Below are 270,289 nucleotides of genomic sequence, written 5' to 3'. Positions count from 1 at the left end.
GAGATCCAACCAGTCCATCCTAAAGGAGATCAGTCTTGGGTGTTCACTGAAGGACGGATGTTGAAGCTGAAACTCCAATACTTTGGCCACCTGATGCGAAGAGCTGACTCATTGGAAAAGATCCTAATGCTGGGAAAGATTGAGGGCAGGAGGAGAAGGGGACAACAGAGAATGAGATGGTTGGATGGCATCACTGACTCAATGGACATGGGTTTGGATGAACTCTGGGAGTTGGGGATGGACAGGGAGGCCTGCTGCTGCTGCTAAGTCGCTTCAGTCATGTCCGACTCTGTGTGACCCCAGAGACGGTAGCCCACCAGGCTCCACCGTCCCTAGGATTCTTCAGGCAAGAATACTGGAATGGGTTGCCATTTCCTTCTCCAATGCAGGAAAGTGAAAGTGAAGTCGCTCAGTCGTGTCCGACCCTCAGCGACCCCATGGACTGCAGCCTACCAGGCTCCTCCGTCCATGGGATTTTCCAGGCCTGGCGTGCTGCAATTCATGGAGTTGCAAAGAGTTGGACACGACTGAGCAACTGAACTGAATTGATGGCACCTATGAAATACTCAACATCCACATATGACTAGTGGCTTCTATTCATGACTATATAGGTGAAGAGGGACTTTCTACCACCAAATAATGAGAAAGAGCCAGTCATGCAGAGATAAAGGAATCATCAAGTACAAAGGCTCTGAGGCAGAGTTAAGTTTTAAAACAAATTTGAACTCAATTGGAAAATAAGGAAACAAATATAGCTAGACATTCCATTTGTAATACTTGTATGCAACTCTGCTAAATGGCTTAAAACCAAATTGATTTTTCAGAATGGTTACATAACACAACAGGCTGTTATTTCGTATGAGGCTAAGTGAAATGATCTCTCCAGTTCAGTTTAATCACTTGATTACAATAAAAATGAACTTCGTGCAAAACAAAACTTCTTTTAAAAAAGCAGTGGGTAAGTGGACGCATCTTGAACAATTTTTTTTTTCTTTTGCCTTCAAACATGCAAATTCATCACAGTCTAGTGTGTATTTTACTGATAAATATACTAATTGTAACTTCTGGGTTCTAATGGCATTATCTATCTTCAGGACAGGACTTTGTAAAAAATACATCTGGGGACCATTGCTTGTGTTTCATCTTTCTCTGGAGTCAGGCTATGTTTGACCCTTCAGTGAGTTTAGTAACATAATGAATTAATCAGCAACAAAGGTACTCTATACATAGAAAATGAAAAGTCACACAGAAATTACTTTAAAAGAATCATTACATATGTTTTAAAATACAATGTCTGGAATATGCTTTTTGTGTCAAATAAACATTCTCATTATTGTGTGATATGATTTTGGTGTATGTCTTCATGTGGATTCCTCTAGAAGGTGACTCTAAGAAAAGGTTGTAAGTGCAAGGAGGTTATTGGGGGTGATCCCAGGGAGCAGGAGTTCAGGGGAGGAATGAGACAGGGAGGGAAGAAAGCCAATACCAGGTGCATCAGCAAGCCAGTTACCAGAGCAGACAACTGGAGACACCACTCTGGGATTTGTGCAGAACAAGCCCCAGAATTATCCCACCACAGGAGCAAGGAATTTATTCCTGAACTGCATCAGACACAGGCTGGGCTGCTCCTGAGCTGCAGGAAAGGATGTTAGTTCCCAGCAGTTGGGAACTGACACCCACATATGTGAAGAGGGCTCTGGTGCCCAGAGAAAAGCCTCAGCCATGGGTGTGGCCTACTTTTACATTCCAGCCCCCAAGAATGATGCTAAAGCTGAAACTCCAGTACTTTGGCCACCTCATGCGAAGAGTTGACTCATTGGAAAAGACTTTGATGCTGCGGGGGATTGGGAGCAGGAGAAGAAGGGGACAACAGAGGATGAGATGGCTGGATGGCATCACTGACTCGATGGATGCAAGTCTGAGTGAACTCCGGGAGTTGGTGATGGACAGGGAGGCCTGGCGTGGTGCGATTCATGGGGTCGCAAAGAGTCGGACACGACTGAGCGACTGAACTGAACTGATAATGAAAAGGACATCTTTTTGAGTGTTAGTTCTAGAAAGTCTTGTAGGGCTTCATAGAACCACTCAATTTCAGCTTCTTCAGCATTACTGATCAGCATAGACTTGGATTACTGTGATAGTGAATGGTTTGCCTTGAAATGGTTTGCCTTGGAAATGAACAGAGATCATTCTGTCATTTCTGAGATTGCATCCAAGTACTGCATTTCAGACTCTTTTGTTGACTATGATGGCTACTCCATTTCTTCTAAGGAAGTCTTGCCCACAGTTGTAGTTATAATGGTCATCTGTGTTAAATTTGCCCACTCCCGTCCATTTTAATTCACTGAGTCCTAAAATGTTGATGTTCACTCTTTCTATCTCCTGTTTGACCACTTCCAATTTGCCTTGATTCATGGACCTAACATTCCAGGTTCCTATGCAATATTGTTCCTTATAGCATCAGACTGTACTTCCATCACCAGTCACATCCACAACTGGGCATTGTTTTTGCTTTGGTTCTGTCTCTTCATTCTTTCTGGAGTTATTTCTCCACTCTTCTCCAGTAGCATATGGGGCACCGACCAACGTGGGGAATTCATCTTTCAGTGTCATATCTTTTTGCCTTTGAGTACTATTCATGGGGTTCCCAAGGCAAGAATACTGAAGTGGTTTGCCATTTTCTTCTCCAGTGGACCACGTTTTGTCAGAACTCTCCACCATGACCTGCCCGTCTCAGGTGGCCCTATATGACATGGCTCATAGTTTCATTGAGTTAGACAGGCTGTGGTCCATGTGATCAGTCTGATTAGTTTTCTGTGATTGTGATTTTTATTCTGTCTGCCCTCTGAAAGATAAGGATAAGAGGCTTATGGAAGCTTCCTGATGGGAGAGACTGACTGTGGGGAAAACTGGGTCTTGTTCTGAGGGGTGGGCCATGCTCAGTAAATCTTTAATCCAATTTTCTGTTGAAGGACAGGGCTGTGTTCCCTCCCTGTTGTTTGATCTGAGACCAAACTGTGGTGGAGGTAACGAAGATATGGCGGCCTCCTTCTAAAGGTCCTGTGCACCCACTGCCACACTCAGTGCCCCCAACCCTGCAGCAGGCCACCGCCGACCCGCGCCTCCACCGGAGACTCCTGGACACTCATGGGCAAGTCTGGGTCCGTCTCTTATGGAGTCACTGGTCATTTCTCCTGGGTCCTGGTGTGCACAGGATTTTGTTTGTGCCCTCCAAGAGTCTGTTTCCCCAGTTCTGTGTAAGTTTTGTAATCAAATCCCAACTTGCCTCCAAAGTCAAATTCCCTGGGGGCTCTCAGTCCCTTTGCCAGATCCCCAAGTTGGGAAATCTGTTGTGGGTCCTAGAACTTTCTTAACAGTGTGAGAATTTCTTTGGTATAATTGTTCTGCAGTTTGTGGGGTGTCTGCTCTGGGTTCATGGCAACCTCCTCCAAGAAGACTTATAACACACCAAGGTCTGCTGCACCCAGAGCCCCTGGCCCAGCAGCCAGCCACTGCTGGCCCATGCCTCTGCAGGGGGACACTCAGACACTCAAAGGCAGGTCTGGCTTAGTCTCTCTGGGGTCTGCTGCACCCAGAGCCCCTGGCCCCATGGCCAGCCTCTGCTGACCCATGTCTCTGGAGAAGACACTCAGACACTCAAAGGCAGGTCTGGCTCAGTCTCTGTGGGGTCTCCTGGCATGCACAAGGTTTTGTCTGAGCCCTCTAAGTGTCTCTAGTGGGTATGAGCTTTGATTCTAAATGTGATTTTGCCCCTCCTACCATCTTGCTGAGGCTTCTCCTTTGCCCTTGCAAAAGTAGGAAATCAAGAGATACCTAGAATAACAGGAAAATTTGGCCTTGGGTACAAAATGAAGCAGGGCAAGGGCTAAAAACAGACTTTTTCCAAGAGAATGTACTGGTCATAGCAAACATCCTCTTCCAACAACACAAAAAAAGACTCTACACATGGACATCACCAAGATGCTCAATACTGAAATCAGATTGATTATATTCTTTGCAGCCAAAGATGGACAAGCTCTATACAGTCAGCAAAAACAAGACCAGAAACTGATTGTGGCTCAGATCATGAACTCCTTAATGTTAAATTCAGATTTACATTGAAGAAAGTAAGGAAAACCACTAGACTATTCAGGTATGACCTAAATCAAATCACTTACAATTATACAGTGGAAGTGACAAATATATTCAAGGGATTAGATCTGATAGACAGAGTGCCTGAAGAACTATGGACCAAGGTTCGTGACGTTGTACAGGAAGCAGGAATCAAGACCATCACCAAGAAAAAAAATTCAAAAAGGCAAAATGGTTGTCAGAGTAGGCCTTACAAATAGCTGAGAAAAGAAGAGAAGTGAAAGGCAAAGGAGGAAAGGGAAGATATACCCATTTGAATGCAGAGTTCCAAAGAATAGCAAGGAGAGATAAGAAAATATTCTTCAGTGATGAATGCAAAGAAATAGAGGAAAACAATGGAATGGGAAAGACTAGAGATCTCTTCAAGAGAATTAGAGACACCAAGGGAAAATTTCATGCAAAGAAGTGTACAATAAAGGACAGAAATCGTATGGACCTAACAGAAGCAGGAGATACTAAGAAGAGGTGGCAAGAATACACAGAAGAACTATACAAAAAAGATCTTCATGACCTAGATAACCACTCACCTAGAGCCAGACATCCTGGAATGCAAAGTCAAGTGGGCCTTAGGAAGTACCACTATGAACAAAGCTAGTGGAGATGATGGAAGTCCAGTTGAGTTATTTCAAATCCTAAAAGATGATGCTGTGAAAGTGCTGCACTCAATATGCCAGCAAATTTGGAAATCTCAGCAGTGGCCACAGGACTGGAAAAGGTCAGTTTTCATTCCAATCCCAAAGAAAGGCAATGCCAAAGAATGCTCAAACTACCACACAATTGCACTCATCTCACACGCTAGCAAAGTAATGCTCAAAATTCTCCAAGCCAGGCTTTAACAGTACATGAACTGTGAACTTCCAGATGTTCAAGCTGGATTTAGAAAAGTGATCGCATTGCCAACATCTTGATGGATCATTGAAAAAGGAAGAGAGTTTCAGAAAAACATCTACTTCTGTTTTATTGACTATGCCAAAGACTTTGACTGTATGGATCCCAACAAACTGTGGGAAATAGTGAGAGATGGGAATACCAGACCACCTGACCTGCCTCCTGAGAAATGCAGGTCAAGAAGCAACAGTTGAGGCTGTATATTGTCACTCTGCTTATTTAACTTGTATGCAGAGTACATCATATGAAATGCCAGGCTGGATGAAGCACAAGCTGGAATCAAGATTTGCTGGGAGAAATATCAATAACCTCAGATATGCAGATGACACCACCCTTATGGCAGAAAGTGAAGAACTAAAGAGCCTCTTGATGAAAGTGAAAGAGGAGAATGAAAAAGTTGGCTTAAAACTCAACATTCAGAAAATGAAATCGTGGCATCTGGTCCCGTCACTTCAAGGCAAATAGATGGGGAAACAATGGAAGCAGTGAGAGACTTTATTTTTTGGGCTCCAAAATCACTGCAGATGGTGACTACAGCTATGAAATTAAAAGACGCTTACACCTTGGAAGAAAAGCTATGACCAACCTAGAGAGCAAATTAAAAAGCAGAGACATTCTTTCCCGAAAAAGGTCCATCTAGTCAAAGCCATGGTTTTCCCAGTAGTCATATATGGATGTGAGAGTTGGACTACAAAAACAACTGAGCACCAAAGAATTGATGCTTTTGAGCTGTGTTGTTGGAGAAGACTCTTGAGAGTCCCTTGGAGTGCAAGGAGATCCAACCAGTCCATCCTAAAGGAGATCAGTCCTGAGTGTTCATTGGAAGGACTGATGCCAAAGTCAAAACTCCAATACTTTGGCCACCTGATGCAAAGAGCTGACTCTTTGGGAAAGACCCTGATGCTGGGAAAGATTTAAGGCAGGAGCAGAAGGAGATTACAGGGGATGAGATGGTTAGATGGCATCACCGACTCGATGCACATGAGTTTGAGCAAGCTCCGGGAGTTGATGATGGACAATGAAGCCTGGCATGCTGTAACCCTTTGGGTTGCAAAGAGTTGGACACAACTGAGTGACTGAACTGAACTGAGTTATGGCCAGTTGCAAGGTGGATGGTGTGAGCAGGAGTTGGAAAGGCCAAGTGATGGAGGTCAATGAGAGCAGCTGCTCAGTACGTATAGTGGAAACCCATCCAGTAGTTTACTTTTGGCACTTGATAATTTGTGTACCTTGTAGCACTGAATACTTCACTGTTTACAAAGGACCTTCACTTATGTTATCTTAATCTTTACAAGGACTTGAGGGATGGGTTGAGATGGTGAGCAGGTTTTACCTCATGTAGAGGAGGGATCTGAGGTTCACAGGGACCCATTTTCACAGATGGTAAGGAACATTGCAGGAATCTGGCTCTACTGAAAATGGTTGTTGCCTCCCCAGCACCCCCTTGTCTTCTCTCTCCCACTCTGCAACTATGCTTTGCAGTTTGTATGGGATTGACTCCATCCCCAGCTATGGGGATGGGCTTCATTTGGCTGAAGGCAGCCAGACTTTTGTGTCCTTAGTAGACACAATGATTGCTTCAGTTCAGTTAGAGCAAAGTGAAGGGCTGTGGCAAACTAAATGGCTAGGATAAGAAAAAGATATCTCTTTATTGATTTTATATTTTACATGTGTATCAGAAAATACATTGTCTTGTAATTCCTGACAGCCAGCATGTGAGCGTGAGACAACTCAGCCTTAGGGTGAAGCCAATGGCATTGATGGTAGAAAAGACAGATAAAAAGACCCCCCAAAGTGAAAAACAAAAACAGGGTCCTTGGTCACATTCTTGATTAGGTGGATAAAACTGTTGAAGCTGAGGAACTCCATTTATTGTTTAAAAATATCATCTGGAGTTGGATTTTCAAAACTGCAGTTGAGAACATTCTGAGAGCACCTTGCTTGATGTTCCACACCAAATGCCCCTCATCATCCTAGGATGAAATAACTTAAACTTCCTATATGCAGAACCTAGAGGGAGTTTACTTGTCAGTTGCATAACATGTTCACCTAAATTATTATATCTTATCACTTGAAGTGTATAATCATAATCCATGAAAGCTTCAGTACAGTCCAGGTTATAGCTGGAGACCAGCAAGGACGTTAAATAGAGGAAAAAGAAAGATATTTCACTTCTAAGTAAACTTATGCCTTATACGGAGAATATTCATTGGAGCCATTTTTTTCCCCAAGAAATCATACATTCAAGAAAACAAAAGAGGAAAGTGAAACTAATGATAGCTAGAAAATCAGATATTCTCTTTTTATTTGGATATGCAATGTTGGCCACTATGCAAGGCTTTTTTCTGCCTTCTTTTCCCTCACCTACCTCACTTCAATAGCTTGGAAAAGCAAAATATTCATTTTCTTAGCCTCCTGCAGCTACAGGTGGTTATGTGATACAGTTTCAGCCAATAAGATGTAAACAGGTTCTTCAGAGAGACTTTCAGTTCCATTTCTTTTTCTTTTAAAAACAGGGCATATTCTACCAGGATGGCTCTTTCCCTTTCCACCTTTCCCTGTCTTAGGCAGTTATGTGAAGTCCAGAGATATGGTTGCCAGCTTGTGATAATTAGGCAAAAAGCATGAGGACAAAAGCCAAGGAAAGTGGGGGTGAAAGGACAGGAATAGTCTGGCTCCCAGATGGTACTGTTGAGCAATGGAACTCCTGCCAGAAACTGCCTGTCTCTGGACTTTCTTTTAGATGGGAAATCTAAGCCCTGTTTATTTAAGCCAGTGTTTATGGAGTATTATTTTACCTGCAGCCTCATGCATTTCCAACTGGTATATGCAATCACTTAACAATTTTTTAAATATCTAGGCTTATTTCAGATTTCTACTCTATGTTTTTGTTCTTATGTTCTGACAGATGCAACTTAGCTCAGGAGATATTTTTATATCAAACATGTCAGTGCTTTTTTTTTTTTCTTTAAATAAAAGAAACCACTGCTCTGGTAAAGCAGAAAGAACCTCTGTCATGGATTCAGTCTTGGGAGCATATCTAAGCTCCCAGGTCACCACCTGTTTGATCTTCTGAACACTATGACAATCATTGTTTTTTTTTTTTTTAATTTTATTGGAGCATAGTTGCTTTACAATGTTGTGTTAGTTTCTCTTGTACAGCAAAGTGAATCAGTTATACATATATCCCCTCTTTTTTAGATTTCCTTCCCACTTTGGTCACCGGAGAGCTCTGAGTAGCATACCCTATGCTATACAGTAGGCTCTCATTAGTTACCTATTTTATACTTAGTAGTATACATACATCAATCCCAGTCTCCCAGTTCATCCCACCCTCCCTTCCCTCTTTGGTATCCATAAGTGACAATCTCTGTATTTTAAATGGCATATTAGAGCATTCACATTTAAAGTGATTATTGATATAATTGGATTAACATCTACCATGTTTGTTTTCTTCTCATTGTATGTCTCTGTTTTTGGCCTCTTCTCCCTTCTCTTTTTCTTCCTGTTGTAATTCTTTGTCTGTTTTAATTGAGCATTTTACATGATCAGTCCTATTTTATCTTCTTTCTTAGCATATCAGTTATACTTGAAATAATTTTTGTGGTTTCCCTGGACTGTAAAATATATCTTAAAAAAAGCTAGGTTTGCCTTCAGATAACACTATCACACTTCACATGAAGTCCAAGTACCTTTTAGTAGAATGTTCCCAACTTATCTCTCCTATCCCTTGTGACATTGCTGCTATTAATTTCACTTATCTATATGCTATTTTCACTGTAATTCATTGCTACTATGATTACTTTTAAAAAGTGATTATTCAAACTGATTTAAGAATAATAAGAATGATATAGTTCACCTTATCTCTTCTTATTCTTTCTCTGACAATCCTGTTTTTATCCAGATCCTAGTTTCCTACCTATATTATTTCCCTTCTGTCTGAAGAACTTTTAACATTTCTTGCATACCAGGTCCATTGGTAATGAATTCTCTCATTTTTGTTTGTCAGAGAAAGTCTCTGCTGCTAGGTCACTTCAGTCGTGTCCAACTCTGTATGATGCTATAGATGGCAGCCCACCAGGCTCCCCCCGTTCCTAGGATTCTCCAGGCAAAAACACCGGAGTGGGTTGTCATTTCCTTCTCCAATGCATGAAAGTGAAAAGTGAACGTGAAGTCACTCAGTCGTGTCCGACTCAGCGACTCCATGGACTGCAGCCTACCAGGCTCCTCCATCCATGGGATTTTCCAGGAAAGAGTACTGGAGTGGGGTGCCATTGCCTTCTCCGGAGAAAGTCCCTATTTCTCTTTAATGTTTGAAGGATAATTTCACTGGATACAGAATTCTCGGTTGGTGGTGTGTTTTATTTCAACATTTCAGATATTTCATATCACCTCCCTTTTCTTTGCATGGTCTCTGATGAGAAGCCCACTGTAATTCTTATCCTGGTTCTTATCTTGGTAAGGTATTTTTTTTTCCCCTCTAGCTTCTTCAAGATTTTCTCTTTGTTTTTTTCTTCAGTTTGTTAGCTTCATTTCTTTTGTTTGTATTTATTCTTTATCTCTGAGCTTGCCAGATCTGTGATGATTTAGTGTTTGTCATTAGTTTTTGAAAGTTCTAAGCCACTGTAACTTCAAATAATTCTTATGCCTTATCATTTTTTTCTTCTACTGGTACTTTAATTACTTGTATGTTGTTATGCCTTTCAAAATTGCCCTGCGGTTTTTGGATGTTCTGCTTTGGAAAATTTCTGTCTCCCAGCTCACTGATTCATTCTTCAGTCATGTCAAGTCTACTGATTAGCTCATCAAATGTGTTCTTTATTTGTGTTACAATTTTTTCCCTTAACGTTTCCTTTTGATTCTTTCTTAGAGTTCTTATCTCTCTGCTTATATTACCCATCTGTTTTTACCTGTTTCTACTTTTCCCTTTAGAACCTTTGATATATTAATCACGTGTGCACGTTAGTCCCTCAGTCGTGTCCGACTCTTTGTGACCCTATGGACCTAGCCCGCCAGGCTTCTCTGTCCATGGAATTCTGCAGGCAAGGATTCTGGAGTGGGCATCCATTCCCTTCTCTAGGGGATCTTCCCAACCTGGGGACTGAACCTGGGTCTCCTGCATTGCAGGCAGCCGCTTTACCATCTGAGCCACCAGGGAAGTCCTATACTAATCATATATAGTATATATATCACTTACTTAGTGGTGTCTAACTCTTTGTGGCCCCATGGACTGTAGCCCACCAGGCTCCTCTGCTCATGGAATTTTCTGAGCAGGACTACTGGAGTGGAATGCCATTTCATACTCCATGGAATCTTCCTGAACTAGGGACTGAAACTGTATCTCTTCCATCTCCTTCACTGGCAGGTGGATTCTTCATTACTGGTTTGGTCTGGGGAGCCAAATAGTTGTAGTGCATGGACTGAGTTGCTCTGTGGCATGTGGGGTCTTCCTGAACCAGGAAGCAAACCTGTGTCTCCTGCATTGAATTCTTAACCACTGAGCCTTCAGAGAAGCCTTAGATTCCCTGCCTTATAATTCAGATATCTATGTTATATACAGATCTTGTTCTAATGATTGCTTTCTTCTTCAGACTAGTTTTATTTATTTTTTCTTTTTGTATGCTTTATTGGCCTCTAGGACCTTGGGAAAATTAGCCTTTAGTGTGAGGATTGATGCTTTTCTGTTTAGGGGTTTGTGTAAGGCTTGTTGTAGCTATAGGTTCAAGAGGTCTTAAATGACTCTGATGTTCTGGTTTTTATCCTGACCTTGGGCTTTGGCTCAGATGGTAATGCATCTGTCTACAATGCGGGAGACCCAGGTTCCATCCCTGGGTCAGGAAGATCCTCTGGAGGAGGAAATGGCACCCCACTCCATTACTCTTGCCTGGAAAATCCCATGGACGGAGGAGCCCGGTAGGCTACAGCCCATGGGGTCGCAAAGAGTCGCACACGACTGAGCGACTTCGCTTCAGTGGGCTTCTCTAAGTGTTTCTTCTCAGAGAAATTCTGGATGAGCACGTTCAGTTGTAACCCCCTGTTCTTGTACTGGAGTCTTAATAGTGATAATATACTGGGAAAGGGGAATGTTTTATAATCTTGCAATTAAATCCCCAGTGCTTTCGCCATCCTGTGCCTTTGGGCTGTGACCTTCACAGGTGAATCCCTAGTGGTGCTGCTACTTCTTGCTCTGCTCTCCACTTCCTTCCCTGGCTGCAGCATTCCTGATCTATTCCTTTGGAGCCCTACCTCCTGTTGACTTTGCCTCTCCCTGCTTCCCCCACATTAGATAGAATGAGAAGGCTAGAAGGGACTGGAGGGAGAGACAGACACCTTCTCAAGATGGGATAAGACTCTTGCAATGCTTTTACCCATGGAGAGTAGGTCTTTGTGGTGGAAAATGTTTGGAGACACATTTTTCCAAGGATTCCTCTTTCCCTCCCTGGCATTTATTTTTCATTCCTCTCTCTGTGAGTGAGCTGAGATCCACCTGATCTAGCCTGGGCACTTTCTGTATAATTGGTGACATCTGTGCCAAGATGGTCCTCTGGAAATGTCAATTTTTGGTTTCTTGGAGAAGGTTGTAATAACGTCATGCTAGACTGGACAAGTTCTTGTGACTTCAGTAAGATCACAGACCTCAAACTTAGATATTGGTGGGCCAAAGGGAAGAGGTATCTTGCTTGGGTTCACCTGATGGCAGGCTCAGGGACAAGTGTTTGAACAGTTGGAGTTTATTTGGGAGATGAGAGCATGGGGAAGAGAGATGTAGGCAAGAAGACAGCCAATAAAATGTTCCTTGATGAGCAGGTTACCACAGTGCGCAGCTGGAGCTCTAGCCTGTTGAGGGCACTCTGAGAGACTGTGTAAAACTTGCCTTCAAATGATACCCCCAGATGGGAAAGGAATCAAGGTGCTCATCTGCTGACTCTCATCACCCACTGAGGAGGGCTGCTCTTGAGGCATCAACTCTTGCTTTGTGTGGTTGGGGGCTCCTGAATACACAGAAAACCCTTAGAAAGAAGGAGGCAGGTGCTTAAAGCAGCGAGTGACCAGTGTGCCTCTTGACTTAGACCAGGACTAAAGTTTGTCCCCATTGGAATATCAGAGTAATTCAAGGGCACAATAGTGAACACAGGACAGCTTTGAAATGATTTCTTATCTCTTTAGTCAACTAAATCTGTGTTCAACTCGTGTGTCTCTCCTTTTAAGCATCTTTAAATTTTTTCCAGGGGCAGAAACAGCGTTTCAAAGTATGAAGCTCATTGTTAGATTCTTGTTTCTAGTACTTTCTCCTTTTAACAGAACATCTGTCTCATCAAAACTTTGGAAGTACACATTTAAAAGAACTAGACAAGAATGCTCCTGGAGTTTTGCTGAACAGGAGTTTTCTAAAAGCACGTTACCTCATTCTTACTTCTGCAAGGTGAGGCCCTACTACAGATAGATGCTATTTTCACATCGCTCACTTATGTTCACATTTAAAGCTGAAAGGTCAACATGGAGGAAGACACTGCTCAGGGATGGGGCGGGAATGAATTGCTGTGCACACTGTTATTTTTAGGGGCTACCTCTTGTTGTCCTTAAACTGTCACTGAAGAGTAGCTTTGAACAATCTGCAGAGTCCTGAAAGGTCATAACCTAGGAAGGGGAGAGACCCCAGGAACATGCACCAGGGAAGATGCAGATGGATAAACAAGCCATAAAGTGCACCATATTTTCTTGTTTCCAGCATTTCACTGAAGAGTTGACCCTGGGCTATTCCCCTGTGAAAGTGGAATTTTAAAAGAACCAACCCCAAACAAACCTATACTAATCCCCAGTTGGCTGGCTTTCACCATCACTAATGAAACACAGGAGGGTCCCAAAGTGAGGTGTGACAATTTGAGAGGCAGAGTGAAGACCGTAGAGGTGAGAAAACTACCACCTCTCCTTTCATATCCTGAGGAGCATATGGGCCAGACTTAGCACGCTCAGAGTTCTGGTGGCCGGGACAGTGTTCCCACTGCTGGAGAGCTGAAGGTGGATGGACACCCACCACTGCAGTGCCCCCTCCTCCAGCGGGGCCCAGCTCACCCCGTCCAAAGATGCCTTAGCTGAGAGTGTTGCACACGTTGGTTCTGAGGAATGAAGTGCATGAAAAGAGAGCGAGACATGGGATAAGGCACAGGCTGACCTGCTCACCAACTAGCTGTGGGGACCTGACTCTAGGCTCTAGGACCAGCCTGTGGATGGAGCTTACAAGGTCTCACGTATCAGTCAGGAGTAAATGGGATGGGTATTGGAGCAGTGCTGGAGGGCGAGGGCTGGTCTCTAGGGACTGAGAAATCAGGGTGTTGTTCTTGTTCACTCACTCAGTGGTGTCCAAGTCTCTCTGACTCCATGGACTGTAGCACGCCAGGCTTCCCTGTCCATCACTACCTCCTGGAGTTTGCTCAGATTCATGTCCATTGAACTGATGCTACCATCCAACCATCTCATTCTCTCGCTCCCTTCTCCTCCTGCCCTCATTCTTTCCCAGCATCAGGATCTTTACCAATGAGTCAGCTCTTTGAATCAGATGGTCAAAGTATTGGAGTTTTAGCTTTAGCATCAGTCTTTTCAACTAAGTTTCAGGGTTGATTTTCTTTGGAATTGACAAGTTTGATCTCCTTGCAGTGCAAGGGACTCTCAAGAGTCTTCTCCAACACCACAGTTCAATGCTCAGCCTTCTTTATGGTTCGACTCTCACATCCATATATGACTACTGGAAAAACCATAGCTTTGACTATACAGAACTTTGTCAGCAAAGTGATGCCTCTTCTTTTGAATATGCTGTCTAGGTTTGTTATAGCTTTTCTTCCAAGTAACAAACCTCTTTTAATTTCATGCCTGCAGTCACTGTCCATAGTGATTTTGGAGCACAAGAAAATAAAGTTTGTCACTGTTTCCATTGTTTCCCCATCGATATGCCATGACGTGATGGGACTGGATGTCATGTCAAGTTTGGGTGTTGAGTTTTAAGCCAACTTTTTCACTTTTCTCTTCCACCTTCATCAAAAGACTCTTTAGTTCCTCTTGGCTTTCTGCCATTAAGGTGGTGCCGTCTGCATATTTGAGGTTATTGATATTTATCCCAGCAATCTTGATTCCAGCTTGTGCTTCATCCAGCCCAGGCATCATATACTCTGCATATAAGTTAACTAAGCAGTGTGACAATATATAGCCTTGATGTATTCCTTTCCTAGTTTTGAATCAGTCCATTGTTCCATGTCCGGTTCTAACTGTTGCTTCTTGACCTTGCATGCAGGTTTCACAGGAGGCAGGTAAGATGGTCTGGTATTCCCATCTCTTTAAGAATTTTCCACAGTTTGTTGTGATTCACACAATCAAAGGCTTTCAGTTCAGTTGCTCAGTCGTGTTTGACTCTGTGACTCTATGGACGGCAGCACGCCAGGCTTCCTTGTCCATCACCAACTCCTGGAGCTTGCTCAAATTCATGTCCATCAAGTTGGTGATGCCATCCAACCATCTCATCCTGTGTCATCCCCTTCTCCTCCTGCCTTCAATCTTTCCAAGCATCAGGGTCTTTTTCAATGAGTCGGTTCTTCACATCAGATGGCCAAAGTTTGAGTTTCACCTTCAGCATCAGTCCTTCCAATGAATATTCAGGACTGATTTCTTTTAGGATGGACTGGTTGGATCTCCTTGCAGTCCAAGGGACTCTCCAGAGTCTTTTCCAACACCACAGTTCAAAAACACCAATTCTTTGGTGCTCAGCTTTCTTTATAGACCAACTCTCACATCCACATGATTTTTCCATGACTACTGGAAAAACCATAGCTTTGACTAGATGGACCTTTGATGACAAAAGCTTTAGAACAGTGAACAGAAGTAGATATTTTTCTGGAATTCTCTTGTTTTTCTATGATCCAACAGATGTTGGCAATTTGCTCTCTGGCTCCTCTGCTTTTTCTAAATCCAGTTTAAACACCTGGAAGTTCTCAGTTCATGTACTTTTGAAGCCTAGCTTGAAGGATTTTGAGCATTACCTTGCTAGCATGTGAAATGAGTGCAATTGTGTGGCAGTTTGATCATTCTTTGGCATTGTCCTTCTTTAGGATTGGAATGAAAACTGACCTTTTCCAGTCCAGTGGCCGCTGCTGAGTTGTCCAAATTTGCTGACATAATGAGTGCAGCACTTTTACAGCATCATCTTTTAGGATTTGAAATAGCACAGCTGGAATTCCATCAGCTTCACTAGCTTTGTTCGTAGTAATTCTTCCTAAGGCCTACTTGACTTCACATTCCAGGATGTCTATCTCTAGGTGAGTGACCACACAATTCTACTTCTTATTGGTCTCTGGATGCTCCTTTTGGGATTGTGGAAGCAGGGCCTGTCATCCTCCTTGGAAGACGTCCAAAGGGTCAAGGTTAAGTCGACTATCAGATGGTGCTAAGAGCTGGACCTCTTCTATGCTCACCTTTCCTTTCTTACAGGCTGACATCTGCAGCCTCCACCACACATGACATGACAAGGTCCTAGGGCTTAGTGGTGCTGCGGTGGGTAGCTGTGTCCTGGAAACGTGAGGAGGAACTTGCCACCTAGAGACATGGATTTTGACTTCTCTACCAGAAGAAAACCAGCCCATCACCTTTCTTACAAATTTTAATCTACTTTAACTAATAAATTATTGTTTTGGTTTATTATTATTATACTCCTGGGTTAATTTTGTTCTTTTCTAGATACCCTATCTTTCTTTTGCTTGGATAAGAAATTTGGTAAAGAAAAGGTACTGAGCAAGTAAACTCTGTAAACTTTTTATGTTAAAAACTCCCTATTTTGAGACTTCCCTGAAGGTCCAGTGGTTAAGACTTCACCTTCCAGTGCAGGGGGTGTGGATTCGATTCTTGGTTGGGGGACTAAGATCTCATATGCCTTATGGCCAAAAAACCATACACAGCAGAAGCAATATTGTAACAAATTCAATAGACTTTAACAATGGCCTACATTAAAAAAAAAATCTTTAAAAAAGTCCCTATTTCCCCCTACCTTGGTTAGATGTACTTTACTGGATATAGGATTTTAGACTCAAAACTATTTCCCTCTGAAATCGAAGTCATTTCTTCATTCTCTTCTAGCATCAGGAGATGCTAATGAGACATCCTTGAAGGAAAAGCAGCAGGGGATACAAACCAAAAATGCATAAGAGACCAGTACAAACAGCCACACATACATGAGAAAGAAGTGTCACTAGTAAACGGGAGTCAGAACCCATGTTCTTCTCTATCAGGTTGACAAAGATTATAAAAATGGTGATATTCAGCATTGACCCAGAAGCTGGAAATTAATATTTTTATAGACTACTTGATGGGTATGAAAATTGGAACAAACTTTCTGGAGGACGCATTTTTAATATTCAGAAGTAAAATCTGTTACTTTTACTTTTGTAGGTGAGATTGTTTTGTTTTTCTTTATCCTTGTTGTGGCAAAGTTTCACAAATATGCTTTTCAGTGAAAATCTATTTTTATTCATCAACTCAGTACTTATCGGGCCTTTCCTGCCATCTGTTTTGGTTCAGCCTTAGGGAAATAGTTCTATATTATTTCTTTAATTTTTTTTCCCTGCCTTAAGTTTTCTTCTTTCTTTCTCAACATTTTGTTAGATAGATATTGGTTCTTCTGCATAGCTCTCCTTTATCTTTAAAATTTTCTCTCATGTTTTCCATTTCTTTTGTCCTTGGATTTATATTCTGAAAGAGATTTAAATTTTAAAGTTGCTTTTTTCGTTTTCTCTGTTAATTTATTTTCACCAAACATCTAAATACTATTTTTAACTTCATGAACTCTGGTTCCTTTTCATATCAATCTATTTTTGTTTGGGAAATGTGATATCTTTACATAATCAACTTGACCCATAAGAATATTTTAAAAGTTAGAATATTAGAATATTTTAAAAGTTCCCTATTCTATGATTGTCTGTTGTTGTTGGTGAATTTTTTTTTCCTTTTTCATCTTTGCTACTCATTTTGGTGTTATTGGTTTTCTTCAAATATCTGGTAATCCCTGATCTTCCATCTAGATTCACAATCAAGGAACATATTAATAGTTTAAATAGCTGTCATGTTTCTTTTCTATTTGGCTATTATTAAGTAGTATATGCAAAAGGCAAAGGAGATGAGAAAGATACATCCATCTGAATGCAGAGTTCCAAAGAATAGCAAGGAGAGATAAGAAAGCCTTCCTAAGTGATCAATGCAAAGAAAGAGAGGAAAACATTAAAATGGGAAAGACTACATATCTCTTCAAGAAAATTAGAGTTACCAAGGGAATATTTCATGCAAAGATGGGCACAATAAAGGACAGAAAAGGTATGGACCTAACAGAAGCAAAAGATATTAAGAAGAGGTGGCAAGAATACACAGAAGAACTATACAAAAAAGATATTCATGACCCAGATAACTGCAATGGTATGGTCACTCACCTAGAGCCAGACATCCTGGAGTGTGAAATCAAGTGGGCCTTAGGAAGCCTCGTTATGAACAAAGCTAGTGGAGGTGATGGAATTCCAGCTGAGCTGTTAAAGTGCTGCACTCAATGTGCCAGGAAATTTGGGAAACTCAGCAATGGCTACAGGACTGGGAGAGGTCAGTTTTCATTCCAACCCCAAAGAAAGTCAATGCCAAAGAACGTTCAAACTATCGCACAATTGCACTCATCCCACACGTTAGCAAGGTAATGCTCAAAATTCTCCAAGCTAGGCTTCAACAGTACATGAACCAAGAACTTCCAGATGTTCAAGTTGGATTTAGAAAAGGCAGAGGAACCAAAATTGCTTACATCCGTTGGATCACAGAAAAAGCAAGAGAATTCTGGAAAAACCTCTACTTCTGCTTCATTGACTATGCTAAAGCCTTTGACTATACGGATCATAGCAAACTGTGGAAAATTCTTAAAGAGATGAGAATATCAGACCACCTTACCTGTCTCTTGAGAAATCTGTATGCAGGTCAAGAAGGAACAGTTGGAACTGGATATTGAGTGGTTCCAAACTGGGAAAGATGTACATCAAGGCTGTATATTCTTACTCTGCTTACTTAACTTATACACAGAGTATGTCATGCAAAATGCTGGGCTGGATGAAGATTGCCGGGAGAAATATAAATAACCTCAGATATGCAGATGACACCACCTTTATGGCAGAAAGCCAAGAGCCTCTTGATGAAAGTGAAAAAGGAAAGTGAAAAAGCTGGCTTAAAACTCAACATTCCAAAAACGAAGATCATGGGATCCGGTCCCATCACTTCATGGCAAATAGATGGGGAAACAATGGAAACAATGAGAGACTTTATTTTCTTGGGCTCCAAAATCACTGCAGATGGTGACTGCAGCCATGAAATTAAAAGATGCTTGCTCCTTGGAAGAAAACTATGACCAACCTAGACAGAATATTTAAAAGCAGAGACATTACTTTGCCAATAAAGGTCCATCTAGTCAAGGCTATGGTTTTTCCAGTAGCCATGTATGAACTATAAAGAAAGTTGAACACCAAAGAATTGATCCTTTTGGACTGTGGTGTTGGAGAAGACTTTTGAGAGTCCCTTGAATAGCTAGGACATCAAACCAGTCAGTCCTAAAGGAAATCAGTCCTGAATATTCATTGGAAGGATTGATGCTGAAGCTGAAACTCCAATTACTTTGGCTACCTGATGCAAAGAACTGACTCATTGGAAAAGACTCTTATGCTGGGAAAGATTGAAGGCAGGAGCAGAAGGGGATGACAGAGGATAAGATGGTTGGATGGCATCACCGACTCAATGGACTTGAGTTTGAGTAAACTCCAGGAGTTGGTGATGGACAGGGAAGCCTGGCATGCTTCAGTCCAGGGGATTGCAAAGAGTTGGACACACCTGAAGAACTGAGCTGACTGATTGAAACAGTACGTGCAGTATCCTGTAAAACATACAACTTTTCAGTGAGTTAATGTTCATTGTAGTAGAAATAGACCCACTTTAATATGGTATTTTAATTTTCCATATAATGTACCTGTAACACCTATAGGAGTTATAGAAGTATCTATGTGGACAATCTTTGACATTTGGTTCATCTTACTTAGTTGATCCAACTTAATGAATTATCCCATTAATAAAAATCTTACAAATATATACTTTGAGGTTTTGCCTAGGGTTTTTTTTTTGAGTTAAAAACTCTTAGATATTTAGTTGAAAATATTTTCAGGAATCTGGGTTGTATTTTTTAAGATCAACACACTGTTTTATGCATATTGAAAACCCCCTTTCATCATTAGGTGTCTATAATTATTGACCAAGATGTATTGATATTTATGCATGCAGAAGTGTTTTTAAAAGACTGGTATAAAGTGTATGAAATTGATATGAACATTATTAAAATAGTTGTATGAGAACTACAATCATCTGCAAAGTAGACAAATTATGAGGAAATCATGTATTGTTGGTTAAAGAGATTATTTTTCCCTTCAAAAACAAACAAACAAAAAAAAAAAACAAAAAAACAACTCATAGTCTGATTGGCTGCATCAACCTGGTGAACATTTTTCATTTAAAAGATGTCAAGATCTTTTTCCATGATCTCACATGGCTACCCCTTCATTTTTCACACACAGGGCCTTATTTATGCTGGGGATCCCTAGTCAAGCAGGCTAGCTTGAGCTCATCTCAGTGAAGCCGTTACACTTGTTTCAGTCATTCTTGCACATTTGCTCCGTGCATGCCTCAAATCCAGAGGGAAAAAAAAAAAAAAAAAACTCATGGGATTGGAGAAACAAAAAAGCAGCAATTTCCTTGCCTTATTCCTCAGCCGATGATGAAGTGGAGAGCATGTGGTGATTGGAGCCACACTCTACCCTGGCCATGGGCAGTATACCCAAACCTAATTAGGAAAGATCCTGAATAAACTTGGGTGGGAGCCAAAATCACTGGCCCCTTCAATCAATATTTTTGATATAAAAATCAGCATATGGACTGAATGAAAGGGAGCACTGTTTCATGCCATAGTGGGGGAGAAAAAACAACACACCCTCTTTCTTCTACTCCTACCCTCTCATGACGGATGTTCCATTGATTTGTATCGGTGATAACTTTTCAGGGCCGTTGACTTGCAGGCAGTGGATGTGAGCCTGTCATCTGGACCAAGGAGTAGAATGACAATGACAGTGACAATTTCTACCTTCAACCCTGTCCCAGGCATCACCTTTTTTTCAAGTATGCAAGCTGGGTTCACGTACTCCTGCTTGAATTACCTCTGCTAATACATCAAGTTTAGCTGAAATAACTTTTTAAGAAACTTGACTCAAGAAGGAGGAGGGCAGAAAAAAAGCAACACTCTGTTGGAGTCTTGGAAGTCCTCTTTAGGCCCTGCTCCTCCCCTGACATCTTCAATACTGTGGCCGTGAGCCCATTACTCCTTTCCAAGAGAGTCCTAGGAGATAATGTGTGTCAGAGCTCTTTGTTATTTTTTTCTAAGGATGATATACTGTTGGTTAGTGGGGATTTTTTCCATCTATTGCCTGGACGGGGTGGCATGTAGGATCCTCACTCCCTGACGAGGGATCAAGCCTGTTCCTCCCGCGCTGGGAACACAGAATGTTAACCCCTGGACCCCCAGGGAAGTCCCAATGTCACAGCTCTATATACAGTGTCTGGTGCATGAGAAATGTCCCCAAATGATTGATTTATTATCTTTCAAGGCACCACATATCTGCTTCAGAAATAATTCCTACTCTCACTCCAGAGAATTCTCGGGCAGGATGTGAGACAGAGAACATTTAACTCATTTTGGTGCCTTTTTACTTTTTATTCTGAAGACCTATCTTTTAATGAGGTTGAAACAACAAATTAAGACATAGCTACCATTTACAGAGACTCAGTGAAATACATACTGATGATGTCATAAGATTCCTGGAGGTTGCCTTCAAGTAATCTGGTGGGAGGGGGCACCAGATGAAAACGGATGGCCGTGAATTGATAATGTTTGGAGCTTGGTGATAGGCATGTATGGGTTTGTTATACTGTTCTGTTTTATTGTATGTTTAGATTTTTCCATTATAAAACTTTTTAAAGTGTGTGAATTAGAAATAAATTTTTTTTCAACTTTAAGGTCATTTTTTACTGACTGAGTTTTTCAAACAATCCAGGAAGTCAACATCTTTAAAGTAATGTTAAACTGTATTAATTAATTTCCTTGTAATAGTCATTAAAAAGAATAACATAAATAAATACAGTTATTAAAAATAAACATATTTTATTATATATAGGTATGTATACAAAGTAATATCTCTGCTTCTGAGTATACTGTCTAGGTTGGTCATAACTTTTCTTCCAAGGAGTAAGCATCTTTTAATTTCATGGCTGCAGTCACCATCTGCAGTGATTTTGGAGCCCTCAAAAATAAAGTCTGACACTGTTTTCACTGTTTCCCCATCTATTTCCCATGAAGTGATGGGACCAGATGCCATGATCTTCGTTTTCTGAATGTTGAGCTTTAAGCCAACCTTTTCACTCTCCTCTTTCACTTTCATCAAGAGGCTTTTTAGTTCTTCTTTGCTTTCTGCCATAAGGGTGGTGTCATCTGCATATCTGAGGTTATTGATATTTCTCCCGGCAATCTTGATTCCAGCTTGTGTTTCTTCCAGTCCAGCATTTCTCGTGATGTACTCTGCATATAAGTTAAATAAGCAGGGTGACAATATACAGCCTTGACGTACTCCTTTTCCTATTTGGAACCAGTCCGTTGTTCCATGTCCAGTTCTAAATGTTGCTTCCTGACCTGCATACAGATTTCTCAAGAGGCAGGTCGGATGGTCTGGTATTCCCATCTCTCTCAGAATTTTCCACAGTTTCTTGTGATCCACACAGTCAAAGGCTTTGGCATAGTCAAGAAAGCAGAAATGGATGTTTTTCTGGAACTCTCTTGCTTTTTCCATGATCCAGTGGATGTTGGCAATTTGATCTCTGGTGCCTCTGCCTTTTCTAAAACCAGACTGAACATCAGGGAGTTCACAGTTCATGTATTGCTGAAGCCTGGCTTGGAGAATTTTGAGCATTACTTTACTAGCATGTGAGATGAGTGCAATTGTGCAGTAGTTTGAACATTTTTGGCATTGCCTTTCTTTGGGATTGGAATGAAAACTGACCTTTTCCAGTCCTGTGGCCACTGCTGAGTTTTCCAAATTTGCTGGCATATTGAGTGCAGCACTTTCACAGCATCATCTTTCTTTCCTGACTAAGGTCCGTCTACTCAAGACTATGGTTTTTCCAGTAGTCATGTAGGGATGTGAGAGTTGGACTGTGAAGAAGGCTGAGCGCTGAAGAATTGAAGCTTTTGAACTGTGGTGTTGGAGAAGACTCTTGAGAGTCCCTTGGACTGCAAGGAGATCCAACCAGTCCATTCTGAAGGAGATCAGCCCTGGAATTTCTTTGGAAGGAGTGATGCTAAAGTTGAAACTCCAGTACTTTGGCCACCTCATGCGAAGAGTTGACTCATTGGAAAAGACTCTGATGCTGGGAGGGATTGTGGGCAGGAGGAGAAGCGGACGACAGAGGATGAGATGGCTGGATGGCATCACTGAGTCGATGGACGTGAGTCTGAGTAAACTCCAGGAGTTGGTGATGGACAGGGAGGCCTGGCATGCTGCGATTCATGGGGTCACAAAGAGTCGGACACGACTGAGTGACTGAACTGAACTGATGTATAACAAAATAAACTACATACATAAGTTAAAAATATATAAAATATTTATTTTTCTCTTCATAGACTCAGTGGTATTTAATTATGCATTTTAGAAGTAAAAGTTTTAAGTGGATGGATGGCTATCAGCTCAAAGCTGAGTCCTTCCCCAAGAATTTCCCTTGACTGAAAGGAATTATCTTTTCTAAGTTACTGTTCTCCCCCAGGGATGCCCTGGTAGCCTGAATCCTTTAACTAGTAGGTGGTGGGGACAGACCTGGCTCCCTGGCCTTCTTTTGAGCTACTTCTAAAGGCCCATCTCAGTTGTATAGCTTCTCTGGGGCTTACTGAAGCCTTTGTTATGATGACATCACAGTGCAACTTCTGTTTCCAATCCTGTTCCCTCCCTCCAAGCTAGATATTGTAACATTGTATGTAGTCTCAGTGGCGTGCCTGATCGAGGTTTAACAGCCAGCTCTCCAGACCACTAATCTGTAGTGTTTGCCAGTTCTGTGGTGTAAATACTCCCAACAAGGCCAATTTCCAGCTACAAGGGTGATGTCACTGAAAACAGTTGGGAAGAAATGAGCGCCATTGGTTCTGGTGACGCACTGCAAGTCCTGGTTCTCCACCCTGGGCCATTTTTTCTCAGTGAAATTCTTAAAAGCAAATCTTAGGTTTTTTTCTTTTTTTTATCTTTAGAGCTGCTGCTGCTGCTAAGTCGCTTCAGTCATGTCCGACTCTGCGACCCCATAGACGGCAGCCTACTAGGCTCCTCTGTCCCTGGGATTCTCCAGGCAAGAACACTAGAGTGGGTGACCCAAACTAAGTCAACACAAAAACATCAACTCTTTTTTATATTGCCAATTTGGGTGATTGGTTTATTAAAGAAATTAATGTATCACAGCAGAATGAAATAAAGTTGGTCACCTCAAATGTTTCAGTGAAATACACACATACACACACACATACAAAACACCACACCACAACACCCTAAGACAATGCCCCACAATAAATACCTAGAAACGTTTAAAATACAGTCTGCTTTTAATTTCTTAAATGTTACACAGCTCCATACAGCATTCTGAGAAAAAATACTTCGAATATATTGTTCTTAGTGAAACTGGGAAAAAACTGCCGAGGAAGTATGATAAGTTCAAATTACAATTGTTATTATTGCCATAAATCAAATCCTATATTTAAGAGAGCCAAGGTTTCCTTAGAGTAACTCATTTATAATATTTGTTATCTCTGAAGACAAACGCTGAGGAGCACTGCATGTTTGGACACTATTAAGACTTTCACCTGGCTCAACAGCTACTGTTGGAATAAATAAATAATCAGAAGTCAAAGATTTTTTTCAGGGGGTGGGAAGAAAAAAGGAAACAAGATACCACAATCGATGGAAGAAAGTCATGAAAAGAAAAAGGAACATCTTGTAAGAAATGCACAAAGGAGAACTAGAGAAGAGATACTTCTGTTCGAATGAATGGCAGGTTATTCTTCGATACTGGGTTCATTTTTGGGACAGAGAAGGTACTTTAAAATGGGAACAAAATGTTCCATTGGGGTGAAAAGTTTAGAATAATCAATTTACTTTAACAATATAAACACTCTTAATCACCAACAGAGGATCAGAACAAAGTTCCTGGTAAGTTACTAGAGTTACCAGTCCCAATGAAAGTGAAAGTCGCTCAGTCGTGTCCGACTCTTTGTGACCCCATGGACTATATAGTCAATGGAATTCTCCAGGCCAGAATACTGGTGTGGGTAGCCTTTCTCTTCTCCAGGGGATCTTCCCAACCCAGGGATTGAACCCAGGTCTCCCACACTGCAGGTGGATTCTTTATCAGCTGAGTCACCAGGGAAGCCCTGGTTCTCAAATTATGACCTGGTTGACAATCCCCTGGGGAAACAGGCTGAAATGCAAGATTCCTGGGCACTGGAGCTATTTTGATTCAGTGGAAGTCTGGTTTGGGGCCCAGAGATCTTTATTTTAATAAGCTTACTAGTACATTCTGAAGCCCATAGTCTCTGTCAAACTAAAACATGCTAAAAGGCAAGAAAGTCAACAATAGGATATTGCATTCCGTAAGATTAGGAAGGTGTCTATGCCATTTTGCTATTATGCAAATATGCCCTCCTTACAAATATCAGTCTAGATCCTTCCTCTTCTGCTTCCCTGAAGGTCATTTATAGAAATAGTATCTTCCATCTATTTATTAGTCGGCCAGATTCTCATCTCTGAATCTTTAAACTCTTGCTCTGTAAAGAAAGGGGAAAATCTGCTTGTGTGTGTGTGTGCATGCACACACGCGTTCTTCACAGTTGGGAGGGTTGGGGGTATAAGACATTACAGTTCTGTTAAAAAATTATCTTTCCAAACAGAGCCAACCAAAGGGACATTTTTGGCTCTGGTATAGCTATGAAGACCCAATAATACCTATTGAATTAAAATCACACTTTTATTAACTTAGCAGTAGATTTTTTTTTAATAAAAATGAAAAATTCTCACAAGTACCCTCTTAACCAGTCTCACTCTATAAGACATATATCCTTATATTATTAACCCTCTGGGGCCTGAACCCCTCTAATGTGCTCAGGAAACATTCCATTTGGATTACAGTTGTTCTCATAAGTTCATATTCAGCACAGACGGTCTGACTGAGCTAGGTTATTGATCTCATGTTGGAGAATGTAATCAATGACTCAGCACTCTGGCATCTTGATGAAGATTCATTTTGGACAATCAACTAAGATCAACTTCATTTAAACATACATTTTCAAGAGAAAAGACCTCTGTGCCTTCCTTTTCTTGGCACATGTATACAATATATATTTCCTTTGCACAAGGAATGCTGCACTGGTTCACTGAGTTGAAATTTAGTCTCTGTTGGAATTTAGTTATCAAAACCAGCCATTGGATGGAGCAACTGCATTTTCAGGACCTACTTCTTGTCCTTTTCTGCTTATAGGACTCCTTACAAAAATTCAGGGGGAACTTTATCATGGGATCCAGTTTTAAGCTGATGTACCTATTAGGGTAATAGATTCCCCTGTAAAAAGCTTTCCACACTGATCATTTTTATCCTTTATAAAGCTGTGAGCATCTGGGCCCCCAGAATATGGTGGGGGCTGTGGGTGGGGTTTCTGCTCCAGCACACAGCATGAGAGCTGCGTCCATCCATGTCATGTGAAGTCAAACCTCTCTTGAAGTGATTTGTTTAGAGTGTCATTTGATGGAGTGGAATGTTCTGTAACTCATTTGAACTATTACAGAAGCTTTGGTAAAAGGTCACCACTGCTTTTTAAGAGTTTCCCAATCTGGGCACCATCTGGGGGCTTGTTAAAGATAAGGTTTTCTACTGGCTTTTTCCCATACCGACTAGATTCAATTAGCAAAGGGCTACTTTTGCAGAGAAGTTTGTATTCACATTTAGAGAGGGAGAGACAGACAGACAGGCAGATGTATAGAGACAGACAGAGACAGAGAGACAAAGGCAACTCAAGTAAAGCCCACTTAGCACCAAAGTCGAGTGCTTACGTCAGAGGACAGTACTGTTTAATAGGTCTGAATGGAGGAGTCAGAATTGAAAAGCTGAATAGCATTTACTTTTAAATGTCACTTTTGAACCAATCCATTCTTCAAGTGTAGTCTTAGGAGTCAACTCTAAAGGAACTTGAATTTCCCCATGTCCTCCACACTCAGTAGGAAAAGGACAGCTCGTTCCTCAATGTAGTAAAAGCGACACAAAACATTCAGTCCACAAGGCACCAAGGACACTCAAACCGTCACACCTTTATCAGTTTAGTCTAGGCCTACAGTTGGCTTGCTTGCTTTCTTCCCTCTTCCTGATGAAACAAAAGTCTTGAATTTTCCAAACCTCAAAAGCTCTGCTATAAAACTGTAGGAGACCAGGAACAGAAAAAGGAAAGTTTCCTGTACAGACGTCTTTGGTCTTGCTGGCCAGGTCTGCTCTCTCCCTTCAAACACTCAATATGGCTTCTGACACTTGTCCTTGGAAAAAGTCCAAATGTGGCAAATGGTAGAGGCCACATTTCTTTACCCTCCCGCCTGGAACTTCCTGTGATATGGATGAGTTCTAGCTGGTTCTTTCATGGGTAAGAAGGAGTCCAGCTACTGCCCACTGCCCTTGCCCCCATCTGCAGATAAAATTAGCAAACACATAGTGAGATCTACTGAAGTAAAAGTCAAAATCCTCTCATTTGGCTGGAATTCCTAAAAGGGTCTGGACCGAAGAGGCTGCACAGTAGCAGCTAAAACGCAGGCTATTTGCCATTACAAATATTCTAAGAAATGTGTGTATGGTGTGTGTGTGTTTGTGGCAGGATGCTTGGGGGAGGAGAACGTTAATGTCTCTACAGAGACATTAAAAACACAACAATGATTGTGCCTCCCTTGGTTCAATGAAATTGTTTTGGAAACCAAAACTGTCCTTAGAAAGGAGGAGAAATCCATTTATATTCCTTTTGAGACAAAGAAGGAGGTCTTCCTGGCCAAGTCTTTAGGGTCCATTCAGGTCCAGGAAACTCAGTCCTCAAGTTCAAAGCTCATCTCATCATAGAGTTCCGGGCGTGCTGACTTCCTGTTCCGGGAATATTTTACATCCAGGAGGTCACCCATCTCATCCAGGGCTTCCAAAACCTGCAAAGAGATTGCCTTCCATTAGTTTTATTTAAACTCCCAAATGGCCTTGCCCTCTGAGGTCTCACAGAAAACCACACTCTTCTTTTGCCAGCTTATTTGCTTTTTAAAGAAAAGGAAAAAGATCCAGGTCAGTAAGCTGAGGATCATAAACCAGCCCTAGAGGAATGTTAGAGGCTAATGCATTTTATTTCATATTCTTTACCAGTCTCACTCCACATTACGCATGTTTAAGATATTGTGGAGATGTGAAGAGAGGAAGAAACGCGTTTGATTCATGCTTACCCTTGAAGTCTTTATTTTTAAAATTTAATGACAGTATAAACTTGTGAGAGAAAAAAAAAATGTTCACAGATTACGTTTGAGTTAAGTCCTCATGATACAAGAAGTCAACCTGACCAGGAAGAAAATGAACATGGCGGTAACTAATTCCTTCCCTGGTGGCTCAGACAGTAAAGAATCTGCCCGCAATGTAGGAGACCCGGGTTTAATCCATAGGTAGGGAAATGAACATCCTCCTTTCTCTCTCCCATGCTTCCCCATCCCTCCCACTCTCAGCTTTTAAATACTCAGCTCTGCGCTCCATAGCATAATAGAGTTTAAAACTGCAAGGGACCAAGAGCTCATCTATTTCAATTCTCTTAATCCAGGCAGGTAAACGTACAATTTTACAAATGAAACTACTGAAGTCCAGAATATACACAATGTAATTTTTCCTTCCAGTCTATTGCTAATCCTACAGAATTGGGCATGCTTTTCTTTTTTTTTCTTTTCTTTTTTTTAACATTTTGGTTCTGTTTTTCTCAACCAGTCAAAAGAAAATGGAAAGATATTAGAGTCTAATGTTTAGAAAAAAGGGAGAATAAGAGTTGCTAACATCAGAATAAATGACTCATGGGGCTTATGGACGTTCTTTGTTAGGAAGACTTTCAAACTGACATCAGTTAAGATCTCTGTCAAGATGTTACGAATAGTTTATTTCTAGGTGGTAGAATTGTGGGTGATTAAAGTTTTCTTTTCACTTCAATGCATTTTCTTACCTTTTATACCAAATACAAGCACTAAGAAAAAGCAACAGACATTACATTTTAAGTGGCATAAATCTGCGATAGTTTCTACTGCTTTTGGTGAAGGTGGGGGATGGGGCAGGTTGGTGGCTTTGAAAGTGAAGGACCCACATACTTGGGGGCGATGGGAGACAATTCATGGACGATGTGGGAGGGAAGCATAGGACTTCAATTATTTATTAATCTCAATCTTTTAAAAGTATTTTTTTTATTTTTAATACAGTTTTAAATGGTACTTTCTGTTTACAGCTATTACAAAATATTGGCTGTATTCCCCATGTTGCACGATACACCCTTGAGTCCATCTTAAACCCAGTAGCTTGTGCCTCCTGCTCAGCTGCCCCCATATTGCCCCTCCTGCCCTAGTAGTAACCACTGGTTTGTTCTCTATGTCTGTGTCTGTTTCTTTTTTGTTATATTCATTAATTTGCTGTAGTTTTTAGAGTCCACAGATGAGCAATATCATACAGAATTTGTCTTTGTCTGACTGATTTTGCTTTTCATAATGCCCTCCACATCCATCCATGTTGCTGCAAATGGAAAGATTTCATTCTATTTTATGGCTGAATAGTATTCCATTGTGTGTGTGTGTGTACACATTACATTTTCTTTATCCATTTGTCTCTTGAGGGACACCTAGGTTGCTTCCATATCTTGGCAATTATAAAGAATGCTGCCACGAACATTGGGAGTGTATGTGTCTTTTTAAATTAGTTGCTTTTTTTCCAGATATATATTCAGGAATGGAATTCCCGGGTCACGTGGCAGTTCTATTTTTATCTTTTGAGAAACCTCTATACTGTTTTTCATGGTAGCTGCACCAATTTACATTCCCACCAATAGTGCACAAGGGTTCTCTGTTTTCCACATCCTTGCCAATGCCTGTTACTTGTGTTCTTTATGATGACAGCCATTCTGACAGATGTAACGTAGTACCTCAAACTATTTAACTGTTTTTGGTGTCTGTTGTAAAATATGCATAATAAGCTGGTAATATATACATAATCTCAAAATGGATTTATGTTGAGGCTCATTGATTAACTACCTGAAACATACCAGGACTCAAGAAAAGCTGGCTTTATGCCTCAGGGAATACACACTCCTGAACCATCTTCGTAACATCTGGGAAGAGTTACTTGCCACCTTTGGACTCATGCATGAGAGGATTCTAAGAAAATAGGGGGCCAGTTCTGGGTAGAATGCTGCCAAGAAGTGAGAGAAACTCAGTGTTGGCCATATGTAGATTTATTTGGAAGGTGGGAAGATTAAAAGGAGGCTAGAGCTGACCTTGGGCTTCTCTGGTGGCACAGACAGTGAAGAATCTGCCTGCAATGCAGGAGACCTGGGTTCTATCCTTGGGTCAGGAAACTCCCCTGGAGAAGGAAATAGCTGCCCATTCCAGTATTCTTGCCAGGAGAATTCGAGGCACAGAGGTGCCTGGTGGGCTACTGTCCATGGGGTTGCAAAGAGTCGGACTTGACTGAGCAACTAACACTACCCCTGCTACTACTAAAGCTGACCTCAGCCCTTCACTGAGGACTACCATTCACGTTAGAAGAGGTACATTTTAAGTGACTTTGTGTTTGTAAAGTGGCCCTGTTTCTGTCTTGTTCCAAAGACAGTCACTGAATAGACCTGTCTAATAATGCGTATTTTTGGCAAGTGTTGTTTATGTTCAGTCACCACCTTAATGCCCTGACTTTTCCAGGGGTCATTTTTCATATTCTCTTCTGTAAGAAACCTGCTCAAAATTTTGCATTGATTTGACGATCTCAAAAGTTTAGAGGCGTTTGTCTAGGCGAGAGTTCCATGCCTCTTCCAAACCAGGTGATGTGTAGGGATTAACTCGTGAAGACAACCACAGGGTCTGATATCTACTGAACTGGCTGTTCATTGAGTGCCTCAATGCTGTTTGGGTCAGAAATAAGGTGCAAATCCACACCGGCTACTCATCCCTTCTGCTGTCTCTAGAGCTTGCTTCTGGGCACGTGGACTTCACCCCACAGCTGCAATGTTCTTCTTGTAACTCCCTTTCTTCTATCAATGTGTAGACGTGCTCAAGTCTCCCTCCACTTTCAAAAGCTTTTTCTAAACCAGTTTTTCTTGTCTTTACAAACTTCTCGAAAATCTTATCTACCCTTTCTTACCATCATTCATTACATTTAGAAGAAACGATTTGTTAAAATTAATATACTGGAAATATACACTCATTTTAGAGAAACTGGACCATGTAGAACAGAAACAGCAAAGTTCTCCCAGCATCTCAAAACCTAGGGGTAGTTCAGTTGTTAATGTGTCATCTAGTGAATCATTGCTGTGTTTTGTTATTGTTGTTGTTGAGTCACTAAGTCACATCTGACTCTGTGAACCTGTGGACTGCAGCACACCAGGCTCCTCTGTCCTTCACTATCTCCTAGAGTTTGCTCAAATTCATGTCCATGGAGTCAGGGATGCTATCTAATCATCTCTTCCTGTGCTGCCCCCTTTTCCTTTTGTCTTCAGTCTTTCCCAGCATCACATACTATGTTCTCCACATTGGTTTAAGTCCTAAAAATATAACGGTGAAGCAGAAAGATATGGATCCATGTGTGTGTGTATGTGGTATGGCTGCACATGTATGCAATTCGAACTCAAAGTATCATCTTCATTTTTAATTCTTTGTATTCTTATTTCTGTTCCCTTCACTCCCCTAAAACGCTCTGCTCTGAGCAGCAGCAAGCTCCTGGTAACTGCTAAGCTAATGATTTCTTCTCCCCTCTCACAGCATTTGGATGTTCTGCTGATTCTCCCCCAACTTGAAGCTTTTGCCTTTTTAGTGTTGGTCAGTACACCAGCTCGTGACTTTTTGGATTGCACTAAGTCCATCCTAAAAGAGATCAGCCCTGGGTGTTCATTGGTAGGACTGATGTTGAAGCTGAAATTCCAGTATTTTGGCCACCTGATGTGAAGAGCTGACTCATTGGAAAAGACCCTGATGCTGGGAAAGATTGAGGGCAGGAGAAGGGGACGACAGAGGATGAGATGGTTGGATGGCATCACTGACTCAATGGACATGGGTTTGGGTGAACTCCGGGAGTTGGTGATGGACAGGGAGGCCTGGCGTGCTGCGGTTCATGGGGTGGCAAAGAGTTGGACACGACTGAGTGACTGAACTGAAATGAACTGAGCTCCATCTGAGCCCAGGTCCTCATCTGTGATTCCTGTATCCACCCACAGATGCAGGCACTTCTGGAGTCTGCTCTTGGCACATGTACTTATATTTGGACAATACTTTCTTCTACCATTGACTTTAGTGATCTTCCCTTGAAGTGAAGTGAAAGTCACTCAGTCATGTCCAATTCTTTGTGACCCATGGACTGTAGCCCACCAGGCTCCTCTGTCCATGGAATTCTCCAGGCCAGAATACTGGAGTGGGTTGCCATTTCCTTCTCCAGGGGATCTTCCCAACCCAGGGATCAAACCTAGGTCTCCCGAATTGCAGGCAGACTCCTTACCAACTGAGCCATCTGGGAAGCCCCGATCTCCCCTTAGTTCCTCAAATTACAGCAACTCCAGTCTTGCATGTTCTCCTAAGCTCTTGAGTTGGATTTTCCTTTTTAAAAATTTTATTAAAGTATAGTTGATTTACAATGTTGTATTAATTTTCTCTACACAGCAGGGTGATTCAGTTATACATATATATATTGTTTTTCACATTCTTTTCCATTATGGTTTGTCCCAGGATATTGAATATAGTTCCCTGTGCTATACAGTAGGTCCTCACTATTTATCCATCCTATGTATAATATTGGAACTTTTCCACCAATGGCTCATAGACATGTAATCCCTACATGTCTACAACTTAGCTCATTTGATTCCCCTAGTCCTGCTGATGATTTGCTATTCTTTGCCACATACCTTATTTCCTAGTAACTTGGCTCTGCTGTTCTTCACTCCCTAGAGGGCTAGAGACCTCAGTTTATCCTTGATTTCCTGGCCTACATGTGTCCTGCATCCAAATATTTGCCAAGCCTTGGCAGATCCATGCACACATAATGTCCGTTCCTAGATTGATTTTTTTTGTTTCCATTGCCCTTGACCTCATCATCTCTTGTTTTGCTCGGATAGCTCCAGGCATGTGATGACGCGCTGCACCTCCCTGCTCCCACAGCTGTCTTTACTAGGTCGTCATCTGGAGCCTCTGTCCTGCACTTGTCATTCTTTACTAGGTGAGTTTATTCTCTCTGGTATTATTATGAGGTGCCTGTTTATAGTACATCCTCTTAGACTTTTTGCCCCAGAGTTTTGCATAGAGCAGACACCTGATAGTGTTTGCTAAACTGCTTTGATTTTTATGAGACAGTTTCATCAACCCCAAACTGACTGAACTGGTTTGGCTCTGATAGTATTCATTCATACAGAGACTGAAAAATTTAAGGACAGTAAGATGGTAAAATGGTTTTGAAATCCTCTGCACCTCAGGTAGGATGAGCTTTTACAATAGGTCTGTCTTTGCTGTTGGCTTTCCAGATCTGGCTTATTTGAGTCCTATTTTCTTGTGATGGATGTAGTGGCTCTGACCAGTGCCAGGATGTAGGCAATTGCTGCTGAAATAGCACAAGAAATCAGCACCAGCATTTAAGAAGAAGCCAAGAGCAGACGTCTGGCTTTTCAGTCAGTCTTTGCTGTGAAACCGAAACAGCGACTTGACTCAAGTCTTCCCTGGGTTGATTTTCTTTTCTCTCTGCTGGGTTGACCACATTGTTGTGCATTGCTGGGACTCCCCTCCCCCATCCCCCCCCTTTTTTTTTTAAAGTAGTGAGGGTTATTGGTGTTGTTTCCTTACACCATCCAAGAGAAATCCAGGGAAACCCAAGCAAGCTCTGTAAAAGAAGGCGCTCAGACTCCGAGGCCGCATCCTGCTGCTTCTGCTGGGCCGCGGGCACTCACCGTGTCCAGCATCTCCCGGGTGTGTGCTGCTGAGACACAAAACCGAGCCCGCGCTTCTGCAAGGGGCGTAGCTGGAAATCCAACGACCACCACACCGATTTTTCTCTCTAATAGATGTCTTGCAAAAGCCCTAAGGGAAAGATTAAGAAGGAGGTTAACTGAAAGATGACAAAATTCTACTGCAAAAAAAGGAATGTGGCTAATGACTTTGTTTTTAAAAAATACGTAGAAGATAACTGAAGTAATGAAACTTCCGTCAAATACAATTGACCAGGAAATGTGGCAGCCAGTCACTTGATGGCACCCATAACTGTGTGTGTATATTGTGGGACATGGCCCGTTCATTAGACAATGGTGTGTTCAGTCTTCAACACTGAGCAGAAAATGCAGATGGACGTGGACGTGACCATGACGCTGGATGAACACATTCATATATATGGAAACGTTTTGTCTGTAGAGTTCCTAAGGAATAAAAGCCCTAACACACTTGTAGGACAAGAATAGAGACACAGACTTCGAGCAAGGGCTTGTGGACACAGAGGAAAGGAGAGGGTGTGATGAAGTGAGAGAGTAGCATTGACGTATACACATTACCTTGTGTACCATGGACAGCTAGTGGGAAGCTGCTGTGTACACAAGGAGCCCAGTCCTTGCTCCCTGATGGCTGAGAGGGGTGGGATTGGTGGGGGTGGGGTGGGAGGGGGGCTCAGGAGGAAGGGGATACATGTACACATACAACTGATTCATGTTGTTGTACATGGAAACGAGTACAGCATTGTAAAGAAATTATACTCCAATAAAAAGAACCCTAACACAATGCAACTACATAAGGAAACAATTTGTTAGATGCAAAACTATATGCTTTCAGTACTTAATACAGTACCAATAATACAGTGTGGAGATTTTGAGAAGCCTCTACTTCGTGACTGTAATTTCAGAGTCAAGATCAGAGGGTCTGCGGGAGACAACCCCAAGCCACGTTCTCTCTCCAGAGACAAGGATTTTATTTTCCATCAAGCCGAAGATATGAAATAGCAAGGGTCTTCTCACTTTGTATGTGTGCCTTCAGGAATAATAAACCCATTGGCTGGACTAAGTGGGGATGCGGAGGAGGGTGGGAGGGAAAGAAGTGTGCACTCACAGAGTCTTTCTCTAGGAGGAGCCTAGAGGCCTAGGTCATAGAATTACAGAGCTCTTTGATACAGAGTAAAACCTTTCAAAGCTACGATTCCTTCCCCTTAACCATTTCTAGCATCTTTTTATTTCAGAGCTAATCTCAGTAACGACTCTAGAATACTGAGCTCTCAAAGTCTGTAAATTTCTTGCACTGAGATCCAACCTCAGGCACAGGTTTGTGCATCCAAGTAAGTGAGTATTTCCCTCTCTGTGCTCATCGCTCCCCACAGGACTCCTTCGTCCCTGAGAAGCTCTGCCCACAAGTGGGGTAAATGTCTCAGATCTTCTAGGCTTAAGCGGTGGTGGTTGTTGTTTAGTCGCTAAGTCATGTCCGACTCGGTGACCCCAGGGACTGTAGTTTGCCAGATTCCTCTGTCCAGGGGTTTTCCAGGCAAGAATGCTGGAGTGGGTTGCCATTTCCTTCTCCTTTGTGGGTGTCTTATTTTAGGCTGGAAGCTGACAACACTACAGAAACCCTGAGTTTCAAGAAGAATCCTCGATGCAGCCATGGAGAGGAAGGTTGTGGGGTTGCTCCTTCTCCTGCTGTCTAGCTGACAGCTTTTAGGTTTCCTCGTGCAGAAGGCGGGTTGTCAAAGGAAGCAATGGAGATTGCAGGGACCACCAAACACAGCCTCTCTGGCCCCCTGGCTCAGGCAAGGCGAGATTCAGCCTTTGATATGGAAAGGTTGCAAGGAGATGGAGCTTTCTAACTGAGGAAGTTTGAAAACCAGCCATTCTTTCTCTTTCTTGATCACCCTATGGAAGGCTGCCCACGGAACTGCACAGGATGAGAGCTTGTAATTGTCTGAGAAACAAGTCAAGTGCTTTTATTGCTAGAGTACAAACCACCTGACCCATGATTTCTGGCCGGCTTTTGGGACTCCCCAAAGACCATTTTCACTGTCTGCACTTTTCTCTTTGTACCAGAGGAAGTGAGTTTTGCCAAAGAATGTAGAGTGAAATATATGACTGCTGATTCATTAGGTTAATCTGAGGCCTCCCCGGAGCACGTCCAGATTTAAAGCTTACAACTTATACAGCTAAAGCTAGCCTCCTTCCGTTAATGTATATGATGGTTATGAATGTGCAGCATAATGAGCCTCTGGGTTTGTACTCCCCAAATCAAATTAGAGCTGGCATAGCCCAAAAGAAACTAAAATACTTGAATAAGAAGAATAAAATATTAGCTCTGCACTGAGCACAGCATCAGTGCATTTTCTGCAGCACCATCCTCCAAGGATATGATGAGGCCTGGTGCTGGAAAATGTCAGTCCTCTACCAAATAGGAAATACCATTCTTCTGATTATTTAAGTGAATTTTTATATGTACAGTGAAATCCCATTCTACTCCACTACCTAGAAGAGTCCAGTGGTAGAACTGCAGTAGGACTTGATTCAAAACGATACCTGGCTAGAGATCATATTTCTATTCCGCGGTGGGGGGAAATGTGGAGAAATCACAATTATTTAATAAAATCAAAGGTTTTTAAATAAGCGAATGGAAAAAGTGTTCAGACACTGGCTGAGACAACTAACTCCCTGTTTCAAAAGCTTTTCTGCGTATAAACTTTCCACTGAAGGAATATCAGAGAAGAGAACAAGACCAGGGAATGGCTACTCCTGACAACAATAGATAACATTACCTTTTGGAACTAACCTGTTCTAAGTTTTCTTTAACAACAGAAATAATCAGATTTTTTTTTTTGGTGCTAATTGTACAGTCCCCATTGTACTATGGGGACTTTGCCCTTTTGATTCACTGATGATGACATTAAAGAGGGTTAAATTATGCTCTGCATTGCTTTAAAGAGATGTGCATTTCCCCCCAGGGACTAAAGCTTGAGAGGCTGTGCAGTGCATTGAAAAGAGCCCTGGTTTAGGAGGCAAATGGAACTGACCTGAACTCTGGTCTCTAGTACCTGCAACAGGAGTGACACTGAGAAAATAGTTTTGCCTTTTGTGCGTTTAGGTGTCTTCATTTCTAAACCCAAGCTAGGCATCCCGCCTTCAACGGCTGAACACCGGGTTTAAGAGCTTTCCTTAGCATATAATTAACATTCAGCAATATTAGCTCCTCCTTAAAACTATCTTACAACGGAAGGTACTAGATCATTCGACATATCATCCAAGGTCCAGCTGATGCAGGGCATAGCAAGATCTTTTCCTACTTTTTTCCCGGAAGTTTTATTTTTATTAAAGGATAATAATTATTTTACTTTATCCTGTATAAAATAAGTATTTTTTAAATATTGTAATTATTTTAAAAAGACATGCAACCACAGTGACTCAATGTTACACTCAGTTGAAACTAGTACTAATAATCCTTGTAGCCACAGGAGTAGAAGTCGTTGTAATGATGCTGTCTTCCACTGAGTGAGTGCTTATTCAATCACTATACTAAGTGTTTCATATGCACTATTAGTACTATTAAAAATAACAGCCAACCCTGAGTAGACCCCTGTAAGAGGTGACATGCCAATGCTGATAGACTTCATCTTGTTTAGTCCTCAAATGATATTAGGAAATAGGTCCTATTCAATCCCATTTTCTTTTTTTTTTAATTTATGTTTCATTGGAAGATAATTGTCTTATGATGTTGTTCGGTTTCCACTGTAGAACTTGAATCAGCCATAATTACACACGTGTCCCCTCCCTCCCCTCTCCCATCCTCAGAGCACCGGACTGAGCTCCCTGTATTACACAACAGCTTCCTACTAGCTATCTGTTTTGCACACGGTAGCGTACACATGTGAATGTGGCTCTCTCACTTCATCCCACGCTCTCCTTTCCCCTCTGTTTTCACAGTCTTTATTCTTGCCCCACAAATAGCTTCATCAGTACCATTTTTCTAGATTCCATACACATGTGTTAATATGTGATATTTTTTATGACTTATTCAATGCTGTATAATAGACACTAGGTTCATCCATCTCATTTCAACTGACTCAAATTTGTTCTTTTTATTGGCTGAATAATATTCCACTGGGCTTCCCTGGTGGCTCAGATGGTAAAGAATCTGCTTGCAATATGGGAGACATGGGTTCGAGCCCTGGGTTGGGAAGATCCCCTGGAGGATGGCATGGAAACCCACTCCAGTATTCTTGCCTGGAGAATCCCTGTGGACAGGGGAGCCTGGCAGGCTACAGTCCATGGGATTGTAAAGAGTCAGACGTGACTGAGTGACTTGGCACAGCACAATATTCCACTGTATATATGTACCATAACTTCTTTATCCGTTCATCTGTCAGTGCACATCTAGGTTGCTTCCATGTTCTGGCTATTGTAAACTGTGCTGCAATGAACACTGGGGTACATGCATCATGCATCTTTTTGAATTATGATCTTCTCAGGGTATAAAGATGCTCATCATTGCTCATCATTAGAGAAATGCAAATCAAAATTACCATGAAGTATCACCTCACACTGGTCAGAATGGCTATCATTAAAAAAATCCATAAACAATAAACACTAGAGAGGGTATGAAGAAAAAGGGAACCCTCTTGGACTGTTGGTGGGAATGTAAATTGATACAACCACTATGGAGAACAGTATGGAAATTCCTTAAAAAGCTAGGAATAAAACTACCATATGACCCAGCAATCCCACCACTGGCCAATATACCCTGATATATCTCATTTTCAATATGAGAAAAGTGGGGATTCAGAAGTTTGGTTTAATGAGGAAGAGACAGAATGAGAAGTCTTTTTCATTCCAAACATCTCATTATACTCTAGAACATAACTTTTCCAGGAAACTCCTTCTCAGTTTTATTTTCATTTTTTGCATTAGCTTTGCCACGTCAGGACTCCTGTCGTATAAAGGAGGAGAGGAACTCTGTCTCATTCTGTCACCACGCACTTAAGTGCACTTGTTTTGTTTGTCATGGGCTCTTCTCATTAGATGGACTCAACTTCCCATCCTGTTGAGGTTCTAATTCCAGCTTCCATCATCAAATATCAAGCACACTCCCTAATACCACCCTGCAGTATTGTGTAATTAACACATTTCAAAATAAAGCAAGCTTACTTTTGGTGTCTTCATTTGAGCAAATCATAAAGTATTAGATAAGCATGGGCTAAGCGTGGAGTTGGAACACGCCACTTCCCCGGCCACTCTGAGTAAATGTGGATTTTTTCTGTGCCATCCAAGACCAGATGCTAGAGGGCTTTGCAGTATCTGCAGCTTGGAATCACCATTGTCCCCCTCCTCACCCCCGCTGCCATCAGCACAGAGCAGTGTCCTGTGACATCCGCAGCACCCTGTCCTCTGGGCCACCCCAAGCACTGATTTCCTGACCCAGATCCACAAACAAAGGGCTCAGTGGTGGACAACTGTGGTGCACGAGGCAACTCGTGTGTGTGTCGTTTGGCCCTGGCGAAATGACGTGAGTGGACATTAAAGAAACCATCTTTTAGGAATGTTTAACTCAGTCCTAACCATCATGAGTTTTCAACAAATAGCCCCAGAGCTTCTTTTCTATACTACTTCTAATAGTCTGCCAATCAACCTAGACCGTCAGAGAATCGAATAGAAAGTTCCAACAATACGGTTGTGTTAGAGTGGTGTCAGGACCTCCAGAATCTGATGAACATCTGTTGATAATTACTTTCTCTCATGTGCTGGGTCAGACACACAAATATTTTATATTTAGAAAAGATTTTAATTAATTTCTTTTAAATCACAGAGTTCATTCATGTCTAGCAGATTAGAGAATGACTCCTGGAAAAACTCATCGACACCATATTGAGAAAAAGTCTTTTTTTCTTGCTTTATGCACTTATTACTGATGTTCAACTTCAGAGTCACAATCATTGGAAAACAACCTGAAGTCGGCTTACAGGAGAGGTATTAAAATTTGGTGTTGGGAGCAAAAGTTTTGGAGCAAGAGCCTAAGTTTGGGTTTGCCTTTTGGTTTTCCTACACTTGATCTTGACTTTGGAAAGCTATTTAACTGCTCTCAGCCTCAGTTTCCCCACACAGGAGGCTGCCTTCTTTGGAGGATGGCTGTGAGAGTTCAACGGGAGAATGCACAGAGCCTGGTCATGTTGCTTTTGAATGTTGGGAGAGAGGGTTTTTTGAGGTTCTCCCCAAGAAAGATCTTGGGGCAGGAGGAAGGGCAGGACCCTTGTTCATTTATAGCTGAGGCCTCAGGCAGCAAGTGGTTTCACCCAATTCACAGAGTGTGGAAATGGTGGGCCGCAGCAGCTGGCTCCCTCCCCACAAGACCTTGTGACTTCTGAGAAACCGGACAAGTGAGTTTTGAGCTCAGCGTCTTGCTCAAGATGCAGAGCAGCACCTGCGCTGAAAGGGTCCTGGTGTTGGAGTGCCATCTCCATCAGATCACCCTGGGGCTTAGGTGTTATGGTGGGGGTCCGCTGGATACTCACGCTACTTTTGCAGGCATGTAAAGGAGCAGGGGGACCACAGGAGACTCTTCGTTGCCATACACAATAAATCCCATTTGGCTTAGTCTCTGTCTGAAGTATCTTGTATTTTTTGCCAGTTGCTGTACTCTCTGCAGCCCTGGAAGGAAACAGGCATGAAATCCATCAATTCCCACCTGGAAGAGGGAAGCAGATGCCAGACTGTCTTGGCAAGTGCTGTTAAGTCTTTCTGCAGGTCTGCATTAAGGGCTGGAGGAGGGTCAGAGCAGGGTGGGCAAAGATCTCCTGGTGGGCAGGTATGGGCACTGATACCCGGGACCTGCCCTGCGCCTGGAAGACAGGGTCCGGGGGACAGTGCGGCTGGCTACTGCTGCCAACTACAGTCAGGCTAGGCTTCAGGGCAGCAGGGGAGCAGGAAGGGTGTCTCGCCAGAACGAAGGAGGTAAACTAGTATTTACTAGGTACCCACAGTGTGTGGAATCTGCTAAGTCCTATAGACACATTAGTTCAGGGGAAGGGAATGTGAAACGGAACACCAACCAAGAAGGAGATTGTTGCAAACCTCAACTGTCCCTCTTCTCTTCTGTTATTACTCTTCACCCCTTTCCCCATCCTCGTTCTCCGGGAAGATCCCTGTCCAGCTCTGCCAGTCCTCAGAAAGCAGACTGTGAGGGAGAAAACACCTTGTTTGTTGTACTTTGTTGAGAAAGCTGACCTGTCCCCCCAGGCTGGCAACAGCCCATGGATGAAGGACACGCTTCGCCTAAGGGCAGTTCATTTGGCTGCTGCCCAGGGAGCTGTGAGTGGGTCTCTCATGAGAAGTTTGCCAAAGAGATAATACATATGAATTAGACCAGTAAGACGGTCTTGCTAGTAGAGCATGACTATAAAAAATTTAGAGAGAATCAACAACTGGATGAAAAACAAAAAATGATGGGAATTGAGAGAAAATTGTATTACTGGGACCTGTGAGACAGAGGAAACCACTGGTCAGTGGGAACTAGGGCAGCCATGAAGTACAGAAGTGGGCAGTGCAAGGACAGACAGGAGCCACGAGAGAAAAGAGGTGGAAACAGGCTCCTGGGGGGAGACAGGCATGAATCGAAGAATCGCAGGTGGATGTAAAGCTGCAGCTCTGATGAGGGTGGTAACGAACGCCGTGTGGTGTTTGAGAGTCCGCAGTGGAGAGCTTAGACCAAGTCTGAGGAAAGCAACGCGTGATGAGTGAGCTGAGATCTGAAAGACAGACAAAGGTTACCAAAATAAAGAGGAGGGAATTCCTCACCCAGGAACCAGATGCAATGGTCCTATAGTTTGTAGACAAAACAGAATGGTTGAGAACCAGCAAGATGTGGTTGAGGGCAGGGCAAGACAGAAGGAACAGTGAGTAGCTTGTCTGAAAAACCAGAAGTACAGGGAATTGGAGAATCCAGCGTTGAGTGCTTGGGAAGAGGAGCTTAAAAGGGAGACAAAAGCAGGAGCAATCAGGGAGAGAAAAGAAGTCAGGAGAACTGGCATTCACTGGCATTATTGATATTGCACTCATGGATAACTTTCGCTGTGAGGGTTCCTAGCTGGGACTTGGTTTTAAAGACACAGTTAGTTGCAGGTATAGTTTACTTTCATTCATATGGGCTTTTAGTTTCCTACCCACCTTCTTGAAACAATAAGCTCTCTCCCCTAAAATTTCAGATTCGCAACATGAATCCAAGAAAGGGACTTGGAGAGGTGTAGAGCCATTTGCATAAATTTTGTTGCATAGACACAGCCTCTTTTGTGCTTTAAAAAAAAAAAAAGAATTGTTTTGGAACATGCTGAAGTGTCTTCTGGTACAGAGAGGAAGCTATTTGAAGGACAGAACTAGAAGTAAAGAAGAAAAATATTTGTCATTACTTTAAAAAATTTCTTCAACCATACATTGAAACAGTGTGTGCTTAGGAAGATGCGAACATAGGAGCAAGGGTATTGTGGATCAGAAAAGAGGGGCTGGACTATGACTTGCTTAAAGAAGGTGATTCAGATACAAATGAACTTATTTACAAAACAGAAACAGACTTATAAAAAACAGACTTATGGTTACTAAAGGGGAAACATTGGGGGAATAAATCAAGAGCTTGGGATGGATGTACACACACAACTCTACGTAAGATGGATAAACAATGGGGACCCACTGTATACTAATGGCACAGGGAACACCGCTCAATGTTCTGTGATGACCTATGAGAGACGAATCTAAAAACAGATGTATGTATGTACCTGTATACCCAAAACTAACACAGCATTGTAAATCAACTATACATCAGTAAAATAAGAAAAAAAAAATAAGAAGGTGTTTCAAATGAAGGCACAGATATACACCCCAGTCTTCAAAATGTATTCCATATGGCTTGTCCCCTTGTATGTGCAGCTCTTCTGTTGATTGTTAGCTGTACAATGAATAGATGAGTTCATCAGGCTGGGTCTGATACTTCCTAAATGATCCCCCTCTAGGACTAGACGGATTTCCTGGTCTGGTAGTACCTGAATGACTTATATTGCTTTTCCCAATGGCATTATCTTTGCACTTGCCCATAATGACTCATCCATCATTGGGCTGCCCCGCTACTTAATTGGCCCCGTCTGTCCTCTCTGCCTTGATTAACCCAAGTAACTGGATCACCAGCTAATGTCGTCACTTTCTGGTTTCTAGATCCTTTGGAGAGTTGACCAGATGGATCAGAATATTGATCACAGGGGCAGCTGACTCTTAAGAATTGGATGTTTTATTCTTGCCGTCTTTTCCCTCTTTGAACCACGCAGCATAGCATGGCAGGCAGGCCATTATGACACACTTTGTGGACACCACTTTTTCTCACGTAGGGCTACTATAGATGGCTTGACGTCTTTTGAGCTGGCCAAGATACAGCTCCTTTCAATTACTCTATTGCTCACTTCTGAAAATTGGAAACATTCTCCTAGTGTTGGAGGGCCTGGAGGCAGAGAGAAATCTGTGCGTATGAAATGCTACTCATCTGCAGGATGTGGGTGATTTGATTAATTATGCTGTACTTTGAGCTTCTTGTTTGAAAAGCACTTTGTCAAAGTAGAAGGCATTTTTGCACTTGTCCTTTCATACAGGGGTGGGCATGCCAAGATGACATGAAGACTGGGCGTGGTAGTGACCTTCCCTTTGCAACACATAAGGTCCCTAATGAAATACTTTCTGATTCTCCTTCAACCTATTATAGAGAAGACAGGGGAGGCCCCACCCAGATAAATAAGTTAGGGGTCAGATCTCTTATGTAGAGTGCTGGAGAGCTTATGCAATTGTGTCATTTTGCTGTATTCTTGGTTCTCTGGAAAAGGAATAAGCTCCGGAGTTAAATGGACTAAGAAACTCCAAACTCCACGTGGACAACTTAAGGCTTTAAAACCTCAGTTTTACCTGGAAATAAATAAACTTATTTCACAGGAAGACTTGGAGCAATAAAGGGGTTAGTGCAGGAACATGCTTAGTACTGTGTCTGGGAAACAGACGTTTACAATGTTAGTTACATTTTTCCATTAGCAGCAGTTCTCAGCAGCCTCAGTGGCACCTCGGAGCATCTAGAGAGTCCCCATGCCTGGACTGTACCCCAGACCGATGAAATCGGCATATCTGGGAATGAGACCAAGCGTGAGTTTTGGCTTTCACCAGGTGCAGCCAAGGAAACTCAGTGTCTCAGAAACAATGGCCATTACCAGTTCAGCCCCAAGGCCATGGGTGGCTGTGTTTGGCCGTGTCTTGGCTGAGTCATGCTCCTTGGTGGGACATGGAAAGTAAAAAGATGGGCATTTGTCCTTGCTTCTTGTTTGGCAAGATGACATCCCAGCAGTTATTGAACGCCTGGGGTCTCCAGTGGTACATTTGGGGGGTGACTTGCTCCTGGACAGTTATCAGCTCCAAAATGCTCACTTGACTGGAGATCAACCCACTGTCAACCTCGCCCCTCCCGTGAGGCTGGATAAGGTCAGGGATGGACACAATCGGACAGATGATCTGTAGGGTGCCATTCGGCCCACTCGGGTTTCTAGCTCTGCCGACTTGAGGGATGGACTGGGTTTAACCTTCTCTCCAATGCTGTTAAAACAAAAACAGCTGGGGCCGGGGAAGGAAAACAAATAAAACCCTAAGCGTCCCACTACAAAGCCATGCAGTCCCCTAATAAAAACAATCATCAGTGGAGTTTCCAAAAATATGCTTGGGACAACTCCATCTTCAGAGGGCCAGGAGGCACTGTGGACAGAGGACATGCCCAGAATGACCTGTCAGAAGCTAAAGAAGGAAAATTTCTTCTCTGTTGAACCATCGGCTGGCAAGAAAGAGAAAGGCATTTCCCTCTGAAGTCTCCAGCGCGTTTGCCAGCCAATACCAATGACACTCTCTATTTTCTGCAGACTTTTCAAGCTCGCTGTCTAACAGAGGAATTATGCATAGACCCAGATGCCGTCGGGGAGATTCATTTTATTATGCCCCAGGTTGCAAAGGGCACATACAGAAACACACATGGTGCTCCTCTCACCAGTGCAGAATACAGACTGGGAGACCTCAAACCTGCTTCTTGGCAGCTGTGCTGGGAAAAGGTGGTTCTTTTCTTTAGAGATGGGTAGAATCTTCCCTTAAAGCCTGTCGCACAATTTAAGAAGTTGATCTTTCTTAACAACAAAATTGATCCTCCAGGGTGCCCGCAGTGGTCTCAGAAGGTCTCCCCTGCCCCTCCGCGCCCACCCCAACTGTCCACGGCCTCCCCTTCCTTCCATTTATTTGTCTGATGCTCACACTAGGCTTCTCCTCCAGGCACAGGGAGGGGCGGGGGCGGGGGTGCTGGGGAGAGACCTTGGAGTAAAATTTCAACGTGGCAGCAGGAACCCAACGTCTGTTATTTTAAGCTCTGGACACCAGACAGGACATTTTGTTTCCAACACACTCTGGGGCAGGGAGATCTCAGAAAGATCAAGAGGCTACAGAGCAGCAAGAATCGTAAGAATCACATTAGCAGTGACAAGCTTCCCAGTGGGATGGCGAAAACAGGGTTTGGAGTGGTTTGCGGAAAGGAACACACGTTTTTATCAGGCGCTGAAGCGCTCCCTTTTGATGTCCAGATTCCAAGGTTACGGCGTGTTTTATGCTCACACGCACATGTGCCAAGGACTGCCCAGGCCTCTCCATGCCCCCATTAATGCACACAGGAGCGGGACTGGGCAGGCTAGAGGTTTCATTTCCATGCCTCTACCTCGCCACTTGCAGCTCAAAGACACCGTCAGGGGCTTAATCCACAAGGAGAGGTAAGGATGAACATCCTTGTGCAGCTACTATGAGCCAGGCACTGTGCTTTTGGGTCCCCTTCACAGACAAGGAGACTGAGGCTGGGAGGTGGCTTTTGCATTACCCAGTGGGCCTGGACATTGGGGGTGCCATCGAGTTTATCAGAGTCTGCTCTTTGAAGAAGCTGTGAAACTTATTCCCGATGAGGTGTGAGTCCCATGGTTCATGGGTTCATACATTTCACAACTGAAAAGCCTTCACTGTGTACCAGAGAAAGGCCAGCTGCTAATATGGAGGAGAAGATAAAAAAATTCTAGGGCTGTATAATAATCTACCAGTTAGGCAAGAAATAATCTACCAGTTAGTGCCTCTGAGGTGTTGCTAGTGGTAAAGAACCCACCTGCCAATGCAGGAGACACAAAAGACACAGGTGTGATCTCTGGGTCAGGAAGACATTCTGGAGGAGGGCGTGGCAACCCACTCCAGTGTTCTTGCCTGGAGAATCCCACGAACAGAGGGGCCTGGAGGGCTATAGTCCATGGGGTCACAAAGAGTTAGACATGACTGCAGCAACTTAGCATGTGCACACAACCTACCAGTAGACTGGGCAGATATCAGATAATAGACACAGGAGAAGGGCTGTAAGACAAATAGAGACAGAGTCAGCAGGCCTGTCACATAGCAGGGCTTCTTGAATCCTTACAGAATACGTGATATGATTTAATTTTAATTTGCATTTAAATAGAGAGCAGTTCCTTAGTTACTAATGATGGGGAATGAGGGTAATTTGGAAGGCTGGAGTCTTCTGGGAACCTTGTGAATTGGTGATTTTTAATCAGGGGAACAGACCAGAGTCTTCAGGGAATTTTTTGTTTTCTAGGATACTCATGGGTAAGTCCAGGAGAAGGCAATGGTACCCCACTCCAGAACTCTTGCCTGGAAAATCCCATGGGCGGAGGAGCCTGGTGGGCTGCCGTCCATGGGGTCGCTAAGGGTCGGACATGACTGAGTGACTTCACTTTCACTTTTCACTTTCATGCATTGGAGAAGGAAATGGCAACCCACTCCAGTGTTCTTGCCTAGAGAATCCCAGGGACGGGGGAGCCTGGTGGGCTGCCGTCTATGGGGTCGCACAGAGTCGGACACGACTGAAGCGATGCAGCATCAGCATCAGCAGCAGCAGCAGCAGGGGTAAGTCCCCATCTGCAGAGATTCTGCTCCTGCAGGACTGGCGTGGACCTCCTTGAAAGCCTTCCCCTGGGTGACTGTGGTGTGTACCCTAGTTCAAAACCAGCCCTGTAGTCATGAATTATTGCGGCTGTTGATTCTATGAAGATAATAAAGATGATTCTAATTGAAGACTGGAGAGCAATTTTGTTTCCGAGTATTTTTGCATTTTTCTGCTCCATCTACAGATCCGTATGTCAGCTTCCATCCATCCTTTCCTCTTTGCCATGAGGATGAGCAAGCCACTCATGTCTGAGCATTAATTTACTGCTCTGTTAAGTGGGGATGGTGACGATCTGTCTCCTGGGACATTGGGGAGAATGTTACTTAGTGCTATTCAGCACGGCATCTGGTGTGTGGCAGGATTGAAAGATGAACGTGTCTACTGTTCTCAAGGAGCTCATAGATGAGGAAAATTAATCTAATAATCATAAACAGTAGAAAGTTGAATGCCCTGTGGAAGAAATGCTCTGCGAGTTTGCAACAAAGACCCCGGAGGTGGCAAGAACACACGTTGTGCACCAGAGGGGGGTAGGTAGCCCACTCGCCTAGAACATTTGGTTCACCGCCAGGAGAAAGATCAGTGGAATAAGACCCAGAGTTGCCAGCCCAGGAGCTGGTGGGCACTAGAGGGTCCAGGCAGCAGCGCAAACAGGATACGCCACGTTCTAGGGGGTTTCGGGAGAGGAGGTTGCAGCATGCGGCGCATGGAGTAGGATAAAGGAAAGGCTGGAGGTGGCCAGGCACAGGAGGGGGCCAGGGTGGCAGCAGAAATGGGTGAGAGGGCCTGCAGCCACGGGTGCGGCAGAGGAGAGATTGTGGCTGACCAATCGGCTTCTTGGAGTTCCTTGCAAGGGCCCCAAGAGACAGTGCACGTGAAAGAAGCTGCTCGGCAGCCCCTTAGAGGCAGTGTGTACAGTATTCAGACGCTCCGGTTCTCAGAGTGTTTGCTGGGCAGGTTATACTGAGGAAGCCTAGAGGGTGCGGGGAAAAGGTGAGGCGGAGGCTCAGCAGCTGGGGGAACAGGACCCCCCCCCCAAAACTTGCTTCCACACCAACAGAGTTGAGGACTGGGAGCCTGATTTTCCTGGGTTCAAACTCTGCTCTGCCACCTTGAGCAAGGCATCTCATCTTTCTGCAACTAAGGTTCTTCACCAGTAAAATGTGAATAATGACAATGACAATAACAATAATAAGCATGTCCCTTTCATACTGTTACAAGGATTTTATTTTAAGCACTTTGGAGAGCGTCTGGTACCCAACTGGTCCTATAAGAGTGTTGTAAAGTTATACAACGATTTTATTAAATGGGCTCCCATGTACATTTCATCTGAAAAAAAATTCTATGGTTCAAAAAGATTAAAAACGGTTCATTTTCAGTCATCACTGAGCACTGAACTGACTTGCTTGCATTTGCTCTCTGAAACTGTGGCCAACAGAAGTGACCTACGCTATCTACAGCTGTTCTGGTTTTTCCTATAACCTGTTTTTTGTTTGCTTCTTTTTTGTTTTGGTGCCTAGGACATGCCTTTTTATATGTTCTTATCTCCCAGAACTAAGTATTCACTAGACTAACATTCATTCTGAGTATTCAAGATGAAGCTTATAACTACTGGAAATCTTTACATAAAGTCCTATTTTACAAAGGCAAAATGAATTTTAGAGGCATTAACCAATACTTAAGACCTAATCAGGTTAGCTCTGAGAAAGGCCTGGGCTCTCCCTGAAGAAAGAGACCCAAAGAGGGAGGGAGGGAGGGGTCTTAACAGGGACATTCTCCACTGCTGACTTTGAAAATGGAGGGCGTCATATGGTAAGAAATTCAAGTCTCCAGCAGTTGAGGTGGGTTCCCAGCTGACAGACAAACCAGGATCTCAGTCTGGCGACCCTCAGGAACTGGGTTCTGCTACACCCATGTGAGCTTGGAAGAGAAGGGTGAGCTCCAAAGAAAGCTGCTGACACCCTGATTTCTGCCTTGCCAGAGACTGCCCAGTCTCCCGAGCCCAGGAGACTGTGAGATTATAAATGGGTGTTGTTTGGAACCCCTGAAGTTTGAGACTTCTCTGACAGTCCAGTGGTTAAGGCTCTGTGCCCCCAGGGCAGGGGGCAAAGCTTCAATCCCTGGTTGGGGAAATAAGATCTCACATGCTGTGCGGCATGGCCAAAAGATAAAAACAGGAAGCCCTGAAATTCGTGGTCATCTATTATGCAGAAACAGAAAACTAACACATTCTCTCTCGCCCAGAGCACAGCCACAAATCCACCTGCCTAATCCTTCCCAGCTGTGGCTGGTGGGGTAAGTGGTTTTCTCCCCAACTTCTCCAGACAAGAGTGGGGCTAGGGTACGGCCCCCAGTGTGTTGGTGATTTTTGGTGTTCAGTTGAAAACGACCTGTGACAGGGAAAACAAAGATCAGTGTGTAACAGCAACTCCCCTTCACCCTCAAAGATCCTACAGCTGGAGTCACGTTCTTCTCCAGTTGGACTGAACCGACAGAGAATTCCATGTGTGTTACATCACAACGCCCCCGTCTCCCCATCCACACAGAGGAAACAAAAGTGAAGAGGAAACTTCTGCAGGACTCATGGTGTAAAAGGATATCTTGTTTGTAGGATGGGAGGAAGGAAGTGGCTACACTATCCTTTCACCCCAGTGCCATGGAAAAGACAAACAGATTCTCTTTACAGTCGTGCTGGGGAAATCGTTTAAGGCCTCAAAGCAAGTGCAGAATTTACTGATCTGCCATAAAATCCTACCCTTGGCTAACTCAAGGGGAAGTAAATGAAGGGACAGAACATTATGGACCAGTTTTTGAGCCATTTCTGCACAACCAGACAAACTTCCCCTCCTAGGTAGGGTTGGTTCCACAGGTTGGCTAATTCTGTTTATTGGATGCCTGCCCCACCCCGCAGTGGTTCTGAAAACATCTGAGGAGCCATAGGGCCGAGAGGCAATGACTGTCACTTCTCTTGCTCACTCCAACCTTAGGTCGCTCCCCCACCCCAGGCCAGGTAGAACTTTCTGACCCCCCAGCACAGGTGATTAATCATGGACAGAGGCAGCCTCGCAGTTGAGAGCCAGCCGAGCGTAGCACCCGCCATCTGTTCTGCATTAGCTGTTGCTGAAAGGCCAGTGGCCTGTAACCGTTTAGAAAGCACAGCCCTCTGCGCCTTCTGCCTCTTTCTCGGCATTTCTCTGTGTCTCCAGCTGGCAACCAAGGGCCAAACAGATTTAGGATGCAGCGGCAGGGGTCTTCCCTGAGCAAGGCCATGGGTCTCAGAGGCCAGGGGCTCCAGGCAGCCCATTTCAGGTGGGATTCTCTGTGGGCTTCTCTGCACTCACGGAGGGACTGCAGAGGGACAGAACTAACAATGTGTTGGGGTTTCAGGGGAGAAAAGGACTTGGAGGAAGTGCATTTTGTATTCGCTAAACTCCCTGCCAAGGTGGGTGCTGAGAAGATATTTACAAACTCCGCATCTGATTATCATGGCTTCATCTGCCTGATCACAGTCCTGTCTGGTTGTCCCTCTTTATTCCTCATAGAGCTTCTGGGTGAAGAGTAAGTTAGCAAGAACGGCCACAGGATAAGCTTGATGGTTTGGATGGAGAAGCGTGGTTTGCAGCCCTCCAAACAGCTTGCCCTGGGGAGAAGCAATATCTTAGGAGAGAAGTTCGTGAATGAGTCTCATGTCAAATGTAAGCAGGAGGAAAGCAAGAAAATTCCACTCTGGAGAGTGAATTGCTGTCACCCCAGTGGACTGATTTCTCTCCGCCTTCAAAGTCCTAAATCTTCCCAGTTAGTATTCCCTTTTTTTAAACCTATCAAACTCAAGTGTAAAAATATGTGTGCCCTGTTCCAGGGACCAGAGCAAAGGTCCAAGGTCACAGCTGGAAGCCGCGGAGGCCACTTTCTCCAAGTCCATGTCGGGTTAGGAGTGGGGTCAGTATCTCACCTGCCAATCTCACGATAAAATTTCACAAATGAGCAGGATGAATGAAATAATCCAGACAAAATATTTTTAAAATGAGGCATGGCTGGATTTTCCAGTGCAAATGCATTATAGTTTAAGTCTCACTCTTTTAAGTTTCCTCTCCAGAGGATAAAGAAAAGAAAAATGATTGAGGTTCATAAATGAATGAAGTTATTTGAAAGATCTTGCTATTTTATTCAACCCCTGTTAAGAATTAAATAAAAAAATAGAAATTTAAGCCTCTGGAAAAATTTTAAATAAAATCCCAGATATGGTAAAGAACGAATTATGTGGACTGAATTCGCCCACGTGTACAAAACAGAAGCACACAGTTTTTAATGCTTCCCAAAATAGATGGAATGCTTAAAGCAATGTTGCATAGAATCGTATTTTCATATACATTCCATCTTTATGTAAAATTGCTAGTTTTATCTTCCTACCTGGGTTTAGAATTTAGTTTTCCCTGGATTGGTTTGCCTTGATTCGTCACCTGCTGGGTGCTGATATGATGAACATGAAAAGTTTGATACTTTTTTAGCCTCTTTGCCTCCTTTTAGTCCATGTCCCCAGATAACCAAAGTGTGGCTGAATAAGAGAGTTGGGATGTCTCAAAATAAACCCACCCAATTCAGATAATCATGGTTTAAAGTTGCATGTTTTAAATGGCAATTTATAATTTTCTGATGAAGATGCAATTTATAATTTTCTGTCTCATCACATCCTCCCTTCCCCAAAATGTCCTGAATTTCTGAGAGTGTGTTACCACTTCCAAAATACACGTTCTCCCCTGTTCTGGCTTGACTTCCAGAGCTGTTCCAATTTCATGTCTTTTTAGTTTCTTCTGGGAAGCGTTATGCCCAGGGTCCACTTTCTGCCTCCAAAAAGTACACAGCTTTGGGGAATTTAGCACCATCATAATCTCAGTACCTGCCATGGCCTGGGATCAGGTTCTGCGAAAAAGAAGCAGAAGTGTTTCTAGTAAAAGCCAGACTAGAAGCCCCGAGAGTCCCTATAAAAGAAGAGATTCATCTTCGGTCTTTTGGACTTTGTTGTTCTTTTTTCTTTAGCTACTTTTATTCCATTCCAGGTCAAGAGTTTGTTTACTAAGTCAATAGAGAAAGATTGGGAAACTGTCTAAAGTATACAATGTCTTCCCACAATATACATCCATCAGAAAGGCTGGGGAAAGAATGTCCTGGACTGAGGTTAAGTACTGTGGCAAAGACTGGCTGGCTAGTCAACGAACCCGTTTCCTTCTCCCAGGCAGATGGCTAATTTCATTTCCCAGGATCCTTTGTGGTTAGGCAAGGTCACATGACTCAGTTCTTCCAAGAGGATGTGGGCAGAAATGAAACATGCCTTTTCAGTCATGGCCCCTGAAAACGTCACACACACAGATCATCTTCGCTCCTGGCCCCAACCTTTTAAACCATAGATCAAAGTGGGAGGAGCCACCAGATGGAAGGAGGCTGGGTTAACATCCCTTTTGGACTTTATATGAACAACAAATAAATGTCTATTGTGTTTATGTGTTGGACTTTATTACCACAGCAAGTTAAACTTAACTAAAACTGACCTTGTAAGGAAAGATACCATGAAACATTTTCAAGGATTCAAAATGCTAATGACCATTTGTTTTCTGTTGGCTAAACGGCAACAAGGGAAACTCTAATTTTTACGTGGGAAATTTAGTTCCTCAATCTCTCATTACTAGTTGCCAGGGAATGTCATGAAAACATGAAATTTCTTGATTGAAAAGGATCCTAAGTCCAAATCACCATTAAGATAGGGGAGAGGAGGGCAGGTGATCCCTCAGCATACTCAGTGGAAAATGCCATTTTGGATGTGTAAGAAAACCCTCTTACCTGTATTTTGGAAATACACTTCAGCTCGGACAGAGGATTAGCTGGTGCCAGTCTTTGCTGATTACTGTGTGAGTCAAATGGACAGTTGAGCTTTGGATGGTGTCTTCATAGCAAACCTTAAGTGAAGGATTCAGCTACTACTTGGATAATTAAAGGAAAAACTCCATTTTTGCTTCTGTGATTTAGTAGCAATAACTTGAATTATCCTGCTTACTCATCTCTATATTAGATGGTGTCCAGAACAAGCCTTAGCATATGTAATCATGTAAAACTATTCATGTATCAAAATAATAGAAAAGGAACTGTACATTTTGGCTTATGCATATATCTACTAAGGAAGTGATCATAACTCCAGTATTTGAACCAAAATAATTCTATAAGTAACCTCTATAGCACTGATACTATAATTATTGATAGAGAGTGATTAGAATTCAGGGACTCTGCTTAGCCTTAACTTTGGTCATTCAGTTTTCATTCATTCATATCCTTGATGCTTGCATGCATGCTCACTCACTCGACTGTATCCAACTCTTTGCAACCCTGTGAACTGTAGCCCACCAGACTCCTCTGTCCATGGGATTCTCCAGGCAAGAATACTGGCATGGGTAGCCATTTCCTTCTCCAGGGATCTTCCTGACCCAGGGATCGAACTTGTGTCTCCTGAATTGCAGGTGGATTCTTTACCATCTGAGCCACAAGGGAAGCCCATTTGATGCTTAAGGCACAATTATTAATAATTAACTAATCACTACATATTTGGAGGACTGGACTAAGGTGTGTGTGACTAACATAAGAGGCAAGGATTGCATGAGACAGAGGGTGGTACCAAAGCCTTGTGAATAGTTATAGGATATGGCCAAAGCTTACGCTGAATGGGGGGCCGTCACTCATCCAGCCAACATATATCACTTGAGGTTGAGACAGTGTCTCTGCCCTCATGGCACTTGTACTCTCCTGGGGGAGCAGACAATCACCAAAGAAGCAAGAACATAATTCTAAGTGGTGATGGACCCTATGGAGGAAAATGGTGTGGAATGAAGGAGTAGATAGTTACCCACAAGGGAGGGGGCAATACTTAGAAAGGATAGTTATGGAAGGTCTGGGGTTAGTGGCACAAGTTAGAAGGGTCACTCCAGCATCAACACCGCCCCCTCGCCCCTCCACCATTACAAGCTGTACTGAGACCAGATTTCATCCAGTCCCCAAGTTTCAGTCTGAAGTTCTGAGACAGAGCTGGAGTAGCAGAAAACACAAGGGCTTCTGAGTCTGGTTTTGGGAGCCAGGAAGGTCTGGGTGGTGGTCCAGGGGTCAACAATGAGGAAAGTGGAAGTTGCTGGAAAGCAGAAAGGACCACCATTGTTTTCTCTGATTTTGACTTATCTGTGTTTTTAAACATGATCTGGACTTCATCATCTGGTGGATGATCCACCAGAATCATCCTTTTTCCCTTTCCCACTGTTGTTCCTTTTTGAATAGAAACCACAGTCCTCTTGAACTCTTTGGATATTCTCAGTGAATAGAACCAGAGATTTTGCAGGGAAGGGACAGAACACTCAGTTTTAGTTTGAGAATGGGCAACGTCACCATAAACTAGTGATGCTATAATCTAATCAAAATGTGGATTTAAAAGACATCACCTCCCTGGTTCAAGAGTGGAGAGCCTCCTCACACCAGAGGCCAGTATGCAGAGGGAAAAAGAAGAGCAATCACATTAGCTGAATCTTCATTCCTTAATCTTGCCAAAGATAGCATGGGGATATGCAAACAGAAACCTAGGGCTGAGGTAACAGCTTCTTCACAGATAGAATGTTTTGAATACCTCTCAAGTCATGCAAGAAATAAGAATCTCAGAAAATCAGTGTGAGGAGGCCCTCTGTCGGGGAGCATGTCTATTTAACACTTCCTCCTCAGATCTTGGGCTCATCACAATTTTTATTTTCTAAAGAGCGCAGAAAGCGCCGCTTGAGGAAGAATGCCTATATCAGCACAATGATAGGGGTACTTAGATCTAATTTGGGGGGGTCAGTTACCCCATCCCTCTCTTGCTGACCTTCCTGCTAATGTTTACCAAAGCCTGGGTCTCACATTGAAATATTGAAAGTGGAGAATTGAGGTAAATATCTGGAATATCTAAGTTTGATTTATAAGATGATTGAAGAGGGAAGCTGGTAATACAGTTTCTCTCATCTCTTTTGCAGCAATAATCCCAGAATACTATATTGAGAAAACATGTTAAATTACAAAGATAAGACAGCTTATTGTGTTTCATCCTGTCAAATCCTGTATAGCTAGTTGCTTTACATCAAGGAAGAACACAATTCATTATTCTATCTTGCCACCCACCCTGCCACCCAGAAGGTCCTATTTAAGGGCAAGACAGGTGGGATTTTGAAGAAAACTAGAAGATTCTATTTTTAGAAGAATCGTCTATTTTCCTTTATTGTTTAAGCACAGGAGATTTTATTAGGAACAATGAAAATGTATTCTACTGAAGTTGGATATTATATACTAGAAATTGGAACTCTATTTTCACTTGTATGTAAATTTCCACTACTCTGTCCTTTCTAGAGAAAACTTATCGGCCACTCAATTATGAACAAATCAAATATTGCCATGTATATGATAGCAAAGGGACTTCCCTGTTGGCTCAGATGGTAAAGAATCTGCCTACAATGCAGGAGACACAGGCTTGGGAAGATCCCCTGGAGGAGGGCATGGCAACCCACTCCAGTATCCTTGCCTGCGGAATTCCATGGACAGAAGAGCCTGCTGGGCTACGGTCCATGGGGTTGCAAAGAGTCAGACGTGACTGAGTGACTAACACTTTCACTTTTTTTACAATAGCAAAAGTGGCTTTGTGATTCACAGAGTTGGTGAATTCCATCAGCCTAGCACAGAAGTAACAGCAGAAAAAGTTGATGAAATCACAGAGGTCCTTTTTTCAATAGCCATGTTGGAGAGACAAGGAGTGTGTTAGCCAATGGAGCAATCCACTGTGTGTCCTGAGGTGGAGAGCTTTTTTGCATCACTTTTTCAGGTGACTGATGTGAGTTCAAGTTTGAGAAGCATGTTTCTACACATCAGAATGGAACAGAGGGGGAAGCATGTGCAGAGGAAAGCATAAAGGGCGCAGAGGCTGGAATTCCGGCAAATGTAGACGGGGAAGAGGCCCCAGCAGCACAGGAGAGGAAGGCCAGACAAAGAAAGAAGCAGCAGAAAGAGGAGCGTCTTCCGCAACTAAGGGAAGACTGTTCTCAGGAAGGGAGGGTGAGGTGGAGACGTCCGTGCAGTTTGGCTGGGGGAGCAGTGGCAGGGTAGGTGGGTGGTGGTGACCTCTGAGGGAACAGAGCCCAGGGAAATGGCCAGAGGACGGAGGCTGATGGCTGCGTGGGGAGGAGACAGGGAGCTGGCACATGGGCCATTCTTTCAGGAAGATTTGCAGCAATGGAAGGGATGCGACTCAATGGCTGTAGAAACAAAAGGAGGGGTGGGGGAGGCTCTTATGGGGGCGAAATGATCAAGTTCATAGTTGAGAAAAGGGGCCAATGCTGTTTACAAGGTGGGAAGGAAGAGAATCAAGCACAGAGGTGTGGAGGAGATAAGGGTCTTTTATTTACTGAGCTGAAAGGGAACGAGAGAAGGATTCAACAAATATTTGCTGAGAACTTGTCACTGCCAGGCAATGTTCTCAGTGTAAAGACTAAATGCTTGTTCTCCTGGAGTTCACATTCTAGTGAGGGAAACCAGAAAACAGGCAGATTTGTGGATTCTTTGCCCGGTGCTTATGAGTGCTGTGATGACTGAAGCAAGGTGAGGAGGATTAGAGGGATGCACGGTGGGTGTGCAGTTCAGGACCCAGTGGCTCCTCTCAGGAGGCTGATTCTGAGCAGAGATGGGTGGAAAGTGAGGGAGCAGGTCACGCGGGTGTTGGTTGAACATGCTGTTCCAGGAAGACCAGCAAACACGAAGACCCTCCCGTGTAGTAGCTGTTCCCTGGGTTCCAGGGAAAGTAAGGACACCACAGCTCTGAGCATACCAAGCAGGGGAGCGAGCAGTGGAAAATGTGGGACATCACATCAGGAGAAGAAGCCTGAAGCCACAGTCTGGACTTTTATACTAAGATGGGAAACAGTGGGAAACTCTGAGTGGAGCAGTGATGGTCTGAGTGAGTTTTTTAAAAAAGGGAATCTTGCTTCTGTGTGGAGAATGTCACAAGACAACAAGCGTGGGGAGTGGGGAATCACTCCAGTGATCCAAGTGAGAGCTGATGGAGGGGGTGGTGGGGCGTGTGAGAAGACCCGCATCTGGGTTTACGTCAAACGAACTGCTGCTGGATTTGCTGCTGGAGCAGGTGTAAGACCTGAGAGATGGGGAGATTCCGGGGTGCATAAACACTGTTGGAAAAACTAGAGAAGGAAGAGGAGAAAGGAATCGTTTGCCTTTATCGGGTGCTTACTACGCATCAAGCATCATGCCGCATTCACTATTCTGTATTCTATCACTTAATCCTTCCACAACCTCAGTTTATAATGAAGGAACTGAGGCTAAGAGAGGGCAGGCAACTGGCCATTTCATGGAGCAAGTGGTGGGTCGGGGACCGGGCCCCCACAGTTTGGCTGCAAAGCACACTCCCTAAACCCTCCACGTGATACAACTTCTGTTTCCTCTGAAAAGTGAAAGATTACCCAGAGCTGGGGGGTGGGGCAGAGAACCCCAATTAGGGGTTCAAAAAGAATGTTGACTGATTAATTGAAAAATATGCATCAAAAATTTAAATAAGTAATAAGATGACAATTGTAGACAATCCTTCCTTCAGGGGAGGTTGGTGCAGCTTGGGGCTCACCCTCCTGCGGCTGTCTGGGCCATAAAAAAAACGACAGAGCTGCCATCTTTCTGGACCACTGCCAAAGTGGTGTCCATCTCTGAGCAATCCCCATTGCAGTTGACCCCTTCTGCAGTTGCCACAGCTGGCGTGGGACTGCCCCCCAGCTCTCAGTCCTATGAGACAAACATTCCCTCCATCTTGTTCAGCATAAACACTGACCTGAAATTGAGTGGGCCTGCAAGGTGAAAGTTGAATCATGGAATGTTTATTAAGCCAAGCAGTGGGCTAGATACTCAGAGAAATATCAGATTAATGTAAGACACAGCTTTTGCCCTTGAGGGGCTCACAGTGTTGGTGTTTGGCTGGTGGACCACTCAACGTCCGGTAGGATGGAGAAACCAAATCTCCACTTTGGGTTCATTGTGCTGTACAGGGCGATAGGCCAGACGATGGAAAGGGCCTCGGTGCTGGGGAAAGGACTGGGCGGCTTGCAGACCCTCAGCTTGTGTGTATTAGCTCCGCGAGGAGCCTGGCTGCAGTCAAGGTGGCTGTTTGTGCATAAACATTGTCATTTCACTGGGACTGGTATTTCATCTTTGAACCTTGGCTTCAAAGGAACACTGACCTTATTCCTGCAGCCTGCCTTTCTTTGAAGCGTATGGCTTTGCCTTGCAGATTAAAGTGAAGACATTCATCAAGGAACAGATCTGGCCAACCGCTCCCCAAACTCAACCCGCAAACAAAGCCTTGAAAGGCTCCTATCAGAGCAGGAGGGGAGAAGGCTGAAGATGAAGGCTCAGAGCAGGGCACTTTCTCAGAACCTGTAAGGCAGCTCGGGGTTGATGTAGTGCAGTCCTTTGAGCTTTGGGCAACTTTGGTCTATCTCTGCAGAAAGGGGTGAGTTAATGCAATGTTCCCAACCAGTCTTGTTTATCTTATTTAAAGCAGGCACTGTTGTCAATGAGGCCAGGGTGATCATTCACTGGGTACCTTTGAATTCTTCAAAAGCCATGTCAGGCTGAACCATCTGCAACTTGGCTGATGATTCTATCAATTTTCTTTTCTATTGCTTTCTTTTGTTCATTTCTTTGAAAAGAAACTGTTCAATCTTTCTCCCTGCTTCCTCTATCTAGATTCTGAGGACACAGACTGTACACACAGCTTTTTCTCTAATTTTTTTCTTTCTGTTCCCTCTGAAAATGGCAGTAAGACTGAAGAGAGACACTGTAACTGGGAAGTTAAAAATAATGACCAAGCAATTCTTTAATTAAGAGGCTAAGAGAGAAAACTAAAGGAAATATCTCCCTCCTTAGAGGGAGAAAACTGACGACAGATGGCTATCAAAGGGCTTACGATCATATCTTTGAATGTAGCTTTTCTGCAGATCTTTTTGATCAAACAGAGAGTTCTGTTTGTGATGAAGTGGCAAAGCTGTCCAGAGGCAGAAAGGAAAAGATTGTCGAGTTGGGAATGTGTAAATCAATGGATGATGATAACATATACCCTACAGGCATTACAATATTGTAAAGTAATTAGCCTTCAAATAAAATAAATTGATTAATTAAAAAAAGAAAACATAAAACATATAATCTACAGGGTTTAAAAAGTCAGTGATCTTTATGAAGACATACGCTAATTTTCAGAGTAAACTTTTTCTAGTTATTTGTCTTTAAAATAAGATCAATGGATAATTCTGGTCATCACAGTACAATTCTTTAACTTGCATTTTAGCTTAAGTCTCAAATAACTTTTTTTCAGTAAGAAATCCATGCAGTCAAGAATATCATTAAGACGACTTTGCAAGAAACCAGTGGTTCCAAACTAATTTTTTCACATAACCTGGTAGCTCATGTGGGAATGGAGACAGGTTTATTTTGAGTTTCAGTTTCAAAAGATTGAATAATATCTGCTTATTCATGTCCATATTCATACCCATTAATTTACTACCACTACCTCCCCAGATTCAGGTGGGTCATGTGACTAGTTTTGGCTGATGGATGGTAAGAAGATGATAAGCATTACTTCTAGGCTGATGCTCTTTCTTGTTACCATGGTGACTGTGGAGGCCGTGTGTTGAGACAGCCAAGCCTCAAGCCAACAGAAGCCTGAGTCACTTCCCATGAGGGGAAGTGGATGGAGAGTTGTCCAATTTGTGTTATATTTGACATTAGATCTATGAGCAAGAGATAAACCTTGGTTTGGTGAAGTCACTGTGATTTTCCAGGCTTATCTGTTATACCGGCATAAGTTACCTTATCCTGACTAACCCAGGACCTTGAAGGAAATCTAGTTTTACTTCACTTCCATCATAAGAATCCTTCCTACAGCATCCCTGAGGTAGCACAAATACTTCTTGAACACTTCAGGAATAATACCAAGTAATCTAGCAAGCCATTATATAATGTTTATCATAGATAGAATTGTTTCAGTCATAATGAAATCTTTTATGTCTTATTTTACCTAATTCTCACAAAAACCTTAGCTCATCAATAGCCTTTCCCTTATTTTGCAACTGGAGGAGCTGAAGCAGAGAAGTAACTTAGAGTTGAACAGATCAATGAAGACACTTGCCTAAGGCCACACAGAGAGTTAAGCAGTGTCCCAGGAATCAAGTCCAGGCAGCTGCTTTCAGTTTATGCCCTTAAGCACTGCACCATGGATAGACTGGAATCACATTTCCTTTTCACATTGACTATTCAATAAGACACAGAATCATAAAAACCCCAAAGGCAAGGCTGGAAATGACCGTAGAAGTTAGTCAATCATTACATTTTACATGGAGGCACAAAGTCACCCTCAAATCCATTTTTTCTTTAGTGAAAAAGAAAAGTCTATGATTTCTTTTCAACCTAGCGACCTGGGGAGCACTAGCTCAGCAGAAGGACATCAGGGACCATCAGTTTGAAGGTAGGTAAGGGCTTCTCTGGAGACTCAGATGGTAATGAACCTGCCTGCATTGCAGGAGACTTGGTTTGATCTCTGGGCCTGGGAGATCCCCTGGAGAAGGGAATGGCTGCCCATGCCAGTATTCTTGCCTGGAGAATCCCATGGACAGAGCAGCTTGGTGGGCTATAGTCCATGGGGTTGCAAAGAGTCAGACACAACTGAGCGACTAACACTTTTTCAAAGACACTACGTTATCCATATCAGCCCTGTTCTAGTCCATTTTACATGGTAGGTTTCTGGGTACAAAGTGTATGTGAATCAAGTATTTAGTTGCTTTGATAATATTAAACAAAGATGGATCTCTTCATACTTTTACTGAAATAGTAGGCTCGCTCAGAACATCGCACTAAGCATTGTAGGGTTTCACATCAGCTCGGAGGTGGGGCAGGGCACATGGATGGTATAGCCTAGGGGGCAGTTCTAGGGCCAGAATAATTTGCTGCTTCTATAAACACACTCACTAGATTGCTTGACTGCAAGAACTCCCCTAATCATCACTGTCCCTTATTGTGGTATACAGTAGAAGCTCTATAAACTATATCTTAAAGATAGAAAGTGAAGTCTAAGAGCCCTTGATGAATGCATATTTCAAAAAAAAAGAAAAAAAGAGTAAGCTCATTTGAGTCAAATGAAGTAGCACGTCTTGGCCGTGGAGACCCAACATCAGAGAAATGGCTGATCAACTATTGTTGTGAGTGTTTTCTCTGTATACTTGAATGGGAAGTGGTGGATTCCTTCTCCCCAAACCCTGGTGAGTAATGGAGGAAATGTATGAAGAAATGAATTAATGAATTAATGAATGAATAGATGGGCGTGGGATTAAAAAAAGAATATTAAATTGACTAGTTCATTCTCAGGGAAACAAATGACCGTCCCCAGAAAGCATAGGCAAACACACACCAAGGCAGGCTTCATTTTAACACGACTAATTAAACAAAATCATCCAGATTTGCTGATCATATGAAGAGGTGAGTTAGAAAGTGTTTGTTGCTTTAAAAAAGCATTGCCCTGCTCACCCTTCCTGTGTGCTAATGGCAGTTCCAGAACATTTATGCACTCCGTACTATTACACTTTATGTACTATTAACGTGCACATGGCTTAATTTACAAACTGGTGACATCAAGACAAAGCAGTATATTTGAGAAGGGGAGAGGTTGATGGGGCAGAAGGGAGGCAGAGAGGGGTCCAGGAAAGGAATTAATGGGAGATGGGCTTGCTGCAGACCCTCTTACCTTTTGTGGTCCCATCTAGTCCCATGATGAGTTTCATCACTCTGATGATTTGCTCTGCTACCGGGGGGCTCATGGATGTGGCATAAGCAGCGCTATGGGAGTGAGTCCGTAAATAATCCACAAGGTCCTTTAACGAAGGAGGGAAATCCAAACAGAAGGCAAATAAATCTGTGTTGGTGGACCCATCTCCTCCCATTACAGCAGAAGACATTTGATTCTTGAATGCGGTCTAATTTTCCAGGCGCAGCACTAAGCTATTTGTTTTTCCTACCCATTCTTCTCAGCCTCTCCCTCAACAACATAGAAGGTATACAAAACTAGGAGCTCCAGATTTGGAGTTGAGGTTTGTAAGGCATCTTCCCGACCCAGGGATCCAACCTGGGTCTCCTGCATTACAGGCAGATTCTTCACATCTGAGCCACCAGGGAAACTCAAAGCCAGATGTGTAAAGGGAAAACAGCCTCCTAGACATTTGTCTGGGTATCCAGGTCATGCAAGCAGTGGTTTAGTATTCAGGAGGGTACCCTCTACACATTCTAAAGGATCTAAAATGTGTCTTTTTATTTTTGTCCTTGAGCATAGTACCCGAGCTTGTGCCCATGGAGAAGTAACGGCAGCGGAAGTAACAAGATATGCAGACTGATATATGCAGCCAGGCTACCAGGAGGCAGAGGACAAAGAGGGGATGTGCTGCTTGGGAATAGACATGGGAAGCTCCAGTGAGGCAGTGGGATTGTGTCTTGAAGAAAGACAAAGATAAAAAGAAAAGTTCCACTGTAAGGGAGCAGCAGAAGGGAGAGGAGAGATGGACCCAACATGGAGGTGAGGACAAGATAAACTCCGGTGTGCCGTGGGCTGGAGAGAACCACTGGGATTTTTGCACTGCAGTCTTTGGAGTGCTGACTCACTGCAGGATGCTGGTCCCTACGGTGGTGGAAATGGTTCTCCACCAACATGCCTGATCAGCCTGAACCTGAGGTCAGGGGTAAGCATGCTGAGAGCCGGAAGGAGCTCCAGTCACCTCCTTCTACAGTGGTGTGGTCAGGGGAGGCTCAGCGCTGGCACCCAGGGGCACTCAGCCCGCCTGGGAAGACATCCTCCCGGCTCACAGCCCGGGACCCTCGGGGCGCCCTGCAGAAACGCTATTGTGCTCAGGATGGCTCGGAGTGAGCAGTGGGGTCCATGAAGCGGCGGTCACTTATCTTCCAGGATCATGAGAGAGCTTAGAACCCCACTTCAGTGTCTTCTCAGTCAGTGCCTGGAAGGTGACCTGGGGGGACCTCTGCTTTGAGCAGACCGTCTCCTCCTGACCCCCCTGCACTGGTCACATCCACACCCACTCTGTGCTTGGCACCATGCCCGCCTGTCACTTTTCCCTCTCAGGGTGGGTGTCCTGGTAGCTCACAGCCGTGTCCTTACCCAAGCATTTTAAGTGTACATTGTTCATCTTCCTATGAGCTAGTAACTAAAGTTACTAGTGATGTAAGTAGTCACCTGAAGTCACTGTGCGCTTTCCTAAATGTTCGTGCAGTAGTCAGTGGCCTGCCTCCCAGGCGGCTGCTGGTGTACTGCGTCTGCCTGGGCCCTGGGGGACCAGGAAGCTGCAGTCCGCCTGCCCTGCTCCCTTCGGAGCGTCCTTGCCTGCAGGCCCCTCCCCGGCACTCCTGCTCCCCTGACTTTCTCCTGCGTTTCATGCTCATCAGTCCTGATTTTTTGTGTCTTTTCCTTCTCCATCGCTCTACTCTGGTTTCCTCTTTAGGTCTTTTAATTTCAGACTCTCCACTCCAGTCTTTTTTTCCCTCTCTATTTCCTCCCTTCTTTCCTTCCTCCCTGCCTCCCTTCCTTCCCTCCTCCTCCCCGCCCCCCCCCCCGGCTTCTGTCCCCACCCCCCTTGCCTCCACGCTCCTTCTGCCTCTCTTTCCAGCAAGTCTGTACAAGGAGATGCTCTGGACTATGCTCCATGTGCAGGAACCTGAGAAGGGGAGGAGGACAGAGAGGCTAGTCCCTGGCAGCCATTCGCCACTTGCACTGAAACCAAAATTAAGTTTTCTGTTTGTTCTATTGTTTAGTGAGTCTTATAAGCATCTTCATCACCTGACGGAGGCACTGACCACATGGTACCCAAGAAGTTCACTTTGGAGCACGGAGGATGGGGGGAGCATCAGGGAGAAAGAGGTGGTCATTTTCCAGAGGAGCTGCAGCCAGGCTGTTCTTCATGCTCCTCTATGAGCAGAAGCAGGGGTTTTCTTTCTCTACTGATGCTGGATGCTGGGTGGGATGCAGGAAAAGGGATGATGTGGGCTCCTGTGGTCCAGGAAGGAGAGTTTTAAGGAGATGACTTGGCCTTGAAGGATGACTAGATTTGGATAGTTGCAGATGAGGGGAGAGGCATGGACATGGGCTAAAATTAGGAATAAAGATGGCATGTTAATCAGCACAGGATGGCGGAGCCAAATGAAGGTGGACGAAAAAGCTAATGTCTCCAAGACAGGTAATGAGGGGTCGCTCCCTCCAGGGCAGGTCTGACCTCAGAGTTACGAGATAGGCTCTGGAGCCTGGATCACTTAGGTTCAAATCCTGGCTCTGCAGCTTGCTGATATGAGACCATGGGAAAATTACTAAGCTTCCCTGGGCCTTAGTTTCCTTCTCTGAGAAATGGGATAACGGTTATACTTTTTTCAGGGTCATTATGAGGATTAGAGCTAACATGTACATGGTGCCTAGAAAAGCATCTGCTGCATAGTGAATATCTGATGCTGTTGGTGGCTGTTGTTAACGGACGGCCAGCTCAGAGAGTCTGAACACTCGGAGCACGAGGTGGGAGGAGGGGGCAAAAACCAGACACTTGGTGTGTCTTTATCCCAGCCCCCTCGTCCAGCAGAGGGTCATGCTGTATGCGTACGCCTCCACACATTGGTAGATCTGGGCATCAAAGATTTGCACCCCAACACTTCCCCCATCCGTACTGGGTGATAATAGTGAGAGTGGAAAGAAAGGAAGAGGCACTTCAAAGAAGGGAGAAACAGTGTTTCTGATGATAACAGCGTTTCACTGTAGAGATGGTAGAGCTGACGGGCCATGATGGACCCAGAGCTGATATCCACGCGCTGCTTGAGGCGCCACTGTAAGGATTTTAAATGCATTTCACCTGCATAATTAAATGCATTAACTCATTTTAGCTTCTCAGTAACGCTATGAGTTAGGTACTATTTTGATCTCTACTTTATAGGTGGGGGTCACTGTGTTAAGGAACAGATCAGAACATTATCCCACCAAAAAGTGGCTCGATAACGAGGACTTGTACCCAAAGAGTCTAGCTCTAGAGTCCCCCCTCCTCTCACCCTTTAGCATCAGATTATATTATTTCTTCAGAGCAGAAGAGCTAGCTTGGTACAGTGATGAGGAGGCCCTGGGGAGTGCAGAGAAGACTGTGTTCATTGCTACTCATGTGGCGCCTCCCCTAATCCACAGAGACTGCACCCCTGGGGGGAGGAGAGGAAGGGGAGAATTTCTAATACACACACCTGTTCACAGTTCTAAACCACGGACTGAGTTGTATCAGTCTCAAAATGTGTCCTGTATGTTACTCTTATTTCTCCAAAGAGACTGGGACCTCCTGGAGAGTAGCAAACAGTTACACACTTTATTATATGCTCTCTTAAAATCTATAGTGGTGAGTACGCAGCAGGGGTCTGGTAAATACTGATGGTCTAATGGAAATCAGAAGGGTTTTAGGGACCAAGGAAGGATGCTGAGGGTCCCTGAAGTTCAGTCAGGGGGTACAAAGCTGTATTCTTAGGCAATGGCAACCCACTCCAGTACTCTTGCCTGGAAAATCCCATGGACAGAGTAGCCTGGAAGGCTGCCGTCCATGGGGTCGCTGAGGGTCAGACACGACTGAGCGACTTCACTTTCTCTTTGCACTTTCCTGCATTGGAGAAGGAAATGGCAACCCACTCCAGTGTTCTTGCCTGGAGAATCTCAGGGATGGGGGAGCCTGGTGGGCTGCCGTCTATGGGGTCGCACAGAGTCGGACACGACTGAAGTGACTTAGCATTAGTGTAGCAATATTCTCTTAGCTTTGGGGCATTGCTGACAAAGATCAAAGAAGCAAAACAAAGCTGGCTTTGCCTCTTAGAGGTATGTCCTCAGTCCTCAATTTCCCTCAGGAGCTGAGAAATTTCACAAAGCCAAGGCCATGTGCATCCTTAGTTTGAGTAAATGCCTCATCGGCACAGTATCACTTCCTTTTAAGAGAAAGACTGTCTTGTCTTGTCCACAATCTTATTTCTTTCAGACTGAGTCCACCTTCTCAGAGTCTGAGTGTGTGGATGGAAGTTAGCTTGCTTGTGTGCTTCAGAGAGAGGAGCTCCCGGGGGCACCTCGGCAGAGCATCTTCAGGGTAGCCTTGGCTCCTGGTTTCCGATTTGCTCCTATCACTCGCCCACTGGATGCCATGAGCCCTGAATGAAGAGCTGGCTTTGGTCCTAGGCAAGGAGAGTCTGGGCTGTGTTTTCCCTTAGGGAGGGTTAGCGGTCTTCTCAGACTGAGATTTCCAAGACCATTAGGAAGTGCAAAACCCTGAGTCTGGAGTTTAAGGACAAGAGTGGCTTTTCTGAAGAAGTCGGAGAGGAGGCTCTTAGGGTAAACATCTTGGCATTCATTCCATGACCCCCATATCCTTCAAAGGGCTGTTAATTCCAGCCAGGGCTGAGCATGCAGAGCAGAGCTGGCTTCCACCTTCGGTGCCAGGCTTCTGGGCTAATGCTCACACCATGCTCAGCTGCTCTCCCTCAGCCCCTCCTCCAGAATCCCAGCCCTGCACACTACCAGCCCTGAGGGTCACCTTTGCTGCATTCAGTTGCGAATCTCTGGTCTCGTGGAGGCTGTGAAAGCCCGTGGTCAGCTCCAGGGGAGCACGCACAGATCTGTGCCTGAGAGAAAGCTGGACCCCAGAAGCTGGGGTCTTTGCTGTTGACCCCATCTCCTCGGCAACTGGGTCAATGCAAATTAAAAAAATAAGGAAACCAGCCCCATCAGCTCAGGCTTTCTTCAAAGAAGAAGGGAGGGAGCTCTGATAGGTGGAGAGAAGTACTTGACATTTCGCCTGAGGATCTTGAAAGGACAGAAAGCTTCAGTGTGCATTGTTCATGACTCAGCTACAGCAGCTCCGAACTCGCGGTGAGCAAAACAGTGAAACCCAGCTGGCTCTTGAGAGACCGTTTTAGCAGTTTCCCTGGGGTCAGGAGAGTAGGTTGGGCCAAGGCAGACATGAATTTCTAGGACATTTTGTTACTGGAGGGCTGGATGAAGACAAAATCTCTACTCTCTGTGGTTGTATCATAGCACCAAAGCAATTTTTCTCTTGTGTGTTTCCAAATATTTTTTCTTCCGTGACACATCTGGTTGCTAATGCATGCACTTCTGACCTTGACCTGCTCCATAAAGATTTCTGGAGCCTCCTAGAAACTGTTATTAAGATTACAGTCCCTGTACCACTAACACTGACATTTAAAAAGAGAGTTAAGACCCGGAGAGTTTTATCACTTTCTAGATTTTTGGATCCAAGTGATTATTTCACCTCTCAAGATTTACTAGGAAGCCCAGGAACATAGTGAACTTGAAATTATCAATAATTCAGAAAAATATAAAGTCCTAGTGTGTACACTTTAACTTGTTTATGGTTACTTTTGTTGCTTTTGTAGAATTAATATCTAGAATGTTGGATATTCTATAATACTCGCCCGAATTGAGATATCTATTTTAAAATATTCAGAAAAAAGTATGTAAGATGAAACTCTGAAAACTGAATTCGAATTATTTAAACAGATATTAGAAAGATTTTTTTCCCCAAAGATCTTCAGCATTTGCCCAATCCTATGGCCTATCAATTAAAAACACAAATTCAAAGTAAAAATTCTTCACAAAATTCTTCAAAGTCCAGGGGAATTAAAAACCATGATTTAAATGGAAACTACACATAACTTAAAATTAAAATAACTTCACAAGGTAAAGGCACAGAGGAGCAGATGCTGAGTACGATGAACTCATGGGCTCATTAGGCTGGAAGGAAGCCGGTTCATCCGCGTTTGTCCCAGGCTCACCAAGATGATTCCAGGAGGTGTTTTTATCTGCACCGTGCTGTGCTTAGTCGGGTAACACTCTTTGCGACCCCACGGACAGTAGCCTGCCAGGCTCCTCTGTCCATGGGATTCTCCAGGCCAGAATACCGGAGTGGGTAGCCTTTCCCTTCTCCAGGGGATCTTTCCAACCCAGGGATCGAACACAGGTCTCCCGCATTGCAGGCAGACTCTTTACCATCAGAGCCACCAGGGAAGCCCAAGAATACTGGAGTGGGGTAGCCTATCCCATCTCCAGGGGATCTTCCCGACCCAGAAATCAAACTGGGGTCTGCTGTGTTGCAGGTGGATTCTTTACCGGACGGAATTTTAAATCATCAGGGAACAACACGAGACACTGTCTCAAGAGGCCTCATATCCTGCTCACCCTCCACGCCCTGAAAACTGGCCCGTGTTTTCTAGGCTTTTCATCTTCCCAGTTCAGGGCTAATGGGTCTCTGCCAGTTCAGTTCAGTCACTCAGTTGTGTCTGACTCTTTGTGACCCCATGAATCGCAGCACGCCAGGCCTCCCTGTCCATCACCAACTCCTGGAGTTCACTCAAACTCACATCCATCGAGTTGGTGATGCCATCCAACCATCTCATCCTCCTTCATCCCCTTCTCCTCCTGCCCCCAATCCCTCCCAGCATCAGAGTCTTTTCCACTGAGTCAACTCTTCGCATGAGGTGGACAAAGTATTGGAGTTTCAGCTTTAGCATCATTCCTTCCAAAGAACACCCAGGATTGCTCTCCTTTAGAATGGACTGGTTGGATCTCCTTGTAGTCCAAGGGACTCTCAAGAGTCTTCTCCAACACCACAGTTCAAAAGCATCAATTCTTGGGCACTCAGCCTTCTTCACAGTCCAACTCTCACATTCATACATGACTACTGGAAAAACCATAGCCTTGACTAGATGGACCTTTGTTGGCAAAGTAGTGTCTCTGCTTTTGAATATGCTATCTAGGTTGGCCATAACTTTCCTTCCAAGGAGTAAGTGTCTTCTAATTTTATGGCTGCAGTCACCATCTGCAGTGATTTTGGAGCCCTCCCAAAATAAAGTCTGACACTGTTTCCACTGTTTGCCCATCTATTTCCCATGAAGTGATGGGACCAGATGCCATGATCTTCGTTTTCTGAATGTTGAGCTTTAAGCCAACTTTTTCACTCTCCTCTTTCACTTTCACCAAGAGGCTTTTTAGTTTCTCTTCACTTTCTGCCATAAGGGTGGTGTCATCTGCATATCTGAGGTTATTGATATTTCTCCCGGCAATCTTGATTCCAGCTTGTGCTTCGTCCAGCCCAGCGTTTCTCATGATGTACTCTGCACAGAAGTTAAATGAGCAGGGTGACAATACACAGCCTTGACGCACTCCTTTTCCTATTTGGAACCAGTCTGTTGTCACTCTCTAATTCTCGCTGCCACCTAGTGGTAAATTCAGAGACTGCAGTGTAATATAGAGGGAGAAGGGGGAAGAACAGGATGAGACATCCATCCTTCTGGCTCCAAGTATGCGAAGAAGCCGTTTTTTAAAGAGCAAAAAATGATCCACATATTTTTCTTCTTCCTGATTAAGGCAAATACTAAATATTAATGATTTTTACAATGGCCCCGTATCTACCGCAGATCAGCAGAAGGTAGGTAGGCAAGAGCAACTATCCTTTAAAAATAGCCCACCTGCTTTCAGGATGGGGAGTGTGTGAAAGCGCGGACTGAGCTGGGCCTGAGCTGGCAATCAGGAGCCTCTGTTTCGAGCAGGTAACCACATGCAGGAGCTCTAGGGGGGAACATGGTGACAGCTGCCAAACTTGACAGCATTTCAAGGATCCGCTCACTTCAGTTTATTCAGGTTCCTTCGGCTCAGGAAACAGAGTTACACTTGGTGAAAAATCTTGCAGCTCAGAACTGCTGCTAATACATCACAAAACTGCAAGCTCACAAAGCGAAGTAGTCTGGGCTAGGGCTCACCTACATTTAGGACCCTCTGACCCCGTGGCTCCGACAGTCGAGGAAGGGAATGTCGAGCCTCGCACTAGACTTAGCTGAATTCTGTAAGATCTCGGGCATTCCTTATGTTTTCAGTACCCCTCGATGAATTCCTGCAGGCCTGTGGAAGGAGGCTGAACCGCAGTGCTTTGAGCTCAGATGAAAGTGGCGCGTTTTGAAGGGTGAATGTCACCGGGACCTCTGAACATTTTAAGCGTTAGTGCAGCATCTCATGGCAGGCGAGTTGCGCGCAGTAAAATCTGCCGTTTTAAATCATGGGCTTTCCGACCGCAGACTGTTTTCAGCTGTACTCCCTGGTTTGTCTAGCTGGTTTACCAGGAGTCTGAGCTCCTGTTCCTGTTGGTGACAGTGAGGGAGGAATCAGGAATTTCAGAGAAGCCATAGGCCACCTGCATACACTGCTGTGCCCTGCCCGGGGGAGCCGACGCCACCCTCACAGTCCCTCTGGGGCAGGTGTACACCTGGAGGAGAGAACCATCAGGGTTTTGGTAAAACTGTTGTATGATGGAGCAGAGAACTGGCTCTTTGAGCCCTGAAAGTCAGGCTTTAATATTTCATTTTCTTTCTCTCGTCTTCTTCCCTCTTCTTTTAAAACCTTTTCAAACATTTGTTTCATTTTGGTGACCTCCTGGGTGATGCTGGCAGTAGAATGACAGGGATAACACTTTCATCTAATTCCATCAGCTCAGAATCTTCAGTCACACAAATAAGATATGAGAGGATGACAAGATTTGACTCATGGCTTATCCAAGATTGTGGGAGAGAGTTTGCAGAGAAAAATCTCTTATGGACCTAGAGACTGTCATACAGAGTGAAAGAAGTCAGAAAGAGAAAAACAAATATTGCATAATATCTCTTCTATGTGGAATCTAGGGAAAAGGTACAGAGGAACTTATTTGCAAAGCAGAAATAGAGACACGGATGAGAGAACCAAAATATGGCTGCCAAGGGAGGCAAAGTAGGTGGAATGAATTGGGAGATTCGGATTGGCATATATACATTCTTGATACTATTAATATGTATTAAGTAGATAACCAATGAGAACACACTGGGTAGCACAGGGAATTCTACTCGGTGCTCTGTGATGATCTAAATGGGTTGGAAATCCAGAAGAGAGGGGGTATTTGTATATGTATGGCTGATTCACTTTGCCTTGCAGCAGAAGCTAACACAACATTGTAAAGCGACTATATTTCAATAACATATATTTGAAAAGATCTCCAATCTTGCCACTGTTTTGTTAAAACTCTGAAAACCCGCATCTTGTCGCAGAGGGTCAGTGTCTCCAACATCTGACCTCGGCCACTGTTCCTACCAGCTTTTTCCCAAACTACTTACAGTTCTGCAGCATCACTTCTGTGGTTTGGTAAACAGCATTCTCTCTTCTTGAAATATGACCCACACACCCCCTCGCCACCCTTGGTCCACAAGACTGACAGTCTTTCTGAGACTTCTTCGGTCCTGCCCTCTCCTTTGCACTGTCTTTGCCTATGTGCACAGCCAGGGTTGTCGTTTCAGGATCACGGGATTACTCATCGCAAGATCCTCTGTACTATCAGAGGATGAGCTCCTTGACCTTCTGGGCGTCCCGTGCCTGTGAACCCATGCTGCCCAGGCTGCCTTAATCAGTCAGGTGTGCTAAACGGAACTGAAGCCCTCAGGGAAACCAGAGGACCCCGAAGACTGCATTCCCAGGGCATTCAGGTTTTAAATAGATGCAAGAGATCTGTCTCTTACCTTCCTTCCAGCTATGTAACCTCCTGCAGCTCCAAAGCTTTTGGTGAAAGTGCCCATAAGTACATCAATATCTCTGGGGTCTATTCCAAAGAACTCCACCACACCCCGGCCGGTTGGGCCCACGGACCCAATACTATGAGCTTCATCTATGTAGAGGTAAGCCTTGTATTTCTTCTTCAGAGCCACGATATCAGGCAGACGCACGATGGAACCTTCCATGCTAGTGCAGAAGAAGAAATGCTTGTGAGTAGTGTGCACCCGCCAGGGAGGCTCTGTGTCACTCTCCCTTTCTGCCCTGATACCAAACAGGGACAACCGGGCATATTTTATTCGGTGTAGAAGCGCTTTCAATCTTGTAAAGCTGCTCTGGCTTCATTTCACTAGGGGGAAATTAATTTACATTCAATGGATTTAAGTGCTTTGAGTTGTTAAAGCTAATTCCCAAGTAAATAATTAGCTTACTGTGCTGTTGACTGGCATAACTAGACTGATCAGACTGGACTCCAGGTATTTTGATAATTTTAATTAAATTGCTCTATGTCAATGCTTCTATATAAGCCTGCTACTGTCTATTTGGAACAGCTTCCCAGGCCACGCCGGTGGTAAGGAACCCACCTGCCAATACAAGAGACATTAAGAGACACGGATTAAGGCTTTCCTGTCGCTCAGACAGTAAAGAATCTGTCGGCAATGTGGGTTTGATCCTTGGGTCAGGAAGATCCCCTGGAGAAGGGAATGGCAACCCACTCCAGTATTCTTGCCTGCAGAATCCCATGGACAGAGGAGACTGATGGGCTACAGTCCATGGGGTTGCAAAGAGTCAGACACGACTGAGAGACTGACACTTTCAAGAGACATGGATTAGATCCCTGGCCAGAACCCCCTCCAGCATTCTTGCCTGGAGAATCCCATGATCCGAGAAGCCTGGCAGGCTACAGTCCATTGAGTCGCAAAGAGTCAGACACAACTGAAGTGACTTAGCAGCACGTCTGGCCGAAACTCAGTGCTTGAATTGCTGAATATTGAAGGAAGGAAGTAAAAACACACGAAAGGGACTTCCCTGACGGCACGGTGGATAAGAATCCAGCTGCTAATGCAGCGAACACAGGTTCGATCGCAGGTCTGGGAAGATTTCACGTGCTGCAGAGCAGCTACACCCCTGTGCCACAACTACTGAGCCTGTGTTGCAATTCCTGAAGCCTCTGCTCTGCAGCAAGAGGCGCTACCTCAATGAAGCCTGTGCGTCTCAACAAGCAGTAGTCCCCGCTCGCCCATGAGAAAAAGCCCGTGAAAAGCAGTGAAGACCCAGCACAGCCATAAATAAATAATTAAAATTATTTTTTAAAATGACGATCAGCATCGAAGTTAGAGGGAAAGGCACTTCTGCCTAATATGAGGAACAACAAACAAATAAAAAACACAGAGAAGAACTTGAAGACCTCATAACCAGGGAAGTCTCTTAAGATATCACAGTGTTCATTAAAGCACAGGAGAAAGGCCTTAGGCTCCCCTGTTGAGTCCTTATTGAACCTGAAGCCTTATTTGAGGCATCTGCTGGTGTCCCCTCTCTTCCTTTAGGGCAATGCTTCTCACTTGTGTGAGCATCAGAATCCTTTGAATGCTTTATTACATTCGAATGGTTTGTTACAAAGCAGGTTTCGGGGCCCCACCCAGGGTTTCCAATGGAGGTCTGGGGTGGGTTGAGAACTTGCGTTTCTATCAAGCTCCCAAGAGATTCCAGGATTTCTGGCTGTGGACAACACTTGAGAACCACTGCTATAGATCAGCTTTTGTTTTAGCCCCAAGTGCTTAATTTTTCTCGGCAGTTTCCAATTTGGTAACTTTCCTTGGGATTTTAAATTGCAAAATCACTTTAAGTTCTCCAGCAAACAGAAAGACAGGAGGTAAATAAGCAAGTCAAATGAGCATTCATATTTATATGGCACCTCTGGAACCCAAATGGATTTAAAAGAACTTTTGTCTTCAATCAGTTCTCAGGACATCTTGTGAGCTGTGTTTTCCCACACAGTTTTGACTGCACTGTCAGCTAAGCTCTATGAAAACACACAGACTCACACTCTCACCCCCATGAAGGAGCTTGTCAAACAATTCAAGCAACCCATCAGTTTAGTTCAAGAACTAGTCAACTGATGCAAACAGAGAGCTGAACGTCTCTTCTTAGTTTATTTATTAAATTTAATGTATTAAGAAAATAGCTAAGTATTAGGTCCATTCTGTCAAAACAGTCCAGCTATTGGGTAGTCACCTAGACCAGTGGGTACTGGGTGATCTTTTTAAAAGAATCATCTATTATTTATTTAACTCTGGCTGTGCTGAGTCTTCACTGCCGCATGGGTTTTTCTCTGGTTGCGATGTGCAGCTCTCTCACTGAGGTGCTCCAGGCCTTGACAGCAGCGGTACTTGTGGCGCCTGGGCTCAGTAGTTGCGGCTCCCAGGCTCAGTAGTTGGGGTGCATGGGCTTAGTTGCTCTGTGGCGTGTTGGATCTTCTGGGATCAAGGATCAAACCCAAGCCTCCTGCATTGGCAGGCAGATTCTTTACCACTGAGCCACCAGAGAAGCCCCACTTTAAAAAAAAAAAAGGATTTTATTTTTCAGAGCAGTTTTAAGTTCACAGCAAAACTGAGCAGAGGGTACAGAGTTTTCCCATATGCCGTCTGCCTCATAGAGGCATAAGCTCCCCTCTTGTCAACAACACCTACCAAAGTGGTACCTTTCTTTCAGCCAGTTGACTTTCACCGGCACGTCACCATCTCAAGCCCACAGTTTATACTAGAGTTCACCCTTGGTATTGTTCGTGAAACTGAGCAGGGCCTTTCCTGGGCACAAAAGCCTTTCTGTCCCCTGTTTCTTGTTTATAGGGAATAGGCTTTAGCCTTCATAACTTTCCCTGAGTTCCAAAGCGTTAGCCACTCAGTCGTGTCTGACTCTTTGTGACCTGCCAAGCTGCTGTGTCCATGGGATTCTCCAGGCAAGAATACTGGGGTGGGTTGCCATGCCCTTCTCCAGGGGATCTTCCCGACCCAGGGAGCAAACCGAGGTCTCCTGCGTTGCAGGCAGATTCTTTACCATCTGAGCCACCAGGAAGCCCATATGCTGCTAATCAGGGAAGAGAGGAAGTGCAGGGAAGAGCAGTCAAGAGACAACAGGGCAGCCTTGGGGCCGGGTTCTGGTTCTGCCTCAAGTGACACACACAGAGTGTCTTCGAGCTCTTCTGCAGAACTAAAACCCCCAAATGGAGGATGTTAAATACTTGATGACACATTCTTCATTCCAGAGGTCACAGAGTGACGACCTCATCCGGAGACCACCTGAGGCCAGATTAAAGGGATACAGGCCCTGCACACACACCCTGACCCCAGAACCCTGCCTTGGAACCACTGCTGTAAAACTCCCCACCAAATTCCCCCAGGTTGGGACACACAGTTTTAAGGGCATTATCCCCTTGCGTCCCACTTTGCCTGGCAAAACAGTAGAGCTATTTCTTTCTACTCCATCCAAAACTCTGTCTCTGAGATTCAATTTAGCACCAGTGCACAGGGGCTGAGTTTCATCATCATACACTCTATGGGTTTGGATAAATGCATAATGACACATACCTGTTATTATGATATAATACATACTCCTTTTTTTTTTTCTGTAAAATATCCACTGTGCTTCACCCGTTTATCCGTCTCTCCACCCAACCCCTGGCATCCAGGGATCTTTTGGCTGTTTTCATAGTTCTGCCTTTTCCAGAACATTATGTCACTGGAACCATACGCTAAGTGATGTTTTCAGACTGGCTTCTTTCGTTAGTAAAATGCATTTAGATTTTCTCTGTCTTTTTGTGACTCTGTAGCTCATTTCTTTTTGGTGCTAATATTCCACTGTCTGAAACACCACCATTTATCCATTTGCTGACTGAAAGACACTTTGGTTGCTTCCAAGTTTTAGTGACTATACATAAAGATGCTACAAACGTTTATGTTCAGGGTTTTGAGAGAACACAATTTTTAAGCTCCTTTGGGTAAATACCAAGGAGCAAGATCGCTGGATTTTGTGTTAAGAGTGTGTTGGTAAGAAACCACAAAACTGCCATCTAAAGTCACTGGACCACTTTGCATTCCCACCACCAGTGAATGAGAGCTCTGGGTTCCGGCATATTCTCACCAGCACTTACTGCTGTCAGTGTTCCAGATTTCAACCTTCCAGTAGGTGGGTAGTGGTATCTCACTGTTTTAATTTGCATATGCTCTGATGGCATATGATGTGAAGCATCCTCTCACGTGCTTATTTTTGTCTGTATGTCTTCTTTGGTAAGGTGTATGTTAAGGTCTTTGGCCCATTTTTTAAAAATTCAGTTGTTTGTTTTCTTATTGTTGAGTTCTAAGTGTTCTCCTCCTAGCATCTTTTAGATAGCAGTGCTTTATCCGATCTTTTGCAAGTATTTCCCCCAGTCTGTGACTTGCCATCTAACACTCTAGATATTATCTTGCAGAGCTGAAGTTCTTAATTTTAATGAAGTCCATCTTATTTGTCCTTTTCACAAGGTCATTCTGAATGGATGTTTTCAGATTTTAATAACACGAAGATCATAGAGTCATCTTCTCTTACTTAAGTTTGCAAGTTAATTCCAGTATTTTCTTAAAGTAATTGCTTGTTAAAGTTATTGCCATTGATGGGGAGTCCAGCCCTCTGACCCCATAAGCTGAGGTGGTAGCCACATCATTTACTAATTAAGGACTTGGGCAACTTAGTTGCTGCTCTCTGCCTCAGTTTCCTTGGGTGTAAAATTAGCACGATGATAGCACACTGCTCACAAAACCTCAATGTGAATTCCTAGAAATAGTAGTTGTAAAGTGTCTGACACATAGTGGGCACCCACTGGGTTGTTCTTGTCCTCAGGAGGAGCTTAGGAGGAAACGGCAGCACTGGGGCCTCATTTGAGAAATTGGGAGCCCTCTGTGTTGCCTCAGGAAGGAGGCATATGGGTGTCATACCCAATACATGGATGGATGCCCTCAAAATTCTAGAACCTTCTTCTTACCTTTTAAAATGTTGTAAGTTGGTAACACAAAAACGCTAAAAACCTGACATGTCACAAATAGCCATTTTTTGTTCTGGAACTGAGTTTGGCAGGAGCCAGAGTTCACATTGAACAGTTTGCAGACAGTCTAGGCAGCTAATTAGCCATCTTTGCTGGCACTGGTCTAGCTGATGTTAGGAGTCTGCCCACCTGGTTTATATTTCTTCCTCAAAAATTAATGACTCAGCAATACTGCTGATTCCAGGAGTTAATGCAAGGCACACAAGAGTTCTAGAGAAAACTCAGTTTTTATAAAGAGTGATATTCATCCACACTAAGTTTTCATTTTCTCAATGTGACAAAATTTGAATGGAATCTTTCCCCATAGTGGTATATTGAGTTTGGTTTATACATGAAAAGGCTATCTATGTTATTAAAATTGCTCTCAAAGAATACTGTGCCAAAAATGATGAAAAACAAACAAACAAACAAACCCAAGAACAGTATTTTCTTCTTGAGTGGAAGGTCATGTTTTCTTTTGGCTTCAATAGAGGGGGAAAAAAAAACTAAAATACAACTGTAGGTAAAAATAATTTCACTCATTAATTGAAATCTCTGTGCAGGGATTTGGATTATTCTTAAACCAGTAAGCCAGTGAATAATCTCTTTATATCTTTTCTGTTACATAATGTATTAGCTAAGTGACAAGATTCCTTTTTTAAATCTCCCTCTCACCACCTTCTCCTTGGTGTTTAAACCATATTACCCACTGGCATGACTGGGAATTAAGCCACTGGTTTGCCAACTTACACGGTGGAAAAATCTCCTTGGTGGGCCCAGAGTATAATCCAAGAGAAAAAAGGAGGTGGAAAGAGAGGAGGGAAAAAAAAGGAGCTGAGGTTAATTAAAAATCAAGTAACTACTATTTTCTTTTCCTTTGTCCTTATTCATTTATACCATAGGGATACAGTTTAGAATTTACCACTGAAGTTCTCAGTTCTTAGACTTACATTATTTGGGTCAGGAGAATGGCTTACATTCTTAGAGACAATGGCATGCTGAGATTCCAACATTTGTTTATATATGTAGTTTTGGATACGACTAGATAGTATTTCTTGATTAATTTTATTTTAAAAACTTGGGTTCCAGTTATACTAGTTTATATCCCAGGTTATTTTGGACCCATCTCCCATTTCTAATGTTTCCCTGGTGGCTCAGGCAGTAAAGAAACTGCCCACAGTGCAGGAGACCCAGGTGAGATCCCTGTGTCTGAAGATCCCCTGGAGAACGGAACAGATATCCACTCCACTATTCCTGCCTGGAGAATTCCAGGACAGAGGAGCCTGGCAGACTGCAGTCCATGGGGTCGCAAAGAGTTGGACATGACTGAGAAACTAACACTCTTCACTTTCCCCGTCTCTAGTGTATATTTGAATGCCTTTAAAACTGCTCGACCACCATGAATTGACTACTAGGCTTCCCAGAAACACAAAACTAGAAGAGTGTGACTTTGAACCAAAGGAAAATGCATATGAGAACACCAAAGCAATACTATTGTGCTTCTGAACCCCACACCGTGGAACTCTAGACTTCAAGCTTCAATCTCCCTACTTTATAGATGAAGAAATGAAGCCCTAGATGGGTTGGTGAGGAAGGTCGAATGGATGCCTCTGCATTTTCCACATCTCCTTCATCAATGTGGGCACGTGGGCAGACTCTTCTGTTTACATTGGGTCTCTATCCCTGCAGAGCCACCTGGTTTGAATCCCAGTTCTGCTTTATCTCAGTTACCTTCCCTGGGGCAAGTTTTCTAGATCTTGGAACCTGAATGCCTCCATCCTCACAATAACCTCAAGAGTACTGGAGGTACTTACTTAAGAAGGCCCACATGAAATGTTTAATGTGGCAATGCATAGGCACTGGATAAATGCGTACTTTGTCCTCTGACACCCATCCTCCAGGTGTCAGACAGCTTCGCCAAGCAGATAGCTTGTTGTTTTCTGAACTGTGTCTTCCTCAACTGAAAATAAATTTAATGATGAGGACTGCTACCCTTGGTTGTGGGTTTACTATGGGCTGGGCTTCTGCCAAGCCCTGGCATGTATGATCTCATTTAATTTTTACAAAGGAATTCTATGAAGGACACAAAGCTATAGGCAGCAACACAGGATCTGAGCCCATGTCCAGGCCTCCCTCCAAATCCTGACTCCCCTGTCTTCTCGATATAAATGTTAATACTTTCATGATCTATGGATGGTGATAGTATCACTGCTATACTATTATTATTATACCTGCTGTTGTGGAGTTTATTGACTTCTAGGATTTGGTATCTAGCTTTTTCTGCCTTGATACCTACTTTGAAACTGATTTGGCTGACTACTCTTTTTGGGAGTTTTGAAAAAATTGATTTATGTGAGCTGTCTGTGGCAGGGGGACTTTGCCCATAGGGGCAAACCACAGACAGAGATAAAAAAGATCTGAGAGTGAAAACTCTAAGGAAGATTCGTGTGGATGTTAACAAGGTATACACCCATAATACATCTCTGGAAAGCAGCAGTGCATTTGTTGACTGCTGATTTTGCTGATATCAGGTAGGACCCAGCCCCAGCATAGCCATTACCCAGGAGTTTCTTTCTGTAACTGATGGAACTGTTTGACAGTGAAATGCCGGTCGTCCGCTTCATTCAGCCATGATCAAAGTACTTAGAACACACAACTTCCTTTTAGTGGAGCTGAGTTCTGTTTGTTTGCAGTTGGGTTCTGTTTATTCTGCTTCAGGGAGATGCCCATCTCTCTGGCTCAGCTGATCTGCCCTCCCACCAGTCCAGGCCTGACTTACAGGTGTTTAGATAAGAGCTCTGGCACAGATCTCACAGGGAGAAAGACCCAAGCTGGAGGTCGTGACAGCCGAGAGTCAAAACGAGATTATTTCCTAAAAGTCGCAAGTTCTGGGCCCGTGGTTGGTTACATGAGTCTATAGCAGGGCTTCTCACCCTCAGTACTGCTGGTATGTTGAGTCAGATAACTCTCTGTTGCAGGGCCCGCCCCCTGTGCTTTAGGGGGTTGGCATCATCCCTGGCCTCTGCCCACCTGGGGCCAGCAGTGCTCTGTTGTGACTCTGACAGCTGAAAACTGACAGGTATGCTCGGGTGGTGCCCTTGGGAACAGAAAGAAAATGCTGCTTCTGATCTCAGACTTCCTTCGCAACCACATCCCCTCTTGCTGGGAAGTTAAGCCCTCACTCCCTTCCTTGCAATGTTGTTCATCTTTCCATAATTATGTCTCAGGAAGTATCACCCTTGATTCTTCCGACTTTAGGACTGAGCATTGATTTAGGACTGAGCAACTTCGTTGACTCACGGATTAGGGCATCTGACAGAAGCCGTTTGGGGCAATTTCGACTTTAGTAACAATCATCAATTTGGAGAATGAAGCAAATTCAACTGCACCCCTCAGTATGAAAGTACAGTTCTGACCAGCTCTGTGGATGTTTTGTCTGCTCAGCCCACAAGCTGAGAGAAGACTGAACATGTCTTCAGATGCAAAAACCATCTCCTCTTCCCAGCTCTGAATCAAGAATTGCACTCCGGGTTAGTCTTACCTTGAGGAAAACGTGCAGGCCTTTTGTGTTCTGATGCCAACAACTGGCCAAGTTCAAGGAGCAGCTAGAGTTTGAGTGCACTGTTGAATTAGGGGCAGCTGAGCTCCCATCAGCGGTACCTACTTTCCTGCCTTTGTTGTAAAGGCAAAGAGAGTTCTGAAGTTGAATAACCCAGTCCCAGAGGTCTTTGAAACTGTGGGGCAGCCAAAGGTAGTGGGAGGAATCAGTGCAAGCTAGCACCATTAGTCAGCACGTTTCTGAAGACACTTTCTCTAGTACACCAGCCTCTGAGGTGCTCTACCATAGATATGGTCATGGACAGGTCAGGTGAGCCAACCCCTGACAATTCACATTGGTGGATTTGGCTCAGGTCCCTTCATCTCTCCTCTATCACATTCATTTGTCTCTTTCACTAGGAGAGGTCAGCCTTGGCCCACTTGTCAGCTCGCTGTGCGCCTCAGCGTGTGAACATGCCTCTGGTTATTCACCTACCTGTAGATGCCCTCCACTAGGATGAGAATCTTTTTCCAAGCTCTGCGGGTTCGAGGCTGGCCGTAGATGACTGCATCTCTCAGGAGCTTCTCTAGGCTTTGCATGTCTTTAAATAACACAAAAAAATTGGAGTCATGAAAGGGTTTTTCTTTTCTTCCTTCTGTTTTTTTAAATTATGGAGTAGGAGTCAGATATTTTACACTCAGGCTTGGGCCTGAATTTTCAGAGAGCAAAGCTAGAATCAGAGAACAACTGGAGGGGAGAAAGTGGTCTATATCTTTGTAAAATTTAACTCTGACAAGATGAGAGGTTGGGTTTCCAAGCGGGGAGAATAAGCCTCTAGTGGAGGTATCGATACATAGTTTCACAGGCTCTTCCATGGCGCCTCTTAGAGATTGAAAAAATGCACGAAATGCATTTCTTAGGCTGAAGATTTGTTGCCAGGTTGAAATTAGCCTGGAGAGATGTCATTATCTAACACTCACCAGTCGATCCTTTGGGCACCATCTTGGGAGAGTTTAGCTGGGTTTGCTTGAGTGGCAGCATGTTTGGCCAGCAGGGGTCTCACTGCCTAAGCTTTGGGAGGTGGGTGAATGGATGCGGCGTGGAGGCCACATTCTGGGGTAAAGCAGTCCCAGGTTTGCTTCAAAACTTTAAGGCAGTGTCATTTTATGTCATTTATCTACCAGTGGGGCTCAGACTTCAGACAACATGAAGCGTCGTCTGGGGACCTAGTTAACATGCACGTCCCCAGTCTCACCCCTAGAGATTCTGGACCAGTTGGCATGGGAGGGGGTCCACAAGTCTGGCGAGTGGGGTCTTGAGACTCCTGGATCCATCACTCAAAGCCAGACCTCTATTTTTTTTTTTTTCCAATGAAAATTCTCTACTTTGATTTTAACATTTTTAAATTAACTTTTTAACTGAAGTACAGTTGACTTACAATGCGGTGTTAGTTTCTGCTGTATAGCAAAATGAATCAAGCATACACATACATGTATTCACTCTCATCTAGACTCCATTCCTATACAGCAGATCTCTATTTTGAGCTACGTTTTCCAACCACATTTTAGAAAAATGCACGAGTACCTCAAACCCAGCATTTCCAAGGTAGAATTTGCGGCAGGTGCCATTACTGGCCCTAATTCCTAGCCTCTGCACATTCGAGTCCTTTGACATGTGAGCTCACAGCCCTCCCACTAAAGACGTGGAGGATGTTTTCCCGCCTCTGACTTGGGTTCAGCCAATGACTTGCTTTGGCTAATAGAATCCAGGAAAGAGAGAGCAGGTGAGTTCTGAGTATGGCCTGAAGAGACCTTCCATGTTTCTGCTTTTCCTCTTGTGCGTCTGCCAGTAACAGGAAAAGAACATCCCCAGGGCTAGCCCAGCTGGTCCCAGGAGGGGCCCAAGAGAAGCTGCGAGATAAGTAGGACAGTTAGCCCAACCCACCTTCAGTCATGCGGGAAAAATCAGGGATATTTACTGGGTGCTACTGAGGGTTCGAGGCTGTTTGTTGCAGGAATAGCTAATGAACGCAGCCTCCAAAGGCCCTTCCTGACCTAGCTCCTGGCTATCTTCCTGATATTATTTCTCAGTATTCTTCAACACACAGCCTCTCATCTGTCTTACACACTTTCCCTCTCTTGTCTGTCTGGAGAACTTCCACCCATCACGCAAGACTCCACTAGAGCTCTTTTGGCCGATACAGCAGACCTTCTTTCTTCCTTCGTGTTCTTAATGATTTATATATACACACACACATATATATTTTGTGTGTGTGCATGTCTATTTTGTTTTTAAAAACTTTTGTTTTTACTGAAGCATAGTTGGTTTGCAATGTTGTATAAACTTCTGCTCTTCAGCAAAGTGGTTCAGTTATACATTTATGCATTCCTTTTTATAATCTTTTCCGTCATGGTTTATCACAGGCTATTGAACATAGTCTCCTATGCTCTACAGTTTAAGATGATGTAGTAAATATACACAATGGAATACTACTCAGCTGTAATAATGCCATGTGCAGCAACGTGGATGGATGTAGAGACGAGCATATTAAGTGAAGTAGGTCAGACAGAGAAAGACAAGTGCCGTATGACATCACTTATGTGTGGAATCTAAAAAGCAACAGAAATGAACTTATCCACAAAACAGAGACAGACTCATCTACTCTATTTTTAAGCACTCATCACATTGCTCATTATTTGAGTTCATGTCTATCCTCCAGGGAAGGCAGGGACCTTATCTTATTCATCCGTTTAGCCTAGGCCTAATGCTCAGTGTTAGAGCTAATTTGATATGTAATAGTTGAATTCCTTATCTTTTCATGGAAAGGATTGTAGACCAGAAAACATGAAAGGGAATGACACTTTGGGATCTAAATATGAATTATAAGTGAGGACAGTTTCCTCATGCTTGCAGTAGTATTTCTTTAAATAACTGTCTTTTTAGCTTTTGTTTTAAAGACAGGCAGATGGATCTTCTGTCATGACCTATGTTTCTGCATCATTGACCACTAGAGGGCAGCCAAGGAAACAAAAAGCAGCTTTCTTTGAGAATTTCAGGGATAGCAGCCCTTCACCTTTGTTGACATTTTGCTTTCAGCTGGGCTCCTAAAGTGTTGAAGGAACCCTTGTGTTTGGAGAAACCAGCTCCCTTTTCTGCAATCTGCTGAAGGCCTGTTAGTCTTGGGAGAGAATAAAGAAATGATGATTCAAAGAATAAAGAGATGATGAGTCTAAGCAGAACTATTTAAAGGGTTTTTCCTCCTGGGACTTGGAATTTACAAGTCTTTATACAGAAATAATACATGATGAGTGTGATTCCAATAATAAAAGAAAACCCAAGTGAACTAAATTATAAGTCATTTAAAAATCAATATTCTCCCAGTAGTTAGTTGCCTAGGGAAGAGATGGGAGATTGCAAAGGGGCAAACTTCTGGAGGAGGATAGAATGATGACTATTCTCTTAGTGGAGATATCACCACTGTAGACGAACATCAAAGTTTATCACACTCTATATTTGTAATTAAAAAAAATCGATATTCTAAGCTTTTGAAAAATCCCACATGCCTAGATTATCATACTCTTCATGCAGTTAAAAAAGCCACATACATCTTAGAGGCTGAGCTTGGGAGTTTAAGTCAACACCGCTAAGGGAGAGAGACATTTCCATCCATCCTTCTAATATCAGACAGCCTGCAAATGCCATTGATGTGTTTGCTGCGTTTTGCAGACGGCAGGGGACTCATCGTGTTTGTCATGAATGGACAGCTCTTTGGGGATAAGTTTTTAGCGGAACTTGAGAAGACCCCTGGTGTCCACCCACTGGGATCCTTGCGCAAAGGGAGAATCAGTCAGTCATGTTTCCACCTTGGGGGATAAACCAGCTAACCTCTTTACAGAATCATTGAGGCTAGACACAGAGGTATGACCTCACTCACTGTAGGATTCTGGGCCCATGGTAACATCTGGTAACACGGTAACATTCTGATTCTCAGGTTCTTACTGCATAATTCTACCCTGTGGGTTGCAGACCTGGGGGAACAGGGGATTGTGGCTTATGTTCTGCAGGCCTTTCGAGAGTCTACTGTTTCAGCAAATCATGTGCTAACATCTGCAAGGGATTTTCGAATAGTAATACTTATTAAAGTACTTATACTCACATTATGTTAATCCCTATGACACCTCTGAGAAGTAGGCAAGAACAATTGGGTTTTGGCTTTTTTCAGATAAGCAAACTAAAGTCAGAAGTTTGTCAAACCAATAAAACCCAAAACAAACCAAAAAAAAAAAAAAAAAAGATTCAGCCTAAAGAAATCAGTTTCTGGTCAGAGTATAAAAAAAACTTGAGTTAGGGGAATCAAAAGAGTACATTTGATGCCATCCAGGTGCACCCACACAGTGCTATTTTACCGTGTTGTTACAAAGTCATAATGACACACTGAGGACTTGCAATCGTCACAAAGTTGAGTAACAACAATGCCTTAGATGTTATTCACCACCAAATCTGGCTCATCAAGACGGGTTCCTTTGGTTTGTGACAGGATAAGAGAAGGGAGCTGGCATGGTGAGCGATGAGATGCAGCCTGGGGGTTACATTCTGGCTCAAAGCTGCCCTAGTTTGTCACCAGTTAAGCAATTACTAAATCCCAGGAAGAGCCCATCTTTGTGCCCAAAGCTCCAATCAGCCTTAGGTGGCAATGACTGTCTGCATCAGTTCCTGCACCTGTTTTTGAATTCAAAGCCCTGATAATATCAGCAAGCTTCTGGGATCTGCACAGACATTGACAAGAGAGCCCAAGTCAAAGACAATTACAAAGAAACCGCAATCATTTCAGAAGGGAGGTTCAGTGTAATTCAAAGAGCCTCTTCCTAGAGATTAGAACTAGGTCCCTGGCCTCTTTTTGACTCCCTTGTACAGTGCCAACACGGTTTCTCCTGCCACGGCTGCCTCTTTCCTCATCTCTTGTGCAACTGAGCTTTTGTTGAGACAAGAGAACTTTGTTCCCAGCCATCCCTCACTGCCCTGCCCTGCTCGCCCATCCAGGGCCCGTGGTGGGGGCCACATGGCAGGCTGCGCTTCCCAGGCGCTGCCCAGCGTGCTGGCAATTCACCTCCACCCCCCAGAGCTCCAGGAAACCTGCCTGCAGCTGCATTTAGATACATCCTCTGGCCCCCTGCTCTGTGGGCTGCTTGCCCAAATCTTTTCATGCCTACAGACAAGATACTCAGCAGCTCAATAGCTGCTTCTTAAGTGAAAAGATGGTTGGATGATGAAGAATTGCTACTTGCTCGTCTTTCTAATTCTTCTGCCCACTCATCCCCTTACCCCCCGCCCCACGTCCTTGGGTGCCTTCAGAGACACTCCGTGGCTTCATCCAATATTGAGCCCAAATGTGAACTATTAAGCAACAGATACTTAAAGCAACTGTGACTGATGACAAATCATTCTTACTTTTTTTTTTTAAAGACTTTATGTGCGTGTGTGTGTGTGTGTGTGTGTGTGTGTGGACCATTTTTAAACTCTTTATTCAATGTGTTACAATATTGCTTCTGTTTTAAGTTCTGGTTAAGATCCCCAGGGCATGTGTGTCTTAACTCCCTGACCAGGTATGGAACCTGCACCGCCTGCATTGGAAGGTGAAGTCTTAACCCCTGGACCTCCAGGGAAGTTCCCTGGTCTTACTTATAAGATGGTTTTGGGGGGACTGCTCCCTTGTGTAGCCTTTGGGGGAAAACATGATCATAATGGCCACTTCTGGCAAGCAAAGCAAATGTTCTTCTCAAAGTCACATTTATAGAGTCTCCTCTGCAAGATCAGTGAGGGCATTTCTGATGTCCTGGAGAAGTGGTGCCTTTGCAAAGCAGTTTGGATGCATACTTTGGCTCAGGTCTTCTGGATGGATCTATAAATATGCGGGCAGGTATCACGTGGCCTTTTTAAGTCAAAGAAGCAAGGTGAGGTTCCTGGAAGAGGGCAAAGGGCAGCAGGGAGGAGAGGAGTTGGGTTGAGGTTTGAGGGTGTACTGGTGGCTAGGGGCAGCAGAGAGGGTCATCGCAGAAATGTCTGGCCTTGAGGACGTGAGATGAGCAGACAGAGTCTGCATAAAGGAACAGCGTGTCCCATGCACTCAGGTTCGGGGCCTGATACAGCATGGAGGTGTCGGATCCTCAGGCAAGGGCCTGTGGGAATAGACTGAGTGGGATCCTTGGGTGAGCGGGATCAAGGCAGGAAGGTGAGCCTTGACTCAGGGAGCACTGTGGGAGCCTGAGTCAGCACCTAGAGGCTGTGTTCAGGTCGCGGGGCGGCCAAGGGCACCCAGTGAGTGCTGCCTGCCTCTGCCTGACCCAGCTGCTCTGACCCGGGAGAGTTGCGTAAGAGAGGGAAGCTGCTGCGTATTGCGTACATCACCCTTCCATCCGGGGGAGGCATGGAGTGGAAAGGAGGTCTAAGTTCATTGCGTTTCAAAGGGGAACTCTGAACTCAGACCTCCTTGATTTACATCTCATCTCTGCCTCTTTCCAGCTCTGTCTCTGAACAAGTCACCTCACCACCGCGTGCCTTTTTTCTTCATCTGGAACGAGGGGTAATTGGTAGGTGCCTTGTTGTGTAGCTGAGGTTGAAATGAGTGAGTGCATGTGAAAGTTTCATTCCAGCAACGGTTCAATACTCTTACTGTTAAAAGGTATAGAGGCAATTGCTTTATTTATTAAAGTGAAAATCTAGTTCAAGAGCCCGGAGATCTAAAAGGCTGTGGCTTGTAAAGTAACCTAAGTGACGTTTATGGGTTTGACCTTCCACTCAAATGACACTCGTGAGCCCTCAGAAGAGGCAGGGCCCCGAGTGTTCCCGCAGACAGTGCATCCTTTGTTCTCCCTCCTCGCGGCCTGTAAATGCCTTTAGAAAGAATCCCGGCTCTTCCTCTCGATTTTTTTTTCCCCAAACCACTCCAAATTCTTGGCCTGCCCATTCCTCTGACCTCATGCAACTTTCCTAGTTGAAAAGACTGCTTCTCCTCTTCAAGATCAGCTCAAGAAACTCTTTGTGACTCACTCGAGTATAGAGCTTACGCACGGACTCTCTGCTCCAAGTGTGGCCCAGCACCTGGAACAGCAGCATCACCTGGGAGCTTGTTGGAAAGGCAGATGCTCAGGCCCCTGCCCAGATCTGAGTCTGGACTCTGCATATTAACAAGTCGCCACACAGCCCCTCCTTGTACATTAAAGTCTAGGAAACATTATCCTAGAATCTACATCCCATGCATTTACCAGTAAAGTGAGCAGGTTCAGAAAAAGCGAAAACAAAACTCAGTTCTGATTTCCACAGACCTCTGAAAGCAGAGGTTGACCTTTCCAGAAAGTTGAAATTCCCCCAGGATTTGCAGTCCTGGAATTCTCAGGGTGATGATATACTCAGCCCAGAGGACGCGTTCACTAAAGACCTCCAGGTACCCCACGGTGCTTGGACCTGGTCATGATTCTTCACGGTTGGAACTGATGCCTGGGCCAGTGCTGCGAAATGGCTGGAGATTCTGTTTTATGGCACTGATGAGTCACAAATGCAAACTAAGTGTTGGCTGCTTCCCTGGAGCTACCCACAGTAGACAGTGCAAGGAGATATTCTTAGCATGGCGGCAGAGGCCAGACTTCAGCTTCTGGGTTAACAGGCTGCTAACAGGATAAGGCATCACACTAGACTGATTTTCACATGAGAACCCATGTCTCTCTGGGTCCTGGGTGGGGTCTGGCAGTAGCTGGACTTAGTGAAAGTGGAAGAGTATCGTCCAGAGATGTCCATGCACCTGGGTCCTCTCACTGCAAACACAGGCTATTCTTTGTCCAAGAGATTTCTTTCTGGCTGCAGGAGTGTACTCAGCCTGAGTTAGGACAGCCCTCAACCAACCAACAAGTGGGAGCTGGCGGGTAAATCCTGCGGCTCCCACTCTTCAGGTGGGGTGACACCGAGGCAGCTCACTCTGGTGCCCAGAGCCTTCTGGTAGACTTGCTCCCCGGTTGTCTGTTGTGGTAGACAGCACACTCTTTCCTGGCTGCCTCCCTTCCCTGTCTTCATCCCCTGCTCATCTGCCTGCATCCTGGGATCACTTCCTCAGGAAAGGACTAGCCTTCACATCACGCCTCAGGTCTGGTCCTGGGGAAAACGAACCAAGACAGGAGCAACAGACTTGGGTTTGAATTTTGACTCTCACCATATGTTGTGTGTGTCCTTGGCCAGGTCATTTAGTCACTTTGAGCCTAGTTCTCCCTTAATAAGTGAGAATAGTGAAGAGAAATATAATCTGGATTTTTGTTAAATTTAAATGGCTGATTATATAAAAGCCTTAATGCAGTGCTTGCTGCTGCTACTGATGCTAAGTCGCTTCAGTCATGTCCGACTCTGTGCGACCCCATAGACGGTAGCCCACCGGCCTCCCCTAACCCTGGGATTCTCCAGGCAAGAATACTGGAGTGGGTTGCCATTTCCTTCTCCAGTGTGTGAAAGTGAAGTTGCTCAGTCGTGTCTGACTCTTAGCAACCCCATGGACTGCAGCCCACCAGGCTCCTCCATCCATTGGATTTTCCAGGCAAGAGTACTGGGGTGGGGTGCCATTGCCTTCCCCGAATACAGTGCTTAGCAGCAGTGAATATTGAATAAATGATTGTCGGGATCTCAACATGGTTGTCCCTTGGTATCCACAAAGGACTGGTTCCAGGAACCTCTGTGGACACACAAATCTACAGATGCTTAAGTCAGTTATATAAAATGGCATAGTGGTTGTGTATAATCTATGCACATCCTCCCATATAACTTAAATCATCTCTGGATTACTTATAATACCTCAGTTCAGTTCAGTTCAGTCACTCAGTCGGGTCTGACTCTTTGTGACCCCATGGACTGCAGCACGCCAGGCCTCCCTGTCCATCACCAACTCCCGGAGTTTACTCAGACTCATGTCCATTGAGTTGGTGATGCCATCCGCCTTCTCCTCTCACCCTCAATCTTTCCCAGCATTAGGGTCTTTTCAAATGAGTCAGCTCTTCGCATCAGGTAGCCAAAGTATTGGAGTTTCAGCTTCAACATCAGTCCTTCCAATGAATATTCAGGACTGATCTCCTTAGGATGGACTGATTGGATCTCCTTGCAGTCCAAGGGACTCTCAGGAGTCTTCTCCAACACCACAGTTCAAAAGCATCAATTCTTTGGTGCTCAGCTTTCTTTATAATACCTATTACAATGTAAATCCTGTATAAATAGTTGCCAGCTTGTGATAAAGTTTTGCTTTTTAAAAAATTTTATTTGTTTACTTACTTATTTTTTACCCTTGCCAGGCCTTCTTTGCTGTGCATGGACTTTCTCCAGTGGTGGCAAGCAGGAGCTACTCTCTAGTTGCTCCTCCGCATGTTGCATCTTCCAGGACCAGGGATTGAACCTGTGTCTCCTGCATTGGCAGGCGGATTTCTAACCACTAAACCCCCAGGGAGTCCAAGTTTTGCGCTTTTAACCTTCTGGAAAATGTTTTCCTGAATAATTTCAGTCTGCGGTTGGCTGAATCTGATGACTGTGGAGCAGGCAGAAGTGGAAGGCTGACAGTAACTGTCCACAGCTGCTGTCTAGGAAGAGCTAATCCCTGGTGACAGATTCTGCTAAAAATAGACTTAAGCATTGTTTGCTTTTCCTTAGAGAGGATTGCCTTCCTTTCAGAACTTTCCTTCTTTTAGTCTTTTCAGTTCCTCATTCTGATTTGGGGAGATTAGAGAAATGATGGGGACTTCCCCGGCGGCACTAGTAGTGAAAGATCCCACCTGCCAATGCAGGAGACAGGAAATGTGGTTCAGTCCCTGGGTCGGGAAGATCCCCTGGAGGATCTTGATTCAACCCACTCCAGGATCCTTGCCTGGAGAATCCCATGGACAGAGGAGCCTGGTGGGCTACAGTCCACAGGGTGGCAAAGAGTTGGACTCCACCTAGACGACTTAGCAGGCAGGCAGGGAAATGATGAATAGCTCAAAGTTATTGGTCAAATCCAGTCACATAGGATTCAACATTTATTATGATGGTCTGAATAGTCTTAACTATACTTCAGGTATATCTTTTTCCCATACAGAATATAAAAATTCAAGGACCCAGAATTCTGATTAATTAATAATTACTCTAAATAACAAGCAAGCATCCTTTGGTATTAATCTACATAAAAATAGGACCTCTTCTCCCTCCAAGGTCAGGACAGTACCTTTAAATGTAAGCAGAGGACACAGGCGGAGCAAAGTCCGCATACGAGAAAGCGGAACACGTACAATTGTATGATATCCCATAATCCTGATGTTTAAGAACGTTCCAGTTTAGGTGGCCATTCTTTTTTCCAATGAGTCAGACTATTTATTTGCTCAGTCCTTTCCTCTTTCCAATAAAGAATTGCACTGGTCAGTCTTTCTTGTTCAGCAATCACGTCACCCAGTGAACAAAAATACTTTTCCCCACACAAACCACGATTGAGTTCTTCCTCATACTGCAGTAAACTCTTCCAGCCCAGATGTAGGATTTTACATTTGTCTCAGCTACAATTAATTTTATTTGTGTGACGTTATTGATATTTTATGATAGTCTTTTTTTTTGCTCCTGAAGTGCTACATTTTCCTCTTTTCTTGAAGCCACCTTCAGTTTTGATACATAAGCCTTCCATTTCTTCCTCAAAGCCTTGGAACATGCCCATCAGACAGGGATCAGAGAGCAAGACTTTTTCTTTTCCTAATAGTAGTTTTAGTGATCTAGAATTCTATTATTTTCTGTTGACCAATCATGATACAATGGTATTAAGTCCGACTCTGTGCGACCCTATGGACAGCAGCCCCCAGGCTCCTCTGTCCTGAGGATTCTCTAGGCAAGAATACTGGAGTGGGTTGCCATTTCCTTCTCCAATTAAGTGAATAACAGCTATGAAATCACAACAGTAAAAGATGTTTATCAGTTTTCACAATCAGTAGCCAGACAAAAAATAAAAGATAATTACAATTTCAAGCCATAGTGGAAATACGATTCACCTAGCAGTATAAAATCATCACACACAATTCGGGGGGTTAGGTAGAGTGATGCGGTAAGCGGAAGTGCATGCATGCACGTGTCCCCATCCACCCAGTCATCCTATGTCTCTTGGTCGGTACACTTAACGCACTTACAGTTAAGGTAATTATTGACCTGTCTGATCCCATTACCATTTTCTTAATTGTTTGGGGTTTACTTTGTGTAGGTCCTTTGCTTCTCATGTTTCCTGCCTAGAGAAGTTCCTTTAGCATTTGTTCTAAAGCTGGTTTGGTGGTGCTGAATTCTCTCAGCTTTTGCTTGCCTGGAAAGCTTTTGACTTCTCCTCCAAACTGAATGAGATTGCTGTGTAGACTATTATTGGTTGTAGATTCTTCTCTTTCATCACTTTAAATACATCATGAAGGTGGCCGTTTTTAAACTCCATTTCACAAGTTATTAGCTCCTATCTGGCCTGCTTGCACACCTCTTATACACACAGGGAGGCAACTTTGTATCTTCAGCAGATTCTTTGAAAAATCTCTACCTTATCCCAGTCAGCACTTATACCTATAAAGGATTAAAATATCATTGTTTACTGAGGTATTTAGGATTATTCCAGGATAAATTAAAGTTTTGCTTTTTGTAACTTTCTGGAAGTTTTTTTTTCTCAAATATTTCCGGTCTGTGGATAGTTGAATCCGGTGGATGTGGAACACACAGAAATGGAGGGTGAACGGTAATTGCCCACATTTTGCAATCCAAGAACTCATCCAGCAATAAAGACAACCAGCAGCTACTGACGCCTTACCTCCTGTGACTAAAGTGAATTATTTTTCCCTCCCTATACCATCTCATTTCTGGAACATCTCAAATGAGAAGTTGTTCCAAGGACACCTGCTTTCAAAGGTGGTTGTGTTCTGATGTAAATACAGCAGCAGGGAGAATTCTTTATGGGTAAATGTTGGGTTGAGCACATTAGTGAGTGAGAACAAGTGATTTGTAAATCTGAGACTAAAAGTCTATTAGTTTTCTACTGTAAGAGATTAGCACAAATCTATGGCTTTAAAATAGCACAAATTTGGTATCTTACAGTTCTGGAGGCTAAAGGCCAGAAATGGGTCTTGTTCAGTTCAGTTGCTCAGTCATGTCCATCTCTTTGTGAGCCCCATGGACTGCAGCATGTCAGGCCTCCCTGTCCATCATCAACTCCTGGAGTTTACTCAAACTCATGCCCATTGAGTCAGTGATGCCATCCAACCATCTCATTCTCTGTTGTCCCCTTTTCCTCCTGCCTTCAATTTTTCCCAGCCTCGGGGTCTTTTCAAATGAGCTAGTTCTTTGCATCAGGTGGTCAAAGTATTGGAGTTTCAGCTTCAGCATCAGTCCTTCCATTGACTATTCAGGACCTATTTCCTTTAGGATGGACTGGTTGAATCTCCTTGCAGTCCAAAGGACTCTCAAACATCTCCAGAACCACAGTTTAAAATAAATATCAATTCTTTTTTTTTTTTTTAAGTATCAATTCTTTGGCGCTCAGCTTTCTTTATAGTCTGATTCTCACATCCATACATGACTACTGGAAGAAACCATAGCTTTGACTAGATGGACCTTAGTTGGCAAAGTAATGTCTCTGCTTTTTAACATGCTGTCTAGGTTGGTCATAACTCTTCTTCAAGGAAAAGTGTCTTTTAATTTCATGGGTGCAGTTACCATCTGCAGTGATTCTGGAGCCCCCCAAAATAAAGTCTGTCCCTGTTTCGTTGTTTCCCCATCTATTTGACATGACGTAATGGGACTGGATGCCATGATCTTAGTTTTCTGAATGTTGAGTTTTAAGCCAACATTTTCATTCTTTTCTTTCATTTTCATTAAAAGGATCTTTAGTTCTTTGCTTTCTGCCATAAGGATGGTGTCATCTGTGTATCTGAGGTTATTGATATTTCTCCTGGCAATCTTGATTCCAGCTTGTTCTTCATCCAGCCCAGCATTTCTCATGATGTACTCTGCAATATACCTTTGACATACTCCTTTCCCGATTTGGAACCAGTCTGCTGTTCCATGTCCAGTTCTAACTGTTGCTTCTTGATCTGCATACAGATTTCTCAGGAGGCAGGTCAGGTGGTCTGGTATTCCCATCTCTTTAAGAATTTCCCACAGTTTGTTGTGATCCACACAGTCAAAGGCTTTGGCATAGTCAATAAAGCAAAAGTAGATGTTTATCTGGAAATCTCTTGCTTTTTTGATGATCCAATGGATGTTGGCAATTTGATCTCTGGTTCCTCTGCCTTTTCTAAATCCAGCTTGAACATCTGGAAGTTCACAGTTCACGTACTGTTGAAGCCTGGCTTGGAGAATTTTGAGCATTACTTTGCTAGCGTGTGAGATGAGTACAATTGTGTGGTAGTTTGAACATTGTTTGGCATTGCCTTTCTTTCAGATTGGAATGAAAACTGACCTTTTCCAGTCCTGTGGCCACTGCTGAGTTTTCCAATTTGCTGGCATATTGAGTGCAGCACTGATCTTAGACAATATTAAGCAACCTGTTGTGGAGCCTGAATCTACTCATCTGTAAACTAGTACTGACCTCATGGGGCTGTCCACAGGGTTAAATAAGTACTTAAGGAAAGATCATCAACTCAGCATCTGGTGCAGTGTAAATTCTCAGTAAATGCTAGTTGCTTATATAAAATAACCACAGTAAGCATTTATTAAAAGATATAAATGAGAACTGTTATCTATTTTCTTGGGCCCAAAGAGAGAGTATGAAGAAAAAGTTACTGAATGTTTTAAGAACTTTGTAAAATTGGAAGATAAATTGAAATTCTTCCATTGTAATTTTGGCAAAGGACTAAAAATTACAATTTTGTTTGAAGATAATTTCAAACTTAACAAAATATTTGCAAGAATAAGAATATTACAAAGAATACCCAGGTACATTTTACTTAGATTCATCTAATAACACCGCAGGTATAAACAATTCAGTAGCTTCTATTACCAGGCATTTTATATTCCTTTTCCAATGTATTGTGAATCAGGCATCATAATAGAGATTAGTTTCATACTATGAATCAGGCATCATAATAGAAGTTATTTTTGGAATTAGTAAATAACAATCTAAGAAGGTTAAGTAATTTGCCTAGGACCACATTATAGTAGGCTATAAAACAAGAACACAACTGTTTGGGTCAAAGCCTATACTTAGGAAAAAAAAAATCAATGGTTGTAAATTTATGTATGTTGTATACTGGGCTTTCTTGGTAGCTCAGCTGGTAGAGAATCTGCCTACAAGGCAGGAGACCCTGGTTTTGATTACTCAGCAGGAAGATCCCCTGGAAAAGGGATAGGCTACCCACTCCAGTATTCTTGGGCTTCCCTGGTGGCTCATATGGTAAAAAATCTGCCTGCAGTGCGGGAGACCTGGGTTCAGTCCCTGGGTTGAGAAGATCCCCTGGAGGAGGGCATGGCAACCCACTCTAGTATTCTTGCCTGGAGAATCCCATGGACAGAGGAGCCTGGCGGGCTACAGCTGATGAGGTTGCAAAGAGCTGGACACTACTAAGCAACTAAGCGCAGCACAGCACGTGCTGTAGAGCACACTTGTGGTAGCTGTTAACACATCCCATCAGTTTTATCGCCCTGTCTACCTATCGTCTTCATCCTTATAGAATCTCCAAGGAAGACTATTACACTTAGAATGGATAACAACAAGGTCCTACCGTATAGCACAAGGAGCTATATTCAATATCCTGTGATAAACCATGATGGAAAAGAATATTTTAAAAAGTATACCTGTGTATAACTGAGTCATGTTGCTGTATAGCAGATTGGCACACCATTGTAAATCAACAATACTCAGCAAAAAATAAAGTAAAATATGCCGCAAATGAACCTATCTATGAGACAGAGATAGACCCACAGAGGGTGGATGGGGGAGGGAAGAACTGGAACTTCAGTAGATGCAGACTGTCACACAGAGAGTGGATAAACAGCAAGCTGCAACTGTATAGGACTATACTCAGTACCCCGAGGTAAACCATATGCATGACTGTATGGATGCTCAGTCATGTGTGACTCTTTGCAACCCCACTGACTGCAGCCCACCAGGCTCCTCTGTCCCTGGGATTTTCCCAAGCAGGACTACTGAAGTGGTTGCCAGTTCCTCCTCCAGGGGATCTTCCCAACCCAGGGACTGAACCCAAGTCTTCTGTGTCTCCTGCAATGGCAGGAGTATTCTTTACCACTGAGTCATTTCTGAGTTACTTTGCTATACAGCAGAAATCAACAATATAAATGATACATTTATATAACATTATAAATCAACTATACTTTGATAAAAAAACTAAACTAAAAAAAAACAAAACTTAAGTCTCCAAACTTCCCCAAGGCAGAGTTACAAAAAAGGAGGCAATTTTACACTTCTGATGATTGTACGCACTCTAAGAGCTCTGCCATAGCTTCAGCAGCTGCTTTGTAAGACCATTAATGACAGTGACACTAATATGTTTGGGTTACACTTAGCAATCTGGGTGCTTGATGCAGTTCAACTGTTTGTTCCAGGTCACCGGAGGTTAACAAGCCAGTTGTGAATATAAACATAACCATGTTTCATTAGCTAAGCTCCCAGCAAAGCTGCGTCAATAAGCTTTACTTTTGTCTAGGAGCAAGTGGTACCTCTTGGATAAAATCGTTGATACTCACTGTTGTGTTTGAAGATCCTTATGGTCGCACCTGAGAGTCGGGCCCCAAGCACTAGGGATGCGTGGTTTAACTCATCGCTTAAAATGAGGCATCCCTGTGTAGAAAACAAGACATGGAACACAGGCCAATAAATAAAATAAAGGGGGAGAGACACGTGGGGATAGGACCTCACTTCACGACCTGTAACATGGATTCCCACAGCCCTCTTTAATTTTAAAACGCTGAGAGTTTAAATGGGTGTTTATATGTTTGCATGGATAAGATCCTCAAGAGCAATTAGCTGATGGAGATGGGGGTCCTCTTAAGGGAATAACATCTTTTTGAATTATTTTTATGCTACAGGATTGATGGTTGGCAGGAAAATGAATATACTTTTGGGTAGGGTGTGGATTTTCTGGGATTTTCCAGTTCCTGCTGGATTATTTGAAACGGTTTTGAAGCACTGAGACTAGAAGGCAGGGTTGTTCGTTCATTTTTTTTTTTTTCCTGCAAGACATTTCAAGCTCTTCTTTTATGATTCCCATTCCACATTATAGTAACGTCCACGTAGACAGAAGCATCTCTGCTTTACGGTTAAAAACTGCATCTGGAAAAGTATGGATGGCAATTCAGTCTGAGGAATGGAGAGAAGGTCAGTCTAATTTACTGCTTATCAATTAATGTTTATAAACTAGTTTCTTTATTAATTTAAAGATTTCTAAATTATGAAATTGCCCAACCATATTTTAAATGCAGGGACCTGCAAAAAAATAAGAAGGCATTTTTCCTTTGTGGCCATCCAGAATCTTTAAGTTCTTCATTATATAGAAATTCCACACTATACATTTAAAATTTTTGAGGCCAAAGGGAGCAAAATTCTCACATCTCCATTCTCCAGACATTGTGTATTTGTAATTTTTGGTGAACATATGAGAGTTGTAAATCATCATATCTCACTCTCAAATTCTTTAGCATGTATCTACTAGGAAAAAGGACATTCTCCTACATGATCACGATTTAGTGATCATAATTAAACATTAATACAATGCTATTACCTAGAATGGGCTTCCCTGGTGGCTCAAATGGTAAAGAATCTGCCTGCAGTGCAAGAGATGGGGGTTCGATTACTAGGTTTGGAAGATCTCTTGCAGAAGGGAATGGCTACTCACTTCAGTCCTATGGGCTGGACAGAGGATCCTATGGGCTACTGTCCATGGGGTCACAAGGAGTCATCACTTAATATATAATTCAAAGTCAAACTTTGCCAACAGTCCTAAATATGTCTTGATGACTTTTGTAGAAGTTTCATTTCCTTCTTTTTTGTTTTTTCAATGCAGAATCCAATCAAAGGTTATATATTACATTACATTAGTTGCCATGAGTCAGATTTTTAAAAACAGAAATCTGATTATGGCACTTGCTTACTGAAAATGAGGCAACCAACTCTCCATTTTTCTCCAGAAGAATTTCCAAAACTCTAGCACCCTTTATGCTGCAAAGTTGTTCACAATTTGGTACCTGTCTTCATTCTGATTTCTTCTTCAATCATTCTCTTCTGTTCTAATTCTTTCTTTATACATGATACTTCCATTTCCTTCTCTTAAGGAAATAGCTTATCTCTACAGATAAGTACCAGATTCTGTTCTCATGTCACCTTCTTTGCATAGGCATCCCAGCCTTTCTTGAAAGAATTATTTTGCCCCTCCCCATTTATGGGCACACCTTTTCTGTAATATTCATCCTAAGGTGGCACTAGTAGTAAATAACCCACCTGCCAATGCAGGGGACATAAGGGATGCGAGTTTGATCCCTGGATTGGGAAGATCCTCTGGAGGAGGGCAACCCGCTCCAGTATTCTTGCTTGGAGAAACCCATGGACAGAGGAGCCTGGCGGGCTATGGTTCATATGATGGCATAGAATTGGACACTATACCCCATTAGACTGTAAACTACCTGAATTTACAGGACAAAGGTCTTACACATCTTTGTATGCCCTACATTTTGCCTCATTGGAGGACACAGCAGATTCTCAATAAGTGACTGAGTGAATAAAAAAGTGAATTACACAAGCAAAATGTTTTTTCAAAATAAATGCTTAACAATCATTTGCTACATTGAACATAATGACTCAGGAGCTTAGAAACTTAATTGATCTTGCTAAACTATCACTGAAGAGAAATTTGACTCACATCTAGGGCTGAGATTCTACAACTGGAATATCATGATGAAGAAATTTGCTGGACTCAGCTGGTACTGACACAGGCTGGGACCTGGACCTGGGACCCTTTGCTGCAGAGCTTGCACCTAGACAAACCTCTCTGTGTTCTTGAGCAACAAAGTACAAATAAGCTATTTTTGTGGGACTAAAAAATAGCTGTATGCATACACTGCAAATTATGGACAACAAAATACAAAACCCAACTGCCACTTCTGAAGAGCCAGCAGAAAAAGCAGGGTGTTGGGAGCAAAAACAGGGCACTGCACATGGTCCCTGCACACAACATCATCAGAGCAGTGGGCAGACCACCCAAGCCATCCCTTCAGCCTGACCTCTGGACCCGCCTCTATCCTCACCCCAGGTAAGAAACCAGATTGTCCCCCTTCAGGGAGTGAGCAAGTAAGGGAACCTCTTACTTATTTTTGCTCCTGGGTCCCCCTTAAAGCCTTGCCTTAACCTCTTGTCTGGTCTCATCAATTTCTATTGATTAGGAAAGGACCCTGGTTGGTAATAGTACCTATATTCAAAAAGTTGAACATCCAGTCCTAAGAAAAGAAACTTCTCAGCTGTATGTCTAACAGAGGATATACTCAGATTGTCTCAGGAATAACACAGCAGAAGACAATTACGTTAACAAAGCCTCACCTTTCCAACGAGTGCAGGGATATTCATTGAGTTCGTTGCAAATCCCATCCCAAATACCATAGCAGCTTCTACGTTCAGGAACTTAGCCACAAGGTCCTCCAGCTCTTTGTGCTTATCCAAGGTTCCTGCACATGAAATGATAGCGTGGATGAGTCTTCTGTTCTCAACAAGCTGAAGATTGAAAACTCAAATTCCAACACTTAATCACCAAAAGACACATATGAGTGTTCATAGCAGGTCTATTGGCCGTAGCCCCTTTACAGAAGTAATTCAAATACTCATACACTGTAGCATGGATCAATACACTGTGGGGGCTATTTATATAGTAGAATTCAGCACAGCGATGAGAAAAAACAAACTAATGTCCCATGCAACAACATGGAAAACATCACAAATATGCGGTCGACTGAAAAAAGTCAGATATGTATACACGCATATGGTATGAATCCATTTCTAGTTTACAAACAGACAAAAACAACCGATAGTACCAGTGTTAGGAGTCAGGTATTTGCTGTTGTTGTTTAGTTGCTTGCTAAGTCATGTCTGACTCCATGGACCACAGCCCGCCAGGCTGTCCATGGGATTTCCCAGGCAAGAATACTGGAGTAGGTTACCACTTCCTTCTCCAGGGGATCCTCCCAACCCAGGGATGAAACCCCGCATCTGCCCTGGCAGGCGGATTCTTTACCACTGAGCCACCAAAGAAGTTCTAAAAGTCAGAAAAGTGGTTACTTTTGTTGGACGCATGCAAAGAGCTTTGAGATGCTCTAGACGTTTTGTTTCTAGGTCTTGGTGCTGGTTACATGAACTTTATACTTAAGATTGATGCAATTTTTGTTTTTATCATGTAATAAAATTTATAAAAAATGCCACAATTCCTCTTTCCTCCGGCCCTACACCCCACGAATAATTAAATTCTAACTCCCTCAGAGATTCCCCACTCTTAAATGCAGAATTCATGACTTTCATACATGCAATCAAGCTATAATTTATTGAACCTTTGGAATGTGCCAAACTTCAAAGCCCACTATTTAAGTTACCTCATTTAATTTTAACGACCCGATAATGCAGATATTATTACTTTACAGATAAGAAAACTGAAGTGGGAAGCCGTAGCAGATAAAAATCAACAGAGACAGTCAAGTCTAGCTCCAAAGTTCACATTTTTACGACTCTACCACCTTTAAAAGCTTACTCTCTGACCACTTCTTTTTTATTATGATTTCTTTTTTTACTATTTTCCCCCCTGCTCTCTGCAATAGGTTCTCATTAGTTATATATTTTATACATAGCAGTGAATACATGTCAATCCGAATCTCTCAAATGATCGCTCCTCCCTTCCCCTCTTAGCGTTCATACTTTTGTTCTCTTTGTCTATGTCTCTGTTTTTGCTTTGCAGATAGGTTCACCTGTACTATTTTTTCTAGATTCCCTGCATATGCATACAGATGGCCAAGAGGCACATGAAAAGCTGCTCAACATCACTATTAGAAAAATGCAAATCAAAACTACAATGAGGGCTTCCTTCATTGTAGCTCAGCGGTGGCTTGCTGGTAAGGAATCCCGCTGCCAACAAAGGAGACATGGTTTTGAGCCCTGATTTGGGAAGACCCACATGCTGTGCAGCAACTGAACCTATGCGCCGCAACTGTTGAATCTGTTCTCTAGAGCCCGGTAGGCAAAACTGCCGGGCCCACGTGCTTCAGCTACTGAGCCCAAGCACCCTAGAGCTTGTGTTCTGCAACGAGGAACCACCACAATGAAAAGGCCATGCACCGCAACTAGAGAGGAGTCTGCGCCGCAACAAGGACCCAGAACAGCCAAAAATAAATCAGTAAATACAATTCTATAAAAAACTACAGGAAGGTGCCACCGCACACCCAGAATATGCGTGTGTGTGTGTCTGCGCCAAGTCGCTTCAGTCATCTCTGACTCTTTGTGACCCCACGGACTGTAGCCCACCAGGCTCCTCTGTCCATGGGATTCTCCAGGCAAGAATATTGGAGCGGGTTGCCACACTCTTCTTCAGGGGATCTTCCCGAACCAAAGATGAACCTGCATCTCCTCTGTGTTGTGCGTTGGCAGATGAGTTCTTCACCACTAATGCCACGTAGGAAGCCCGACACCCCAGATTAACCACCACCAAAAAATCTACAAACAAGAAATGCTGGAGAGGGTGTGGAGAGAAAGGAAGCCTCCTTTGCTGCTGGTGGGAATATGCGTTGATACAGCCACTATGGAGCAGAGTATGGAGATTCAGGCATCCCCCTCTCCCCATGTTACGTACAGTCTCTCAGGCCTCACGGAGAGCGTCAATGCTCCCACGTCTTACGCCTGCCATCACTAAGCTCTACATCTCTACTGCTCAGTATTGTAGCCACCAGCTAAGCATGGCCAGTGCAATGGAAGAGCTGAGTGTTACATTTTGTTTAATTTCAGTTAATAAAATGTTAAAACTGAAGCTCTGGAAAATATTCTCTACTAAACACAATTTTACTGTTTTAGTCAGATTATTCGACATTTATTTCACTTTAGCCAATGAAAATTTAGTGTCTGGATTGACATGTGCTGGAAGGGTAAAAGAATCTGCCTGCTAATGCAGAAGGCGTAAGAGACGCGGGTTCAATTCCTGGGTTGGGAAGATACCCTGGAGAAAGAAATGGCAACCCGCTCCATTATTCTTGTCTGGAGGATCCTCATGGACAGAGGATCCTGGCTGGCTACAGTCTATGGGGTCGCAGACTCAGACACGATGGAAGCAACTGAGCACATATGTAAGGGTATAATATCCATTATTTTTTGAAGATAGTACAAAGACAACAAAAATATAGTATAGTTTATTAATATACAATGATAATCAATATACAATAAAATATAGTATAGTTTATTAATATTTTACTTATTGATTACATTTTTAAATGGTAATATTTGGGATATATTGAGTCAGATAAAATGTATTATGAAATTAAGTTTGCCTGATTTTTTTAAACTTTTGAAAAGGCAGCTACTAAAAAAATTTAAATTACACGTCTTGCATTTTATTTTCGTTTCTCTAAGTGATACACTTAACAGAATAAAAAATGTACAAACTGAGAAATGCTGTAATTTATATTCATAGAACATAGGAGCAGACTTAACTCAGATTTAAGTTAGAGGAATACTGTTAGCATATTCAGGACTATTATAATCATGCTTCTATTAACACATTTGACTATACAGAGTGTGATGTCAGAATTTTATCTAAATTGGTAAATCAGCCTGCTTATTGAGCTAAACTGATGAAGTATTAAACTTTAGAAAGCATTGTATGGTGAGCTGAAAATTTTACTTTGCATTTAACATAAAAAAGAATATCTGATGACCCATCTTTGCTCTTCCTGAGAGGTCACAACAGCTAGCTGGTAGCCTTTTTCTCAAATCTGAATTCATTTATCCTCCAAACTGTCTGAAAACATTGTTTGGAAAACAAACATTCTAGCAGAGTCAATTTCACTCAAGATTTGGAGGTGGTGAATAGTTAGAAATTTAAATTGTAATTGAAAACTTTATTATTCAAGATATAGTGTGAAAAAAAGAAACCGAAATTTAAAGATAAAATGTGGGCACATTTGTCAGACTTGTTTTTACCTAGCAGAGACTGCATCCTAAAGGAAGCAACTTCAAGAACAGGTGATGAGATGACCCCCAGCTTGGCCATGAGGGAACTGGTTTTGATGCCAGCTCTTCCACTAAACAGCTGGATGGCCTCTGGCAATCTCTCCTGGCTGGAGGGATTGGGACAAGTGCTGTTTCAGGCATCCTTGACTTTGGGAGTGCTCTTTCCTCCACCTAGAATGAGTTTCTGCCGCTCTGAGTCATTCTTTGAGACCCACCTAACATAACAGCTTTTCTCGGACGTCATCTCAGCTTCCCTAGGCAAACTTGGTCATTTTCTCCCCTGAGGTTGCATGAGCCTTATCACAGAATGATTATAGCACTTAGTAGGTTTCACTGGGGATGTTCATGGGGCCGTCTCATTACAGGAAGAGCCCTTGGGTGCAGATACTGGGTGTGGGACGTTTGTCTTGGCAACCACGGTGCCTGTGGCAGTATTGACACATAACAGGCGCTTACTGAGTTGCATGCTGCCTTTTGATGGAAAAAGAAGCCAAGACTGAGGCTAGAGGAGGGGATGGCACAGCCAAAAATGTCAAGAAGCCTTGTGATGCCAGGGCCACCAGGCCACCAGGCAGGGAGCATCAGTCTGGGAACACTGACGCCTGAGGAAGGCCTCCAGCGAGGATGGCGGGTTCCCAGACTTTGTCAGCTGGGTAACCTTCTCCATGAGACTTTCCTGCCCAGAGGTCAGGGGACAACAGTGTCCTGGCCCCATCACCCAGAAGCGAATGAGGAGATTTTCATGGTGAGTCACTGCGCTGTCTTCCTCCACTTAGGTCTTCCCCACATCTGATGTTTTAGGGGCTTGTCTATAACAGTTGCATCATGAAAAGTCCTTAAGATAATATGGGAAGTGGGTGTGTCTATGAACAGCCTGAGAAGTTGCCCTCTACCAGGTCTCTTTCATTAGCTTGACTCAAAGGGAAGAAGAAGGGAGGAAATGCAGGTGACCATATTAGGTCCCTTAGAAACCAGTCTTATGAATTTCCAGTGGTTGGGTGGTTAGTACATTCTCACATATATCAGTTTCTGTGACCGGATGTCTCATAGGTGGGTTACAAGTTATTAGAAGTTTTGTATCTAGGGCTTTACTTTCTTCAATTTGTAGAATAGTCCCCACTCCCAACTCCCATGATCATGGAATTTCTCTGATTAATGTCCATCGCTCAAGTTTCATCAACAGATTTGAGAGATTTCCAGGATGGCTAGATGTTTTCTACTCTAGGAAGCCAAGACTTTCAAAGTTAGACTAGGCTGGTCTGGGATGGGGTGGGGATTTTAGGAAAAAAGAAATAATATGTCTCCTTCACATGAATGGATGGCTGCTTTCCTGCTCCTGTTCTTCAGATTCAAGGAATGAAAGTGTAGGGATTAACACAGTGTTGTAAATCAACTATACTTCAATAAAAATATTAAAACTGAAAAAAGGAAATAAAAATGTAGGAGGACCTTGGGGAAACAAAATGGGCGCTAGAAACTTAACTAGCTTGTCTCTACCAATGTTTGGGCCATGTCCTGGTTGAATGAAGATGCTTGAGTCCTGTCAAGTGGCAGTTACTGATCTGAGCGCGTTAGGAATTCTAGAATTATAGTCAACCTTTTGTTGCTGATATGTAAATATGGGCGTTTTTTGAATCCCAAGAAAGCAGAGCTATAGTCCTAACTGATACTGTGTGTGTGCATACTCAATTGTGTCTGACTATTTGTGACCCCATGGACTGTAGCCAATCGGGTTCCTCCGTCCATGGGATTTCCCAGGCAAGAATACTGGAGTGTGTTTTCATTGACTTCTCCAGGGGTTCTTCCTGACCCAGGGTTCGAACCCAAGTCTCCTGCACTGGCAGGCAGATTCTGAAGGTTCCAATAAATCCACAATAATCTTTATTTCTCTTTCCCTCTGTGATGACTTTCATCTTTTCTTTAGTCTCTGAAAGTCAATAACAACCACACCTAGGCTGGTAAAAATGGATATCCAAATTGTGACATTGTGCCTATATTGACACTTGCTCTTACCCTGATGGTTTATTTATCCTGTGGCTGCTGGAAATCTACTTTGTGATAAAAGAATAAACACAAGCTGGGTATACGCTCTTGGCAGCTCTCTCTGCAGTGCTTTTGCATGCCAAGCACAGGCTATGCCACCACCAGTCGTATCAATAAAAATCAGATTCAAGGAAAAGTAGCAAATTATGAACTCCACATTTCAGTTGATTTTCGAATGATATTGGCCATGATATTGACACTGGTTAATAGTAAAGAGCATGGGTGTTATTAACAAACTCGGTTCCCAACCACCAACTTTACCTATCTATGCAGCACATGTGAAGACTGTTTTCCAAACTGTGACTGTAGTCACTTTTCATCCAGAATATCCTGTCTGTCAATTGTTCCTTAGATGTAAGCAAGGAGTAGGTGGCCATTTTCGGTGGCAACCTGCCAGCTTTCTCATCTGGCCCCTCCTACTGCGCCACGGCTCCCAGCCCACTTCTGAGCCGCTGTGCTTGGACTGGTGATCCCTGCATCAGAAGGAGCACCAAGCCTTCCACCTAAGGGATCCCACCTCTCAGCGCTCCACCACAAAGTTCCTAGAATGCCTGCTCTCTGCTTGGTCCACTTGTGTCCACTCTAGTAGGCGTTGTGGACCTACAGAGCCTCCCGAGGACCTCTGTTTTCCTGTGAATCAGAGGAAAACCTAGAAGCCAGATGTAGTGTCTGAAATGGGTCTAGAATACTCTGCCATTCTGAATATTGGCCACTTCTGCTGGGTCAAGAGAACTCTCATGCTGATGAAGTCCAATAAAATAGTAGAAACAATTTTTATCTGCTCACCTTCCCAGGCCTTAATTTCAAGCAAACTCCTTACGACCCCTTGGAAGGTTAAAGCATTAATAGATAATTAGAATCCCATGCAAACAAAAACCTTAAATGAGGCATGGATACATAACTGTGATGAGCTTTCCTGTCACAAATAATCTCAATCAGAGGAGAATTTTTAAGTGGATCAAATGACCTGTACATAACCTCTGACCACATGCACAATAGAATTATGTTTCACACTTTTTCTTTCAAACATTTTATTTGATGTAATTTTAGACATACTGAAAAGCTGTAAGAACATTACCAAGAATCCCTAAATACTTTTCACTCAGATTCCCTAAATGTTATCATTTTAGTATGCTTCTTTAAACACCATTCTCTCTCTTTTTATATATTATATATATAATTATATGTAATTTTTACTGAACTACTTCATGCATTACAATCATGATGCCTTTTCTACCCTTAAATATTTCACTATTTCCTAAAAACAGGGAATTTGCTTATATAATCCCAGTACTATTATTATTAATACACTGTTATCTACTGTACAGAGCAAATTCACATTTGATTCTCTGACTTTAAAAATCCACTTCTAAAAACAAAGGTAGAAGAAAGAAGGGGAATCAGCTTCTGATGAGGGTCCACTTACGGAGTGTGGTGATGAAATTTAATCATCACACCTTCACACACTCTATGAAATAGGCGCCCTGGTCCTTATCTTATCAGTGAGGGAATAGACACAGAAGTGATACCACTTACCCAAAGGAGACGGAGCTAATAAGGGCAGGCTATCTCCTTAGCAATGTGACAACCCGCCCTACTGAAACATTCCAAGCTTTAAATTAATTAATTGGCATACAACCTTCTGAAGTTATGAACTTGTTTTACAGATAAGGACACCAAAGCCAGAGTTTAGTTCACTTGCCCAAGGGCAGCGGTTAGTAAGTCTAGAGCCAAGGTTCAGATTCAGTGTGCGTGACTCTCGAGAGATGTTGCTTTCCCTTCTTCAGAAGACTCTTTCAAATCTGTTTCCTGAACTACAGTTCTTAAGATCCCAAATAAAGCTCTTTGTTCTTGGCAGCTTCGAGACTGATTATTGTTTGACATTCAGTTCAGTTCAGTCGCTCTTTGTGACCCCATGAATCGCAGCACGCCAGGCCTGCCTGTCCATCACCATCTCCCGGAGTTCACTTAGACTCACGTCCATCGAGTCCGTGATGCCATCCAGCCATTTCATCCTAGGTCGTCCCCTTCTCCTCCTGCCCTCAATCTCTCCCAGCATCAGAGTCTTTTCCACTGAGTCAACTCTTCGCATGAGGTGGACAAAGTACTGGAATTTCAGCTTCAGCATCATTCCCTCCAAAGAAATCCCAGGGCTGATCTCCTTCAGAATGGACTGGTTGGATCTCCTTGCAGTTCAAGGGACCTTCAAGAGTCCTCTCCAACACCACAGTTCAAACACATCAATTCTTTGGCGCTCAGCCTTCTTCACAGTCCAACTCTCACATCCATACATGACCACAGGAAAAACCACAGCCTTGACTAGACGGACCTTAGTCGGCAAAGTAATGTCTCTGCTTTTGAATATGCTATCGAGGTTGGTCATAACTTTCCTTCCAAGGAGTAAGCGTCTTTTAATTTCATGGCTGCAGTCACCATCTGCAGTGATTTTGGAGCCCCTCAAAATAAAGTCTGACACTGTTTCCACTGTTTCCCCATCTATTTCCCATGAAGTGATGGGACCAGATGCCATGATCTTCGTTTTCTGAATGTTGAGCTTTAAGCCAAGTTTTTCACTCTCCTCTTTCGCTTTCATCAAGAGGCTTTTTAGTTCCTCTTCACTTTCTGCCATCAGTGGTTAAAGGATATACACAAGTACCAATGTCAATGAAAGTTAACCTGTATCCTTAGTATATTGGGATTTAACAGGATTGTTAGTCTAAATGAAGTAAAGGAGACTATAGCTTGATATATCCTGATGTGCCCCAAATTCAGATAGTCCAAATCTGGACAGTTGCTCTTAAATCTAGGGGATTCATCTTCCCAAGTACTTATCTATATTGGCAAACTTTTCAATTGAAAAAAAAAAATCTTTTGGCCTTCCCACATGGCACGTGGGATCTCAGTTCTCTGACCAGGGATGGAAGCCTCCTCCCTGGCGTTAGAAGCATGGAATCTTAGCCACTAAATTGCCAGCGAAGTCCCAGCATACTTTTTGTAGGGAGGCAGAGAAAAAATATTTTGGCTTTGTGGATTGTGTGGTCTCTGTGGCAACTAGTCAACTCTGCCATTGTAAAGTGAAAGCAGCCACAGTTAATACACAAAAGACTGGGTGTGGCTGTGCGCCAGTGAAACATTATGGCTATGAAAACTGAAATTCAATATATTTTATGTCACAAAATATCATTCTTAATTTTGCAGTCACTTAAAACTATAAAAACGACTTGTAACTTGCGTGGGGTACAAAAACAGGGGCAGCTGGCTTGGTTTGGTAACCCCTGAGAATAGTTGGTCTTGTTTTAGCTTTGAACAGTATGGGGCAGTGCAAAGAGTTCTTCGGTAGAACTCAGGAGAATTGTTCTTTTGCGGTGTTTGTGTATATTTATTTATTGGCTGCTCTGGGTCTTAGTTGCGGCACATGGATCTTTAATCTTCATTACGGCGTGTGGATGCCAGTTTCCTGACCAGGGATCAAACTGCATTGGGAGCTTGGAGTCTTAGCCACTGGACTACCAGGGGAATCCCAGGCCTTAGGAGAACTGGTGTCTAATCTTCTCAGCATACTGACTGCATGAACACTGATTGGCAAGTCATTAAAAATATCTCTAGGCTTCATGTATCTTATGGTATTTTTGTAGGTGAAGGGAATTGGTAGATGATCTACATATTCTGAAATTCTATGAGTTTCAACTTTGTTTGATTATCCAGGTATTACTTTGCTGGCATGTATTATCCTTATAAAATTATTGGCATTCCTTGTTAAATTGTTATGTTTGCTTGGCTTTGTTGAATATACAGGGCCAAATTCTTCACTTACAAAAATATCTCTGCTAGTTGAAATTTGGCTGTGCAGTAATTTCTATCACTCTCAAGAGAAAGGCGATTACCTTGTTAGAATTATAACAAGTATTAGGGAATTGCCAAAAGGTTTTCAGAAACCAAGATATATTTTCATTTTCCTCCTCCCAAACTATTGCACTGACAGACCACCTTCCTTTACAAGTATTCTTAGGTGAAACTAAAGAGTCTTGAGAGAAATCCAGTGAAATCTCCTTGATCAGAATTTACAGTGATTTAGTCTAAAAGGAACTGGCACTGTCTATGAATAAAGGTTTTTTGTGTACAAATTAAGAATGTAAACTTCAAATTTTTAGGCTGGCCCCTTCTTCAATATTTAGGTCAGCAATAATGCACATTTCTTCAATCTAATTATAAGAAACACAAGAAGAACCTTAGTAATTTGAATTAAATAATAGCAGAGAAAGTTGTCAGGTAGATAAAGAAGGAGACACAATATCTAATGATTAAGGACAATGTTCTCAAATTGAGAAATAGAAAATCCAGCAAACTTGTACCTAACTAATATTAAAATCACATCTGAAACCTGATAATGGAACAGAATATCCTATTATATCTGGTTGCACTGATTCATAAGTTAATGATCTTTCTGATGTTTTTAAGATGGAAATATTTCAAGCCTACTTCTTGAAATTTATTTGATTTGAATGAGTGTTCTCAACTAGGTCGTCATACTATTCAGGTTTTCCTGATGTTTTGAATTGAGCAGAAGTCTTTCCTTCTCAGGGGAAAAGAATCTCCATGAAGAGATGAGCTTTTCTGGACACAGCATTAACCTTGTGACATCCCATGAATTTGTTTTCTTCCAAGTGAACTTCTGAACATCTGAACCCTTGCTAGGTGAAGCGATGGCAGCCCCGAGGACTTACAGAGCATGAATTCAGATAATATGCTATCACGACACATCCACTTTCTGAAATTTTTAAAATTAAAATTTTTTTTTAATTTAAAAATTTTTACGTTTGCATTAGAGTACAATTGTTTTACAATGTTGTGTTAGTTTCTGCCGTGCAATGAAGTGAGTCAGCTATATGCGCACATATATACCCTCCCTCTTGAACCTTCCTTCTGTCCCCGCCACTCCACCCCTCTAGGTCGTCACAGCGTTGAGCTCTCTGCGCTATACAGTAGCTTCCCACCAGCTGTCTATTTCACACACAGCAGTCTATATATGCCAATACTCTCCCATTTGTCCCACCCTTCCTTTCCCCATCTGCGTCCACATGTCTGTTTTTGACATCTGTGTCTATTCCTGCCCTGCAAATAGGTTCATCTGTACCATTTTCTAGATTCCACATATATGCATTCATATATGATATTTATTTTTCTCTTTCCAACTTACTTCGCTCTGTATGTCAGACTCTAGGTCCATCCACGTCACTACAAATGATCCAGTTTGTTCCTTTTTATGGATGAGTAATATTCCATCATATTCATGTGCTACATCTTTTTATCTATTCATACGTTGTTGGACATTTAGGTTGCTTCCCTGTCCTGGCTATTGTAAACAGTGCTGCTGTGAATATTGGGGTACATGACAACACACCTAATTTTAACCACCAGTACATAGGGAAAGAAAGACCAAGAAGCTACATCTCTTTGCTGACCAAAAGTAGAGAAAAGGGAGAAACTGATGGAAGAAATTTTCACATATTGATATATGGGGAAATCATCCTGGCCTACACATGATTTAAAAAACTTTATGCTAACTAGTTGAAATAATTATGAATAGAGACACAGAGGTCAAGTCTTTATGCTAAGTTGCCAAAATAGCTCAGTTAGGAGAGTGTTAGACTGAAGGTCTAAAGGTCCTTGGTTCAATCCCAGGTTTCAGTAAGTTGCACTTTGGGGGCTTCCCTGGTGATTCAGATGGTAAAGAATCTGGCTGCAATGCCAGAGACCTGGGTTTGATCCCTGGGTTGGGAAGATTCCCTGGAGGAGGGCATGGCAACCTATTCCAATATTCTTTCCTGCAGAATCCCCATGGACAGAGGTGTCTGGAGGGCTACAGTCCATGGGGTCGCAAAGAGTCGGACATGACTGTGCAACTAAGCACAGTAACGTGCTAACTAGAATAACTTGTCTGTGGCCTGTCAAATGGTTCTAATTTAACCATTAAAGTAAAGAATGCATTTAAAAACCAAAATAGAGTAACTGTGTTTCAGGCATCCAAAATGGAGCAAGGTGGCCGTTGTGGATGCAGTTTCAGACATGTTCCTGTATCACCGAGAACCTGACTTTTCTGAACTCTAACAAACGCAAGGACACCACCAGCCATTCTCGAAACAACGCCTGTTAGCAGTTGCCAGCTGCCACCTTAAGGTCTCGAGGTCTCTTGTAACTGTGCAACCATTTCTAATCCCACTCAATCCTTACTTAACAAACATGCTTACATCCTGTTAGTTCTAGTAATAAATCTTGATAAACAACTCATGTAGCTAACTGTACCTTGCAGTTTTCACCATTGTGAACCTCCCTGATTTTGTAGTCTGGGGGAACACAATTCAAGTGCTTCTTAAATCTGTGTCTCCTGGACTGCAGGCCTCAATTTGGCTGGAATAAAACATTTTGTTCTTTCTATAGATTATTGATGCTTTCTATCAGCAAATGGAAACAAAAGCTTCTCTCTAGTTTGCCTGAGTCTAACATTTCCTGAATTTGGAAATTTAGACCAGCAACATGTGTCAGAATAGATTCAGAGATTAAAATCAAATTGCTTCACTGACTTCTGGTCTCTCCTACCTACTTTGCAGTTTTTTTTAATAGGCTCCATCCCCCAGGTTCACGTGGTATTCATTCTACACAAGGTGAAAGACTATTCCACTTCGGAAAATTTTTGACAATGTAGTCAAGAAAGTCAGCTATGCTAGTTTCCAGTGGTTCCCAAAGTGTTGTTCCTGGAGTAGCAGCATCAGCATCACATGGGACCTCCTGGGAATGTGTTAGAAGTGCAGTCTCGGGTCCTATTTCAGACTGACTGAATCAGAAACTCTGGTGGTGGGGCCAATAATCTGTGTTTTTTCAAGCCTGGCAGGTGATGCCAATGTGAGCGAAAGTTTGAAAAACACAGATTTAAGGTGAAAAAAATCCACACAACCTGCAGCAGAGACCCTCCAATACACTGAAAAAATATGGTCAGTCTTATTCAATGGCAACATCTCAGAAGTACAATAACTATTTTCATAAGACTATGCCTTCATCTGTGGACCTTTAAGAAAATAACTCAAGAAATATGAGATCATCGTGAAAAATAGAAAGCACTACCCAATAAAATATAGCCATTTTTGTTAATGTAGCTATTCATGTAAAACATATTTTAAAAAGTGACTAATGACTTGTCCTATGTTCTATGGACATATGACTTGTTCTATTCTTTTAATAATGTATTTTCTTTCTTTAAATTGAATTATAGATGATTTACAATGTTGTGTTAATTTCTGTTGTATAGAAAAATGATTCATTTCCACATGTATATGCATGCTCTTCCATATTCTTTTCCATTATGATTTATCTCAGGCTATTAAACATAGTTTCCTCTGCAATACAGTAGCACCTTGTCCTTTACCAGTTCTGTGTATAATATGTTTGTATCTGTTAATCCCAGAAGCGCCCTCCTCCCCTCCCCCACCCTTTGTCTCCCTCGGCAACTACAAGTCTGTCCTCTATGTCTCTGAGTGTTTCCTGTTTCATATATAAGTATATAGTTTCATTAATAATATATTTTCCATTTTACAGAAGAGAAGACTGAGTACTCAGAAGGTATATAGCTTATCTCAGGCCCTAGTCCGTTCGAATGAAGGACTAGGATTTGAATCCCAGCAACCTCATCCCAGAGACTTGCCTCTTAATCATGCTGCTGAGCAACTACATTATAACTCTGCATGACTAATTAATATTATGTTAAACAGATCTATCAAGTATATCTAATCAATTTCCTATGGCTGGAAATTCACTTATTTCATTTTTTCTATTATTAAATATAATTCAATGATTATTCTCAATTATACCTCATTGAACACCTTCAAATTTTTCAAAGCAAACTGTCTCAAAATTGAACTGTTGAGTTAAATAGCCTATTGTTGATGCATTTTCAAATTTCCCTGCAATTTATTCTATCAACAGTATAGTATATAAGGGTGCTCTTTTATTTACTCTTTTGAAACCATGGGATCTTATTTTTTGTCTTTTGCCAATGAAGTAAAAGATGGTAATTCTGGACCTTCATCACTTTTTATTTAAGGGCAGAGTATTTTTCACAGGCTCATTGACCGTTTATATTTATTTTTCTTAATTGTCCACTTATGTACCGGATCTACTTTTAAAAATTAAATTCTCATTTAAACTAGACCATACATATAGAAAAGGAAACAAATTGTCCATATGGAGCTCTATGAAGTTTCATAAAGAGAGCTCATATAACTGCATCAAGATAAACAAAGAAGCAAACAATATGAACAGCTTCCAGGAAGTCCCTTTGCGTCCGCCTTGGTCACCATCCACCTCCCCCAAAGGTACCATATGCATTCTAAACAGGGATATCGCCCCCAAACGGTTGAAAATGGGTGTTTGGAGGGAGCATACCTTACTCTACTTTTAGGTAAAGCAAAGATATCCATGTACCATGTAAACAAATACATAGTGTCTCTGGGCTGTTAAAGTATCTTAGAGGAGGCGATAATGAAAAAGTGGGTTGAGGAACATCACACTGTCCTGATTCTGAAGTTTCGTCTGCTTTGAAATTTGTCAAAATCTTGGCCCACTTCTTAAACTGGGATGTTCTCTTTCTTTTGATTTGTAAGAGTCTTTACACATTCCTGGACTTCCTTGGTGGCTCAGACTGTAAAGAAACTGCCTGCAATGCTGGAGGTGCCAGAGACGCAGGTTCGATCCCTGGGTCAGGAAGATCCCCTGGAGAAGGGCATGGCAACCCTCTCCAGTACTCTTGCCTGGAGAATTCCACAGAGGGGCCTGCGGAGCTACAGTCCATGGGGTTGCAAAGAGTCAGACATGACTGAGCGACTATCATTTTCACGTTACACATTAAGGATATGAATATCTTGTTATATAGAGGTGAATAATTCTTTCTAATTTGGTTCTTTGACTCTTAGTTGCCATTGCTGGTTCTTTTTTTTTGGTACAGAAGTTTCAATGTTTCATTTTATTGTATCTTTTGCCTTTATGTTTCTGGGAAAGCTATTTCTGATTCCCTGAAGCACAGGCACACAGTAGACTACTGTCTGAATTAGGTTTGTGAAATCCAAAGGATAGCTGTGGCTAGTGGTGGCTTGGGAGCCACTTGTCTCTCTTAACAGGAAGAGTCCCTGTCTACTATGGACCTGAGTAGAGTGTGTTGCATAGAGGCAGCCTGGACATCATTTAGAATGGATGCCTGCCACATGAGCGGGCATTCTGCCAGGTAAGGTGAGCACAGCCGGAAAGACCAGAGGTCATTATGGGTTGCAGGGCTGAGGGTTGATATGTGACAAGCTAGTGAAGTGGCTGTTGGAGTCTGAATGCTTGTGTTCCCCTAAAATCCATACGGTGAAAACCTAATGTCCTGAGTGTTCGTATCTGGAGGTGGGGTTTGGTGGGGTTTCGAGGATGGAAATAGAATAGAATTTGTGCCTTTGCAAAAGAGGCCCCAAAGAGCCAGCCCCCGCCTTCCGCCACATGAGGAAACACACAAGGAGGTGTCGGCAGCTCAGAAGAGGGCCCCACCCGCCACACTGGCTCCCTGATCTTGGACTTTCAGCTTCCAGAACTGTAAGGAATACACTCATTGTTTATGAGTCACTCAGTGCATGGTATTTTGTTACATCAGCCCATGGACTAAGACACAAGCATTGCTCACATCAAGGGTGCTGCAGTCTGACATTTCCAGCAGGGTCCTTACCAAGGAGCACAAAACCAGTGCATTTTGTACCTGAATTGTCTGAGTAGTTTCATTCTGTTCAGTTGTTCATCCATTCATCCATTTAGTCATTCACTCAGTTTCAGTTTTATTTATAGAGTTATTTCTGGTGACTGTGTTTTTACGTACAATTGTAAACACATTAGCAATTTAGCGAAGTGCAGCTTACTAAGATACTATGTGTGAGGCAGGAATCTGGATGATTTCTTTATATGATCAGCCAGTTATCACAAAATTAATTATGACATAATTGATCCTTTTCCAGCTGGTTTGAAATACTGTTCTTTTTCTTATACAAATGGGTGGACTAAACTGTGCCTGTCTCTAGAGCTTTAGTTTAGACTCACACTGCCTGCTCTTTTTATTTATGTCGTGGGATTGTGTTTAATTTACCTTTTCAATTAGGGAAGAGGTGATCAAATTATAAGAATGAGATGTTCCCTTCTAAGATACTCATATCTCTCTGTTTGTTTCAAGTATTCCTTTAGGTCTTTCATAAAAATCCTATAGTTTTCTTCAAATAGGTTCTAAACATTTTCAAAATAAGCTTATCCCCTAGGTCTGTGCTATTTTCCCTCCTATTTATTAGTAATATTATTTTCCCCAGTATGTCCTCTTATTGATTGTGGATCATGGACTTATTGAATTTTAAAAATTGTCTTTTTTGAATTTAGGTCTTTATTGGATTCTTCATTAAATATTCGCTGTTTCTAATAAATGTCTGTTAGTTTACTATGTAAAATGGAGGAAGGTAGACTAAAGCCTCGGCCCTCCTGCCCGACCATCCCTCGTCTCTACAATAGTCTCGAGAACAGCCCCTTCAGAGGGCCACTTTACTCCTCAAAAATCAAGGCTTAGAAACTAGAGAAAGAAGCAACCAGATCATCTGTTCGCCTCTTCTTTAATTGCACATATATTTCTTATTTTGTCACACGGTAGTTATTCAGTGGATATTTATTGACAGAAAGAATAAAAAGTTAATGAATAATTATGCTACCTAGTACTTCCAAAGGTTATTAAAATGCTAGTAACCAGAAGTTTCATCACAAAGTGTTATCTTATTGTTTGAAGTAGATATTTTTTTTATTCCATTCAAGAATCTCCTATTTTTAATCCTATTAAAAGTTTTATAAGGAATGGATACTAAATTTTATAATGGCTTTAGTGACATCTATCAAAATAATCACGTGTTTTCTTCTTGGGTCTTTCAAGCTTACAAAGGGTCTTACTGAGCTAACTATCCTTACAGTCCTGAATAGAACTGCTTGATCATGGTATTCTGTTATTTGACTGTGCTCTTGAATATGCAATGCTAATTTCTTATATATATTTTTTCTCAAATAATATTGCCTTATAATTTTCCTTTTATGCAATGTTTATTTGTTTGTCAAGTTTTGGGATCAGGGTTATGCTGGCTTAGTGGTGGGTGACTCTGAGTGGTCATCAGAATCACCTCTAGTGACTTAGTAAAATATAGATGCCTCAGCCCAACAGAAATTACGCTTCTCTAATTTATCTTCCTGTTTGAATCTTTAACAATTCAGTGCTTTTGCTTTCCTCTTATCTCTCGTTCACTTGATTGGTTAGTTTACTACCTTCAGTTTTACTACTTTAGTAATGTAAGAATACATATTTTCCTCTGTTATGCAACTAGTTGGATCCTATGATGCTCTCATAATTGTTAGTTTCTAAATATGATGCCACTGTGACTTCATTTCCATGTTGATCCAAGAGTTACTTAGGAGAGGGCTTTAAAACTTTCAAGTGATTTTTAAAAAGGTTTCATTTCTAATTTTGGTACTAATTTTTAGTTTTATTTCACTGTGGTCCAAGAATGTGACCTATGTAGATTTCATTTTTTGGAATTTAATGAGGTTTGCTTTGTTCATAAAATATAGTAAATTTTTATGAAAATTAAGTTAGTATTTAAAAAGATTACATCTACTGGTAATAGTTTTTTTTTTTTTCAGGAAACATGAGTTTTATTTTTACAGTATGTAACATCATGTTCTGCAGCCTTTAACAACTTTCCCTATTTCCTTTTTTTTCAAAACAGTTTTGCTAAAAATTTACTTTTTGTTCTCTTTTTAAATTACATTTATTTTTTAATTGGAGGAAAACTACTTTACAGTGTTGTGTTGGTCATTTTAAGTTCAGCATTCAATACATAATTATTAAACTAAACTCAATAACTATATCATCAATGTCTTCTCTGTCTTTATTTTTTTGCCTTCTTCATTTTTCAAAGACGGGAAGTTACTTTAGTCTCCTATCACTATTTCATTTTTTATTTTTCTTGCTTTTGTTTTTAATCAGGCACATTAAGTTGACACACATGATTTTTGAAACCTCCTAGGATAATTCATTATCCTACTAATTTTTAGTTTCTACAGAAAAATTAAGAATCGTCTATGCCTCTGCTGTGTTATTTAATGCACAGTCTCTAGGAGCTGCATTGATCTGCATTATGAAGAAAGCTCTCTACATAATTTTCAAGAGATGAATCTCTTCTGATATTTAATAATTCATGCTTTAATCTTAACTTTCCTTAACTGCTTTCCTTTCTGTTTGCATTTGTACCACACCTTTGGTCATTTATTTATTTATTTTTCAAGTTTCAGTTTATTCTTTTCTTGAAGCTTAATTCTTATGAAGGAAGAATAAGCAATTCTGCACATACGTTGCCTTAGGGTGACTGCATCAGTGTCTTTCGTTGTTAAATCAATATATTCAACAAACATCTTCCACATACAGCAAAGTTAAATAGTTCTTTTCAGGAAAGAAATTTAAAAATCAAATATAGAAATATTTTGCATAATAGAGATAATACTGATGGTTTTTTTCCATTTCATTTTTATTTATTTATTTTTTTAGGCCATGCTGTGAAGCTTGTAGGATCTTATTTCCCTGACCAGGTATTGAACCTGGGCCCATCAATGAAGGCATTGAATCCTAACCACTAGACCTCCAGGGAATTCCTGAAGATATTACTGATTGTTTGATGCTACTACTCAGACACTATGAGCATTTTTTACACAATTCTTAACCCTCGTGCTAAAAATCTAAATAACTGTGTAGTTTTAGAATCCATTTCTAAATAAATTTCAGTAGTTATTCCAGCTACTTTTCAGCAAAGACAGTTAATCTACAGACTTTCCAGCTAAAAATTTGAAGGCAAGCCACCTTAAAAAGAGTATCAGTCTCGACACTTAATAGACTGTTCATTCCAGAAGTCCCTAATTCAGAGAGTAATGTCACACACCTAAAGTCAAAAATGTCCAATCTTTCACAACAGATTAAAAATATTATCGAAAAAAAGCTAGACTACAGTGACCAAAAACGTTGCATAAGGCACACAGTTTCAAGGAGACAGCCCAGATCAGGGAACATTCTAACAAAAACAACACTAGCATAGAAGATACGAATTGAAAATGGGTCAGAGAGTTTAAACGCTTGAATGATGATTCCAAGTTGCCATTTCACTCTGTCTCATGTTTAGGACATTTAAAAAATCACAATCATCCACTCCCCTCAGCCTGTGAAATGTTAAATCCACCCAGGAGAGGGTCAGAACCTCCCTGAGCTCCAAATTCTGCTGTCTTTTAGTTGTTCAGAAAAATAAGCAGCAGCACAGCATTTTCCATCTTAAAATATCACTTGCAAATCTGTACGCATCTGTCTGGAAATGTGTCATTTCCAGCTCTATTTTGGGCCTGGTTTTAAAATTTCAGGTGCAGATTTGGCAAACACCCTACTCTTGGGCACTTTTTACAGCTCCTTCCACTGTACCAACCTCTCTCTTGGGCACGGAGGGTGCTTTTTTAGTGTTGGTTGTACCAGGGAGGTGGAACCAGGCGTCTGGTTGGGACCAATCTTGCCATTTTTTTCACCCTTTAGACTAACTTTCATCCAGTTGTATTTGTTTTTGATTACAGCCCATAGTTGAATTTAGTTTTCGGCTCTGTCTTTTGCTTTTGGTAAATAAATATGTTCTAAGTGTATATTTTGGTCAACATAATATGTGTGATGTTTTATCCTTTTACTACATTTTAAATATTTCCTTTTGATTTCTTTTTGTTGAATTTTTCTATTTTGTAATATGATTTTTGTGTTCTTTCTCCCTTTGAATGTTGGAAACTATTTTTAAAAGTTCTAGGAAGTATTCTAAGTGATCACTGTTGTTCAGTCACTAAGTTGTGTCCGACTCTTTGCGACCCCATGGACTGCGGCACACCAGGCTTCCTTGTCCTTCACTGTCTCCCAGAGTTTGCTCAAATTCATGTTCATCGAGTTGGTGATGCTGTCTGACCATCTCATTCTTTGCCGTCTTCTTCTCTTTTTACCTTCAATCTAAATGTCCCTAAACTTTTATTTCGGGTTCCTCAAGAAGCTATTTCAGTTAGTAAAAATTAAGTGTCTATATTTCCAAAGTATTGTTAGTCTGTTGGCTCTGCTAACATTTTCTTAAGTCTATGTAGTACACATTTTTCAAAAGCTACTTGTATTTTTTAAAATAATATCTGCTATGTTCAGGTTACTATTAATCTTGCAAAACAATTTCAAATGTATGTACCCTGTTTAGTCATATAGTTTTTGACTGCTTATATTCTTGTTTTCAGTTCTTCCATTTGCTAAAATTACTGCAGGTGGCATTTGTTTTTCTCTCTCTCTGTTTACTTGGAAGTTGTTAAAATTTTCTTCTGAGAGCTTGAGCTGGAGAGCTTGAGGAAGCAAGTGAACATTAAAAATCCAGCAATTCAGAAGGATGAGCAGGTGGGGAAAGCATGTTTGCTGTAGGCAGTGCAGACATGGTTCCTCATCTCTGTCTGGTTTCTCTGAGTTTGTTGAATCTGCAGAATCAGGGACCCTTATTCTGGATCTGTCTTCACTGGAATCCTGTGTCAGGCTGTCTCCTTAAGGTTCTAGTGTCTGTTACTGTCTCTGACTCCGTGTCTCTTTTGACAGGGTGTCCTTCCAGGCTTGTGGGCGACTCAGCTCTTCTGAAGAAGGAGAACTTTTCTTTCTCTCCCTGCTGATTTATTCAGCCCTCATGCCTCAAAATAAAGATGCAGTGTTGGGACTTCCCTGGTGGTCCAATGGTTAAAAATCCATCTTGCAATGCAAGGGTTATTGGTTTGATCCCCGGTCAGGGAACTAAGATCCCATATACCACGGAACAACTCAGCCCATGAGCCTCAACTACTGAGTCCACTCACCACAACTAGAGTCGGTATGTCACAACAAAAGATCCCATGGAACACGACGAAGATCCTGCATGCTGCAACTAAGACCTGATGTAACCAAGTAAATAAATATATATATAAAAAAAGATACCATGTCTTTCCTAAGAAATCTGGAAAACCACTTATAGACTCAGGAGTTCTGGTTAAGTGCTGAGTATGTAGATGAAAATGTGTTCAATTTGAATGGTGATTTATTGCACAGTTCAGTTCAGTCACTCAGTTGTGTCTGACTTTTTGTGATCCCACAAACTGCAGCACGCCAGGCCTCCCTATCCATCACCAACTCCAGGAGCTTTCTCAAACACATGTCCATCGAGTTGGTGATGCCATCCAACCATCTCATCCTCTGTCATCATCTTCTCCTCTCACCTTCAATCTTTCCCAGCATCAGAGTCTTTTCCAGTAAGTCAGTTCTTCACATCAGGTGGTCAAAGTATTGAAGTTTCAGCTTCAGCATCAGTCCTTCCAATGAATATTCAGGACTGATTTCCTTCAGGATGGACTGATTGGATCTCCTTGCAGTCCAAGGGACTCTCAAGAGTCTTCTGCAGCACCACAGTTCAAAACCATCAGTTCTTCAGTGCTCAGTTTTCTTTATAGTTTAATTCTCACATCCATACATGACCACAGGAAAAACCAAAGCTTTGACTAGATGAGCCTTTGTTAGCAAAGTAATGTCTCTGTTTTTTAATCTGCTATCTAGGTTGGTCATAGCTTTTCTTTCAAGGAGCAAGCATCTTTTAATTTCATGGCTGCAGTTACCATCTGCAGTGATTTTGGAGCCCAAAAAAATAAAGTCTGACACTGTTTCGACTGTTAACCCATCTATTTCCCATGAAGTGATGGGACCGGATACCATGATCTTCGTTTTCTGAATGTTGAGCTTTAAGCCAAATTTTTCACTCTCCTCTTTCACTTTCATCAAGAGACTCTTTAGTTCTTTGCTTTCTGCCATAAGGGTGGTATCCTCTGCATATCTGAGTTTATTGATATTTTTCCCAGAAATCTTGATTCCAGCTTGTGCTTCATCCAGCCCAGCATTTCTCATGATGTACTCTACATATAAGTTAAATAAGCATGGTGACAATATACAGCCTTGACTTACGCCTTTTCCTATTTGGAACCAGTCTGTTATTCCATGTCCGGTTCTAACTGTTGCTTCTTGACCTGCATACAGATTTCTCAGGAGGCAGGTCAGGTGGTCTGGTATTCCCATCTCTCTCAGAATTTTCCACAGTTTATTGTGATCCACCGAAAGACTTTGGTGTAGTTGATAAGGCAGAAGTGGATGTTTTTCTGGAACTCTCTTGCTTTTTTGGTGATCCAATGGACATTGGCAATTTGATCTCTGGTTCCTCTGCCTTTTTAAAATACAGCTTGACCATCTGGAAATTCAAGGTTCACTTACTGCTGAAGCCTAGCTTGGAGAATTATGAGCATTACTTTGCTAGCGTGTAAGATGAGTGCAATCGTGCAGTAGTCTGAACATTCTTTGGTAATACCTTTCTTTGGGATTGGAGTGAAAACAGACCTTTTCCAGTCCTGTGGCCACGGCTGAGTTTTCCAAATTTGCTGGCATACTGAGTGCAGCACTTTTATAGCATCATCTTTCAGGATTTGAAATAGCTCAACTGGAATTCCATCACCTCCACTAGCTTTGTTCATAGTGATGCTTCCTAAGGCCCGTTTGACTTCACATTCTAGGATGTCTGGCTCTAGGTGAGTGATCACACCATTGTGGTTGTCTGGGTCATGAAGATCTTTTTTGTATAGTTCTTCTATGTTCTTGCCACCTCTTCTTAATATCTTCTGCTTCTGTTAGGTCCATACCATTTCTGTCTTTTATCGAGCCCATCTTTGCATGAAATGTCCCCTTAGTGTCTCTAATTTTCTTGACAATATCTCTAGTCTTTCCCATTTTATTGTTTCCCTCTATTTCTTTGCACTGATCACTGAGGAAGGCTTTATTTCTATCCTTGCTATTCTTTGGAACTCTGCATTCAAATGGGTATATCTTTCCTTTTCTCCTTTGCCTTTTCCCATCTTTTCTTTTCTCAGCTATTTGTAAGGCCTTCTCAGACAACCATTTTGCCTTTTTGCATGTCTTTTTCTTGGGGATGGTCTTGATCCCTGTTTCCTGTATGATGTCATAAACCTGTGTCCACAGTTCTTCAGGCACTCTGTCTATCAGATCTAGTCCCTTAAATCTATTTCCCACTTCCACTGTATAATCATAAGGAATTTGATTTAGATCATACTTGAATAATCTGGTGGTTTTCCCTATTTTCTTCAATTTAAGTCTGAATTTGGCAATAAGGAGTTTATGATCTAAGCCACAGTCAGCTCCTGGTCTTGTTTTTGCTGACTGTGTAGAGCTTCTCCATCTTTGGCTTCAAATAATATAATCAATATGATTTCAGTATTGACCATCTGGTGATGTCTGTGTATAGAGTCTTCTCTTGTGTTGTTGGAAGAGGGTGTTTTCTATGACCAGTGAGTTTTCTTGGCAAATATCTGTTAGCCTTTGACCTGCTTTGCTTTGTACTCCAACGCCAAATTTGCCTGTTAATCCAGGTATCTCTTGATGTACTACTTTTGCATTGGCCCCCCACTCCAGTACTCTTGCCTGGAAAATCCCATGGATGGAGGAGCCTGGTGGGCTGCAGTCCATGGGGTCGCTAAGAGTCCGATATGACTGAGCGACTTCACTTTCACTTTTCACTTTCATGCATTGGAGAAGGAAATGGTAACCCACTCCAGTGTTCTTGCCTGGAGAATCCCAGGGATGGGGGAGCCTGGTGGGCTGCCGTCTATGGGGTCACACAGAGTTGGACACGACTGAAGCAACTTAGCAGCATCAGCACCTCTATGATGAAAATGACATCTTTTTTTTTGGTATTAGTTCTAGAAGGTCTTATAGGTCATCATAGAACCATTCAACTTCAACTTCTTCAGCATTACTGGTTGGGACATAGACTTGGATTACTATGATATTGATTTATTGCACCGGTCTTTTTAACCACGGGATTTTAAAGCCCTTCTGCCAACTGGTTCTCTAGGAGTGGCATGTTTCATGAATGGTGAATCCATTTTTGGTAGATTTACATCTGATTCTTAGGCCGGAGGCTGACCTGGTGAGCTCTGTGTTTATTATCCCAGATGGAAAACTGTTTAGTAGAAAAGCTGAGCAAGACTAGGAGTTACTACAGCTGCCACTGTGGGCACATCACTGAGTCATGTGGTGCTCAGTTTCCTCCTCTGGAAGATGCAAATAACACCACTTGTACTGCCTCTACAGCACAGGTTTTGGGGAGGCATAAATGAGATCATATAGGAGAAGCCACCGGGCCAGGAACAGTGAAGCCAAGCGACAAGAACAAGCTGCTCCCTCATTCTCCCAGAAGGGTGGGGAGCAGAGGTTCCCTTCTCAGATTGTACTCTTCTAAGAGAAAATGGTTTCAGCTAAAAGAGAAACAAAAAGCCTGTTGGCTCCACCTTTCTCATTTATTCATCATTCATCCATCCATTCATTCAACACAACAGTCAAGAAGACCCATTCCTCCCTTCACAGGAGGAGCAGAAACAGGCAATAATCAAGTACAAAAGTGGTGGGTATCACCAAGAGAAGTAGGAGAAAGAGCTGAATCCAAATGAGAAGTTGTTGTTTAATGGGTATGACACTTCTGTGATGCAGGATGAATAAGTTCTAGAAATCTTCGCTACCACACAGTGCCCAGAACAATCCTGTACTGTGCTCTAGAAACACTTGTTAAAAGAGTAGACCTCAAAATATAAAATTGCTAGGTGTACACTTGAAACTAGCATAATATTATAAGTCAACTTTCAATAAGTAAAAATAAAATTTTATTTAGGGGAAAAATAGAAAAAAAAGAGTTAATCTCATGCTAAGTGTTCTTACCACAAAAAGGATGGTAATATGACACTTTCTCAGGTAATGGATATATTTATTACCTTGATTGTGGTGACAGTTTCAGAGGAAAATGCATATGTCCAAACTCGTTAAATTATACATATTAAGTACAATGTTTTTCTTTTAACAGTAATCATACCTCAATGAGACATGAAGATGCTCAGTTGTGTACAACTGTTTGCAATCCCATGGACTGTAGCTTACCAGGCTCCTGTGTCCGTGGCATTTTCCAGGCAAGAGTACTGGAGTGGGTAGCCATTTCCTATTATATCTCAAGGCATAATTGAACCTCAGTAAACCTGTTTAATAAAGCTGGCTTCATTGACTCAATGGACATGAGTTTGAGCAAACTCTGGGAGATGGCGAAGGACAGGGAAGCCTGGTATGCTGCAGTCCATGGGGTTACAAAGAGTTGCACATGACTGAGTGATTGAAAAATAGCAAAGCTGTTTAAGAAAAGTGGAGAAAATGACCCAGAAAAGGACCAAATAGAAGAGGTATGATAGCTGCTTTTTTTCAGATCACATGGTTAGGAAAGAATCATTTTTATTTATTCTAGAGAATTAAAATCTTAGTAAACTGCCTAGTATGAGCATAATGTTTGAAATTTTCAAAAAGACCATAATATACCTTTTTCTTTTTGTATTTTAAAATAGCTTTTTGTGATACACAATCTAGATATGATCTAGATTTGAGAAGTAGCCACAGGAATCAGGCCTAACTGGGAAAAAATTTCAAAATAGTGAACGTACATACCCATTTCCTGTCTGGTGCTGCCCACGCCTAGGCCATATGTCTCTAAAACCTCCTTTACTGTCCTCATGGATTCATCGTACTTGGCTGCCAGGCCAAGGAAGTTATAGGACCCCATATTGATGACATCTTTGATGACTCTTCCAGTAAACCTGCAGAGAGAAGGTCAGGTGAACACAAAGGACTTTTTCATTCAATAGCATCCTGCTGCTGCTAAGTCGCTTCAGTCGTGTCCGACTCTGTGCGACCCTGTAGACAGCAGCCCACTAGGCTCCGCTGTCCCTGGAATTCTCCAGGCAAGAACACTAGGGTCCCATAAAATACTACTAGAAAGAGATCTTAGGCTTGGCCTAAATCACATCTTTTCTATTTTCCTTTTGATCGGCCTTGTTGTCACCACAAAATGATTTGCCCTTGGAGGAGAGTAACTCCATCATGAATCTGGGCAGAGCATTGGGAAAAGGTAGCTGGGCTATAGAGCATTACTCAGCTCTTATTTTTCCTGGGTGCTTGCTTTCATGACACCCTGGTTTAAATTGCAGCAAGGACTACCTAAAGAGAAACAGCCATGGTCATCACGGGCTCCTTCAGCTGGAACTAGAAGTGTACAATTTATCAATAAAGCTGAAAAGGGCTCTTCCTGGCTGGTTCTGTGTATCCTGCACCTTCTGCCACAGATTTCTCTTAATTGCAATACAAATAAGCTGCCCTTGGCAACTTAATTACTGTGACTTCCTCCACTGGCATCATGAGGGCTTGCAAAGGGCTGAATAATGGAAGACCAGCTGTTTCATTGCTCTGTTTTTCTTTCAGATCTGTAATCTGACACCCATGCTAGAATTTCCTTGAAAGCATTTTCTTTCAAGCCCTTCCAGGTGGCTGCCTCACCTAAATGTCCAGTTGTAGTCATCTGTCACCCTTTCCATCACGTCGAACACAGCTCCCGGGGCACTGCAGATGGGCCGGTTCCAGTTGTCTCTGATTCTCATATAAAGGTTCCGTGTATAAAAATTCTCAAAGTTTTGATACAGTGGCACAAAATCCTATTATAAGAGAGGCAGAAGTTTACTTTGGTCTCTCCCTTTTTATAGTTCAGTTACAAAGAAAAACTGAAAGATGTGGAGGAGCCATGAAAATATTCCATGTGCAAATATTTTGAGCAAGGGTCTTGGGTAAGGGGATGGGCCGGGTCCACAAATAATTCTGTGAGTCCTTCACCTCCAAGGAGCTTCCATTTTAGTGGGAGAAGAAAAACCTGTGGCAAATAAAGGTATCAAAAATGATAGTGCAATACAAGTCTCCAAAAGAATGCTGGAGACAATGAATCCCAGTGAATTTCATCGAAATTAGCAAGAGGTGTTTATGTCTAAAGCAGTTTAGTTGGAAAGAACCTAGTTGGATGATTATTTGGTCTTAACTTTTTTGACCACAAATAGCCCCACTCATAATGTGTTTAGAAATGTGGATAAACTTGAATTGTTGGATCTATTGGCATAACTGCTGGTAGGTGACCAAGGGCATAGACACTGAGTTGGAGAGCTTCTGGAGGCATTTGGCTTCTCTCAATGTTGAAGCAACAGCACTGTTTTGCTGTATCAAATGTCATCCATGCCTGAGGGACCTGTAATCCAGGTGAGGCTCAGAGCAAGACATATTTGACTTTGTCGTCTAACTCCTAAGCTAGAACAAGGTAGAAAATGCAAACCTTGGGTAAAGTCAAGTAGTGTCGGTGTTTGTAAGATTTTATCCAGAGGCAGAATCACGTTTTGCCAGAGAAATCAAGATGGCTTTATGCAGGAGAGGCTTTGGAGATGGTCACTGACAGTGCAATGGGATTATGATGGGTTAGGTATGCTTAGAGAGGGCAGTCAGGGTAAATCGGTGTCTTTGCTGGAAGTGTAGAGTATATTTGAGAAGAATGAGAAAGAATAAAACATGATGGACCCTGCCATTCTATGTTTCAAGCTTATAATGGCTCCCACTTCACTTGGAGTCAAAGCCAAGGTTCTGATGGTCTGATTCTGTCACCTGAGTTCCCTATCATTCGCTGTAGTGTGGGTGAGGCTGCCGTATCTGCTGGCTACAGAACATGGGAGCCTCACACGTGCTCATGAGAAACTCAGACATTACCCTGGGGGAAGTAAGGAGCCACTGAAGATTGGGAGTAGTGAGCTTCCCTACTCACCCTCTCATTTCCTTTGAATTCTTTCTTCCTCTTATGAAATGGAGCTTATATCCTAAAGGCACAAGGAAGATGATGGGGAAAGGCTTTGCGGAAGGACTTCTTATGCTACTAATCTGGCCCTCTCATCTTCTGAGATGGTCCAATCAGATGGAAAAAGATAGAATCTGCATCTTTTGATGGCTGCTGGCTGCATCCATAACACAGTGCTTTTCTGTTATTTCACTTTTTGGTTTTTAGTGACAATGGCATCATATCTGGAGAAAACTGTGATTGCCTATAAGAAAAAGTCCTGAGGACTACTGCATGTGAATTTGAAGGACGGTTGGGCAACTCTACTGATTACATTTGTAAGTTGAAATTCTTATATCAAATATATTTTCTCTCAAATAGTGAAATGCCCTTAGATAGATTTTCAGTTCAGTCGCTCAGTCGTGTCTGACTCTTTGTGACGCCATGAATTGCAGCACGCCAGGCCTGCTTGTCCATCACCAACTCCGATTTTACTATTATTTAAATCTATAGATTATGATAATTGTACACTTTTACATTTACCATGGAAATGGACATATATTTGAGAGAAAAATTGATTATGTAATTCTAGGAAAATCTTTTTCAAACTATTTATGTTTTGATTTCATACATTTTTCTCAGACCTTTTTTTTTTTAACTGATCTGTCAGTTACTCTATATTCCCAAACATGGCTTGTGTCCTTCTAGTTCTAATTTTTAATTTCTTATCTGAAATGAAGTCATCTAAACCTACCCTACAAAAAGAAAGGAAAGAGAGAAGTAGGTCTGTCAGTAATATGTCTGGACTCTGAATGGAATTATAGTTCTAGGTTTCATGAGAAATCTGACACAGAAGAGAGTTAGCAGTTAGTTTAGAGGAGAAGTTAAACTTTGGTTTAAGAAAACAGTTGATTTTAGAAAGAAAAGAACCAAAATAGTATGTCTACAAAATTAAAATAAAATTGATTTCAGACATGGAACCACAAGATGCTCAAGATACCAGGGCAGAAAGAACAATGGAAATCATGGAGTTCAAACACCCATTTGACCTGGGAGGAAAACTAGGCCCAATTAGATGAGTAATTTGAACGCTGGTCAACTTCCGCTCCATCTGGTCTACCAGCAGTCACTTTGGACATGTACACACTGCTACATTTAAAAGAGATCACCAATAAGAACTTACTGTACAGCACAGGGAACTCTGCTCTATATACTCTAATAACCTAAATGGGAAAGGAATTTGAAAAAGAACAGATACAAGTGTATATATAACTTAATCACTTTGCTGTACATCTGAACCTAACACAATGTTAGTCAATTACACTCCAATATAAAATAAAAATTTCAAAAAGTGACCTATAATATGGACTGCGAAGGCCAACAATCCTCCATGCCATGGAGGAGGGAACGTGCATCGTATGGAACTTGATGCTGATCTAAGAAAAAAGTCTGCAGCTTCTGTCACTGAGGTCTCATGAAGGTGTGTCACCAGGCGGCCTGAGGGGAGGTGTGAACATGCTCCACCCTGCCCAAGCTTCTGGCTCCTGGCTCAGAGATCCAGAATAACCTGTGGAGAAATGGGCAGCTAGCTCTTTATTGAGATAAAAGCTCTGAAAGCAAGACATGGGGGTTCTAACCAACTTTGTGGGGTCAGAGAGGACTTTCTGCTATGGAATAATCTCCACACTCAATAGACATTTCTATAAATTAGGCACTTGAAACTTCTCTGTTGAAGAGGTAGGGCAATTTTTAACCACATAGAGCTATTTTTTGTGGGTGGTATAAATGCTAACTTAAATCTGAATCACTGGCTCGGTCATCTACCTGTTCCTGAGAGGGAAAAAATGAGGTTGGAAACCTTAGAATGCAAGAATAATGCCATTTGCCACCACGAAGATGGACCTGGAGATTATCATACTGAGTGAAGTAAGTTAGACAGAGAAAGACAGATAACATATGATATTGTTTGTATGTTCAATCTTTAAAAAAAGATACAAATGAACATATTTTCAAAACAGAAATGGACTCACAGACATAGAGAACAAACTTATGGTTGCTGGGGGTGGAGGTAGGGGGTAGGGGAGGGATTGTTAGGGAGTTTGGGATTGACAGGCATACACTGCTAGATTAAAAATAGATCCCCAACAGGGATCTACTGTACAGCACAGGGAACTCTGCTCGATCCTCTGTAAAAACCTAAATGGGGAAAGAATTTGAAAAACATTAGATAAATGTATAACTGAATTACTTTTGTGTACGTCCAAAACTAGCACAACATTGTTAATCAATGTTCGATATTAAAAAAAAAAACAAAACCTAGATCTGGTTGGTCCAGTGAAGAAGTTCTGCCTTCTGGCTACAGAGCTCCTATTCCTCTGCACCCATGAAGGTTCCTGCCTCTGTGTGGGTGTTTTTTCGCCCCACCCCACTCCTTTGAGCACTCTGAGGTTTCTTCAGGAGCAGTGAGTGCCTTCTAAAGGTCATTGTCCTCTAGTCTCAGGTAAGCCTCCCGCAGCATTGTCACTATATAAAAATATGAATCTGGACTAGCTGTTGCGAAAGCCGAAGTACTGCAATAGGATGTATCTTTATCTATCTGCATATTTAGCTCATCACGTGGTCTCAGTTCAGTTCAGTTTAGTCGCTCAGTCGTGTCCGACTCTTTGCGAGCCCATGAATCACAGCACGCCAGGCCTCCTGGTCCATCACCAACTCCTGGAGTTCACTCAAACTCATGTCCATCGAGTCGGTGATGCCATCCAGCCATCTCATCCTCTGAGTCATGTGGTCTACTTACTATATTTTTCTTCATGACACAAAAGGTGGATGTGAGAGTGAACCCCCGGCCACAAAGACACAGTCATTTTCTGGAGTAGGGTATAGGAGGGTCATCGTTGCTGTTTAATTGCTAACTTGGCGACCGACTCTTTGTGATCCCAATGACTGTAGCCCACCAGGTCCTCTGTCCATGGGATTTCCTGGTGAAGAAGCTGAAGTGAGTTGCCATTTCCTTTTCCAGGGGATCTTGCTGACCCAGGGAGGGAACCCACATTTCCTGCATTGTCAGTCAGATTCTGTATCGCTGAGTCACCAGGGAAGCCTTGTAGGAGGGTGGAGAAACCCTAATAATAATACAGCCACAAAATGACCTTGTTTCTTCTGCAATATGACATTCTTTCTTTTTCCACCATTAACCTTGTAGAGTACTTTATCATTTTTCAAGTGTTACAGGTTTATCTATCCTATTTTCATAGACAATTCAACAGAAAGTCAGAAAATCTGAGTGGACAGATTGAGATTTGTACCAATGAATGCTCTTTTCAACAAACTGCACTGCAGGGCTAAGTGAACATATCCATGGCTCATTGCAAAAAATACTACCAAATTTGGAAGTATGTGTCTTCATTTTGGGTTTAACTACCTTCTCATTCAGTAGTAAATAGAACTATGGATTTGTAGAGAGAGGGAAAAGTCATTATCAAACACAGTTTTTACTTGTGCCAGCAGTAACACTTCTGTTTTCACCTAACATTTCATGTTATTGTATTACTTCCTTTTGAGAAACAGTTGTTTCTCTTAACAGGGTTAAACTCAGAAAAAAAAAATTAAAACATGTTTATCTTTTCCTCTTTGTTGGGAAGGGTAAGTTTATTACAGACAATTCACTGAAGTATGAGAAACACAAAGTAAGAATGGTGAAATCTGATTTTTCTTATTAAGAAATTAGAGAGAGTTTGAAAAAAGATGGTACATCCAGTGCTTGGATGTGTTCTACCACACATCTAAAAGCCCTGTGAGATGACAAAAAGGCAGATATTTAAAAAAGAAAATCTGGTACTAGAGCGGTTAGGACTCTATACTCTTATTCCTGATGGCCCAAGTTCACTCCCTGTTAGGGAAACTAAGACCCCACAAATATCGATTGTGGTGAGGGCAAAAGGTTTTCCTAAAAAGTCTATAAACAATAGACTATAAATATATATATTATTTAATTTACTTAATAATAAAATTATACTATATTAATATAAATATAAACATAAACTATAAAAAGTCTATAAACAGTAAATGCTGGAGAAGGTGTGGAGAAAAGGGAACCCTCTTACACTGTTGGTGGGAATGCAAACTACTACAGCCGCTATGGAGAACAGTTGGAGACTCCTTAAAAAACTGGAAATAGAACTGCCATATGACCCAGCAATCCCACTGCTGGGCATACACACCGGGGAAACCAGAACTGAAAGAGACGTGTACCCCAATGTTCATCACAGCACTGTTTACAGTAGCCAGGACATGGAAGCAACCTAGATGTCCATCAGCAGATGAATGGATAAGAAAGTTGGGGTACACATACACAATGGAATATTACTCAGCTATTAAAAAGAATGCAGTTGAATCAGTTCTAATGAGGTAGATGAAACTGAAGCCTATTATACAGAGTGAAGGAAGTCAGAAAGAAAAGCACCAATACAGTATACTAACGCATATATATGGAATTTAGAAAGATGGTAATGATGACCCTATATGCGAGACAGCAGAAGAGACACAGATGTAAAGAACAGACTTTTGGACTCTGTGGAAGAAGGCGAGAGTGGGATGATTTGAGAGAATAGCACTGAAACGTGTATATTACCATATGTGAAACAGATCGCCAGTCCAGGTTTGATGCACAAAACAGGGCTCTCAAAGCCGGTGCACTGGGACAACCCGGAGGGATGGGATGGGGAGGGAGGTGGGAGGGAGGGTCAGGATGGGGACACATGTGCACCCATGGCTGATTCATATCAGTGTATGGCAAAAACCACTACAATATTGTAAAGTAATTAGCCTCCAATTAAAATAAGTAAATTAAAAAAATAAAAACAAACAAAAAATAGCATAATTAACAAGTTTGTTATAATAGATCAAAAGACAATATATAGTTTTTTATGACACTCATGAAATTCCAACACAACTATCTGAGAAGCTGTGACAACTAAAAAGAGAATTCATTAAGGTGAGAGTTTTTTAACTTAAAATATGAAAATAGCAATAGCTTTCTCGCATGCCATCAATAACTAATTAGAATCGAAAATAGGGGGAAACGTACTATTTAAATAGTACCATCACCAAAAAATTGTACTCAGATAACAATAATAAGAGAAAATGATGACTTTAGAATAATAAAAGCTAAAAAAATTAAATAAAAAATAAATTAAACAGAAATAAAATTTTATTAGAGGACATAAATATCTAAATAAAAGGAGAGACATACCACCATTCTGAATGAGAAGACTAAATAGAATAATATTATATTATTTATTAAGATGTTAAATTTTCCAAAGTCAAAACAGATTTGATACATTACCAATTAAAGCAGCAAGAGTTCCTTCTTAAAAATTCAATACCTAAAAAGCTAATTCTAAGGCATATATAGAGAAAATTTTCACAAACTACTTGAAAACTTGTAAATTTACCTAAAAAATCAACATGTTGGCCGATATTTCATATCAGTGGATAAAAAGTAATTGAACTATTCAATTACTGATACTGAGACAATTTAAAAATCCCTTGAAAAAGTAGTCCCCCTCATAACTCTTCTAGGCTTCAGATACAACAAACCGTAGTAATCAAAACAGGGTGGTATTGAGAGCCGGAAAATAAACTCACACATCTACAGTCAATCAGCCTTCAACAAAGAAGGCAGAATATAAAATGGGAAAACGTCTCTCAGCAAATGGTGCCGGGAAAGGTGGACAGCTGCATGTAAAGCAGTGATGTTAGCACATACCTTACACTGTATTCAAAAGGGCTTAAACAAAGACACGACACCATGGAATTCCTAGAAGCGAGCCTAGGCAAAATGTTCTTCGGCATAAATCATACCAGTGTTTTCCTAGGTCAGTCTCCCAAGGCGATAGCAATAAAAAAAATAAACAAATGATATGTAATTAAAGTTACAGGCTTTTCACAGCACAGGAAACCATTAAAAAACAATAGCTAAATTAAAAGGCAACCTATGACACGGGAGAAAATATTCGCAAATGATGTGACAGACAAGGGCTTAATCTCCAAAGGATAAAAACAGCTCACACAACTAAATAACAACAACAAAACAAACAACCAAATTGAAAAACGGGCAGAAGACCTTAGTGAACATTTCCCCAAAGGAGAAATACACATGGCCCACAGGCACGTGAAAAGATGCTCAACATCAAAACTACAATGAGGTACCACCTCACATCAGTCAGAATGGCCATCATTAAAAGATCTACACGTAACAAATCCTGAAGAGGGTGCAGAGAAAAGGGAATCCTCCTACATCGTTGGTGAGAATATACATTGGAACAGCCATTGTGGAAAACAGTATGGAGATGCCTCAGAAAACTAAAAATAGAATTACCATATGATCCAGCAATCGCCCTCCTGGGAATATATCCAGACAAACTGCAATTCAAAAAGATACATGTTCTTGTTGATGTATGGCAAAACCAATACAATATTGTAAAGTAATTAGCCTCCAATTAAATTAAATAAATTTAAATTAAAAAATAAAAATAAAATAGAACAATAATTTTACACATTAAAAAAATAAAAAATAAAAATCACAGTAAAAAAAATAAATAAAAGATACATGTACTAGTCACTAGTCACAATAGCCCAAACATGGAAACCATCTAAACGTCCATCAACAGATGAATGAATAAACATGTGATCCGTGTACACACAATGAAATATTACTCAACCGTAAGAAAGAACGAAACAATGCCGTCTGCAGCAACACGGCTGCAGCCGAAGATTATCATACTAAGTGAAGCCAATCAGAAAGAGAAAGACAAATACCATATGATATCACTTATATGTGCAATCTAAAGCATGGAACAAACAAACCTATCTGTAAAATAGAAGCAGACTCACAGACATAGAGAACAGGCTTGTGGTTGTCGGGAGAGAGATTGCAGGAGAGAGATTGGGGTTGGCAGATACAAACTATTACATTTAGGATGAATAAACAGCAAGGTCCTGATGTATAGCACAGGGAACTATTATCAATGTTCTGTGATAAACCATAATGGAGAAGAAGATTAAAGAAAGATTGTATATATATAGGAGAGTGAAAAAGTTGGCTTAAAGCTCAACATTCAGAAAACGAAGATCATGGCATCTGGTCCCATCACTTCATGGGAAATAGTTGGGGAAACAGTGGAAACAGTGTCAGACTTTATTTCTTGGGGCTTCAAAATCATTGCAGATGGTGACTGCAGCCATGAAATTAAAAGACGCTTACTCCTTGGAAGAAAAGTTGTGAGCAACCTAGATAGTATATTCAAAAGCAGAAACATTACTTTGCCGACTAAGGTCCGTCTAGTCAAGGCTATGGTTTTTTCAGTGGTCATGTATGGATGTGAGAGTTGGACTATGAAGAAAGCTGAGCACCGAAGAATTGATGCTTTTGAACTGTGGTGTTAGAGAAGACTTTTGAGAGTCCCTTGGACTTCAAAGAGATCCAACCAGTCCATTCTGAAGGAGATCAGCCCTGGGATTTCTTTGGAGGGAATGATGCTAAAGCTGAGACTCCAGTACTTTGGCCACCTCATGCGGAGAGTTGACTCATTGGAAAAGACTGATGCTGGGAGAGATTAGGGGCAGGAGGAGAAGGGGACGACAGAGGATGAGATGGCTGAATGGCATCACGGACTCAATGGATGTGAGTCTGAATGAACTCTGGGAGTTGGTGATGGACAGGGAGGCCTGGCGTGCTGTGATTCATGGGTTCACAAAGAGTCGGACACGACTGAGCGACTGAACTGAACCGAACTGGTTTATATAGCTGAGTCACTTTGCTATATGGTAGGGATTGGCACAACTCTGTAAAACAATTGTACTTCAATAAAAAAATAGTCCTTCTACTTCACAGAGCACATGGAATTAAATCCTAGATGAGTTTGTAGATTAAATGAATTCTCCAAATTATAAAAGTACTGAATGAAATTATAGGAAAATTTTTTTTATCTTTCTAACAAGATGAAAATAGCCTTCCTAAACTACTCCCCCTTCACAAAGAGAAAGGACAGCAAAAAACAGCAAAACCAACAACAAAGAAAACATAAAGGAGGTGATTGATACACGCGGCTTAAAAATTAAAAATATGTGTGTGGCTAAAAAGCCACTGCTGCTGCTGCTAAGTCGCTTCAGTCGTGTCCGACTCTGTGCGACCCCAGAGATGACAGCCACAGAAAAAGTTAAAAAAAGTTAAAGAAAAAGTTAAAAAAAAGTTAAAAGCCTAGAAACAAAATTGAAAAAAATAACTAAAACAGATTTAAGAGGCAAATTATTGATGAAGGATATATAGAAAGAGCTTCTCTCAATCAATAAAAATAATTTAATAAAATTATGAGCAAATGATATCAACAGGAAATTCAAGAAGAGTAAGCATACATGAGAAATGATCATATGAAAAGCTCAGTCTCATTATAACCAAGGAAATGCAGAGAAACACAAGAACATAAAAAAACCTCCCTTTTCAAATTGGCAAAAGTGAGAAATATTTTTAAAATATCAATGTATCAAGTGCTGACAAGAAAGCAAGGACTCTCGCATACTACTAGAGACATGCTGTGCAATATTTTTTAAAGGCAATTTGCCAATATTTTGGAAGTTAAAATGTTTATTTCTTGGGCCCAGAAAGTCATTTCTATGCATTATCCTTGAATAAATGCATAGGATGCTCATTGAAGCATTATTTTTAATAATAAAAAAGAGAATAAAAATAAATAATCATATAATCCTACTATACAATACCATCATGTAGCTATTAAAAACAATGAAGGTAATCCTCTTCTGGCAGGTAAAGATCTTCAGTGTATAACTTCTTGAAAAAATAAAACAGACAGTCACACAACAAATGTATGTTATGAACATACCTTAAGGAAGGGAGAGGGTGAGTGCAAATGAGCATATATGTAGCTAAATGCATGAAAAAGAAAAGAAGGATGAACATAGATTTTGCAGCTATTCCCATAATAAAAAGGAAAGGGAAAAAAGACACAGGAAGAGGCTAGTCATAACCCACTCATTCCACACATTGGCTTAGTACTAGTTGATAGGTGCTAGCAAAGCTCTACTTTATCAAGATCCATCAACCTTGCTACTATTCTTGTTAAAAACCTACTATTGCAGATTCCTTCTTGCCAAGGGAGGCAGTAAGGTCTATATTGTACAAGAACTAAAACAAAATGATTTGACTAACATTTTAATGACACATCAGAAATTTCATGCCTGTGGGTGTTTGGATATTTGGATATTTATATATATCCAAATAAACATTGGGGCTTCCCAGGTGGCTCAGTGGTAAAGAATCCATCTGCCAATGCAGGAGATGCAGGTTTGACCCCTGGTTTGGGAAGATGCCCTGGAGAAGGAAATGGCAACCCACTCTAGTATCGTTGCTTGGGAAATCCTGTGGACAGGTGAGCCTGACAGGTTACAGTCCATGGGTGGGGTGGGTGGGTGGGGGGGCGTTGTAAAAGAGTCAGACAGGACCTAGAGACTGAATAACAACAAGACAACTAAACAACAATAACAAAATAAATGTTGACCTGAAAACTCACCGTGGGTAGTTATAATCTGATTTTACTAATGGCCATATTTTGCAAACTATTTCTCAAACTTTGATTTTGGAGTTTTTTCCCAAAGCTAGATGCAATCATGGAAAATATGCCTTTCTTGTGAGGGTGCATTTGTTTTTGAGAAGCAGCCAGAAGGTATTTGGAACCAAGCCTGGTTGGGGAGTTTGGGGATAACTCTGCTGGTGACTCCTCCTGGCTTTAAAGCTGGTGGTGTCCGGATGGATTTAATGAAGAAAGTGAGGGGGTGAGCTGTACTGGTATCTGAGGGAAGAAGGGTCATTCTGAGCAGAGGGAAAGGCGAGTGAGAAATCCTTGCGTTAGGTGTGAGAGGCTGTGTTTGAGGAAGAGGAAGAAGGTCCTTGCGGAACAGGGACAGGGCTCATTGAGAGGGCGGTTCTGAAGCACCTTGACATGTGAACTGACTTAGGTTTAAAAAGAAAATCATGTTGGTTGTTAACTGAGAAGAGAATGAAGGGGCTGAAGCGTTCCCGCCCCACAAGCTGCTGGCTAATATGTTGGGTTCCCAGGGAAACTCTCTCATTTTGGACCCACCCAGATCCAAACAGGAAGCCCAGCACTGGGCCGTCTGTTTGCTTTGGACAAAACCATGCCTCACACCCAGTGACCTTCATGAACCCCATCCTTCCAAACACTTAGAAGAAAGTCACACTGAGCCAATCTTGCTGTTGTTTCAGAATGCCAAGTATGGATAAGAAAGAGCGAGGTTTAATTCATGCAAACATTTGGCGATTTATGTCCAAATTTTCTAGTTCGAACTTGCTGAACCGTTTTTGTTATATGCGGGAGTAAAAATCTCTGGGGATGAACCAGAAATATCTGGGCTTTGCTTGTAGGGCTCTGGGACTACTTGGGTCTAACAGAAACATGGTATCGCAATTGATAAGTCTTTTACCAGCAGGGGCCACAGGGATTGAGACATGCAGCTGTACTTGAAGTTTTAAAAATCCCTGACAATGCTTGATATTCCTTTGATTATATTTTCTGACATCCTACTCTGGATTTAGCAAAGTTGGGCCATGACATCACTGAGAAAGTACTATAGCTAGAGATCTCTGCTGCTGCTGCTGCTGCTAAGTCGCTTCAGTCGTGTCCGACTCTGTGTGACCCCATAGACGGCAGCCCACCAGGCTCCCCCGGCCCTGGGATTCTCCAGGCAAGAACACTGGAGTGGGCTGCCATTTCCCTCCAATGCATCAAAGTGAAAAGTGAAAGTGAAGTCACTCAGTTCTGTCTGACTCTTTAATACATTGCAATTCAACTCTAAAGTTGCCTTTAAAGGGTTAAAAGAGGAATTGAAGCAAAATATTGAAAACTTGTATCTGTCTGGGTTGTCTTTTTTCCTCCTTAGTGTCTTGATTATTAATCAAGTCTGTTGAGATAGCAGGTGCTCTGGGTCTGAGATTTTTTTAGGGCTCTTTTGGAGAGAGATTTTGCTTTTTTTTTTCTTTTTAATCTTTTCACGTAGTATTACTAACTCAGTCCTCAAGTGACGAGTGTGCCACTGCCATTCTTGTAGCTCACCAAAGAAGAAACTTGAGATTATCCTGGTTTCCTCCTCTGTCTTATTTTCCATATACTCAGCAACCAAGACTTGTTGATTATACCTCCTAAATATCTTTATAACCAGCTTCCTTTTCTTCATTCCATCTGTCTCTTCCCCAACTCAAGCACATATTATCTCCTTCCTAGACTATCATAAGGATTTTTATTGTCGCATTGCTTCTAGTCTTGAGTTGGAATTCCATCTCTGCCACTTATAACATTCTCTAAAGTTCTCTGTCCTCTTCACACCCTTTGTCTTTTTCTCTTCCGCAGACCTTCCCTGGGAGATCACATCCACTTCTATGGTTTTGATTAATTTAATATGCTCCAGATATACTGAAGATGCTACAATATCCATCTCAGACTTTTCTCTGAGGTCTAGACCTCTCTATCTAGCTGTCAATTCTTTCAACTCAGCTTGTTTCAAAGTGAATTGATCACCTTCCCCTCCAACTCCATATTCCTTCTCAATTCCCCATCTCAATATGTGATACTGCTTTCTTTATATCCAGTTGCCCAAGTCGTAGACCAAGTGTGGGCTTTGATTTGTACATCTCTGTAATTCCCCAAGTCAAATCAATCATCCCTAACTCTATCTCTTTTTTTTTTTAAATTGAAGTACGGTTGATTTACAATGTTGTGTTAGTTTCAGGTTGATAGCAAAGTAATCCAGTTATACAGAATAGATACAGATCTATCTATCTAATTAGATCAATATTCTTTTTCAGATTTTTTCCATTATAGATTATTACAAGATGTTGACTGTATTAATACTTCCCCGTGCTATGGAGTAGGTCCTTGTCATTTACCTAGTTTATATGCAATAGTGTATATCTGATAATCCCAAACTCCTCTGTTATCCCTCCACTCTCCATTTCCCCTTTGGTAACCATAAATTTGGTTTTTATGTCTGTGAGTCTATTTCTGTTTGTAAATAAGTTCATTTTTATTATTTGCTTAGATTCTCCATTAGTTAGTTAGTTAGTTAGTTAAGTCACTCAGTCATATCCAACTCTTTGCGACCCCATGGACTGTAGCCCACCAGGCTCCTCCATCCATGGGCTTCTCCAGGCAAGAATACTGGAGTGGGTTGCCATTTCCTTCTCCAGGGCATCTTCCCGACCCAGGGATCAAACCCAGGTCTCCCGTATTAGAGGTAGACGCTTTAACCTCTGAGCCACCAGGGAAGCGTACATAGTGATATTTGTCCAGCTTACTTCACTTACTATGGTAGATTTTAGGTCCATCCTTGCTACTGCAAATGGAATGATTTCATTCTGGTTTTATGGTGGGGTAGTCCTGATTCCAACCCTTAAGCATCTCTTGGCCTGTCATGAGCTATCACTAACCTGGGCCCAGCCCAAGGTATCATCTAGATTTTTTATCAACCTGGACTTCTGCCTCAGCCTCTTAATTGGATTTTTTTTTTTTCTCTTTTTGGTCCCTGCATTGTCCTCCTGCAATCCATTTTTTACATTGCAGTGAACATGATCTTTCTAATCTGCTAATCTGCATTCCTCTGCCTGAAATCCTTCAATGCCTTCCCATTGTTCTTATAACAAATGCCTATGGCTTATAAAAACCCCTTATAGTAAGGTCTCTGCTTGCCTCTCAAGCAATCTTTCTCCCCACATAATCCCACTCTCACAACAATTCTGATCGTTAGAATTCCTTGGTTCCTTAAATGTTTAATGTGTTCTCTTATCTCTGGGCCACTTCACACCATGTTTCCTTTCCTTGAAGACTCCTTCCAGCTCATCTTGCTGCACTTGTTGCCTTATTACTTACTCTTCAGTCTTCTAGAGACCGAATTTAAGTTTCTCTTCCCCCCAGCAGGCTTATACTGAACACCAAGCCCAGGTTAAATGCTTCTATTCTTTGCCTCCCTGATGTCATCTACTAACCTCACTGGTACCTCTTATCAAATTCCACCGCAATTGCTTCTTTCGTGGTTAGCTCTCCAAAACCATTATCTGCCTTAGTTATTCTTATGTTTCCAGACTGTTGTACAGTGCCTGGCACAAAATACTAACTCCAAACGAATCTGACTTGCTTGCAGCCCTCTTAGAGAGTGTCTTCCTTTGCACCTTGCTCAATAGGCAAATACCTGCTCACCACTAAGTCCCAGCATAATGCCTTCCTAACTTCCTAAGAGAAGCGCAGGACACAGATCCCTGTTTCCCATATCAACTTCCTCCCCATCATCACTTTTTATCACTTGTTTTGCTCATGAGTCTTTTTTTGCATACCAGACTTCAAATTCTCTGCTGGAAGGACCTATATTTTCTTCTCTATTCGTCCCCATGACTCGATATGGGGCTTCCCAGGTGGCACTAGTGGTAAAGAACCCGCCTGCCAATGCAGGAGACATGAGACGTGGGTTCGATTCCTGGGTCAGGAAGATTCCCTGGAGGAAGACATGGCAACCCACTCCAGTATTCTCGCCTGGAGAACCCCATGGACAGAGGAGCCTGGCCAGCAACAGTCCATGGGGTTGCACAGAGTCCGACGCGACTGAAGCGACATAGTTCACACGCAGTTGGTGTAGAACATATGACTTAGTCCTTGCTAACGTAAGAGAGAGTTCAACAGTCAGACTGGGCCTGATTTCCCCCTGAAGGTATGCTTAACTTAATCCCAATTTGGTAATTCCAAAATAAGTGTTCTACATGACCTGTTCATGGTTATGTTTCTATAATAAGAGTTTAGCTTACTATGCGTACTGATCAGTAAGTTATAGGATTTGAGATTCTCCTATTACATGTGTCAATGATGCTATACTTAGATATGTTCAAGGCTCCATCATGTGGAATAATCTGTGGCCACAATAGTATATTTTAAAGCAAGTTTTAGGGAAAAAGAGATTCATGGCATCATATATCCTTTGAACCAATTTTGGAAAACATGGTAAAAGGACACAGGCTCTTCACAGGTTTCTGAATAGTTTCCAAGTTGTCCTGTTAGCTTTATGTGAAAAGGAGATGCTGTAGACATGTATACATTCACCATTGAAAGTATCCAGATCAGTGGTCTACACTGAGGGTGGTATTCCACTTGGTGAGGCATTTGGCAATGTCTGGAGATATTTTTGGTTGTCACAAGGATGTGAGAGAGTTGTAACTACATCTTGCAGGTCAAGGTCAGGGATGCTGTTAAAAAATCCTGCAATGTCTCCCACATCAAAGGATTATCTAGCTCGAAATGTCAATAGTGCCAAAGTTGAGAAACTCTGATCTAAGTGAAACCCTGACCACATGTCACTCAAACACACTTTCCTAGTCCAGGATAGAATATAAATAATACTCAGCTTACAACTAGAAGACCAGAATACAGTCCCATTCATGCCCTCACTTTCTGATTTTGATTTTTCACCTTTAAAATGCTATTTTGAAATCTATCTCATGGGATTGTTTTAAAAATTATATTTATGATAATGTACATGGAAACCTTTAGTTTAGCCTGCTGCTGCTGCTGCTTATAAGTAGCTTCAGTCGTGTCCGACTCTGTGCGACCCCATAGACGGCAGCCTGGCAACTAGTAACTGCTCAATAAATATTGTAAAGAAAACAAGTCCATGAATACATGGATAACTTTGGGGGGTTTACGGGGTTCAGGGGAATAGAATTTGCCTTGAGTAGTTGCTGAGCATATCACTCTTTTCAGGATCTGTCCATGCATTACCACTTGGGAGCACACTTCAGAGAAGAACTGGCATTGACAAAGACTCAGGAGCTGCTCATGCGTACCTTTTGTTCTTCTCTCTCCACAGCTGCATTGCATTTTTCTATTCCAGAGTTCCTCAGAAAGTCCCTGAGATAGCCAAACAGTGTTCCAATTCCATATCCCAAGTAAGTGAAAACCATAACATGAAGAGGTGCTTCCTCGAAGGATTCCACAAATGGCTTGTAAAAATTTGAATTTCCATTTTGCTGAAAAGACAAATGGAAATGGAAAATTAGCCACTCTTCCATTACAATGAACTATGACACTGAAAAATTTGAACTTTCAATCTTTTACATGTCAAAGAGCACATTTAAGATTATGAAAATACTTGGAGAAAATTGGAAGTTGATCACTGAAGAAGGTAATCAGCAATGTACATTTTATTCCACAGCTCTTAAAGAAATAATTGATTCAGGCAAAAATTATCAACAGATTCTAAATCTGTTAAGTGAAAAATGAATGAGGAATAGGGGTTTTGCAAGATATCCAAGTATCACTCTGTACTGCTGCTGCTACTGCTAAGTCACTTCAGTCGTGTCCGACTCTGTGCAGCCTCATAGACGGCAGCCCACCAGGCTCCTCCGTCCCTGGGATTCTCCAGGCAAGAACACTGGAGTGGGTTGCCATTTCCTTCTCCAATGCAGGAAAGTGAAAAGTGAAAGTGAAGTCTCTTGGTCGTGTCTGACTCTTAGCGATCCCATGAACTGCAGCCTACCAGGCTCCTCCAGCCATGGGATTTTCCAGGCAAGAGTACTGGAGTGGGGTGACTGGAAACCCCAATAGATCCTGAGCTACCTTTCCCAGAGTGCCTGGTCATTTGGGACTTGGTGACCCTCTGTGGGCTGTTTGTTTCCTGCATTTCCTTCAGGTGATGGAAACGAGCATGTGAGCTGTGCGTGCTAAGTTGCTTCAGTCATGTCCAACTCTTTGTGACCCTATTAACTGTAGCCTTCCAGGGACTGTAGGATTCTGCAAGCAAGAATCCTGGAGTGGGTTGCCATGCCCACCTTCAGGGGATCTTTCCAACCCAGGGATAATACCTGCTTCTCTAACGTCTCCTTCATTGGCAGGCAGGTTCTTTACCATGATGGAAATGAGCAGGTCCCTTATTGGCTGCCTGTTTTTCACTGCTCTAGGCTAACATTGGGCTTTCCTGGGCTCAGGCAGTAAACCAATCTGTTTGCAATGCAGGAGACTGGGGTTCAGTCCCTGGCTTGGAAAGATCCCCTAGAGAAGAGAATGGTACCCTAATCCAGTATTCTTACCCGGAAAATTCCATGAGCAGAGGAGCCTGGTGGGCTGCAAAGAGTCAGACAGGACTGAGCAGAGTGCAGCACAACAGGCTACTATTAGAGAGGATAGGAAATAAAAAATATAGCCTCTTTTCCCCAGAATTGATGGCATAATGCGACAGGCGGAGGGGAGAAAGTATAATCATAACACTGAACAAAAAGAAATGTCATCAGAGTGACACAAATGGTGAGATTGTATCACATGGAGTGATCAGGAGTGGCTTCCAGAAAGGGACATCTGAGGCCAGTCTTGGAGGGAGGCAGGGCCTGATGGCAGGGAGGGCTCAGGGGGAGGGAGACTGCCCTGCTTTGGATTCAGGCATTTCACTTGCTGACTGTAAGACTTGGTGCAAGTCACTTAATTTTTCTTGCTCTCAAATGCCTTCAGTGTAAAATGCAGCTAGTAAGGTTTCTGTTGTTGTTCAGTAGCCAAGTCATGTCCGACTCTTCGTGACCCCATGAATGCACACCAGGTTTCCCTGTCTTTCACCGTCACCCAGAATTTGCCCAAGTTCATATCCCTTGTTTATTTTGAAAATTAAATTAGATAATAAATGCAAAGGACCTGTCCCAGAGCAAACACTCATTAAATGCTCCTGAAATCTTCTGAGTGCGATGATAAAGGAAACTGCTAGAATGAATGATGCCGCTTTTAGAGAAATATTTGGGAAAGAAGAGAAAGAATATGTATAGAGCCCTGGCCAGTACCTATACATAGGGAGAAGCAAGAGACTGAGGACACAAGAGGAGGCAGTAAGTGTGAAAGGGGACAAAGAGGTGGGGGTTAGAGGCATGGCGGGGCGGCGGGTAGGGGGCATTGTCGAGATACTGAAGTTGAGAAAGACCATGATGCTTGGGTCATCTGGAATTGCAGCAACCATTTGTGGCCACAGATGAAGACAGTTATGCACAAAAGATGGTAGAAAGAGGAAATGGAAAGACTTGATCCTTAATGACCAAGAGTTAATGGACCAAAGCAACCAATCCAGGGACCATCCAATTAGAGACTCTTCCCAACTCTAGACTCTCATTACGTGAGAATAACAACATCTAATTTTTAATATCCTTCAATTTGAGTCTTCCAGTACTGGCAGCTGAGGATCCCAGTAGATCAGTTCTCCTCCCCAGTCAAGAGAGTAACAAGAACTGTAGACCAGGTGAGAGGTGGGTGGAGGTGGGTGGGACTGGTGTTCATCTAGTATTCACGATATATTCATCTCAGTTATTTCTCCTGAGCATCCACTCTGATTGGTTAATGAGAGCCCTGTTATGACTGATGAGTATATATCCCTTACTGTGTGTGTATGCCGTATGTCGTGTTGTATAATAAACTTTCATTCATAGTGGCAGGTAAAACTCAAAGCAGCGCTTTCCTCAGTAGAATCCTCTATTTTTATTCTAAGACATTTGAGAATCTTATTGATTTCAAAGTTGCCATTTATTTCTCTTCTAAAATACTTTGGAATGCCAGTTAGATTTGGCTGAAATCTAACAGATTTGTAGGAATGATGCAGCTCCAAAGCTTACGAAAGTGGGATGAAGCGAGAGAGATGAGAGTACATAATTCTACCTTAGCTGGAAGGGTACTTAATATCTTAAAGTTGCTTTGGATTTTAAGAAACGAGTATTTTAATCACAGTCTGCTACAGATATAAATGTTTAGAAATGCTTTATCAAACTCCTATGTCTCAGTCTAGTCTAACTCGTATCATCTTGTCACAAACAGGTGAGCTGCTCTCATTTCACATCCTGATACCCTGATTTTTATGCCCTTCCAAACCTTCTCTCATGCTGACAGATTCCTGTAATTTTTTTGGTATTTACTCCTTTTTCGAATGTCCTCTGTTGCCCCCCTCCTTCAAGCCAGCCCTTTATACCTTTGCCTGCCTAATATCCGCTGTTTAAGACCTAGTTCTGTCTTCACTTCCTAAAAAGATCCAGGCTGGGTGTTCTCACTGCATAACACCATTGTAATACTCATCACACTGTACTACAAAAATATTTTTAAAAGACAAGTTATTTAATAAAAGGACAGAAAATAAAGGATCACTTGCAAAAAATAATAGCTGTTATTATCTCTCACTTAGACCTTTTGAATATTTCAAATATTTTCACACTAATGTCCATTGTAGGGGAGACTGGCTGTGAGCATCAAACCACTTCCCTCTCCTCTTTCTCACAGCTGGGCCACAAGTCCCACGTCCATTGCCGACAAGCGTGACCGTGCGACTGAGTTCTGGTCAGTGTGAAACCGGTAGGAGTGAAATGTGCCATTTCTGGGCCTGACCTGTGGCTCTCTCCTGACCCGTCTCGTTCTCTCTTTGCCCTGTTGCCATCTGAATGCTGACGGCCGTGGTGACCTTGGAAGCCACCCAGTCTAGTCTGCAGAGCTTTGCTCAGCCTGGTGACCTGAGTGGCCAGGTGGAGCACAGTCCTCACTGTTCGCCCCTCCAGATTCCTATCAGTGCCCATTGGACTTCATAGGAGTGAGAGATAAACTTATATCGGGTTATGCCATGAGACTGGGTGGTGCATTTTTTGAAGTATTTTAACAAATGTTTTCATTTTGGCTGTGCCGAGCCTTTGTTGCCGTGTGGGCTTTCTCTGGTTGGGGTTAGCGGGTTACTCTCTAACTGCGGCGTGTGGGCTTCACGCTGTGGCGGGCTGTCTTGTGGGCACAGGCCCTAGAGTGTACAGGCGTCAGTGGTAGCACCCCACGGGCTCAGTCATTGTGGTGAATGCGCTTAGTCGATCCTGGGCATGTGGAATCTTCCTGGACCAGGGATGGAACTGTGTCCCTCTCATCTGCAGGTGGATTCTTAACCACTGGACCACCAGGAAAGTCTGGTGACTCATTTTTAAAATATTACCTTAATATTGTTAAAATACTTGAAGAATAGATACTATAAGAATCATTTTAAAATTCTTTCATGTCTAAATCTTGCTTAGAAGGGTTTGGAAGAAGCCTGGGAACTAAGTTACTTCCCCAAGGAAAGGAATGCATCAGGACCTGTCTGCATTGGCCAATATTTTAATTTAAATCTGGGGAGCGTAAATTGGTGTGGCCATTGTGGAAATATGAAGGTGCCTCAGAAAATTTTAAAACAGGACAACCGTATGATCAGCAGTTCCACTCCTGAGTAATTATCTGAAGAAAATTAAAACATTGATTTGAAAAGATATGTGTACCCCAATGTATGTAAGTACAGTGTGTGTGTGTATGTATGTGTGTGTGTGTATTTTATATATATATATATATATATAATGGAATAATACTCTGGTATTAAAAAATAATGAAATCTGCCATTTGTAACCACATAGATAGACCTGGAGGGTATTATGCTTAGTAAAATAAGTCAGAGGAAAACAACTACTGTAATTTCTCTTTTATATGTGGAATCTAAAAAACTAAAACAAATGAATATAAAGAGAAATAAACTCATAGATACAGAGAACTAGTGGTTACCAGCTGGGAGGGGCAAGATAGGGAAAGGTGATTAAGAGGCATAAACTACTATGTATAAAATAAATAATATACAAAGGTGTAATGTACAGCACAGGAAATGTAAAGAATATTCTATAATAACTTTAAATGTGGTATAATCTATTAAAGTATCAAATCCTTATGTCATACACCTGAAACTATATTGTAAATCAACTATAACTCAAAAAAGATGGAATGAGATAATCAGTCAATCAAATCAATCAATCATGCTGGGCAAGCTTATTCCAGAAAGCTGAGCCAAAGATTTAATTCTTGATATATTGAGCATCTCTGTGTGTGAGGTGGTGCATGACAGAAAAAAATCACATTAAAAGATTGAGGCCTCAGTGGCCACAGAAGTCAGAAAGACAGACAGACAGATAATAAACATGGGAATTCTTGAAGGCACAAGTTCTTTATGTATTAGCTACTCCAGACTTTCTTTGTCATGGTGCACAAGTTCAGTCGTCGAGAGGTCAAGTTGCTTTCCCCGCGTTTCGGCTTGCCCATCCGCCACCAGGGAAGTTAGGGAACAAGTCAGGGAAGCCCACAAAGAGTCCCAGGCTTCCGCAGTTCCAGACTGGGAAGTGAAGGAGTCACCGAAAAGGTCGGATGGCTTGGAGGGGACTAAATGAAGTCCGTAGGAGCAAGCCACACGATGGTCTGCTGGAGGAGTGAGTGAATGAGACAGAGCCAAGACTGGGAAATGCTGAGGGAGGAGGTGAGGGTCTCTCAGGACAGGGGAGTCAGCACAGGCACGTCGTGGTGGAAACGAGAGGAATGGGACCTTGCAAGGACCTCGTGTCCTGCCTGTTTGGAGATGAAATGTGTAGTGCCTGCTGGAACAACATAGGCCTACACGGCAGGATGAGCCAGACCTTTCCCAGGATCCTGCTTGATTTGACAGCTGGGGTGGAGTCTCTAAAGTCAGGTGGACATAATTGAACATTGGAACAAAGCAGTCATCCTTCGTCAGCCTGTAATGACTGCAGTCTTCTAATCTTACCTACAGCCAGCTGGACCACTTGAGGAGCACAGCTTTTCTGAAGCTATCCTAATAAGCCAGAGAAAGCAATGCACGTGTTTCAATATCACTGAGATTAACTACCACCTACTGTCTTCCAGTTAAGTTATAATTTCTCAGTCCAGGTGAGAGAGTGTTCATCCTTGAGGTGCTCAAAACTTAAACCTTTGAGACATGACAGACTGGAACATATTTCAGAAATAAATTGGCCATGAGACTGGCTCTTTTTGCTTCCCAGATGGGCACAGGTAGCTGTCAACTCTCCTGAGAAGGCTGACTACCATGGTTATGCACCTATGCCTGGCAGTAGACGAGTCATTCGGGTAGTTTCATCTTATGACTTCCATCCTCCTGATGCTTATGGGCCAAGGGGGGGGATAAAATATTCTTATCTACCTAATAGCAGCTGGATCACTTGAGGAACACAGAGCTTTTCTGTGCATGCAGAATACATCTCAGGACCAGAGAGTAAGAAGTCCTCAGTGACAACATCTAATCAAGTGTAAAGCAGTGAAAAAAGCAAACCAGAAATTTAATGGCTTTCTATATTTACACATTGTTCATTTTTACCCTTCCTTTTTTTTAAACTTTCTGATTGAAATATAGTTTTTTTTTTTTTCTGAATTAGGAACTCTTTATTGAAGTATAGTTGACTTACAATGTTGTATTAGTTTCAGGTGTACAGAAAAGTGGTTCAGTTACATATACACATGAATCTATTCTTTCAGGGAGAAGGCAATGGCACCCCACTCCAGTACTCTTGCCTGGAAAATCCCGTGGGCGGAGGAGCCTGTAGGCTGCAGTCCGTAGCGTCGCTAAGAGTCAGACACAACTGCGTGACTTCACTTTCAGTCATTGGAGAAGGAGATGGCAACCCACTCCAGTGTTCTTGCCTGGAGAATCCCAGGGATGGAGGAGCCTGGTGGGCTGCCATCTATGGGGTCGCACAGAGTCGGACATGACTAAAGCGACTTAGCAGCAGCATTCTCTTTCAGATTCTTTTCCATTATAGGTTATTCTAAGGCATTGAGTAGTTTCTTGTGCTACACTGTAGGTCCTTGTTGTTTATCTATTTTCCATATAGGAGTATGTATGTACTAATGCCAGACTTCTAATTTATCTCCCCCCGCCCAACTACATTTCCCCTCTGGTGATCATAGGTTTGTCTTTTATGTCTATGAGTCTATTTCTGTCTTGTAAATAAGTTCATTTGCATCATCATTTTTGGATTTCACACATAAGTGATATTAAATGCTATTTGTCTTTCTCTCACTTAGCCTTACTTAGCGCGGTCATCTGTAGGCATATCTGTTCATTCATTCAGCCAGCAAACACATTTGTTGATTTGTTGTCCATGGCCTCCTTCTTGCCATAAAGCAGAGATGAGGAGTTGGGACAGGAACTGCGTGCCCCAAAGAGCTGAAAATGTTATCGGGCCTATTGCAGAGAAAGTTTGCCAACCCCTGGTCTAAAGGGAAATACAGATGCAAAAAAATTACTTACAAAAAGGGAAATGATGAATAAGTTAGGGGGCTATGGAGTGGATAGGACATGATCTGACCTTGTGAAAGGAAAGAGAAAGGTCTCCCTGAAGAAGACAATGCTTAAAATAAGATCTGCATGAAATTAAAAGATGTGTGCTACTTGGAAGAAAAGCTATGGCAAACCTAGACAGTGTATTAAAAAGCAGAGATAACACTTTGATGACAAAGATCCATATAGTCAAACCCATGGTTTTTCTAGTAGTTACATACAGATGTGAGATTTGGACCATAAAGAAGGCTGAACATCAAAGATTTGATGCTTTTGAATTGTGGTGCTGGAGGAGACTCTTGAGAGTCCCTTGGACAGCAAAGAGATCAAACTAGTCCATCCTAAAGGAAATCAACCCTGAATATTCATTGGAACAACTGATATGGAAGCTAAAACTCCAATATTTTGGCCACTTGATTAGAAGAGCCAACTCACTGGAAAAGACCCTGATGCTGGGCAAGATTGAGGGAAGGAGGTGAAAGAGGGTGACAGAGGGTGAGATGGTTGGATGGCATCATTGGCTCAATGGACATGAGTTTGAGAAAATTCCAGGAGATAATGAAGGACAGGGAAGCCTGGCGTGCTGCAGTCCATGGGGTCACAAAGAATCAGACATGACTGAGTGACTGAACAAAAAGTCAGTAGGATTTAACAAGGTGCAGTGTTCCCAGCAGGAGGAAGAGCCTGGGAACTTTGGGGAGGGAAGGGGGTAGGGTAGTGGGCTGGCAGGGACTAGCGAGGGGCAGGTCAGTTCTAAAGGGGCAATGTCATCCACTTTGTCCATCATCAGTATTCCAGTGCCTAGAAGGTCATCTGATATAAAGTAGGTATCCAATAAATATTTGATGAATAAATGGATGAAACAGCTGGGGAGATTGTACAGAGCTTGTAAACCGAGTTTAGGATCACAGGTTTGATCCTAAGGGAAGCCATTGATGAGTTTTAACCAAATACTGGCTTAAAATCTGATCCGATATCTGTTTTCATAAGAGCCCCTGCAAAGCCATGTATGTGATTGGATCTTCAGGGAACCCCAACATTCAGTGATTCACAGTGATTCATGGTTGTGTGGTTGGTAATTCTGAGAAAGACAGCTTATGATATCACTTATATGGAGACTCTTTTTTAAAAAATCATACAAATGAACTTATTTATAAAACAGAGAATCACAGAGAACAGACATATGGCTAACAGGGGGTGTATGTGGGGGGAAGGATGGCAGGGAGGGATAGACTAGGAGTTTGGGATTGACTGTACACATTGCTATTTAAAATAGATAACCAGCAAGGACCTTTCTGTACTGCACAGGGAACTCTACTCAGTATTCTGTACTAATCTAAATGGGAAAAGAATTTGAAAAAATAGATACAGGTGTATATATGTATACACACACACACACACATACAGCTGAATCATTTTGCTGGACACCTGAAACTAACACAACATTGTTAATCAATTACACTTCAACATAAAACTAAAAAGTCTTTCTTGTATCCACTGAGGAAGAATATTTGATGAAGCAAACTCATTCTGTTGATTCTGGAAGTTGGAACCTATGACCAAAACTCAAAAGGAAAGTGTCTCCTAAGCTACCTGAGAGTGAATTAACACCAGAGACGAGCTTTGCCGCACAAGTGAGGTGTGTGATGTAGCATTCCTTTCTCTGGCCAGGCAGCTGGTGACTCACAGGTGAGCTGAAACAAGGGTGGGGCTCCAGAGGCACACAATATGTGGTTCTGAGTCACTTGGCTGAGCTCAGGGAACTGAACTTGAAGTATAAACAATGGCTTTTCTCTTTGAATCAAATGGAAACACTTTCTTCTTGGCCTTTGATTATGCTCATTCCCTGAAGGTGGACCAAACGGTGCCTGCCATTGAGTAATCTGAAGAAGCAGAAAGCCCCCCTACCAAGAAAGAAAGTTGCCCAGGATCCCACCAGTCTCCTTTTCCTGTGTGTTTATCAGGATTTGGCTCATGGTTTCAGAGACCTATTCTCCTTACCTCCCTCTGCCCATCACCCTATAAAATCCCTTACATTTTATGCACGTCTAGAACAGTCTAGGTTCAGTTAATCTATAACCTGGCTCATTCTCTGCTTGCCTTTGAAGATAGAATGTGTCCTTAAAGAGGCACTGCTTGAATGCATACAGTTTCTCTGGCTGAAATCTTCAGTTTTCATGGAAGGCAGTGTGCATTTGATTTTCCATGAAAACCTCTTGCTTCTTGGGAAAGTAGGCATAATGTCTCCAACCAACCAATTTCCCAAGAGTATGGCACCACAGTGATTTGTTTCTTTGCTTCCAAGAAAACCTGATAGCATCCATGGTCACACCTATAATTATCTGATTAACTTTTTTTTTTAACCAAAAAAAAAAAAAAAAAATTAAAAGTAACTTCTCCCAGAGCAAGGCTAGTCTTGATTAGTTTTTACCTGTACTCCTGAATCAACCATTTAGAAGTTACAGGCATGTTTTTTTTAACCAACATAATTTATGGGCCCTAAGTAATGGGCAGACACAAAGCATGAGTCATCTTGATTGGTATAAAGATTGATATAGCACTTTAAAAAAGTAAACTGATATTCACGACCTATTTATTTCAGCCACTGAGTCATTATCTCAGGCCACCCTGTGGAGAACTTTTGTATCTTCGCATATAGGCACCTGTTGCAGTGGGCTTGGGAAGAACTGATCAGTGAGAAGCATAGCCCAATGAATGAAATGCCAGCCCCTCTTGCATAAACTTACAAACCAGTCCGTCAAACCTTACATCAGTTGTGGGATTTTCCCAGATACCCTCATTATTTGCATGGTTTGGCAAAAGACCTTATTGTCAAGGGCTCCAACAGGGTTTGTTTTAGATTCTGCACTTTGAGAAACAGTACTGTGTGGAAGTTCTAGAAACTGGCAGTGGACAGGCATCTGTCTTATCCTGGATTGGCCATTTTGAGATATTGGGCAAGTGAGTCTCAGTTTTGTTCTTTATTGAGAAATATGTTGCTAACACCTATAAAGTGAGATAACATGCTTCTCTGAGGTCTGAGATCAATTCTGCTATGAATATTCTAGTGTTTGAGAATATCTGGAGCCTAGTTTCTTTCGGCGGAGGAGGTGATGGCAACCCACTCCAGTACTCTTGCCTGGAAAATCCCTTGGATGGAGGAGCCTGGTACGCTGCAGTCCATGGGGTCGCTAAGAGTCGGACACGACTGAGCGATTTCACTTTACTTTTTACTTTCATGCAGTGGAGAAGGAAATGGCAACCCACTCCAGTGTTCTTGCCTGAAGAATCTCAGGGACGGAGGAGCCTGGTGGGCTGCCGTCTATGGGGTTGCACAGAGATGGACACGACTGAAGTGACTTAGCGGTTTCTTTTGGACTATCAGAGTAGATGACTGGGAAACAGGCGGTGCTGCAAAACGTAAGAATGCTTACCACATCATCAATGTCATTGCTTTGGGGAAGTTCAGCAAAGGAACCAAGAAGTGAATTGACTTGCATTCCCATGTTGGGTCTGGAAGCAAGCCTGCATGATGGCACACACTTAAAAATGAAATTGAGGATTCACGAAGGCTCAGAAGAAGGTAATTCTGAGGAACGCACATGCTATCTGCCGTAAACATATAAAGACAAAGGTCAATGATTTTTAAAGAAAGATTTATAGGAAGTTGTGCTACCCGATGTGCCATGTAAAATCACTTTGCTGCCTGGCTATGAAAATCTAAGATAGAAATTCACATTATTCAAGACTTTTACAAAAAAAATTACTACGACTGACCCCCAAAGCTGTTCTTCTAAGTGTAATGACCAAAACAGCACTTCATCTCTTGCTATGAATATATCTACTGAAGACTAGAAGCACTGATTTTTTGTAACTTCCTACCTGTTCTTGTAAGGAATAGTTGATGGAGTTGATGTGCAGAGTATAGGCCTACTATGTGTCCAGTCCTTTGAGACATTCCTGAACTTAGAGGGAAATGTCTAAGATTCTTAGACACTTGAAAAATGTCTGAGATTCTTGTTCAACTCTTTCCCCTTCATCCATGCATCTTTGGTCTCATTAGTTTTCTGAGCCCAGTTTTTTCCATCCATGAAATGGGTTAATAGACTTCAAAACTTCAGAGCATAGTTGTGAGAGTCCAACAAGATCTTGGATATAAGGATCATTACAGCTGATGCTGAAAGTTAAAAGGGGTCAAGCAAGCACTGGTTAAATTTCAAGAAATCATTTTGATTCTTTGCATGTGCTATCATATTTATTTCTTACAAGGAATCCATTGGGCAGACACTACTATTATCCTCATCTTCCAGATGAGGAAACTAAGGCACAGAGATTAAATCACTTTCCCAAGGTCACAAAATGATGATGTGAAGCTGAAATTCAAGCCCAAGCAGTGCAAAGGGGAGGCCCTACTCCCAATCTCTATATGATGGTTCATTTTAAGAGAACAGTAGGGCTGTGAGTTGTGGCAACAGTTTATGTGATATGGCATGGGTACATCTAAGTTGCTTCAGTCATGCCCGACTCTTTGTGACTCCATGGACCATAGCCCACCAGGCTCCTCTGTCCATGGAATTCTCCAGGCAAGAGTACTGGAGTGGGTTGTCATGTCCTCCTCCAGGGGAATCTTCCCAACCCAGGGATCAAACCTGCGTCTCTTATGTTTCCTGCATTGGCAGGCAGATTCTTTACTACTAGCGCTGACTGGGAAGCCCTTATGTGATATTAGGGGTCATAATAGCCTCCTATTACTTGCCTTCCATGTGGGTGATTATCTCACTTCCTTGAATCTTGGATCCTTAATGTGAAATTTGAAAATGATAGGTGAGCATAAACATTTGGTGGGATCTTGTGTGTGGCAGCAATCATTAACTCTCAATAAATATTGATTTCTCTGACATATTTTTTCTAAGATATACAAAGAAGGAGGCTCCCTCCATGTGTCTTTTATTTGAGGAAATAGGAAAAAAGAGGTCTTTACATCTTACATGAGACAAATGCAATTTTGCAGCATCAATTTTGAAGTCAAAGCTAAAGAATTTGCAATAGCAGGTACCACTATGAATCATCAAATACCTTAGTCCCTGGCTGATTACTTTCACAGGTGGGAGGTTTCCAATAAAGTGGACCTTTCCAGAAAGGTCCTTGGTCGAGGTATCAAGAGACTAGAATGATGAGGGTGTCTCACACTGGTGTGACCTCTGAGATAGCTACTTAGCTTTGTTGAACCTCATTCCTCCATATGTAAGAAAGACAGGGCATAGAATGGAATTGTAAGAATTTCTATACTAAGTTCCTTTCCTGTTAGCTGGATTATACTAAAGAAAAAAAAAAAAAGAGGAAAATGGCTCTTGATCTCTGCAGAATTACAGATATATAGCCAGGGAGTTCCTCAAGAGGGAGAGTCTCTGCTGAGTCCTTATTTCATCTCTGCTGTGCTGGACTAAGTCGCTTCAGTCGTGTCTGACTCCTTGCGACCTTACAGACTGTAGCCCTCCAGGCTTCTCTGTCCATGGGATTTCCCAGCAAGGATACTGGATGGGCTTGCCATGCCCTCCTCCAGGGGATCTTCCTGACCCAGCGATCAAACCTGTTGCATTAGCAGGCATGTTCTTCACCACTAGTGCCTCCTGGGAAGCCCATCTTCCATCTCACCAGACATGAATTTACACACCACTCAGTATTTTTGTCCAGAGGTTAAATCTTGCTACAGTCAAAACTACATTATGAAACTCTTTCCAACAAGAGAAATCAAAAGGTGATATAAGCCAAAATTCAATGTAAATTTTGCCTCAAAAGAAAAAAAAAAAAGAGCTATGGACAAATATTGAAGTTTGGCTAATACTTGGGGGTGGGATGCACTGATTTTACAATTTTCTTTGAAATGCACCAAACATATGGATTGATGGCTGACTAGAGGGAAGTGCAGACAGAAAAAAGTGTGGTGAAATAAATACAATAAAATGTTCATTGCAGATTCTATGTGGTGAGTATTCATTGCAGAACTCTTAATTTTCTGTAAGTTTGAAATTATTCACAAAAAAAAAGTTTAAAGAAAAGGCTTTTCTACTTTTTTTTCTAATAATTAAAAACACAGACCTTGGGGCCAGTCTCCACTAACAGGAGGTTTACTCTTAAGCAAATTTACTGAACTTTTCTATAATATAAAAATGCTTTGCGTAATTAAGTTCATAAGCTTCTGAGAATCAAATAAGCTTGTATTTAGAAAATTCCTAGCACACAGTGTGATGCAAAATTTGTTAAATTAAACATTAAAAATCTTCTCATATACAGGGTCATGAATGGGAAAGCAGGTTATTCTGGTTTTTCTTGGATATGCGATCCTGAGAATGCAGAATTTTTATTAAAACCAGATAATAGGTCTGTATACCCTGAGGTATTAGTCATTTTCCCTCCAATTCAGGCATATTTCATCTTCTATTAAGAGGTAGTAGAATCATCAGGATAAATTAATAATATTTATTTCTTTTTTAATTTCCTTTAAAAAGTTCTGCTTGCTGAAAGCACGTTCTCTAACCCCAGGCTTAGAGTATACCTAATATTTGGATATCGACATAAAAGTATGTAGTGACCTGGTCACACAAAATAATCTAACATCTATTGATTTTTAAAAAGAGGGAAGTAAACAGTAGTTATGTTCTCCAACAAAGGATAGGAAACCTTTCATTACTAATTAATTACTAATAATTAAATTAGTAATTAATAAGAGGTTAGACACTTCAAAATCTACAAAGTAGACTATGTATCATATGCTGCTGCTGCTGCTGCTAAGTCGCTTCAGTCGTGTCGGACTCTGTGCGACCCCGTGCGACCCCAGAGACGGCAGCCCACCAGGTTTCCCCGTCCCTGGGATTCTCCAGGCAAGAACACTGGAGTGTGTGCCATTTCCTTCTCCACTGCATGAAAGTGAAAAGTGAAAGTGAAGTCGCTCAGTCATGTCCAACTCCTAGCGATCCCATGGACTGCAGCCCACCAGGCTCCTCCATCCATGGGATTTTCCAGGCAAGGGGCCTTTTCCGTCTTTTAAAGAACCAGAACCAGCAAAGGAAATAAAACAAGCTGAAATCAGGTCTTTAATCACTGTGCAGCCATTATTGAGCACCTACTGTGTATTGGCTCTGGTGAGGTTCCGGGGATTCAGCAGTGAGTAAGATGGAATCTCAGCCAGAGCCTGGCTCCCATTCTAGAACCAGAGGCAGACAAATGCAGAGGAAATAAATCTCTGTGTGTACGTGCAGATGGTGTTAAGTACTAAAGAAAACAAGCAGTTAAGGGAGGCAGGAAGCAAGGAGGTTTGCAATTTTGATAGGATTGTTAGCATTTGACTTGAAAGGAGGGAGGTACAGTCACGTGGATTTCTGGCTAAGTACAAATGGGAGAGGATGTGGGGATATCCCCGGGTGGGCAGGTCCTGGGCTCCTGGCTCAAGTGTGACTGGAACACCCCAAGCACCCAGAAAGGGGCAGGAGCTGAGTCATGGATGGATCAAAGTGCCCGTGGTACCTGTGGTTATTGTAAGGATCTCAGCTTTTACTCTGAGTGAAATGGGGTCCATGGGGAGGATTTGGGCAGAAAAGTGAGCTCTTGATGTCATTTCAACAGGATCATTCTGCTGCTATATTGAGAGCAGCCTTGCTGATGGTAGTGGACGGGGAGCAAGGGTGGAAGCAGGGTATGAAATTTAAAAGATGTCTATAAGCTTTTTAATCATCTTTCCATTGAGAAATAGGTTTTTTTTTTATTTGTTTGCTTTTGCTTTCAAGAAAGACTTTAATTACAGATCTAATACATTTTTACCCAGAGAAAGACAAAAAATGCAATTGCCATATGACATCACAAAGCATTCTACTTTGTTCTGTCTTCATTTATAATACCAATGAAAAAAAATACAATGCAATTGAAAAAAAAATCTCTACACTTACAAGTGTCTTGCATAATAAAGACAGTCTGCCTCAATCAAAGTAACATCATAACAAATACAATAACATCATCATCGACTTGCTTTCCAAGCATATTCTTAAATTTACTCTTACTTTTGGTAAAAATCTAAGTAGGCATTATATGCCTGTTTATTCTCAAAGACTGCGCTTGAACTTGGTGGGCTTGTGACTGCTTCAACAGGCACTCATGAAGCTGACCTCTGAGGCTAGGGTACAGAAGGCTGTGAGAGTTCTGCTTCACTTACGAGAAAACTCTTGGAGCCCTCTGGGCTGGTGAGGACATATGGGCAATGCAGCCCACAGTCTTGGCTTACCCTGTTTCTCAGCTGTCCCAGACTGCATGGGACGTGGGAGTGAGGACTCCATCTTGTAGGTGATTCCTCCAGGCTCAGCTGTTCTAGGTCCCCCAATCGAAGTCCTAGGTAGCAGAGTCCATGATCATAATGAAATGGTTGTTGTTTAGTGTTGCTCTGGTTGGTATGGGTGGTTATTCAGTAGTGGATAACCAGAGAATGGGGAAAAAGGATGAGGCTTCCAAAACGATCAAGGTGAGAGATTTTAGGGGCTGAGACCAGAGAGGTTGCTGTGGAGAGGTGAGGAGCGGTCAGATTCTGGATATTCTGTGAAGAGAGGATCATGAATTTGCTGACTCATTGAATGTAAAATGCAAAGTCATGAATGGTTTCATGTTTTTGGTTTGAGCCACTGGAAGACTAGAGTTGTCATTTTCTGCAATGGGAAAGACTCTAAAGGAAGCGTGTTTGGGATAGAAGGAGTATCAGGGGCTCAGTTCTGGGCATGTTAAGTTGGAGATGCCTTTGATTCTCCAAGTGAAATATCAAGTAAGCCATTGGAAATGGCATATGTACGCATAATACATAAACATGGATAGTGATGTTTGTACAGTGATGGGGCAAGGTTCAATAAAGAGATATTTACAGTTAGGAAAGAGAAGGGGTACAAGGACTGAGCCTTGGGTCACTCCACTGTTTAAAGGTCAAGGAGATGAGTAAAGCCAGGAATAGACACTGCGAAGGAAGAGCTGGTGATATAAGAGGGTCATAACCTGGAAGCCAAGAGAGCAAAGTGCTTGAAGGAGGAGGAATGATTATTTGTGTCAAGTGCTGCTGACAGACCAAGTAAAATAAAGCCATGACTGCATAAGGGAATTCAAGGCATAAGACTATCATTTACTGAGCATCTGTTACATGCCAGGCATTGTACTGAACATTCTTAAAATAGCAGTAGAAGAGTAAGAGATAGCTGCAGGCTAACTTCCACAGATAAAAGCTACCATTTATTGTTGACTACACATGTGAGCTAGGGGGCTTCCCTAATGGCTTAGATGGTAAAGCGTATGTCTGCAATGCAGGAGACCCGGGTTTGATCCCTGGGTTGGGAAGTTCCCCTGGAGAAGGAAATGGCAGCCCACTCCAGTATTCTTGCCTGGAAAGTCCCATGGACCGTGGAGCCTGGTAGGTTACCGTCCATGAGGTTCCAAAGAGTCAGACACGACTGAGCGACTTCACACATGTGAGAGTTACTGAGAGCCTTGCATACACTATCTTATCAAATCTTCAGCATTGCCTTATGAGATATGGGTCAGAGACACGAAGCTACCTTTCTGATGAGGCATGGCTAGTAAGGGGCAAACTAGGACTCAAACCCAATTCTAGCTGAGGTCAAAGATCGTTTTCCTGCTATCATTCTTCCTTAAGTGGTTCCCTGGGAAATCCTGAGGGGTGCTGGGTTGTGAAAAGCCACCAGAAAAGAAATATCTCCCTGGAGAGTTCATTTTTACTCAAGGTTGTAAGGCGGGATATAAATGTAGTTTTATAGTGAAAGAAATATTCAGTTGAGTTCAGTTCAGTCACTTAGTCATGTCCGACTCTTTGTGACCCCATGAATCACGGCATGCCAGGCCTCCCTGTCCATCACCAACTCCCGGAGTTCACTCAGACTCACGTCCATTGAGTCCGTGATGGCATCCAGCCATCTCATCCTCTGTCGCCCCTTCTTCTCCTGCCCCCAATCCCTCCCAGCATCAGAGTCTTTTCTAATGAGTCAACTCTTCGCATGAGGTGGCCAAAGTACTGGAGTTTCAGCTTTAGCATCATTCCTTCCAAAGAAATCCCAGAGCTGATCTTCAGAATGGACTGGTTGGATCTCCTTGCAGTCCAAGGGACTCTCAAGAGTCTTCTCCAACACCACAGTTCAAAAGCATCAATTCTTCAGTGCTCAGCCTTCTTCACAGTCCAACTCTCACATCCATACATGACCACAGGAAAACCATAGCCTTGACTAGACGGACCTTAGTCGGCAAAGTAATATCTCTGCTTTTGAATATGCTATCTAGGTTGGTCATAACTTTTCTTTCAAGGAGTAAGCGTCTTTTAATTTCATGGCTGCAGTCACCATCTGCAGTTGTTCTGGAGCCCCCCAAAATAAAGTCTGACACTGTTTCCACTGTTTCCCCATCTATTTCCCATGAAGTGATGGAATTTCTGCTTTATTGACTATGCCAAAGCCTTTACTGTGTGGATCACAATAAACCATGGAAAATTCTGAAAGAGATGGGAATACCAGACCACCTGACCTGCCTCTTGAGAAATCTGTATGCAAGTCAGGAAACAACAGTCAGAATTGGACATGGAACGATAGACTGGTTTCAAATAGGAAAAGGAGTACATCAAGGCTATATATTGCACTCTGCTTATTTAACTTCTATGCAGAGTACATCATGAGAAATGCTGGGCTGGGTGAAGCACAAGCTGGAATCAAGATTGCCGGGAGAAATATCAATAACCTCACTCTATTTAGGACCTCTTATTTTTCTCATCCTGTAGCTCAGAGGGACTTCCCTGGTGGCTCAGTGGTAAAGAGTCTGCCTGCAATGCTGGAGATGTGGGAGGTGCAGGTTCAATCCCTGGGTCTGAAAGATCCCCTGGAGAAGGAAATGCAGCCCACTCTATTATTCTTGCTGTGAAAATCCCATGGACGCAGGAGTCTGGTGGGCTATAGTCCGTGGGGTCACAGAGCGTTGGACAGAACTTGGTGACTAAACAACAATAGTTCAGAGATTACAGGCTTGTGGCTGGTAGTAATGTCTCCTTGAAATCTACACTGTTGGCTTTTTGAAGGATTAAATAACAATACTTAAAAATTAGGATATGCTCTTCCCCTCCTCCCCCATCTGGATTTCCAGCTTCTTTTGAAAATCATAAAATCTGTCAACACAACACTGTCCTGAGCTCTTGTTGTTGTTACCTGAGTTGCTTCACTCTACTCGGGTAAACCCGTGCTTTGTTACTGTTGTTTAGTTGCTAAGTCGTGATGGACTCTTTGCAACCCCATGGACTGTAACCTGTCAGGGTCCTCTGCACATGGGATTTTCCAAGCAAGAATGCTGGAGTGGGTTGCTCTTTCCTGCTCCAGGGGATCTTGCCAATCCAGATATTGATCCTGTGTCTCCTGCTTGGCAGGCAGACTCTTTACCGCTGAGCCACCTGGGAAGCCTTATCCCATGCTTGACCACTTTCAATTTCCACCCCAGGCCTTGCCAGCCTGCTGGGTATTTGTCATCTCAACCTCTGCTGTAATCAAACGATCTTCAATGTGTAAAGCTTTTGAGTGAAGCATTATTTAGAGAGAATTGTGATGGATGCAGTAGATTATGGAGAACAGTTTTGAATACTTCTCTGAGACCTGCTCATAGTGTTTGTTTGTTTCCAAATGTTTAATTTGTGAATGAATGGCCCTATGACTTTCTAACAATAATATGGTGGCGACAACTTCTCACATGAATTTATGGGTTGGCGTACTTTAGAATTTCAGTAAACCATTAGTTCAGGCCAACTAAGAGAGATGACAGTACTTAGTAGGAAGATTAAAACAAGTGTATTTCAAAATAAACGTAGTGGATTCCTTGAAAATAATTAGGTTAACGTCAATCTACTTCTACTTGTGTTTCTAAAGAGAATCATTTTCTAGGAAACTTTAACCAATAGATAAAATTAATTTATAATTGGAAGATATTAAATAGACTTTAAAATATATATTCTTTCAATCAACAAAACAGCTAAACCTGAACACATGCATCCTTCTTTGCCTGCTATTTCTTAGATAAGGCAGCAAGTTACAGACCTCCTCAGGTTGAATAATTACACTTTGGATTTGACAGCCTTCAAATGATTGTGCTTTTGCACTGATGTCATATGAGTTCATTGTGTTTGGTTTTACCAGCCAGACACTCACCTTAAGTCCTTATGCAAAATACAAGATAAAATAAGATAGAAATATAAAGCTTAGGAAAAGGAATCTTCGCCAAAGATTGATGGCAAAAACTGTTTCCTCAAATTGAAGGCGTTGAGAATGGTTGTAATAAGACTGTAGAATGATTTTTCTAGGCATATTAAAGAAATAGAATATCCATGTGTTTACATGTTTATTGTTGTTTAATAAATCACCACCATTCTTAAAACAAATAGCACTTGTTTGCTCAAGAATCTGTAATCTGAGCAGGGCCAGTGGGGACCTGGAGAAGGAGATGCAACCCACTCCAGTATTCTTGCCTGGAGAATCCCACGGACAGAGGAGCCTGGGGGGGGCTACAGCCCACGGGGTCACAAAGAGTCGGACACAACTGAAGCAACTTAGCAGCAGTAGGGACAAGGCATCTCTACTCCATGAAGAACAATTGGAACAGACAGACTCTGGGGCTGGGGCACCCACTTCTAAGACAGCTGACTCACTCAGTCTACCAGCTGGCACTGCATCTTGCCTGGGTTACTTGGTTTTTTTCTGCTTGGGCTTCTCCTGAGCTGCTTTGGCTTCCTTCAAACATGGTGGTTGGGTTCCAAGAGTGAGTTTGTTCTGTAAGGACTGGGTTCAAGCTGCAAGGCTTTTGGTCAAGCCTCAGTTTGCTTAAGGTGTCCTCAAAGCGAAATGGACTAAAGCCAGTGACTGAGGATCATGATGGTAAAGACGGCCACACCCACAACCACAGAGGGGAAAACAGACCCTTGTCTGCCCTACTGCCCTAAGAACCCAGCAGAGTTTCTTCTTTCTGGAACATACTTTTTAAGCATAATTGAGGCTCTCAGTGGAAGCCAATTTCAACTTAGTAACACCTAAATATATCTGAGCAAATAGGTTCTGGATGTTCCTTCCTTCAGAAAGAGCTGTTGGAAAAGGCAGTGGCTGCCCTAATATTTCCTGCTGCTCTTAGGGAAGTGTGGATAAATTCAAAGTTATTTGCAGTCTTGTAGGAGCACTTAGTAACAAATCTTCTGGATTCTGGCTTTTCTTCTTACTTAAGAGTGGTCATCACCATCTAGCTAAGTCTCTGGCCTGAAACACTAGAGGGTGGTTACAGAACTAAGATAAAGTAGGGACAGAGAGAAGGAATCCCCTGAAGGCATTTCTGCCCTCAGGGTGGGGATGGTTCAGAAGGTGAGTAGGCCAGGGGCCAGTGTTACAGTCATTTTAGGGGCAAAGAGAGTCTTCAGTGGTAATGATCTGAATTGATGCAGTAATGAAGAACTGGTGGGAATTAGTATGATCCCCCTCATGCGAATAATGAGACTTGAATACTTTTTCTTCACATTATGTTGGGAGGGCCAAATAAGGTCATTTGGGTTTGCAGGAAGATAGTATGAGAAAACCCGAATGAACTTTTTGACTGATTGAATAGTCAACCCCAGACCTGAGGGTTTTAGTGGACACTTCAAGGCTAGGGTAAGGCCTTTTGTTGAGACAGGAACACATTTTGGAGACTACAGCCTATTCACAAAGGACCCATACTCCAGAGCGATTCCCCCTCTCCACCTCTTTCATCCCACTGGACACATGAATTTAATTCACTGAATCGTAAGCTGGCCTCCAACCAGCCCCACCTGTCCTGTGGTCTTAGAACCATCTGACTTTCCCCCCTTCCCCCCATTTCTCCCGAGTGGGTTCCTTGCCACTCAGCTTCTCATTTTCCATGAGTAAAGCTGCCAGTTTGCCTATGCTAATCTGCTCCGGAGCAGGTGAGGTCACCCTGCTCTTCCTGCGGCTCAGAGCAGAGGGCTGGGCATCCCGTGAGAAGCTGCCTGCTTGTTTTCACAAGTAGCTTGCAGACCCGGCTTGGCTCCCTCTTTGAATAAGCTGACAACATTTCTGGGGTTCCTCCTCCTCCTCCTCCTCCTCAGCACATTCCCCTCAAACATTCTGCCATAGCAGGAGTGAAAACATTTTTTTAAAGCCTCACATGGGAAAACAATTCAAAGTCTGTTTGGTTCCTGTGTGCAGCATATAACAATAAGCCACGCTTTCTGAAGTGTCTTATAAAAAGGAATGCTTGTGATGTCAAATTTCAAAGAAAGACTTTGGCCCCAAATCAAGCTGTGAGTTCTGACAAGGCCCCACGGAACACCGAAAAGAAGTCGCTTTTCAAACAGAGAGGCATTCCTCCTCTACCAGGGGAAAATGCCACCAACTCCACATAATCTCAGCAGTGTTTACTTTCACTTCCTTTTTTATTTCTTATGAAGCATGGTGAACGCAGTCTGTTGTGATTTTCTGAGGGACTGAAATTCAGCTCAAGAATTTTAGCCTTTGCAACAGTGCTTCCCAAAACACTTGAGAGAAAACAACTAGTAGGGATGTTTGTATATTAGGAGTTGAAAGCTCTTGGGTCTACATATCTCCTCTCCTGTATAAAGAAGAAATTCCCTCGTTAACCCATATCTAAACTTTTTAGTCGCCAAGCATTTGAAATGAGCCGAAGCAGAGTCCAAACATGGAAAACACTTCCTGCCAAGGCTTTCAATGAGGACAGCTTCAAAGAGCTTTACAGCAAAATATTGAAATGTTCCAATCATTCAGATGAAGGGGGAGGGATCGCCTCTTACCTGGGATTCTTTCACCACCCCGTTCTTCCAGCAGTTTCCCCGGTGACAGTCGGAGGCACTCTGATTATGAAGCGTCCCATTGCAAACTGCACCACCTCCAGGATCAGCCATTTGCGGGAAATCGATGGAAGCCACAGACTCCCTTCCAGAGGCCCTGGGAGAGCTTGAGTTTTGAAGTTGGCGAGGGAATAGGATAAAGCACTTCAGACTGAGCGCTTGGAGGAAAACTACCAATCAGGCTTTTCCAGAAGAAGAGCAGCAGCCTATCTTTGGGGCAGATCTTTGGAACTAAAAGCAAAGGATTACCTTTACAGTCCTCAAATCAGAATGTGGCCTCCATGGCAACAAAACTGCTCCTGAAACTACAAAGGAGACTGCCAGCTCCTAGCCTGGACTGAGGCAACCGGCAGGCTGCAAAACCTAGTGGCAAATGCTGAGGAGGCTGGCCGGGAGGTGGAGAATCTTTTAAAGACACACACACGCATACCACGGTACAGTCCCCAGGTGTCTCCTACCAAAGACAGTCAGTGTTGAATTGACATTTACCCCCTCCTCACCCCACTCCTGCATCTAATTACATTTCTGGTTGTAAACCAAGGTCAAAGTCAACACTTCTTTTTGCTGTAAAAGAATGTTCAGAAGTGGTTGGCAGGGGCTAGAGGGAGGAGAGATGGGAAGTTACTGTTTAATGTCAGAAAAGATGGAAAAAGTTGGGGCATGAATGGTGGTGATGATTGCCATATGAATGTACCCTATGCCACTGAACTATACACTTAAAAGTGGTTAAAATGGTAAATTTGATATCATATATACTTTACCATAATGCAAAAATGGCAAATGAAAACTGTTCAGAACCTGCCTCATATCAAAACCAGTGTCATCAAGAAGTACTAACCGATCCAGAAAGACGTGAGTTCAATCTCTGGGTCAGGAAGATCCCGTGGAGGAGGGCATGGCAACCTACCCCAGTAGTCTAGCCTGGAGAATTCCATGGGCAGAGGAGGCTGGCAGGCTACCGTCCATAGGGTCACAAAGAGTCGGACACGACTGAGTGACTGAACACGCATAACTGCATTACCTTTATTATGTGACCTTGGGAAAGTGGTTTTCTCTCTTTTACCTTAATTTCTCCAGCTATAAAGTTAGATAAAGCCTTTTTTGCGGGCTAACCTCTGATGGGGGAGTTTGTTATGAACACAGGTGTTGGAGGCAACATTCTAGCCCTGATAGCTCTGGTTTACTTACCAGTTCTTATTCTCTCAATGCACTAGTCACCAGACAGAACTAAAGGCCTTGTGATGAGACAGATTGTTGGACAGCATTAATTATTTACAGCCTGTTTGAGTCCTCCCAAGCCTGCCCTCATGGTCCTCTTGAATGGAGACTTCTTTAACATCAGGCACTTAGAAAAGAAACGCATTTCTTGGGTCAATGAACACAAACAAGCAAACACAACAAAAAGACAGAAGTAGTCCTGTTGTCAGAGCCTCATGTCCTGGTTCTCAGCTCTTTGGGGCAGGGTTTGTCTCCCCTCCAGGAAGATGTGGCAGACAAAGGGAGTGATCAGAATGCTTCTCCCAACCATGCTTTTGCCTGTGAAGGTATCCTTTCCCATAGAGACCTGGGCCAAATGATGGAACTAATACCAGTGCATGTGAAATAGATTGCCAGTGGGAATTTGATGAATGAGTCAGGAAACTCAAACCAGAGCTCCATGATGACCTGGAGAGGTGGGACGGGGTGGGGCATGGAAAGGAAGTTCAAGAGGGATGAGACATGTGTATACTTATGGCTGATGAGTGTTGATGTATGGAAGAAACCCACACAATATTGTAAAGCAATTAATCCTCCAATCATAAATAAATAAATTTTTAAAAGTACTAAGTGTGCCCTCCCTTTCAGGTCTCAGGATCAGAATTTTTATTGCATTTCTCCCAGCCTTTGTCTTCAAAAAGGACTACTGTCTTCTATGGTTGCTCCACTAAGATTTGGGAGCTAAATCTGTGTTGGCTTATTTCCTTCTAGATTTATATAAAAGAAAGAAGACAAAGTAAGAAGGAGTGCTGGTAACTGCTAGTCTGACTGCCTCACCTTAGAAAGACACATTAAGTACATGGTGTTATTTTAACAGAGCTCTGTTGACCCTACAAAATTATTTCTGAGTGAGGATTTTGATGTGAAACTTCCGAACCTTAGATGCTTCCACCCTTTCAGATTTTTTCCGTCTTCTTCCTCTCCATCCCTGTTCTTTTTGAATTTCCTGTGTTTTCCTTCCCTCATCCTTCTTTCTCCTCTTTTTCTTCACCTGTTTCTTTCTTTCTTTTTGACAAGGGTGCAAAAAACACATCGAAAGAAAACATGTCAAGGGGAAGCCAGGAGGGACAAGTTAGAAATTTGGAACTGGCATATACAGACTTCTGAGAAGGAACTGGCAACCTATTCCAGTATTCTTGCCCGGAGAATCCCATGGACAGAAGAATCTGGCAGATCGTGGGGTCACAGAATCAGACAAGACTGAGCGACTATATGATGATGATGCTATATAAGATAGATAAATAACAGGGATCTGCAGTGTAGCACAGGGAACTCTATTCAATATCTTGTAATAACCTACAATAGAAGAGAAAGTAAAGAAAAGAATATTTATATTTTTATTCATACATATGTACAACAGAATCTCTTTGTTCTACACCTTAAACTAAGACAACATTGTAACTCAACTATATTTTCAGTTCAGCTCAGTTCAGTCACTCAGTCGTGTCTGACTCTTTGTGACCCCACAGATTGCATCACGTCAGGCTTCCCTGTCCATCACCAACACCCAGAGCTTACTCAAACTCATGTCCAGTGAGTCAGTGATGCCATCAAACCATCTGATCCTCTGTCATTCCCTTCTCCTCCCGGCTTTAATCTTTCCCAGCATCAGGGTATTTTCCAATGAGTCAGTTCTTCTGATCACGTGGCCAAAGTATTGGAACTTCAGCATCAGTCCTTCTAATGAATATTCAGGACTGATTTACTTTAGGATTGACTGGTTGGATCTCCTTGCAGCCCAAGGAACTCTCAAGAGTCTTGTCCAACACCACAGTTCAAAAGCATTAATTCTTCAGCCCTCAGCTTTCTTCAGAGTCCAATTCTCACATCCATGCATGACTACTGGAAAAACTATGGCTTTGACTAGATGGACCTTTGTTGGTAAAGTAATGTCTCTGCTTTTGAATATGCTATCTAGGTTGGTCATAACTTTTCTTCCAAGGAGTAAGCATCTTCTAATTTCATAACTGCAGTGACCATCTGCAGTGATTTTGGAACCCCCCAAAATAAAGTCTCTCACTGTTTCCATTGTTTCCCCATCTATTAGCCGTGAAGTGATGGGACCACATGCCATGATCTTCATTTTTTGAATGTTGAGTTTTAAGCCAGCTTTTTCACTCTCCACTTTCACTTTCACCAAGAGGCTCTTTAGTTCTTCACTTTCTTCCATAAGGGTGGTGTCATCTGAATATCTGAAGTTATTGATATTTCTCCCGGAAATCTCCATTCCAGCTGGAGCTTCATCCAGCCTGGCATTTCACATGATGCAGTCTGCATAGAAGTTAAATAAGCAGGGTGACAATATACAGCCTTGACATACTCCTTTCCCAATATGGAACCAGTCTGTCTTTCCATGTCCAGTTCTAATTGCTCTTTCTTGACCTGCATGCAGATTTCTCAGGAGGCCATTAAACTGGTTTGGTATTCCCATCTCTTTCAGAATTTTCCACAGTTTGTTGTGATCTACACAGTCAAAGACTTTGGCATAGTCAATAAAGCAGAAGTAGATTTTTTTCTGGTATTCTTTTGCTTTATCGATGATCCAACGGATGTTGGCAGTTTGATCTCTGGTTCCTCTGCCTTTTCTAAATCCAGCTTGAACATCTGGATGTTCATGGTTCATGTACTGTTGAAGCATGGCTTGGAGATTTTTGAGCATTTCTTTGCTAGTGTGTGAGATGAATGCAATTGTGCAGTAGTTTGAACATTCTTTGGCATTGCCTTTATTTGGGGTTGTAATGAAAACTGACCTTTTACAGTCCTGTGGCTACTTCTGAACTTTCCAAATGTTCTGGCATATTGAGTGCAGCACTTTCAAAGCATCATCTTTTAAGATTTGAAATAGCTCAATTGGAATTCCATCACCTCCGCTAGCTTTGTTTGTAGTAATGCTTCCTAAGGCCTACTTGATTTGGCATCCTGGATGTCTGGCTCTAGGTGAGTGATCACACCATTGTAGTTTCTGGGTCATGATGATCATTTCTGTATAGTTCTTCTGGGTAGTCTTGCCACCTCTTCTTAATATCTTCTGCTTCTGTGAGGTCCATACTGTTTCTGTCCTTTATTGTGCCCTCCTTTGCATGAAATGTTCCCTTGGTATCTCTAATTTTCTTGAAGAGATCTCTAGTCTTTCCCATTCTGTTGTTTTCCTCTATTTCTTTGCACTGATCGCTGAGGAAGGATTTCTTATCTCTCCTTGCTATTCTTTGGAACTCTGCATTCAAATGGGTATATCTTTCCTTTACTACTTTGCCTTTAGCTTCTCTTCTTTTCTCAGTTATTTGTAAGGCCTCCTCAGACAACTGTGTTTTTGCATTTCCTTTTCTTGGGGATGGTCTTGATCCCTGTCTCCTGTACAATGTCACGAACTTCTGTCCATATTTCTTCAGGTACTCTGGTCTATTGGATCTAATCCCTTATGTCACTTAGGTCCTACCTGAATGGTCTATTGGTTAGTTTCTTCAATTTAAGGAGTTTATGATCTGAGCCATAGTCAGCTCCTGGTCTTGTTTTTGCTGACTGTATAGAGCTTCTCCGTCTTTGGCTGTAAAGAATATAATCAATCTGATTTCAGTGTTGACCATTGGTGATGTCTAGGTGTAGAGTCTTCTCTTGTGTTGTTGGAAGAGTGTGCTTGCTATGACCAGTGAGTTCTCTTGGCAAAACTCCATTAGCCTTTGACCTGCTTTGTTTTGTACTCCAAGGCCAAATTTGCCTGTTACTCCAGGTATCTCTTGACGTCCTACTTTTGCATTCCAGTCCCCTATGGTGAAAAGGACATCTTTTTTTTTTTTTGGTACTAGTTCTAGAAGGTCTTATAGGTCATCATAGAACTGCTCAACTTAAGCTTCTTCAGCATTATTGGTTGGGGCATAGACTTGGATTACTGTGATAATGAATGGCTTGCCTTGGAAACGAACTGAGACCATTCTGTAGTTTTTAAGATTACCCAAGTATTGCATTTCAGACTCTTTAGTGACTATGATGGCTACTCCATTTCTTCTAAGGGATTCTTACCCACAGTAGTAGATGTAATAGTCACCTGAGTTAAATTCACCCATTTTAGTTTGCTGATTCCTAAAATGTCGATGTTCACTCTTGCCATCTCTTGTTTGACCACTTCTAATTTACCTTGATTCATGCACCTAACATTCCAGGTTCCTATGCAAGATTTTTCTTTACAGAGTCAGACTTTACTTCTATCACCAGTCACATCTTTGGCTCCATCTCTTCATTCTTTCTGGATTCATTTCTCCATTCTTCTCCAGTACCATACTGGGCACCTACCAACCTGGGGAGTTCATCTTTCAGGGTCATATATTTTTGCCTTTTCATACTGTTCCTGGGGTTCTCGAGGCAAGAATACTGAAGTGGTTTGGCATTCCTTCTCCAGCGGACCACATTTTGTCAGAACTTTCCAGCATGACCTGTTTGTCTTGGGTAGTCCTACGTGGCATGGCTCGTAGTTTCATTGAGTTAGACAAGGTTGTGGTCTATGTGATCCATTTGATTATTCACACAGCCTGTGGTATAAGCCCTCTTGGAGAAGGTCACCAATAACCCCACCATAAAGCTGCCGAGCAGACGACCCACATGCTGCAGAACAATTATGCCAAAGGAGTTCTCACACTGTTAAGAAATTTCTAGGACCCACAACAGATTTTCCAACCTGAGGATCTGGCAAAGGGATTGAGAACCCCCAAGGAATTTGACTTTGGAGGCCAACGGGATTTGATTACAGAACTTACACAAGACCAGGGAAACAGACTCTTGGAGAGCACAAACAAAATCTTGTGTGCACCAGGACCCAGGAGAAAGGAGAAGTGACCCCACAAGAGACTGAGCCAGACTTGCCTGTGAGTGTCCAGGAGTCTCCAGTGGAGCCGTGGGTCGGCGGTGGCCTGCTGCAGGGTCAGGGGCACTGAGTGCAGCAGTGTGTGCAGGGACCTTTTGAAGGAGGGCGCCATTATCTTCACTACCTCCTCCATAGTTTGGTCTCAGGTCAAATAACAGGGAAGGAACACAGCCCCACCCATCAACAGAAAATTGGATTAAAGATTTACTGATCATGGCCCCATCCATCAGAACAAGGCCCAGTTTCCCCACGGTCAGTCTCTCCCATCAGGAATCTTCCATAAGCCTCTTATCTCTCAGAGGGCAGACAGAATGAAAACTATATTTAATGCAAATTAAAAACAAAAAGGAAACATTTCAAACCAGAGTTGAAATCTGCTTCTCCTTTTTTCTTTCTAATCTCAACTGCCAACTTTGGGTAATCACACAATGACTTTCAGGCAGTATGTACTACATATTCTCACTTTTGAAACTTGCCATAATGGAATATGTGAAATTCTTTTCAAACATCAGGTACCTTGGATATGTACAATCACTGTGGCTATTGTTTCATATCATCTCCATTTAAAATAAATGCGAAGGTCTGTCTGAGTGAGTGGTGGTTTTGAGTTTGAAAATATCTACTGCTATTGGTTTGAATGTTTGTATGCTCCCTAAAGTTTTCTTGCCTTGAGAACCCCATGAACAATATGAAAAGGCAAAATGATAGGATACTGAAAGAGGAACTCCTCAGGTCAGTAGGTGCCCAATATGCTACCGGAGATCAGTGGAGAAATAACTCCAGAAAGAATGAAGGGATGGAGCCAAAGCAAAAACAATACCCAGCTGTGGATGTGACTAGTGATAGAAGCAAGGTCCCATGCTGTAAAGAGCAATATTGCATAGGAACCTGGAATGTCAGGTCCATGAATCAAGGCAAATTTAAAGCGGTCAAACAAGAGATGGCAAGAGTGAACGTCGACATTCTAGGAATCAGCGAACTAAAATGGACTGGAATCGGTGAATTTAACTCAGATGACCATTATATCTACTACTGAGGGCAGGAATCCCTTGGAAGAAATGGAGTAGCCATCATGGTCAACAAGAGAGTCCGAAATGCAGTACTTGGATGCAATCTCAGAAACGACAGAATGATCTCTGTTCATCTCCAAGGCAAACCATTCAATATCATGGTAATCCAAGTCTGTGCCCCAACCAGTAATGCTGAAGAAGCTGAAGTTGAACGGTTCTATGAAGAACTACAAGACCTTTTAGAACTAACACCCAAAAAAGATGTCCTTTTCATTTTAGGGGACTGGAATGTAAAAGTAGGAAGTCAAGAAAAACCTGGAGTAACAGGCAAATTTGGCCTTGGAATACGGAATGAAGCAGGGCAAAGACTAATAGAGCTTTGCCAAGAAAATGCACTGGTCATAGCAAACACCCTCGTCCAACAACACAAGAGAAGACTCTACACATGGACATCACCCAATAGTCAACACTGAAATCAGATTGATTATATTCTTTACAGCCAAAGATGGAGAAGCTCTATACAGTCAACAAAAACAAGACCAGGAGCTGACTGTGGCTCAGATCATGAACTCCTGATTGCCAAATTCAGACTCAAATTAAAGAAAGTAAGGAAAACCACTAGACCATTCAGGTATGACCTAAATCAAATCCCTTATGATTATACAGTGGAAGTGAGAAATAGATTTAAGGGCCTAGATCTGATAGATAAAGTGCCTGATGAACTGTGGACTGAGGTTTGTGACATTGTACAGGAGACTGGGATCAAGACCATCCCCATGGAAAAGAAATGCAAAATAGCAAATTGGCTGTCTGGGGAGGGCTTACAAACAGCTGTGAAAAGAAGAGAAGTGAAAAGCCAAGGAGAAAAGGAAAGATATAAACATCTGAATGCAGAGTTCCAAAGAATAGCAAGAAGAGATATGAAAGCCTTCCTTAGCGATCCATGCAAAAAAAATAGAGGAAAACAACAGAATGGGAAAGACTAGAGATCTCTTCAAGAAAATTAGAGATACCAAGAGAACATTTCATGCAAAGATGGGCTCGATAAAGGACAGAAATGGCATGGACCTAACAGAAGCAGACGATATTAAGAAGAGATGGCAAGAATACACAGAAGAATTGTACAAAAAGATCTTCATGACCCGGATAATCACAATGGTGTGATCACTCATCTAGAGCCAGACATCCTGGAATGTGAAGTCAAGTGGGCCTTAGAAAGCATCACTATGAACAAAGCTGGTGGAGGTGATGGCATTCCAGTTGAGCTATTTCAAATCCTGAAAAATGATGCTGTGAAAGTGCTGCACTCAATATGCCAGCAAATTTGGAAAACTCAGCAGTGGCCACAGGACTGGAAAAGGTCACTTTTCATTCCAATCCCAAAGAAAGGCAATGCTAAAGAATGCTCATACTACCGCACAGTTACACTCATCTCACATGCTAGTAAAGTAATGCTCAAAATTCTCCAAGCCAGTCTTCAGCAATACATGAACCGTGAACTTCCAGATGTTCAAGCTGGTTTTAGAAAAGGCAGAGGAACCAGAGATCAAGTTGCCAACATCTACTGGATCATGGAAAAAGCAAGATAGCTCCAGAAAAACATCTATTTCTGCTTTATTGACTATGCCAAAGCCTTTGACTGTGTGGATCACAAAAAACTGTGGAAAATTCTGAGAGATATGCGGATACCATATCACCTGACCTGCCTCTTGAGAAATCTGTATGCAGGTCAGGAAGCAACAGTTAGAACTGGACATGGAACAACAGACTGGTTCCAAATAGGAAAAGGAGTACGTCAAGGCTGTATATTGTCACCCTGCTTATTTAACTTATATGCAGAGTACATCATGAGAAACGCCAGACTGGAAGAAACACAAGTGGAAATCAAGATTGCCGGGAGAAATATCAATAACCTTAGATATGCAGATGACACCATTCTTATGGCCGAAAGTGAAGAGGAACTAAAAAGCCTCTTGACGAAAGTGAAAGAGGAGAGTGAAAAAGTTGGCTTAAAGCTCAACATTCAGAAAACGAAGATCATGGCATCCGGTCCCATCACTTCATGGCAAATAGATGGGGAAACAGTCGAAACAGTGTCAGACTTTATTTTTTTGGGCTCCAAAATCACTGCAGATGGTAACTGCAGCCATGAAATTAAAAGGCACTTACTTTGGAAGAAAAGTTATGACCAACCTAGATAGCATATTCAAAAGCAGAGACATTACTTTGCCGACTAAGGTCCGTCTAGTCAAGGCTATGGTTTTTCCAGTGGTCATGTATGGATGTGAGAGTTGGACTGTGAAGAAGGCTGAGTGCCGAAGAATTGATGCTTTTGAACAGTGGTGCTGCAGAAGACTCTTGAGGGTCCCTTGGACTGCAAGGAGATCCAACCAGTCCATTCTGAAGGAGATCAACCCTGGGATTTCTTTGGAAGGAATGATGCTGAAACTGAAGCTCCAGTACTTTGGCTACTTCATGTGAAGAGTTGACTCATTGGAAAAGACTTTGATGCTGGGAGGGATTGGGGGCAGGAGAAGAAGGGGACGACAGAGAATGAGATGGCTGGATGGCATCACTGACTCGATGGACGTGAATCTGAGTGAACTCCGGGAGTTGGTGATGGACAGGGAGGCCTGGCATGCTGTGATTCATGGGGTCGCAAAGAGTCAGACATGACTGAGTGACTGAACTGAACTGAACTGATGCTCCCTAAATTCACATGTTGAAATCCAGATTCCCAGAGGTGAAACTATTAGCTGGTGAGGCTGTTGGGAGATGATTAGGTCAGAAGGGCGGAACGCTTGTGGTGGGATTAGTGCCCTTATAAGAAGCCCAGGAATGTCCCTTGGTCCTTCACCCCCAGGTGTTACATCAGAAAGGTGGCTGTCTAGTGTGCAAACTCTCACCAGACACCAAGTCTTCTGGTGCCTTGATCTTGGACTTCTCAGCCTCCAGAACTGAGAGAAATAAATTTCTATTGGTTAATGGGGCACTTAATTTATGGTATTTTGTTAAAGCAACCCAAATGGGTTAAAGAATCAATCACTAAAACACAAACTAAATATTGAGTACAAATAACTAGATGTGCTTCAGATCAACCAGTAAACTCAACAAATGTTTGAATAACTACTGTATCTTGGACCATTTGCTAAGCCTTTTCATACAACAATGAACAAGACAGTTATAATTTCTACCCTCATGGGGAAGCAGTTAGCAGCACCTTGCATATCTCCTATTCAAGAGATCTCTTAATTGACGACTAAAGTAAACCTGCCCATTAGTGTATTAAAGGCAAAAATCTAAGTACTTAATTGATGGCTTTGTGGTATTTCCTAAGGGACTTTTTTTTTTTTTTTTTGGTCCATTTGCAAGCTTCTAAGGGTAGGCAAGAAAGGGGTGTTCAGAGGCTTGGTAGTGTGTTCTGAAAAAGTTCTGGGACCTATTGAGAAATGGAAAGTTGGTAGAAAATGGAGGAAACAAACAAAACAAATGGTCAGAAGTATATGGTATCTGGTAATCCATTAATTCTCAGTGATTTGGTCTTTACTTTTATAATAGACGGTGATACTGATGCAAAAAATAAAATTCCAACGTGCTTTGGGACTTCTCTAAAGCCACAGAAGTATGTTTTGAATTCCAGAATTTCTGGGTCCAGAGTGACTCCCAGATAGGACATCTCTCCGTCAACTGTTATCCTGAAAATCATCAACCACCAAATAAAGATGTAACAGAAATTTATATGATTTGGGAAATTTGATTGAATTGGCCAAATAATAGCAAACTATTTTATTTAGCCTTTCTGACCATTCAGTTCAGTTCAGTTTAGTCACTCAGTTGTGTCTGACTCTCATGTCTGACCCCATGAATCGCAGCACTCCAGGCCTCCCTGCCCATCACCAACTCCCGGAGTTCACTCAGATTCATGTCCATTGAGTCAGTGATGCCATCCAGCCATCTCATCCTCTGTCATTCCCTTTTCCTCCTACCCCCAATCCCTCCCAGCATCAAAGTCTTTTCCAATGAGTCAACTCTTCACATGAGGTGGCCAAAGTACTGGAGTTTCAGCTTTAGCATCATTCCTTCCAAAGAAATCCCAGGGCTGATCTCCTTCAGAATGGACTGGTTGGATCTCCTTGCAGTCCAAGGGACTCTCAAGAGTCTTCTTCAGCGCCACAGTTCAAAAGCATCAATTCTTCGGTGCTCAGCTTTCTTCACAGTCCAACTCTCACATCCATACATGACCACTGGAAAAACAATAGCCTTGACTAGACAGAACTTTGTTGGCAAAGTAATGTCTCTACTCTTCAACATGCTGTCTAGGTTGGTCATAACTTTTCTTCCAAGGAGTAAGTGCCTTTTAATTTCATGGCTGCAGTTACCATCTGCAGTGATTTTGGAGCCCAAAAAAATAAAGTCTGACACTGTTTCGACTGTTTCCCCATCTATTTGCCATGAAGTGATGGGACCGGATGCCATGATCTTCGTTTTCTGAATGTTGAGCTTTAAGCCAACTTTTTCACTCTCCTCTTTCACTTTCATCAAGAGGCTTTTTAGTTCCTCTTCACTTTCTGCCATAAGGGTGGTATCATCTGCATATCTGAGGTTATTGATATTTCTCCTGGCAATCGTGATTCCAGGTTGTGATTCTTCCAGCCCAGCATTTCTCATGATGTATTCTGCATATGAGTTAAATAAGCAGGGTGACAATATACAGCCTTGACGTACTCCTTTTCCTATTTGGAACAAGTCTGTTGTTCCATGTCCAGTTCTAACTGTTGCTTCCTGACCTGCAATACAGATTTCTCAAGAGGCAGGTCAGGTGGTCTGGCAGTCTCATCTTTTGAAGAATTTTCCACAGTTTTTTGTGATCCACACAGTCAAAGGCTTTGGCATAAGCAATAAAGCAGAAATAGATGTTTTCCTGGAACTCTCTTGGTTTTTCAATGATCCAGTGGATGTTGGCAATTTGATCTCTGGTTCCTCTGCCTTTTCTAAAACCAGCTTGAACATCTGAAAGTTCACAGTTCACGTAATGCTGAAGCCTGGAGAATTTTGAGCATTACTTTACTAGCATGTGAGATGAGTGCAATTGTGTGGTAGTTTGAGCATTCTTTGGCATTGCCTTTCTTTGGGATTGGAATGAAAAGTGACCTTTTCCAGTCCTGTGGCCACTGCTGAGTTTTCCAAATTTGCTGGCATATTGAGTGCAACACTTTCACAGCATCATCTTTCAGGATGTGAAATAGCTCAAGTGGAATTCCATCACCTCCACTAGCTTTGTTCATAGTGATGCTTTCTAAAGCCCACTTGATTTCACATTCTAGGATGTCTGGCCCAAGGTGCGTGATCACACCATCGTGATTATCTGGGTCGTAAAGATCTTTTTTGTACAGTTCTTCTGTGTCTTCTTGCCACCTCTTCTTAATATCTTCTGCTTTGTTAGGTCCATACCATTTCTGTCCTTTATCGAGCCCATCTTTGCATGAAATGTTCCCTTGGTTTCTCTAATTATCTTGAAGAGATCTCTAGTCTTTCCCATTCTGTTGTTTTCCTCTATTTCTATGCATGGATCACTGAGGAAGGCTTTCATATCTCTTCTTGCTATTCGTTGGAACTCTGCATTCAGATGCTTATATCTTTCCTTTTCTCCTTTGCTTTCGCTTCTCTTCTTTTCACAGCTGTTCATAAGGCTTCCCCAGACAGCCATTTTGCTTTTTTGCATTTCTTTTCCATGAGATGGTCTTGATCCCAGTCTCCTGTACAATGTCACGAACCTCAGTCCATAGTTCATCAGGCACTTTATCTATCAGATCTAGACCCTTAAATCTATTTCTCACTTCGACTGTATAATCATAAGGGATTTGATTTAGGTCATACCTGAATGGTCTAGCAGTTTTCCTTACTTTCTTCAATTTAAGTCTGAATTTGGCAATCAGGAGTTCATGATCTGAGCCACAGTCAGCTCCCGGTCTTGTTTTTGTTGACTGTATAGAGCTTCTCCATCTTTGGCTGCAAAGAATATAATCAATCTGATTTCGGTGTTGACCATCTGGTGATGTCCATGTGTAGAGTCTTCTCTTGTGTTGTTGGAAGAGGGTGTTTGCTATGACCAGTGTGCCGGGGTCCAGCCCCGGTGGATCCAGGGTGATTCGAAGGTGGGGACGGAGTCGGCGTCTTTGGAAAAATACATATTTAATCGCAGATATAGAGAGATTAGAAATGGATAGTGTAGTAGGAAGATTAGTGGAGAAAAAGAGGCTGAATAACTTGGATTATGTGGAACAGCATCCATGCTCCAGATGGGAATTCAGCCAGGAAAGCAAGAAAGAAGCGACATGGGGGAATCAGTCTTTCCAGAAACTGATCTGATTTCTTTATTTTTGGGTTTGCTTATATACCTTTTGTTACACATAGGGATGAATACAGAGTCACGAGGGGGTCAGCAGTCCTGACCTTTATCAAAATCAGGTGCTTCACATAAATGTATAAAAAAGGTACATCATCTTCTGGCCATGAGTGTGACCTGCTGACATTTTATGATCCTTTCTTTCTGATAACCAAAAAACTTATTTCTTCCAAGGGTGTTTTTTCTTAAACCAGTCACCACCCTCCAAATAAAGTTACATTCCTATAGGGTGAGGGTGTAGTGAGTTACAATTAAGAAAGGAATTTATTTAACCCAAGGTTAACATGATTAGTCTTAAAGGTTAATACTTATTTCTCCTATATGCTTAAAGGTTAATACTTAATTCTCCTATATGTTAGTTATATTCATTATAAGGGTAGGGAACATGGAGATTTAGCAGCAAACATCAGTCTAACAAATGAAAATCCTTTCACCAATGCTCCTCTTAAGATCTGTTTAGTCTTAAGATATGATAAAGTTACATTTTTACATAGCAAGGACACAGTGATATGTAACAAAGTACAGTGATCTATTACAAAAGAGAAAATCCATTAACTCAAAAAGTCTAGTATTGCTAACATCAAAAACTACTATATTTCCTTTGCTATATTCCAAATACATTGATTAATATATTCCCAGGTGCCTAAGGATATGGAGGCCTGGTGGCAATCATTGGCTCAACAATGAGAAAAGCCCTATGCTAATTAAGACTCTCAAAATACTCCAAAACTCTCTGTGCTGTTTATGGTTGAGAGGTAGTAAACAATCATGTGGGTAGTGGCAGGAGTATGGATAATCCTGTCACACAGCTAGTCTGTCAGCAGAGAGGTTTGACCTGAGACATCCTTGTCCCACCCAGAGCAGAGAATTAGCAGCAATTATTGACACAACAAATGAAAAACCCTTCACCAATATAATTCCTAACCAACCCATTATACTAATAATTTCTAATTCCCCAAAAGAATTTGCCTTTAGTAAGTCTAAAACATCTCATGCCTCTCAGGTTAGGAGGCTGTAAACAATCACGTGTGGCCGGATGAACCTATACAGGCGGGCTAGATAACCTTCAGAGGAGTCTGTAAGCTGAAACACTCTTGTCACGCCCAAGAATTTTTATTGCCTTGGAGCTGCACGTTTACTCCTTCTCTGAGAGAAACGGTTATGGGGGAGAGCCCCCTGTAAAGTCAGAGGTGTAGGTGAGAGCATAAAACAGACTCTGGTTTTGGGGTTAGATGCTCGGGAACAGGGGGTTTCCTGAGGCTTGATCACGCCTTTGGGTATGCCAAGCCTCCTTCCTCATGACATTTGCCATGGGTGGAGTTCCTCACGCTGGCCCCCAGCACCAGTGCATTTTCTTGGCAAAGCTCTATTAGTCTTTGCCCTGCTTCATTCCATATTCCAACACCAAATTTGCCTGTTATTCCGGGTATTTCTTGACTTCCTACTTTTGCATTCCAGTCCCCTTAATGAAAAAGACATCTTTTTTGGGTGTTAGTTCTAAAAGGTCTTGTAGGTCTTCATAGAACTGTTCAACTTCAGCTTCTTCAGCGTTACTGGTTGGGGCATATACTTGGATCACTGTGATATTGAATCGGTTGCCTTGGAAACAAACAGAGATTATTCAGAACTGAATTGAAGAATATGTGATTGATGTATGTTGAGTAGGCTAAATTGTCAAAGGAACAATGCCATTTACAAACTTTAGTAAAGCAGTATCTTCAAACATTTAAAACTTAATTTAATACCTTTAAAATTTAAAACATAAAACACTTTTATTTTATTTTGAATACTTTCAATGGCTATTGGGGAAACTTTTAGCCTAAGCAAGCAAAACCTAGCCAAGCACAAACATGAATGATATAATTTTAACACATTTAAAATATACTTATATGGCAAATCAAGTTCTTCTCAATATCTTAATACTGTCTATAAAGCACTTAATATTCTATTATGTATACTAACTTAATGATTGTAGATTCTTTAGCTCATTCACACACATAGATTATTCCTAATCTTAATAGATAAGAATTAATACTATCGGTTGATTTTCTTTATCATGCCCCTATTCAATTCAATATTCCCAGGATTGGAAGTGCAATCACCTGACTTTAAGGAACAAGTGTACCCTTTTGGGGAAGTTGAGGTTCCTGATATCATTCCTAAGGCGAAAGAGAATCAACAGGTGTGAGTGCGCCCAGGGCCTTGGAATCAGGGAGAGCTGACTCAGGTCCCCAGGCGCTGGCTGGCCCCATATTTTGCAATTGTGTCATCAGGGAGCTCTGAGTTCAGACTGCGCAGTGGTCTGCTCTTACCTGCTTATCTAGGAAGAGTGAGTTCTGGATCCTCCACCGCTCACCTCTTTATGGTCACATTGCTCCTTGCCATGTTTCCACATTGTGCTTAGTCTCTCCCTCGTGCCTGACTCTGGGGCCCCATGGACTGCAGCCCACCAGGCTCCTCTGTCCATGGGATTCTCCAGGCGACAACACTGGAGTGGGTTGCCATGCCCTCCTCTAGGGGAACTTCCCAATCCAGGATCAAAGCCAGGTCTCCCGCACTGCAGGTTGATTATCTACCATCTGAACCACCAGCGAATTTAAAAAAATCTAAAGTCATTTTACAGCATCTTGGTGGATCCTGTTTCTGCTCATACAGTTGTTCCACTGTGTGCTTAGACCCAGCTCTTTGGCAGCTGCAATGATATTTTAGTCCTGGTTTCCTGTATTGCTGTTCCTTGGACATCAAGTTCCTTCATTAGCTCATGTATTAATAAGTTCAGTGCATTTAGTAAAGCAGAGCTGTGATAATCTAATCACCGATTGCCCCTTTAGATCTTCTACAGCCTCAGTTCTTATTGTCAGGCTTCTGTGGGCATAGGGAACGGGACTGAATATATATGAAATGATGTCAAAATATGGATTTTTAAAAATTAGATCATTAAGATAAGCTTATTTCAAGTTTATTTCATTTTTAGTTTAAAAATAAAACTTCACAACCATGTTATAGGACAACATTTTAATAAAGCTTTATTTTGTTACCTCTTTGATGGTTGAAATAAGATGGATTTTATATACATGAAGCCCATTTATCCTGTATCAAAGCAGAGCTCTAGTAATAACGAACCTCTGAGATGGGTCTATTAGACGCAGTTCAATTAGATTTCCTTCAAATTAATGATTGCCTAAATAGGCCAATCACTGTTCCTGGCTCTTAGAAAATAAAGATGAATTTGACTTAATCAGAATCTTCAAAGAATTGTGGGCAAGACAGACACATCAAGAGCTCTAGTCCAATAAGAGTGTGTGTGTGGGGGTCGGGGTGGGGGGTGGTTCGAGAAAACCCGGGAGCATAGATCAGGGAGCAGCTGATTTTGCCAAGTCATGGAAAACCACACATCAAAGGCAGGATCTGAAAGAGACTTGGAACATGAATGGGAGAGGATCAGGAGATAAGATGGGGAAAGAAGGTTTCAGGCAGAGGGCGTGGCATGAATGTGCAAATGTAAGGCGTGCATAGGGAAATAGAGGAGGAAAGAGACCTTGCAAGTGTGAGGAGAGACAGGTCAACTTTCTCCAAGGGAGACGGGACATCTGGAGTCTTCTTTGAATGGTAGATGGGACAAGGAGCTGGGAGAGCAGGAGGAAGGGGTGAAGGCAGGCGGCCAGAGGACACCTCACAGCTCACTTTCTAAAAATAAAATCTATAATTGAAGTGGAAGTAGAGCTGATTTACAATGTTGTGTTAATTTCTATTGCACAGCAAAGTGATTTAGTTATGCATACATATATATATTTATATGCATTCTTTGTCATATTCTTTTCCATTATGTTTTATTATAGGGTATTGAATATAGTTCCCTGTGCTATACAGTAGGACCTTGTTGTTTATCCATCCTATATATACTTTATTTGCATTTGCTGACCCCAAACTCCCATTCCAAACTCCCAAACCTTCCCAACCCCCTTGGCAACGGAAAGTCTGTTTTCTTTGTCAGTCGGTCTATTTCTGTTTTACAGATTAGTTCATTTGTATCATAGTTTAGATTCCACATTTAAACCGTATCATATGACATTTGTCTTTCCCTAACTTTCTTCACTTAGTTCCATAATCTCTAGTTCAGTCAGTCAATCAGTTCAGTTGCTCAGTCGTGTCTGACTCTTTGCAACCCCATGAACTGCAGCACGCCAGGCCTCCCTGTCCATCACCAACTCTGGAGTTTACTCGAACTCATGTCCATTGAGTCAGTGATGCCATTCAGCCATCTCATCCTCTGTCCTCATCCCCTTCTCCTCCTGCGCTCAGTCTTGCCCAGCATCAGGGTCTTTTCCAGTGAGTCAGCTCTTTGCATCAAGTTGCCAAAGTATTGGAGTTTCAGCTTCACCATCAGTCCTTCCAATGAACACCCAGGACTGATCGCCTTTAGGAAGGACTGGTTGGATCTCCTTGCAGTCCAAGGGACTCTCAAGAGTCTTCTCCAGCACCACAGTTCAAAAGCATCAATTCTTCAGCCCTCAGTTTTCTTTATAGTCCAACTCTCACATCTATACATGACTACTGGAAAAATCATAGCCTTGACTAGACGGACCTTTGTTGGTAATGTCTCTGCTTTTGAATATGCCATCTAGGTTGGTAATAACTTTCCTTCCAAGGAGTAAGCGTCTTTTAATTTCATGGTTGCAGTCACCATCTGCAGTGATTTTGGAGCCCCCAAAATAGTCTGCCACTGTTTCCACTGTTTCTCCAGCTATTTGCCATGAAGTGATGGGACCGGATGCCTTTATCTTTGTTTTCTGAATATTGAGCTTTAAGCCAAATTTTTAACTCTCCTCTTTCACTTTCATCAAGAGGCTCTTTAGTTCCTCTTCACTTTCTGCCGAAAGGGTGGTGTCATCTGCATATCTCAGGTTATTGATATTTCTCCCAGCAATCTTGATTCCAGCCTGTGCTTCCTCCAGCCTGGTGTTTCTCATGATGTACTCTTCATATAAGTTAAATAGGCAAGGTGACAAAATACAGCCTTGATGTACTCCTTTTTCAATTTTCCACAGTTTATTGTGATCCACACAGTCAAAGACTTTGGCATAGTCAATAAGGCAGAATAAATCTCTATTTCAGGGGTCTCCAAACACTGGGATCTAATGCCTGATGACCTCAGGTGGAGCCGATGTAATAATAATAGAAATATAGTGCGCAATAAATGTGAAATGCTTGAATCACCCCAAAACCATCCCCAGCCTGAGTCTGTGGAAAAATTGTCTTCCACAACACAGGTCCCTGGTACCAAAAAGGTTAGGGACTGCTGCTTAGGTCCGTTCATGTTGCTGCAAATGGCATTATTTCACATTTTTTACAGCTGAGTAGTATGCCAGTGTATGTATGCACCACATCCTCTTTACCCATTCATCTGTCAGCGGGCATCTAGCTGGTTTCCACGTCTTGGCTGTTGTGAATTATCCTGCCATAAACATATAGGTGCATGTACCTTTGTGAAATATAGTTCTATCCAGATAGATGCCCAGGGAGGGGATTGCTTACAGCATTCTTGATATCCTCTGCTCTCCAAGGGAGTGGGAGGAAATCTGGATACTTCTGTGGGTTCCAAGCAGGGCTGAGACGCAACTGCGAAGTCGTTAGTGCCTTCAAGGCTGCCAGGAAATCAAAGAGGCTGTTAGTGAGTACCCAGAATGGCTAGAAAGGGACTGCTGCTGTGTCCTGGAGGCTAGTCAGCAGCAGGCTGCCTGGAAGTGTGTGTTGGTGCCAGAGAACATCCAGAACACCCCTGGGGAAGCCCCGTGCTTCCCTGTTGCAGAGAGTGAGACTGAGCAGACAGCAAGGCAGGCCAGACGTGGAAACCCAGGGGAACCAAAAGAAGGTTGCTCACTTCCTGCTCCTTCCAGAGTGGGCTATTAGAACAGAGAGAGAGAGGGACAAGGGGAAAACACATGACCAAGCTGGAAACTTGTCACCAAACTGGAAATCGGAATTGACCAAGAAGTCACTGAAATTCTCAGAGAAACCCCAGAAAGTGGCTGCATTAATTTGTCTGCTCTCTGATGGAAACTGCTACTTTTAACCGAGGTCAAGTGAAGTGTAGTTCTGACGCATCTGGGTTTTGCACACCACTGTGATTGAGAAAGTCAAGAATAACATATTTATCACTACCTACCTTTGCTTCCCTAGTGGCTTCCCCGGTGGCTCAGACAGTGAAGAATCTGCCTGCAATTCAGGAGACCCAGGTTTGATCCCTGGCTCAGGAAGATCCCCTGGTGGAGAAAATGGCAACTTACTGTAGCATTCTTGCCTGAAGAACTTCATGGACAGAGGAGCCTGGAGGGCTATATTCCATGGGGTTGCAAAGAGTCAGACACGACTGAGCGATTAAATATACATGCACCTTTGCTTGAAGGCTTCCCAGGTGGTGCTAGTGGTAAAGAATTTGCCTGTTAATGCAGGAGATGCAAGAGATGAGGGTTTGATCCCTGAGTCTGGAAGATCCCCTGGGGTAGGAAATGGCAACCCACTCCAGTAATCTTGCCTGAAAGATTCCATGGACAAGAGGGACCTGGTGGGCTACAGTCCATGGGGTCACAAAGAGTCAGACACGACTGAGCACACACACACACGCCTTTGCTTGAAGCAAGTCATACCCACCATTGCAGATGCAGTCACTGCTTCTGGCTTCCAACAGACAGTCCTCTGATCTGCCAGCTGCTTCCTGCATCTCTCTGTGCCTGAGCAGGTTCTCTGACCACAGCATGTGTTCCGCTTGTGCAACGAGGCCAGATGTGCTGGGGAGTCACATCCCTGGGAGCAATCATCAGCCAACGAGGGCAAGGAGCTATTTAACAAAAGCCCCATACTTTTCTTCTCTATGGGATGATTCTGAGGGGTGTGCACAGTCTCTCTAGAGTCCCAGAGGGACTGTGCCCCTTTCCCTCTGACAGTAACCCTCATGTGAAAGCATCTATTGTTAGCTTTCCTCCTTTCCTGGTTTTACCTATCATTCTTCTTGAAAACACCCCCAAATAAACCGCTTGCATCCGAATCCTTGTCTCAGAGTCTATTTCGGGGAAACCTAAACAAAGACAAACAGGGCCCAGTTAGTTGATCAGAGATCCGATTGGATCTTTTGTATTATGACATCAGATTGCCCTGAATATTAGGAGAGATAGCATGTGAAAAATCTCAATACGTTCATTGAGTAAAATGTCAATAAATTTGGGAGAGAGACAGGAAAGCTGTGCTCTTGTGCTTCCTACGGGAAATGTTTGTCAGATATTTGTGAGAAGGTCTCTACACCCTAGTCAGGGGAAGGAAAGCCATGCATTTTGAGTTACAATATCATAAAAGCCCTAAACATCTGAATGAGGAACAAGCTCCACAGATTCTTGTAGCAGGTATTTTATTTGGAGAAAAAGTAAAGTGGATTTATCCTCTCTTTAAAGCTTTCCTGGGCAGAGACCCTGCTTTTAGCTACCAAGGGATGATAAATGGAAATTATGTGCTCAGTGTCTTTATTAGTTTTCTATTGCTGCTGTAATAAATTATCAAAGACTCAGCTAAAACAACACAGATTCATCACCTTGCAGTTCTGTAAGTCAGGACTCTGACATGGCTCTCACTGGGCTAAAATCAAGATATCAGCAGGGATTGACATGTACACACATACACAATTGATACTATATATAAAATGGATAGCTAATGAGATCCTACTGTATAGCTCATCGCTCTGTGATGAACTAGGTGGGAAGGAAATCCAGAAAAGAGGGGTGTGTGTGTACACTTATAGTGACTTATTTTGCCTTATAGTGGAATATAACACAGCATTGTAAAGCAAATATACTCCAGTAAAAATTAATTTTTGAAAATAGGTATCAGAGACTCTAGGGAGAATCTGTTTCACTGGCTTTTCGAGCTCCTAGGGGCCATCCGTGTTCCTTGCCTTATGGCCCCCTTCCTTCACCTCAAAGCCAGCAATATGGCATCTCTGACTGACTACAGCTGGGAAGGTTCTCTGCTTTCAAGAAGTCATGTGATTAGATTGTGATGATCTGGATACTCCAAGATAATGTCAGAATAATTTCAATCACTTCATAAAATCCTTTTTACTGTGTTCGATAACATGTTTACAAGTTCCAGGGATGATGGTATGGACATCTTTGGGTGGCCATTATGCCGCCTACCACAGTACCTATCACTACTAACTTGAAATAGATTAAAAAAAAAAAAAATCACAGAGTGTATCTTTAGTTTATTGTTTTTAGTTTTGAAGGAATACAGTAAATGCATATTTTTAAAGGCTTCCATAGGTTCATTCTCAAATTGACTATCCCAAACTACTTTGGGGAATTTTTTTTTTAATTGCAATCTAATATTCATACACCAAAGAACACTGAAGATGGCGGAGTAGAAACGTGAGTGCTTAGTACTGAGTCTCTGGGCCAGCTCGGTTCAGGTCTCAGCGGCAGCAGCAGTGATCGTTAAGCAAAGAGAGCCTAGGGTAGTTGGCCAAGATGCCGAAAATCTTCAGCGGCAGCTCCCTCCAGGACCTATCCCAGAAGATTGCCGACCACCTGGGCCTGGAACGGGGCAAGGTGGTGACTAAGAAATTCAGCAACCAGGAGACCTATGTGGAGATTGGAGAAAGTGTTCATGGAGAGGATGTCTACATTGGTCAGAGTGGCTGCGGTGAAATCAATGACAATCTCATGGAACTTTTGATTATGATTAACGCCTGCAAGATTGCTTCAGCCAGCCGGGTTACTGCAGTCATCCCGTGCTTCCCTTATGCCTGGCAGGATAAGAAGGATAAGAGCCGGGCTCCAATCTCAGCCAAGCTGGTTGCAAATATGCTCTCTGTAGCAGGCGCAGATCATATGATCACCATGGACCTTCATGCTTCTCAAATTCAGGGCTTTTTTGATATCCCAGTCGACAATTTGTATGCAGAGCCAGCGGTCCTCAAGCGGATAAGGGAGAACATCTCTGAGTGGAGGAACTGCACAGTTGTCTCACCTGATGCTGGAGGAGCAAAGAGAGTGACTTCCATCGCAGACCAGTTGAATGTGGACTTTGCCTTGATTCACCAAGAACAGAAGAAGGCCAATGAAGTGGACCGCATGGTGCTCGTAGGGGACGTGAAGGACCGTGTGCCATCCTCGTGGATGACATGGCTGACACTTGTGGCACAATCTGCCATGCAGCTGACAAACTTCTCTCCCCTGGAGCCACCAGGGTTTATGCTGTCCTGACTCATGGAATCTTTCCTGGCCCAGCTGTTTCTCGCATTAATAATGCATGCTTTGAAGCAGTAGTAGTCACCAATGCCATACCTCAGGAGGATAAGATGAAGCATTGCTCCAAAATACAGGTGACCGACATCTCCATGATCCTCGCGGAAGCCATCAGGAGAACTCACAATGGAGAATCCGTCTCCTATCTGTTCAGCCATGTCCCTTTATAATAGAACAACTCCTGAGGCTTTTCAGAAATAAAGTGAGCCCCATCCCTTGTTTATTTCTTTGGTGTTTGATGAAAAATCCAGCAGAAGACCCAGCTTGTTGCAGTGTAGTTCCCTACATCCCGCATCAGTTATATGAGCGATACTACTATTGTGTTGGCCAAAAAGTTCATTTGGGTTGTTCCTTAACACCTTATGGGAAAACCTGAATGAACTTCTTGGTCAACCCAATACGTTAGAGAAATATAGAGTGACAGTAGCCGCTGGGATTTTCTACCTGTATTGTCTCATCCTGGCTTCTTTGATCTTGTGAGCCTTGCAGCTTTAACCATTCAGCTTCTACAAGATGTCGGACTTTGGAAAGCTTTGTGTAGAGTGTTCAAATATGTTTGGGGAAGCTCAGACTAATTTGCATGTGAATGCTTCAGCAACCCCCCCACCCCCCGCCACCCCGCAATGTGTGATAAGTTCTCTAAAGTCTGTACTAAATTATGCAAGAACCTAGGGCAACCCGAACCCAGATCTGGTTGCTGAGCCCCTGTAAGGCTGGAGAAGCCCTAGGGCAGGAGCCTGAGGGGAAGCAACCCACCATAGAGCAAATGATTCTTGGGAGGAAAAAGCCTGATCCATCACCCTTTGCTTGGATTCTGTCACTTGGATTCTTTTTTGTCCCTATTCCTTTCCATTTGGCCTGATCTTCTTTTCCTGGCCAAATATCCACTTGGTCCCAAGTGATTGTTGTGCCATAGTTTTCTGGAAAGCAAACTCAATTCCTGCTCTATGATCTGTAACATTAACATGACATGATTCTGCTGTAGCTTAATCTTCCTTAGCCCACTACCACTGCGGTAGTAGGTTTTAGGTGGTGGTGTAGTGCCTTTTGATTAATTTAACTGTTTATCATCTTTCTTCTTTGGATCTGTTTGGCCTCTCAAATGACCTGAGATTTCTGTTTTAAAAAAGTTGATATTACTGTCTCTTGTTGAAGAAACTAATAAAGTTATCTCTTTGATTGTGGGTCTAAAAAAAAAAAGAACACTTCAACAAGTGAACTTCTCTGGAAACTACAATCAGATCAAGAAACAGGACATGTCTAGCATGCAGACCTCTTCTCATGCTCTGCCACACTCACATTCCCTTCTCTCCCACAGAAAACAGTGTCTCCATTTCTATATCACAGATTTGTTCTGCCTCTAAATCTGATACACAGAGAATTATACAGAATATATTCTTTTGTGTCTGCTTCCTTCAGTCATTTATTGCCTTAAGAGACTTTCCTTTTGTACCAATAACTTGTTCATTCTCACTTGTATAGAGTTTCAATTTTATGAACATACCACCATTTATTTATCCATCACATGGTGCCCATTTGGATTGTTTTAACTAATGTTGCCACTGTGAATTTTCCAGTGTAGCTCTCTGTAACCATATACATACATTAATGTTGAGTATCTATGGAATGGAATCAATGGGACATAAAGTGTGCACATACTCATCTTTGGATGATATTGACAAGTATTCCAGGTGTTTGGACCATGAGCATTCTGGGTGTTCTACTTCCTTAGCAACATTCGGTATTGTCAGTCTTTTAAATGTGTTAACCTCTCGGGTGAGTGCATAGCGATATCTCATTAAGATTTGTTTGTTGTTCTTTTTTTTTTTTTTTAAGGTAGAATTTACAGATAGTTAAATACACAGATCTTAAGGGTTTGTATGTTTTTTTTCAAACTCTAAGCTTTGTTTGAACAATTCAATGAATTCAATGAATTTTATCAAGGGCTGAAGGGCTGCCCGGGTGGCTCAGTGGAGAAGAATCTGCCTACGAATACAGGAGATGCAGGAAATGTGGGTTTGATCCCTGGGTCAGAAAGATCCCCTGGAGAAGGAAATGGCAACCCTCTCCAGTATTCTTGCCTGGGAAATCCCTTGGACAGAGAAGCCTGGTGGGCTGCAGTCCATAGGGTCGCAAAGAGTCAGACGTGACTGAGCGACTGCACGCAAGGTTCTTTGAACTTTAAGATTCCAATTTGTGTGTTTTTTTATCAAGAGGGTTTTGGGAGAATTAAATGTCTTGTGATTGAAGAGGGAAAACTGTGTTTACTTTAAGCTCTTAACCCACTCCTTCTAGTGCTAAGTGTAATATAAAGGCACAAGCAAGCATCCAATCAAGCTTGTGAACCATTGGACTGACTGAGTCAGAACATGTTATTCATTTCACAGGCCATTTACCTTCATACCTGAGGGGACACTTGTCCTAGGAAAGGGAAGGGAGAGACTCAGAAACATTACATAGTAACCAGGCATCACGAGCGTTAGCCTATTTGTCTCCAAGCTCTTGGATATGGTGCCAAACCACAAGTATGTGATAAGAATTAACTCAAGAGCATTCAGAATTCAAAACAGTCTCCTTCCTTTTTTCAGCTCTTGTCACATTCTTGCAGGAGTCACATACCATCAGGTAGTTACGTCATTGTTAAAATACAGATGCATGCTCCTGGCACACAGTGGTGCTGATGCTCCACATTACAGCACATGCGTCATGTAGCTTTGTTTTGCCTGCAAGTTTAGAAGGTAGAAAATAGAATGGATGTGAATAAACAGTGACCTGAATGGTCTTTGTCCAATGAAAGAGCCTCAACTTTGATTTTAGTTATATGTATCTTGTGAAGGCTGGGTGGCATAGATAACTAGCATTGCTGGGATTGAGTGAATGTGTTTCTCTGAATCTTGTTTGTTTCCATCTATAAAAGATGATCACGACCTCCAGGGCTGCTACATGGATTATGTGAGTGGACACCGGAAAGCATGCGGTACAGAAGTTTTGAGTCTCTCTTCCTCCTTTACTCACAAACACTGTTGTTGCTCGTCACTCAGTCGTGTCTGACTCTTTGCGACCTCATGGACTGTAACCCACCAGCCTCCCCTGTCCATGGGATTTCTCAGGCAAGAACACTGGAGTGGGTTGCTGTGTCCTTCTCCAGGGGATCTTCCCAGCCCAGGGGTCGGACCTGAGTCTTGTGCATTGACAGGCAGGTTCTTTACCACTGAGCCACCATAAATAAGGTTAGTGAGAATATAATGACATTTGTGGTGTTAAGGAAGAAAGGTCCAAAGATCACAAGCTAAGCTTAGTCAATGATATGAGGTCATCCATTGAGAAGGCTCCGCTGGGGACCGTGACTGCAAATCGTTAGTTCTACACAGGAAACCAGGGCCTTGGGCATTGACAGGAACTGTATAACTCAGCTCAAAGGTGAGGTCCACTGAAGTGACCCAGGCCATATCAGATCCTGCCTTCCAAGGCCATTGTGATCCACTCCCTTCCCTTGACCATAAGAGAAAAGGCACAGCAAGAACAGCGTCCCTGGGAGAGTTTTATGGGTCAGGCCTGGAAGTGACACACACCTTGTTTTCCTAATTCCGCTGGCTGCAGTTCAGGCACCTGGCCATACTTCACGGTAAAGGAGGCTGGGAAACGCCATGAAGCTAGCTGTGTATCTGGGAAGAAGAGAGAAGGGTAGATTTTGATGACTGTTAGACATCACACCACAGACGGTCCAGAGTCTGACCCTGGGCAATCTTTCCCACAGTCATGGCAATATGCTCATTGCCACATCACGGTGGCAGCAAAGCAGGAAAGATACAAGGCTCTTAAATTTTTCTTTTAAACTTTAAACTTTATACTGGAGAATAGCTGATGAAACATTGTGAGAGCTTTCGGCACACAGCTAAGCGATGCAGCCATACATACATGTGTATCCATCCCCCCCCGGAGTCCCCTCCCCCCAGGCTGCCACACGTCATTGCACAGAGTTCCATGTGTGCTATACAGGAGGACCTAGTTGCTTATTCATTTTAAATATACCAGTGGGTATATGTCAATGCCAATTTTTAAAAATTTTGCTGTGCCTGATCTTCGTTTCAGCATGCATGATCTTGTTCCTTGACCAGGGACTGAACCTGGGCTCCCTATGTTGGGGGCCTGGAGTCATAACCACTGGAATGCTAAGGAAGTAGTCCCTTAAAAATATTCATAAAATACTGTTGTTTAAAACCTATTTCCAAACTTCTTGAATGCAAAGACTCCATGAAAGGCATTTACATCTCCTGTCTCTCCTAGGTAATATATTTGGACTCCTGAGCATGACTGGGTCACTTTACACCCTTACTGGGCAGTTTAAAAATCTATCTGGTTCCAGGAAGGTGGGAGGGAGGGTCAGGATGGGGAACACATATACACCCATGGCTGATTCATGTAAATGTATGGCAAAAGCCACCACGATATTGTAAAGTAATTAGCTTCCAATTAAAAAAAAATCTATCTGGTTCCAGATTCTCAAAGGATAAATCCACCTTCTGGTGGCCTGACCCTGGAGGTGAGTCCTCAGGTTATTCTATGCCTTGGGATGGAGAAATTTTCTAAGCTTCCAAGAGGCATGTGGCTAAGCCTTTCTGATGCTGGTAATAAGAGGTTCAGGACTGTGGATCCTTGGAGATTGAGCTTTGGGCCTGTTGGTTGGCTAAACCTCTCTAAGCACAGCTGTTACCAAATCGCAAGTCCGTGTGCCCCAAGCACGGTGAGGCCAATCCATACCAAAACATTAGAGATTGGAACAGAGAAGAATTGACTGCAGGTTCATACAAGGAGATGGGTGGCTCATGCCCTAAGAATTCCACAGTGACTGAAAGTTCTCAGCAAGCCCCTTTAAAAGGAAAAGGTGAGGGAGGGAGGGATTCGTTGTTGCAGACTTCTTGATGTCAGATGTTTGTTCTTGAGGTCAGAACATGGTAGGTAACAATGTTCCTATAAATTTCTATCAAATGAATGTTACTCTCTGTCCTGACAAGGAAGGGCAAAGGTCCCAATGCACAACTTTCCCACTCCATAATCCCAGTCTTGGCTAAGAGGATGCAGCTGGCTGCTCCTTCAGGGCCTGGTTCCCACACTCTGCCGAGCTGTCATCCCTAAGGGAGTCAGCCATCCAGCCCAACTGGCTTTCAGTGGCCTCAGGCTGCCCAAATTGGAGAGAGGTTCACCACTGCCTCGTGGGCTGGGCCAAGGCTGGTGGAGGGCCTTAGTGAGGGCTCTGGAGCCCTGCAGGGAGTAATTCCCAGTCTGTTCCCCAGGCCCTTCAGTTTACCCACTGGCCCAAGGCTGGGTGAGCTGCAGGACCTCAGGCAGAAGTCCAGGGTCTGCCTCTTACCTGACTTTCCACCTCACGACCACCCTTCCACTGTGGTCTGAATCCCTTTACTAACTGTTGTTTCTTAACAGTTGGTTGCTTGTGGGTGGTGCCCACTGAAGCACCAACCAACTGCTGAGCAGGACCCCTTACCTGGTAACAGGGTGCAGAGTAATGATGTGCAGTAATGACGGACGTGCTGAGGGCTGAGCTCACTGCGCTGTGGTGCGCAGCCGCCATATGTACAGCACATAAATAATAGCCCATGACTCAGCTGTGCCCAAATATAACCTTTTCCTACTGCTTACTTTTAATTTTGAGCACCGTCTCTTCCTTCCATCAGGTGGTTAAGATAATCTCAGTCCGGCAATCTAGTTATGAGGAGCTTTCGTGAGATCAGGTTGTGATGGAGACAGCAGACTTCGAGAATGTCAATGTCTTTGTGAAACCATTCACCTCAGATTGGGACTTGAACTCATGTGCTGGGACTCGAACCCAGCCAAAACCCTGCTTGGGACTCTTACCCACAGTATTTTAATGAGAACCACCTACCTGGTATCTGGACTTACTGAGGCTCAGGTTCTTGGGTTCTGGTTGTCTCATCACAGAAAGAATTCAGTGACAGACAGTGATACCGGAGAAGTGGATTTATTTAGAGAGAAACACACTCCATAGACAGGGTGTGGGTCATCGCAGAAGGAAGAAGCAGCCTGAGACTCCAATCCTTTGACCACCTGATGCAGAGAACCGACTCACTGGAAAAGACCCTGATGCTGGGAAAGATTGAAGGTAGAGGAGAAGGGGACGACAGAGGATGAGATTGTTGGATGGCATCACCGACTCAATGGACATGAGTTTGAGTAAACTCCGGGGGTTGGTGATGGACAGGGAGGCCTGGTGTGCTACAGTCCATGGAGTCGTAAAGAGTTGGACATGACTTGACCTGCCTTTTGAGAAATCTGTATGCAGATCAGGAAGCAACAATTAGAACTGGACATGGAACAACAGACTGGTTCCAAATACGAAAAGGAGTGCGTCAAGGCTGTATATTGTCACCCTGCTTATTTAACTTCTATGCAGAGTACATCATGAGAAATGCTGGACTGGAAGAAACACAAGCTGGAGTCAAGATTGCTGGGAGAAATATCAATAACCTCAGATATGCAGATGACACCACCCTTATGGCAGAAAGTGAAGAGGAGCTAAAAAGCCTCTTGATGAAAGTGAAAGTGGAGAGTGAAAAAGTTGGCTTAAAGCTCAACATTCAGAAAACGAAGATCATGGCATCCAGTCCCATCGCTTCATGGCAAATAGATGGGAAAACAGTGGAAACAGTGTCAGACTTTATTTTTTGGGGCTCTAAAATCACTGCAGATGGTGACTGCAGCCATGAAATTAAAAGACGCTTACTCCTTGGAAGAAAAGTTATGACCAACCTAGATAGTATATTCAAAAGCAGAGACATTACTTTACCAACAAAGGTCCGTCTAGTCAAGGCTATGGTTTTTCCAGTAGTCATGTATGGATGTGAGAGTTGGACTGTGAAGAAGGCTGGGCACCGATGAATTGATGCTTTTGAACTGTGGTGTTGGAAAAGACTCTTGAGAGTCCCTTGGACTGCAAGGAGATGCAACCAGTCCATTCTGGAGGAGATCAGCCCTGGGATTTCTTTGGAAGGAATGATGCTAAAGCTGAAACTCCAGTACTTTGACCACCTCATGCGAAGGGTTGACTCATTGGAAAAGACTCTGATGCTGGGAGGGATTGGGGGCAGGAGGAGAAGGGGACAACTGAGGATGAGATGGCTGGATGGCATCATGGACTCGATGGACGTGAGTCTGAGTGAACTCCGGGAGTTGGTGATGGACAGGGAGGCCTGGCGTGCTGTGATTCATGGGGTCGCAAAGAGTCGGACACGACTGAGTGACTGAACCGAACTGAACTGAACTGAAGAGACTGAACTGAACTGAACTGAACTGAACTGAACTGAATGAGTGGCAGGATCATTCAAGCTATTTTGGGGAAGGGGCAGAGATTTCCAAGAATTGGGCCACCGTCCACGTTTTGATCTTTGATGGTTGGAACCGTCATGGTGCCTGTGGGAGGTCATGTAGCTTGCTGATGTGTTACAGTGAGCATATGCTGAGGCTCAAGGTCTAGTGGAGGTCAACTTGCTGGCTATCTTGGACCCATTTGGTTCTAATCAGGTTATTGTGTGTCCCTGGGCCATATCATTCTTTCAAAGGTTGTACCCTGTCTTTGGGGCTTCCCAGGTGGCACTAGTGGTAAAGAACCCACCTGCTGATACATGAGACATAAGAGACACGGGTTCAGTCTCTGGGCTGGGAAGATCCCCTGGAGGAGGGCATCGCAACCCCACTCCAGTATTCTTCCATGGAGAATCCCATGGACCGAAGAACCTGGCAGACTACAGTCTATAGGATCACAAAGAGTCAGATTGTACTGAAGTGACTTAGCAAACACGCACGAACTGCCCCCTTCCCTCCTGTTTCACTTGGTCCTTGATATATGCTATTGGGTATCTTCTAATTCTGCCCTTCTGCCCACTTCAATTCTGGCACATTTCAGATTTCTCTATGCTTTCCCTGCGTTATGTGGGAAGGCAAAGAAGTCATTCTGCTCCCTCTGCCAGACTAGGAATTGGGGGTCCTTACAAACTTGCCCAGGGCCCCATTCACCTAGGTTCCTGCTCAAGGGAGTGTCTCCTGCTAAGCGGCACTGCCTGGGGTGCAGGACAAGCCCCTCTCACTGCCGCCCATCTGTGCCTCCGCTCGCCTTACTTCCCTTCTAATCACCCTCTTCTGAACCTCGAAGAATCTCTCCTCTAGTCCCCCAAAACATCCCTCTCTCCCCCAACCTGCTGCTGTCATTCATGTGAGTGTTTTTATGTTTCCCTAAGCACTTCACTTTTGGAACACAGAAGTCCAGAATAGTTTATTTATTTATTCTTTTTATTCCTCTGCATTCTCTTTTTGTAAGCTCTCCCTCTTAGTTCAATGAAAATAGAACATTTTAACAGCTAGGATGAGGGATGGGGAGGACTGTGATGATGCCCATTAGTTAATGTATTATTCTAATAATTCCATATGTTTTAGAATAACATATATCAGAATAATCCTTTACAACACTTATTCACCTACCTACCTTACAACATAGAAACAAATGAAGACATACAAAGAAAGCAAGCAAACATAATGTTCCACTATAGTATCTGAAATGGATGTGTGTGAGCGTAAGTATTTCACATTGTTTCCATTCAGCTGCATACACTGAAGTATGCTGTATATAAATTTGTAAGAAAAAAAATGCTCATGACTTGGAAATAAGTGAGAAAAATTATGCAGTGTCCTTTCACGGTTTGTGAATTCTGAGGAGAACATCTGATTCTGCAAGCTTTTTGATTGATTTTATGTTTACTATTTTACAGTTCTGTAGGGGTAGAAGTCAATATGTAGAAAACTGATAGCAAAGGCTATGATGATTCTTGTGGCTAACAATGCAAATAAATATTGACTGGTAGAGATATAATCATTTCTGCCAATTTGAAAAGATTACCCCAAACATTATATTGCATCACCTTAGAAGACACTACTCCGTTTTATACGTATTAGAAAATTCAATTCCACTTATATCTATCTACATCAATATTTGTCCATTATTCAAATTCTCCTTTGACCCAGTTTACATACTACTGTTGATTATTGATGACAGATTGAATAAAATCCTTGATGTGTTCATTTTATGAAATTGCATTTGAAAACAAAGTTTGGGAATTAAGCTTTTTTCTTCTGAAGATTATACTATTGCGATTTGTCATAAAAAACTCTTTGTTTGGTGTCTAAACTGCCACTCCCAACCTCTTTTTGCTCCATCAGCAATATTCCCAACAGTTTCTCAGGGTTCTTCCACATTTCATTTAGTCTTCAAAATAATCTTCACAATGATAGGTAGTAAAATTTCTATTTGGCACATTAAAAATGGAGGCTCAGAGAATGGTTTGTTTAATTTTAGGTCCCAGGTAGTTACAAAACACTCTGTAAGACAGCTGTGTTTTCAATAGTTATCAAACATGTTTTTAACCCCTTGACCCTGTTACCCTGAACAGCGTTAAGGTTAAAATTTCTTAGGATTACACATGCAATCCTCCTGTAAGGTTTAAAGTATTGGAAGACCTTAGGGTCCTCATTTAAAGTATTTTCAAGAAAAAGCAAACTGTTAGCTTTGGATATTTAAATTCAAAGCAACATTTGGTAAGAAGTGAAGACTGCTGACCCAATAATTTTTGTATCTATTTTATGCCTGTAGGATCTGGGTAATGCATGTCAGTTGAACCAAGGAATCAGTTCAGTTCAGTTCAGTTGTTCAGTCGTGTCTGACTCTGCGACCCCATGGACTGCAGCATGCCAGGCTTCCCTGTCCATCACCAGCACCCAGAGCCTACTCAAACTCATGTCCATAACAAAGGTGATGCCATCCAAGCATCTCATCCTCTGCCGTCCCTTTCTCCTCCCATCTTCAATCTTTCCCAGCATCAGGGTCTTTTCCAATGAGTCAATTCTTCATGTTAGGTGGTCATAGTATTGGAGTTTCAGCTTCAGCATCAGTCCTTCCAGTGAATATTCAGGACTGATTTCCTTTAGGATTGACTGGTTTGATCTCCTTGCAGTCCAAGGGACTCTCAAGAATCAAGGAATAATAAGTGGTTAGCTATCAAGATGTTTCCCTGGTGGCTCAGTGGTAATGAGCCTGCAATGTAAGAGCTGCAAAAGAAGTGGGTACGATCCCTGGATTGGAAAGACCCCCTGGAGAGGGAAATGGCAACCCATCCCAGTATTCTTGCCTCAAGAATCCCATAGACAGAGGAGCCTGGCAGGCTATGGTCCAGAGGGTCGCAAAGAGTCAGACACAACTGAAGAGACCTGCTCGCTTGCCAGCAATTAAGAATCTAACTGTGAAGGCAAGGAATGTACGTGTAAAATAGAATTTATTCCTTAAAATTAAAAGATCTAAACAAATATTTTTCAGAAAAGGAATAGATGACAACACAATTAATGAGTAACTGCTGATCAAATGAATTATTCTTCTCTACGGAGGAAAGAGAAAAGCACAAAAGATAATGCTTGGTATTCAGATTCAAAATCAGCCAGTCAATCCTGATTATTTTCCTTTTTCTCACCGTGCCAAACCCCAAGAAAGGTGTCATTCAAAGTCAAATGGTATCTGTAGTGGTATAACATATAAAGTATCTTATAACGTATACAAGAATTCTGGCCTTCTTCAGACTAGCTTGTATTCATTATTTTTTCCTGCCCTGATCTCATGGCTCACATTTTGAAGAGCTGCATTTCTTCTTGAACATCCAGATAGAGAAAATATATTGAATAAGTAGACTTAAGGCAATGGTTTAGCCCTGGCCTCCCTCCAGTCTTAACTTTTCCAAGGGTAGTCATTATCTTGACTTCTGGGAGCAGAGATTGTTTCTTTTACTCAACATTATGATTGTGAGGTTTTTTGATACAGTTGCATGTAAGTGTAATTTGTTCATTCTTATTGCTGGATAGCATTCATTGTATAGAATCATAAAATTGTTACTCTTATTATCATAGTAAGTCTCCTTCTTCCCCAGATTTATCTTCTCTCATGCACCAACAACATACACAACCCACTGTGATGAATTCACTCTACTCTGAAAGGAAGTGGGGAAGGTCAGGTTGTATATTAACCGGGTTTTGACCTTTGAATAGGGTGTTGGTTGCCCAGTAACCAAGATTGGTTAAACATCCAGAAGATATTGGTTGACACATCATCTTCTTTTTCCAAATGGCTACTTTTTTTTTTTTTTTTTTCCTCCTGTGACTGAGCTAGTGAAGGAAACTTAAGTTGGCAACATACCAAATCTAAACTCAACCTGTTTTTCCAGTTCTGGGAATCTGACAACTTTCCCTCACTCCATTTTGAACTAGTTAATATCTAGTTCTTGCCATAGTAGTATGATGATGAGTATGAAGATATCACATGTACATAGGGAAGTCTGAAAAAATTCATAGAAACAGACCACAAGTAACGTGGACATCAGTTATACCTTTGCAGCTTTTGAAGGCAGGGGTAGGTCATCAGATGTTTTCTTCTAGTGTTTTGAAACTGAATAGCACACAGTTCACTGATTTCCTTTATTTAAGGGAAAATGACTTCACTCTACTCAGGGTTGTGCAATCATCACCAAATCTATGTTAGAACATCTTCATGACTCCAAAAGGAAACTCCACACCCCGTAGAAGTTACTGCTCATTTCTCAGTTTCCCTCTCCCCCTACCTCCCCACCATCTTCCTCTAGTTAGACAACTATTCACCTATTTTTGGTCTCTACAGTTTTATCTTTTCTGAATGTTTCATATCAATGGAATCATACAATATGTGTTCTTTTTTAAAAATTTTTAAATTGATTTTTTAAAATTTAAATTTTAGTTTTTTTACTTTACAGTACTGTATTGGTGGATTCATGTCAATGTATGGCAAAACCAACACAATATGTGTTCTTTTGGGAATGGCTTTTTTTTTTTTTTTTTTTTCCACTACTTGATTCCTTTTTTAAGGTTGACTATTCCATTGTATAGACATACCACATTTTGTTTATCCATACGTCAGTTGATGGATATTTGGATTGTTTCCACTTTTTGGTTATTATGAGTAATGCTGCAGTGAATATTTGTATATAGATTTTTATTTCTTTTGAGTATACACATAGGAGAGGAATTGCTAGACCATACATAAAAATTCTAAAAGATGATGCTATTAAAGTGCTGCACTCAATATGCCAGCAAATTTGGAAACCTCTGCAGTGGCCACAGGACTGGAAAAGGTCAGTTTTCATTCCAATCACAAAGAAAGGAAATGACAAAGAATCTTCAAACTACCATGTAATTGCTCTCATTTCACATGTTAGCAATGTAATGCTCAAAATACTTCAAGCTAGGCTTTAATAGTACCTGAACTGAGAAGTTCCAGATATACAAGCTGGATTTAGAAAAGGCAGAGGAACCAGAGATCAAATTGCTAACATCTGTTGGATCATGGAAAGAGCAAAAGAGTTCCAGAAAAACATCTACTTCTGCTTTATTAACTACACCAAAGCCTTTGACTGTGTGGATCACAACAAACTGTGGAAAATTCTTAAAGAGATGGGAACACCAGACCACCTTACCTGGCTCCTGAGAAAAATGTATGCAGGTCAAGAAGCAACACTTAGAATCAGACATGAAACAATAGAATGGTTTACAGTTAAGAAAGGGGTATGTCAAGACTGTATGTTGTCACCCTTTTTATTTAACTTATAGGCAGAGTACACCATGCAAAATCCCAGGTTGGATGAAGCTCAGGCTGGAATCAAGATTGCTGTGAGAAATATCAATGATCTCAGACATGCAGATGACACCACCCTATGGCAGAAACTGAAGAACTAAAGAGCCTCTTGACGAAGGTGAAAGAGGAGAGTGCAAAAGCTGGGTTACAACTCAATATTAAAAAAACTGAGATCATGGTATCTGGTCCCATCACTTCATGGCAAACAGGTGGGGAAAATGGAAACAGTGGCAGACTGTATTTTCTTAGGATACAGAATCACTGTGGATGGTGACTGTAGCAGGGAATTAAATGGCATTTGCTCCTTGGAAGAAAGGCTATGAGAAACCTACATAGCATATTAAAAAGCAGAGATATCACTTTACTGACAAAGGTGGATTTAGTCAAAGAAAAGGTCAGTTTTCATTCCAATCCCAAAGAAAGGCAATGCCAAAGAATGCTCAAACTACCGCACAATTGCACTCATCTCACATGCTAGTAAAGTAATGCTCAAAATTCTCCAAGCCAGGCTTCAGCAATACATGAACTGTGAACTTCCTGATGTTCAAGCTGGTTTTAGAAAAGGCAGAGGAACAAGAGATCAAATTGCCAACATCTGCTGGATCATCAAAAAAGTGAGAGAGTTCCAGAAAAACATCTATTTCTGCTTTATTGACTATGCCAAAGCCTTTGACTGTGTGGATCACAAAAAACTGTGGAAAATTCTGAAAAAGATGGGACTACCAGACCACCTGACCTGCCTCTTGAGAAATCTGTATGCAGGTCAGGAAGCAAGAGTTAGACCTGGACATGGAACAACAGACTGGTTCCAAATATGAAAAGGAGTACGTCAAGGCTGTATATTGTTACCCTACTTGTTTAACTTCTATGCAGAGTACATCATGAGAAATGCTGGGCTGGAAGAAGCACAAGCTGGAATCACGATTGCCAGGAGAAATATCAATAACCTCAGACATGCAGATGACACCACCCTTATGGCAGAAAGTGAAGAGGAGCTAAAAAGCCTCTTGATGAAAGTGAAAGAGGAGAGTGAAAAAGTTGGCTTAAAGCTCAACATTCAGAAAACGAAGATCATGGCATCCGGTCCCATCACTTCATGGGAAATAGATGGGGAAACAGTGGAAACAGTGTCAAACTTTATTTTGGGGGGCTCCAAAATCACTGCAGATGGTGACTGCAGCCATGAAATTAAAAGACACTTACTCCTTGGAAGAAAAGTTATGACCAACCTAGACAGTATATTCAAAAGCAGAGACATTACTTTGCCGACTAAGGTCCGTCTAGTCAAGGCTATGGTTTTTCCTGTGGTCATGTATGGATGTGAGAGTTGGACTGTGAAGAAGGCTGAGCGCCAAAGAATTGATGCTTTTGAACTGTGGTGTTGGAAAAGACTCTTGAGAATCCCTTGGACTGCAAGGAGATCCAACCAGTCCATTCTGAAGGAGATCAGCCCTGGGATTTCTTTGGAAGGAATGATGCTAAAGCTGAAACTCCAGTACTTTGGCCACCTCATGTGAAGAGTTGACTCATTGGAAAAGACTCTGATGCTGGGAGGGATTGGGGGCAGGAGGAGAAGGGGACGACCGAGGATGAGATGGGCTGGATGGCATCAGTGACTCGATGGATGTGAGTCTGTGTGAACTCTGGGAGTTGGTGATGGACAGAGAGGCCTGGCGTGCTGCAATTCATGGGGTCGCAAAGAGTCAGACACGACTGAGCGACTGAAATGAACTGACTGATGGTTTTTCAGTAGTCATGTACATATGTGAGAGTTGGACTATAAAGAATGATAAGCACTGAAGAATTGATGCTTTCGAACTGTGGTGTTGGAGAAGACTCTTGAGACTCCCTTGAACAGCAGGAATCAAACCAGTCAATCCCAAAGGAAATCAACCCTGAATATTCATTGGAATGACTGATACTAAAGCTGAAGCTCCAATACTTTGGCCACCTGATGTGAACAGTTGACTCATTGGAAAACACCCTGGTGCTGTGAATAATTGAGGGGAGAAGAAAAGAGGGCAACAGAAGATGAGATGGTTGGATGGCGTCACTAAGTCCATGGACATGAGTTTGAACAAACTCTGGGAGACAGTGAAGGACAGGGAAGCCTGGTGTGCTACAGTCCACGGGGTCACAAAGAGTCAGACATGACTGAGTGATAAAACAACAATATTAACTCTAACATTTGAGGAACTGCCAGACTATTTTCCGTCTGAGTGTATCGTTTTCATTGCATGCTGCAACAGATGAGCATTCCGATTTCTCTACATCCACAATAGCAGTTTTAATTATCTCTCTTTTTCTTCCCCCTTATTACAGTTATTCTAGCAGGCATGAGGTAGTATCTCACTAGGGTTTTGATTTGTATTTCCCTGATTAATAGTGATATTGAGCATGTTTTCATAAGCTTGTTGATTATGTGCATATCTTCTATGGAAGAAGGATTCTATTCAACTCCTCTATTTTTAAATTGGGTTATTTGTCCTATTATTAGGTTGTGAGAATACTTTATATAGTCTAGTTACAAATAGTCTGTCATATAAATGATTGGCAAATATTTTCTCCCATTCAGTAGGTTATCTTTTTACTTTTTTGATAGTATTCTTTGATACACAAAATTGTAAAATTTTGATGAAGTCTAATTTACTTGTTTTTATTTTTTATTTGCGCTGTTGGTGCCATTGAATTTTATTCTGAAAATTCAAGGCATTTATGAATTGTTAATGTTTAAAAATTTATTGTATATTTTCCCTGAAACTTGATATGCTTATTACCATTTCAGAAAAGAATTTCTAATGACAAACTAGTCAATGATTTGCCATACGATTTTGGGAGGTTGGAATTTCCACTTTTGCTTAGGTCTGGTTTGAATTTAAAAATCATTTTAAAAAACCCAAGGAAAAATTTTTTTCTAATAAGAAAAATAAGAATAACCAGGAAATGAAAGACCCTGAAATCAGTCTCAGGAAAAGAATGGTTGATTGATGATTGGTGTCTTATTATCTTGCCAGCATGCTGAGAGGATCCTAAGGTAATTAGCATGGTATTAGGTACATACTGATTCTAGGCCCCAGGCTGGCCTAGGCAGTGGAAGAGGCTGCCAAGCAGGATGCACTCTGTTCTACTTAGGAGCTTCTACATTAGGTGGAAGAGATTTATCTAACATATAAAAAGTAGTTTATGAACAGCCTTTCTAATTCACAGGGAATCCAGTTTAATGTACTTTGAATAAATCCTAAGTAAATATTTAGACAGCTAAGTGAAAGAGGTTATAGAATCAGAGGCTGAAGTATGTGGTATGGATTATGATATGGTGTGACTCTGGACAAGTCCATTCACCTTTCTGAACTTCGGTTTATTCATCGTTATGTAGAGACATTAATAAAGCTTAGTTCGGAGGGCTGTAAGGAAGGGCAGAGGATTCACTGCCCACCCCAGAGTGCATGAAACTGTGAAGACATACAAGTGCCGTGGGAACAGAGCAGGAACAGAGAGACCTCAAGAGGGAGGGGGTCAGACATGGGGCTTGGAATTGATGAGAACTGGGAGAAAATTTGGTATCTGTGTTTTGGGATAGTCCTTATTTGCAAAAACTACTTTCTTTAGAGTGCCATGTGGAGTATGTTCAAGGAGGTACGATATTCAAAGAACTGAACACGGGAAGATCTTCTAGGTGAAGGAAGCAACAGGTGCAAAGCATAAAACCCATGGTTCTCTTTGAATCGTGGTTATCTTGGGGTATACGCTTAGTAGCGGGATTGCTAGGTAACACGGGAGTTCTGCTTTTAGTCTTTAAGGCACTTTCACACTGTCCTCCATAGTGGTTACATCCATTTACATTCCCATCAACAGCGCAAGAGGGTTCCATTTTCTCCACACCTTCTCCAGCATTTATTGTTTGTAGATTTTTTATGATGGCCATTCTGACAGTCATAGTGAGGTGATACCTCATTACACTGTCGACTTGGGTTTCCCTAGTAATCAGTGGTATTGAGCATCTTTTCAGGTGCTTTTCGGCCATCTGCATGTCTTCTTTGGACTTAAACCGTCATCGCATCACTATTTACAACAGCCAGGACATAGAAGCAACCCAAATGTCCATCAACAGATGAATGAATAGGGAAGATGTGGTACTTACATATAATGGAATATTATTAAACCATAAAAAGGGACAAGATTGGATCATTTGTAGTGGTGTGAATGGACCAAGAGTCTATCATACAGCGTAAAGTAAGTCAGAAGCAGAAAAACAAATACCACATATATAGCAAATCTAGAAAAATGGTACAGATGCACCTATTTGTGGGGCAGGAACAGAGATGCAGATGTGGAGAACGGGCCTGCGGATGCGGGCGGAGGAGGGGGTGGGATGAACTGCGAGAGTAGCGTTGACTCATATTCACTGCCGTGTGTAAAATAGACCGCTAGAGGGAAGGCGGTGTGCACCACGGGAGCTCAGCTCGGTGCTCTGTGATGGGGCTGGTTGAGCGGGTAGGAGGGAGGCTCAAGAGGGAGGGGATGTATGTATACACGTAGCTGATTCACTTGGTTCTATAGCAGAAACCAACACAACACTGGAAAGCAATTATACTCCAAAAAAAAAAAAAGTCCACGGTTCTCCCAGAAGAAGACTATCTGTTCCAAAGTAACAAAGAGGCAAGGCTGAGAATGATTTGGGGAAGGACTGAAAACACAGCTGACTCCAGCCCTGGCCGGAGTTCGAGCAACAGCCATAAGGCTAACACTGGTCTCAGGCTGCAGAGACGTTGGGAAAAACCCATTCTGGGGATCTGGAGGCTTGGGATTAGTTCTAGTTCTTCCACGAGATAGCTGCGGATCTCAGAACTTTATCTAACCTTTCTGGGCTTTGTCACCAGATAAGTTTCCCAAAGTTTAATTTGAGAAATAGTAAGCTCCTGGTGGACAGATCTGGTAATCCAGATGATGCCACATTCAGATTGCTCCCAAAGTTTAGGAAACAAAGAATATTTGGTCATCTGAGACTTGGGGCAATTTCCTAACCCCCGCAGGACTTTGGAACATTCTCGATGGTATGTGGCGCAAAATATATGATGTATATAGGCGTTCAAATTCAGTCCAAAGTGATGCTTGGCAAAGTACTCCAGAGCATTCAGGTGTCTTTCTGCAATGTGACATACATTCCCATGGAATTCCAGCAGCATGTTTCTTACACATTTATCGATGTACAACACACATAGAGAAAAGTGCCCCATCTCTTCTAGTTCTCACAAACTGAACACATCTGACTAATCAGTTTCCAACTCAAGAAACAGAACATAAACAAGGCCATGTTATTTCCTCTTACATTCTCTTCTAATCATTTCCTCATCTAAGAATCCCTTCCGAATACCATGGTTTTAAAATGTTAAAAAAAAAAACAAAAACCTGTTGAAAAATAAAGATGGCCAAGTTCTTATGCAGAGATCTTTGCATGTCATTCAGAAATCTAACCCTCTGCTTGTGCCCAGATGAATAGGTACTACACTTCTGGGAAAGAGTGTGTCATTCTATTTCAAGGTCTCTTAACACATTTATTCTGCTCTGTCCTTGAACATTTTCCAAGGAAAACCTGCTGTAAAAAGGATGGTTTGATATTTATGAATATTTTAACTTTATAGTTATCTGTAAATGTTAAACCAGAAAGTAGCTCAGACAGTCAACAATGGATGAATCATTAATTAGTTCCCAGATATACACCATGAAACATTAAGCAGCTGGTAAAATGGAAGACAAGGACAGTATTTATTTTGTGATGTATAGTAAAAAACTGAAAGTACAAAATTGCACTATGCGAGAACTATATCTTTATAGAATTCAAATGCATATGGACAAGAACTGGAAAATATTTATGAGAGATGATGGTTGCTTTCTATATCTGTTACATTCTAAAACTGTTATTGTAATAAAACTCTGATAGGCAAAATAGGAACATGCAAGCTTTTTGATTTAAAAAATGAACATTTTATAACAGCACATCAGCACTTTTAAAGTATAAAGAAATGAAAAATTACAAATCTATCTTCTTAAGTATAGAAGTCCACCAAGAGCTATAAGAATGACAAAAATGCTAGAGCACAGCAACCTTCAATGTTGGCAATGATTCAAGGAAATAGGTACTTTCATACATTGATGCGTGTATGCCGTGTGTGCCAAGTTGCTTCAGTCATACCCACCTCTTTGCAATCCTATGGGGATGTAGCCCGCCAGGATCCTCTGTCCATGGAATTGTCCAGGCAAGAATACTGAAGTGGGTTGCCATGCCCTCCTCAAGGGGATCTTCCCAAACCAGGGATTAAATAAACGTCTCTTAAGTCTCCTGCATTGGCAATTGAGTTCTTTACCACTAGCACCACCTGGGAAATCCAATAGTGAGTGTCAAATTGTTGCTAACTTTGAGAAATTAACAAGCTTTAACTGGTAAAATAAAAATGCTTGTGCAATTTGATCCAAAGATTTTGCTTGTAGGAATCTATCCTATATAAGTACTAGGACTCAAAGATATGTGTATCACATGTATCAAGTTGTTCAGAGCATTGCTCTTAATAGAAAAATAAATGGCCTCAAACAAAAAACCCTGGACACAAGCTGAATGTTCATTAGCTGTGCAATGATTGGGCAAATTATGGTACATCCATAGAATGAACAGCTTTGCAGCTATGATAAGGAAGGCCTTAGATCTCTAAGACTGGCTTGGAGGAACCCTCATCAACGATTGCTAAATGAGAAAAAGAGATTGAAGACTTTTAAGAATAACATTTGGGCTTTCTTGATGGCTTAGAGTAAAGAATCTGCCTGCCAGTTCAACAGATGTATGTTCAATCATTGGGTTGAGAAGATCCCCTGGAGAAGGAAACGGCAACCCTCTCCAGTATCTTTGCCTGGAAAATTCCACAGACAGAGAGAGCCTGGTTGTCTACACCCCATGGGGTCACAAAAGAGTCAGACACAATTTAGTGACTGAACAACAACAAAAATAATATTGATTTTGTAAATCATTACAAAATACTATGACACACTTAGGGGGCATAGAGAAACGTGCCCCTTCACCTTAGCTGGATTCTCAGTCATTGGAAGCATTCTAGTTCCAAAGGCAACCTTCTGGAGGCCAGAAATGATCTAAAGGGACTTTCACAGATGAAGGCCCTCTCCCACAGAGTTAAGACTGAGTAGGCTTTGGAGGCATAAGCAATGGTGTGTTAGTCTTTTTATGATCTCATTGTTCCTAAAGGTAAATTGGGTCTGCCCAGAGGCCAAGGATCTGGTGGAGGCATCAGCAATGGTTTGGGAGCCGTGGTGGCCGGGAATGCCTCTTCTAATCCTTTCTAGAACAAGTGTGGGAGGTTTTCATTACAAATTTCAGTGTACTATGCTCACATGGTGGGTGGGTTCCTTGGCGGGGAAGTGATATCAAAATGGATTTGCTTTTGCTTTAGCCTGCTAGTTTTCGCAAAAAGGCTTGATTCTATCTGTTGTTTGGTATCCATTTAGGCAGGCATGTCCTTAGGTTTCACTTGGAGAGTAGGGTGGAGGAGAGAAATGTGTGAGTCTGAAGCACCATGGCAGGAACGACTGCTTGAGCGTCTAACGGGGTTCACCTTATACGTTTTGAGTCTCACACCACCCCAAAGCCTGGGTTTCTCTGAAGAATCTGCTGTTAAATGTTTAACTGTCCATCAGGGCATGCCTCTTCAATCCAAGTGACATGGCTAGATAAGTCTGGAAATATGTCTTTGATGCTTTCAGTTTTTTAAAAAGATTTACTGGGGTATAGCTGGTTTACAATGTTGTGTTGGTTTCAGGTGCTCATCCAAGTGAGTACGTTATGCTGTTGCTCAGTTGCTAAGTGATGTCCGACTCTTTGCAGCCCCATGGACTGTAGCACGCCAGGCCTCCCTGTCCCTCACTCTCTCCTGGAGTTTGCCTGAGTTCATGTCCTTTAATCGGTGATCTTATCCAACCATCTCATCTTCTGCTGTCCCCTTCTCCTTCTCCTTCAGTCTTTCCCAGCATTAGGGTCTTTTCTAATGAGTTGGCTGTTTGAATCAGGTGGCCAAAGTATTGAAGCTTCTGTTTCAGCATCAGTCCTTCCAATAAGTATTCAGGGTTGATTTTCTTTAGGATTAACTGGTTGATCACCCTGATGTCCCAAGGACTCTCAAGAGTCTTCTCCAGGACCATAATTCAACAGCACCGATTCTTCGGCACTCACCTTAACTCTCCCAATCTGTTATACATGCACATATATCTGTTCTTCTTCTTCTTCTTCTTCTTTTTTTTTTTTTAAGATTCTTTTCCCTTATAGATAGTTATAGCGTATTGTGAAGTTCTTAGGCTTTAATATTTTAAAAATGTTCCTCAGACTTTCTTCCCTCCATACTCAGTAAGTTTGTATCCATTGGTCCTCTTACCACTAGCCCCTTCATAAATAATGTCAGAGAGGTGCCAGCTCATTTCAGTCTTAGGTGTTCTGATCACCATGCCCCAGCTGTTATTATCCTAGTTGTGGCATGTGACTGTGTGTGCTCTTGGGCAATCACTTGACTTCTCTGGGCTGATTCATCTTTTTCTAGCCTGCTGATCTGAATCCTATGAAAGGTGCATGGCAGATGTCCAACAAAGGTGTGCTGAATGAATGAATGAGCCTCGGTTTATTCATCTGTGAAGTGAGGAGGTTGGCAGAGCCTATTACAATCTCTTATTCAGCCCAAGCATTTGAAGATTGCTTAGGTCTTTATTATTGTAGCTGCTCAGGATATTGGGCCATATGTGGTATAAACAGGTTAGACACGATGCACCCTGCAATTAAGCTTTCTACTTTTAGCAAGGAACTTTGATATGCACATATATTTAATGTCACAGAAAGATAACAATTTATTTATACACAAAAATGGGCTTCAAGATAAAAAGCTTTCTCTTTAAAAGTACATGAAAATTTTCACAACATTCTTTAAGTAAATTAATGAAAAAATAATGACTTTTTTTTAAAGTCTTGAATCACTTTCAAGGTGAGTTGTTTGGTGTCTTGGTATTTATAATCTTTCAGTGAGAAAAAATATACAGACATGTTCTAATTTGAGACGCTTATACCTAATGTGGGACAAGATATACAAACCAATATGGGCTTGGATTCTGGATCTGATCTACTCCTTACCCAACTCTGAGATCTCAGCCATTCAGAGACTCAATTTTCCCATCTGTATAATGTACAATGGTTGCAGTTGTTCAGTAGCTCAGTTGTGTCTGACTCTTTGTGACCTCGGAAACTATAGAACTTCCCTGTCCTTCACTGTCTTCTGGAGTTTGCTCAAACTCATGTCCATCGAGTAGAGTAGATGAAGTAATACATATACCATTTTTCCCTGTGTTTCCAGACTTTTGAACACTTCATGGTATATTTATTATATTTTTTTTCAACAGTTAAATCCATTATTTTAAAAGTAATGCCCATTATTTGAAAATGAAACTAGCATTCTGTTTTAAATAGGTTTATTCTATTGGACTCCACCTTTGTAGATACACTATAGACTTTCATTTATGAAAGTGAAATGCATATTAAAGGGGTGTAAAATGCAGTCTTTACGGAAGGGGCACGAACAACCCACAATGACCCCAAAACACTCTCAGGAATTGCTTTCCTAAAGTAGAAAGCAGGCCATTAAAGATAAAGCAAGAAAGCCTCAAGACAAATGGGGTCAATGATTTTGAGTGTGGAAGCAAGATGCTTATAGTGACGCTGAGAGCTCCAAATTACCGCTGCCCACAGCCAGGCTGAGAAGCTCTAGCTGTGGCGAGGAAGGAACTCTTGCCTGCAGAGTCCCCGCTGGGCTGCCTGTCTCCTACGTCTTAGTCCACATGTGACTGAGGAGTCTCCGGACGGACGGTGAGAAATGACATCATCTGGACACAGAAATGTGTTCTAGAAGACCCTAACATCATCCAGTCACCAGGCGGCAGGTTGGTTTTCCTTCCACCAGGATGCCCTGTTCTGAGGATCCAGCAACAAGGAAACAGAACCCTCAGTCTGCCCCGTCCCCTACCTATTTACCTGGGTCAGTTCTGGGGGACACAACCTTTCCAACTAGGAAGCAGTAAGAGATGCTAACGTTGATGTCGTAGAAGATCCCTGCACCCCCTTTGCAGCTGGGGGAACTGGGGCTTAGTGCAGTTGAGTGTCCATGACAGGAAGAAGACATTGGCTAATGGCAGAACTGGGGTTAGAGACTATTCCTCCCGACACAACATCCAGAACTCTTTTCACAAGGCTATGGCTATGCTATGCAGAATATAATCTGAAGAAATGGTTGAAATATCCATCCATATTCTTAAAATGTTTTGTATTTAGTGGCGATAGCTTTGGGAGAAGTCCCTCTATGGACAGGTCTACTGTTGAAATGGACACATCCCTGATGTTCAAGGAGATGTCCAGTGTCTCAGATAATAAAAACAAGAGGAAGCTCAGTGAGAGCTCAGCTGTGAATACGCACTGCTTTGGCATGAATTCAAGACCCAGCATGAGTCAGTCCCTCATTAGGACTGGGGGGTAAGATCATTACAGGTGGGATAAGATTTATCCTAATGAAACCTTTTGGGGAGCGCCTCATGCATTTCCTGCACTGCTGATGTTTTTGGCTTGTGCCATCCAGTAAACTCTGCTACTTCCATTGCTGTGATGTAGATGGTCTATACCACACATCTGGAATTCTTAAATGAGATGAGAAAAGGAAAGAAAGAAAGAAAAGAGAAGAGAAAGAGTTCAGAAGCTTAGTATTTTCAGGAAGAAGACTGGCTCCCTTTTAAACCTCTCATATGCTGTTTTTCCTTTGGCTATGACTTTCTGAATTACATAACTAAAAATTTCACCTCCTGATTTATGATTCTAATAATTATACCTCATAAAAGCACTTCTATATGGATGAATAAAGGTCTACATATTTGTGGTTTAACATGGTAGCCACTAGATACATATGGCTATTGGAATATGAAGCAGTTAAAAGGAACTTAAAATAAAAGTTCACTTCTTTAATCACATGAATTGCATTTCATGGGCTCAAAAGCCATGTGTGGCTAGTGGCTTCCATACTGGCTGGAATATTTCCATTATCATAGAATGTTCTGTTGGGAAGTGCTGGTCTATTTGGTAAAGAACTATTAAATAATAGTGAAAATGATAAATTAAGTAAAATACTTAAGATCATCTAGGTGATAAGTGACAGTGCTGGAATTGCAACCCATAATAGTGAAAATTTTCATAACAGGGAAAATCATGAACCAAATTCTTTAAATAGAAAGACTCACATTTAGATCCTGATTGTGAAATATCAGAGCAATAAGGATAAAAAAATATTTTGATAATAGACTTATCATTGGAAACCTCAGATATTAGATAACAATAGAACAATGCCTTCATATTTTTGAAGAAAAATAAGTTTTCTTCCCCCTTTCTTTTCTTCCATCTTGTTTCCTATCCATCCACTCATCCATCCATCCGTGTTAACCCAGCTTTACTGAATTTTCCTATACAGTCCACATATTTTCTAAGCCACTTCATTATAGCAGTTGACATGCATATTGTAAACAGGTCTGTCAAGTTTTCCCACAAATCTGGATAATATTATTGATATGTTTTCATACTTTATGTGGGGATTTTTTCCCTTTATGAATTGTTTTTGCCAATATGAATACTTATGATACACGTTATTCTGAATTTTGCTTTTTCTCAATTAACATATAAACAGTACACAATATCCAAATGGATCTAACTAACTCCATCTATTAACTATCTAATATTTCTTTACAGACATTTACCATGATTTATTCAACTACTCGCCTACTAAGAGTCATTCCATTTATTTCCAGCAACCATGTGCCAGTCTCTAGAGCAGCAGAGGCTGAGAGAATTACTAGTAGCCAGAGTGGGAGCATGGAGAGCCCCAGACTATCCTGGTGCCTTTCCAGAGTTTGCATGCTGCTTCACTCTCTCACACTCTCAACTTTCTACACAATACTTGCACAGAATTCTGGCATTTCTACACAGAATATTACCTGCTTATCACTGAAAATAGACCTCTAGGTAACAGCTCACCTTTCCTTCTAAAAAGAAGTACCTGAGTTATACTTGTACTTGTTGCATACTGCAAGGCTACATTCTCCTTCTCAAATGGACTTTCTGTTGCCCTTAACTCACTTTTAGTCCCCAAGTAAGTCACAAGAACAACAGACTCTACAGGTCTCTATCTTGGTTTTGAATAGTAAACATGATTTTTGACTTCCCAAACAGGTAATCTTAAGTATATGCTTCATAGAGCTTATCTGGATGAAAGATAATGAATAGTAATTTAATTTTGCTTTCTAAGCTAATTACATAAAGCTGTATGCTATCTTTTGTACATGAGCTCTATCTGCCCTACGGATAGAAGGATATACTTTTGTAAGCACTATGTTATTTTTCGTGGTGAGAAATATAGGCACCAAGTCAGTTTGATCCTTAAAGCAACTTTTATGAGCCATGAACCTAACTGAAAAAATATTCCTTAAAAAGAGTTTACACATGAATATAAATATATATATTTATATATTTTTAAATATATGACATTTGAGCATAATATTTTTTTATACAGTAGGACTTTAGTCATTTTAATTAGAGATTTCTTTGAACAAACCACTGCTTTATCTTTTCCCAGTGACTTCAGAATTTGGGGCTGTAATTTAGCCTTTGAGATATAGGTGACTATTAAAGTATTAATTTTATGACATTCACTATCCCTTACAAAAATAATTACATTCATATTTTTAACCTGAGTATGTTATTTCATATATACTACAGTTTTTTTTTTTTTTACTGGTTTTATCACTCTTGTTCAACTGTTATTTCTGCCATTTTATTTTGATTCATTCCTCAGATAATGAATTTGAGTGTTTTGACTTGTTAGGTGTTTTTCTTAGGGAGGTTGAGGGGGTACTACATTATCAATGTCCTAGTTTTTCTTTTTTTTAAACTGAGATGTTATTAACATAAAATAAAGCGCAGAGTTGTCACATGTTCAGATGATGTTTTGAACAATTATATAATACACGTAACCACCACCGAAAATAGGGTGCAGAACATTTGCACCTTTTAAGAAGTGCCCTCACACAGCTTTCCACCCCCTTCTCCATCCACTCCTTTCTTTTCCCCCCTTAACATCCACTATGTTTTTTATTTCTATCGCCATAGATGAACTTCCCTGAATTTAGACTTCATGTAAATGACATCACAAGGCACAGACTCTTATCTGATGTCCTTATCATTATATCTTTGAGATTCAGCAATGTTCAATGTCAGAATTCCCTGTACTATACAGGAAGTCCTTGTTAGCTATCCATTTTAAATATAGCAGTGTGTACGTGTCAGTCTCAAGCTCCCTAACTAGTGTTTTGTGGACATATATTTTCATTCTCTTGGATAAGTACCTAAGAGTGAAATTGTTGAGCCTTAAGATAGGGTTAAACATTATAAGAAATTTGCCAAACAACTCTGAAAAGTGGTTGTTCCACTTTATGCTCCAACCATCAGTGTAGCAAGATTCCAGTTGCTACACTTCTTTGCCAATATTTCTTCTTATAATACATCCCATGATAATTGTAATGGTTGCTTGATTGTTCCACCTTTTATTATCACTTTTTCCGTTTCTCCCACTCGAATGGATCCTATGTGCATCTTCAAGGCTCACTGCCCTCAGGCTCAACTCCAGCGAAATAATTCTCAGCTCAAATTCTTTGAATGGCATCTCAGTCACAACCTCAGCCTGACATCAAAGATTCTCTGTGATCCAACCCTTACTTAAGTTCCTGACTTTATCTCCCAATCTTGAAAACATAAATTCTATACTTTACATTCCAGCCAAACTAGCTTTCCCCAAACGTGTGAGAGATTTCTTGCCTCTCTGCTCTCTTTCCTGCTGCTTGCTCTCCACCCTCGAGTTGTCCCTGATATCTCTTATCTCCATGGACTGTCCATTCCCCAGGACTCAGCTCAGACTGTAACGTTCTAGACATCCACTCCCCCAAACCTGTACCTGAACTTCAGAATCCCTTTAGAATTTGACGTTTACCTTTGTTATAGAATCTTTCACTTTCACTTTTGATTATAGCTCATTTTCTCTATGCTTTTCAGCCCTTTCCCAGTTGCAAACTAGTTTAAAGATGAAAACATATCACATTGCATTTCTTCTCTGTTCTCGGTAAGCCCTCAACAACTCTTTTAAAAATTTTTTTGACGTTTAAATTGAAATGAAGTTGACTTACAATATTATGTACTATAGGTATACAATAAGTGATTTACAATTTAAGAGGTTATATTCTATTTATCATTACTATGAAATATTGGCTATATATATTCCCTGTGTGGTACAATCTATCCCTGCAGTTTATTTTCTATCTAGTAGCTTGTGCCTCCTAATCCCCTACCACGTTAACCCTTCCCCTTCCCTCTTGCTACGGTAACCACTGGTTTGTTCTCTAATGTCTCTGAATGTGCTGCTTTCCTTGTTACATTCTCTAGCTTGTTGTATTCTTTAGCTTCCATATATAAGCGACATCATTCAGTATTTGCCTTTTTATATCTGATTATCTTGCTTAGGATAATACCCTCCAAGTCCATCCATGTTGCTGCAAATAGTAAAAATTCATTTTTTTATGGCTGAGAAGTATTTCAATATACATCCTTGACAATTTTGTGTATACTCCTTTCCCAATTTTGATTCGGTCCATTGTTCCATGTCTGATTCTAACTGTTGCTTCTTGACCTGCATACAGGTTCTCAGGAGGCAGGTAAGGTGGTCTGGTATTCCCAACTCTTGAAGAATTTTCCAGAGTTTGTTGGGATCCACACAGTCAAAGGCTTCAGTGTAGTCAATGAGGAAGTAGATGTTTTTCTGGAATTACCTTGCTTTTTGTATGATCCAACAGATGTTGACAATTTGACCTCTGGTTCCTCAGTTCAGTTCAATTCAGTCTCTCAGTTGTGTCTGACTCTTTGGGAACCCATGGACTGCAGCATGCCAGGCCTCCCTGTCCATCACCAACACTTGAAGCTGACTCAAACTCATGTCCATCAAGCTGGTGATGCCATCCAACCATCTCATCCTCTCTCGTCCCCTTCTCCTCCTGCCTTCAATCTTTCCCAGCATCAAGGTCTTTTCCAATGAGTTGCCTCTTCGCATCAGGTGGCCAAAGTGTTGGAGGTTCAGCTTCAGTATCTGTCCTTCCAATGAATATTCAGGGCTGATTTCTTTTATGATTGAATGGTTTGATCTCCTTGCAGTCCAAGGGGCTCTCAAGAGTCTTCTCCAGTGTCACAGTTTCAGAGCTTCGCTTCGCTGCTCAGCTTTCTTCATAGTCCAGTTCTCACATTGGTATATAACTACTGGAAAAATCACAGTTTTGACTAGATAGATCTTTGTTAGCAAAGTAGTGTCTCTGCTTTTTAATATCCTGTCTAGGTTGGTCATAATCTTTCTTCTGATGAGCAAGCATCTTTTAATTTCATGGCTGCAGTCAACATCTGCAGTGATTTTGGAGCCCAGAAAATAAAGTCTCTCACTATTTCCATTGTCTCCCCATCTATTTGCCATGAAGTGATGGGACCAGATGCCATGATCTTAGTTTTCTGAATGTTGAGTTTTAAGCCAAATTTTTCACTCTCCTCTTTCACTTTCATCAAGAGCCTTTTTAGTTCTTCTTCACTTTCTGCCACAAAGGTGGTGTCATCTGCATATCTGAAGTTATTGATATAGCAACCTTGATTTCAGCTTGTGCTTTATCCAGCCTGGCATTTCAAATGATGTACCCTGCATATAAGTTAAATGAAAAGAGTGACATTATACAGCCTTGATGTACTTCTTTCCTGATTTGGAACCAGTCTGTTATTCCATGTCCAGTTCTAACTGTTGCTTCTTGACCTGCATACAGATTTCTCAGGAAGCAGGTTAGGTGGTCTGGTATTCCCATCTCTTTAAGAATTATCCACAGTTTGTTGTAATCCACACAGTCCAAGGCTTGTACAAATTGGATTTAGAAAAGGCAGAGGAACCAGAGATCAGATTGCCAACATCTGTTGGATCATCAAAAAAGCAAGAAAGTTCCAGAAAAACATCTACTTCTGCTTTATTGACTACACCAAAGGCTTTGACCATGTAGATCACAACAAACGGGTTCATTTGTCTTTTTTAAGTCCAATTTATACATCTGAAAGTTCACAGTTCACATACTGCTGAAGCCTTGCTTGAAGAATTTTGAGCATTACTTTGCTAGCATGTGAAATGAGTGCAATTATGCAGTAGCTTGGATATTCGTTGGTATTGTGCTTCTTTGGGATTAGAGTGAAAACTGACTTTTTCCAGTCCTGTGTTTTGCAAATTTGCTGGCATATTGAGTGCAGCACTTTAACAGCATCATCTTTTAGAATTTGAAATAGCTGATTGGAATTCCATCACCTCCACTAGCTTTGTTTGTAGTGATGCTTCCTAAGGCCCACTTGACCTCACACTCCAGTATATCTGTCTCTAGGTGAGTGATCACACCGTTGTGGTTACCTGGGTTATGAAGATCTGTTTTGTATAGTTCTGTGTATTCATGCCACCTTTTCTTAATATCTTCTGCTTCTGTTAGGTCCATGCTACTTCTGTCCTTTACTGTCTGTCCTTTATTGTGCCCATCTTTGTACGAAATGTTCCCTTGGTATCTCTAATTTTCTTAAAGTGAACTCTAGTCTTTCCCATTCTATTGTTTTCCTCCGTTTCTTTGCACTGTTCACTTAAGTCTTTCTCCTTTTTATTTCTCCTTGCTGTTCTTTGGAACTCTGCATTCAGATGGGTATATCTTTTCTTTTCTCCTTTTCCTTTCACTTCTCTTCTTCTATCAGCTATTTGTAAGACCTCTGAATATTTAAAGCTTAAACTTTCCTCATTTAACAAGTGAGAATCATATTACTTTACTGTCTTCCTGTGATAATTAGTTGAAAGAAAGTAAGTACTCAAAGCATATTAGAGTTGTCTACTTTTCTTTAACACAGTGGACCTAGGGACAAAGTGAGTTACACACCCATCTTCTTAAAACCAGTGGGACTAGGCCCAGCTCCAGGCCTCCCACAGTGAGACGCATCATCTTTAGTATTCATCAAAGTCAGCCAAATATAGAAGCACTGGGAGAAGCAGGGGAATCCATAAGAAGTGCGGGTATCAGCCTGGGGAAACGGGTGTTCATAATAGTGACGTGTTTTCATCTCCAAGACCAAATGATGACATTTCTAACAAAATCACTCATAAACATGGGGGTGCCTGCAAAGGGGGAAAGCTGCATCTCTTCCCCGGATGGACATCTCCCCAGGGCTGTAGGCTCACCCACCTTCCCAATCCCAACTGAAGATGGAGAGAAAGGACAAGGGCCAGGGCAGAGAGCAAGGACCAATGGCGGCGATATCTGCACACCCACAGCTGGAATGCAGAGCTGGCTACAGTGGCATCACAGAAAAGAGCCAGTTCTGTGTAATTTTATCTTCCCAAGTGGCACAGTGGTAAAGAATTCTCCTGTCAGTGCAGGAGATGCAGGAGACTCGAGTTCAATCCCTGGGTTGGGAAGATCCCCTGGCAGAGGAAATGGCAACCCACTCTAGTATTCATGCCCAGAAAATTCCATGGATAGAAGAGCCTGGTGGGTTACAGTCAGGGGTTTGCAAAGAGTTGGGTATGACGGAGCCACTAAGCACTCAGATACATCAATTCTTCACTGGAGACGGTTGCTTAAAAGCAAAGCCTGCTCACCAAGAACTAGAGTCTCCACCAGGAAAGGTGGAGAACTAGAGTCTCCACCAGGGAGTCTCCACCAGGAAAGGAATATAAAGGAAACTGGAAAGGGGCAGCAAACTGTGAAGCAGGGAGACCCCAGTAAGATCTTTGAAAGATTTTATGCATGAAATCTGGGAAGGGCCAGTGCTTGAAAGTGTCTTTCACTTGGAGTGTTTGGCGGCCAGTCTGTGGGAGCTCAGAAGCAGCAGCCACCAGAGAAAAAAATGGCAAACTCACTCAGGAGAAAGGCTTTTACTCTTTTCCCTGAACCTTTCTTCCTCACCCAACACCAGAAGAGCCCAAGGCCAGAAGAGAATCAGGAGCGATCTCAGAGGTCAACGGTGTCTTCCAGCTCCAAGTTGCTGGAGTAAAAGAGGATCGCTGTCTCATCCGTTCTGAAATGGGGGCCTTTGCTTGGAGAAGAGGAGAGAGGATCTATAGATATACACACACACACATAGAGAGAGAGAGTTGTTTACTCACTAAGTCGTGTCTGACTCTTTTGAGAACCCCATGGACTATAACCCACCAGGCTCTTCTGTCCATGGGATTTCTCAGGTAAGAATACTGGAATGGGTTGCCATTTCCTTCTCCAACTTAGGGATGGAACCCATGTCTCCTGAATTGGCAGGTAATGACAGCCCTCTCCAGTATTCTTGCTTGGAAAATCCCACAGACAGAGCCTGGTGGGCTATATAGTTCATAGGGTTGCAAAAAGTTGGACACGACTGAGTGTTTGAGCACATATCATATAATGGGCATTTAGATTAAAATTTTAAATGAATATAATCTTGGAATTGAAAGTGACTATAATATCATGGACTCTGCTGAATATGCACCGAAGGGGCTAGACAAGGAAATCCAACAGAGCTCCAAGGAAAACAATACTGTGGGAAGTAGAGGAAAGCCTTTTTTTCTTTTTACCCCATTATGTTGAGATTTAGTGATTGGACAAAAAAAAAAAAAAAAATGCATTCCAAATGATTAAAATTTCACAAATCACCCTTCAAGTAGTCACTATAACTACACAGAACTTTTCAAAGGTAAAACACAGGGTATGCACTTCTAAATGATTTACTCATGTGACTTTTTGGTAGCTCTTTTTCCTTGTTTGTTTTGGTTCAGATTTTCATCCGGTGAAGCAGAATCTGCCGACTACCGGCCTCCCCAAAAGCCTTGATAAAAGGGGCCTTTGGGAGTCTGGGGGAGTCTGTCGTGCCCTGGGGGTGGGTCTCACTGCTCCATACGCATCGTGGTGTCCTCCACCGATCATTACCGGTGACCGCCAGCGCCGGGCTGGCCCAGGAAAGAGCCGAAAGCCCGTGCATGATGGGACGTGTCTGGAAGCGGTTATTACCATCCTTACAAAATTCACAGGGCGGCTCCCCGCCTCCTTTCTGCCTTCTCTGATGAGTGGCAAAAACGTGATTCTGCGAGCTCCCACAGGCATCCCGCAGGGCAGGTTCTTCTAACAGGCAAGGGCAGGCTACAAGAGGAAAAGCTGTTTTCATCCGTCTCTGCATCTCAGAGACCCCGAACGCGCCCCAGGGTTGTCTCAGAGCTCTTGCTGGGAGGCAGGTACAGCGCGTCCTTCCTGCGGGTCAGGGCCGGGGTTGGCGGATGCGCTCGCTCGGCCCCGGGAACTCCGCGCTCCCCGGGCGGTGGGGAGGAAGGGCGGCTCCTCCCGAGGCTGCACACCCAGGAGGCGCAGGCCCTTTGAAGTGCGCGGAGATTAAGGAAAGGACGGCGATGTGCTAGGTGCCGGCGATCCAGAGACGCTCCATCTGCTCGGGATCGCGAGGCCGAGGGTCTTACCCATGAAGACCCTTACCCTCTGTGGTCGTTGTACCTGACCCCAAGTATCTTGAAATCTCTAAGTTCCTCCCGGACAGAAAGAAAACAAACTTGATTCAGCGGGCTTGGGAAATGATGAGAGGACTGAGCTTGCGCTGACATCTTGTGGTTGACTATGAAATAGCCGTGCCACTAACAAATGTCTCCCGTCGACTGGCGAGTGGGTGCGAACAGAGGTGGCATGGGGATAGAAAGAAAACAAAAGTAGCTAATTTTTTTCGGATGGTGTGGCGATATTCCTTAATTGAATTTGAAGGGTGTATATGAGAAAGATAATATTTATGCTTCTGGCTGATCCAAATGGCACAGGTTAAGGGCAAGCGTGCTTAGTTGTGCCTGGCCTTTTGCATCCTATTGCTATAGCTCACCAAGTTCTTCCGTCCATGGAAATTTCCAGGCAAGAATACTGAAGTGGGCTGCCATTTTCTCCTCCAGGAGATCTTCCCGACTCAGGATCAAACCCGAGTCTCCTCTGAGTCCTGCATTGGCAGGCATATTCTTTATAACTGAGCCACCTAGGAAGTCCCACACAGGTTAAAATTACCTGCAAATATGACACCTCCAAATACGGACTAATTCTGAGCTTCCCTGGCGGCTCAGTGGCAAAGAATCTGCCTGCAAATGGAGGAACCTCAGGTTCGATCCTTGGATGAGGAAGATCCCCTGGAGAAGGAAAAGGCAACCCACTCCAGTGTTCTTGTCTGCGAAATCCCGTGGGCGAGGAGCCTGGCGGGCTACAGACCATGGGGTTGCAGTGTGTTGGGCATGACTTAGTATAAACACAAAAATGACTAGCTCTGCACCCAATTAATTTCCAGTATATGGGAGGAGGTCTTCTGTAAGAAACGCCGCGGGAAGAAAGAGCCACCCCTATGGACCGTTGATCAGGGCCTTTATTGGGCGGTCGATCTCGGGCAGAACTCCTGGGGGCGGGTAAGTGAGGAAGCGAAGGGGGTCTGCGAAGCAAAGGGAGTCTGCGAGGTATGAGGGGTGGGGAAGGGTTTTATAGCCCGGGCCGGGCTTACATATAAGGAAGAAAGCACGGGCTCAGCGGTGATTGGTGTCCAAGGGCTCCGTGTCGGCACCTGATTGGACGGCTTTGGTTGTCGGCCCGCCTCCGGGGCTTGTCTGCGGCACTCTGCCGGGACATGCCCCGACATGCCCGGGCATGCCCAGGCATGCCTCAACACGCCCGACCTTGACCGACCTTTCATCTTCCTTTATTGTTCACCTGTCCTTGCTCTGAGCCCCACCCTAACCCTCCACTCCCTCCCCAGCAGCCCCGTGGGTCCTGACAGTTATTTCTGAGACCCCAGAGAAGCGCTAGAAAGTTTCTCAAGCCCACCTGTGCCCCTCACACCTCAAGCTGCAGGCTCAGTCCCCTCTTGCAGGTCTTTGACCCCTTTCCCACTCAGTAGTTCTCTCAAGTCTGTTCTGACAAACAGCATGGACAAAGATGACCCTCCAATCATAACGCACAGAAAGGGTGTGAATTCTACTCTCAGGACACTTGGATAACATCTAGGAACTGCAATGCCCAAAGGGAAAAGTTAAAATTCTGTTTTCTGAGAATTCATGAGTTGCCGTTTCCCCTTGATTTCTCCACTGGCCATACGAAGCTCCTGGCCTGATGCCATATACTGGGGTACGTGCTTTGCCCCAAGAAAAACACAGATTTTTAGTGTCTTTCAGAATGGAAGAACCAGAGAACTGACTCTAGTCCTTTTCTGATGAAGCAAAGCATGAAACCACATCACATCACATTCAGCTCTGCGGTCATGTAACCCCACAGCCCAGCACTAAATGGGACAACTATCTACTCATTTGGAAGCACTAAGATTACCTTGCCAGTCAGTGTTCAATTTCTCCCAAAATAATGGGCTGGTTACACATTTCATGACAAAACTGGCTCAGAAAGATAGTTCTTCTCAAAAACAAGTGAGTCTATCCTGATTGCTATTTTTAACTTTTACCTTCAGGGGTACATGAAAAATGCGTTTTAATATAGAAACACTGTTTCCTCAGATACACAGATGACACCATCCTTATGGCAGAAAGTAAAGAAGAACTAAAGAGCCTCTTGGTAAAAGTGAGAGAGGAGAGTGAAAAAGTTGGCTTAAAACTCAACATTCAGAAAACAAAGATCAAGGCATCTGGTCCCATCACTTCATGGGAAATAGATAGGGAAACAGTGGAAACAGGGACAGACTTTATTTTCTTGGGCTCCAAAATCACTGCAGATGGTGACTGCAGCCATGAAATTAAAAGATGCTTGCTCCTTGGAAGGAAAGCCATGACCAACCTAGATAGCACATTCAAAAGCAGAGACATTACTTTGCCAACAAAGGTCCGTCTAGTCAAGGCTATGGTTTTTCCAGTAGTCATGTATGGATGTAAGAGTTGGACTATAGAGAAAGCTGAGTGCTGAAGAATTGATGCTTTTGAACTGTGACGTTGGAGGACTCTTAAGAGTCCCTTTGACTGCAAGGAGATCAAACCAATCAATCCTAAAGGAAATCAGTCCTGAATATTCATTGGAAGGACAGATGCTGAACCTGAAACTCCAATACTTTGGCCACCTGATGTGAAGAGCCAACTCACTGGAAAAGACCTTGATGCTGGGAAAGATTGAAGGCAGGAGGAGAAGGGGACGACAGAGGATGAGATGGTTTGATGGCATCACTGACTCAGTGGACACGAGTTTGAGCGAGCTCTGGGAGTTGGTGATGGATAGGGAAGCCTGGCGTTCTGCAGCCCATGGGGTTGCAAAAAGTCAGACACAACTGAGTGACTGACCTGAAGTGAAGTGAAAGATGGGTTTTAATATAGAAGCATGGTTTCATATCATTATCTCACTATATGCTGATGACAAAGAGTTTTACTTCCCTAGACCTCCAAATAAGGGCAGTAATACGTACTTCACTAAGAATAAGATGAGATAATTTATGTGAAAGCATCCCATAAACAATATTCTATAAAAATAAATGTACATTTTTAAGAATTTCAAATCTTAATGCTTTTGAAGCTGGTAAACAAGAGTTTACAATGTATGATTCTGTGTTAGTGCAGTACTACTGACAGAAAATGCTAAAATTATTCTTCATGTGTGTTACATTAATTCATTTCTGTATGTTAGGACTGGCATTTTGAAATAAATGAATACGCTCTTCTATTTTAGGTTTCTGTACATATGGCCTTCTCTCTAGTTTCCTGAAGTACCTTGTCTCCTTGGGCAGATGGGTAAAGTGAGGGTTTGGGAGGATGGCAAGAGATGAGAATTGTTCTAGCAGACATGGAAAGAGTAAAGAAGATAACCTGTTATATAAAATAATTGTTGCTGTTGTTTTTAAATCAGAGTCTTGAGAGTCGGGCTTTGTTTCATGAGAGAGGATCTTCTAAAACTCCGGTGGTCCCACTAAACAGATCAACAGTGTGGACCTGGAGGCTCGGATCATAGAGTTTTTCTACCTCTTCCATCCATGGCCGCTGGGAGAAGGGTGAATGGGCAGACAGTGGAGGAGAGAAAAGCCCAGTGGAAGGTTACTGCCCTGGGAGGGATATAATAGCAAAGAAAGAAAAGCCTGAGGATTATTGCTTTAAATATTCAACGTTTGCTTTAAAGAGAGGGAGCAAAGGGGATGGAGGGGAAGGAGGAGCAGGGAATGTATAAGGTGCTGAGGTTCTAACTCCTATTAGTGTGGCTGGGCTTTTAAAATGCAAACCTACGGATAGGTCTAGGGCAGCCCAAGAATGCTAGGGAGATGGCTCACTTCCCTGAAACACTGGGGAGGATCTGCAGACCTTAAGAGAGTGCAGCATATGGCCACTTGTAACCTGAAAATGGGCAACGATTCTCCTGCAGGCACCAAAGACTCAGCCCAGGGGGTGGACGGGTGAGCAGACGTGTGTCTAGTCACCCTTTCAAGACCAAGTTCACATTTATGACCCTGGAGAAGATAGCTTCACTGTGTTCAAGTGAAATGTACTTGCCTGTTAGTTGCTCAGTGGTGCCCAACTCTTTGCAACTGCATGGATTGTAGCCCACCAGGCTCCTCTGTCCATGGGATTCTCCAGGCAAGAATACTGGAGTGGGTTGCCATTCCCTTCTCCAGGGGATCTTTCTGACCCAGGGATCAAACCCATGTCTCCTGCATTGTGTACTTAGGCACTAGGAAAGAGCTTGAATTCAGGTCTCCCCAAGCTGTCCTCAGTTCCTACGTGGTATGGGTGGGACCTGGAATCTCCTACAACCCCCTTCGGAGGAGAAATCGAGAATCCTGGGAGAAAGGTCAAGGATCTTGACTGAAGCTCACTGTGGTAGAGAAAGAAGCATCATTGTAGAAACGTCTGGGCCAAGATCATGGCCTTACACCAAAAGGCATTCACAGCATCATCCAGAACTGATGCACTGATGGGGGCCCGGTTAGCAGAAGCAGTAACCAGGCACTGCTCAACTGCAGTACCTGAGTGATACCAGATACCAGAATACCAGAAGCTGAGGACAACGGAGTGAGCATCGACTCTTCCCAGAACCCGTGCGGATTCTGACTGCAGGCCTGAGACCCTCCTGCTTTCAGATCATGACAACACCTCTGCCCTACAGCTTCCATAATTAGATGCTCTCTCTGCTGAGCACAGAAAAGGGGGAAAGGGAATATATCATGTGACAGATTGAGCATGTTACATAAAGGACAATTTTATAAACAGTTTATTGAAACAGATCAGGGTTACCAGATTGAATTATACCAATTACTGCCCACCACCCACTCTAGGTTCAGTAGCAGGGAGTGGCCTGAGGGGGTGGTTTGAGGCTGCTGGTAATGTTCCTTTTCTTGATCTGGGTGCTCACTCCATGGGTGCATTTTTGGAAAATCCCAAAGCTGAACACTTAGATACTTGCATATTTTGTTATGTATATTTTCCTTCAACAAAAAAATTTGCTTGAAAATTCTGGTGCATCTGAATTCCCATACACAGTCACAGGCACACAGACAACCCAGTAGGTGGCACTTGCGAGATAAAATAAGTCAATTTTAGAGAAATAAAGATGCCGTCTTTTCCCACACACCTGAATGCAGTGTGAGTAAACATGTGCACTTATTTTATGTGCTTTTACTAATGGAAATGGGTCAAAGTCCATGAACCTGGAAGACTCTTCAAATGGTGGCAAGGGTATCATAAGGAAAAACTCAGGCTAGTTCTATATTTAATACTCTCTACAGTAGCCAGTTAAATAGGGGCCGATTTCCGGTGACAGGAATTGAAGAAGTTAGTCCTTGTTATGTCTACATACAAGCATACCTTGGAGATAACAAGGGTTTGATTCCAGACCACTGAAATAAAGTGTCACACCAGATTTTTTGTTTATCTGTGTATATAAAAATGAATTATAGTCTATTAAGTGTACAATAGCATTACATCTAAAAAGCAATGTACATACCAAAAATACTTTTTTTCCTAAAAAATGCTAATCATCGTTTAGCATTGACCTTGAGAAAGTCTTTATCTTGTTGCAATAGTTACATCAAAGATCACTTATAACAGATCACCAAAACAAATGCAATAATAATAATGAAAAGAGTTTGAAATATTTTAAGAATGATCAAAATGTGACCCAGAGGCATGAAGTGAGCAAATGCTGTTGGGAAAATGGTGCTGAGAGACTTGCTCAATGCAGAGTTGCTATATACCTTTGATTTGCACAAACAAACAAACAAACAAACAAAGCAAAAACCCACAGTATCTGTGAAGCCCAATAAAATGGGATATGCCTGTACTATATTATATGTGTTAGTAGTTGAAGCTCATTCTTAATATTTTATTATAATTTTGATCTATTTCAAACTATTACATGCCTTCCAATGTGGTTCTAAATGAACTTTAACTAAAATCTTCCCCAAATCAGCATCAGTCTTATAGTACAGAAAGGTTGCTTGTAAGAGGAAAATGCCAACCTCTGGAAAATGAATAGATATGTCTCACAGAGGAAGAGATTTGGCAGCACACAGTTACTCCTGTTTCATCTGCTCTTTATAAAGAGAAGATAAGAAGTTTCTCAAAGAACCTTCACAAAGGACTTGGTATTAAAGGCGATATAAGTAACATCTGAATAGAAATCCAAGCAACTTTTAACATGACAAGATTATAATGTTTTAATTAGAATCCCACATGGTGCTTCAAAAAAACAGTTACCGGGGAGATGAGGAAGAAAAGTGAAATAACCCAAATATCAGAAGACATCTAAAGTACAATGACAACAAAGACAAAACGGAGTCCTCCAAACATATATTTAAATTTACTGCTATGGTTACAGTTTGTCCACGGAATACTTTTTAAATGTATGCTTTTTATTAGAATGGGTAAATGCTCAGTTACTGGGAAGAATAACTTTAGGATTTCCAGAAAAAACAATATAATCCCATACAGACAGTCAGAATTCCCATCAGCCAGTTCTTATCACTTTCCATCTTTATTGTACAGGCACAGCAGTTTTAAAGAGACAGCATTTGAGACAAGACAGCTGAGAAATCTAATCAGCACAGTTACCAAGCACAACAGAGAATCAGCAAGAAACACAGTCCTCGGAGAAGCACCAGCAGCATCACCCTGACTGCACTGTCCTAAGCATCACGCGCACACCCCAGCCTTTGGTGGCGCGTGCACACTGGGTTCGCTGACGGTGGCTCCTGTGTCGGCAGCAGAGCGCTTGGGCAGCAGGGGAGAAGTCTTAGTGATTTACCCTCCGAGGCCGCCCAAAGGTCAGGGCCGGGTGCTGGTTACCGCTTACCCCTAAATGCACATAACGGTTGTCGTGTGAAGGTGCTCACCTGGACACAGAAACCCAGCTCTTTGAGAGCTCGTCTTTCCTCCTGCGTCATTCATTCTTCAACCTTCTCTACCCGGCAGTAGAGGCACATGTCTCTTTTTCTCTCTCTGATATTGAAGACAATAGAACACAGTGATATCCTCCGTCTGCTTTGAGTCTCTTCAATTTTTGGAGTAAACACATGCCCCATGGATGCCTCACAAAGGACTTGGTATTAAATAAAAAACAGTGGACTAACACCTGTCTGGTAGCCATGGTCCAGCTGCCTTCCTTTCTTTAATCAAAGACAGAGAGCCCATGAGATAGCTTTCACCCAAGGAGTCAGGACAAGATACATTTCTGTTCTTCAGCACCCTTCCCCTTGGAATCAAATAGTGGCTGATTCATGTTGTTGTTTGACAGAAAACAACAAAATCCTGTAAAAAATTATGCTTCAGTTAGAAAATAAGTACATTAAAAAAACGATACTAAAAAAAAATCATTCCTGGTCCTGTGACAACATCTTCACATTATCTTCAACCCGTCGCTTCTGACCCCTCCACCCCATGCCACGGTTTTCTGCAGCTTGGGGAAAATTAAACTACTCTTGTGTATTTTTCTCAGGCAATAGTTTCTGGACAAAAATTTAATAACTATTCTTGCAAAAATTTAAGGTAAATTTTCTCCTACAGATATTTCTAGTACATAAGTTTCTCTCACATAACTGATCCAAGTTCAGACTATCAGAACTGAACCTTGACTTACGTCAACACAGTGCTTCTGCTAAAAGCTATTACAGCCCTCTCAAAAAAGCCTGCCCCAGTGGAGACTGAAATAAGACTGGTCCAATAGTCAGATATACTCCAGGCTGCTTTACAGGGACTGTTTAATTCCTTGAGGGATAAAACACTGGGTCAGCACTGTTGCAAACTAATGTCTAATAATCCCAGTAGAGTTCACACCCGACTAGGCTCTGCTGATTACATAGCTCTCAGAATGATCCCGAATACAAGCATAGCTTGGTGTGTATCATCTGCCTCATACGAATCCTGCATATTCAGGACAATTATTAGAAACTTTCGGATATTTAAAACTATCATCTCTCTAGGAGACCATGTTTCCCTGAGGAATAAATATCCAGAAAGAGGCAAATAGAGTTTATTTGAGAGAATTCCGAGAGGGATAACAGACCCCTTCACACATACACTGGGAATAGTGGCCCCATGGTAGGGATTATGCAACTGGAAAAACTGCATTGAGTTCAAGACTTATTTCTGACCCTAGCAGATATTGTGGATGGCACTATTTCTTCTTTGGAACCTGAGCAAACCAGTTTAAATTTATTGGCCAGAGTTGACATGAATAATCACAATATGTGAATTTCCTCTTAACCAACCAAGGGGGAGTTTACACTGTCGCAAACATTTCCTGCTTCAGCTATATACTCCAGGTGAGTAAAACAGCCTGTGACTAAGGGAAGAGAGACCAAGTCCCTCTACTTGGTCTCTCTTCCCCATATCATTGTGGCTCTTTCTTTACATCCTTAGTTGTAAGAGACGTTTTCTTCTCGTCTTTAGAGTGCTCTCATTGTAAGTAGCTGCATTTTTGGTGTGCTCACAGGAGGAAGTGAACTCAGGGTCTTCTTCCTCCACCGTCTCAGCTGCTCCTTCAGCTTCTGTTTTGAGCTGCACACTATTTATTCTGTTCTCTCACTGTACACGATTTAGCACCTTCCTGGCATTGAGTGACCATAGTTCAAGGCGATAAGCAGTGAATCACACATTTTATTGACAGTTTCCTTTCAGCCTGTGATGACTGTCCTCCATAGCCTACTGTTGGATTGGATTTGCTCATTTCTCTCCATCAAAGGAGCAGAAAAGATTTCCCCAACACTTGGCAGTGCTGACAATTTCTCAGAAGACTTTCAAAATCTGTTGACAGTTGTGGCTCCTTCTGTAATGGAATGGAGGGCCTCGCTGGCAGGTGGCAGTCCAGAAATCTTGTGCTATGGTCGTGGAGACGCAGACCCAGGTGCCACCCATGCTGAGCACCATGAGGAAGATGGAGTTGGCTCCTCAGTGGCTCTGGAACAGTCTGTTCCATGGCCGGGTTTGGCCTCCCCTTACAGGTCTCAATATGGCTCCTCCCTGCCCGGCTCCAACTCAACAGGGGAGCCTGGAGAAGAAAAGCCTCCCCAAATTTAGATAAGGTTTTTAAAGTCACCCCATCATATAATTGACTCCATTTCCTGACAGCATCCACTGCAGAGCAAAGCTTCAATTCCTTGAACTTTCCTCTTGGCCACCTAACTCAGGCCCAGACCATATAGTCTAGAAACTTGCAACCTTTATCTTGCTCTTAAAGAGAGACCCCAAAGTTCTCCACGGTGTTTCCCTTGTTTTAATAAGCTATAAACCACCTTATTCAACCACAGCTCTGTCTCCTGTGGTCATTGGCTGAAGAGCATGGACAATGTAGAATGAAGAACTCTTCTAGGGGTATGTCCCTGGAAACCTGGGCTAGAGACAGACCTCTAGGTACTGTAGGTCTAAACAGAAATGGAAATTGCCATCAAAGAAGATAATTTCGAGTCACAAGGTCAAGTTGTGACCTTCCACGGATGGAAATGCTTATTTTACTGTGTCAGCCCTCTACACTCGTGGGTTTCACATCCATGGATTCAACTGAACATGGGTTGCAAATATTTGAAATAAGTTCCAGGAAATTTTAAAAGGCAAAGTTTGAATTTGCTGCATGCTGACAACTATTTCATAGCCTTGACACATTGTATTTAAATACCCTTCAACAACACAGACTTGTTAAATATAGGGTTAGCCAAAAAGTTCGTAATAGCTTACAGAAAGACTTGAATGAACTTTTTGGCTAACCCAATATTGACTATAGTACCATAGGGATTCGTAGACATGGAAAGCTGACCATAAAATTTTACTCAGATATTAGACTGTGGTTTGGGGGAGGTTAGTGCTCCTAACCTCTGCATTTTCAGAGGTTAACTTTGCAAGCATTTACAAAGTACGAGGTATTACAAATAATTTAGAGATAACAAAGTATGTAAGAGGATGTGTGTAGGTTATATGCAACTACTCTACCATATTACAAAAGGGACTTGAGCATCCATGGATTTTGCTATCTGTGGGGTCCCAGAACCAGTCCCCCAAGGATACCAAGAGGTGACTGCATTTGCTTATGCCAGTAGTTAACATTACCAGTTTAGACTATTATGATGTATCATCCTTTCAGGCCTTCCCAGGTGGCACTAGTGCTAAAGAACATGCCTGCCAATGCAGGAGAGGGGAGAGATTCAGGTTCTATCCCTGGCTCAGGAGAATCTCCTGGAGAAGGGCATGGGAACCCACTCCAGTATTCTCTCTGGAGAATGCCATGGACAGAGGAGCCTGGCGGGTTAGTCCAGAGGGTTGCAAAGAGTCGGACATGACAGAGGCGACTTAGCATGCACACATGCATCCTTTAAAAATATTTTTCTTTATAAAGGCTCAGGTGATTCTGATGCAGAGCTCAGGTTGGGGGGTTCCTTGTTCATGTCAATGGGACCCAGTTGAGGAGGGTCTGGATTTCATTACAACTTTGCAGTAGGTAGTCCTTATAGAAACTTCAACTATTATCTCTCTGGGACTTGGAGTTAGGTGGTACCTTTAAGGCACAGAGAAATCATCTGTTCATAATCAGGGTAGTTAGTAAATCACAGTAAAGATGACCAGAACTAACATATACTGAGCACTGTACATGGGCACTGGAGAAGGCAATGGCACCCCACTCTAGTACTCTTGCCTGGAAAATCCCATGGACAGAGGAGCCTGCTAGGCTGTAGTCCATGGGGTCGCGAAGAGTCGGACATGACTGAGCGACTTCACTTTCCCTTTTCACTTTCATTCATTGGAGAAGGAAATGGCAACCCACTCCAGTGTTCTTGCCTGGAGAATCCCAGGGACGGGGGAGCCTGGTGGGCTGCCGTCTATGGGGTTGCACAGAGTCGAACACGACTGAAGTGACTTAGCAGCAGTACATGGGCACTGTTTTGAATCATGTGGTTTTAACCTCCTAGCAACCAGAGGTGGGTTCTATTACTGGAAGGATTTACTAAGGAGAAGACTGAGCTACAGACTTATGCAGGGAACTTGCCCCAGGTGGCTGAGCTGGGAGCGAGGGTTGTGCACAGGGTCCACTGACTCACACACCACACTCTGCACCCCAGAAGAAGCTGGCCCTCCCCTCTCCCTCCTGCTTCGCAGCCCCTTCCCCTACTGCATTTTTTTCTTGGGACAAGGAGCAGCAGGACAGGAATAAGGCAGCGACTGGCCGGGCAAATTTTCTGTCCAACCTCGGCAAAGCCTTCTTCAAAAAGTGACATTTCTCCTGGATGTCATGTTCTCTTTTGCACACGGTTCAGAGAGGAGAAGCCAAAGGCAGCTCACAGGCCTGACTTGTTTTGGGTGGAGCCTGGAGCTGCTCTGACCGTAGCTGAGTTTCTCACCCTCTGAGCCACCTGCTCCCTGGGGAAGCTGAACAAGCCTCATGCAGTCCCTTTCCTTCACTGTCCATGGAAGTTACCCTGGAGTTGACTCCTGGAGCAGCAGAAGCCTGCTGCCCTGTGGGTTTAGTGTATCCTGAGGCCCCGAGGCCCCAGGGGAAGATGCACCCAGGCTGCAGAGACTATTCATATGCCATCTGCATCCTAACAGGCAACATGTTTTTCTTTGCTAAAAAAAAAAAAAAGTGTTTTAAAGAGAAAAATATAGTACCTATAACCAAAATCCTACTCTCCTTGCTGTTTCCTCTTCCCTTTCCTTGGAGATGACCATGATCTTGAAGGTGTCATCCTAGGGCATGACATTTGAATGTTTTTTTACACAACCCTGTCCAGTGAACAATATACCAGCATGTGTCCCATTTTACAGGCATGCACATCAAGCACCTTCCCAGGCCCATTTACTTAGAATGTCCTACTTAAAAAAAATTTTTTTTTTAATTGAAGTATAGTTGCTTTACAGTGTTGTGTTGTTTTCGACAGCAAAAATAGCACTACCATATGAGCGGGCAATCCCACTACAGGGCATATATTTAGAGAAAACCATAATTTGTACCCCAGTGTTCATAGCAGCAGTGTTTACAACAGCCAGAAATACAGAAGCAACTTAAATGTCCATTGATGGAGAGGGAGATGAAGGAGTAGTGGTGCGTATATACAATGGAATATTACTTGGCCATAAAAAGGAATGAAATCCTGCCATTTGCAGAGATGTGGTTGGACCTTGAGAATGTCCTATGGAGTGAAGTCAGTCAGAAAGAGGATGCCTTACTTTTGTGTCTGGATACTTGATCCCCATAGATTAGCTGCAGGAAAGGTCCGAGACTGTTTCCATTGGATTGTGTTCTCCAAAGTTTCCACAAGCACAGCAGTTCATCTGGATGGAAATTACTGGTGGCCATCATTCTGGGGGCCCAAGGGCAGATCAAGAGACAAGCAGGGGCCTGGGCTGCTTATCCTGGTGGAGGGGCCATGGCCCAGCCTGGTTTTGCGCACTGCTAGAAGCAACAGGCTGCCTTTTGGGAAGAAAATAGGCCCAGACTGCAAAGGCACATTCTCAAGTTCTTACACTCTCAGCAGAGCGAGTGTCAGAACTCCTGGCTCCGGACACCTGCCCCAGGGCTCCCTGCACTTGCCTTGATGCTGGGGCCTAGGCAGGTGACAGCAGCGGTTATGTAAGTGCTTTTAAACTGAACTATAGCTGAGTTACAATGTTGTGTTAGTTTCAAGTAAACACAAAGTGAGATATACACATATATACACAGTTGTTGTTCAGTTGTTCAGTTGTGTCTGACTCTTTGTGACCCCATGGACTATAGCATGCCAGGCTTCCCTGTCCTTCACTATCTCCCAGAGTCTGCTCAAATTCGTGTCCCTTAGTTTCCTGTGCTATGCAGTAGGTCCTTAATGTTTATCTATTTCATATATAGAAGTGTGTATATTTTCATCCCAAACTCCTAATTTATCCTTCTCCTTCTTTCCCCTTTGGTAACTGTAAGCTTGTTTTTTATGTCTGTGAGTCTATTTCTGTTTTGTATAGAAGTTCATGTGTATTATTTTTTCTCTTCCACATATAAGTGATATCACATGACATTTGTCTTTCTCTTCATGACTCACTTCTCTTAGTATGATAATCTCTAGGTCCATCCAGGTTGCTGCAAATGGTGTTATTTCATTCTTTTCTATGGCCGAGTAATATTCCATTGTATATACACCACATTTTCTTTATCAGTTTTTCTCTTAATGGACCCTTTGGTTGCTTCCATGTCTAGGCTCTTGTGAGTAATGAACGCTGGGGTGCATGTATTTTTTCAAATTAGGGTTTTCATCTTTCGAGGATACATGCTCCGGGATGGAACTGCTGGATCCCACGGTAACTCGATTTTTAGTATTTTGAGGAACTCCATAGTGGCTGCAGCAACTTACCTTCCCAGGTAGGGAGGGTTCCTTTTTCTTCGCATCCTCTCCAGCATTTATTATTTGCAGACTTTCTGACGATGGTCTTTCTAAGTGGTACGAGTCGGTACCTCACTGTAATTTTGATTTACATTTCTCTAATAATCAGTGATGTTGAGCATCTTTTTCTGTGCTTGTTGGTCATCTGGATGTCTTCTTTAGAGAAATGTCTACAGATCTCTTCCTCTGGCAAAAGGCAGCAGCTACGTTGCTGTTTTTCTTGCTCCTTCTCACCAAAGTTCTTCAGTCTTTCCTGAGAGTCACAACTGGACCTTTTTTTTTTCTCTTTTTTTCACCCAGCTCCTGGCAGACAGGCAAGTGTCCTAAGTTCAAATTCATCACTCCAGGCTCTAGAATTCAGCCTGAATCATTGATCTCTGACACTGAACATCGTTTTCAAGGAAGCTAGAGGCTCCTCATACCCAAAGCAAAGATAAGCTGCATTTTTGTTTGCTTGGTTTTGCCTTTTCTGATGCGTGGAGAGAACGTGATTCTAGAAGCTCCCGAATTTATTTCTCATCCCCAGGGAAGGTTCTGATGACAACATTGAGGGGGACAAGCTACAAGAGGGAAAGCCATTTTCATTTGGGAGCGCACCGTGGAGATGCTGAGCCAGCCCTGTGCCGTCTCCCCGCCCCTGTTGGGAGGCAGGTTCGCTGCGTCCGCCCCTCGAGTCAGGACAGCAGGTTCTGTCCCTGCGCAGGAAGCGCCGCGGATGCGCTCACTCTCCCGGGATCTCCGCGCTCCCGAGGCGGCGGGAAGGAAGGGCGGCTCCTCCCGAGACTGCCCGCCGAGCAGAGCGGAGACCCTTAGAAGTGCTCGGAGTTCAAGGAAAGGATGGCGGTGTACTTGGTGCGGGAGATCCAGAGACGCTCCATCTGCTGGGAATGAAGAGGAAGGGACGGGAAGAAAGAAATCTGTTCAGGTTCCGGAAAAAAAAGAGACAGTGGCTAAGCTTAGACTGACACCCTGTGGCTGAGACGGAAAAAAGCGTTTCACTGAGAAATGAATGGAGGAGTTGGGGCACAGGGGTGGGGGGGTAGGGAGTGGGGTCTGAACACAAGAAACGAGCTTGTAAAATTTCACCCTCACTTTTCCTCCATTTTCCTTTTTATTAGGTGTCATAGTTCCTCAATGGTATTTTTCAGGATAGCTATGAGACAGATGGTCTTCCCTGTTGGCTCAGACAGTAAAGCATCTGCCCGCAATGAGGAAGATCCTGGGTGGGGAAGATCCCGTGGAGAAGGGAATGGCTACCCTTCCCGGTATTCTTGCCTGGAGAATCCCATGGACAGAGGAGCCTGGTGAGCTACAGTCCATGGGGTCGCAGAGAGTCAGACAAGACTTACCCACTAACACACCAGAAAGATAGTATTGCAACTATAATGCTACAAACAAACATTTCTGACTAATGAATAACTAGTTTGATTAGTTCTGGTTCAGATGAATAATGAATAAGCCATCAACCTAATATCAGTTGATGACGTCCTTTAAATGGTTAACATAATGCAACAGACTTGAGTGATTCCTATGGTTCTCAAACTAGAAGTTAAAAAAAGAAAATCCCTCCTATATAACCTTCTTTATGAGTAGGCTGTGTCTGCACTTCATATCCATGGAGGTCAAGGGATGCCCGGGGTCACACAAGTGGTGGAGGAGGCCTGACCCTCACGGCCCCAGAGCCCTGACCCCTGGACCTGCATGACCTCAGAGCCCAGAGTGGAGTTTGTGACTGTCACTTTCTTCTAATGGGCAGAGTGACAAGCAGGGTCCACTTACCTCACTTGTTTGAGACCACCCTCTAAGGGACACATTGTTCTGCTCTTTTTTAGAGGAGGAAGTAGAAGCTGAGAGACATGGACGCTGGTTTTGTGGGCATCTGAACCTTGTCCTCTTTCCAGAGCCCATCCTTCTCATCTGCCTCCACTCTTAGAGATAACTCATCCTCAGTTGTCCTGTGCCCCACGCCTTCCTCCCTGACTTCCATACACCTCTCCCATCACCCTGGGTTGCAAGAAATTGTTAGCCTTTGATGCTTCAGTTCTCCTTGAAATATAAGTTGATAAAGAATTCCCCCTCCGCCCCCCACCAGGGACTTTCGTATTATAATAGATAAGGAGCTTCTGAACACAGAAAACCTTTGGGATTTAAAGAGAGCATGTCAGACTGGAAGAGATATATGGGCATGTAAACAAAGATCTCCTTTAAATAACCTTGCAAAGGCAGTCTTTTCTTCAGCAGCCTCGGGCTTCCAGACATCAGATGACATGTTTGGTATAATTGAAAATCCAACTGGAGGCAAACTATTGTTTATTCAACATCCTGGACAGATTTACCATCAGACCAATGCAAACGCCACCTGTGAGGAGCTGGAAGCCAACCCCAAAGCACACAGAAGGGTTATTTTTCCCTATTGTTTTGGAAACCAATGTTTTTTAAAATGCCAAAAGGCAAGGGGTTAGAACATTTCAATTCCGATTAACTTGCAGTTTTCATTTTTCCTAGAATAAATTTGAAAATCCATTAGCTGGTATACATACGATATTTGTCATCCGCCTAGATGGACACTCATGGCGCTTACTAAGGGCCAGTAAGATTATGCACCCATTTCCCATGCGGTAGGTTTCCTCCTACACCAAGCAGTTCTCTGACACTTGCTGGGTGTCTTACAACTTGATTCTGACATGTCTACCCAGAGACAGTATCAGATTCCCCCCGGGGAAGGGCTCAGTCCCACAGGACTGCCGCCCACTTCAGGTGCCAATTGTACATTTAGTGCTTCTGGTCAATAGATTCCCACAATCCCCACAATCCCCTCCTTTCCTTGGGTTCAGTTAATTTCCTAGAGCAGTTCACAGAATTCAGAAAAGCAATGTGTTCACTAGATGACTGGTTTAATACAAAATAAATGATGCTATAAATCAACAGCCAAAGAAAGAGATGCATCAGGGCATGATATGGGGAAAAAGTCAGGGAGCTTCTGTGACTGACCTTTCCCTCAATTTTTATTTGTTCACCAACCCAGCAGCTCTCTGAACCCTGTCCTTCTGGATTTTTATGGATATTTCATTACAAAGGCACCACTGAATAAATCATTGGCCACTGGTAATGAAACTCAATCTCCAGGCCTTCTCTCCTTCCTGGAAATCAGAGGGTGGGGTGGAAAGTTCCAACCCTCTCATCATGATTGGTCCCCTATCAGCCATTACTCATCCTTAGGCACAATTATGACTGTGCCTTTTCCCAATCACCTTTCCCTGTGCCCTCCACCCTTCAGACCACACTGCTTCTTTATTCTTTATCCCATAAATACCCTGAGCTCCTCACCTTCAAGGAGGCAGATTTGAGATTGGTTTTCCCATCTCTTCACTGGCTACCTGGTGAATAAACATGCTTTCCACTGCAAACTTCAGTGTCTCAGTGTTTGGGCTGGCTGCATGTTGGGGTAACAGTTGTACCCAGGTGTCCTGTACTGCGGGATGTCCTCTTTCTTTTATTACTGGGTGGTCTTAAGTTGGAGCTCCCTTTGGACATGAGCAGATATTCTGAGACCACTGGGGAGCATGGGAGTCTTACACTGGTCCACTTGTACCCTTAGCAGCTCAGGTACCATATGGAGGCTCATCTCTCCCCACTCCCCTCCCTCTCTGCTTCTTCAAGTCTCTGCCCCACCCCCCTTCTCTTTGTATGTAGCTATTCTCTATGAAAGGGAAATTAAGATAGAGTCAGTATTGCTCCTGCAAGACCATGCAGGAGTCTGGATGGCTTTGACCTGATGACATCATCTGGAGCATCTGACAGCCTGTCTACTTATCAGACCTTTTCTCTAAAAGTAACTCATGATTCCTTAAGGACAAGTATCTTCTGACTGCAGTCAGAGTCAACCATGATTTTTGTCAGGCAACTTTTAACAACCTTAGGGCCTTTTTCTTTCTTTCTTTCTTTCTTTTTTTTTAAAACCTGTACTCTTTCACTTCCTTGGAACACTCTTGGTTTTACCTGAATCTATGTCTCTCGAGCTGAAATTCTTAAAACATCAAATAAAGTCTTTTGTTTGCAGCTTCCTGCATTATTATCATTATTACTATTCTGGGTTGACATCTATATGGTCTGAGATAGTCCTCAAAGAACGATTTGCATGTGCCTTTTGAGTACAACAGAACTTACTGACGCTTAAAGATGCTGGAAGGAAATCGCAATGCAGAAAAGGGTAAACTTACAATACTAGATATGCTTTTCCTAGAATTTCAGCAATTTATCTCTGCTCTGGGACTCTCTCTGTCTCCCATTTCAAGAGTCTAAGTTTTTAGGATCCTCCAGAGTACAAACCCCCAACTCCTGTCTCTGATCCCTGACCAGGAAACGAAGTATCAATTCACATCATAATAGCCGCTAAGGAGATCTCTGTTCTGGGGAGATAGCGGCTTCTTGTTTCTGAACAATGCACTTCTTTCTCAGTAGCACACCTCATTCAGTTTCTTCACCTGTTGAGTGTTTCTCCAGGGCACTAGAATCTTTGGTTACCATCTGAAGGACTTTCCTAAAGTGTCTCCTACGAAAGCAAAAAGAGTTCACCCCCAATACACATTTCATTTCTACCTCTAAATCCACAAGAAAGGCAGCCTTAAAATGTGTTTTGTTTTTGTTCTAAAAGTCTACCTCCACATTGGTTGGTCACAAGAGTAGGACACGACTTAGCGACTAAACCACCACCACCACCACCACGTTGGTTGGTGGCAAATAGATGAACTGCTCTAGGCCTCTAAGTGAAGACAGCAAAACAGAACTCACAGGGTGTTATAGGGTTACATCGGGCTTCCCAGGTAGCACAGACGGTAAAGAATCTACCTGCACTGGAGGAGACCTGGGTTCAATCCCTGGATTGGGAAGATCCCCTGGAGAAGGGAATGGCAACCCACTCCAGTATTCTTGCCTGGAGAATTCCATGGACATAGGGGCCTGGTGGGTACAGTCCATAGGGTTGCAAAGAGTCAGGCACGACTGAGTGACTAACACTTTCACTTTCATGTAGGACTGGAGGTAACTTCTGAGCTGGAGATATTTTAGGACTTCCCCGGTGGCTCAGACGGTAAAGCCTACCATGCGGGAGACCCTGGTTCGATCCCTGGGTCAGGAAGATCCTCTGGAGAAGGAAATAGCAATCCACTCCAGTACTCTTGCCTGGAAAATCTCATGGACAGAGGAGTGTGGTACGCTACAGTCCATGCGGTCACAAAAAGTAGGACACGACTGAGCCACTTCACTTTCTTTCTTTTCTAAGGTAAGTATTCGAAAGCATCTTGCAAATAATCCAACACAATGTGGATACAAGCTACTAATGTCCCTCTCTTATTTTCAGAATTACTTGACCCAGGTCTTCTGAAGTTGATGGATTTAGGATAAGTTAAAGAATTAGGATTCGTTAATCACCAAGTGTGGTTCTGTTACATGCTGGCAAATTGGGAAATGTGCCAAAATTATTTTGGTGTATTTTATGCTAATGCATTTTTGTATCTCTGGAGAGTAGTATTTTGAAACATAAGAACATCTGTTTTGAGTCTATGTTTCTGTGTTTGTGAGTTCTTCCTCTTCTTGACATACTTTTTGTCTTTTTTTTTTTTTTGCTTCAAAGCAAGGAAATGGATAAATTGATGGGGTAGGGGGAGGGTGTTGGAAAACAGATTAAGATTATTATAGCAAATATTTTAAGAGGAAAAAATTCAGTTCTTGACTCGAAATACAGGGTCCCCCTCACCCTTCTCATGCAGCAAGTGTCAATTAAAAAAAGATGTACAACTTGAGAGTTGTGAGTTTAGTTTTATTTGGGGCAAAATGAGGACTGCAGCCCAGGAGGCAGCATCTCAGATAGCTCTGAGAGACTGCTCCAAAGCAGCAGTGGGGGGAAGACAATACGTAAGGTTTTGGTGAAGGCGGAATTCAATACCGTGAAGCACTCTTTTTGCAAAAGGTTTTTGTCAGTCATGAGGATCTGATGTCACCAGGAAGGGACTTAGTACTTCTCTAGATATGAGGAGATGCAATGATTGAGATCATAAAATCTGTTCCTTAAAACATCCAACTACCTCAAGACCTGTCCCACCAGATTCCCTGGGGCACAGAGTGCCTCCCTCCACCCTGAACTCCCTCAGGGGGTGTTGAAGGGCAACAGCTATCGCAGCATGGGGTTCAGTCTCCACAGAGGCAGATGGCAAAGGCCTTTGCTGTTCAGTCATTGGCGATGCTCTTGGTAAGTGCCAATATGTAGTTGACACGGCCCCCTTGTGGTCACAAATCCAGGCATACTTTGGGGGACTTTTCATTACCATTTTGTCCCTCATTGCTGGGAAGGCTAGTTCCTAGCTCTAAAGAAAGTTTTTATTGATAGGCCACTCAACGTGCTATTCCTGGACTAGGTCTTAATAGTCAAAGATCCCTGGACACCTGTTTTCTAGTTGTGGTCCAGGAGGAAAGTGTTCCCCTTTCATTGCATCTTCCCAAATCCAGTGTCACACTGTTACAGTCATTGATCATATATCGAGCTGTACATTTGATCAGCTGCTTCAAGTCTAGTCATCATTGTTTTCATTGGAGGCTCAGTCATACACTTGGTAATACAAGAAATAATAATCTTGTGAAACAAGCACATTGCAAATGATATAGCTAATGACATCAGGGGAATTAAAAGTAAATACTTTAGCCATGGGGCTTCCCTTGTAGCTCAGTCGGTAAAGAATCTGCCTGCAGGGCAGAAGACCCAGGTTTGATCCCTGAGTTGGGAAGATCCCCTGGCGAAGGAAATGGCAACCCACTCCAGTATATTTGCCTGGAAAATCTCATGGACAGAGGAGCCTGGTGGGCTGCAGTCCATGGGGTCGTGAAGAGTCAGGCATGATTGAGTGACTAATACTTACTTACTTACTTTAGCCATGAGCCTCCCACACCAAGCCAGTTTTTTTTTTTTTGTTTGTTTGTTTTGTTTTTAAAAGCTCATCAAGACTAGGGAATGGGTCACTTAAAGCAGAAATCTGATTTTTCATGTGGTTCATCAAATGTGTTACATTAAAGGATTTATCAGGAGAAATATAAATATAGCATTCACTTTGAATTATAGCATAGATATCTCCCTGAAATGCTGTAAGGCATCAAGTTCAGTTCAGTTCAGTTCAGTCGCTCAGTCGTGTGCGACTCTTTGCGACCCCAATGAATTGCAGCACGCCAGGCCTCCCTCTCCATCACCAACTCCCGGAGTTCACTCAGACTCACGTCCATCGAGTCCGTGATGCCATCCAGCCATCTCATCCTGGGTCGTCCCTTTCTCCTCCTGCCTCCAATCCCTCCCAGCATCAGAGTCTTTTCCAATGAGTCAACTCTTCGCATGAGGTGGCCAAAGTACTGGAGCTTCAGCTTTAGCATCATTCCTTCCAAAGAAATCCCAGGGCTGATCTTCAGAATGGACTGGTTGGATCTCCTTGCAGTCCAAGGGACTCTCAAGAGTCTTCTCCAACACCACAGTTCAAAAGCATCAATTCTTCGGCGCTCAGCCTTCTTCACAGTCCAACTCTCACATCCATACATGACCACAGGAAAAACCATAGCCTTGAATTACTTAGTCAGCAAAGTAATGTCTCTGCTTTTGAATATACTGTCTAGGTTGGTCATAACTTTTCTTCCAAGGAGTAAGCGTCTTTTAATTTCATGGCTGCATTCACCATCTGCAGTGATTTTGGAGCCCCAAAAAATAAAGTCTGCCTCTGTTTCCACTGTTTCCCCATCTATTTCCCATGAAGTGATGGGACCAGATGCCATGATCTTCATTTTCTGAATGTTGAGCTTTAAGCCAACTTTTTCACTCTCCTCTTTCACTTTCATCAAGAGGCTTTTTAGCTCCTCTTCACTTTCTGCCATAAGGGTGGTATCATCTGCATATCTGAAGTTATTGATATTTCTCCCGGCAATCTTGATTCCAGCTTGGTTTCCTTCAGTCCAGCGTTTCTCACGATGTACTCTGCATAGAAGTTAAATAAGCAGGGTGACAATATACAGCCTTGACGTACTCCTTTTCCTATTTGGAACCAGTCTGTTGTTCCATGTCCAGGTCTAACTGTTGCTTCCTGACCTGCATACAGATTCCTCAAGAGGCAGGTTAGGTGTTCTGGTATTCCCATCTCTTTCAGAATTTTCCACGGTTGATTGTGATCCACACAGTCAAAGGCTTTGGCATAGTCAATAAAGCAGAAATAGATGTTTTTCTGGAACTCTCTTGCTTTTTCCATGATCCAGTAGATGTTGGCAATTTGATCTCTGGTTCCTCTGCTTTTTCTAAAACCAGCTTGAACGTCAGAGAGTTCACAGTTCACATATTGCTGAAGCCTGGCTTGGAGAATTTTGAGCATTACTTTACTAGCATGTGAGATGAGTGCAACTGTGTGGTAGTTTGAGCATTGTTTGGCATTGCCTTTCTTTGGGATTGGAATGAAAACTGAGCTTTTCCAGTCCTGTGGCCACTGCTGAGTTTTCCAAATTTGCTGGCATATTGAGTGCAGCACTTTCACAGCATCATCTTTCAGGATTTGAAATAGCTCAACTGGAATTCCATTGCCTCCATTATTTGTTCATAGTGACGCTTTCTAAGGCCCACTTGACTTCACATTCTAGGATGTCTGACTCTAGGTGAGTGATCACACCATCATGATGATCTTGGTAGTGAAGATCTCTTTTGTACAGTTTTTCTGTGTATTCTTGCCACCTCTTCTAAATATCTTCTGCTTCTGTTAGGTCCAGACCATTTCTGTCCTTTATCGAGCCCATCTTTGCATGAAATGTTCCCTTGGTATCTCTAATTTTCTTGAAGAGATCTCTAGTCTTTCTCATTCTGTTGTTTTCCTCTATTTCTTTGCATTGATCTCTGAGGAAGGCTTTCTTATCTCTTTTTGCTATTCTTTGGAACTCTGCATTCAGCTGCTTATATCTTTCCTTTTCTCCTTGGCTTTTTCTTTTCTTCTTTTCACAGCTATTTGTAAGGCCTCCCCAGACAGCCACTTTGCTTTTTTGCATTTCTTTTCCATGGGGATGGTCTTGATCTCTGTCTTCTGTACAATGTCAAGAACCTCCATCTGTAGTTCATCAGGCACTCTATCTATCAGATCTAGTCCTTTAAATCTATTTCTCACTTCCACTGTATAATCATAAACAACTTGATTTAGGCCATACCTGAATGGTCTAGTGGTTTTCCCTACTTTCTTCAATTTAAGTCTGAATTTGGCAATCAGGATTTCATGATCTGAGCCACAGTCAGCTCCTGGTCTTGTTTTTGTTGACTGTTTAGAGCTTCTCCATCTTTTGCTGCAGAGAATATAATCAATCTGATTTTGGTGTTGACCATCTGGTGATGTCCATGTGTTGAGTCTTCTCTTGTGTTGTTGGACGAGGGTGTTTGGTATGATCAGTGCATTTTCTTGGCAAAATTCTATTAGTCTTTGCCCTGCTTCATTCTGTATTCCAAGGCCAAATTTGCCTGTTGCTCCAGGTGTTTCTTGACTTCCTACTTTTGCATTCCAGCCCCCTATAATGAAAAAGACATTTTTTTTGGGTGTTAGTTCTAAAAGGTCTTGTAGGTCTTCATAGAACCATTCAACTTCAGCTTCATCAGCATAATTGGTTGAGGCATAGACTTGGATAACTGTGATATTGAATGGTTTGCCTTGGAAATGAACAGAGATCATTCTGTTGCTTTTGCGATTGCATCCAAGTACTGCATTTTGGACTCGTTTGTTGACCATGATGGCTACTCCATTTCTTCTAAGGGATTCCTGCCCACAGTAGTAGATATAATGGTCATCTGAATTAAATTCACCCATTTCAGTCCATTTTAGTTCACTGATTCCTAGAATGTCGATGTTCACCCTTACCGTCTCCTGTTTGACCTCTTCCAATTTGCCTTGATTCATGGACCTAACATTCCAGGTTCCTATGCAATATTGCTCTTTACAGCATTGGACCTTGCTTCTATCACCAGTCACATCCACAACTGGGTATTGTATTTGCTTTGGCTCCATCCCTTCATTCTTTCTGGAGTTATTTCTCCACTGATCTCCAGTAGCATATTGGGCACCTACTAACCTGGGGAGTTCCTCTCTCAGTATCCTATCATTTTGCCTTTTCATACTGTTCATGGGGCTCTCAAGGCAAGAATACTGAAGTGGTTTGCCATTCCCTTCTCCAGTGGAGCACATTCTATTCCACAGGCCTATTGATAAATATCCACTGTTTATCTAGTCTTGTGACACATGAATCATGGGCTAACTTTGATTGTATCTCTATTTTACCTTGTCCAGACTAGTTTCAAGGAATTTGGGGAGGTGGGTTAGAGCAAGTACACTTAGGGTGTATAAGGTTTTCACAAAAACTGGTCAGGGTCCTTGACTAAGAGGAGACTCTGCCTTGGGCCCACCAGCATAATAAACTGCACTCCACAATCTGCATTGTCCTTCTGAGTGAGTTTGTTTCCCGGAATGTGTGGCTACACCAGTATAATGAAAATATTCTACTTAATGTTAATTACACTGAGACATGTCAACATTAGTTAGATCAACAAACAAACTTTAGTATCAGGTATTTAATACTGAATATTTCCCAGTTCATGTGAACCTGAAATTCATTTAGTTTAATTTCTCTTGTATTTAGAATTATTTGATTTGGAAGTGCTTCTTCTCCTTTTTTTTTTTTTTTTTTTTTTAAGGCCAATTAGGTTAGAACTCATTTACAAACTGGTCTCAGCCATCAGCAATATTATCCAAAAAACAAAGACACACATTGAGACATATATATATATATATATATATATATATATATATATATATATCCAAATAGACACAAGGGATCCTATAGTTTTGTTTTCTAAACTTATGAATCAGAGAATCAGATATCACAAAATAAAACTCACTAGTTGTAAACAATGGTTGGAATAAGATTTTAAATGACTTTGTTCCCCTTTTTGTTTCTTTTGGTTTCAGGAATTAGAGATGGTCTAGATAAGTTATCCAGAGAGCTCTGGTCTAAAGGTATATGAGGAGTTATTTTCTTAGGGCAAGAATTTTTAAAGAGATAATTTTTTTCTTTAAGCTTTCTCTGGAGTCTAAAGAATATTATGACCACTTGTGAAAAATCATATTTTTCTGTGATCATGGTTTTATAAACAAAATTTAGACCAGAGAGTGCTCAACTTGGCTCTGATGGCAAGGGCAAATTGGATCTAGCAGGGACTGTCCCTCTGGGGAAGTAGGGGTCTTAGTTTGATAAGCCCCAGGCTGTTGATTACAGAAGGAAGTCCTTGACATAAGGAAAATTCAGTCCATTTCCCTATCTTATGTCAATAAAGATCTAATATTTTTAGGCCATTTTTCTTTTCACTGGATTATAGCTGTAGATTGACCAGCCAAAAAAAACCTTTTTTTTTTTTTTTTTTCCCTCAGGGGGTTCCCAGGTGCAGTGTGGAACCTTAGAGTGAACAATTCCCTATTAGCTTAAGCAGTTTGTACCAGATGTCTGTGTGCTCAAACCAAACCACGAAACCAAACTGAACCAGAACTTCACCAGCCAGGAGTCACACTGCAAATGACACAAAAGGCAAAGAGATGGCCAGAAATCAAAAGCCAAGTGGCATAAGTGCCAAATGTGACTTCCCAGTTCCACTAGACCTGCAACCTGGCACAATCAGTGCTAGCAGTCTTTTTTAGTTTTGATAGTTTCAAGCAATTTCTTGTTGGTTTTCTGCGAAGAAGTTACTCTGTCATTTCCTGTTTTAGAAACTTCTAGATACCAGTCAAAGTAAGCACAGCCGGCCTTTCCCAATTGTGCACAGAAAAATATCAATTTTGTAATATCAGAAGTACCCCAATTTGGCCATTTTAGGTTGAGATCTCTTTTAGTATAATTTCTTCAGTTAACTAGGTAGGTACTTGCAAGTATGAGCTCCATACGTATTGTACATGAACATGGCTGGAGTGTTAGTCAGAGGCTGCCTTTCTGACACCCCCTTTGTTTTTGTTTTTGAGAGATTTTGTTTCCCATTTTAAGCTGAATTTGTCAGGGATAAAAGTCACCAGTGAACTTGTGTACTGGGTCCATGTGCTGCTTGTAAGCTTAACTCTTCTACGAGTCACCCCAGAGTCATTTCAGCTTGGCCTACATGTATCAGATTCTGCCTCCAGTGATCTAAGACCACCGTGGCTGCTCAGCTGGCTGAATGACCAGTTCTTATGTGTGACCCCTGGATGAGCAAGCGTGTTATTTAATGAGTGGGTTTCCCTGTGGGACCACTGAGCGGTATGAGGACTAGGTCTCCACCACTTCCATCAAACAGAAACCTGCCAAGAGGAGTCTTGTCCCTTTTCTTCAGAGCAAAGCTCTCGTGTGTTTTCCTCACTTTTATCCTGAGAAGTCAAATTGAGGGAAAATGTCAGATCAGCCTCTTATCCACTCAGCCAAAACTGTTCAGTCCCCTACAATGGAGTGACCTTGGCATCTTTCAGCTGAGCCCTGGGTATTTCTCGATTTTTTCCCAATCGAGCCCCCCCATCCAGTACCTATCCACTGGGTGGGTTATTCCCCTGGCATCTTTCAGCCAGTCCCCACACCCAGGATCTTTTGCCTGGGTGGGAATTTCTCGGTATCTTTCAGCCGAGCCCCACTCAGTGTCTAGACCATGAATGGGTGGACCCTGGATGTTTCACCTGGGCCCCCCTCCCCAGTATCTTTTCTGCTGGAAGGGGGCAGGTAACCTGCTCCACCATCAAATAAAACAGAATCTCAAACAATACGGGAGATTCAAGAACCAGGAGAGACTTACCCAAATTTGTCTGCATTCCCTGAGGAAGCAGATGGGTGCAAGGGGCCACTGCTGGTAGCAACACTTCGGCTCTTCATGGAGTTCGATCGAAGGAAGGAAGTCCACTCTGGGTCCCTTCGTGGTCGCCGTAACTGTGGCCTAAAAAAGGTGTACAACTTGAGAGTTGCGAGTTAAGTTTTATTTGGGGCAAAATGAGGACTGCTGCCTGGCTTCCTGGGCTGCAAGTTGGGACAAGCATCTTGAAAATCAGGATTTTGAGGGTCAGAAAGTACTTTCTAACTTTAAAGGATTCTAAGTTTCTTCTACCATAGGGCAGATACTTTCTTTTTTTTAATGACCGCTGGGATAGGATGTAGATAATTCACAGTGAAGGAAGGGAAAACTCAGCTAGAAGAGTTAATGCCCTGGAGGAGAAGGATATGGTGTGGAAGAAAGGAAAATTTGAAGACAGGTGGAAGTACAGTGTCAACTAAACAGATGCACAATGTGAGACTAGCAAATTAAGTTTCATTTGGGGCAAAATGAGGACTGCAACCTGGGAGACAGCACCTCAGATAGCTCTGAGAGACTGCTCTAAAGACACCATGCCAGAAAGTCAATATAAACCATTTTGGTGATGAGGGAGTTCAATTCAATCAAGTGCTTATTTTACAAGAGGTTTTCTGTTAGTCACCAGGAGCTGATGTCACCATGAAAGGATTTAGTGCTTTTCTAGATATGAAGCTGAGCTAGTAAAGAATCTGCCTGCAGTGTGGGAGGCCTAGGTTTGATCCTTGGGTTGGGAAGATCCCATGGAGAAGGGAAAGGCTACCCACTCCAGTATTCTGGCCTGGAGAATTCCAGGGACTATATAGACCATGGGGTTGCAAAGAGTCGGACACGACTGAGCGACTTTCGCTTCACTTCACTTAGGTATGAGGAGATGCAAGGATTGGGATCAGGAAATCAGTTCCTAAGAATATCTAACTATTCCAAGACCTGTTCTGGAGTTTTGCTGGAGCACAGAGTGCCCCATTCCGCCCCCTGCATTTCCCTCAGGGGCTGTTGAAGGTCAGCAGCTGCAGCAGCACAGGGTTCCATCTCTGCAGGGGCAGAGACGAGCACCCTTGTTGTTGCTGTGCGGTCACCGGCAAATGCTCTTGGCAAGTGCCAATTTGTGGTTGACAGGAGTACTAGGTTAGGTGCTGGAGATCACTTCCTGAGTTTAAGTTGGATCTACTGGAGAGGCCAACTTCCCTTAACCTCATTCAGGTGGGTGTGCAGCAGTCCAGGAGCATGGGGGCTGGGTGGCCTCCAAGGGTGCACTGCATGGAGCTTGCAAGCCCTTATTTCTGCATATGGTCACTGATAACTGGACAGTAGGCAATAATGCTGGCATCAGGGGCAGAAAGAGGGGAGGGGCAGACACCGGCCTCTGACCTTCCTTCCAGGACCAGCAGCTGCCTCTCAGAATGCCCTCGCTCTAGCCTGGTGCAGTCCCACCAATGGCATTTTCCTGGTGCAGTCTTTTTAGGCAGGAAGAGTTTGAGTTGATAATTGTAAGGTATAGTTCGGGCAGAGGCAGAAAGAGGAAAGATGACCTCAACAGAAGTAGGTTACCTTTATTCAGGCAAGGAGGGGTGACAGTCAGCCTAACGACCAGGCTGAGTGCAGAGAGGGATCAGGGAGGCTCCATATTTATGGGGAGGTTTGTGGAAGCGATAAGGGAAACATTAATCGGGGGGATGTTTTGGGTATTCTTTAGTTGAGATGGCATTTGTAGATGGGCAGGGGGTGATAAGTCTTTTGTGCAGGTGTAGGGGGTGGAAGGTTTCAAGGCAGGGGGTGATAAGTCTTCTGTTCAGGTGTAGGGGGTGGAAAGTTTCTGGACAGGGGGTGATAAGTCCCAGATAGATGCAACCAGCCTGGAGCATCAGGGCAGGACCTAAAGTTCTGTTTTGTTTTCTCCAAAGTTAGATGATTCAGCAAGGGCCTTTGAAACTTTGTTCTCTTTTCCAGGCCCAAAAGACTCCTTCAGTAATGGCACGTGAGAGATGGAGTATTTCCTGTCACATCAGTAAATAAGGATATGCCAATCATCAGCAATTTTGGCCCTCCTAATGTGAATTTCTGAGCCCTGAGGGCCACCAGGAAGGAAAACAACATCTGCCGTCCAGCAGCCATTAGTCACTCCGGGTGAAGCACTGAGAAACTCAGGACGCAAAAAAAGGCAGGATACTGGCTCCAGTAGCGGCGATGCACATGAAAGGAATGATTTCAGTGAGTCCAGGCTCCTGCATCTTCCCCAAAGCACTAAATTCCTTAACTTGATGTATCTGGTTTTCTTCAATTCCCCCAAATGCTTTTAATGTTCAGACTACCTGCCATTTGTTGCAAACTTCTATATAACCTGATTCCTGCTCCCCTAGAAATTCCCACTGAATAAAACATAACTCTAAGTTGACACATGGATGGGACCTGAGTTTTCCCATCTCCTCTACCCTCCTCCACAAAGAGGGGAAAGAGAAATACTTGGCAGAATGGTAGAGAGTCCTGCCAGAGGATGTGGTGGGGCACAGAGGCTCTGTCCCTGAGGACTGCAAAGTGAGCATGTGACCCAGAATTACGTGAGAGTCTCTGCAGCTTACCAGCGGAGACTCTGAGCTGCTGGGTTTCTTCCATTTCTGGATCTGAGCTCGGGTTACAGGGAATTTTGAAAAAGGTTGCTCAGTTATGCACTTATGATTTGTATATATTTCTATTGTTAATTACACTTCAGAAGAAAACAATGTTAAAAATCTATACACATCACCTGCACGCTACCCCACAGAATTAAACCATACACACGTATGTGCGCACATGTTACTGAGTCCAAGCTTGCTCTGGTCGTCGCACGACAGGTCAATGAATCTGAGAGACGAGGTGCTGAGGCAAGGACGTTTAATCAGGGAGCTGGAAACTGAGACGATGGCAGGATAGAGCCTCAAAATAACCATCTGACCCGGGTCTGGATGCCAGGTTCTTTTACAGATCAGAGATGGGGGGAGGTGAGGAAGCAAAGTAAAAAGACCATTAATCTTGCAAACATCTAGAATGGCAAACCTCAGGCAGGGGATGTGTTAACTTCTCCCTTCCTGCCATCTACAGGTGGACAGGGTTCTGAACAAAGTAGTTTAATGTTATGCTCTGAGCCCGTATCTCCGAACCGACCGAGAGAGCAAGTCCACCACAGTAATGCAAAAACAAGAAGGGAGTTTATCTCTAGTGCGCTAGGGCCCAAGTCTCATCCCACACAAGGGAATCCGACAAGAGCCGCGAACAAAGGAGTATGGCGGCTTATATACAGGCAGTTCTTTGTCCCAGTTACAGGAGTAGCTGGCGTTACATGATTGGCCAGGCAGGATGAGCGCATATCCTGTCTCTTTCTGGTAAACATGACTCAGGTCCTAGAGACCGTCGTTTGGTCCCTAACATTTAACAGTCAAACAGAGGGGCAGGATTCTCTGAGGTAGGCCATTCTTTATGGTTGTAATAACAAAAGCAATGAAAAGCAAGTCAAAGAAACAAGTCCAACATGAGTCAGAATTGCCTTTTTCCTTGCAACACAGACACACAAACACACACAAGCAGGTTGTGAGAAATATGAAGTCCATTATAAAGAAATTTAAAAATGAGTTATTTTTTCCCATACATTTAAGGTTAGTGTGAGCAAAAGCATGCTTTTTCTAAAGAGAGAGGAATACAAATCAGTGAACTTGGGAACTCCCCAAATACAATGACTACGATACCACCGAGCTCATGCTCAGCTGCTGTCTTCTCTGACTCTTCGACCCCATGGACTGTAGCCTCCCAGGCTCCTCTGTCTGTAGAATTTTCCAGACAAGAATACTGGAGTGGGTTGTCATTTCCTCCTGCAAGGCATCTTCCTGATCCAGGGACTGAACCCTTGTCTCCTGCGTCTGCTGCGTTGGTAGGTGGATTCTTGGCCACTCTGCCGATTGGAAGTACTATGATACTGGAAGGAAGTATCGGGGGTGGGACACTTATGATACTATAAGGAAGAAAAAAATCAATCTGCCTGGATATTTAATTTTAAAGCCATATCAGCCAAAGTTCTCTAGTTTAAATTCCAGGCTATTACAGTTTAAGAACCAATTTAGATATGGTTGCATGTAGGTGCCTTTATCTGTTGAAACAAATTTTGTATACACTGTGTATTTTTAGTTTTCTATATCTTTGGAAATATCACATACTTTATATTTTTAGAAGTCTTAAAGACAACTTTAACTAGAATCTTCCTTGATTTTAAACTGAATCTTCTCCAACGTAGGCTAGAATTCAGCAGGTGTACTGATTTCATTTTTCATTATTGATATTCTAAACAATGATATATCTATACTGATATTCTGGAGTTTAGTGTAGGTCCAAAGAAACACATGTAAAATGGGTTAAAGAAAAAAATGTCTGTATGTTTCCTTAAGGACAACTGTCACATTTATTACTGTGTTCATTTATCAGGGGGAACTGTGATGTTATAGGAGGTAAAAATAGAACCAGTATTTGTCTGCTCTCCATTGTTCCCTCTCCTCCTGCCCCTCTCCCCTCCATCGTTTCCATTCCTTCCCTGTATGTGGTCTTTTCTGGACCTCTCCCACCTCCCAGAGACACTTAAGAATGCTATTGAGTTCAGTCAGAGGAAGACAAATATCATCTTGTGTGTGTCTTGTGTGTATCACTTGTGTGTGTCTAAAAAATGGATACAAATGAATTTATTTACAAAACAGACTCACAGACAAACACACTTATGGTTACCAAAGAGGAAAGGTTGGGGGAGGAATAAATTAGGAATTTGGGATTATCAGACACACACTGTTATATATATACAGAGAAGGTGAAGTCGCTCAGTCGTGTCCAACTCTTTGCGACCCATGGACTGTAGCCCATCAAGCTCCTCTGTCCATGGGATTCTCCAGGCAAGAATACTGGAGTGGGTTGCCATTTCCTTCTCCAATATGTACAGTAGATAACCAATAAGGTCCTACTGTATAATACAGATTACTTTGCTCAATATCTTGTAATAACCTGTAATTGGAGATAATCTGGAAAAGAGTAGATTTGTGTACATATATATATATATATATATATATATATATATATATATATATATATAACTGAAGCACTTTGCAGTATACCTGAAACTAACACAGCATTGTAAATCAATAAAAATGAATAAGTAGATGAAGCTTGGCTTCTTATTTATTTATTATTTTTAAATAAAATTGTACTGGAGTATGACTGCTTTACAATGTTGTGGTGGGAGGGGGGTTCAGGATGGGGAACACATGTACACCCAGGGCAGATTCATGTCAATGTATGGCAAAACCACTACAATATTGTAAATTAATTAACCTCCAATTAAAATGAATAAATTTATATTAAAAAATAAAATAAAAAGAAAGAAAGAAAAAAACCAAGCTATAGATGGCACAACCAGACATCTGCCTCAGGGCTAACACATTTCTACACAGTAGCATTCCTCCTGTGTCTTTGTGTGCTGTGTGTTCACTCGTGTTCGACTCTTTGTGACTCCATGGACTATAGCCCGCCAGGCACCTATGTCCATGGAATTCTCCAGGCAAGAATACTGGAGTGGATTGCCATTTCCCCCGCCAGGCGCTCTTCCTGACCCAGGGGTTGAACCTAAGTCTCTTGTATCTCCTGCATTGGCAGACGGATTCTTTACCTCTGTGCCTTTACCTCTTGCAAAATTATCTGTTAAAAAAAGAGTTCAACTACTGCTAGTTGGAATATTATTTAAAAGTTGTTGAGTGTATGTTAGGGACCAAACGACGGTCTCTAGGACCTGAGTCATGTTTACCAGAAAGAGACAGGATATGCGCTCATCCTGCCTGGCCAATCATGTAACGCCAGCTACTCCTGTAACTGAGACAAAGAACTGCCTGTATATAAGCCGCCATACTCCTTTGTTTGCGGCTCTTGTCAGAATCCCTTGTGTGGGATGAAACTTGGGCCCTAGCGCGCTAGGAATAAACAAACTCCCTTCTTGCGTTTGCAATACTGTGGTGGACTTGCTCTCTTGGTCGGTTCGGAGATACGGGCTCGGAGCATAACATCTGGGGGCTCGTCCGGGTTCTCCGTCCTGCCAGGGAGGACAACTCTCCTGGTAGAAGGGAGTAACCTCGTTAGGAGATAAGAGCTCTGAGCACCGGTGCTAATGTTGCAGAAACCCAGATTAAGTCCGGGGCCTGGTATCTTACTGGGGAGGCATCTGGCTGTAAAGTGCAGAGGCAAGTCAGCGTAAGGCCGGGGCCTGGTTTCGTGCTGGGGAGGCAGCTGGCTCTGTGAACATCCTGCAGGTAAGATTGAGTACATTGTCAGTGGCCACCTTGTGTTTGTTATCTGTTTGTCTATTTGTGGTGTCTGCACTGCTCTTTGTGTGCTCTGTTGGCTCCCAGTGTACTTTTCTGTGATCATGGGACAAACAACTTCTACTCCTTTATCTCTTATGATTAACCACTTCTCTGATTTCAAGTCTAAAGCTCAGAATCTTTTGTTACTGGTAAAGAAGAGCAAACTGGTGACTTTCTGTTCTGTCGAGTGGCCCACCTTTGACGTCGGATGGCCACAAGAGGGAACCTTCAATCCCCAAGTTATCCAGGCAGTTAAAGAGAGGGTGCTTACTCCTAGTCCTGCTGGGCACCCAGATCAGACTCCCTACATTCTGGTCTGGCAGGATCTAGTGAGGAACCCGCTGGAATGGCTTAAACCCTTTGTTCTCGCTCCTCCTAAACCTCCCCGTCCCTCTTCCCCAACTCCAACCTCACCAAGCCCACAGGTGTTAGTAATGAAGGCTTCCGAAGAAAAAAAAGAAAAAAAGGATGAAAATCGACCAAAGCCGGTATTCCAGGAATCTTCTCTGTATCCTAATCTGATAGATCTGGAGACGGAATTGTTCCCACCCCCGTATGCGGATCCACATCCGCCCTTGCTTTCACAGGTTTCATCGGGAGAAGCCAGGAGGAAAACCAAGCCTTCAGCTCATCCTAGAGAAGGGGGCCCCACCCAGGGAACTCGGGGAAAAACAAGAGAAATGGCCAATGTAGTGGAAGAAGACCCAGAAGTCCCCTCCTCCACTGTTCACGCGTTTCCGGTCCGGGTGGGACCAGCCAGAGAGGGTGGAGAGCGGACATATCAGTATTGGCCCTTTTCCACTAGTGATTTGTACGATTGGAAAACCCAGACTCCCTCCTTCTCTGAAAAACTGCAGGGTCTTATTGATCTTTTAGAGTCTATCCTTTTCACTCATAATCCCACTTGGCATGATTGTCAGCAACTGTTACAGGTACTTTTCACTACAGAAGAGCATGAGCAGATCCTGTCAGAAGCTCGAAAGAATGTGCCAGGGGTGGATGGGAGGCCCACAATACAGCCTAACCTCATTGGGGAGGGGTTCCCCTTGGTGCGACCCAACTGGGACTTCGGACACGCTGAAGGTAGGGAGTGTCTCCCGATATACTGTCAGACTCTCATGGCTGGCCTTAGAGCAGCCGCCAGAAAGCCAACTAATTTGGCCAAAATAAATTCAGTGAGGCAGGAACCAGATGAGAGCCCAGCAGCCTTCCTTGAAAGGATAATGGAAGCTTTTAGACAGTATACCCCTATGGGCCCACAGGCAGATGAGTCACGAGTGGCAGTTATGTTAGCATTTTTAAATCAAGCAGCCCCCGATATTAGAAAAAAGTTACAAAAGATAGAGAGGTTAAATGAACAATCCTTGCAAGATCTAGTGAGGGCAGCCGAGAGAGTTTTTAATCATAGAGAGACCCCAGAAGAGAGAGAGGACCGCATTAGAAGAGAAGAAAGAGAATTTAGAGCTGAAGAAAACCGTAAAGATCAAAAAGAGCTGGCCCAGATATTTTTTGCTGGGGTTGAAAACAAAAACAGGTTCCAGAAAGGGAAAAGATTGGACTAAAAAACTGAAAAAAGAATGACAAGGCGTAAGCTTGAGAAAAACCAATGTGTGTTTCGTAAAGAGTTTGGACATTGGAAAGATAAATGCCCCAAGAAAAATCTAAAAGAGGGGCCCAAGAACCCCAAAAACGAGACTCCCTCTCCAGACAGTCATATCCTCTACGCGGGTGAAGATAGCGATTAGGGGGGTCAGGGCTCGAAGCCCCTCCCTGAGTCCTGGGTAACTATAAATGTGGAGGGAAAACCGGTTGGCTTCATGGTGGACACGGGAGCCCAATACTCAGTCTTAAACCAAAAAGATGGACCCATGTCTAAGAAAAGTATCTGGGTGCAGGGAGCAACCGGGACTAAACGATATGGATAGACTACAAAACGGCATGTGAACCTGGGGGCCCACCAGGTGACCCATTCTTTTCTGGTGATACCTGAGTGTCCAGCGCCCTTGTTGGGAAGGGATTTACTGTCTAAAGTAAATGCCCAAATTCATTTCGACCATGGACAAGTGTCGGTTTTAGATGGGACCGGGCATCCTCTTCAGGTCTTGTCTCTGGCATTAAAAGATGAATACAGACTCTACTTGCCAGAGGCCCCAGCGACAATAAGCCCCGAAGTACAACCATGGGTTCAAAGATACCCTCAGGCCTGGGCTGAAACTGCAGGAATGGGACTAGCCAAACAGAGGCCCCCTATCATTGTGGAACTGAAAGCCAGTGCTTCCCCGGTGAGGGTACGACAGTATCCCATGAGTCAAGAGGCTCGACAAGGAATTACTCCTCATATACAACGCCTCATAGACGCTGGGGTCCTGAAAAGGTGCCGGTCCCCATGGAACACTCCCCTGTTGCCTGTGAAAAAGCCTGGGGGAACTGATTTTAGACCGGTTCAAGATCTACGAGAAGTCAGCAAATGGGTGAATGATATTCATTCTATGGTTCCTAACCCTTATACATTGCTAAGCAACTTGCCTCCAAACTACATTTGGTACACTGTTTTAGATTTAAAAGATGCCTTTTTCAGTTTGCCTCTTGCCCCCGCAAGCCAAGAGATCTTTGCCTTCGAATGGCAGAAAGATGGTGGTCAGACCCCTGTGCAGCTGACATGGACTCGCTTACCACAGGGTTTCAAAAACTCGCCCACGTTATTTAATGAGGCCCTGGACGAAGACCTCCGTGAGTATCGGGTTGAACACCCTACCATTGTTTTATTACAATATGTTGATGACCTTATGCTGGCGGCGACTACAGAGAAAGAGTGCCAAGAGGCAACAGGTGACCTTCTCCAAACCTTGGGGACTTTAGGTTACCGGGCTAGTGCCAAAAAGGCCCAGATTGCCAAGCAAGAGGTTACATACCTCGGTTATAAGATAAAACAGGGCCAGAGGTGGCTAACACAGGCTATGAAAAAAACCATCCTCCAGATCCCTGAGCCGGCTAACCCTAGACAAGTGAGAGAATTTCTGGGAACGGTGGGATATTGCCGGTTATGGATCTTGGGGTTTGCAGAAAAGGCCAGGCCCCTATATGAGGGGACCAAAGAAAACAAGGACTGGAAATGGACTGAGCCAATGAAAGAGGCCTTCCAAGAGCTCAGGCGAGCCTTGCTAAAAGCTCCTGCCCTTGCCCTCCCTGATCCATCTAAGCCTTTCCAGTTATTTGTAGATGAAAAGCGGAAGATAAAAAACGGGGTACTAACACAGAGATGGGGACCATGGAAGCGACCTGTAGCTTACCTTTCCAAGAGACTGGACCCAGTGGCAGCCGGATGGCCACCTTGCCTCCATATCATCGCGGCCACCATGCTCTTAGTTCACGATGCTGATAAACTGACTTATGGACAGAGACTCTTGGTCTACACTCCTCATGCCATAGAGAGAGTTTTAAAGCAACCCCTAGGTAAATGGATTTCTAATGCCCGCTTGACGCACTACCAGGCCTTGCTACTTGACACCCCACGGAGTCATTTCCAAACGCCCTGCACTCTAAATCTGGCCACTCTTTTGCCCAATCCAGAGAAAAATAGCCCCCTCCATGATTGTGATGAGATACTGGCCGGGGTAACAGCAATGCAAAAGGACTTAACCGATACTCCACTGGATAACAGTGAGCTAAAATGGTTCACAGACGGCAGCAGTTATGTAAAAGATGGACAGAGACAGACGGGAGCCGCAGTAGTAGATGACTCTGGACAGACGATATGGGCAGAGGCCCTTCCCCCAGATACCTCAGCACAAAAGGCAGAATTAATTGCCCTGATTCAAGCATTAGAGAGAGCCAAAGGAAAAAGAACAACTATTTTCACTGACAGTCGCTATGCTTTTGGCACGGTACACATCCAGGGCCCGATATATCGGGAACGGGGGTTTTTGACAGCTGAAGAAAAAGAAATTAAAAACTTGCCTAAAATCCATAGACTGTTAGAGGCTGTACAGATGCCTCGGGCTGTGTCAATAGTACACGTACCTGGACAGCAGAAGGGTGACAGCCCCATGGCACGAGAGAATCGTGCCGCAGACCTGGCAGCTAGAAAAGTAGCTGATAAAGATTTCATCACCCCTGTGTTGGTGATCGGACTTCCGCCTCCAGGTATGGGAACTCTGCCCCCAACCCCTGAGCATTCATCCACAGACTTTGCTTGGATCCAAAAACACACCAACCTTCAAAAAGATAAAGATGGATGGTACCGAGACTCAGACGGCTACTTGATACTCCCTGCTCAGTTGGGACGGCAACTATGTGAGCATTTGCACTCGTCTACTCATCTGGGAGAAAAGAAGACTCTGATGCTCTTTCAAACTGCGCGCCTGCGATTTCCCCGGCACCAGACAACTGTAAAGAACATAGTGCATGCTTGTAAGGCGTGTCAACAGATGAGGCCAGGAAAAGGACAACATGCAGGACTGAGGTATCGGGGAGAAGGACCAGGGCAACACTGGGAAATAGATTTCACCGAGGTAAGGCCAGGCAAGTATGGTTACCGGTACTTGTTAGTGTTGGTGGATACCTTCTCAGGGTGGGTAGAAGCTTTTCCTATAAAGGGAGAAACCACGATGATAGTGGCAAAAAAGATTTTAGAAGAAATAGTTCCCAGGTTTGGCCTGCCAGTGACCATCGGCTCTGATAATGGACCTGCCTTTGTGAGTCAAATAGTTCAGAGCCTTGCCCTAGCCCTGGGGACTAAATGGAAGTTACATTGTGAATACAGTCCACAGAGCTCAGGGCAAGTAAAAAGAATAAATCGGACTCTAAAAGAAACTTTAACTAAATTGGCTATAGAGACTGGCGGGGACTGGGTGACCCTCCTTCCCTTCTCCCTCTTCCGTGCGCGTAATACTCCTTATCAACTTAATCTGACCCCATTTGAGATTCTGTATGGGAGACCTCCCCCTGTATGTCCAATATTTGAAGGGAAGAAACTACCGCCTCCCACGTTGGGGCAACTCCAAGAGGCCTTGATGGCCTTAAGCAAGGTGCACTCTCGTGTCTGGAAACTGCTCCGGGAAATACATGTGGGTCAAAATAAGGGAACTATTCCCTCACATGACATTGGCCCAGGAGACTGGGTGTGGGTCAAAAGGCACCAAACCAAGGCACTAGAACCCAAATGGAAGGGTCCTTATGTTGTTCTTCTTACCACCCCAACTGCCCTAAAGGTTGACGGTATCGGGCCTTGGGTGCATTGCAACCACGTACGCCCAGCTGCTTCAGCAGAGCAAGAAGACGCTAAGAAAGAATGGGAAGCATCTCTGCACCCGTCCAACCCCTTGAGGCTAAAGCTTCGAAGGCGCCAACAGGACCAGGACAACTCGGCTGGGCCCTCTTGTGGATGACCCAGTTACTCTGCTCCGGAGCTGCCAGCGTGAACCCGCATCAACCCGTCAAAATCACCTGGAAGCTGCAAAATGGACTAACACGAGAGGTGCTAAACTCCACTACTGCAATACAGCCACCAAACACATGGTGGCCAGACTTGTAGTTTGACCTTAAGCCGATGGTAAATGTGCCTTGGGCTAGGGGTTATCTCTGAGAACAAGGGTTCTGGGCATGCCCAGGCGCACCCAGGCATGACTGGAAGACCTGTGGGGGGGCACAAGACTCTTATTGTAAAACTTGGGATTGTGTTACTTCTAATGATGGACCTCGGCGCTGGGAAGTAGGAAATCGAGATTTACTTAATTTTTCATTCGCCAAGCCCCTCCCTAGGGTCCTCGGAGATCCAACTTTTAGCTGTGAAAGTTGCAATTATGCACAAGTCAGAATAAGGTTCAATCCAGAAAAAAGCAAAAAAGAGGGGACCTGGATCTCTGGCCTATCTTGGGGGCTACAGACGAGGGAATCAGGAGGGTTTGGGGTTGATGGGAAAGGGATTATAGTAGTGAACCAGGTCTTAGAGCCAATTCTTGTACACAGTATCGGGCCCAACAAAGTAGAAAAGCTGGCTGTAACCCCCCGCCTAACGACTTCCATGCCAACATCTTTGGCAGTGAGTCCCAAAGCAGAAGCGCTCGCTGAAATAGATCCCCTATGGAAGCTGATTAGGGCAGCTTATGCCACCCTGAATCAGACCCATCCTGAGGCAACTAAATCTTGTTGGTTATGTTACAACTTAATTCCCCCTTATTACGAAGCAGTAGGCCTCAATGCCTCTTATGACTTGGCCAACAGCACTGATCCTCCTCAATGTCATTGGGGGGACCAAAAGGTGGGTCTTACGATGAAAGAGGTATGGGGAAAGGGCTTATGCATGGGCACGGTGTTACCAGCAAAGTCTCCACTTTGTGTGCATGTCGTCGAGCCTGATGATTTGCCTGTAGCTAAATGGTTAATACCTCAAATGGGGGGATGGTGGGTCTGTTCACACACGGGGCTAACTCCATGCCTGCATAGCTCAATCTTTGACCCCAAAGAAGAATTCTGTGTTATGGTGGCTGTCATGCCAAAGATTCTGTACGGACCAGAAAAAGCAATATATGATTATTGGGCCCAGAAATTAACTCTAAATCCTCCAAAAAGAACTTATAAAGTTAAGAGGGAACCTCTTACCGCCATAACCATAGCAACTATGTTCGGTCTTGGAATAGCCGGGGCTGGAACCGGAATAACAGCTCTGTCCCTGCAAGGCCAAGGATTTAACTCCCTGAGAGCGGCCATAGATGAAGACATTACCCGTATAGAGCAATCTATTAGTCATTTAGAATCGTCTCTAACTTCTCTATCTGAAGTAGTTCTGCAAAACAGGAGGGGATTAGATCTGCTCTTTCTGCAACAAGGGGGACTCTGTGCTGCCCTAGGAGAAAAGTGCTGTTTCTATGCGGATCACACAGGAATAGTTAGAGAATCCATGGCCGAAGTGAGAGAAGGACTAGCCCAACGTAAACGAGGACGTGAGGCTCAACAGGGATGGTTTGAATCTTGGTTTCAACAATCCCCTTGGCTGACTGCCTTAATCTCCACCTTGCTAGGACCCCTGCTAGTACTTTTACTAATGCTTACCTTCGGCCCATGCATTATCAATAGACTTGTAGCCTTTGTAAAGGAACGCATAAATACCGTACAGCTGTTTGTGCTTCGACAACAATATCAAACTGTGTCTCAGGACCGAGAGGAAGATTCCTCTATATGATCTAAGGACAGGGGGGAATGTTGGGGACCAAACGACGGTCTCTAGGACCTGAGTCATGTTTACCAGAAAGAGACAGGATATGCGCTCATCCTGCCTGGCCAATCATGTAACGCCAGCTACTCCTGTAACTGAGACAAAGAACTGCCTGTATATAAGCCGCCATACTCCCTTGTTCGCGGCTCTTGTCGGATTCCCTTGTGTGGGATGAGACTTGGGCCCTAGCGCGCTAGGAATAAACAAACTCCCTTCTTGCATTTGCAATACTGTGGTGGACTTGCTCTCTCGGTCAGTTCGGAGATACGGGCTTGGAGCATAACAGTGTACAGTAGTGAATCATGGGTCACTGTTGTCTTTAGTAACTTTAAGGGCTTCCTAATTTCCTAATGCCAAATAGACAAAACCTGGCTTGATCAAGAGTCAGATGAAAAGTCTTTTAAAATGTAAAAGGACTCTTTGTGTTTGTTAATCACGGCAGATCCTGTCTACCTTTAAGAGGTTTCGTGCAAGAATAAAGCCTAGCTTATAACAGTTAAATGGCTTGAAAATCTTTTCAATAACCACAATCTACCATGAAATATGTACTTTGCTTCAGGAAAAGGGGAGGGTTATTTTTCCATCCCTGAGGCTAAGTGGCTTTGTCAGTGACACCAAGCCTGGGCTTCTCTCTGAAACTGAAATGCCAGGGAGAGGTATGGATTTCTCTCAGTATTTCCCTTTGGATAGTTCAGGTTGGTATTTCAAAAACTTGGATGGTTTCCAAGTGGATGGGACTGAGAGACATTAAAAGGGGACTGGGGCTGCCAGATCACAGGAGATAGTTCTTAACCAGTAAAAATTCATAAATTAAATTTAATAAGGATCTTGGATTTTCAGCATTCTGGAATTTTCCCTTTGAGAAATAGGATGTAGTGTTTTATGGCAGTGATCATACCTTGAAGGTTTTCTGTGGAGAAAGGAGTTTGCTATAAAAACATTGAATGTGTAACTAAAATATGATTTATTTTGTTGTTAGTGCCTATCTTAACTTTTATGGCTTGCATTTGTTTCTCAGGAAAACAAGGCAAATCCTTTTACCCAGTCAAGCAAGTTTTTATAGTTATCTTGCAAAAATTCTCACATTTCTACACTATACAAACCACAGAAGTCCCTTTTACAGGCTACAGTCCATGGGGTTGCAAAAGAGTCAGACACGACTTAGTGACTAAACAGCAACAGTAACAATATAGTCTAGAAGGTTGTAACATTGTGTTGTTTTGGAGAGGGTGCGGTGGAAGAGAGGGGGAAAGGATGGTCTAATTTGCACTAAAGACTTTTTAATCTTATGTTCATATTTTGGGTGTGTTTTCCCATCGATCAAGCATACATAATAAACGTTACTTTCTCCTAGAGGAGACAAAAGAAAATGAATGAATGCTGGTGAAAAGGGATAACTTTAGGATAAAAAAAGGGTATTATTGATTTGCTCTGTGCTGTGTACATTATTCATAACAAGAAGGAGCAAGCAGAGGTGCTTAGGGACACAGCATTTATGGAAAAGTCATAATGTTAAAAGTAGGGAAGACCTGAGAGTTAGAGATAAAATAGCTTTTCCATTCTCAGATATCTAATTCAGAACCCCCAGCTTTGGGGGTCAAACTAGCACTGAGTCAAAGAATTGGTGTATGTAACATTCTGCTGCTGGAAGGGGATCTGCAAGACCAGCAGTTAGGCTTCTTGCTTCAGTTAGGGCGTTTGTGCTGCATTTTCAACTCCTAACTTATTTGACTGCCTTTCCTTGTTGGTTACATAGATTCATTTTTACTCTGATTTCTTTCCATTTCTATCTCTCATTCTTGATCTTTCAAAATATTTCAAAGAGTCAGTGTGTATAGCCTTTACATTATCAATCCTTTTATTTTTTAATAGAGAAGGTGATGCTTTATTTTCTAATATTCATTTATTTATTTATGGTGGCATCAGGTCTTAGCTGTGGCATGTGAAATCTTTTGTTGCCACATGAGGACTTCTTTCTAGTCATGGAGCATGTGCTCCAGAGGGCGGGCTTAGTTGCCCAGGGGTGTGTAGGATCTTAGTTCCCTGGCCAGGGATCAAACCAGCATCCCCTGCATTGGAAGGTGGATCCTTAACCATTGGACCATCAAGGCGTCCCCAGTATTATCAATCTTTATATACACATTTGAAAACAAAATTTAAATCTGATAGTACCAAGTTTTGATGAAAATGCAGGGGAACAGAAACTTTTATAAGTGCCTGATAGGAATATAAATTTTTACAGTTTGCTACCATTCTATATGGTAAAAAATGTGCCATGTGTAACTCTTTGACTCCCCCTCCAATGTCTTTTAAATTGATGAATGGAGTTAATAAAGTACTTCACAGAATTCTTAACATTTAATGATTAGCCAACTATGTTGCAAAGAGTTGAACACAACTGAACAACTGAATTGACTGATGTTGTTCAGTTGCTCAGTCCTGTCTGACTCTGCAATCCGTGGACTGCTTCCTGTCCTTCATTATCTCCTGGAGTTTGCTCAACTCATGCCTATTGAGTCAGTGATGCTATCCAACATCTCATCCACTGTTGTCCACGTCTCCTCCTGCCCTCAATCTTTCCCAGCATTAGGGTCTTTACCAATGAGTTGGCTCTTTGCATCAGTTGGTCAAAGTATTGGAGCTTCAGCTTTAGCATCAGCCATTCTAAGAAATATTCAGTGTTGATTTCCTTTAGGATTAACTCATTTGATCTCCTTGCTGTCCAAGGGACTCTCAAGAGTCTTCTCCAACACCACAGTTAAAAAGCATCAATTCTTCGGTACTCAGCTTTCTTTATAGTCCAACTCTCACATCCATACATGACTACTGGAAAAACCATAACCTTGACTACATGGACCTTTGTCAGCAAAGTAAAGGTTCTGCTTTTTAATAAGCTCTCTAGGTTAGTCATAGCTTTTCTTCCAAGGAACAAGCATCTTTCATGTAATTTCATGAAATGTAACAAGAAATTTCATGGCTTCAGTCATCATCCCCAGTGATTTTGGAGCCCAAGAAAATAAGGTCTATCACTGTTTCCATTATTTCCCCATCTATTTGCCAAGAAGTGATGGGACCAGATGCTATGATCTTAGTTTCTGAATTTTGAGTTTTAAGCCAGCTTTTTCACTCTCCTTTTTCACTTTCATCAAGATGCTCTTTAGTTCCTCCTCACTTTCTGCCATAAGGATGGTGTCATCTGCACATCTGAGGTTACTGATATTTCTCCCTCAATCTTGGTTCCAGCTTGTGGTTCATCTAGCCAAGGATTTTGCGTGATATACTCTGCATATAAGTTAAATAAGCAAGGTGACAGCACACAGTCTTGATGTATTCTTTTCCCAATTTGGAGCCTGTATGTTGTTCCATATCTGGTTCTAACTGTTGCTTCTTGACCTGCATACAGGTTTCTCAGGAGGCAGATAAGGTGGTCTGGTATTCCCATCTCTTTAAGAATTTTCCACAGTTTGTTGTGATCCACAGAGTAAAAAGCTTTAGTGTAACTGATGAAGCACAAATAGATATTTTTCTGGTATTCCCTTGCTTTTCTTGTGGTCTGATGGATGTTGACAATTTGATCTCTAGTTCCTCTACCTTTTCTAAATTCAGGTTATACATCTGGAAGTTCTTAGCTCACATACTGTTGAAGCCTAGCTTGGAGGATTTTGAACATAACCTTGCCAGTATATGAAATAAGTGCAATTGTACAATAGTTTGAAAGTTATTTGGCATTGCCTTTCCTTTGGATTGGAATGAAACCTGACCTTTTCCTGTCCTATGACCACCTGCTGAGTTTTCCAATTTTGCTGGCATATTGAGTGCAGCATTTTAACAGCATCGTCTTTAAGATTTTAAACAGCTCAGATAAAGTTCCATCACCTCCACTAGTTCTACTGTAGTAATGCTTCCTAAGGTTCTCTTGACTTCACACTCCAGGATGTCTAGCTCTAGGTGAGTGATCACACCACCATGATTGTCTGAATCATTAAGATCTTTTTTGTATAGCTCTTCTGTGTATTCTTGCCACTTCTTCTTAACATCTGCTTTTGTTAGGTCCTTACTGTTTCTGTCCTTTATTGTGCCCATCTTTGCATGAAATGTTCCCTGGTTTCTAATTTTCTTGAAGAGAACTTTAGTCTTTCCCATTCTATTGTTTTCCTCTATTTCTTTGCACTGATCACCGAGAAAGGCTTTCTTATCTCTCCTTGCTATTCTTTGGAACTCCGCATTTAGATGGGTGTATCTTTCCTTTTCTCTTTTGTCTTTCACTTCTTTTCTTTTCTTAGCTATTTGTAAGATCTCCTCACACAATCATTTTGCCATTTTGCATTTCTTTTTTGGGGGATTGTTTTGATCACTGCCTCTTGTATAATGTTATGAACCCCCATCCATAGTTCTTCAGGCACTCTATCAGATCTAATTCCTTGAATGTATTGTCACTTTTACTGAGTAATCTTAAGTGACTCAATTTTAGGTCTTACCTGAATGGCCTAGTGGTTTTCAATACTTGCTTCAATTTAAGTCTGAATTTGCAATACAGAGTTCATGATCTGAGCTAGACTAAGAAAAGTTAGTTAGTTCTCAATATCATTAATAGTTATAGTAATAGTAACTCTACTATTCTTGTTGAAGAAAGTGGGGAAAACCATTAGACCATTCAGGTATGACCTAAATCAAATCCCTTACAATTTTATGGTGGAAGTGACAAATAGATTCAAGGGATTAAATCTGATAGACAGAGTGTTTGAAGAAGTATGGAGGGAGGTTCATGACATTGTACAGGAGGCAATGATCAAGACAATCCCCAAGAAAAAGAAATTCAAAAAGGCAAAATGGTTGTCTGAGAAGGCCTTACAAATAGCTATGAAAAGAAGAGAAGCAAAAGGCAAAGGAGAAAAGGAAAGATATACTCATTTGAATGCAGTTTCAAAGACTAGCAAGAAGAGATAAGAAAGCCTTCTTCAGTAATCAATGCAAAGAATCAGAGGAAAACAGCAGAATGGGAAAGACTAGAGATCTCTTCAAGAAAATACCAAGGGAACATTTCATGCTAAGGTGGGCACAATAAAGGACAGAAATGGTATGGACCTAACCAAAGCAGAAGATATTAAGAAGAGGTGGTAAGAATACACAGAAGAACTATACAAAAAGATCTTCATGACCCAGATAACCATGATGGTGTGATCACTCACCTAGAGCCAGACATCCTGGAATGTGAAGTCAAGTGGGCCTTAGAAAGCATCACTACGAACAAAGCTTGTGGAGGTGATGGAATTCCAGTTGAGCTCTTTCAAATCCTGAAAGATGATGCTGTGAAAGTGCTGCACTCAATATGCCAGCAAATTTGGAAAACTCAGCAGTGGCCACAGGACTGGAAAACATCGCTTTTCATTCCAATCCCAAGGAAAGGCAAAGCCAAAGAATTCTCAAACTACTGCACAATTGCACTCATCTCATATGCTAGTAAAATAATGCTCAAAACTCTCCAAGCTGGGCTTCAACAGTACTTAAACTGTGAACTTCCAGATGTTCAAGCTGGATTTAGAAAAGGCAGAGGAACCAAGGATCAAATTGCCAAAATCTGCTGGATCATCAAAAAAGCAAGAGAGTTCCAGAAAAAATCTACTTTTGCTTTATTGACTATGCCAGAGCCTTTGACTATGTGGATTACACACAACCAGCTGTGGAAAATTCTGAAAGAGATGGGAATACCAGACCACCTGACCTGCCTCTTGAGAAATCTGTATGCAGGTCAGGAAGCAACAGTTAGAACCTGACATGGAACAACAGACTGGTTGTTGGAAAGGAGTCGGGAAAGGAGTACATCAAGGCTGTATATTGTCACTCTGCTTATTTAACTTATATGCAGAGTACAGCATGAGAAACGCTGGGCTGGAAGAAACACAAGCTGGAATCAAGGTTGCCAGGAGAAATATCAATAACCTCTGCTATGCAGATGACATCACACTTTACTGCAGAAAGTGAAGAACTAAAGAGCCTCTTGATGAATGTGAAAGAGGAGGGTGAAAATGTTGGTTTAAAACTCAACACTCAAAAAACTGAGATCATGGTATCTGGTCCTATCACTTCATGGCAAATAGATGGGGAAATAGTGGAAACAGTGACAGACTTTGTTTTTATGGGCTCCAAAATCACTTTAGATGGTGACTGCAGCCGTGAAGTTAAGAGACACTTGCTCCTTGGAAGAAAAGTTATGACCAACCTAGATAGCACATTAAAAAGCAGAGATATTACTTTGCCAACAAAGGTCTGTCTCGTCAAAGCTATGGTTTTTCCAGTAGTCATATATGGATGTGAGAGTTGGACTATAAAGTAAGCTGAGCAATGAAGAATTGATGCTTTTGAACTGTGGTGTTGGAGAAGACTCTTGAGAGTCCCTTGGACTGCAAGGAGATCCAACCAGTCCATCTTAAAGGCAATCAGTCCTGAATATTCATTGGAAGGACTAAAGATGAAGGTGAACCTCCAGTATTTTGGTGACCTGGTGCAAAGAACTGACTCATTGGAAAAGGCCCTGATGCTGGGAAAGATTGAAGGCAGGAGGAGAAGGACGACAGGATGAGATGGTTGGATGGCATCACTGACTCGATGGACATGAGTTTTAGTAAGCTCCAGGAGTTGGTGATGGACAGGGAGGCCTGGTGTGCTGTAGTTCATGGGGTCACAAAGAGTCTAAAATATGCAATACATACTGTATATACTTTAGGAGGGATCATTGCAAATGTTTAAAAAGCTTAGTGATGATATGGAAATAAAACTCCCCAAACAGGATTGTTGATTTCTCTAATGGGGAGAGAGGAGTCTGTTCATCAGAGACCGAATTTTGCTTGGATAGTTGCTTTATTTCTTACATTTGGGTATTCCCTGTACTGTTCTTTGTGTCTTTTGCTGTATTCTAAATACTACCCCCAAGCCCAAATACATTAGCAAATAGCTAAAGAATGCAACAAATATTATGTTAGTGAATCGACTGTTTTTCCATGTATTTTCTGTGAAGAACAGTTGTTTCTTAGCTTAGTAAGACCTTATAGGTTGAATATCATATGTGTTTATACAAAGACGTCTGGTTAGAGCTTGAGGATCTGTTGAGATTGGAAACAAACTACATACCAGAAGTCTGTGTCTCCAGTGTAGAGCGTGAGCATTCATAGACTTAAAGAAAGCACAGAAGATCTCCCAGTCACCGAGCTCAATTGCTTGGTCTAAACTGAATTTTACACTTTTTTATTCCTGTGCCCCTAGAGCAGGCTTTGTCTATTTATATCCGAACTATTTTTACATTGCTGTCTGGATGCCCTTTCTCATGCTCTCATCAACATTTTTTTTTTTTCCTGTTCACATTTCCAGAAGGTTGTATTCTGTCTGAAGCACACATGTGTTTATTGAACAGATATTTGTTGAGAATTTATTACATGCCAAACATTGCTAGATACTGACTCAAATCTTTCAAATTGAGTGTTTTTTTTTAAGTGCAAAGTTTTTTATTTTTATTATGTGTAACATAGGCAAAATTAAGTGAACACATTTTTAAGGAATTTCACATGTTCTGATTCTTTCCACTGCCAATCACCTTAATTCCTCCAAAGTCACAATCTTCAAGATAAGATAGCCATTTCAAAAAAATGTATTAGGTTCACATCCTTTACGCCTAAGTTATCACACCCTAGAATAGTACAGATCATTGGGATATGCAACTACATTGAATTGAGTTTTTGACGGATGTCGTTTGAATTTATTTTTATGAATATTAATTACACAAGTGAGAGATGGTGCTCAGGTGAGCTAGAAAGATGGAGATCCTCTCAGGATGCCTTTCTGATGCCTGAAGTCCTCCTTCCTCAATAGGTCCTCCTTGAGCACTAAATTGGGGCCTGGTATGCTTCTGAAACATCCCCCCAAAACTTTCACATTATGTCAAGTTTATCACGATTATTGGAGAAGGGAATGGCAACCCACTCCAGTATCCTTGCCTGGAGAATTCCATGGACAGAGGAGCCTGGCGAGGTGCAGTCCATGGGGTTGAAAAGAGTTGGACATGACTGACTTTCACTGTCATGATTATTATTAAAAATATAAGCCTTTCATATTTTTCATAAGAAAAAGTGAGAAACATTTCTAAGATCAACTTTTCCACTTCGTATCAATCATAGTGCTGATTTCAAAGCAAGTTGAAAGTCTTGACACTCTGTGTCTTAATGGTTCTGACTCACAGTCCCAGAGAAGTAAACGTGGGGCCAGGCTGCACTTTGTAGAGTTGTTTCAAATGACTGAATGGCTTCTGCCAGCACCAAGGGTGCTGCCACATGACAGCAAGGGAGGCTTCTGAAGTGGAAATTTGCCTTTGGAAAATCTCTGTGGTCACAGCGATTTCTGCAGAAACGGTGTATGGTGACATGTTTGTTTGTTTGTTTTTTCCCAATCATTTTCTTCACAGCATCATTTGGCACCACATCACTGCCCTTTTATCTGCATTTATTCACAGAGTCTATGATATAATAATCACCAGGATTGTTATATTTGTTATTACAGGCAAGATAAAGTCAAGTATTTTCATGTGCCAGGCTCTCTTTTAAGCATTTTAAGCTGTTCTACCCTGAGAAGTCTAAGACCACCCTGCGACAAGTCTCTGGTTCCATTAAGGCAGATTATCATTTCGTGGACAAGAAGCACACACTGGAGAAAGTGTAGTGTGAAAGAAAGGAAATTGTGCAGATATGATAGGATTTTGGAGAAGAGAGGAGCTTAGGTGAAATGTAACTGGAGCAGCATCTTGATGGGCTCAAAGCAAAGCAGGTTGTGAGAGAGATCAGCATTAGGTTTGTACATCACGGAGGGTTATTTCACTCTGAAACAGTCAAGTTAAGGCAGGTATTATGGCCCAACGTCCCTTATTTGAAGACCCACACATGAACTCTAAGTCCAGGCTGTTTTCCTTTGTCGAAGTGATGGAGATTCTCTCAGTAAGATGTAGAATGCTTTTGTGGAAAGCCTCCAGAGCAGAGACCAGACTGGCTGACAATCAGCAAGGAAACCTTAGTCCTGCAGTCGGAAGGAACCAAGTTTAGCCAGCAACGTGGATGAGCTCAGAGACTTTCCCTACAGCCTCAGTAGGGTGCTCAACCCTGCCAGCATGTTGATTTCAGCGTTGGAAGATCCTTAGCAGAAGCTGATCTGGGCTTCTGACCTTCAGAAATGTATGTATGTATGTTTTTTTTTTTTTTTTTTTTTTAAAGACCAAAACAAATCAAACACAAAGAATAGAATGTTTAATTTATACTGTTAGATTTCAAACATCAGTGAGTGTTTCATAACAGTCTATGATTTTGGAGAAAAAAGTTTCTCAGTAAGTGAAAAAACAGTTGTCACCCAGTGGGGAGTATTTTATGATGTTTTACTACTGTAGTGTGTCCTTGGGAGGAATATTGTTTGCTATGAAATATGCAGCTGGTTTTCTTGTCTATTTTCCCAGCCTGATGAAGGGCCAGCTAGATTTTTCTCCTTTCTTAGTATAAGCTAATTTTTACTTTCTTAAGGTGCTAACTTATTTAATCTTTACAACATCCTTGTGAAGTATGTAGTATTATTGGCCCATTTAATAGATGAAGGAACTGAGGCACTAGGAGTGATAAAGTTGCCCAAGAGGAGAAAAAAGGGTCATAAAAAGTGGTATCAGGCTTCTCTCCGGATTATCTGTCTTCAAAACCATGTACTTAGTCCTTGTTCTGTCTTATTGAATCAGACTCTGCATTTAGGCTGAGAACAAATATTATCTTAGCAAATGAAAAGAGAATTCCTCATAGGGAAGAGAAATTTATTTCAAATACTTCTCAGGCCAGAATATGACACATGGGTTAGTCCAGGTGATGGGACAAATAGAAAGGTTAATTGAGTTGTTCTGCAAAATAACACTTGTACAGATTCTCCACATGCCAAAGGCTACCTATGTATCAGTTCAGTTCAGTTCAGTTCATTTCACTTGCTCAGTCGTGTCTGACTCTTTGCAACCCTATGGACTGCAGCGTGCCACGCCTCCCTGTCTATCATCAACTCCTGGAGCTTGCTTAAACTCATGTCCACCGAGTCAGTGATGCCATTCAACCATCTCAACCTCTGTCATCCCCTTCACAGGAGGACCTGCCCTCAATCTTGCCTAGCATCAGGGTCTTTTCCAATGAGTCAGTTCTTTGCATCAGGTGGCCAAAGTATTAGAGTTTCAGCTTCACCATCAGTCCTTCCAATGAACACAGGACTGATCTCCTTTATGATGGACTGGTGGATCTCCTTGCAATCCAAGGGACTCTCAAGAGTATTCACCAACACCACAGTTCAAAAGCATCAATTCTTTAGCACTCAGCTTTCTTTAGAGTCCAACTCTCATATCCATACATGACCATTGGAAAAACCATAGCCTTGACTAGACGGACCTTTGTTGGCAAAGTAATGTCTCTGCTTTTCAATATGCTATCTAGGTTGGTCATAACTTTCCTTCCAAGGAGTAAGTGTCTTTTAATTTTATGGCTGCAATCACCATCTGCAGTGATTTTGGAACCCAGAAAAATAAAGTCAGCCACTGTTTCCCTATCTATTTGCCATGAAGTGATGGGACCAGATGCCATAATCTTAGTTTTCTGAATGTTGAGCTTTAAGCCAACTTTTTCACTCTCCTCTTTCACTTTCATCAAGAGACTCTTTAGTTCCTCTTCACATTCTGCCATAAGGGAAGTGTCATCTGCATATCTGAGGTTATTCATATTTCTCCTGGCAATCTTGATTCCAGCTTGTGCTTCATCCAGCCCAGCTTTGTTTGTGCTTATAGACAATCAGAAACTCTCTCCCACCCCACATTATTTGTATTTTTATTTTGTGAATTAGAATGAGACTACAGATGGTTACTAATTCCTTTCAGTTTATGAAAGTGTCACCTAATGCATGTGTCATGACTAAGATCAATGAATAGGCAAAACTTTGTCAAATTCTACATACTGAATGCAATTCATGGGGTCGCAAAGAGTCGGACATGACTGAGCGACTGAACTGAAGTGAACTGAACTGAAGTCAATCTGATGAGATAGCACACATTAAATGCAAAACAGAAAGTCTGTCATGACCAGTGTCTATTCTTTTCTAAGAATAATGCATTAACCTTTTTCTATTAATAAAGCAGGAAACCCTTAAAGAATGCATCATAACTTTTAAATCCATTTTCTGAACACGTTTTCTTTCTTTCGGAGATATATTTTCATGATTATTCTTTCACCCCACAAGTATTTACTTAGTGCGCATTTCCAGGCTCTGAGGTCATGGTGGTCTTGAGGGCAGACTATATGGTAGTGCTGTCGGTTGCAAGTAATAGAATCCACTGTCATAGTCAAGTAATAAACTTTATTCCAAGTTGCTAGATAGCTCATAGCGTGATAGAGGGCATGTAAGACCACATCCTGAGAGGCATCTGGATGAGAAGAATCTCTCCTAAAGGATCTTAGCTTGATGCCCTGTTTCACTTGGTCTTTCTTGACCTTGTCTCTTAATGATTTCTTCCAACTGCTCATTACAGAAAAAAAAATATTCTTATTAATCATGATAGGTATGATTTGTTGAGCTCTAAATATGTTCTGGGCTCTGTAAGAGCTTTATGTATGTTTTTATCTGATTATTCATAAAATCATCATATCAATAACCTCAGCTAGGCAGATGACACCACCTTTATGGCAGAAAGTGAAGACGAACTAAAGAGCCTCTTGATGAAAGGGAAAGAGACAAGTGAAAAAGCTGGCTTAAAACTCAATATTCAAAAAACAAAAATCATGGCATTTGATTCCATCACTTCATGGCAAATAGATGGGGAAACAATGGAAACCATGGCAGACTTTATTTTCTTGGGCTCCAAAATCACTGCAGATGGTGACTGCAGCCATGAAATTAAAAAACACATGCTCCTTGCAAGAAAAGCTGTGACAAACCTAGACAGCTTATTAAAAAGCAGAGACATCATTTTTCTGACAAAGGTTCATCTAATCAAAGCTGTGGTTTTCCCAGCTATGTATGGACTTGAGAGTTGGACCATAAAGAAGGACCATAAAGCACTGAAGAATTGATGCTTTTGAACTGTGGTATTTCAGAAGACTCTTGAGAGTCTCTTGGACTGCAAGGAGATTCAACCAGTCCA

The 270,289-nt window shown here is 42.5% G+C and overlaps 1 protein-coding gene and 1 pseudogene across 1 annotated transcript; one reads left to right on the top strand and one right to left on the bottom strand.

The window, feature by feature from the left end:
• Nucleotides 1-27,275: 27,275 nt before the first annotated feature.
• Nucleotides 27,276-163,144, bottom strand: SPTLC3 (serine palmitoyltransferase long chain base subunit 3). Its single transcript, XM_068987695.1, has 12 exons — nucleotides 163,000-163,144; nucleotides 140,836-141,018; nucleotides 124,616-124,770; nucleotides 123,731-123,879; nucleotides 98,335-98,459; nucleotides 95,493-95,586; nucleotides 80,280-80,385; nucleotides 71,160-71,379; nucleotides 61,297-61,423; nucleotides 39,949-40,084; nucleotides 33,386-33,515; nucleotides 27,276-27,389 (listed from the first exon to the last, which is right to left on the bottom strand). Exons 1-12 carry the CDS (start codon nucleotides 163,108-163,110, stop codon nucleotides 27,276-27,278), a joined length of 1,650 nt encoding a protein of 549 aa, XP_068843796.1. The 5' UTR covers nucleotides 163,111-163,144.
• Nucleotides 163,145-185,097: 21,953 nt separating this feature from the next.
• On the top strand, nucleotides 185,098-186,047 carry LOC138091541 (ribose-phosphate pyrophosphokinase 1 pseudogene; annotated as a pseudogene).
• Nucleotides 186,048-270,289: the final 84,242 nt, after the last annotated feature.

This window comes from Capricornis sumatraensis, chromosome 15, assembly GCF_032405125.1.
Source record: "Capricornis sumatraensis isolate serow.1 chromosome 15, serow.2, whole genome shotgun sequence".
Taxonomy (NCBI): Eukaryota; Metazoa; Chordata; class Mammalia; order Artiodactyla; family Bovidae; genus Capricornis; species Capricornis sumatraensis.
Note: the sequence above shows the minus strand (reverse complement) of the source record. Positions and strands in the feature narration are given on the sequence as shown.

Excerpts from the sequence above, each read along its gene's own strand:
- SPTLC3 (XM_068987695.1), bottom strand. The coding sequence starts at position 163,110 with ATGGCTGATCCTGGAGGTGGTGCAGTTTGCAATGGGACGCTTCATAAT. Across the intron at positions 123,880-124,615 it reads GACTACAACTGGACATTTAG|GTTTACTGGAAGAGTCATCA; the intron begins GTGAGGCAGCCA and ends TTCTCTCTGCAG. Across the intron at positions 80,386-95,492 it reads AAGGATCTTCAAACACAACA|ACATGCAAAGCCTAGAGAAG; the intron begins GTGAGTATCAAC and ends TGTTATTTAAAG.